Below are 288,358 nucleotides of genomic sequence, written 5' to 3' on the forward strand. Positions count from 1 at the left end.
ACCAGTCCATTCTCTCCCTTTTCGCTCTCTTTTTTTCTTTTATCTTTCTTTTTTCTGCACTTTCTTTAAATACAGATTAGATCTGTACGGGGCTGTTTTTTCTCTCGCTATAGGATCTATTCCGCACTGCACCCTTCCGCTCGCTTTTAAATTCACTCCGTGCTATCCCACTATTTTATTCCCGACCCGACCGATCCCGCTAAATTTAGATTTCGTTTCCAGAATCTCTCTTTTAAATTTCCCCTACAGAAAGAGAGAGACTGGGGATAACAAAATAATAGGCTATGTTGGCCATGCAATCATTTATTTATTTTTCTTATCATACTGTCAAAACCGTAGCTAAAAAATGTCACAGACAAAAAAAATAGGCTAAATCAAATGCGACATCTGTCACTCTAAACTATAAGTCAAAATGTAAATAAACGAAAACTGCTGACTTGCTGTAGCCTACTGCAAAATAAAGTCTTTTATATGATTGAATGAATGAATGTCGCTCACTGACGACGGTCTACCGAAAGTCTGAATGTAAAGTCGTGGCCAGGATGCACAGAAAAATTTCTCTTTATTATTATGATTTTTTTTTAATGCAAGTTATTTGTTAATGAAACAAAGTAATTGCTGTCTATATTGTTAACTTGAAATGTGTAGGCTAAATAAAAGAGAAGTGGTTGTTTTGTACAATTGTTTATTTTTGTAATGCAAGTTATAATTTGTACATTAAACAAATTCATATATGTTCATACATATATTTTCTTGTCATGTAAATTAAAATGTGTAAATGAAAATAAATTGGTCTATACATTAGGCCTAGTTAAAGTACTTTTTCTATTCATAGGCCTACAATATAACTTAAGTTTAACATCAGAAACAACAAATTTTTTTGCATGAAATTTAAACAGCTAAAACAGAAGGAAACATTTCTACACTATTTTAAGTAAGTACTTAAAATAAAAATAAACTTTTCTGCTCCATCTCTCTTTTTAAAATCTCCTCGCGAACGTGCGCTGTTAGTTGTCACACACCTGCTATAGCCCATTCAACGACGCTCGGTTCAGTGTTGCCGAGTCTGTAATTGGGCTGCATTTACTGTTGATGTGGGTTGGTTGTAGCCTATAGTCCACAGGTTTAATTTGTCTTTACTTTAGCAATATTTTTACCCCCCGCGTTTTGGCATATTTTGGCCGTGATTACACTACTTGATTAGCACTTGGAAGGGTTTTGTTGTGCAGACCTGGCAACCCTGTCCCTCGGTTCACCCTTCGTGCGCTTCGAAGGCGTGGCCTGGCTTGGCCTACGAAGTGCACGGCCTTCGTAGTGCGCACCCTTCACTTTGGGACACAGCTAAAGAGTAACTTTAAGCTTGATTCAGGTAGCTAGCTATAAGCTGATTGAAATGGGAGAAAAAAAACCTAAGCCTATTTAGCCTATTTTTGCATGCAAGAGTTCTTGGAACACATGCAATTGAGTTTGTGTACTTATTTTCACATATTTTGTTGGAGACTTTAATGCCCCTATCTTGATTTATGAAAATGTAACTTATCTTGTAAAAATCTTTTTTTGCATTATTTTAAGCTTGTGTTGGAGGAGCTGACAGACCATGCCATGGTAACGGCAAATGTGATGGAGAAGGAACAAGGGCTGGAAATGGGAAATGCAGTTGTGATAAGGGATATGAAGGGGAGTTTTGTCTGGACTGCAGTGATGGATATTTTAGTGCACTAAGGAATGATACATTCTCCTTTTGCCAAGGTACATCAAATGAATAACTTGATTGCCCTTTTTTTTTACCCTCAGTGGCAAAAAAGTTTACATACCCCTATTAAAACGGCTTGTTTTGTGTTGAATAAAAAACAAAGATAAATCATATCAGAACTTTTATACCTTTTTAAATGTGATTTAATTACAACCTATGCATTGCCACTGTAGTGACTATGAGTCAGATAAAATAACTCAACGGGGAATTGAATTAAAATGAAAGCGACTCGAATTACATTATTTATAAATAATTCAGAATTAATGTTTACACCTTAACTTATTCGTCCGCCGATATGTAAGAACTTAAAGGGGACTCTGTTAAAGGAAACAGGTCTATTTAGCTCAAATGAATGAATTAATGAATTCATAGGGAATTTTGAGAGTCTATTTTACAGCCGAGCAAAGGACTCTTCCAGCGTTCATTTGAACGGGCCGTAAATATCAACTCTGCAGCGGATATTAATATCCGAACAATAGTGAAACACTATTTAACAGCCAGGTAACTTAGATCGGCAGTTCAAGACATTCAATTCGTAAGCACATAACACAAGAACAGTTATCTTTGAATACAAACGGAACTTTATTGATTACTCTAACATATCAAACTAATATCTAACATAAACTCACAAATTCACACATACACATGAACTTTAAGTTTACATTTTAACTTTCCTCGGTTTATCGTGTCGACGTAGTGTAGTTTAACTTTGGTATTGTTATTCTAATTTGGTTCGGTACGGTGACTCTTTGACCAAATTTTTAAACAGTTTTGTTTGTTTTCTTCTCTTCTAAATCGTACTAGGTTGAGACCGTTGTACCTTTCTTCATGACGTGGTGACATCATTTGTGGTAAAAATGAGGTGACCCCTTAATCATGGAGCTCTCTAGCTCACATTCGTTTTAAGGTGGCCTGCCGATATTAGGTGTGGTGCGTCAATCCCTATATCGTGACCTTGACCCTTATGGGATAGACAGGCATTTTACCTAATAAAAGAAGGAGAGGGAAGGAAGAGGTGAAACAAAACAAAGTGGTTGAGTGTTTCTAGGTCTTGCTTACAACTACTGTTGTGCAGCTAAGGTGTCGTGTACCCTAACTTAATGAGAGGTGTTCTACTTGTTGGGTAGATTGTGCAATGTTTCCTATGATGAGTGTAGCCGGGTCCATGCTAAGCTAGTTTCTGAAGCTAGTTTCTACCTGTGAGAAGAACATGTTTGTTGAATGTTTTCCATGGCAGATGTGGTTAACATCTGTATGTAAGTGATGTTGTGCATGTAACGTAGTGGATGTATGGTCAGATCTGTTCTAGTCTGTTTTGGTCCCCCCCTTTTCTTGAAGGCGTGTCAAGCAGAATCTGACAGCGTTGGCTTTCTCTAGCTGATGTTCAGCAAACTGGAGTGGGTTTACCAGGTGTTTATGTGCAGTCTTTAAATCTTGTTTGTCACGTTCAGCGACTGCAAGGGCTTCTTGGAGCTTGTCAACTTGTTTCTTTGATTCTTGCTCCGCTTCGTCAGGCACTTTGAGTTTGTCTTGAGCTTTAGCTTTGAGCTGGTCTGTGCAGCGTTGAGTATGCATCAAGCGTCAGACCACTGAGTTCCGGAGAGAGCTGAAGTCGTCCTGGACTTTCACTTCCAGCTTGTCTATGCGGTTTTGGGCACGTGTCAGCTCCTCTTGAAAGTGGATGATGTGCTTGTCGCTTAGTTTCAGCTGGGCTGTGAAGGCGTTGCTTAGGGAACAGGTGATCTTGGCTAGTTCCTTGTGGTTGTTGTTCTGGCTTGAATCATGTGTCAGGAACCTTCTCAGAATCAGGATTATTATTAAAAATAATTACAGTTCAATATAAAATATAAAAAATATTCAATTGAAAAACAGTTCAATTGTCTTTGGCGTGAGGCAGTCTGTAATGCCTCTGAGACAGGCGTCCACATCTTCCCCTTGGGCAGTGGGGTTTGTCGTCTGCGACATGTTGGTACGCTGGGAGAAGAGACTGACACAGATCTGTGTGGGGTATAAGCCTATGTGTGGTGGAACAGCTAAGTGTCGTTTCAGTGATTGTACACCAATAGTGGCGTGTGGTGATGACTAAGTGTTGGTCTCAGTGTAGACTGATAGGCTAGTGATGTGAAGGCTTGACTATGTCACTCAGCTTAGTAAGGGAGAAAGGTTTTTAACCTTTTCTCTCTATTTCAATTGAAAGAAACAAAAATAACTTTCACTGGGAGAAATATTTTTTTTCCAATAAATACTTCCTATCACTGAAAATCTGTTTTCAAAACGGAAACAATATTATTGTTTGTTACAGAGGAAAATAATACAATAATAATGCTGATACCTCTTTTCTTAGTCTGACAGGATTGACACCACACACCTTACAGGGTGACCGCTTACGTAGGGATGCGTTGAAGGCGACGGTTGCTCAACACTTGTCTCTGTTAAATTAACTTGGATATGTACATTTTAAATTGCGTTTACAAATGCAGGGAAAGTATGGAGAACAAAGGAGGGTTTGATTACCAATCAAATGCCTACTGGTTTGTTCCTCTAGGAAGGATCATCTTTCTCTTTCTTTTAGAAATGATTGTGGCGAGCAGCGAGGCTGAGGGACCGTGAGAACGGGACGAGGCCGCGGTCATTAGTAATGATGATCGCCAGCTGCGTGCCGTCGGCCTCGTGTCTCACGGTCCCTCAGCCTCGCTGCTCGCCACAATGATCAATGGTTCTTCCAGGCTTGTTCCCTATAAATATGAAGAATAAGATGGAATAGAGCAGGACAGAACAGGGAAGACGTGAGGAGAAGGGAGGAAAGGAAGGAGATCCGGCCCCGCAAATGGCTCTGAAGCCTTTATGTCTGACTACGAGTATAAAATTTTAGTTGATGGTCAACTAATCACACAAAATAAAAATTTAGTCAACGAGGATTGTCTCTGATTTATTTTGGAACTCGTAGGAATCTGTCTCCTCTCCTATTTAGGCTCAGGTGTGTTGCTCCCAAGCTAGGCTACAAGGAGGAAAGGAAAAGTTAAGCAAATAATAATGGCTAAAATGAGAAAAAGGAAAGTTAAATAAAGAGATAAATGAGTAAATAAAATAGAGTGGCTAAGTGAATAGCTACAATAGGAAGAAAGGATAAAGGAGGGTATAACGCAATAAAATAATGAATAAGTGTGAGTCCAAAAGGTTTTGGTAATAGATATCAATTTAGTGGTTCACTTGAACTTCTAAAGTTCCAGACTTATACCTAAAGTAATTGGATCTCAATGAGAAATTTAGAAATTCTGAAAATGAGTAAATTCCAGAATATTTAGAATAACTTTAAAATCATTTTACGTGACTTTGAGGAATGAATTTTGAATAACTTTTTCTTTCATTAAATTCAAACTTAACAATTAATAATTGAAAACCAGTATCTTTCCTTTTCAAGTAAAATGTAGGTAAAGTAATTAATAATTGTGAACCAATATTTTCCCTTAAAGTAGAATATAAGTAATGTATTAGAGAGATTAGAGAAAAGTAAGATAGACCAACAGGTGTACTGTGGTAACACCTGTAACTTGTAATTTGTCAGAAATGTAGGTTAATATCTAATTTTATTTAATTTGAAATGTAGACGTATTAAATGAGAAATAAAGGCCAAATTGCAGACTATTTTTGTCATAAACTTGCAGTTTTGTGCATTTGTATTTATATGTTTATAGACCAAATACCTTAAAGCCATTCTAGATATAGAAACTATATATATTTTACTTTTTGCCTTGTGTGCACTGCAAAAAATGCTGTCATTTAGTATTTTTGTCTTGTTTCTAGTCTAAATATATCTAAAAATTCTTAAATAAAGATGTACGAGATCAGTTAAATTACATTTATATATTTTTTTCTTGTTTTCTGGAAAATAAAATGAAATAGCTTGTTTTAAACAAAAACTCACTTCAAATATATCTGCCAATGGGGTAAGAAAAATAATGTTTCTGTTTGGAATCTTGTTTCTGTCCCAAACAGAAACAAGATTATTTTTCTAATCCATTGGCAGATAATTTAGTTTGTTTCAAGCAAAAACTCGATTCCTGGGGGAAAAAAATCTAAATGAATTAAGAAAAAATATGTAATTTTCCTTAGTAAAAGCATCTTGATTTAAGAATTTTTAGATATTTGGACTGGAAAAAAGACAGAAATACCAAGTAAGAAAAGTATTTTTTGCAGTGTGGTTTTACCTAAATAGAGCACTTATTTTAAAAAAAAAAAAAAAAAAGTTTCTGTGAGTTTGCTTGGAGTTTTAGCTGTCACGTGGAGTTCATTTACCGGTCATTGAAAAGACAGAGATCTGGTTTGTTTCTTTGTCTTGTGATCACACCGAGTCTTTTGTCCTCTTTGTCTAAGTTTTGGTCAAAAGTTCATAGGCAATCAAGTAATTATTTGAAAGTAGTAGCTCCAGGCAGAATGGAGCCTCCGTCTCTCTGGTGATAGATGGTCGATTTACTGGGGTCTGGAGCTGAATTGGGCTTTTGTAAAGGTTTTTTCTGATCAAATCATTTGGAAGATTCATTAAACTATGTGTCTGCGCCCACAATTCCTACAGACGCTACACCACTGAACACCAAAGTGATGCATTTATGAGGGAAAACACACCTCTGCACACTAATACTTTCATACTTTTATTACAGCACTCCGTCTGTTTGGATATAGTACTCTATTATTTTGGAAAACTCTTCTTTGCAAAAACATTCAAAATCTGTTGAATTGCAAAGGTATTTCCTACGCACAGCCTGCTTCAAGTCTCCCTACAGATTTTCTGTGGGATTCAGGTCTGTGCTCTGGTTGGTCTATCCCAAAACATTAAGTGACTTCCCGTGACAAGTCATTACTCTTAATTTTGAACTGCTATACTTGACATCCTCCCTGACTAGTTTTTGTTGAAGTTCTGATATGACTTGCCTGGTTTTTGAGATATTTTAACAGGACAGTGTAGATTTTTAAATTCCATATATAGTTATAATATTGAACTGAGGTTATCCATATACTGTGGGATCCAGATGTCTGAGACCACCTTGAAAATTTGGATTTTAAATCTGGTTTTAGAATTTTGAAAATTCAGATGCAAAGCATGAGTGCATGCTGTTTTTAACGCATACTAAGCCCTTTTGATGTAAAATTTTCAATGCAAGTTATTAAGTTATACTGATGCCATGTTTTGAGATATTTGACATGCATGTAAATTTTTTTTTACAGTTATATATTTGTAATTTATTTATTTTTATTTTTGAGAGTGTCATGAGTCTTGTGTTACCTGCACTGGAGGAACCAATCAGGATTGTAAAGAATGTAGGAATGGTTGGGAGGAAGACCAAGAAGGAGCATGCATCGGTAAGAAAAAAAAAAATGTATACCCTTTTTATTTTTTTATTTTTATTTTTTTAATGCTGGGAAAACCCTTTGAAAACTTAACTTAAATTTCATGGAGTCATTTACTTAAAGGGATAGCCCTCCCAAAAATGAAAATTCTGTCATTAATTACTCACCCTCATGTCATTCCAAACCCTTAAGACCTTCGTTCCTCTTAGGAACACAAATTAAGATATTTTGATGAAATCCGAGAGCTCTCAGGCCCCTCCATAGACAGCTATTTAATTAACACTTTCAAGGTCCAGAAAGGTAGGAAGAACATTGTTCAAATAGTACATGTGACTCCAGTGGTTCAACCTGAAATTAATGTTGGAACCTAGTAAGAAGCCCAGTTTATTAAAGACTTTGTACTAATTCTAAGTCTCATAAATATTTGTCTGTATTGGTCCTACATATTCCATGCTCATCTCTATATACCCTATTCATTAACAACATGTATTTTTATTTCACTTATTTCTGTGCCATAGTTATTATATTGATTAATAATAGATAGTTAGCTAATCTATGTGCTTTGTATGTGCGCATTTCGGAAATGCATAACATGTACAAATCAATTTAAATTGTAATGTAGATGCATTTTCTGTGAAGCTGCTTTGAAACGATATGTATCGTGAAAAATGCTATAGAAATAAATTTGAATTGAATTGAATTCCTCATTTTCAAAATGTTCTCCATTGCAGACATCAATGAGTGCACCAAAGATCCAGCTCCATGCAAAGATAACCAATACTGCCTAAACACAGATGGTTCTTTCACCTGTAAAGGTTTGTTATAATGCATGTTAATCATGTACCCTGTATTATTTTAGTAACACTTTATTTTAAAGGCCAATTTACACTGCACTGGCAGACGCTAACCAGTGCAGGCAATTATAAAAAAAAGAAAAAAAAAAGACATGCATTTATCACCATAACCAGTAGTTGGTGGCAGCGGAGCACTTATTTGACTTATTAGCCATTTCTAATATCCTTTCCTAATATGTCACAAAGTCTCATGAAAATAAACTTTTCTACAACTTGTAACTGAACTACACAGAAAACAAGTAAAGAACACTCCTTTTATTTTAACTGAAGCTGTCGGTCAGTTCGGTGTGATACTATACAAGAACAATGGTACATGTATTAAGAGTAGAATATTAAAATTTTCCCTATAAAAATTCGTTTTTTGCACTGTTGTTAATAAATTATCTGCATCTCAATTCAAGCTCAGTGCTTCACTGTTCAATTTCCATTAAACAAACATGTAACCTTATTAGTAACTGCACTTATTAACAAAACAATGCGAAACAATAGTACATTTTTTTTATTAACTGTATGATACATTTTCCTCCAGCGCCACCATCTGTAGAACTTAGTGGTGCTGGTGCCACTGCTCTCAAATGTTTGGGATTGAATGAATGGCATTTATAGTGTAATAACACAAATTACGAAGTAATGACGAATATTAATCAACTTTAATGTCTACTTGCAGTAGATTTAGGTTAGTTGCTTGTAATTATGCATAACTTACTGTTATTACTATAGTAAATACATGTAACAAGGACACTGTAAAATAGTGTTACTGTTATTTTATATCCCAGATTGCAATACCGGATGCTCTGGTTGCAAAGGACCTGGTGCAAATAACTGCCTCACTTGTGCTGATGGCTATAAGGATGAAGAAGGCACCTGCACAGGTATTACTAATAATTAATGCTGATAAACATTGTGTAATATACCTTACCTGTGTTTGCTTTTTTTCTCTCATGGTAGAACTTTGAAAGGCAATGATTGAAGTTAGACCATATACTCTTTATGTCCTTGAATAGTGACAATTTATTTATAAGCAGACCAGAATCAACTCGTACGAATGTGCACAAGTTTATTTAACTAACTAACATAAGCGCACAACACAAAATCATACAGACATGGGTTAGAATGGAAAGTGGATCAGAACAGAGGAATGAAGCAATGAAAAGAGTCTAAAACCTGGGAGGACCATCAGTTAAGACAACAAGCACCTTTGCTTGAATAAAGGGGTTTACAGCTTTAACTAATTACACAGTGATTTTTGTATATCGTTCGTTACTTGCATTTGCCTTGAAAGGCGTCCAGATATACAGTCACAGGAGAGTCTTGATAGTTCGGTCCGATGGTGTTGCAGTTGCAATAGATTCCTTCCGTGTTGAGCAAAGGAACGACGGTGAACTTGCAGAGACTCTGATGGTTGAAGAAGGTCCACATGGCTTGATGCCGGATGAGGTCTCACGCGTTTGGGAATGGAATGCCTGCGTGTACTACGACTAACAACACTGAGGGAAAAGTTCCAAAGGCCACACCTTTTTGAGTTTTGGCTTGACCAATGAGGAAGGTGCACTTCTCAGCGGGAGAGTTCCTTTGTTTTGAACAAACGGCTGACTCATTCGCATTGAAAATTTGTGTGTTCATTAAATTAGGAATATTTTTATAGGAGAGCTAGATGGGCTAACATTAACTAGTAGTTCTATCATCAAGCATGCATAACACTATACCATATAAAAAGACAATATACAAACCGTAATGATACACAAAATGTACTGGGGACATGCATGTTCCTTCATTAAACAGATTGTCAATGAATTAGTGGATAGAATTCCATTTCTATAGGGGATTTAGTGTCTGTTGTTTGTACTGTTCTCTCATTTGAGAAAACTCAGCCCAGGTGTCTTTGAAATGCATGAATTAGCATCAGGGTGCTAATACACATACCCCTTTTCCACCAAGGCAGTGCTAGAGCTAATTCAGAGCCAGAGCTAGTCCCAGTTCATTGTTGGTTCGACTGAGGAGCCTTCTAAGAACCGGTTTGCTTTTCCACCTGCTGAGAGCCACAACAGAGCCAGGTCTTACGTCACTGTATACGTCTCATCTCTCTCAGCAACGCTAGCGAGGCAGCGGCAATGTTGCCAAGTACGTGGTTTTGCCGCGGCCTGTTTTTTCATGTCCGCGGGATGAAGCGACCCCAGTTATGTGATATTTAGCCCCATATTGCGAATTTTAGTAGGCAACCATGCCAAAAAACATATTTTACCCCCAAATTTGATTTTTACTGGGGAATCCCCCCCCCTGGAACGCGATTGGGCTTGTTTTGAGTAGCAATTGGGCGGTTTTTTTGTGAAAACCTAGCAACCCTTGGCAGCGGGAAACACACACACACACACACCGGGCTTGTTCGAGACGCATCGTCACTGCGCAGACCGATCCACGTATGATATAAACAAAACGCATGAGTGAATCAAAAGCATAAGGAGTCATATGCTCTCGCTGGACTCGTTATCATACGGCGATCGGTCTCTGCACAGCACCGCTGCGAACAAGCCTTCCATAAACAATGCAAACGTTGCGTTACTATTCATTCACATGGCTTTACGATCCTACATCGGCATCAAAACACAACGAAAACACAGCGAATCCAACGCATTCATGCAGTTCGCCGTAATTTGTATAGACGGAGATTACAAACGAACAGCAGCTGTTAGCTCCATTAGCTGCTATTTCAAACATGGCGGATCTCAAGTTTGTGTTGGTCTTGTTGACCCCGCCCCCAGCGCCTGACATAATCGGTTCTTACTTCTAGCCCTGTTCTAGCCCAGCAATGTTTTGGTGCTACTTAAGAACCACTTTTCCTGGCTCGGAGCTGGAGCTTTGGGTGTGGAAACACAAAGAACCGATTTGAAACTAGGCTCTGGCTCCGATCTAGCTCTGGCTCTGCTTTGGTGGAAAAGGGGTAACAGTGGGGCAACTAGACATCACGGAGCCTGTCTGGGACTTTAAGGAGATTAATTTGTAAAGATTGCGTGTTTGATCGGTTCAGTCGCTACAAAGCATTGTGCTACTGGTTTAGAGCAAATCCATAGTGAATGTTTACTCTTGGTGTGAATATGTACTTGCATTGTTTACACAGTTCACCCATACATTTAAAGTTCTGTTATTATTTACTTGCCCTCAAGTTGTTTCTGCAGAATACAAAGCGTGATCATTTAGTGGATGTCCTTTTGGATAAATTCAATACAATGGCAGTAGATAGTGAGTTAATTTAACACTTTAATAAAGTACGCATAAGTCTCAGCATATGTGATATCGCTGATCATTTTCCAAGTGCTTTGATATCAGTCTTGGAAAACTATAAGTAAGCTGAATGTACTTTTATTGCTGACTATCTTGGGTGCTTTAAGCGTTTAAGTGAATGTACTGTCATTGAATTGAATTTACCTAAATAAATATGAAGGGATGTTTTTGTGTTTTGCAGATGAAAGAAATCAAACTACATGAGGGTGCATAAATGAGAACAGGCTAAATTTGAAATACCGTACCATGCTATCTTCCTAAATGTTCCTAATTAGTAATTGCTCATTTAAAAAATGAATACAATCATACTGGGCATTTTGGTTGTACCACCAATTTTTTTTTTTCAAAAGCCTTTTTTAATATCTGGGAAACACAGATATGACAAGAATGCTTAGAATGATACCAGTTAGGGTGTAAATCTGTCCTCTTAATTCTCAAGTTGTTTTGCATATAAATTCATACTTCTATCATTTTGTTCTTTTTTTAATTTAGAAGAGAACAAGGATTTACCTGCATATAATTCTGAAGGTGTCCAAACTGGTGAATCACCTGAAAAACATGAGGACCTCTGATGTCACATGGCTTGGATGCAGAAAATGACCACCAAGACACAAAATTAGCCTATGGACCACTAGTATCTGCACCAGTAGATACTGTTAGCTCTTAATCTGCAATAATCAAGACTGAAAGGCACTTAAACTTACTACTTAATGAGCAAGGTTTAATTAAGATGCATTTACAAATGCATCTGTTTTTTTAAACTTGTATGCTGATTTGGATGTTGATGGTTTTTTTTGTTTCCTTTTTGTTTTTTGTCTTGAAAGTGAAATAAAGTCTAACTAAATCCTCAATTTTCTTTCATTTTCAAAAGAGATTGTTTACAAACTAAGCACAGACTTTATAGCACAGACACAGACATGCAAAAACTATACCTTTATTATCTTATAGAAGGATTTTTCTTGAATCCCTCCCAAACAACACGTGGTGATGTAGGGGTTGTTTGAATTTTATTATATATACAAGTGTGTGTATGTGTGTGTGTGTGTATATATATATATATATATATATAATGCTCAACAATCTTTTGCTGCACATCCGAACTATATTCTTTGGTTTTACTCATTCTGATGGATGATTAAGGGAATTTGGCCTTTGTGTTTCCTCATATTTATGCTCATGTGAAACAAGACATCATAGCTAGACAATTTCATGTTCCTAGTCACAGTAGTCTAGAGGTGACAATAATTATGGCCAAATTGTTTTGGAGAAATTTTTTTTTATTTCATAATGTGATTTTCCCCTGACTTTCCATTCTTTTACTTCAATGAAAGATTAGATTTGTGTATGTGTTTTTTTTTTAAATGAGATCAAAAGGATACACAATACAGATTTTTTTTTACAGCCAAATTTGATCATTTAGAAGGTGTGCCAATAATTATGACCACAACTGTATAATGCAACAAAGATAGCTAAAGTCAACATTTTAGTAATAGACCTACCAATCACACTGTAAAAATAAAATAAAAATGATGCTGCCAACTTTCTGAAGTCAGGTGTGCACAATCAGGTGCCAGGGAGGATCATGGGGAATGTAGTCTGTCACAATGTCTATTTAAATGTTTTAACCCTTTACGATATGATACACGAATGAGTGTAAACTCTATAAATGAACTGAGCATGTTTGTCATCAAATAGCCGTTGCTCAGAAATGAGAGAAATATTAACTTATTGATCATACACATTTTCTACTTCTTGATATGTCTACTGCTGACACCATCTTCCATGCTCTCTAATCTGATATTTTATAGGCAATAGAATCCTCTTATTTGGATAATTGTACTGACATAATTCACAAACTTCCTCTTGGAAATAAAACGTGTATACAAGGCATATTTGTTAAATGAAACCTATGAAGTGAACAGAATTAAAATGGCTTCTCGTGTAATTTTATCCAAATACACATTCATACAGTATACAAATTATTTTGAGATTGCAACAGATATTGGCTCCACTATACATAGTGTAAACCCCCTGAGCACAGTACAATCAAGCTTAAATGGCCCACTTTACCTTGAATTAATTTATTTTTTATTCCCCTGATTTCCTAATAAGCTTGTGTCAATCACTGGTTCTGGGGTGTTTTAAGGTGGGTTACCAGTACCAGCACCCCTAGATAGAAAATGTTATTGATGAAAATAACAATTTGAATTGTCTCAAAATTTGATGAGAGGCAAAACAAATTGAACATGCAGCACTTTTAACTTTAATATACAATTAAAAATAAAAATATGTTACGACTTCAGAACTATATTTTCCTAAAGAGATGGGCTCCTGTGATGCATTTAATACTCCAGTGATCATGAGCTATACTATATCCATCTCTATGTTCATCTCTGCCTTTCTCCATTATTTTTATTTTTTGTTTATTTTATGTATTATTATTTTTCATTTTAAGCATGACAACCTAAATTAATATCTATTGTATTAATATACCATTGACCATCTGTCTATGGTGTCCCGGCGCTAGGATAGGCTCCAGCATCCCGCTAGTCTCAGCCTCAACATCACACCCACGGACCTTCTGTCGTCAGTCTAAAGGCTGGCTATGCGAGACTAGCATCCCCCTGATCCAATGGTTTGGAGAATGGTTTTATGGTTAAACGCACAACTTATTCACATTTTCCCTACACCCCATGACACTTTATGGCTTGGAAAAATATCCAGTGAGCAGTTCTGTAGTTGAAAGTGCCTTGTTAAAGGGATAGTTCACCCAAAAATGAAAATTAGCCCATGAATTACTCACCCTTAAAGTCATCCTAGGTGTATATGACATTCTTCTTTCAGACGAATACAATCAGAGTTATATTAAAAATGTCCTGGCTCTTCCAAACTTTATAATGGCAGTGAATGGCTGTTTCTGTTTTACAAGCTGTAATTTCTAACTTCCGCTAACTGTCGTACGCGCGTTCACTAGAGACTGACATTTCAGCATATGATGTAGGACGCTCCGGTGAGAATATGCTAGTACTCGTGAGAACCAAGGCTGCGTCCGAAATCGAATACTTCTCTACTATATAGTATACGAAAAACAGTACGCCATCAGAGTAGTATGTCCGAATTTATTGTATTCGAAAAACAGTATGCGAAAAGTACCTGGATGACCTACTACTTCTGCCGAGATTCTGAAGTGCACATACGATGGACACTTTACTATCCCATGAGGCCACGGGAGACGATTTATGAATGGATGTGATGGGATGTAGAAGCAGATCATCTTCAGGCAGTGCCAACAAAAATGTATGGAATTCAAGTTGATTCGTCAAATCGTTTTTGATAAATGCGCGAACAAATTTTACGTAGCAGTTGCGAAAATACATGTAAGGCTATATCTCCGCAACGCTTTATCGTATTCAAACCAAACTTGGTACATGTCATCACAAGCATGACTTGAGGCAACATGCAGTGTTTCGGCGCAGCGACACCTACTGGTCCGGAGATACAAAAAAATGGCTATTTTTGCTTATAACTTCTGAACCGTTTGTCCAAAAATCATAAAAGTCCAATTTTCCAATATCCAATTTTACCATATCGGGCGATTTTGGCTGTCGGACATTTTGAATTATGTGATAAAATGCTGTATTTTATGAACATATGAACAGATTGTTAAGAAACTCTGTATGGGTCATCAGCACGATGCCCTGAAGGAGCCTGAGACGTTTCGAAACAGCACCACCTAGTGGAATTATTTTTCAAATGCTTATAACTTTGGGTGTGGTTGACTTATTTTCATGGGAGTTTTTTTGTCTCCTGAATCCTTGCCGAGTCCAACAATACCAGACTTGCCAGGTTTCGGCGTAGGGTTTGTGCAGCATGGTCATTTATTGCTTAAAAAAACGTTAGCTGATATCTTCGAAACTGCTAGTCCGATCAAGACGAAACCAGCGTCAGAAGTTCGAAAACATGGGTCGAAAATACTTACATAGTTTTGACAAAGGTTTACCTGAGGCCAAATATACAGTATATGTAAATAGAATCATGAAACAGCATTAGAAGAATTCCCCATATGCAAAAAAATTATAAAATCACATTATACAGACTTTTTAAGAGTACCTGTCAACTAGCAGACATAAAACCTGACGGAGTTGACGTCTGACAGAGATGACAAAATAAAAAAATGTCCCACCTTAACCACGTGTTGTATACAGTGGTACAATTTAGTTTTTCCCCCCTCAGTTGTAGCTGCCATATCAAAATGGCAAGATTTATCCCACAACTATTTACAGAAACTATTACACTGCGATGACGAACATGCTAAAACTGTGACCACCACAGAGACTTCAATATTGTTTGTTTAAAATATTAAAAAATCTATAACTTCCAGGACTATACTGTGAGATCCACAATGAGCAGGAACTAGTAAATTCAAGTTAAAGCTGCCCATGACACTGCCTTATTTATTCTGAATTATAAAAAATCCTGACTGAGTTGACGCAAAGTCAGGACACAACTTTTATAGCAATTTTTTCAAATGGAAATATAATTCAATATTTACTTTTTGTATTGTTTATCTTAAAGATCTCCGCCTTTTAATGTAACTATGTATTTTTTTTTTATTTGTTGCATTTTTAAACACTTTGTTTGGCAGTTTTACATTGTGACCTTATGCTGAGGACAGGTTAAATTACATGTGTTTCCAAGTATAGAGTGTGCTTTTAAAATAATACTAAACAAATATTTTAAAGAATAAGCAATGCATGTCCTGCGTAAACAAATTTCCCTTAGATGTAACTTTTTAATTATTTTTATTGTTGACATTGTTAGGCTACTTTTTAACATAAATAGGGCTTTTGTGTTTGGGACATATATACAAAAAACGACGCGCGCGAGTTATTACTGTAGTCCCACGCAAGCTGTCATTGTATTAAGCCGCTCAGAAAACAGCTCCATGGGATCACATGACCTCTAATCTTTGGACTGTTTCCGCTTTGGTTCAGACACTGAATGAATGGAGAATTTGTGGAGAAAACACAATTCATCCAACGTGTCGCAGGGCTGTGGATCGTGCTGGCGGGGAACCATCGGGCAGAAGGAGACGCAGGAACACACGGCGCTCCGCAGACATGCTCACGCGCGTCAAATCCGCAGTGGCCAGCTTCATGGGTGGAATCATGGCCGTATCGTCTATTAATAATAATGAACGTTCTGGTGGCTCGGACCAGCCGCTCAAATACCCCTACATGAGACCGAAGTTTCTAGGACTGTCGCCGGATGAGATCGAGTGCTCGGCGGATCACATCGCTAGACCTATCCTGATCCTGAAAGAGACGCGCAGGTTGCCGTGGGCGACGGGATACGCCGAGTAAGAGCAACTCGTGCATGCCTTACAAAATAACACAATGAATGCATCAGTGTAACATGGTTAACATGCAGTGATGTATAATAGGCCTACTACTACTAATAATAATAATAATAATGATAATTAAGTAATAGCCTAGCCTATTCATTGAACAATATTTTGCTCTGTGCAGTTTTAGGTAGCCTATAAGGTCATTATAGGAATGCTTATGGAATATAGGATGGGGAAGATTTCCCCCTTAAGAACAATGTAGATTTACTTTTCAATTGTAACACATTTATATGGAGTGAATTTTGTGCCATAATTAAACAAACGAATCCAACATTTTGCAACCAAACACAATCTGCTTTGCAAAGGAAAACTCGACTCGCAAACAAACAGAAAGCGATTTGCAAATACAAAGGTCAGTTTGAGCGAAAACGCAGAGGAGTAACAAATATATGTACTGTGTTTTGCTAATAATAAATGAGTGAGTAAATGACATCATATTTCACAAATAAATACAAACGATCCTACAAATTGCATGTACCCTTTGAACAAATACCAAATCTAGGCCATACAAATACCTGTCAATTACAATCTCTCAGCTTAATTTTCTCACAAATGCAGTTTGCACAGATTTTCTCACAAATGCAGTTCGCACAGATTTTCTCACAAATGCAGTTCGCACAGATTTTCTCACAAATGCAGTTCGCACAGATTTTCTCACAAATGCAATTCGCACAGATTTTCTCACAAATGCAGTTCGCACAGATTTTCTCACAAATGCAGTTTGCGCAGATTTTCTCACAAATGCAGTTGAGCAACGTCCTCTTCCAAAACAGCAGATTTCAGGCATGTAATAATTAATTCATCTCAAAATTGAGTTTGATACACAATAGTGATCTCGCAATACAGTACACCCTCAATACTTGGAACAAATCCAAAATAGTTCAAATGGTAGGCTATCGTTTTTAATTATTACTTTTAACACAGTTCATTTAAGTGCTAAATTTGATATTGCATCAGATGTGAACTTATAGGCTGGGCTTCCCCTGGGAAATGGTGACAGCAGAAAATAAATATTCATAATTCTGATTATAATATAGCCTACTCTGCTTAAAATATATTTTATTTTTAATTTATTAAAAATATTTAATAAAAAATGAAAGCTCAAATGTGTGCCCTTCAGGATTTACCATATTTGATGTGACATTAAAATCTCTCATACAAAACTAATCTGTCTAAAATTTAATCCACAATACATTGTTGCATTTTAGTATTGCAATATATTGTGATACGATACACCCTTACATTATTTTGAATGTTTGAATCATATGTACAAATTACATAAATAATTTTCTTTTTTATATCCCGTTACGCTACAGTGGATAAATGGTATGGAGGATGGTGTCAGGGTTTCTGAAACTGAGGACCCAGATGCAGAGTGAACAACGAAGACTTTAATAACAAGACTCTAGACAGGGCACAACAAGGAAGTGACAAGGTGTGAGTTTAAACAGCAGGGCAGGGGACAGACACCACGATGACAGGCAGGGAGGATGACCACTGAGACCAGTCCAAGGAGACCATGAACTTGAGGATGGCTTGGGAAGTTGGGAGGCAACACCAGGCAGATGGTGGGAAAACCCAGGCAGGAACACCAGAAACCTGAGACTTGATGTCCTCTCCCAGAATCAGCTCCAGTCTTGACTTCCAGGGATATAGAGATAGTGGCCAAGGGAGACTCAGGACACAGGGCAGGAACCAACACAAGACACACACGACAAGACAACAAGAGATAAACAAGAGCAAAAATAAAACCTAAGAATAGGGAAACTGCAACTAACTATCAGAAATCTAAAAAGAAAACAAAATATAAATAATTCAAAATAAACTATAACAAACAAGGGGAGCTAAATAAATACTAGAAATAAAAGACTGGAACTAGAAACAAAGAACAAAAACAAAATTGCAACCTTGCAGGAAACTAGAGAAAGAAAAATAAGACCACTAAACTAGAGAGAAACAAAATCAAAGCTAGAGAAAAGCAAAAAATAAAGCCAGGGAAAAACAAAGCAAAGAACTATAACTTGGCAAGATATCAACAGCAATAACAAGGACAAGTTAAGCCAGACAATGAATGCACACAAACGCAACGAACCAGCAAGGACATGAGGGAAAGTAGCACAATATAAAGGGACCAGAGCACATGAGGATCAGGTGAGCACAATTAGTGAAATGAGGACTAGACAAGGGGGCGTGGTAAAGGGAAACAAGGAGGCAGGACAAGAGGAACACACAAACAAAGACACAGCCATGTGCTCAAGCACAAGACAAACAAAGAAACACTAAACAAGGACAAAACAGACAAGACTGTCAGGGCAGGATCCTGACAGATGGATGCATTTTAAATGAGAAAAAACTAGTCCTAGCTAATTTACTATGTAACTAATTTTGCACTGATACCATATTACATATAAACAATATTATCTTTAAATTATTATGATTTTTTTTTTTTAAATTGAAATAGGGTTGGCATAGTGAAAATCTCAAAAAGATTAATAATAGATACAGTAAGACAGAAACTGAGCTGTTCACCGCTCATTTTCGTCAGCTGAAAACATGTTTCAGGGCTTATTGGGCTAGCGTAAATTGACCCAAAGTGCCATCTGCTGTTTTGCAAGAGGAAGTTACTCAACTGCATTTGTGAGAAAATCTGTGCGAACTGCATTTGTGAGAAAATCTGAGTGACCTGCATTTGTGAGAAAATCTGCGCGAACTGCATTTGTGAGAAAATCTGCGCGAACTGCATTTATGAGAAAATTAAGCTGAGAGATTGTAATAGACAGGTATTTGTATGGACTAGATTTGGTATTTGTTCAAAGGTTACATGGAACTTGGATGGTTTGTATTTATTTGTGAAATATTATGTACGTTCACTCATTTATTATTTGCAAAACACAGTACATATATTTGTTACACCTTTGCATTTTCGCTAAAACTGACCTTTGTATTTGCAAATCGCTTTCTGTTTGTTTGTCGAGTGAGTCGAGTTTTCCTTTGCAAAGCAGATCGTGTTTGTTTGCTAAATGCTGGATTTGTTTGTTTAATTATGGCACAGAATTCACTCCATAACAGTAAGCTCTCAGATTTCATTCAAAAAAAATCTTCATTTGTGTTCCAAAGATGAACTAATTTCATACGTGTTTGGAATGACATGAGGGTGAGTAATAAATGACAGAATTATCATTTTTTTGGGTGAGCTAACCCTTTAAGTGTCAGTGTAACAGTTGTAGGCCAGCAAGAGCTGTGTGTGTAAACCGTTCTTCTGGCAACCGCCACCTGCTCTGTGATTTTACCACTAACAGTTGACCGTGGAATATTTAGTAGTGAGGAAATTTCACGAATGGACTTATTGCACAGTGAAAACCTATCACGGTATCAATGTACCATGCTTGAATTCACTGAGCTCCTGAGAGCAACCCATTCTTTCACAAATGTTTGTAGAAGCAGTCTGCATGCCTAGGTGCTTGATTTTATACACTTGTGGCCATGGAAGTGATTGGAACACCTGAATTCAATGATTTGGAGGGGTGTCCCAATACACAATCCGTATTTGGAAAATATTTTGAAAACAATTATAAATACTGAGTAACAATGGGACTGCAGCTTTCTTAAATATTATACATTGTTATTACAATATAAAGAATTGCAGCCAAGTACAGTTAAAGCTACACTGTGTGATATTTTCCCCCATCTAGTGGTGAAAAGGTATATGACCATCCAGTGAATTTTAGTTTCTGTTCCTCTCAATTCCGATTTCGTTTCAACTCCTACGGTGGCCGATTTAGTCCAAGATTAACATGGCTTCCGGTTCGACCTCGTCCACATTCGACACGGTGCCTGTGGGATATTCTGTGCACAGTGGGATGGTCGGAACTCAAATGGCCTAATTATTCGGCTAGAAAGAACTGCAGCTAATCCAGAGTGAACTTTGATGATAGTAATGTTTATTCAGTCATCCAATTGCAAGGCATAAACAGGTTTGCGTGGATATGTACATAAATGTGGTTTCTGTGAGAGAACAAATAAGGATGTTAAATATACATACACAGTTAAGAACTGTATAACTATACTTATATGTTACATTTGTATAATGTAACCGTAAACCAGAGCTTATTGTACCATATATAGGCGCTAAATGCAGCTGCATTAAAAGGAGCGGAGCTGCCGCTGCTAATAAGCGGTGTCCGGTTACAAAAGTGTGTGCGCCGCTTTAACGTTAGCACTGCAGTGCGCTCTGTATAACAAAATTTGTTAATATGCCGATCAGACCTGATACATATTTCCATCAACATAAATTACAAGCAAATATTTTCTAAAAACGAATAAACATTGTTGATAACAAAATAACTGAATGATTATTCAAATAGGTGAGCATTACGCTATTGTATGTTGACACAAAAATACTTCTGAGGTGACATCAACTGAATTACGCGATGACACACTCTGAAACACATCTACAATGACAATAACTATTATTACTCACGGAGTTATTAACGCACAGAAATACCACACAAGGAAAAACATACTTTTGAGGAATAAACAAGCCAGGAAAACTCAGTATAAACTGTTACTGGATGCTGCTGAGATGAAAACTCTCTGCGCATGCACCAGACAAGTATGAACAAGTTGACGCGCACATGCGCGAGGCAGAGAATTTTGTACAGTGCCATCGAGTATTAAAACCGGTTAAAACGCGAAAGGCGAAGCTTGAATTTACGGGTATGTCCCTCTTTGGCTCATGTACTTTCAAGATGGAGGGGCAACATGGCGACCACCGTTAGATCCCATTACCTTATGTATTTTCAATGGCATATTATAAACTTACGAGAATACTTTATTACTTGAAAGAAGTAAATATACATTAATGAGCACATATATTTTTGAAATAACTAAGTGTTTTTAGCTAAGAATAGACTAAAAAAGTTACACAGTGTAGCTTTAAGCTTGTGACTATGGCTGTGGCTTGTCAAATGTTCATATCACAGTAATTGCTGAAAGGTGACATGGTGCCTCGCAGGCTTGTGTGCAATTCAGAATTGAATTGAGAATGACTCCTGAATTCCAATTAAATTCTTGAATTTGAATTGAATGTGAATTTATGTCAAAAACAGGATCTAGAATTACAATTCAAATTTGAATTAAAGGAAGCTGAATTGAAATTAAATACTATTTTTTTATATACATATATTTTAAGTGAAGTGTTTAATAATGGAGTTTTACAGTATATGTATCTCTAGAGATATGATTGCATTACATATTCTATAAATTATATTAGTTTGAACTACTTGAACAGATTACATTAACAGGAAATGTTTCCCCCCAGCAATGAATGTTAAAAGCTCTAGTCACAGAACAAATAATTAAGTTTGATTTATCGTAATTGTAATTTTGTGGAACATAATGGAACATTTGAGGAGCTATTGAGAATTAGATGCAACGGTGTTGCTCGTTGAGTTTTGTATTGGAATGAATGATAACGGCATTTACAAAAACTTTGTGTTATTTGATTACTTTAAAATGAAAATAAAATTGGAACAAAACTAATTAAACAACATTAAGGGGGTAATTTATTTCAAGAATTTTATCATTATCTATATTTTAGAACAAAATGTATGTAGGGTTGAGGAGTGACTAGTTACGTGTAATTAAATTATGTTACTAAATTACAAAATTAATGTAATAGTATTTAGTTGTACTACTGAGGTAAAATGTGTAATTCAATTAGTTCCTAATCAAATTAAAAGGAAATTGCTTTGCATTGATAAAGTAATCCAAACCACATTTATAATGGGTAACTTATAAATAATTAAATTTTCTTCAGAAAGAAATTTAACACATTCTTTCTGTTGTGTGACTGTGGAATTTCTTTGAATTGCCATGAATTTAATTCCACTTCCTATTTTTCCAATTGAAATTGAAATTCCGCTTCCTGTGGGGCGGAGTCTATTCAATTCAAATTCCAATTCATGAATTGAATGGAGGCCAATTCTTAAAAGCCTGATGCCTCGGTGGGTAGCACTGCATCACTGCAAGAGTCCCGGCTGATTCAGGAGGCCTATCTGTGTGGAGTTTACATGTTGTCTCTGTGTTTTTTGGGGTTTCCATATAAAGCATTGCCTTTATTCTAGCCACAAAAAACGTATCATTGTTTCTTTCTTTGTTTTGTAATTTAATGGAAAGCTATTTTAATGGCACGGCCAGGGGCGTAAATTTTATCTAACAGTAGGGGGGGACGATAAACATGAAATTTCTCAAGAGCAATTTTTGAAGGGGACACAAATAATATAGCCAAAATCGTACTTGTAAGGATATGTGTACCACAAAAAAAACAAAAAACAAAATGTGTGCTTATTTGCCGTTTTGGTGCACTGAATAATTATCTAATGTCCGTTTTTCTTTTCTCTGTCATTTTATCTGACCAACAACACAAAGCAATAGTTGTTTAAATATGAGTAGGTTCACCACACAGTCATATTATTTAAAATTATCTTGCATCCTCCACATAGTATTTTATACTATGATATTCAGATCTTTAGATATTCAACTGCAGCAAGCCCTCAGCAAGCCCTCTACTATGGAGTCAAAATAGGGCCACATATATCTGCAAAATAACACAATGTTTTGCAAACAAAAAATATGTTTTGCAAAAAAAAAAAGTTTTGCAAAAAAAAAAAAAAATTTTGCAAAAAAAAAAATAGAATATTGAGAAAAAAATGCTTTTTTGCAAGTAAAAAAAATAGTAATTGCAAAAGAAAAGTTACCACTGAGAGGAAAAATAAAGTTTAGCAAAGTAAAACTTGCAGCATTGACTTTGCAACACCTTTGCGCCGCTCCTTTAAATCCGCGTTTCCGTCATCCGTGCCTCTGAGGCGCAAGCTTTCCTTTGCGCTTCATTTTTCTTTGCGCCTCGCTTTGTGTCCCTGATTTGACGTGGGGGAGGGGTCAAGAGGTTGGGGTGTGTACATGGGTGTGTACAAGGGACGAAGGCGCGTCCTTCTCGTTACGTCATCAGCGCGAGCCCCAGACCGTATGGATCTCGAGACCTCTGTGTGTCATTCTGCTGCATATCATCTAACTGTCTTTGAACACAAGAATATATTGGGCATGATTAATTGCATACATTTTTTTAATCATGTGTTTTTTTTTAATTAATGAGTTAAATTGACAGCTCTACTTGTAACACTTTACCCCAACACTGATGATGTGTCAGACAGATTCAAGAAATGATTCCTGATGTAGTTTGGTTAGTTAACATAGCTGAGAGCTGCATGCATGCAACATGGGTATTTATAACCCTTACACCAGAATGCTAGACATCGATGGATCATCCTCTGCATAGAAAGTGAATGAGATTGGGCAAATTAATTGAGACAGCGAGAGATCAGCACAGTTGCTCAGCCTCAAGGGCGAGTGGCCAAATTTAAGTCAGATTGTATTGATTGACGTAACGAGAAGGACGCGCCTTCGTCCCTTGTACACACCCATGTACACACCCCAACCTCTTGACCCCTCCCCCACGTCAAATCAGGGACACAAAGCGAGGCGCAAAGAAAAATGAAGCGCAAAGGAAAGCTTGCGCCTCAGAGGCACGGATGACGGAAACGCGGATTTAAAGGAGCGGCGCAAAGGTGTTGCAAAGTCAATGCTGCAAGTTTTACTTTGCTAAACTTTATTTTTCCTCTCAGTGGTAACTTTTCTTTTGCAATTACTATTTTTTTACTTGCAAAAAAGCATTTTTTTCTCAATATTCTATTTTTTTTTGCAAAACATATTTTTTGTTTGCAAAACATTGTGTTATTTTGCAGATATATGTGGCCCTATTTTGACTCCATACTATGCCACTTATTATCATATTGAGCAAAACCCAACACAGATCTGACAGAGCGCCGCGCGCATATACTTTAGATTTAGAATTAGCGCCAATTCGAGGGCGGGTTGCTTGAATTATGGGTTCATTAGCCTATTATTCTTAATGAAAAACACAACAAGAAAACAGTACAATGACACACTCCCTTAAATAGGCACTTTTACATTTCGCTTTGAAACCAAATCTTCCGCGATCATCTTGTCTGTCAGCTGTTTGCTCTCGTGATGAATGAAATCTGACTCTCGTTGGGCTCGTGCTGTATTGAGCAGACACGTTCAGTTTTTAATTGTTGTGTCTGTTCTCTAACTAAACAAAATTATTTTATTACTATAAAAATGAAAACAACGGTGGCCCGGGGCGGTGCCGCGGTGGGCAAGTGACGCTAACAGTGTTTTGCCTAATCTGTATTAAAGAGAAAAGAGTCACTTCATCTGATGTTTAAAGTGAATAAAATAGTATTGACAGCTTACTGGAGTTTCACAACTGCTGTCTGAAGAGCTTTGTTGAACGTTTTTTTTACGTTCAATGGGTAACGTTAGTTGAGGTGCGCGGTGGATCAAACCACTGTGGGGCAAGGGGGAGGGGGGACTCAAAATGTTTCTAAACTTAAACGCATTTTTTGTCCCGTTTGCTTTTGTATTGTTTTACTACTTACACATTTATTTTAAGTATATATCATTATATTATTTACAATACTCAGCATAGTTTTTAGGGGGGGACAGCCCTCAGATTGGGGGGGTCCTGTCCCCCCCGTCCCCCCCGTGATTTACGCCCCTGGGCACGGCATGATTTGACCAGCCTCTGTAGCCATAGTTTGGCACCATCTGTGTGCAATGTGCATACAGTCAGAGAAAACAATGTATTCCAATTTTAAAGACGTACTGCTTCTTATTGTTATGTGGTGGAGTGGTAACTAGCGAAAGATGAAGATGAAACTCAGGAACACTGGTAAAAACACTCGAGCAAAAGAATGCAAACCCATCAATAACAACTCAACAAATTTTACTAACTCAAGAACTGACAGGAGTAACAGAAACACAGGGCTTAAATACACATTGGAAACATAATGAGAGACAGGTGGCAATGATGAGTAATTAAATTAGAAGCTACGGCGAGTAGCACTTCTAAACACAGGGAATCAGGAAGCGAAAAATCAAACCAAAACAGAAGAAACAAACATGACCCTGACACTTGTCCAGTGTGCGACCCTCTTTATGTTTTGTTTTGTAAAAGAGGGCACCATTTACCTGATGAATACCATTGAAACATAACTCTCTCATGTGTTATGATAGGCCTGTGTTACCTGCCATGGTTGATCACCACAAGCAGTAAAATATTTCCTTTTATATTTAGTATGGCACATTTGTTTGTGTGGCACATTTTTTGGTGTTTTTTCAATGAGTGTATGATTGTCTGTCTTTAAACATTACCCTATTAAACATTAAATCGAAAATGCTTTAGTGTCATGCTATCCCTTTTGGTGTTTTTGTTTCAGGGTAATAAATGCAGGTAAAAGTGCTCTGAATGAGGACCAGGCATGCTGTGAGGTTCTACTGGTTAAGAAGAAACCTATAGGACCCTTGACACCCAGAAAGTCATCTACATGTAGAAGGAGGTCATCCCTTCCCAATAGTGTTGGCACGGGAATGTGGGACAATGATGTAAGTGATTTTTTTCTGTATACCAGGTAAACTGAATATCTATTGAACAATAATGCTTTTTCAAAAGAGCCTATTTTAATAGGGTATTATCATAGGGTTGGGGGGGAAAAACACACATCTGCAATTTATATTTGCTTTTAACACGCTAAAAATAATAGACGCATAAAATTGAAGCTATGCTAATGTCTTTTCCTCACATCCTTTGTCTAGAGTTATTGTATATGATCACACTATCTGTGTGCCATTCACCATCTTCGCAAAGCAAGAGAGAGTGGCTGACCAAGGATGGTCTGCATGTGCCTCGTTGGGTCACTATAGGATGAAAGTAGTCTAAATTATTAACAAATGCTTGCCTAATTATCCATACATTTGATAAATGTTGCAAATGTATCTTACTATCCACAACCAAATGCCTTTTAACTTTTCAGAATTAAATAAATTTACAGCGATTTGTACAATAGAGACATGTTGGTAACACTACAATACTAAAAATGCCCTAAAATGCATCAATTCATGCTCAGATTTGGGCAAGTTGCTTCCAAAATGTAATGCATTATATATTACTAGTTACTGTTATTTGAAAGTAATTAGTTACATTACAATATTACTGTCTCTGAATTGTAATGTATCCCACTACTTTTGCGTTTCTAAATTACCACAAAAGTATGACTAGGCATTCTAAAATCCTAAAATATAATGTGTTGGAGTAACAGCTTAGGACCACGGACCAGTAGTGAAAAATGAAGACCAAGAGTCAGGAGTTAGATTAATTCAAGAAAAATTTACTGAAGAATAGTTTGCAGTTTCATCAGCAGAAGCCAGCTTCAAGTCTCACAAGGAGTTTGTAGGCCGCGCTCCCTCTAACAGTCTCCCCGCCTCCACCTATCGTACATACAATTTCTGAACAGTTATACTGTTTTCAAGGTCTAACCACGTCATTACTGCCATGTGGAATGATTCTGATTGGCAGAGAAAATGCACAGTCACGGTAAATTTCCACACAAGGATAGATAGCAGAGCATATCGCTAAACTAGGTAGACTAGTTGTCGCCCCATCACTAGAATTAGATCATTGTTGACCTTGGAGGTTATAGAAAGGCGTCTTCATGTCTGGTGTTGTGTGCAGAAAATGTCCATCTTCAATATTGGGCCTGCACAGATCATGCAACGCACACACACAAAAGCACTAGGGTATCGCACTCTAGTCAATCTTCTTTATTCTTCTTTATTCTTTAAGGAAATATAACAGGAGAATAGGGGCTATACAATAGGCCTGAGGGAAATCAATGGGGTCTACCCCCCCCCCCCCCCTCCCCTCCTAGAAGATCCATAGGGTTAGACAACAGCCACAGGCTAACACCTGTGGAGGACTTCTGAACTCCATTCTCTTGTCGGGACCTGTTTTACCAGCTGGAGGTCAGAACAAGCAGCTGAGGAGAGTGGATTAAAACAAGCGAACACAAAATTCAAATCATCCTTAAACTAAATATAGGAAAGCAGAGAAAGAGATACATAATTTGATTATCCTTGATTATTCAGGTTATGGAAATAATAAAAAGAATCATTGAGAAGGATAGGTGTATAAAAGAAGAGACACAGGTATCTGACCTGACCCTTCAAATGTATTGCTGCTTATTATACATCCAGTGGAGGGTGATGTGGTGTAGCATAATGACTATGTAGGAAGGCTCATGGTGCAATACAATCACTGTCAAAATCACAAAAGTACACAAACAATCAAAGTCTGGTAAATTATGATAGAGATAGAGCTAGAGCCCATTATAATGCAACCTATAGCCTAATAGTTTTTATTCCTCCGAGTTGACTCAGCTGCTAGAAACAGCCCAATGGGCGATACCGCTGAGGAGAGACCTCACGCAGGCGAAGGGGACGATCTGGGATCCCCGTCCCGACTTGTGGGCCCTTCATGTATGGCCCATCAAAGGATGCCCGGGAACCTCCCAAAAGAGGTGCTGAATACTATTCTGAAGCTAGAGTGCCCTCAACCAGGCGGCTTTACACTCTAAAATGGTCAGTGTTCTCAAACTGGTGTACAGAGCGGAACCTGGACCCACAATGTGGCGGCCATTGCAGCGTTTCACGCTCATGTGGCCGGACAGTTACTGGGGAGAAGCGACCTAATTGTGTGCTTCCTCAGAGCAGCTAAGAGACTGAACCCGCCTAGATCGTTTCCTATTTGGGACCTTTCCACGGTCCTAGAGGCCATGAAAGGTGCCCCATTTGAGCCACTTCAGTCTGTAAGCCTAAAGCACCTTTCACTCAAAACTGCTCTCTTGCTTGCACTAGCGTCAGTCAAGCGAGTTGGCAATTTACATGCGCTCTCAGTGAGTGCTTCCTGTCTTGAATTTAGGCCTAATGACTCCAGAGTTGTCCTCAAACCAAGACACGGTATATACCCAAAGTGCTCTCAACTCTGTTCAGAGCAAAGATCATTTCGCTATCAGCTCTTCCCTCTTCTGAGGACGAAAGTGACGCAAATTTACTCTGTCCCATCAGGGCTCTTAGAGTTTATTTAGGACGTTCCGACGCATCCAGGCAGTCGGAACAGCTCTTTGTATGCTTTGGCGGTCGCACCAGAGGGTGCGCGATCACGAAGCAAAGATTGTCGCAATGAATAGTAGATGCTATCTCGCTGGTTTACGAGTCAAGAAGTCTCTGCTGCCCCATAGATGTCAGAGCTCATTCCACTAGAGGCATGGCCTCGTCGTGGGCTTGGTCCAGTGGAATACCACTGGAAGACATCTGTGTGGCGGCAGGCTGGGCCTCTCCGTCCACATTTGTTAAATTTTATAACTTGGAGGTCCCTGCTTTGCAAGCTAGGGTTCTTTCCATATAAACAAATGTATAACACATTTGCAATAACTATAGGCCCGACTCTGTCCGGTCTTATTTTATCTAAATCCCGTAATAGACAAATGTATTTACCCTTATATGAGGCTCACCACTCGTTGGCCTCTTTTTGGGACTCATAACTTTGAGTCTTTTATTGGGCTCGGGCTCTCGTCCCAGGCTATAGTATGCAACGTTTTTTTAAGCACACACAGCGTTTTAAATTGGGTTCCCATACCGTAAGCTAAACGTACGCAATACGAGAGTACTCTCATAAGGGAAAGTCTCGGTTACTAATGTATCCTCGGTTCCCTGAGAGAAGGGAACGAGTATTGCGTAACCCGACGTGCTATTGTGCTTAGATAAGTGGATCACTTCAGTCGATTTAACCTGAATCCTATGGCATAGTATGGGCTTTTATAGCTTAGCCATGCAAATTTAGGCGGTATTTAACATGCTTTGGGCGCGAAGCGACCCGATTGGTTTGCACACCTCAGCTGCTTCGCCATATGTTCTTGCAGTTGCCGCAGCACAGCCAATCAGCGCGCTAGTACGCTCTGCTTGGGTCTGCTGTGCAGCTGCACTGCGTTTTACATATATAAAATTATAAGGATCATTTTTGGCTTCATATTCTCGAGAAAAGGAGCTTTTCCCATAGCGTAAGCTAAACTTACGCAATACTCGTTCCCTTCTCTCAGAGAACCAAGGTTACGTTAGTAGCCAAGACGTTAAAATGCATTACCAAAATGTTATTAGTAATGTGTTATATTACTGCGTCAAGCAAAAAGTAATATTGCTGTAATGGCGTTACTTTTGTAATGCGTTATTCGCAACACTGTTTATGCTTAACTAATGCACAGATATTCTTAATTGAATGTATGACTCATGAAGAACTAAACCATTAATTAATGATTGCTGCATCAGCAACTAATAAAGAGTTTATCTAGTCAAATATGAATTACATTTACATTACATTTACATTTAGTCATTTAGCAGACGCTTTTATCCAAAGCGACTTACAAATGAGAGCAATAGAAGCAACTACAACAGTCAGAGGCTACAGTATGCAAGTGCTGTAACAAGTCTCAGTTAATCTAACACAGAACACACAGGATTTTTATTTTTATTTATTTTTTTAAATATAAATTAGACAGACAGAAAAATGAATAGAATGTTAAGTGCTATTCTTGATTGGTCAGGTGCTGCTGGAAGAGATGCGTCTTTAGATGTTTTTTGAAAATGGCTACAGACTCGGCTGCTCGAATTGAGATAGGCAGGTCATTCCACCAGGTGGGGGCAGTCCAGGAAAAGGTCCGTGACAGTGATTTCATGCATCTCTGGTATGGCACCACAAGGCGTCGTTCACTGGTAGAACGCAAACTCCTGGAGGGTGTGTATGTCTGAACAAGCGAGTTAAGGTAAATTGGTGCAGAGCCAGTGGTTGCTTTGAAGGCGAGTACCAGTGCCTTGAATTTGATGCGAGCGGCTATTGGTAGCCAGTGGAGTTTGATGAAGAGAGGCGTGACGTGCGCTCTCTTCGGCTCGTTAAAGATCACCCTCGCCGTTGCATTCTGGATCAGTTGCAAGGGTTTGATAGTGCATGCCGGAAGGCCTGCTAGAAGAGCATTACAGTAGTCCAGTCTGGAGAGAACAAGAGCTTGGACCAAGAGTTGTGTGGTCTGCTCAGATAGGAAGGCTCTAATCTTCCTAATGTTGTATAATGCAAATCTGCAGGACCGGGTTGTTGCAGTAATGTGGTCAGTGAATTTTAGCTGATCATCGATCACAACTCCAAGATTCCTGGCTGTCCTGGACGGAGTTATGGGCCTGCTTAAATGCTGTGGGGAAGGTCCCGGTGTGAAGAGAGGTGTTGACAATGTGAGTGAGTGCAGGAGTAACAGAAGAAGAAATGGCCTGAAGGAGGTGAGTGGGGATAGGGTCAAGCGGACAGGTAGTGGGGTGGTTGGAAAGGATGAGTTTGGAGACTTCAGCTTCAGAGAGCAGAGAAAAAGAGGGGAGTGTATGTGTTATGGTTGTTGAGATGTGCGTGTCGGTTTGTGGTGTGGAGAATTGGCTGCTGATGGAGGAGGTTTTTTGTGTGAAAAATGATGCAAAGTCATCAGCTGTAAGAGTTGATGAAGGGGGGGGGGGGGGGGCGACAGAGGAGCGAAGAGAACGTTCTGAAGAGTGCACGAGAGTCAGAGCAGTTGTGTATTTTGTTGTGATAGTATGTAGTTTTAGCAGTGGAGACGTTACTAGAGAAAGAAGCGAGAAGAGACTGATACAGGGTCAGGTCAGTAGTGTTTTTAGTTTTGCGCCACTTCCTCTCTGCCGCCCGGAGCCCAGAGCGATGTTCGCGGAGAACATCAGACAGCCAGGGGGCAGAGGGAGTGGTGCGGGCTGGCCTGGATGAAACGGGACAGAAGTTGTCTAAGCAAGATGTTAGAGTGGAGCAAAGAGTGTCAGTAGCACTGTTAGTGTCCAGTGCTGAGAACTGAGCAGGTGGAGGGAGTGAGGAGGAAACCATAGTGGATAGACGGGAGGGAGAGAGTGAGCGTAGATTACGCCGAAAGGTAATCAGCGGAGGAGTGTGTGTTGTGTTAGGAGTTAGTAGGAGGTTAAGAGTGATGAGAAAGTGATCTGAGGTGTGTAAAGGAGTAACTAAAGTGACGTCTGTGGAGCAGTAGCGTGTGTAGATAAGATCAAGATGGTTACCTGATTTATGAGTAGCTGTAGTAGATACTCGCTTAAGATCAAATGAGGTCAGAAGAGTGGTGAAGTCTGCAGCCTGGGGTTTATCAAGGTGAATGTTGAAGTCACCGAGCAGTACCAGAGGAGTGCCATCCTCAGGGAAGTGAGAGAGTAACATATCCAACTCCTCCAAGAAGTTACCCAGTTGACCTGGAGGACGATAAATAACTACAACATGGATTTTAGCAGGGTGAGTGACAGTGATTGAGTGCGATTCAAATGAGCAGTTGCCAGATAGAGAAGGGATGGGCTCAAATTTCCAATCCTTTGAGATGAGCAGACCAGTACCTCCGCCCCTCCCAATCTGGCGAGAGGTGTGTGAAAAAGAGAAATTATTTGAGAGGGCCGCAGGAGTGGCAGTGTCTTCTGGTTTGATCCAGGTTTCAGTTAGAGCCATGAGACTGAGATGTGAATGAGTGGAAATAGATGAAATAAAGTCTGCTTTGTTTACAGCAGACTGGCAATTCCAGAGACCAATTGGAATGGACATTAATGTAGCAGAGGAAATGGGTACACTACGCAGATTAGTAGGATTACGGCGTCTAAAATGTACAGAGCGTGATTTACGGGTGTGTGTGATAATAGTAGAGATTTGGAAGCACATTGTGAATATGGGTCAGAGAAATTAGCAGATGAAAACAAGCAAAAACACAAAAGTGGACAAAGTATATATATATAGCTATACTCAAGTGCCTTGTCGGTGTCCTTGCTCGAGTGGAGTCGCGCAGAGTAGAGTCGAATGGTCTTTACACTCTTTACACGCTGCCGCTTCCGCTGCCGCGGATTACTACTCAATTTATACTCGCATTAAATGTCGTTATTGAATACAGCTGGCTACTCCCAGTGAAACGCGTTAGTTCGCACGAGGTCAAACAATAACAAACCAGACTACAACAAACAGCCAACTACAGCAAACAGACAGCGTTCTAAAGAACAGCTGAACTACAGATCAAATGAGGAAAATGTAAACAGAACTCACACACTAGCTGTTTTCCCTGATGTTTTTTCGATGCTTCTCTCTGACTCAAAGTAAACAATGAACGCTCTATATAGCACGCTGGCTTATGGCCACGCCCAGTGAAACGCGTTAGTTCGCACGAGGTCAAACAATAACAAACCAGACTACAACAAACAGCCAACTACAGCAAACAGACAGCGTTCTAAAGAACAGCTGAACTACAGATCAAATGCTATATGCGAATTGCTATTAATTAAATGTCATCATGAATTAATTTACTATAAACATCTATTATTAACTGATAAATAAATTGTGTTAATTACCACAATGGATTGGACTCATGTATTTAAATTTCTAGCCATCTGTTTTAATGAATCATATGATTTGCAGTAATAATTGTTCACCCAAAAAGAAAATTCTGTCATTAATTACTCACCTTCGTTCATCTTCGGAACACAAATTAAGATATTTTTGATGAAATCAGAGAGCTCTCAGGCCCCTCCGCTATTTAACATTTATGCTAAAACATAAAATCATCTACTCAAAATGCCTGTCCCTTGTGATGAAACCAAGTGGTCCAACACCCACTTCATACGAAGAGGTCATTTTGTTTTCATACACCACATATCCACTGTCCTCCTGCAAATTGTAACTGTCGGCATCCAGTCCATGCTGTTGAACCCAATAGTATCCAGCTGCAGCCCCGCAGCACACCAGTTTCAGAACACCAGTTTCAGAACACCAGTTTCAGAACACCAGTTTCAGAACACCATCCACAGAACCGGAAGTGAGGGGCGGTGCTTAAACAGTCATAGTTGCGCTATCCATATATGTAATTTTCTTTTGATAAATATAAGCTGTTTTCACATGGATTTTGATCGGATCGATGTCTACAATATTTAACAACAATACTTTTAAATAAAGTCATTTTTCTGTTCATATAATATGCATGTCATGATGTACAATGATCAACATTTTAAAACTATACACAGTTTTTATTTAAAAAAAATTAATAAATGTATAACATGTTGTAAAGTGTTTCTCATTTGACTATAGATATATTAGTATTATTTTGTTCACAGTCATATTGTTCCAAATAATACTGACAGAAAATAGCCTATGAGATTTAGGGCCCTATTTTAACGATCTGAAACGCAAGTGTCAAAGCGCGAAGCGCAAGTAACTTTGTGGGCGGGTCTCGGCGCTGTTGCTATTTTCCCGGCGGGATAAATGGCTCTTGCGCCCGGCGCAAATCTAAAATGGGTTGGTCTGAAGTAGCTTCATTATTCATAGGTGTGGTTTGGGCATAACGTGAATAAACCAATCAGAGCGTCATCCAACATTCCCTGTAAAAGCAGGTGCGCAAGTTCCATTATGGATTGCTATTATTATGGCGTATTTACCAGGCGCACGCCAGGAGCGGTTCACAGCCGAGGAGACTGATGTTCTTGTAAGAGCAGTGAAAGACAGAGAAGTTGTGTTGTATGGGGATGGGAGAAACCCACCCAAAATAGCGTCGGTTAAACAGGCGTGGGAGGAAATAGCCACAATTGTTTCATCAGCTGGCATCCCCAGGACGTCGCACCAGTGCCGCAAGCGCTACAATGACATCAGAAGACGGGGAAAGTCCAAGCTTGCCAGCATCAATCGGGCACGCCGTGTAACGGGAGGTGGATCTGCCTCTACTCAGGACCTGACGCCAGCAGAGGACATCGCTGCGTCCACCCTCACCGATTTTTTTTCCTGGTTCTGGACAAACCAATTTGTTAGATGTCCTTATATACATATATGTCTTGCCAGAAGTTGCCACTATTGGGCAAACAGGTCTCCTTAATTATTAGACTACAATTAGCCTGAATAATTTGTAAGCTAGATTTATGCCTATTTTTTCACATCTTCGTGAATCGTGGCACACCACAATGATTTCCGTCATCTCATGTGTTAATATTTTTTAGTGTAACAATTTATGATTTGCAAAAATAACTGTTGCATCTGTGTAGATTACATGAGCAAAGTGTATGCGCGTTGTGCACGCTATACATTATGGTCAAGCATGCGCCCTTAAAATAGCATAATGAACAACGCGCCACCGACTTTAGACTAGGTTTTTTCTGGTCAGTGGCGCAATTGTTTAATGGAACAGCAAAATAGCACCAGGGATTGTTTGCGCCGGAACACGCCTCCTTTTTTGCGCTGAACCGCCCAGGTAGCGCAAGTTCATTCACTAGTTTAGCGACGTGCTTCTGTGGAGGGAAAAGCGCGCTTTGCGCGGGTGCAAAATAGGAATGACACATGCGTCGGTGTACAAAGTCAATTGCGCTGGGTGCAAGATAGGGCCCTTAATGTTAATGGACACAAACACAGTAGTTTATTGTTACTTTAACAATACTACAACTTTTTATTTTAATTTAAAAAATATATTAGGCCTAATACATTTGTAACATGTTATAAAGTGTTTCCCATTTGACTCTATATTCAATCGTATTATTTCGATGGAAAATAATAGACAGAGAATGTGACATTTCTATTTTTCAAATGTCAAATAAAAATAACCATTTAATACAAGGCCTTAAAGTGAAATGTGTTTCTCTGAAAGAAAACAAATAGGACATATATAAAATATTTCTAAAATAATATTTAAAACGAATTTAAACGGCACATGATAAAAAATAAAAACATGCAAAAAAACTTAAAACACAAAACTTGTGACTCTTAAGCCCATATCATGGCATTTCTGCAGAAATACTTGAAAAGATGAAAGTGTTTTCATCCCTGAAAACTAGATGTATACGTTTTATTAATGAATAATTATTTAATATTAAGACAAATAATATCTTTTGACAAATGCAAAAAAGTTTTAATGATAAAACGTGAAAGACGTGAAAAGATGAAAGTCTTCATCCCTGAAAACAAAATTAATATGTTTTATTAATTAATAATTATTTAATATTAAGACAAATAATATCTTTTGACAAATGCAAAAAAAGCTTTAATGATAAAACGTGAAAGACGTGAACAGATTCAATATTCGTTCACCACCACATGTATCATGACAGAAATATCACACACAACTCAATATATTCTCCTTCATGGTTCTGTTCACATCTTACTGGATTAAATGCATATGTTTCTCTTGCATGAAAAGTAACTTTAAAATCCATATGAAAACGTTGTGTATGGGTAGCGCCGCTCACTTCCGGTTCTGTGGATGGTGTTCTGAAACTGGCGTTCTGAAACTGGTGTGCTGCGGGGCTGCAGCTGGATATATCTCGTTGAACCTGCTGAGGAAACCGTTGACTAGCTTGCTGTTGAACCTGCTGAGGAAACTGTTGACTAGCTTGCTGTTGAACCTGCTGAGGAAACTGTTGACTAGCTTGTTGTTGAACCTGCTGAGGAACTGTTGACTTTCTTGTTGTTGAGCTGGCTGTTGAAACCACTGATCAGTAGTGATGTGACATTTGAACCGAGGTGTCGGAGCTTGTGTTACATTATGTTATAACATTATGCTATTATACTACATTATTACTATTAGGTTAGACCAGGGTCGGATTAACCATTAAGGCAGGGGTGTCCAAACTTTTTTAAAAGGGGGCCAGATTCGATGTTGTGGACATACCCGGGGGCCGGTCCTTTTTCTATTATATATATATATATATATATATATATATATATATATATATATATATATATATATATATATATATATATATATATATATATATATATATATATATATATATATATATATGAAATGTTTTGTTTCTTGGAAACATGACAGATTTGACAAAAGCTTGAACTGACAGTAGAGTAGCTTGAGATAGGACACGGATGTAAATGTATAGATATTTAACAATATCTGTAAAACATTCATCAACCAAAAAGTTTTAATGGGTGAAATTTAAATATTATTACTGAGTTAGAACTATTCTTATTTAAATGTTAAAAGTGCTCTATTTAAATCACCACAGGTAAAACCACACTACAATAAATAAGTAAAATACTTTTCTTACTTGGTATTTCTTGGCGGGGAATCTAAATGAATTGAGTTTTTGCTTGAAACAAACTAAATTATCTGCCAATGGATTAGAAAAATAATCTTGTTTCTGTTTGGGACAGAAACAAGAAACAAGATTCCAAACAGAAAAACTATGTTTCTTACCCCATTGGCAGATATATTTGCTTGTTTTAACCAAAAACTCACTTCAATTTCATTTTATTTTCCGGAAAATAAGAAAAAATATGTCATTTAACTTATCTAGTAAATGCATCTTGATTTAAGAATTTTTTGATATATTTATACTAGAATCATATTTATACTAGAAACAAATACTAAATGACAGCATTTTTTTGCAGTGCACACAAGGCAAAAAGTAAAAAAAAAAAAAAAAATCTGTATCTAGAATGGCTTTATGGTATTTAGTCTATAAACATAAATACAAATGCACAAAACTGCAAGTTTATGACAAAAATAGTCTGCAATTTGGCCTTTATTAATAATTTAATACATGTCTACATTGCAAATAAAATTAGATTAGAATAAATAAAATAAAATAAAAATAAAATAAATAAAATTAGATATTGACCTACATTTCAGACAAATTACCACGGTTACAGGTTACCACAGTAAATCCATGATAAATGTTGGTGAATTGTTGTTTGAAAAGTATTTTAAATGAATCGGCTCAGTGTTTCTCCTGATTTGCACGTTAGTGTTGTTAATTTAGTCAGCACTGTATAACTGGATTTAAATTAAATCAAATCACCAATAGATTTGCAGCTTGTACCGGAGACCTCTGTGCCGAACTCAAACACTTCTCACGGGCTGTTTAGTGGGCGTGTGATCGAGACGCTCAGCAGGTAAAAACATTTGTTCGGAGTCAGAGCTCGTGAGTTGCGCAGAGCACAAGTAGCGCTGTTTTGTTCCGCTTTTTGCGCTGTTTCCCTGGCCTAAAATCTAGTACTGCCACTTTGCGTTGACATCTTTAAACTGCACGATTTGTAAATTATCAGTGGAGGGCCACATATAATATATTTTAATAGACAAGCTGCGGGCCGTTTGAAATTCATCCCCGGGCCGCATTTGGGCAACTGGTCACTTGTCCAGGGGCACAGGACATCTAAGGGGCCCTGGGCACCGTCAAATATTATGTTAGATCATGTTATAAACACAGTCCTCACTTTCCTAATTATATGCAGATTTTTGCAACCCGTTCGATCAAAATATTATGTTAAATCACATCAAATACAGTGTCTGTAGCTTCCTGCACTGCGCAGCAAGCGAGGGCGAACTGTCACGTCGAATCACGTGACTTGACGCTCTGAAATTTGAAATCGGTGGGAAGATGGAGAAGCAGTTAAGCGAGAGCGCTAAAATAATTTTTTTTTTTTTTTCTCAGGTGCACGAGCCCTTGCCCTTTATCAAAATTAATCAAAAGTGCCCCTCTCAGACAAATATCAATGATAATATTGTGATCAATAAAACTAAATAAATTTCATAAATTAAAGGAAAAAAGGAATAAAGGAAAAAGTAAACCAACATTTTTTTTCATCAATAATCAAAGCTAATGTGTCGATTTAAAGGTCCCATGGCATGAAATAAAAATTTTAGGAGTTTTTTTAACATTAATATGAGTTCCCCTAGCCTGTATATGGTTCCCAAGTGGCTAGAAATTTCGATTCTGAGTTCTGGGTCTCTTGCTCTGCGTTTGAGAAAATGAAAGCTCAGACGAGCTGATCTGGAATCTTCCCTGTATGTCGTCATATGGGGAACGGTTTCAGTTTATTTTGGTCGCAATGTCAGCACAGGCGTTACAAACAGACTTTACGATATGGATTCGACAGCACTGCCACAAACAGTGTTCGTTAATGTCTGATCTGTGATAAGTGATTTCTGATGTGTAGCTACACAGTCAGGTCCATAAATATTGGGACATCGACACAATTCTAATCTTTTTGGCTCTTTACACCACCACAATGGATTTGAAATGAAACGACCAAGATCTGCTTTAACTGCAGACTTTTAGCTTTAATTTGAGGGTATTTACATCCAAATCAGGTGAACGGTGTAGGAATTACAACAGTTTGTATATGTGCCTCCCACTTTTTAAGGGACCAAAAGTCTGCACCCTATCTTCTTCCTCCTTATTCTACGAACTTTGTAACATGTGGAACCCCTCTTGAATACTTTTACTACGTTTGTTTTACCATTACAGCTGTAGAGATGAACGAATCGTGAAAGTGTTGATTATAGCATTATATTTAGATCTTTTCCCATCACATGAAAGGCTGCAGTGATGAGCATTGAATACACAGGCAGTCGGTTGATTGCGTGAATGCAGTGATCTCGTCATTGCAGTGCTATTTCTCTCACAAAATGCTTTCACCATAACTAACAGCAAACACAAAATCGACATGAATACAGTAAGAGCTTCGTTGTGCAGCATAACAGCGTCATTCATTATAACAGCAGTTTGGACAAGTGTGCAGATGCAGATACACTCACAAAGTGTGATTGACAGCTCCGAACAATACAAAACAGTCAAAATCACAAAAGGAACTGAGAGTTGGTGACAGTAATACAAAAGAAAACTCAATACAAATAAAAAAAACCAATTAAGCCAACCAAAATAACGACCACAACAAAAAAAGAAAACAAATATCCAGCCCACTTAGCCACTGGACTAGAAGTGTTGATGACCCAAAGCAGCAGCGCGGCCCAGAGCGCGGATTGGAGAGAGAGAGGAGGGGAGAGAAGGCGCAATGCCTTAATGAGGACCCTTATAATTAGACGATGGGACACTCACAACCACACACACACAAAGTCATACTGTAGCTCCTTTAGTTGGTGGGTGAACAGCTGGTGCACCGACCTGTCTACTGTGCTGCCCGGACGCGCAGGTGGGCACCCTGAGGGTAAGCAGTACACCACGCACACACAAAGCTCTGGCGGACCAACGTCACACTCTGCGATCCACAACAGTGCGAGGAAAAAAGGGGCTTTCAACCAAGACGCACTCCAGGGGGCATGAACAACAAACTTATATACAAAAGCGGAGAGGTACCCAATTGGCCACGTACTTAATGATGGTGACGTTTCAAACACGTCACAAGCATCACTACATAAAGAAAAAAAAGAATAATCTTTAGGGGAACAATAGGGCTCTTCGCCCTATCAGGGCTTGGGCCCTTGATGCAGTTTGGAATTGGTTAGAGTGCTCGGAAGAAACACATGATCAGAATATCGATTTGCCGGATAATAGTACAAACTATCAAACCTAAATTAGTTTCAAGAACTACAGTTCCTGCAGTGGAACAAGGCTTTGATAAAATGGAAAGATCCAGTCCATTAAATGAAAGGCTGAGCCACAATCAAAGCCATTGTAAAATACTAAATATACACAATACACACATGGACTACCTGTCAAAAAAAAAATATTCCATTAAATTTTTGTTCTTTTTTTTAACTAAACCTTTAAAAGTATATGTTTTAACCATTTGTTAAAATCTGTAAATCCAGTGAAACCATGGTTTACAGTGATTTTTGAAAAGCAAAAGGGGATTTAGGCCTCGCACCTCATTGTGCCTAACCCCCCTCAGCTGTTCTAGAATTACTGTAAAACCACAGCTTATTTGGGCTTATTACTTTATTATATCATAAGAAAATGACTAAGCTATTGTTGTTTGCTGTGTTGTGTTATGTAGGCTTATGTTTGTCCACAAGACTCAGAAGGGCTGATCTTCCATTACTGGGCACTGTTTGATGGTCATGCTGGTTCAGGAGCGGCAGTGGTGGCTTCCAGACTTCTACACCAACACATTGTGGAGCAGCTCCAATCTGTACTGGAGGTCCTATCTAACCTGGCATCTCTTCCGCCAACTGTATTGGGTGATGAACCCAACCACCACCCATCCCCATGCACACATCGGACCCTCACCCGGGCTGCATCCCTACGTGGGGCAACTGGTGCACCTGGCTCCCCCTGCACCCCTCCAACACGGTTCTTCGTGGAGAAGAAGATCCATCATGAAAGCCTTGTAATTGGTGCCTTGGAGAATGCCTTCAAGGATATGGTGAGGTCCAACTCTGTTTCCACAAAATAACTGGATGTGGTTTGAGTTACATGAGTTTGACAGAACAGTTTTCCACTTCCAATGGTATTAGACAGGAAATTAATTTTTATTTATGCCAGGTGCAAATAGCCTTGTTGGCAGAAGCTATTTACACACTATTGTCTGACTAAATTACAAAATAAACAGATTCCTGATTATATAACAGGAGTAGTGATGTGGTGATAGGCCTATAATTGGTGATTTAATAGGCCTATAATTGAAATTGGATTTGGTGTAGGTAGGTACACTGTAAAAAAAATCCCTGTAAAATTTACGTAAAAAAAAACGGAAGCTGTGGTTGCCAGAACTTTACCGTAAAACAATGCGTTAGCAACATATTAGGTTTTACGGGATAGCACTTAGTTTACTGTCTATTTTATATTGCAAAGTTTATATTGCAATAATTATGTGTACACTGTAAAAATGTATTTTAAATTTGCAGTTAAAAACATTTCATTAATTGAAATAATGTTAAATTACCAACTCATTGAAATACTAATATCTGTTCTGTACCCTTTGATATAAATACTGACAACCACCAAACACAATGATGAGAGTCACATGATGAATCAAAGCTCATCAAAAGCAGCTTTTAACAAGACAATACTAATATATGGAAGGTGTTTAGTCACACACTAAACACCATCATGGTAACACACATGAAATTTAGAAAATGCAATAAACAATAATAAGCACATTCTTATCAGTTTTGTATTATGGTGACCTAATTTATATGCACTCTACTTAAGTTTTATTAAAAATATGTACTATACCACTCAGCCTACGTTTCTTTACAGGTGCAGCAGCTAGGACTCACCACTGCACACTGTATGAAACTGTACAATGGTCCTCCCTCTCCCTCAAAAGGAAATTCCATTTATTGATTTTCATTGCTAAAGCACTAATGGGTAAATTACCCCTCTACTTTTCAAATTTGCTTACTTACCAAAATAGTGTAAAGGACCAGGTCGTCAAAGAAAATACTATTAATTATTCCATAAACAAGAAGAGAACTTGGTAAAAAAGCTTTCTCATCATATGCGCCAAATGTCTGGAATGAACTGCAAAACACCTTAATACTTTTAAAAACCTTTTAAAGTCAACTTTGACTGAACAGTGTAATTGCTTTTAACTATAGGTGCCTTTTAAATTTTATGTCTGTATTTGCTTACCTTAAGTATAATGTCTTGTTTGTGTTCTAGTATGTATAGTGTATGTGTACACTGTAAAACCCAACAAGTTAAGCTAACTCATTTAATTTGAGGAAACTGATTACCTCAATTAAATTGAGTTTAACAAACTTAATTGAAGTAAAGAAAAACTGTAGTTATGAGTACTCTGAACTTATTTTAATTGAGTCCACTAAACCAAGGATATTTCTTAATATCCAATTAAACTGTACACTGCATTCAAATAATTTTTACAGTTAAAACTTCACTATAATGAGTAAAACAACAGAAATATCAAACTTTAAATTAACTCAGAGAGCTTGCTAGTTACTGCTAGCTCACAATAGCACACACAAAGTCAAACCCAATGAGTTAAGCAAACTCATTACATTTGAGGAAACTTATTACCTAAAATAATTTGAGTTTAAAAACCAACAGTTATGAGTACTCTAAGCTCATTTCAGTTGAGTACACTAATAGACATTTTTTAAATGATTCTTAATATATGTTGCAGTTGAGTAATTAAGTGATTCATTAAGTGATGATTGAGCATTAATTATGAACACCTGGTGATAATGAGCAGAATCACAGAAGGAAAGAGAAACACAAGGGGCCCTATTTTAACGATCTGAAACGCAAGTGTCAAAGCACGAAGCGCAAGTAACTTTGTGGGCGGGTCTCTGCGCTGTTGCTATTTTCCCGGCGGGATAAATGGCTCTTGCGCCCGGCGCAAATCTAAAATGGGTTGGTCTGAAGTAGCTTCATTATTCATAGGTGTGGTTTGGGCGTAACGTGAATAAACCAATCAGAGCGTCATCCAACATTCCCTTTAAAAGCAGGTGCGCAAGTTCCATTATGGATTGCTATTATTATGGCGTATTTACCAGGCGCACGCCAGGAGCGGTTCACAGCCGAGGAGACTGATGTTCTTGTAAGAGCAGTGAAAGACAGAGAAGTTGTGTTGTATGGGGATGGGAGAAACCCACCCAAAATAGCGTCGGTTAAACAGGTGTGGGAGGAAATAGCCACAATTGTTTCATCAGCTGGCATCCCCAGGACGTCGCACCAGTGCCGCAAACGCTACAATGACATCAGAAGACGGGGAAAGTCCAAGCTTGCCAGCATCAATCAGGCACGCCGTGTAACGGGAGGTGGATCTGCCTCTACTCAGGACCTGACGCCAGCAGAGGACATCGCTGCGTCCACCCTCACCGATTTTTTTTCCTGGTTCTTGACGGACAAACCATTTTGTTAGATGTCCTTATATACATATATGTCTTGCCAGAAGTTGCCACTATTGGGCAAACAGGTCTCCTTAATTATTAGACTATAATTAGCCTGAATAATTTGTAAGCTAGATTTAGCCTATGCCTATTTTTTCACATCTTCGTGGCACACCACAATGATTTCCGTCATCTCATGTGTTAATATTTTTTAGTGTAACAATTTATGATTTGCAAAAATAACTGTTGCATCTGTGTAGATTACATGAGCAAAGTGTATGCGCGTTGTGCACACTTTGTCTTCTTTTATCCTTCATTTGATTTCATCTAAAGCTGTGGCTGAAGCCAGTTGTAGTTCTTGTGTTTCTATTTCCTTCAGTGATTCTGCTCATTACCAGGCACGTGCAGGGGGGGGGGCTTTGGGTGCTCGAGCCCCTGCCCTTTTTCAAAATGAATCAAAAGTGCCCCTCTCAGACAAATATCAATGATAATATCGTGGTCAATAAAACTAAATAAATGTAATTATTATAACATGACAATGTATACAATGGTAACGAACGGCTCAAAAGTCGGACAATTTCTGTTGAGGCGTTGCCGTAACGCGTTGCTATGGGTCGCGTGCGTTTTGATTTTCCTCTGTTCGGAAGCGGCTCTCGAGCCAAATATGGTCCTTTCAGAGAGTGTGTGGCCTTAGGGGAAAAAAGTAAACCAATATTTTTTTTTCATCCATAATCAAAGCTAATGTGTTGATTTAATTACAAATCTATATATTATATATTTTAAAGTATTACACAATTCACCAATGCCCGTTTGTCATGTATATACACCAACCAATCGTGATCTGGCAAAGCAAGTTCAAATTCCATTGGGCGATGTGAAGCGGAGCGGTAATTTTCTGTTCTTATTCAGAAATCGGTTGAAAACTACATGGACAGACGAACTAACGTTTGTGGAACGATTTCCTGCGGTTTGTCTCATTTTATAAATTGCATCACTGACAAAATGGATTTGAACAAACGCTATACATTATGGTCAAGCATGCGCCCTTAAAATAGCATAATGAACAACGCGCAACGCGCCACTGACTTTAGACTAGGTTTTTTCTGGTCAGTGGCGCAATTGTTTAATGGAACAGCAAAATAGCACCAGGGATTGTTTGCGCCGGAACACGCCTTTTTTGCGCTGAACCGCCCAGGTAGCGCAAGTTCATTCACTAGTTTAGCGACGTGCTTCTGTGGAGGGAAAAGCGCGCTTTGCGCGGGTGCAAAATAGGAATGACACATGCGTCGGTGTACAAAGTCAATCGCGCTGGGTGCAAGATAGGGCCCAAGAACTACAATTGATTTCAGCCACAGCTTTAGATGAAATAACAGAAGATAAAAGAAGACACTAAATCTCTGAATATCTCAGCAGAGGAGGATTAAACAACTCCACAAACAGCACTACCAGCTTCACACATTACTAACCAGACTGACTTTCTGTCATTTCTGTTTTAATGAAAATAATAGTTTAATTGATCATTCATTCATCATGTCACCATAATGGAGATGAGTCTTTTCTTTAGTTGGCCTCTTGACCCTTAAACATTTAACTTTAATTTTCTTTCCTCTGGCTGCTTTAACTTTGTGTATAGAAAGCACATTTGTTATGGTAAAAAATGCCTAGAGAAAATGTGTTTTGGTGATGTTAGTACAATCATCATGTGGTGGCTTAAGTCACTGATCTCAGTCAGTCTTATGCTTTGGTTATAGCAGTATTGTGTTCTTAATATTTGTATTATTCATAATGGTGTCTACGTGATTCAGCAGCACAAGATCCAGCACTGTTGTGGTAATTGAATAATATGCAAAAATTTAAAATCATGTAGTGCTCAAAAGTTGTAATGCAGTCTTAATCTATGGCATTACTTAGACACACACACAGATATCAAGAATCTGCGTGTGAATCTCAACAATGGTGACAATCAATGAAAAGCTTCATGCTGCAGTGCATGCTGGATACCACCAATCAAAACTCCCTCATGGGTCCCAGCATGCATTGCGGCATGAATAAATTATGCATCTGAATTGTGACAAATTTTCTTTGATTCTTACTATTTGCTTTTACTTTTGCTGTGTTTGTTGTGATGTTTTTGTAGCTTGTTTTATGTTCAAAGTTGATCTGTTTATCTGAATATATTTTTTGATTGTCACCATTGTTGAGATTCATACGCTGATTCTTGATATCTGTGTGTGTCCAAGTCATGTTGTAGACTAAAACCTTCTATCCATTAATTTTATTCATTTATATCCTGCATATTGTTCGATTTCCGCAACCATCCTGGATCTTGTGCTGTAGAATCACATAGGTTCTTTTGTGAATAATACAAAAAAAAAAAAAAACACTTCTATAACCAGAGCATTAGACTCTAAATGAGCCAAGTTATTTAGTCATTACATAACGATAATATAATCAGTAAAAAACAACCAACACCAGCTGATCACATTTCCTCTTGGCTTTTCTTATCATAACAAATGTGCTTCGTTAAAGCAGCTAGAGCAAGACATGTTTTGTCAAGGGTCAAGATCGCAACAAACACAAACACTGAACACCATCATGGTGAATTCAAACAAAACTATTAAGCCGCGTTTCCACCGAAATTACCCGGAACTATTTGTACCAGGAACTTTTTTCCCAGGAACTTTTTCTCCCCCAGACCTGCTACAATCTGCGGCTGCGTCCCAATTCGCCTACTTATACTACGTCCTAAAAGTATGTACTCTTTTTGTGAAGAAAAAGTACATACTTTTGAGTGTGTAGCAGAAGAGTATGCAAGCTTTGGGACATACTGCTCCCCCACTTTCAATTTAATTTCCTACCGTATCGGAGAGAAATGTAGTCGCTCGTTGATCTGCCTTTCGTGGGTCTTTAGACTCCTCTCATGTGTTTGCAAAGTTAATGGCCAAACGTATCATTACAAAAGTTCTCAATGCTGCTGAAGGAGAAATATAATGTGGATAATATTGAATAAATATCTTTTCGTTCGGTTAAATACTGATAATTGCTCACTCAAACCACTTTATCTAATCCTCTCCACTTAACCGCCAGACTCGCGTAACCGTCATGTTTGTAGTTTTTTAAACACTTTTTATCCGCGTTTGTAGTTCTAATCGAATCCTCGTCCATCTCGCAATGGGTTGTGGGCAATATCAGCCGTTAGAGTGCGCATCGATCTGCACTTCGGATTCTGACCGGAAATAGTAAACCATCCGGGAATCTTTGGAATACTTTTTTCAACATACTAAGATTTGGGACATACTAATTCTTTTTTCGAATACTATTTAGTACGGATAGTATGCGAATTGGGACGCAGCATGCGTTTCCACCGCGGTCTAAAGTACCGGGGAGATTAGGCAAATTAGTCCGGTGACGTGGGAATGCGCGCGACTGCTTCTCCCAGTCACCGACGGACAGTAATCACTTTTGCGCGATACTGTCTGCAACAATAACAAGTGGAGGAGATGCAAGCAGCGCTGCTTTTGCTGATTATGTACACACATTACCAACACTGCTTATTTAAACGTGCACTTTCACCTGGTTTGACCATTTTAATGCAAAATGGGATGATGGGCAATCCAAAATCTGAATGTGTTGTAATAGCTCAATTCCAAAACAAAACATTTTCTATAAAAGGATAATGAGGTTTCAGTCATGACAGATGTGTGAAAAGTTAATTGAATGAAGACAATAGACTGAATTAAGCGGTTGAAAGATTAGGTACTAGACTGCAAGTATTTTATTTTTTATCACAATAACATCTCTTAACATTCACAAAAAAAAAAAAAAATCACATGACTAGTATTACAATATGCTTCATTAAATGCATAATATTAGAGACTTCTTCCTCAAATTTGAAATGAAGCAGGACCACACTTATGGCTTCACTTAAGTTGTGGTTATAAGTTATTATACTACATTCACATAGTTATACATTTAAAAATATAATATTTGGGTTTTCTAGATATGTTTATGTGCATATTCAGAAAGACTTGCGAGCAGCAGCCCTTTTATTTGCTTCCTACACTATATGAATACAATTAGAATGTGGTTATGTAGTTAGAATGTGGAAATTAAAGACACAGTGACATTTTACACATTTTACTTTATTTTAGACAGATTAGTTCTTACAAAATTAAAATAAAAGTGTGCAAAGACAAATAAATTACTAGAACAATAAAATGAAAATATAAAATGTGAAAACAACAATATAAAAAAAGTGTATTTTTCAGTAACCTGTCCAAGAGCTGTGCCAACACGTACAATATATAAAGTACAAATGTGGTAGTGCAAATGCTTCATTCAAGCGGCTGGTCATTGTGGCTACATCTTGAACAACTGGACAAACTGTCCAAGAACAGACAGAAACCCGGTCTGAAAGTCCCTCTGCTGCCGTCTGCTTTCTTCCGCTTCTGACTGGTGGAATGCCAACTCTTGCCTCCTCATCTCTCCTCGGCCTGGCTCTCCAGTAACAGCTGCATATATTGGTCAGTTCTTGTCCATGCTGCAGGGTTAGCATCCTCCATGTCCCTCAGTGCATCAAGAAAGTCACAGTCCCTTTTCCTTTTCTCTAAGTAGAAAAATTGCACATAAACACATGGAAATTAATACACAAGGCAACCATGAAACAATAGAAACCATCAATTAATTATTTAAAGTGTTTTCACTACAAATAATGAACAATTGTTTGCCCAGCTTGAACAATGCCCAGTGTGCAATTTTTATCATGGGCAATTTAAGTTTACAATTAAAAACAACAAAACCATTAAGGATTACACATCAGTTTTTAAATATATACACATTTTTGTCAGCTTTATAACGTACTGGTGACCGCGGGGGAAAACACGCTGGTCTCCGTTGCCTGCGATTCATCAGGGCCACTCGTTACACCTGGAAAAGCACGTTGAAAAAAGTTACTGCAACGTGTTTAAACACTGCAACGAGTTTAATAGATGATACCAAGATGATATATTTAACTTACCTTCAACCCACTCGGATTCCTGGATGGTTTCCAACAACGCACTAGCCGAGTCTTTCGTTACCGCTGCGCCAGAAAAGGACGGTCTGTGTCCTAGCAACACGTCCAGGCGGTCATACCACTTGTTGATACGCCGGTCGGAACCGCTCCGGTTGTTATGATCCTTTAATTTCTTGTAATCTTGTCTAATTTCTTCAACTTCTCTCTGCACTGTTTTCCAGTGTGACTGGAACCGAGTCGATATCTTCAGTTATACCTTTTCATTGCGGGTCGCCGTTTCCAGTTCCCGCTGGATGTCCTCCTCCGCATATATGCTTAATAAAGCCTGAACCTCGTCGTCGGTCCATCGGTCGAATTTTTTGTTGAACTCCATTGTTGCAAAAAAAATATTTACTGAACGCAAAACCCACGGAAACCCACCTCGCAAAAGACTTGTAAATATGGCGGTGGAAAAAAAAATAGCTGTGAGAGCTCAACCAATCAGCATTTTCAGCGCCCAAGTCCCACCCCCGAAAGTTCGGGAACTTTTGAAAAGTCCCACCTCGCAAGCAGGGCCGTTTGGAGGGGGAAATATTTACCCGGAACTTCATTTAGACCCTGATTCCTGCGGTCGAAACACACCGAGTTCCCCCCCAAAGTTCCTGGTTCCGGGGTAAAGTTCCTGCGGTGGAAACGCGGCTTTATTTTCAATATATCAGAAATGACAGAAATAAAGTTAGTTTGGTTAGTAATGTGTGAAGCTGGTAATGCTGTTTGTGGAGTTGTTTAATCCTCCTCTGCTGAGATCTTCAGATTTAATGTCTTCTTTTATCCTTCAGTTGATTTCATCTAAAGCTGTGGCTGAAGCCAGTTGTAGTTCTTGTGTTTCTATTTCCTTCAGTGATTCTGCTCATTACCAGGCACGTGCAGAGGGGGGGGGGGGGCTTTGGGTGCTCGAGCCCCTGCCCTTTTTCAAAATGAATCAAAAGTGCCCCTCTCAGACAAATATCAATGATAATATCGTGGTCAATAAAACGAAATAAATGTAATTATTATAACATGACAATGTATACAATGGTAACGAACGGCTCAAAAGTCGGACAATTTCTGTTGAGGCGTTGCCGTAACGCGTTGCTATGGGTCGCGTGCGTTTTGATTTTCCTCTGTTCGGAAGCGGCTCTCGAGCCAAATATGGTCCTTTCAGAGAGTGTGTGGCCTTACGGGAAAAAAGTAAACCAATATTTTTTTTTCATCCATAATCAAAGCTAATGTGTTGATTTAATTACAAATCTATATATTATATATTTTAAAGTATTACACAATTCACCAATGCCCGTTTGTCATGTATATACACCAACCAATCGTGATCTGGCAAAGCAAGTTCAAATTCCATTGGGCGATGTGAAGCGGAGCGGTAATTTTCTGTTCTTATTCAGAAATCGGTTGAAAATGACACGGACAGACGAACTAACGTTTGTGGAACGATTTCCTGCGGTTTGTCTCATTTTATAAATTGCATCACTGACAAAATGGATTTTAACAAACAAATCCCTGCACAAAACCATGCAGCAGCAGCAAAAGTCGCATTAATGATAAGTGTTAAATTCACTTGTATTTATGTATATTGATACACCGTTTACTATTTCATGAAACTATCAAAGTTAACAAACCCCACGTGCCACCGGCACCTATACAGGCCTATTATGTGAAGTGTAGGCAGGCGAAATGGTTACGTGAAAGGACTTTATTATATTACTATTTTTGAATATTATGCAGCATTATGAAAGTCTCTTATGTTCATCAAGCCTGCATTTATTTGATAAAAAACAGCAATATTGTGAAATATTATTAAAATAATGGTTTTCTATTTTAAAATAATTTAAAATATAATTTATTCCTGTGATCACAGCTGTATTTTCAGCATCATTACTCCACTCTTCAGTGTCACATGATCATTCAGAAATCATTCTAATATGAGGATTTAATGTCAATGATGGAAACTGTGATACTATTTTCAAGATTCTTTTATTAATAAAAAGTTAAAAAGAACAATGTAATAAAATTTCACAATATTAGGCTACTGTTTTTTTTCTGTATTTTTGATTAAATAAATGCAGGCTTGATGAGCATAAGGATATATATATATATATATATATATATATATATATATATATATATATATATATATATATATATATATATATATATATATATAATATATTTACATATTGCCCCTTTTTTACATTTGAGCCCCTGCCCCTGAAGAACTCTCTGCACGGCCCTGCTCATTACCATCATCAGGTGTCACCACCAATTTGCAATTATCACTTATTTAATCACTTAACAATACAATTATTATCCAATTATCATGCTGGGAACTAGAAATGTTCTATAACTCATTCATTTTGAGTTCTGTTTCAGTCATTGTGTCCACACAACATTCGGTAATGTTTGAGTGCAGTGAACTCATTTTTATTTAGTACATACAACTGTTAGGTTTTACAGTGAGATTTGTGGTGTAGTATGTATACTTTGTCCTGTCTTTCATGTATATTTTTTTGTTGTTGAAACTTTTGGCCACCAATCTTGGCCAGGACTCCCTGGGAGAAGAGTTACTGTCACTCAATGGGACATTTCCTGGTTAAATAATAATAATAATAAAATAAATCACAACATTGGATGTAACATAAAACCCTAATGAACATAACTGATTAGAAAAAATAAGAAGAAACATAGTTATTTAAATGAAAATACATTTAATGTGAAGTGTCACACAGGGAATTCTGGGAATGTCAATTATGTTTTTTCACTGTAAATTACACAATGACTTGTTCTTTTTCACTTCCAAAAACTGTATATTTAACAGTATTTTATCGTAAAATTAAATGTAAGGGTAGATCTATTAGTTATTCACCATATATAGTATGGAAACTTGCTGTTAACCAATTAACTGTTTTTCACCGTAGCATTTTTACAGTCTTTTACCATTAAAATCTAGCCTGGATGCCAGCCGAACTTAGCCCCGCCCACAACATTTTTACTCGGGCAGTTCGGTCTGGACTTGATCCGTAGAGAAGTAATTATGCCCGAACAGAAACTGTTCGGACCAATGAAATTGTCAAGGCGGGCTTTAGACGATGATGGACAGATGATCAACAGTAACGTAATCATCCACGTCATCAAAGAAGCTTGGGTTGAGTTTGTTCTAATCCTAAACGGAGAACTTGTTCGTATATGCATACACCTTTACTATTTCTCTCAGAAATGATGATCGTGTTGGTAAGTACTCTGTGTATCCTTAAATTCTTTTTTTACAACACCGGCAAAGATTGTTTACACTCATCTTTTTCTTCTAACGTTAGGCTACTTATTCCAGCGTGCGTGCAGGTACAGGGTTGCCAAGTTTTTACAACAAAAACGTTCCTCAAAACTAGCCAATAACAAGCCCAATAGCTTTCCAGGGGGGGTTCTCCGGGAAAAAAGCATTTGGGGGATAAAATATGTGTTATTTTGGCAGGGCTGCAGCTAAAAATCGCATTCCTGGGTCTGTATATCACATAATTGGGGTCGCTTCAACCCGTGAACATGGCAACACAGTGCAGTTGAGTTCTGTTGACATTTGACAACTAACGTTATGCGTCGCTCCGTTGCTCTGATTGGTTGTAGGTCTATCCAATTGAGGTCTTTCCTGGTTCGGTTGAAACACGCCCCATAATCACAGCCCAACGGAGCAGTATCAGACTCATATTCTGACTAGAATTGAGTATGACGACGTCAGGCTAATTAAAAGCACTTTTTTTTTTTTTACAGTGTAGGGTTCAATAGGGATAGGGGCAGATGTAGGGGGGCTTTAGGAATAGGGACAAGTAATGTCCCAATAAGGCAGCGCCCATTTATGATTTTAATACATATAAACATATACTGAATATGTTCTTATTATTGCATACTGTTTTATAATATACAACAATACTCTGAGGTGCAAACAGTATCTGTCACTAGTACCGGTCAGGGTTTAAATTATGACGAGAGTAGGCATTAATCTAGAATAGTTAATCGTGGTTAAAAATGACTTTCTGAACCAAAATTAAGTACAAATTACTAGAGCCTGGACTATGAAGACACATCATGTAGAAACAGGGCTTGACATTAACTTTTTTGCTCACCAGCCACTGTGGCTAGTGTTTTTCCAAAGTTACTAGCCACTCAGCATTTCCACTGGCCACACTTGTGCTGTTAGGAAATTATATTTTATATGATTAAAGTTGACTGTGGCATGCTTAAATTACTTGATTTTGAGTCATTTAGGATTTAGAAGATTTAAAACCCTTTCAAACTTTCAAATGCAGAGTGACCACCAAATCAAGACTACATTGTATATCAGCTGGTATGTGCAGGTGGGCAATATGAGCATAGGCTAATATGAGAAATTTAACATGATATGAGTAAAGGAGAACATTATAAAAACAATAGCACATTTTAATTTTTTTTTCAGATACAGTAGGTTTATTTAATATGTATACATTTATTTAACATCTGTAGTTGTTTGATTATCATTAATGACAGACAGGTATTTAATTGGGCTGCTGAATGCATGTACGTAATATTCTGACATGTATACAGTTATTACCCACCTGTTTACGTACACTTAAGCCATAACCGACTGTGTTCATGCAAGATACTCACACAATGGACAATTTGACATCTGTGTGCACGTGTATTTGACCATCCAGGTGCAAGGAGAATTAATCTCGCGTGACAGAGCGAGAAAGAAAGTACGCGAGTGAGAGAGAGCACGCGAGAGAGCGCTTCTGTTTTGTGTCATTCAGCGCGATACCACCTATTCCGCCTTCACTAACTGCAAGTTAATCGATAAAGAATTGTAATTTTGTGATACAACGGTCTTGGCATTTCATTTGGCTGTAGGCTGAAATTATATTCAACCCTCCAAAGTGGCTAGTGGGAGTGGCTGCTTACCACAGCTGAAATCTACCCGCATTTGGCAGGCTGGCGGGTGTTAATTTATTTATTTATTTATTTTTAATTGACAAAAAACAGCAAAATACAAACCTCTCGTAGGGGGAAAGAGAATATACACATACATGTAATTACAAATGTTGTCAAAATACAAAAGTTAATAACTAAACAGAAAACAACCACAAAACAAAAACAAAACAAAAGGGGCTAATTAAAAACACAAATCAATGGCAAAAGGCTAAATATACTAACGTTAACATTTGAAGCGGCACACACAAAGGGAGATTATTCAAAACAATAGTTTCCTAGATATGTCACTACACATTTTTATGGCAATTTTAGTTGATTTCATCTTTTTCAGTGAGGTAAAATATAATTTAAAATCATTTATAAACCAAACAAAAGAAGGCTTAGAACATCTCCACTTACTACAATGAATATGATATTTACCCATAAGAATAATCATATTGACTAAATCTGATACTGACGAATCTAAATTATCCATGTAAAAGAGGATGTGTGTCAAGGTGAGAGTAGGGATATTATCAATCTTAAGTGATATCCAATTGTGTAGTTCGGACCAAAAGCTATTGGACATGGGGCAAAAAAAGAACATGTGTTCCAAAGTCTCATCAGTCATCTGGCAAAATGCACAAGGGTCTACATCAAATTTAAATCTTTTTCTGAGAAAGTCCGCAACCGGATATGTTTTATAAATTATTTTAAAGTGAGTCTCTTTGACTTTTGGGGAAATGGGCCATTTAATAAATTTAAAATGTGATTTTCCTATGGACAATGCACCCATATTCGGAACCTGTACACACAATCCTCTGTCATAATCGAAAAATAACCTAGATTTCAAAACATTATTAATATATTTATTATTACATTTATTGTCAACTAAGATACAATTGTTAATAACTAAATTTGGTAAAGTTGGTAAGGGTCTTCTTATTGCATACAACAATGTGTTTCGAATTAACTGTAATAATGGGACAGGTATTGCTTTACAGATCTTATTGTATTCTCTATAAGTACAGTTTATGTTATATTTGTCTAAGAAGGCTTTATGTCCCAAAAAGTTACCATTTTCATCTATAACATCATTCACAAACACAATGCCCTTATCATACCAATCATACCTAAACAATGATTTCCTATTAATCATAATGACCCTATTATTCCATAAGGTGGATTCATGTGGAGAAAAATTATGGGTGAAGATCATCTTCCAGTATTGAAGAATTTGTTTGTGGAATTTTGATAATTTAACAGGAATTTTGGTCACCTCAAAATCACATTGCAAAAGAAAATCAAGCCCTCCTACCTTTTTAAATATATGTCTAGGAATGTGAAACCACATTGCATCCGGCTGTGATAGATATGTTTTCAACCATTTAATCTTAAAGGTCCCAAACATTGATTCAAAATCCAAGGCTTTGATACCCCCCATATCATACTCTTTAACAAGCTGTGATTTCCTAATATAATGGGTTTTGTTTTTCCACAGGAATTGAAAAATAATTGAGTTGGCTTTCTTAATATTACCGGAAGAAACATACAGGGAGTGACATGGATATATTACTTTGGAAATACCTTCTGTTTTAGATAGAGTAACCCTACCGAAGATAGTGAGGTCTCTGGAGAGCCAGCGACTTAAGGATTTCTTCATATCAATTAATCGGTTAGAAAAATTAACATCTTCCCTTCTGATAGCATTTTTGGATAGAAGTATTCCAAGATATTTCACTTCAGATTTAACCTCAATTGAAGATATGATGGAATCTGTTGATGAGTGAATGGGAAGTAGCTCACATTTTTTAATATTGAGTGTTAATCCTGAAGCTTTAGAGAAGATTGAAACTGAATCAAGGGCAACATCAATCATTAATTTATTCCTTAAAAGCATTACGGTGTCGTCTGCAAATTGACTAATTCTGAATTCCTTATCAAACATTGAGATTCCATGCAAATCGGGGTTATGATTAATGAGGATGATAAGTGATTGAGTGGCTAGAATAAACAGTTTGGGAGAAATCGGGCACCCTTGTCTTATCCCACGGGGCACCTCAAACCTAGGAGTTATACCAGGATTCAGGGACACAGAACTATATATGTCAGTATAAAACATCTTAATTATTTTACAAAAATTATTCCCAAAACCTAAAAAATCTAATACTTCAAATAAAAAGCCATGTTCAACAGTGTCAAATGCCTTGTAAAAATCGAGAAATAGAATAAAGGCATCAGTATCAATAATATCTCGATAGTCAAGCATGTCTAGTAATAGTCTGATATGATTATGTATATTTCTACCCCTCATGAAAGCTGATTGACACTCATCAATAATATATGATAATCCCTCATTCAGACGATTAGCATAAACATGTGCCAGTAATTTATAATCGTTACAAAGCAAAGTAATTGGTCTCCAATTATCTAACAGAAATGTATCTTTATTAGGTTTGGGAATTAGAGTGATAATACCATGTTTCATAGTAGGAGAAAGATTACCTTTTGATATACAATCTAAATAGGCATTATAGAGCATTTCTCTGATATCACTCCAAAAGAAGGATAAAAACTCCACAGTTATCCCGTCTATTCCAGGTGATTTCCCCTTAGACATCTGTCGAACTGCCAAGTCTAGCTCCTCAATTCTTAGCTCATCTTCCATAAGTTGTTTAAAGTTATCATCCATTGTCTTTTTAAACCCTTGAATCTTATTTAAGAAGAAGCAACAATCTTCTTTAGAAAAAAGTGATTTATACAAATTACAGTAGAAATCTTTGATTTTTTCGTTTACTACTTCTTGACTTTCAACAATAATATCATTGATTTTTAATTTCTGAATTTTTTTCTTTGACTGTCTTTGTTTTTCCAGACTAAAAAAATAGGAAGAGTTTTTTTCCCCTTCTTCAATCCAGCGAGCCCTTGAACGAATAAATGCACCCTTGGCCTTTTCCAGATATATATTATCAAGATGGGACTGTAAATTGTTTAATTCAGTCTGCTCTTCCACTGTCAAATCACCTTTACTGCACAATGTAATGATATGACTAATGATGTCTCTTTGTCTTGTCTTTTTAAGTCTTAATGCTTGTTTACTTGTCTCAATAGCTATCTGTTTAGCTTTGAATTTGAACCATTCCCATTTACTCATAAAACACATTTCCAATTCATTTACTTCTTTAACCAATTGTTTAACTGCATTACAAAATTTAGTATCTTCCAAAAGGGTATTGTTAAATTTCCATATGGAGTTTATGTTATTTTCTCTTCCACCCGGTGAAAGAGTCAAATATATTACACAATGATCAGTCAGGGGTGATGCTGAGATTTCACATCTGTTTACCTCATTCACTATATTGTCTGAGATTAACCAATAATCCAATCTTGAGCACTGGCCATTTTTAGATGGGTTAAACCAAGTAAATTGTTTTCTGGTTGGGTTTTTCATTCTCCAATAATCTATTAGATTGGCCTTTGTGATCAATTCAACTATTGTTCCATCAAACGTGTGGCAGTGTCTCTTTGATGGTAGGCGGTCTAGCCAAAGATCAGGGGCCAGATTAAAATCTCCCCCAATTATTACTCTATTCGTTGAAAAAAGTATTTTCCATTCTTCTAAGCACTTATTTAAGAATGAGAAGAGATTATTGTTCTGTGCTTTGTTATTATACCCATACACACATAATGCAATGTAGTTTATGCCATTCAATTCTATTGCAACCATTAACCAATAGCCGGTAGAGTCACTCTTATGGTCAATAATTTTCCCAGGAAATCTATTTAATAAGATCATAACTCCTGCTGAGTGTGACGTTCCATGACTGAAAAAGATAGAGTCTCCCCATTGCAATTTCCAAAATTTTGTGTCAGCCTCAGCTGAAAGGGTTTCTTGCAAAAAAACACAATTAGCTCTTTGCTCCTTACAAAAAAGAAAAATAGCCTTACGTTTTACATTATCTCTCAACCCCCTAGTATTTAACGAAATAAATGACAACATTTAGATAGTATATAATCTATAAACAATGCACAAAAGAGTGTAACGATGCGCAGGAATGAGTAATTAGTCCTAAATCAACATATTTAGTGTCACTAACCCTCTAAAACATAAAAAATCGAGGAAGAAAAGGAAGATTATTTAACCGAACAGCAACTATCTCAAGAATCAACTTCGCCTTTGTTGTAGGCTACTTTTCTTAATTTTGGCAGCCAAAAGGCTAATAGACTACCATACCAGACAAAACATATATACATATATATATGTATATACACATACATACATATATACATGACCAGCTTTAATAATATTTAAACAGGTAAACAGCAACAACAACAAAAACAACAAAAAACATTCAGTGTCCGCCCTATGCTGTCGTGAAAAAAAAATTGGAGTTATCAACGTATGCTCCTATCGTAACATATTTAACCTCGGATGTTCGGTGACATTTAAAAAACAAAAGGTGCTGGTATTGTTAATACTTACATATCGGAGCGTTTAAGTCAACCAAACAATAAAAATAAAATCTCTCAGTCAAACGTAAGTGCAGGCTGGATTTCCGACAGCCATTCAAGTGATAGCAGAACGAGTGTTCAATTTGGGTCCACTCTCCGATTATCGATCAGTGCGTATCCTTCCTTTAAGAATGCCCTTTTACCGGTCTTTCTGGCTTCTTGGACCAGTGGCCAAAGCTTTGCACGCGCCTCCCGGTCTTCTTTCGAGAAGTCTTCTTTGAAACGAATGTGCATGTCTCTACACACTCTCGCATCCTTCGACTTCTTCCAAACATCATCCCTCACCGTTCTCATCCTGAACTAAATGATGATTGCTCTCGGTGTGTTATTTGAGGTAGCAGCGTCGCCTTTCCTTCCCAGCCGGTGAACAGTGTCTACTGTGTCTCGCAGCCGCTCCACAGACATTGGAACAACTCTTGTCAGTATCCCGATGACAACTTCTCTCGTGTCTTCTCCATCCTTTTCAGGAAGACCAATCATCCTCAGATTCCACCTTCTTTTGTAGCGGGCTTGCTCTGCACAAGTTTCTTTTAGCAGGCTGTTTTCTCTCTGAAGCCCTCCTATTTTTTTCTGAAGCACGCAGATTTCTTCACGGTTTTCTTTTGTAGCGGCTGTGTTAGCTTCAATACGTCTGTCGAAGCTTTTCAAAAGTTCCGTCTGCTCATCCATTTTTCTGGTCAGAGCCTGTACTGCATGTAGAATTGCAGCGGCAGTATTCGCGTCCTCCATTTCTCTTCGGTGCCTCTGTTTCTTTGGATTCGGCTGTTTCACTGGCGTATGATCCTTGTTAATTTTGTCTTCTTTAAATGAATGATTCTCCGCTTCCATTTCTTCCTCAACGTCAACTTCGTCACATGCCTCGTGGAGCGCATTCAAATTGTAGTTGTGATCGGACATGATTCCAAAAAACAAGGAAAAAGCCCTCAGAATTATGTGATGACTTAGTTTTGTCACTAGTTTTTAACACAACGTTAAATAACTGTTTACTAGAGGGGTTGACACACTAGTTTATCACATTTCAAGGACTAAAAAGCAACTTTCTACCAGAGCCTGCAAAAGTGCTACCACTCACTCCGCCATTTTGAAACCCCCCCTGGCGGGTGTTAATGTCAAGCCCTGTGTAGATTCAAAGAAAAAGAATGCCTGGAAATCTATTTGTAATTAATTTAATGCAAATGAACACACATCTACAAACATAATACAACAACTTCAGGTAAGAATCATCAGCTGTATTACCCAACTGTTTTGTGAAATCTGTGGGTTGACCTAAAATAGGCCTTGAGGAAGAATATAAACTATGCTGAATCTCAGTCTGGGAACAAATGAAAAAACTTGCTCACTCATTAACTCACTAAACAACTTTGTGTTCACCTGATCATGTCTGAATCAAACTTAACCTCCAAATTGCTTTATTTTTAATCGCTGAACACATGCAGACATACTTCTGCCAGAGGTCTACATTGTCCTATAATAATTTAGCCTGAGGATGGCACTGTAATGATGATTGATAGGCCCTAATATACACACATAAAAAGTTATCTTAGAAATATACCTTAATGTAGTTGTCACTGCAAATTTTTGTCAGTTCTGTTTTGAGACTTCTGTTTTGAGACTCCCATATCAGATTTGTTACACTGCGTTTTGTTTATCTCATACCTGTTCAGATTATTTCATTTTGATTTATTAAAACTGCTGCAAAAACCCCCATTTCAGTTCTCCTTCTTCCCCACCTGCACAGTTACAGTAAGTTACAGTTCTTACAAATTAAGTAAGTTTTATTTATCCTTTATTTTACCAGGATAGTTCCATTGATTTCCAAAAGTTCCAAAATCTCTTCTTCCAAGGAATCCTGGCCAAAATGGCTGCACAAAAAGTTTCACATATTTTTATTTTTTTTATTTTTTTTTACAAATACATAAAATACAACACATAAAACCAACAATGATTGATCCAGCACTCAAATAAAGTGTGCTTTTGTGAAATGGTGTACATTCATGAGATGAAGACGTTATCAATTGTTTGCATGTACGTGTGTGTGTTGTGTGTGTTTTAATTATACATGCGGGTCAACCCTATCAGTGTATTTCACCATGCTGAAATTAGGTGACATCAGAGAGAATCCTCACGCTCATTGGTTGCCACCACTGAAGATGGGCAACACTTTGCTACTAGCGTATATATACACTAGTAGCGTAGCATATGGTTATGCAAAGAGTGAAAATTAGACAATGGAGCCACACTTATTTTCATGCTTTACCAGCAACAACAGGAAAATCAGTACCTGTACGGCTGAAGAAGCGCAAAAGGTTTGAAGACAGAAAGTCTGATTAAGACAAAAAAAATTAAAAATAAAGATAGAAAAAGGAAGAAAAATTGGAGTAAACAGCTGGCAATATAGTGTCTTAACACTAGGGGTGTCCATGGTTAACCGATTAACCGATTAACCGTTAAAAATTGCGTAACCGAGTGAAACATTTTGCTCGGTTAAGTGGCGTCAATGGCGTGCTTTGAATTTAGTTGTAATATATTTTTGCACCACTAGAGACCGCCAGAACGCTCCCAGACATTTGTAATATCCACAAGAAGAAGTCATGAGTTTTCTAACATGAAGCGGGCAAAGAAAAGTACAGCGTGGGAGCACTTTAACATTGAGAGTGACGGGGCAAAATGCAAGTATTGCAATGCAGTGCTTAGATATACTTCAAGTACAACCTCGTTGTTGTACCATCTCAACAGCCAACACCCGGGGATCATTAGAGAGGCGGCCGCGGGGCCTGCGAGTAACTTCGCCCAGCCTACCATCCCCACGATGCTAGCGCAAAACACGTGCAGTGGTGCTAAAGCCGAATCTATAACACAGGGGATTTGCAGAATGATTGAAAAGGACATGATGCCAATTAGAATGGTGGAGGGCGAAGGCTTTAAAGAACTGATGAATATTGTTCAACCCCGCTACAGCATTCCCTCGCGTTCGGCAATCACACGCCGCATTGAAAAACGATATGAGGCAAAAAGAGATTCGCTCAAAGAAGATCTACAGTCACCTGATGTAGTTGCCATCACTACGGATTGCTGGACTGCTCTAAACACGGAAAGTTACATAACTATTACGAGCCATTACATTGACGAAGATTGGGTTTTAAAATCATTCGTCCTTTTAACTGAAGCCCTAACTTACCCGTTCGCCATACAGCTGATAACCTAGCAGAGAAGTTAAAGGAGTCCGTGGGTCTTACGGGACGAGTGATTGCCTGTGTGCACGACAACGCAAAAAACATTGTGGCTGCTAATAGAGGTGTTGATTGGCATTCTGTGTCATGCTTTGCGCATACGCTTCAGCTAGCTATAAATGATGGATTTTCTCTTTTTTTGAACCGCGTCATCTCCGCTGCTGCAAAGCTTGTGAGCCATTTCAACCACAGCTCAGTGGCAACGAAAGCGCTTGAAAGAAAACAACAACAAATGAAACTGCCACACCACAAACTAATACAGTCCTGTAAAACCAGGTGGAACAGCGTCTGTGACATGTTTGAGCGCCTATTAGAACAGCGGTGGGCAGTTACTGCGGTGCTGTCAGATCGCACTGTGAGCGACTTTTACTGCTCTGTCCTTACCACTGCATGCGTTTTATTTCTATAAATGCATTTCCAATGTGGTCCAACCAGTTATTAAAGGTCTAAAAACGAACTACCCTTTTTTTGTGTGTCTGTATCTCGGGGTTGCGGCGCGCACACCAGCTGTTTCAGTTAGAAAAAAAGGTTGCCGGTCAAAGTGACCGGCAGAGATTTCGTTTTCCAGACATTTTGATGATAGGCTATGCCGATCAACTATCGCCTCTTAATAAGTAAAGTTGAAGAAAACTGGAGGCAGGCTATGTAACTTAAAAAATGACATAATCAGGCCGCCGAATGCAACATGTTTATTAGCCTAACTTTCAAATAGACGGAAAAAACATTTTCTACTAGGCTATGGTTCGTTTCTTCATTCGGATCTATTTGCGATGCGATCCATTCCATTCTAAACAAACAAAGCAGTTTATGCTTCGTCCTTGTTTCATTATTAATTTAGATAATAATTCATAAATGCACGCATAATTATCAGTGAACTTTATAAATGTTGCAGATGTTTTACATGCATGCACAAACAAATGCCTTTCAACTTATGTGTGCAAAATTCAGCTTGAAATGTCTTTTAACAATTTAAAACGAAAAGAAATAGGCTACTCTCTGATTATGTAATCGATGATGTGCATTTCTCTCTATAGGCGCGTTCACTACGGAGATGGCGGTCGTCAACTTAATAAATTAAAAATAATAACCCCCCGATCACACAATGTCGTGGAATGTATACGGCAAAACTCATTTTGGCGCGCATATGATACGCTGTTTTTCGCGTGCATATGATACGCACTTTATGGCGTGACACGCTCTCTTGGGTAGGTTTAGGGTAGTGGGGTGGGGGGTTGGTATGTATAATACGCCATAAAGTGCGGATCATATACATTCCACGACATTACACACTCGTACTATTTATATGCATTTTTCGTGAGATCCGGCTGGGTTAACCGAGTATTAACCGCTAAGGGCCTCGGTTAACGGTTAATGAAAAACTTGAAAACGTGCAGCCCTACTTAACACCATTGCTAGAGAACTGAACACTCTAGCTATAACACTTTTAACCATGGTAAAATCACTGTACGACTGATCTCAAGTAGCTTTTTGTTTTTATAAAGTAGCAGCAAAAACGTCTCGGTTACGTATGTAACCCTCATTCCCTGAAGGAGGGAATGGAGACGTACGTCGGAAATGACCGACGAATTGGGATCTGTTTTCAGAGACCAATCTACTTCGAGTGTATAAAAACGAGCCAATGAACATTGGCATGCGGTCCACGCATTCCACGCACCCCCCGCGTTGCGGGTATAAATACGGAAGTGAAAGTACCGCATATTGTTTTCAACTGAGGAGCCGAGATAAGTGACTCTGGCCTTCAGCTGAAGCACAGCACCTGGCGACGAGACGTACGTCTCCGTTCCCTCCTTCAGGGAACGAGGGTTACATACGTAACCGAGACGTTCTCTTTCAGTCGGTCACGTTCGACGTGACTATTGGACAACGCTAGGAAAGCGTGCCCGTCTCGGGAGATGGTACGCTGCAGAGCCACATCCTTCAATGGAAGGAGAGGTGGAAATACGCATAAGGACTAACCTATCAGGGTAGTACGACATATGGAAGTCTCTGGGTTTGATCCAACCTGGTCCCAGGGGGGAAAGAACACACCAAGAGACGACAGAGCGGGCTCTGTCCAGGGAAAGACACGGGGCTAGCCCATTGGGGTAGCAGGTACCGTGGAGAATACACATATGGGGTAGCCGTTAGGGGACCGCAACATATGGAACCCAGCCTACACACACGTTCCACAAGAATACGGGTGCAGGCCTGGTGTCAGACGGCCGCAACATCTGACACCGAAGGGGTGACGGAGGGGCTCACAGGGTTAGCCGTTTCCGGGGAACTCAACTGGAGCAGATAGACGGACGTATCCGTCCCAGAGGGCGGGAGTGGCGTTGCAAGCCGACACTAGAATGGGTACTTAGCGCTACTGGCCACTGGGGGTGAGGATGCGGGAAGATACCGGCTCTACACGGAGGCTATAAAATCTAGTGAACGTGTTAGGTGTCGCCCAGCCCACAGCTCTACATATATCTGTCAGCGAGGCGCCTAGAGCCAGCGCCCAGGATGAAGCTACACTCCTTGTGGAGTGCGCTCGCACCCCGAACGGGCAAGGCAGGTCTTGGGACTGGTAAGCCAAGACGATGGCATCCACTATCCAGTGGGCCAACCTCAGCTTGGAGACAGCCTTTCCCTTCTGCTGGCCTCCGTAACAGACAAAACGCTGCTGTGAGGTTCTGAAGCTCTGAGTCCGGTCAACGTAAGCGCGAAGAGCACGGACGGGACATAACAAAGCTAGGGCTGGGTCTGCCTCCTCCGAAGGCAGCGGTTGCAGGTTCACCACCTGGTCCCGAAAGGGAGTGGTAGGAACCTTGGGCACGAGAGTTGGCCGGCCCGAATTCTAGGCACGATTCGTCGACCGAAAGTGCATGCAGGTCCCCTACCCTTTTGATTGAGGCCAATGCCTTCAGGAGAACTGTCTTCATGGACAGGATTTTTAGCTCAACAGACTGCAAAGGCTCAAATAGAGGCCCCTGGAGTGCTCTAAGCACCAGGGCTAAGTCCCAAGAGGGTAACGAGGTTGAACGAGGAACCTCTGAGGAACCTGGCGATTAATTTGTGCTTACCTAAGGATTTACCGTCTACTGCATCGTGATACGCCGTTATTGCCGCGACTTACACTTTGAGGGTGGAGGGAGACAGCCTTCGCTCCAGCCCATCCTGCAGGAAGGAAAGCACAACGTTAATCGAACACTTCCGAGGGTCTTCCCGGCGGGAAGAACACCACTCAACGAACAGGTTCCACTTCAGAGAGTAGAGGCGCCTCGTAGAGGGGGTTCTAGCTGAAGCGATGGTGTCTACCACTGCTTGTGGCAGGCCACCTAGAACCTCCGCGTCCCATCCAGGGACCAGACATGGAGATTCCAGAGGTCTGGACGCGGGTGCCATAGGGTGCCCCGCCCCTGAGAAAGCAGGTCCTTCCTCAGGGGGATTGGCCAGGGAGGGGCTGTCGCGAGGAGAGTGAGTTCGGGGAACCAGGTCCGGTTGGGCCAGTAGGGCGCAACTAACAAGACCTGATCCTCATCCGCCCTGACCTTGCATAGTGTCTGTGCGAGAAGGCTCACTGGGGGAAACGCATACTTGCGTAGGTCCCGGAGCCAGCTGTGCGCCAGTGCATATGTGCCTAGGGTACCTAGGGTAAATAAAGTTGACTTGACTAGGGTACCCCCGGTCAGGGAATAGTACCACTGGCAATGGGTCGACTCCGGAGAGGCAAACAGGTCTACCTGTGCAACTCCGAAGTGGTCCCATATCAGCTGGACACTCCGGGGGTGGAGTCGCCATTCGCCCGGAGGTACTGACTGACGAAATTGCTCGTTGGCTGTCTGGTTCAGCGCACCTGGGGTGTGAATGGTACGAAGTGACCTCACAAACTTCTGACTCCACAGGAGGAGATGGCGGGCGAGCCGGAGCATGCAACGGGAGCATAGACCACCCTGTCGGTTGATGTACGCAATGGCCGCAGTGCTGTCCGAACGGACCAGTACGTGCTTGTCCCGGAGCGGTTTCTTGAACCGGGCCAGGGCAAGACGTACCGCCAGTAACTCTAGGCAATTGATATGCCAACGCAGTTGTCCACAGACCCGAAACTGTGTTTGCACAACTGCAGTCGTCGAGATAGTTGAGTAACCGAACGCCGCGTTCTCTGAGCGGAACAATGGCTGCCTCGACGACTTTCGTGAAGACGCGAGGCAACAGGGACAGCCCGAAGTGCAAGACTTTGTACTGATATGCCCTCCCCTCGAACGCAAAGCGTAGGAACGGTCTGTGTCGAGGAAGGATAGAGACATGAAAGTATGCGTCCTTCAGGTTGATCGCTGCGAACCAATCTTGGGGACGGATGCATTGGAAAATGCGTTTCTGCGTTAACATTTTGAACGGGAGCTTGTGCAGGGCCCGATTCAGAATGCGCAGGTCCAAGATTGGCCTTAACCCACCCCCTTTCTTGGGTACAATGAAGTAGGGGCTGTAGAACCCCGACCTCATGTCGGCAGGAGGAACCGGCTCGATCGCGCCCTTCGCCAGCAGGACATCGATCTCGGACCACAAGACATGGGCATCGCTGCTCCGCACGGAGGTAAAGGGGATTCCCTTGTACTTGGGAGGCCGGCGTGCGAATTGAATCGCATAGCCGAGTCTGATGGTATGGATGAGCCAGCATGACGGCCTGGGGAGACCTAGCCACATTTACATTTACATTTAGTCATTTAGCAGACGCTTTTATCCAAAGCGACTTACAAATGAGGGCAATAGAAGCAGCTAGAGCAGTCCAAGGGAAACAATATCAACAATATGCAAGTGCTGTAACAAGTCTCAGTTAATCTAATCTATTCTAACAGTTTATTTTATAGTTGCTTTTCTTTATTTCATCTCCATGTCTCTATGCATTTGTGTTTATTTCAGGATGCCCAAATCGAGAGGGAAAAATCTATATACAACATATCTGGTGGCTGCACTGTGCTTGTAGTTGTCTTCTTGCTGGGAAAGCTGTATGTTGCCAATGCTGGAGATAGCAGGTAATACATATTTTAGATATTTATGCACTTGAATGTACGGATTTGATTATTTCCTTATATATACATATATGTGTGTATGTTTTTTTTACCCCTCAGAGCCATTATAATCAGAAATGGAGTGATAATCCCTGTGTCCACAGAATTCACCCCTGAGTCAGAGAGACAAAGACTTCAGTTCCTTGTAAGTTGCAATGTCATTCACTCCATGGAAACAATTTATATGTCAAGGAGATCAAATTATTTCACATAATGTTATTATGATTATAATAATGTTATTATATTCATTTTATTGTGATTATAAATTGTATTATCCCTCTCATAAATGTTTTAAAAGAAATATGTTTTAAAGCCATTTTTTAAGTGGGGAGCAAAAAGTTCAACTCTAATAAACCTTTAGAAAATACTGATCTGATCCAATCTGAACTAAGGAAGTATGAAGTTATGTTTACCATAGGCTTTATTTTACTTATAAATTGAAAAACCCATTGGAACCCATTAGGAAAATTTCAAAGGAATCAGCGGCAAATTAGTCTTCTGGGTTCTTATGTCATCCCTCTATAAAGTTTAAAGGACATATATAGCACACACAGTTTCTGCCAATGTCATGTTAATCTTAAGTAGCTATGTAGTAGTATTGCATCTTCATATCCCTCATATCATATCTGTCTTTAGTTTGATCATATTTATAAAAGACAGATTCTTTCCGAAAACAGTCAACCCTGTGCAGGCGTGCAGTGGGCGGAGCTAAAGACACACACACACACACACACACACACACACACACACACACACACACACACACACACACACACACACACACACACACACACACACACACACACACACACACACACACACACACACACACACACACACTCACACACTACATCATGGCATTATCCCTGGATAACTTTCGATTCACTATACGTTTGTGCTGTTTACATTATATGCACTTCACTCACTGTCTGCGATTTCGCCTCATGACCGGGAACAAAGCTGCTCCGGATAAACAAACTGCATCCACTGTTTCCTTAATGCTGGGTTATTTGGGAAGCTGAACAAGGTGATCTTTCCCTCACAACCCAGAAACACACTTCTTTAGTGACATTATTGATTTTGTGGTTTAAAAAACAAAATAACAGCGCTGCCGACAGCTTCCGTAACCCGAACGAAGCACGTTGAACTTGTTTGAATCCTGAAGGAGTGTATTTGGCACAGAAATACTCTTTATTTGGCCAACTCTTTAACAATGTAAATAGGTCAGAATGCATGAAGTTGCATTAGACAAGCCCGGGGGCTATAACTGTGGTAACTCCAAGCACTTAAAGGGCCTTTAAGGCCACAGTTACCACAGTTATAGCTGACAGGATAACTTATGTCTAAAACTAATTATGAATGAATGTACCATTGTTTGTCGCACTGTCCTTCTTGCATTCATTGTTCAACGTTTTCAGTAAAGTGAGTACATATCAATCGATCTGTAACAAAGCAATGGTGTCACATGGTAAAAACTTTGTTACTCACAACTGTGTGTTGCAACATTACTGTTGGATCCAATATAGTCATCTTTTATTTCCAGTCTCTCTGAAAAGACTGTGTCGAATCGTGTCTTGTTTAAAAACAAATCTGCAGTAAAATGAAGCGAATTAACAATGTCTTACTGACACAATCTGGAAGTTAATCCATGCATAGGATGACAAGGAAGGAAATGCAAAACTGTGTTTTTCCATAACTTGGCACTGCAAAATCCTCTTGTAATCCTCAGAGGCATCTCTATCATTTTTGTTGCTGGAGACAGGAGTAATTCTGTGTTTGCATCTCTCTCGTATTTCTACTTCATGACATGCACGAATCGGTGGGCGGTTCATTTTGGGAGCTTGGTTTCAGCAAAAGCTATTTTTAGACTAGTTTTGAGTTTGAGTTCTAGTTTTGAGTTCTGAAACTTACAGGATATTTTTATACTACAAAGACCTCTTGTATAAAAGATCAAGGAAAATTAGATTTCTTAATTCATGACCCCTTTAAGCAGTTTTACGAAGAAGAGTGCTTTACAAACACCAATAAAAGGTGACATACATTACACCCCTTTTAATTTATGAAATTTATGCTATTATGTGCTAAATCATATTTATATTGTTTGGAAGATACTTACAGACAGCGTTGTAGCTTGGCTTGCTCAGTTGGGGACACAACATTTTTCAACTAAATATCCAAATAAATCTAATTATTAAACTAAATTAACCATATAAACTAAATTAATGATCTAATTACTGTTCTAAAGCCCACATTGTCACTGTATGATAATTGAAATTAACTGATGACATCACCGTTTTCTCCAGAACGGCTATACGGCTGAATAAAATTCTGTTGCATTATTTTCCTGTTTAACACTGTGAAGCTGCTTTGAAACAATCTGCATTGTTAAAAGCACTATATAAATAAAGTTGACTTGACTTGACTTGACTAGGGTATCTGGGGCCCCTGTGCAGGTTGTTGCTGTGGTCCCTGAGAATCCTCACCACCTTTCTCTCTTCTAGCGACGACCCTGCTTATAGTAATTTAAACTGTTTTAAATGCAGGCTTGTATTGGTGGATAAGTTTGTTAGTTTTGAGGTGCAAGTATTTAAAGTGGACTTGACTAGGCTGGTTATTTGTGCACTTATATACAAATCTCCTAACTATAACCTGGAGTTTTGGGGGGAATTCTCTGAATTTCTATCTTCTAAGATTCTGTGTTGTATGGAGCCCCTTAAAGGTACATGGTGGTGAAAAACATTTAGGATGATTTTTCAAAGATTTTTCAAAGATTTTGTTCTCTCGCAAAGAATTGGGCTCTCTTGCAAAACCTGTTGTGAGTTCGGAGTGTAAGCACTTCCTGTTTAATGTCCCATTGGCAGTGTTTCAGACAGCTGGCAGTTAACAATGGAGAGGTTCATAGTGTTTTATTTTGAACTTGGACTTCTAAGTTTTCAGATATGTATAATTCCTATATGCAGGGCATTAGCTGTCCATTTTTCTAGTCTAAGTTTAGATGAGTTGGTGACACAGAGTGCAGTGATATTTTGAACGACAAAGCTCCATTTAAACAGGTAAAATAGAAAGCTATATCTCAGCCCTGGCGTTACAAAGAGAGTCAGTTAATTAGACAAAAATGGAGAAAAGTGGAGAGGAAATGTAAAAAAGACAGGATCCAAGTCGCGTATGACATACTCAGAGATTGTATGGTTTCATATAAACGGTTTGTTAAATTGGCCAAGGCACAGTTTTTTTTTTGGACCTAATCTCACAGATCCATTATAGTCTGAAAGTTTGATTTCGGGTAAAGTCCTGAATCCTGTATTTCTCACTGTTGCTGATAGTTTTGGAAGAGCTTGTTAAAACATTTTGCAATTGTTATGGATAAGATTACTACCATTAGAGCTAGCATCTCTAATTCTGTTCTGGATCCTGGTTGTCATCAAGCCTCTCCTGACCCAACTGTTTATGTTTGAGCCTGTTTCATACTATCTGTTTGTCTGGCTATCACCAGACCAAGCTCAAATTAAGATTGAACATTGGTCTGGGGAGTCTGCTATGTATTTTTACTGCACAAGAGGCGTGATTAATGAGCATAAATTAAATGACTCTGTACGCAATTGGATAGTCCTTCAACTAATCAGACCACAAGAGGTGTGATCAACAGGCAACCCATCGCTTCTCTATCCGTCGTCATGTTAAACACACCAATAGCGCGCCAGGTGGATAAGCCAGTCTGTGATTGGTTTCCAACAAAAGTGTGACAGAAGCAGTAGAAATTAATGTACAGGTTTCAAGACTGAGTTGCAGGGCGAAATCAAATCGCAGGCAGATCAGGCTGGGTTTACCCAGTCTACCTATCTGTTAGAAATTATTCAACATCTTAAGCCAGCTGTCACAAACTGTTCTGACACACACGGGTTGAGGATCCAAATGCAGCCTTGAACCTTGATGTGGATCTATAGGGAGCTCTATTTCCTCCTCTCTGCCTATCTCCTCTGGGGTTCTTCAAGGTTCTTGTCTTGGCCTCGTCTTGTTTTCTCTAAATGCTTCCACTGGGATTAGTCTGTCAACTGGCAGAGGATGGTGCTGCATTTGATTACCAGGAAATGCAAAAACATATAAAATGTAGCCTTGAATTCACTGTATATCATTTGGATAAAAGCCAATTGTGCAAATGTAAGATGTAATGTGTTGGCATAGTTTGCAAAGACTTGATTTGCTGTTTGGGTGTGATTTTCTCTCTGTATTTTTTTAGGGTTTCATGCAGCCCCATCTGTTAGGAGGAGAGTTCACACACTTGGAGTTCCCCAGAAGGGTGCAAAGGAAGGAGGTGGGCAAGAAGATGTTGTACCGAGACTGGACCATGACTGGCTGGTGAGGTTATTATATATATGTTTTATATATATATATATATATATATATATATATATATATATATATATATATATATATATATATATATATATATATATATATATATATATATATATATATATATATATACTACCAGTCAAAATTTTGGAAACTGTACTATTTTACTGTATTTTACTGCATTTTAATAATATTTCACAATATTACAGCTTTTTTGTATTTTTAATAACATTAATGCAGCCTTGGTGAGCAGAAGAGACTTCTTTCAAAAACAATCAAAATAGTACAGTTTCCAAACTTTTGACTGGTAGCATATATATATATTTGCTCTATCACTGTTGTGCAGAAACAGTTAATCTATTCAGTTAATGAAAACACAAATTGTGCAAAGCTATGGTCTTTTTTTAGGGATTAGAAAGGAAATGTTTTTTCATATTGTTTTGTTCTGTGCAGAAACTACACTCACCTAAAGGATTATTAGGAACACCATACTAATACTGTGTTTGACCCCCTTTCGCCTTCAGAACTGATTCAACAAGGTGCTGAAAGCATTCTTTAGAAATTTTGGCCCATATTGATAGGATAGCATCTTGCAGTTGATGGAGATTTGTCGGATGCACATCGAGGGCACGAAGCTCCCGTTCCACCACATCCCAAAGATGCTCTATTGGGTTGAGATCTGGTGACTGTGGGGGCCATTTTAGTTCAGTGAACTCATTGTCATGTTCAAGAAACCAATTTGAAATGATTCGAGCTTTGTGACATGGTGCATTATCCTGCTGGAAGTAGCCATCAGAGGATGGGTACATGGTGGTCATAAAGGGATGGACATGGTCAGAAACAATGCTCAGGTAGGCCGTGGCATTTAAACGATGCCCAATTGGCACTAAGGGGCCTAAAGTGTGCCAAGAAAACGTCCCCCACACCATTACACCATCACCACCAGCCTGCACAGTGGTAAGAAGGCACGATGGATCCATGTTCTCATTCTGTTTACGCCAAATTCTGACTCTACCATCTGAATGTCTCAACAGAAATCGAGACTCATCAGACCAGGCAACATTTTTCCAGTCTTCAATTGTCCAATTTTGGTGAGCTCGTGCAAATTGTAGCCTCTTTTTCCTATTTGTAGTGGAGATGAGTGGCACCCGGTGGGGTCTTCTGCTGTTATAGCCCATCCGCCTCAAGGTTGTGCGTGTTGTGGCTTCACAAATGCTTTGCTGCATACCTCGGTTGTAACGAGTGGTTATTTCAGTCAAAGTTGCTCTTCTATCAGCTTGAATCAGTCGGCCCATTCTCCTCTGACCTCTAGCATCAACAAGGCATTTTCGCCCACAGGACTGCCACATACTGGATGTTTTTCCCTTTTCACACCATTCTTTGTAAACCCTAGAAATGGTTGTGCGTGAAAATTCCAGAAACTGAGCAGATTGTGAAATACTCAGACTGGCCCGTCTGGCACCAACAACCATGCCACGCTCAAAATTGCTTAACCCTCAAGGGACCTTCATATTACAGCCCTTAATTGGACCTTCGTGTACACATTTGGGCACGGGGGTCTGAGGTGTGATCCCAAATATTTTTTTTAAATAAATATTATATCAATGTCTTCACTAATATAAAAACTATCAATTTATGCAGTTTTTTTATTTTTGTTGTATTTTTTAATTTATTTACCACTAAAAGTACCATATTTTTATGTAAAATATATCTATTTTATATATTTAATTTATGTATATTTAAAATTAATTTAACTTCAGTAAAAAAAAAATATTCCAGCATGTTCAGACAGCCAAAACCTAAAAATGTGATGACTTTGGTGTCCTATGTTGGTATAAAATTTAAATAAAGATAAAATATCAATAGCCACTAGATAGCAATAGTACCCAATGGCTGCATAGCTGCATAAAGGCTGAACTCTATAAATCAATGTATTAACGAATTTAAAGTTTTACATTTTATCACAAGTTAAAATTGTTAAAAAAAAAAAAAAAGCATCTGTGTTGTTTTGGACTATGCAAAAATGCCAAAACATGCTTAGACAAATCTGACCATGCAATAAGGAAAAGACGAAATAGGAGATCATGTAACATTTTTATTTTTAACAAAATCATTAAATTTAATTAACTCAAAAAGGTTAATGGTACCAAACAGGTAAGAATAACAATAAACATAATACCAAAAAAAAAAAAAGTAAGTATTAACTTTATGGTAAGTATTAACAATGTAAACCTGACAAAAACACTATTTATATTTATTATGCTTACATGCACTTGTGGCAGCAGGTAATTGTGATTGAGTGTTTTTGCATTTTTTACAGACAAGGCTGTTTTTTTTCCTGTTGCTAAGATAGACATGGCACCGTTTCCTTGCATTATGCTGCTTCAGAATGAACTGAAAATGCAACTGCCACTGAGGTGTAGGTAGCATGCTGCAGACATGTTTTGTTTGTAAGCAACAACAAATCTTGCAGCAGTGCTTTGATCTGACTTTGAAGTGTGTGTGTGTGTGTGTGTGTGTGTGTGTGTGTGTGTGTGTGTGTGTGTGTGTGTGTGTGTGCGTGCTCGCTTGCAGTGGCTGATTGGCACATTCAAATTAATGCTCTCTGTCATTGGCTCATTCAATTCTTTGTTTTTGTATGTGTGAGTGACACAATGAATAAAAAAAGCTTTGTTATTGGCTCATTGAATGTTTTGTTTGTGTGTGTGCATGTGTGAGTATTTGCCACATTCAGAATTTTGTACAAACTCACCCCTTCATTTATGTTTATGTATGATCTGCATTGTGTTGGATTTATTTTATTTTTTTGAAAAAAAAAAAAAAAAAAAAGCTCTGAAATCTATTAAATTCCTATTCATTCCTATGGGTGCCCATTTTTGTCCACGAAGGCCCAATTAAGGAGGTTTTTTTTTTCAACCACTTAACATTATAAAATCGAGTCAATTTATTTATTTTTTTTGTTCAGGGGGCAAACTTAGAAAAAGTTACCAAGCCTTGTACCGCTCCGATTAAGGGAAGTATTTTTAAAATTAAAGAAAAAAAGATTTTGCCCACATTTGTCCCGAAGGTCCCTTTAGGGTTAAATCACCTTTCTTTCCCATTCTGACATTCAGTTTGGAGTTCAGGAGATTGTCTTGACCAGGACCACACCCCTAAATGCATTGAAGCAACTGCCATGTGATTGGTTGATTAGATAATTGCATTAATGAGAAATTGAACAGGTATTCCTAATAATCCTTTAGGTGAGTGTATATGCATTTTTAATTTAATTAATTAATGTATGTGTATATGGGTGTGTGTATATATACTGTATATATATTAGTGCTGGGAATCGATTAAACAAATTAACTAATTAATCGAATTTTTTCTGTAATTAACCGCGATTAATCGCAAGATTTTAATATTTTAAGTTTTTAATATTTTGAAATTGTAATAATTTCAGTTACTCTCCAAATTAATGTATAAACAATTTAAAGACAGTATATTTTAAATATGTGTTGTAATGGCATCTTTTTATGAATGAAGGCCAGTATCACTGATACTAATGTCTCTATGAAACATTAATGACATTACATTACAGTATAACTGAAAGCTCCCAATTTCAACATTTATTAGGCTTTAAAAAAACTACTTTTAATTTAAGTGAACTTAAAACAATCTTTACATAAACTAAAATAATACAAGTTATATTTACCCATGGCCTTCCCTGTTAGACATACAGAAATGTAATAGTTATCAAACACCTTTCTTAACTGCATAAATAATAAATGAAAAATAGATTCATTGCATTAAAGCTACAATTTTCTCTGTTCCCGTAGTTCTTTGATGAACATTAATGATAGGCATTATCAGTGCTCCTGTCACTTTAAAAACGGCCGCTGACAAACATGACGCGGATCTGACGCGCTGTCCCACGGATCTCATTTCCTCACAACTCTTTAAGTTCATTTAAGACGTTATTTCACTAATTTAAGACTCCTAATATGAGAATACTCAAAATTCTCTGTGTTGTTGTTATTGTTTGTTCAAGAGCAAAAGAGAACTCGATGTGAGCAGGAGACTGACGCGAGTCTGTCTGTGCGTCGAGTGTGTGTGTGTGTGTCAGAGTGTCCCTCGATTAGCTGACATGAGACGCAGCCACACACACAGGACATTGACATACAGCGCGTTCTCTTGTGTCTTGTCGCGCTTGGAAGCATTTACATGAATAAGAGCGTGATCATGTAAGGCTAGGCAAAAATGGATATAAAAACGGACGCTGCGTTATTTGCGTTAAATATTTTTAATGCGTTAAGCTGAAAAAATGAATCGCCCGCGTTAACGCGTTAATTTGCCCAGCCCAGCCCTATACAATTTTATGATATATATATATATATATATATATATATATATATATATATATATATATATATATATATATATATATATATATATATATATATATATATATATATATATATATATATATATATAGTTGCAAGAAAAAGTATGTGAACTACTTGCAGAATCTGTAAAAATGTGAGTAATTTTAACAAAATAAAAGACATCATACAAAATGCATTACATTTTTATTTAGTACTGTCCTGAATAAAATATTTTATATAAAAAATGTATACATATAGTCCACAAGACAAAAAAACAGCTGAATTTATTAAAATAACCCTGTTCAAAAGTTTATGAACCATTAATTATCAATACTGTGTTGTTCCCTGGATGACCCATGGCTGTTTTTTTGTTTTATGATGGTTGTTAATAACCATCACAAAACAAAAAAACTGAATTTTATGAATTTTATGATTGATGGAGGTTGCTGGTTTATTGTCCTCACATTCAAATTAGATGCCCTACTTTCTTAGATTAGTCCTACTTTCTTTTCTCTTTTTTCTCTTACCAGGGCTTATAAAACCATTGAGGACGAGGACCTCAGATTTCCTTTGATATATGGAGAAGGAAAAAAGGTAACAGATGAGAGAGTGGGAGGGGAAAAAAACAAAGCAGAATAAAGCAAATAAATACACAGGATATGACCACTGTATCAGAAGGGTCAGAAAAAAATCTAAAAGTCACAATGAAATAATATTGGAACCATTGGAATATTGGACTCTAAAACAGAAGCCAAAGTTTGGATGAGAGAGTATAAATGGTAAATGGACTACATTTATATAGCGCTTTCAACAGAACCATGGCCATCCAAAGCGCTTTACATATTGCCTCACATTCACCCATTCATACTCTGACGGCGGTGTCAGCCATGCAAGGCGCCATCCAGCTCATCAGGAGCAGCTGGGGTTTGGTGTCACCTCGACACTTGGTCAGATGGAAGCAGGGATTGAACCACCAACCTTCCGGTTTGTAGACAACCTACATGAACCACTGAGCCACTGCCGCCTTGATGTTTAACCTTGATGTCTGGCTTAATCAAGAGATAGACATTTATGTTTCATAGTTTAAAGGATTAGTTCACCCCAAAATGAAAATTTTCTGATAATTTACTCACCCCAATGCCATCCAAGATGTCCATGTCTTTCTTTCTTCAGTCGAAAAGAAATGAAGTATTTTGAAGAAAACTTTCCAGGGTTTTTCATGATATAATGCTTTTCAGTTGCAACCAAAATGCTGAAGGTCAGCAGAAATGCAGTTTCAAAGCGCTTCGATGGGCTCCACACAAAATTAATATACTTTTTAACCTAAATTATTAATCTTGTGCAGCTCTGCGAGGTGCTAAGGATGACGTAATTACGTCGGAAAGGTCATGCTAGACGTAGGCAGAAGTACCGCCCCCGTGTTTACAAAGGGCATTTGTATTAGTCTTCACACGAGTGCTTTGTAAACACGGGGGCGGTACTTTTGCCTACGTCTAGCGTGACCTTTCTGACATGATTACGTCATCCTTAGCACCTCGCAGAGCTGCACAAGCTGAACAATTTAGGTTAAAAAGTATATTCAATTTAATATGATGAAAAACCCTGGAACGTTTTCTTCAAAATACTTAATTTCTTTTCGACTGAAGAAAGAAAGACATGAACATCTCGGATGGCATTGAGGTGAGTAAATTATCAATACATTTTCATTTTGGGGTGAACTAATCCTTTAAGTATATACATGTATTAAAGGGTTAGTTAACCCCCAAAAAAATCTGTCATTAATTACTCACCTTCATGTCGTTCCAAACCCGTAAGACATCGTTAAAATAGTCCATGTGACTCCAGTGGTTCAACCTTAATTTTATGAAGCGACGAGAATATGTTTTTGTGCGCAAAAAACAAACAAAAATAATCAAGTCAAGTCACCTTCATTTATATAGCGCTTTTTACAACACAGATTGCTTCAAAGCAGCTTTACAGTGATAATAGGAAATTTATTTAGTTTTTGAAGAAAAGTTTTTGTAGAAAAGTTTTTTTTTTTTTTTACAAATTTCTGTTGTAAAAACGGATTAGTTGTTTAAATGACACCAAATTAAATAACACCATCCTCAATTAAAACAGAAAACCCCCAATGCGTTCCAGACCCCATCCACACGCAAACAGCATTTGGTAGCCCGAGAACGCAAACCATGAAATAGGTTTGAAATAGTTTTGAAACTATACCATAATCATCCGTTTTCATGGATTCGCCTTTTTAGAGGTTAGGGCAAACCCCTAAAAAAGGCGAATTTGTGAAAACTGCAACGTCATGCATACAAGCATTACGTGTTCAGCCTATAGGCAAGCTTGTTTGTATACTTATGTGTTTTTATCTGTATAGAAGGGAAGGGAAGGAGGCCTTCACAGGGGAGAGCCTAGTTGACACAGTCTCGGCTGACACTTCAGGGATAAATAATAATAATAATAATAATACATTTTATTAATAATGGCTTTTCTTAAACCCAAAGCGCTACAGTAAAATAAAACAGACACAACAAGCAATACAACAATGAATTAAGTGTCTTAAATAAATGTGTCTCAATCAACTTTTTTGAAAAGTTTTATCCTCAGTAATTATGACACTTATTGAGTGATATTTAAGTTTATTGACCAGAATAAGCCAATAATGAAGCCTAACTATCATAAATACAGTACCAATAAAGGCAATTTGATCCCCTATTCTAAAGTGAAAGTTTTATCCTCATTAATTATGGCACTTATTGAGTGATATTTAAATTAATTGACCAGAATAAGCCAATAATTAAGCCTAACTACAATTAATACAGTACTAATAAAGGCAATTTGACCCCCTATTCTGAAGTGAAAGTTTTTATCCTCATTAATTATGGCACTTATTGAGTGATATTTAAGTTTATTGATCAGAATAAGCCTCTAATTAACCCTATACGTTAATAAGCAGCTTTTACAGACACAAAACATACTTTTTTGTATATTTGGATAAATGGTGAAAGGCAATGTTACATGAACATATTGGCAACATTTAAACAAATGTATTATGCTTTTACAGCAAAAAAACGTAAAATATACAGTGGGGAGAACAAGTATTTGATACACTACCGATTTTGCAGGTTTTCCTAATTACAAAGCATTTAGAGGTCTGTAGTTTTTATCATAGGTACACTTCAAATGTGAGAGACGGAATTAAAACAAAAATCCAGAAAATCACATTGTATGATTTTTAAATAATTGATTTGCATTTTATTGCATGACATAAGTATTTGATCACCTACCAACCAGCAAGAATTCCGGCTCTCACAGACCTGTTAGTTTTTCTTTAAAGTGCACCTATTTTGCCCCTTTTTAAAAAATGTCATATTGGTCTTGGGTGTCCCCAAAATGTGTCTGTGAAGTTTCAGCACAAAATACCCCACAGATAATTTATTATAACGTGTTGAAAATGTAATTTTGAGGCCTGTCTATAAAAAGCGCTGTTTTGGTGTGTACCACTTTAAATGTAAATGAGCTGCATATCCCCGCTCCGTCTTTAGAAGAGGGCGTAGCATATACATCTCTCCTGTGCATGGCAGATTGCATACAGGTCTCACAGGGCGGCTCTATGTTAAAATGGCAGTGTCAGTCAAACCTTGGGGCCGGGCCTTTGCAGTGTGATGTCACACTGCAGAGAGTGGATTTTTATCATTATAGGGTGGTTGTTTACACACACTGTCAACACACATTTATGTTTAAACATCATGTAAAAGTGGATTTTGCATAATAGGTGCCCTTTAAGAAGCCCTCCTGTTCTCCACTCATTACCTGTATTAACTGCACCTGTTTGAACTCGTTACCTGTATAAAAGACACCTGTCCACACACTCAATCAAACAGACTCCAACCTCTCCACAATGGCCAAGACCATATGATAAAAATTACAGACTTCTACATGCTTTGTAAGTGGGCAAACCTGCAAAATCGGCAGTGTATCAAATACTTGTTCTCCCCACTGTATTGTATGTAATAAAAAAGATGTACAATTTCCCTTTTACCATTTTATAGATGGATAGACATGTTATATCCCTAAACCCAAACATAACAAATACAATACAACTTAATGAGCAGAAATGTTTGGGAAAATATATATTTTTTGTAACAATATAGCATTAATGATAGTTAGTTTAATTATTGGCTTATTCTGGTCTCCATAAGTACCATAATTAATGAGGATACAATTTTCACTTTAGAATAGGGGGTCAAATTGCCTTTATTATTACTGTATTAATGATAGTTAGGCTTAATTATTGGCTTATTCTGGTAAATAAACTTAAATATCACTTAATAAGTACCATAATTAATGAGGATAAAACTTTCACTTTAGAATAGGGGGTCAAATTGCCTTTATTAGTATTGTATTAAAGGTAGTCAGGCTTAATTATTGGCTTATTCTGGTCAATAAACTTAAATATCACTCAATAAGTGCCATAATTAATGAGGATAAAACTTTCACTTCAGAGTAGGGGGTCAAATTGTCTATTACACTATTCTAGCAATTTATAACTGCAAAATCAGCAGTAATTAAACATAGGTTACTAGCTTATTGTTCAGTTAACTTAACAGAAAAGACACCGAAATATAATTACATCGCTACATAAAAATAATATATGGCTTCTTAAATTGTAAATAATGGCTAATATGCCCTTACTGTAATGTTAAGTTAATCATTAATTACTATTGTGTCCATGCTTAACTAATGCATAATTGTGAACAAGCAAATCATGAATTACTAGTTTAACTAATGCATAATTCCGGACCCTTAAAATAAAGTGTTGCCAAATTCTTTTGCAGAGAACATTAGCATCATTTGTGATATGGGTGGGATATTTTTTGCCAAATCTTAATTTTGCAAAGTCAATTCAAGTCAACTTTATTTATATAGCGCTTTTTACAATGCAGATTGTTTCAAAGCAGCTTCACAGTGTTAAACAGGAAAATAATGCAACAGAATTTTATTCGGCCGTACAGCCGCTCCGGAGAAAACGGTGATGTCATCAGCTCATTTCAACTATCATGCAGTGACAACGTGGGCAGATCAGTAATTTAGTTTATATGGTTAATTTAGTTTACTTAATTAGATTTATTTGGATATTTAGTAGAAAATTTAGTGTCCCCAACTGAGCAAGTCAGTGGCAAGGAAACCAAAACTCCATTAGGTGGCCTAATGGAGAAAAATAAACCTTGGGAGAAACCAGGCTCAGTTGGGGTGCCAGTTCTCCTCTGGCCAATTAACAAACAGCGTATGATAATTCTGGCAACTTTACAGGTCAGGGATCATATTAGATTGGATGATCGATTGATCGATTCATATTAGATTCATCGTCATATTAGATTGGAATATTCAAAAGACCGGAGGCAACACGCCGGAGACAGGTTTATTGAGGATGACGTATTGATTAAACAATTATTAAATTGCAATATTCGAAAAATCTGAGTCATTACGCCGGAGACGTGTCCCCACCACTTTTTGAAAAGCATTGACAAAATAGCCTATGTACAACTCAGGCAAAAGCATTTGCAATCCCTCTTGTTTCATAATTTAATTCATACATGTAACATGAAATACATTTGCACTAGATTCATTAGGTGGTCAAATGACCAACTGGTTTCAACATATCTAAAGAAATTGTACAACCTCTGCAGCATACAGGTGTGGTATTTTTATTCATATCTTTTGTAAATATACGAGTTAATTCAGAGTAATTTGTGTGTAAAACTTTGCCTTCCTGAAAACGAAAAATATATATTTTACATATCTGCTGTCAAGATGGTGCCACTGATTGCAACGCTTGAGTATGAAAACAGCACGCCAAATTACCATAAAAAAATACAACGCAGCACAAAGTTTCAAAACAGCAAATAACAAAACTTTAAAACAACTATGACAAACACAAAAAATGGCTATTCCTATTTTCTATCACTCGTGCCGTTGTACTGTGGCTGCAGTCTTATCCAAGTGGATGTTGCACGCTGGTTTTGGATGTAGAGAGAACCCTGATGATTGTAAAATGCTTTTGGTGTACAGTAGTGTACAAAAGCATTATATAAATGCTTCATTCATTCATTCATAATATAAGCCTATTTTTTTCAGTGTATATTCTTATGTACTTTTCTAGTCTTGTGAATTTATGCTTATTTCAGAGACTTGTGCTTGTGCTTATTTTTTATTATTTCTCACACACAGGCTCGAGTGATGGCAACCATAGGTGTGACTCGTGGTTTAGGAGACCATGACCTCAAAGTCCATGACTCCAACATCTATATTAAACCCTTTCTGTCCTGCTTTCCAGAGGTGAGCTACTTTTTTGTTAAATTCAAATGAAACAATGATTTGAAATATTATGTAGAAAGTCCTTAAGGCATGTGGGATTATCAAGCGAGATGTCTGCACATTGTGTCACAGCCGGTTGCAAATAAAAGTGAGGAAACAAATCTAAATGCAACAGTATTAAGATTTATTAACAAAGAACTAGGAACAAAACATTAATTGATTAAGAAACATGAACAAAACAATTGTATAGTGCAACAATTAATGGACAAAAACACAGGCCTTTAATACAACCCCAAATCAGAAAAAGTTGGGACAGTATGGAAAACGCAAATAAATAAAAAAAGAAGTGATTTCTAAATTTACTTTGACTTGTATTTCATTGCAGACAATATGAACACAAAATATTTCATGTTTTTTCTGGTCAACTTCATGTCATTTGTAAATATACATCCTTTCCTGTCATTCAGACCTGCAACACATTTTAAAAAAAGTTGGGACAGGAGCAATTTAGGGCTAGTAATGAGGTAAAATGGTTAAATAATGATGTGATTTGAAACAGGTGATGTCAATTGGTGATTGTAATTATGATTTGGTACAAAAGCAGCATCCAAGAAAGGTCTAATCCTTTAGGAGCAAAGATGGGCCGAGGATCGCCAGTTTGCCAACAAATACGTGAGAAAATTATTGAAATGTTTAAAAACAATATTCCTCAAAGAAAGATAGGAAGAGATTCGGATATTTCACATTCAACAGTGCATAACATAATTAAAAGATTCAAGGAATCTGGAGGAATTTCAGTGCGTAAAGGACAAGGGCGCAAGCCTAAGCTGAACAACCGTGATCTCCGATCCCTCAAGAGGCACTGCATCAAGAATCGTCATTCATCTATAAGCGATATCACCACATGGGCTCAGGACTACTTTGGCAAACCTTTGTCAAGTACCACAATACATAGTTACATCCACAAATGCCAGTTAAAACTGTACTGTGCCAAAAGGAAGCCCTATGTTAACAGTGTCCAGAAGCGCCGTCGACTTCTCTGGGCTCGGAGGCATCTGGGATGGACCATCACACAGTGGAAACGTGTACTGTGGTCAGATGAATCAGTAAATCAGGTATTTTTTGGGAGGAATGGACGCCGTGTGCTCCGGACCAAAGAAGAAAAGGATCATCCAGACTGTTACCAGCAACAAGTCCAAAAGCCAGTGTCTGTCATGGTATGGGGTTGTGTCAGTGCCCTTGGCAAAGGTAACTTGCACTTCTGTGAAGGCACCATTAATGCTGAAAAGTACATGGAGATTTTGGAGCATAATATGCTGCCTTCAAGAAGACATCTTTTCCAGGGACGTCCATGCATATTTCAACAAGACATTGCAAAACCACATTCTGCACACATTACAAAGTCCTGGCTGCAGAGGAAGAGGGTACGGGTACTTGACTGGCCTGCCTGCAGTCCCGACCTGTCTCCAATAGAGAATGTGTGGCGCATTTTGAAGCGCAAAATGCGACAACGAAGACCCCGTACTGTTGCCCACCTTAAGACTTGTTTGCAGGAAGAATGGGACAAAATTACACCTGAAACACTTCATCACTTGGTGTCTTCAGTCCCTAAACGTCTTTTAAGTGTTGTGAAAAGGAATGGCAACATTGCAAAGTGGTAAATGCTTTACTGTCCCAACTTTTTTTTAAATGTGTTGCAGGTCTGAATGACAGGAAAGGATGCATATTTACAAATGACATGAAGTTGACCAGACAAAACATGAAATATTTTGTGTTCATATTGTCTGCAATGAAAAACAAGTCAAAGTAAATTTAGAAATCACTTCTTTTTTTTTTTTTTGCGTTTTCCATACTGTCCCAACTTTTTCTGATTTGGGGTTGTACAAAGAAACTAATTAACAAGTGCCAACCCTAAGCCTAAGTGCAAATGATAATCAACTCAATGAAAAAACATAGAAACAAACTGAAAGCAAGGAAACAGAACTAACACCCACGCATGTCAAGTCAAGTCAAGTCAACTTTATTTATATAGCACTTTTTTCAATGCAGATTGTTTCAAAGCAGCTTCACAGTGTTAAACAAGAAAATAATGCAACAGAATTTTATTCGGCCATACAGCCGCTCCGGAGAAAACGGTGATGTCATCAGTTCATTTCAACTATCATACAGTGACAATGTGGGCAGATCAGTAATTTACTTAATTAGATTTATTTGGATATTTAGTTGAAAATTTAGTGTCCCCAACTGAGCAAGCCAAGCCAAAGGCGACAGTGGCAAGGAAACGTTTTGGTTACTAACGTAACCTCGGTTCCCTAAGATGAGGGAACGAGTATTGCGTTTTGCTAAAACGCTATGGGGGGAATTCCTTTCCTCGAGATATTGAAGCAAATTTTTATCCAAAAATACCATGTACACGCAGTGCAGCTGCACAAATCTCAGCAGGAAGCAGCTGCGTGCTGATTGGCTGTGCCGCTGCAACTGCAGCAACCTATAGCGAGACCGTGGGGCGGGACGGACCAATCAGGTCCTTCCAAATTCCCGCCACAAGGGGCAACAGAATTTGCATAGCCAAGGGTATATAAGACCCACTCTCGCAAGGTTAGTCAGGTTAATCGACTGAAGCGACTCCTGAGCAAGTGAGCAAGCACGGCAAGCAAAACGCAATACTCGTTCCCTCATCTTAGGGAACCGAGGTTACGTTAGTAACCGAAACGTTCCCTTATGAGAGTACTCGTATTGCGTTTTGCTAAAACGCTATGGGGGACCAATGCAAAACGCCGTGCTTGCTTAACGGCTCTAAAGCCGACGACACCAAACCCAGGCCAACCTAGGTGGGCCCATAATATGATATCAATAATTCAGAATGAGCCAGACCTGAGTCGGGCCCTTAATGAGAATGAACACGATATACGTGTAATAATATAATGTATAGACCAGACATAGTCGGGCCAGGAATAATGAATGGCCAGATAATTAGAGCCGTATAAGGAATGTGCTATGACTTATACAATATTTAACCCAGACCGGCCTTTTCGAGCCTTGAGGGGTTAAATCTGTACACAGCAAGAAGCCCAGCCTATAAGGCCAGGATATCTAAATTATAAATCTGATAAAAGTGGACGGGGAGGCACAGCCTGCCACCGCACAGATATCATTCAGAGAAATGCCAGTAGACCAAGCCCACGAAGAGGTCATGCCTCTAGTAGAATGGGCTTTGATGCCTAAAGGGCAGCTGAGATCTTTAGACTCATAAGCCAGCGAGATAGCATCCACTATCCATCGTGACAAGGTCTGCTTTGTAACCGCGTACCCTCGGGTGCGGCCGCCAAAGCACACAAAGAGCTGTTCAGTTGCCTAAGCAGCGGAACGCTCTATGTATATCCTCAGCGCTCTGACAGGACAGAGCAAATAGCATCTTCTTCATCTAACAACGATGAAAGTGCTGGGGAGAGAATGACCTGTGCTCTGAACGGAGTTGAAAGCACTTAGGTACATATCCATGTCTTGGTTTGAGGACGACTTGAAGTCGTTTGGCCCAAATTCCAGACACGAATCGCTCACAGAGAGCGCGTGCAGATCACCCACTCGCTTAACTGACACGATCGCCAGCAGAAAAGCGGTCTTTAGTGACATGAGCTTTAAGCTCACCGAATGCAGAGGCTCAATGCAGAGCTCTTCATGGCATCCAGGACCGTGGACAGGTCCCATATTGGGAATGAAGGGGGGCGAGGTGGGTGAAGCCTTCTAGCCCCTTTAAGGAAGCGAACAATGAGATCGTTCTTTCCTAGTGACAGTCCGTTCACTTGAATGTGATACGCTGCTATAGCAGCCACATAAATTCGAGCGTGGAGGGGGAACGAGCCGCGTCCAGAAGCTCTTGTAAAAATGTAAGCACTTCTGACACTTCACAATCATGTGGGGTCAGACTTCGCGCTTTACACAGTCCGAAAGACAGACCATTTGCCTGAATAGAGCCGCCTGGTCACGGGAGCTCTAGCTTCAGTAATAGTATTCAATACATTTTCGGAGAGGTTCTCATGTACCCGTTGATGGGCCAGTGAGAACCAAGGTTGATTTCTCCAAAGCGGGGCTATTAAAAGCACAGCGCATTTGCTCTCCCTGATCCTCTCTATGACCTGAGGTAACATTGAGATTGGGGGAAAAGCATAAAGAGGAACGTTGGGCCATTCGTGGGCCAACGCATCCTTATGCTTGGAGAATTATATTCGGCATTGAGCATAGTCTTGTGAGGCGAAAAGATCCACTTTTGCCTCTCCAAGAACTGCCCCAATTGTCTGAATTGCACCTGGACAGCATGTCCGGACCCAAATTCAAAATGCCTGGCACATGAGTCGCTCTCAGCGAGCTCAGATTGTGCTCTGCCCATATTAGGGCTTCTTCCGCCATTGTGTGCAGATCGATAATTTTCAGACCGCCTTGCCGATTTATATAGGCTACCACCGACCTGCTGTCCGTTTGGACCAGGGCATGGTGGTGCTTTATGTACGGAAGGAAAGCTCTTAGCGATAGCGTGACCGCTTTCATCTCTAGACAGTTTATGTAAAGGCTCCTCTCCGAGTCTGACCAGAGACCGGAGACTGGCCTGCCCTCGTGAAGGGCTCCCCAACCTAGGTTGGATGTAACTGTCGAGATAACTTTCCACTTCGTAACAGTGCCCAAACTCACGCCCGTCTGGTCCCAGCAACAGACCCAGTCTGAGAACTAGCGCCGCCGAGGCCATGAGACCCAGCATCCTCTGAAAGTGTTTGAGAGGAATGCGTGCACCGGACCTGAGGGAAACCACTCGGTTCTGAACAGAGAGCGCGCGCTGTGACGTCAGTCGCGCGCTCATCTGCAGTGAGTCCAATACTGTTCCCAGAAACGAAACTTTCTGTGTGGGAGACAATAAACTCTTTGCCACGTTGATTCTGAGTCCCAAGCATTCTAAATGGTTGAGAAGCCAAGATCTGTGGTTTAACAACTGTATCTCTGACTGAGCTATTCTGAGCCACTCGTCGAGATAATTGAGAATTCTCATTCCCCGAAGCCTCAACGGGGTTAGCGCCGCTTCCATGCACTTCGTGTGGGGAGTCAGAGAAAGACCAAAAAGGTAGCACCTTGTATTGGTAAACTTTCCGTAAACGCTTCTCACCGCTGTCTCTACCACAGTGCGAAAGCACGGTGGTCTATGAGCGAACTGTAGCGAGTAACCTTGTTATCGAAGCCAAGGGTTGAATTAATTTGTGGGGCGGGTCACTGAATAACAGGGACCTGTTAGCCCGGATGCATTGTGCTAGTAGCACTGTGAGAGGCGGCGTGCACTGAATGGTGACGGAAGCCTTATTGGGTCGCCTTGGAAGTGGCGCTTACCATAGGGATTGTGTTTGTGTACAGAAGAGCACGTTGCTCACGGGCTCATAAATAGTAAATAGGGAAATAGTGTTCCCAGCCGCCTGAGTGCAGGGGGCCGGAGAACGCAGAATAGCGGCGAACGCTTTGTGTCGCCGGGGAAATGGTGCATGTGTACAGGCGAGCGCGTTTGTTTGCGGGCTCGTCGATTGTAGGAATAATGTTTCCAGCCGCCTGAGTGCAGGGAGCTGGGGAACATAGGGAAGTGCTTGAGTGTAGGGGTACAACTTTGATGTTGACACCTGCCTACAGATGAACTCGTAACACTGTGTTTAGATAGTGTTACTGTAAAGTGGACGCATTCTTGCGGATTAGTCCACGTGCTCGTTAGCGGCTGGGCTAATGGATAGCGCGTGCTCTGCAGGCGCGGGTTTACCTAGCCACTAGAAAAGCTCTGATTCATTGTAAATAATGTGTGGTGGCGTGCACTGTATAATGGGCGCCACTACATTAGAGTATTTGCGGCGTACGCCAGCGAGCGAATTCACAGAGGTAAACACATAACAGCGTCAATGTGCAACTGAGCATGTTTGGCCACAGGCTAGTTATTGCAATGTTACATCTCCAGTCACCTGAACTAAGGGAACTGGGAGAATATCATGTTTATTGAGTGATTTTGTGGCACTGAATTAACAGTGCTTATGCAGGAGTGCACACTATGTAGTGGACACATTACCTACAGTGTTGAACCACTCCAGCCGCCTGAATAGGGGAACTGGGAGAAGTGATATTTGAGGGAAAAAAGGCGCAAGCTAGGCAGCCATTTTATGACATCGTTATGCTCTAGACGGAGAGCGCGTGTTATGACGCGCTCTAGTCAGCGAACGCGCGCTGTGCAGAGAGCGCGCGCTGCCATATAAGGCTGTTTACCTTTGGCAGCAAGCGCGCGCTGCAGCGAGAACGGCTGTGACGTAAGCGCGTTCTCGGTATATCCAGCAGCCTGAGTTCGCATGTCTCTCCTCTAGCATTCTCTGCCCGCGGCATATCAGGGCGGCGGGGCGAGAGAGAAGGAAGAGTGAGGAGAGCTTATGTTGAGTTCACTCGTGTAGAAGTGCACATCTTCCATCCGCGTGGCGGCAGTATCACATTCTCTGTCAGCGGCCATTTCAGGGCGGCGGAGCAATAGAAGAAGCGAGTGAAAAGCCCGTATGCCTGCGGAGCCATTAGCACGGCGGGAATAACATTCTCTGTCCACGGCCATTTTAGAGCGGCGGAGGAGAGAGAGTGGAGAGCTCCATATGTCCGCGGCGTCATCAGCGCAGCGAGGATATAACATTCTCGGTCCGCGGCGCGTTTCAGCGCGACGGAATGAGAGCAAGGGAGAGCTCTGTATGTTCGCAGCGGGGATATAACGTTCTCTGTCCACGGCCATTATAGAGCGGTGGGGATGAGAGAGGAAGGAGTGAAACTCTGTATGTCCGCGGCGTCATCAGTGCGGCGGGGGGTATCACATTCTCTGTCCGCGGCGCATTTCAGCTCGACGGAACGAGAGAAAGGGAGAGCTCCGTATGCCCGCGGCGCCATAGAGCGGCGGGGGGTATCACATTCTCTGTCCGCGGCGCATTTCAGCGCGACGGAACGTGAGAAGAGGAGCGCTCCGTCTGTCCTCGGCTTTATTTGAAGCGGCGGAGGACCAATGTTCTCGGCGTAACACGCGGCGGGCACGAGAGAAGAGAGGTGGAGAGCTAGAAGCTCTTAGAAGTGGCGTTGGCAGCAACGCACACATCATAAACACACATAAACATAGTATAAAGGATATTTTAACGCCGGATGGCTCAGCTGGAACAGCAGGCGGCTGAAGGCGGAGACCAGGTTGGAATCCGTCGTCCTCAGGGCTGCAGGGAATTCCGCTGGGTGCGTGTCGACGGCGGGCTTCGATCCGGAGCTCAACGATTGCAAGTCGCTGAAGAAGAATTAATCTGACTAACCTTGCGAGAGTGGGTCTTATATACCCTTGGCTATGCAAATTCTGTTGCCCCTTGTGGCGGGAATTTGGAAGGACCTGATTGGTCCGTCCCGCCCCACGGTCTCGCTATAGGTTGCTGCAGTTGCAGCGGCACAGCCAATCAGCACGCAGCTGCTTCCTGCTGAGAGTTGTGCAGCTGCACTGTGTGTACATGGTATTTTTGGATAAAAATTTGCTTCAATATCTCGAGGAAAGAAATTCCCCCCATAGCGTTTTAGCAAAACGCAATACGAGAGTACTCTCGTAAGGGAACCAAAACTCCATCAGGTGGCCTAATGGAGAAAAATAAACCTTGGGAGAAACCAGGCTCAGTCGGGATGCCAGTTCTCCTCTGGCCAATTAACAAACAGCGCATGATTATTATTCTGGCAACTTTACAGGTCAGGGGTCATATTAGATCGGATGATCGATTGATCGATTCATATTAGATTCATCTGTCATATTAGATCGGAATATTCAAAAGATCGGAGGCAACCCGCCGGAGACGGGTTTATTGAGGATGACGTATTGATTAAACAATTATTAAATTGCAATATTCAAAAAATCGGAGTCATCACGCCGGAGACGGGTTTATTGAGGATGACATATCGATTAAACAATTATTAAATAGGAATCCGGCTAACTGCAGTAAACCTCGGGATAAAACAGAGAGACTAACATTAGAGTAGATGCCATTGTTCTGATGATGTAACGGGTACATCAGGTGTTATGGGAATTGTTCCAGGTTCCGGCTGAACTAGTTAATGCAGCCTAACAATCATTTAATTGAAAAAAAGTGTTTTATGTGTATGCCATAGTAAAGAGATGTGTTTTTAGTCTAGATTTAACCCCCTCGAGTCGGCGGTCGCGATCGGCTCTCTTTATTTCTTATCAGTGCCAAAGAGACTCAATTAACTCGTTAAAGTCGTTTTTTATCATTCAGGCAAGTGTTATACATTATTATAATCTGTTAAATTTCTATTTTTTTGTGTACAGTCACAATAAAAACTAAATGTTTTGCTTTTTGCAAAATAAAGAAAACAAACATGATGCGCGATCTGCAACCTCTCTCTCAAAGACATTCAGTCTGATAGTCTTCAGAAAAGGGCCTCTAGCTTAGTGAATACTTGTCTCACAAACATGAGACATATATCTAATGAAACGCTGAAATGTCAGGTTTTAAACAATGTAAACCAAATCGAAAACAAATATTCTGTGTTTATGTAATCTGTTCGAAAAGTGATACATGTCAATCACCCGCGAGCTACTTCATTATCCGGTAATGCGACCACGCCCACGGATCGCACAATCTTTCAGATTCAAATACTGACGATCCAGAGTCGACACCCAGACAGCAACTCATACAAACACATCTAGTGAAGCGTTGTAACGTTACTTCAGCTACATCGTTTTGAGACACGTTTGATCAATAATCCTGGATTTATTCTCTTCATGCAAAGCTGTTCATTTCTGAAAGCAAAGGACTCCGCCGCTGATTGGAAGGTCAGTTTATTTAGTTAGCATCTGTGAATATTAAATGCAAAAAGACAGTTTAAATATGAATCCTGTTGCATTAAATGTCATACATGCAAGACTGTTTAGACAAGATTTATTTGGCTTGTTTTGGACAGATTATAACGTGTTTATTGTAAACAAGCCTAGTGTCACATCAATAAAGCTTTTATTCGCAAATGTCTGCTCAGATGCTATAAATATAGTACCAGTCAAACGTATTTTGCTTCATATTGACGTTCAAATATTATAGCCTAATGGTATTTTTTTAATTTAATATCAAAGTTTGTCAGAAATTATTCTGGAGTTTTGTTTTGTAGAAAGTGATTTTTTTGTTTTGTTTTTCTAGAAAGAGAATTGCTTTCTTTAAAGTGAATTTCATTTTGTATAAATTGTATCTTAATTTAAATTTTTTTTTTTTTTTTTTTTTAGCAGGAGACTACTTTTAAAAACATTAAAATGTTACAAACAATTTAGAAAAAAGTGCTCTTCTTAGTCATTTTTGTCTTGTTTCTAGTCTAAATATTTAAACATTCTTAAATCAAGATGCATTTACTAGATAAGTAAAATTTTCAACTAAATAAGAATAGCATTTTTTTAAAGTATAGTCAAATCTTTTTATCATTTAAAATATAATAGGCCTTTGATGACTACATTCTAAATAAATGATTCTGGAGTTTTGTTTTGTAGAAAGTGATTTTTTTGTTTGTTTTGTAGAAAGTGAATTGCTTTCTTTACAGTGAATTTAATTTTGTATAAATTGTATCTTAATTTTAATGATTTATTAATTAATTTTTTAGCATGAGACTACTTTCAAAAACAAAACAAAAATAGTACAAAAAATTTAGAAAAAATGCTCTTAGTCATTTTTTTCTTGTTTAGTCTAAATATTTAAACATTCTTAAATCAAGATGCATTTACTAAATAAGTACAATATAATGTCCTTTGTCCTGCTGCTCTCAGTCACATAAGTACCTGAAGCTCATTAATTATGCAGCTCATTATGTAGCTCATTATGCGGGCTATTATGTTATTTTGTCCTCTCAAGTGATACTGAGTATGTGAATGATTCTCACATCAGTTTGAAGCAAAAACTCAATGCAAATACACCCTGGAGTCAAAAGTCCTGTGAACACATATCTATTGTGTGTTTTGAGACCTTAATTTTCAAATAATTTTTTTTGTTTTTTCAAAAATCATGCATAAACATTTTTCTCTCAAAAATACAAGCATGTACATACATGTTGCTCAGATATTATGGTAGCCCAGTTTGTGCTGAATACAGTGTAATTACACTTTTGCCATTAATATACAATAAGCAACTGAAAAAAACACAAATGTCAGAGCATGTCAAAACTTCTAAAGGGCCCCAAAACAGCTCAGACTCCTAGGGGTTAAACTGACAGAGTGTGTCTGCTTCCCGAACAATGCTAGGAAGACTGTTCCAGAGTTAAAAATAGGAAAAGGCTTGAGCACGTGCAGTTGATTTCGATATTCTCTGTATTATCAGCTGGCCAGAATTTTGAGACCGCAGTAGACGTGATGGAGTATAATATGTTAAGAGCTCGCTCAAATACTGGGGAGCTGAACCATTTAGTGCTTTGTCAGTAATAAGCAAGATTTTAAAATGTATGCAATGTTTAATAGGGAGCCAGTGCAGTGTTGACAGAACCGGGCGTTTTGGACCAGCTGGAGTTTGTTTATTAAGCGAGCAGGGCAACCACCCAGTAGAGCATTACAATAATCTAGCTTTGAGGTCATGAACGCATGAACTAACTGTTCAGCATTTTGCATTGAGAGTATGTGCCGTAATTTAGATATATTTTTAAGATTGTAGAATGCAGTTTTACAGATGCTAGAAACGTGGCTTTCAAAATGAGATTGCTATCAAAGAGTACACCCAGGTTCCTCACTGACGACGAGGACTTGACAGAGCAGCCATCAAGTGTTAGACAGTATTCTAGGTTACTACTTGTGGAGCTTTTTTGTCCAATAATTAAAAATAACAGAAAACAAACAGAGAATACCTGTAACATATCCCGCCCATCAAGGAGGTCAACAGAGGAGGATGGGAGGGGGCTAGGTGGGGGACACAGAGACAGGGGATGACCACAGAACCAGGGGAGGATTTGAAGGCAGTAGGAACCAGGGTGCAGATGATGGTGGGAGGAGCCAGGGTGGAATCCTAAGCAGGAACATCAGGATGAAAGCCCACAGCGGAATTGCAAAACCAGCAAAACCAGGAGACAACCGACTGAGACAAAGTTAATAGTGGAGGAGACCCAGGTCGAGATGAAGAGACCGGGCAACACAGAAGGTCCTGGAGACAAAGCCAAAGGGGTTGAGGGACGAGTTGCAGGCAGAGAGACAACTGACCAAGACAGAGCCAGAAGGACGAGAGCTTGGTGGAGCCATAGGGACAAGGAGCCATGGTGAAGTCAATGGCCCAAGGTGGAGTGATGGGCAGGGAGGTTCTAGGTGGAGCAAACGGGACGACAGTCCAGCGCTGAACTGGCGAACAATCAGCCTGAAGCAAATTAAATGTTCACAAAGCAGAAGACGAAGGGCTGAGGAGAGGCAGTCCTGACTGGGCTGAATGACTGGGCAGTGCAGGCAAAAATGCCTTTCCTGGTCAATAAAGGTCAGGCATAAAGCTCACTTTCAGTCTGTTATTCTGTCACAGTTGGTTGCAAAAAAGGAAACTGATATAAATGCAGCAGTATAAAGGTTTATTAACAAAGAACTAGAAACAAAACACCCTTGACTAAGAAATATGAGCAAAACAACTGGGTACAACTGAGTGCAAATATAAATACACAGAGAGACTAATTATTGAAATGAACATCAGGTGCAAACGATAATCAACTCAATGGAAAAATCATGTGAAATCATTCTGGCCGTTGAGTTTAGTGAACAAGTCAGTGCACAAGAATAAAAGAGAAAGCGATGAAAGTGGCCAAAGAAGTCAAGACAGCACAGACATTAGGCTGAAAATTTGACCTAAAATCAAAAGCATTCTAATACGCAAATATATTATTATTATTTTTTTTCTTTGCCCTTGCAGCAAAAAAAAAACTGCATCTCCTCAACAAAGCAAATTCACATACCCAAATGCCATTGTCGTACACCTCTCTCTACAGTTATGTTGGCTGACGTTCAGTCACTACTTGACAAACTGGATGAGCTTCAGGCAAATGTTAAGTTCCTGAAGGAGTATAATAGAGCATGCCTTCTTGCGTTCATGGAAACATGGCTCAAGGAACAAGACTCTTGAACTTTTATCTGTATCCCTACTACCCTATTACTTACCAAGGGAGTTTAAGCAGCTATTTGTTACGCTTGTGTATGTTCACCCGAGGGCAAATGCTTATACGCCAATCCAAATTATCATAAAAACTGTGGAAAAGCTTCATGGGATGTCGTCGGACACAACAAACCTTGTTATGGGTGAATTTAACCATTGCAAAAAGTTTTTGTATGTAACCTGTTTTACCCCTTATATGAAATGTTTGGATCTTTAGTATTAAAAGAGCTTATAAATAATTTTGTAGAGTTCCCTTAGGTGTGTCTTATCATAATGTTGTGTACCTGGTTCCATTATACAAAGTGTTCAAGAAAACTAAGCTCGAACGTCATTTAGTTCTGGTGTGGTTGGAGGTTTCTATTAATTATCTTCAGGACTGCTTTAGTTGTACAGATTGGGATGTGTTTATACATGTGTGTGCTGGTCTAGATTATCTTTTTCAGAGACTGTGTCAGTTTATATTACTTTTTGTGAGGACCTTGTTATCCCCATGGTACTACAGGCAAATCTAGATCCGCTTCAGTTTGCCTACAGGTCAGGCAGGGGTGTTAATGACGCGAAAAGTACTCTATTAAACATGATTTTAGCACGTCTTGTGGGCTCAAAAACCTTTGTGCGATTAGTTTTTTATGGATTTTTATCAGCTTTTAATTGTATCCAGCCTCATATCCTAGCAGAAAGGTTAAAGTGGGTTCATAATATTGATTCTGGGTTGATATGTTGGCTGATGGATTTCTTAACCGATAGGTGTCAGCGTGTGAAAGTAAACTGTTTTATCTGATGTACGGGAGCGCGGGGCACAACCTAACGCGGGGTTAGTTGTAACGCGCATGTTTTAACCCTTTCCACACATGCCAGAGTGACGAAACTTAGTGTATTTACTAGTTGCCATATCAACATTATTTTGAGAAAAAATAATGCCAAAATTTTAAAATCTCTGGAAGATATTACTGAACATGTATTTAACCATAGCAAAAGTAAATTTCTTACTTAAGTTTAGTTTTCATGTCTGTTTTTTGTTTATTTAACAGTTGAGATCGTTCTTTAATGCTGATCTTACCAGCAGAAGACACGAGCCGCAATTTAAATCCCATTTGTGCAGATGGGGTGCGTTGTAACACTGCGTTACAATGAGCCCCTATTAGAAATATGCCATTATATTCTATACTTTTATGAATTCTTTTGAGAAACCATGAGAAAAGGGTGAATAATGACTGAGAGTTAATGTTCAGAAATTATTAATTATTATTATGTTTTGAAATATGTATAGCTTTATTTAGCGATGTGTTTGTAGTCAAACTCAAAAATGCTTATATTTTTAATGATTAAAAAATGCCATTATTTTATTTAAAAACGTTAATAATTGTATTTTGTTGACAAAATATTTTAGTTTGTCTTGTATATTTTTTTGATTATATCAGGCAACATTTTAAGCTGTTATTTGGTCATGTTACATTGTGCCCCACCACATGTTACAATGTACCCCACCTATGGGGCATGTTGTCACATTTCACTTCCATTCTTTCGGGGTAAATCAAGAAAAAAGTATACACTGTATTAATGAAACAAAACCACATAATTGTACTAGACATGTGTGCAATTAATGTGGGAAACAATAAATACTCTGAACCCCAAGTGGATTTACACAAACTGAGAAAGTCAAAGGACCCTATTTTAACGATCTGAAACGCAAGTGTCAAAGCGCGAAGCGCAAGTAACTTTGTGGGCGGGTCTCGGCGCTGTTGCTATTTTCCCGGCGGGATAAATGGCTCTTGCGCCCGGCGCAAATCTAAAATGGGTTGGTCTGAAGTAGCTTCATTATTCATAGGTGTGGTTTGGGCGCAACGTGAATAAACCAATCCGAGCGTCATCCAACATTCCCTTTAAAAGCAGGTGCGCAAGTTCCATTATGGATTGCTATTATTATGGCGTATTTACCAGGCGCACGCCAGGAGCGGTTCACAGCAGAGGAGACTGATGTTCTTGTAAGAGCAGTGAAAGACAGAGAAGTGAAGTTGTAATGTTGTACATTATGGTAAAGGTGATTTCACAGTCTTTTTTTTTTCAGTCTTTCAGTTTTTTCAGTTTTTCAGTCGATTTTTTTTCCTGGTTCTTGACGGACAAACCAATTTGTCAGATGTCCTTATATACATATATGTCTTGCCACTATTGGGCAAACAGGTCTTATCCTTAATTATTACAATTAGCCTGAATCATTTGTAAGCTAGATTTATGCCTATTTTTTCACATCTTCGTGGCACACCACAATGATTTCCGTCATCTCATGTGTTAATATTTTTTTAGTGTAACAATTTATGATTTGCAAAAATAACTGTTGCATCTGTGTAGATTACATGAGCAAAGTGTATGCGCGTTGTGCACGCTATACACACTCACAGAAATATTTCACCCAAAATTTAAGATTTATGTAATTTTATTAAATGACAAATTCCCATTTATATTTTTTTCATAATTTTAACACAAATCTACCAAATAAACTTTACACAATTTATTTTCATTAGGATAATAAAACCTATTTATTTAAAATACATAAAGTTTATTGTATAAATTGCATAATAATTAAGAGAACTAAATCAGGATAATTAAAAAAGTTAAATAACATTTATTTGAATCATGTTAAATGTATATTCATGGCAGAGTTAGTTTTTATGCATTTACATCTATTTGATTTTATTTAAAAACTCATATTTTTAAAATCTATACATTAAAAGTAAATAAACTCTAAAAGATTTAATCAATTTTACAATTTATTTAATGCAATTAGTTAATAAATACTAACATTGTTTGAATAATAAGAGTTATAAAACAAACAAGATTCTGTTATTTAAAGTTTATGTGATTGGTTTTCATCAAAGTTATGAAAAAAAATCCATTTGGGAAACAGGAAACGACGTCACTTTCGCTGGACACAAGCCCTCGAGATATTGTGGGAATCCGTCACACACATCCCACTGAGCAAAGGCGTACGTTGAAAAGACGTCCACTGAGGAGCCAGAATGAAAGTTTTTATGACGTCTGTTTTTGACGTGTTCTGCACGTCCGATATAGACGCTCATGGAACCTCAAGGTTAAAAACTAGTTCAAATTATGGACATATTTTCCATTTGTAATTGCAAAGCAACTCACAGACAGTGTGTGTTTGTCCAGAAATCATGAAAATAAAAGAAACTTAGCTCAAACCTTTAGACACTTTAGACAACTTAGCATCTGTAATTCACACATCTTTGGATGGTGAGAGAATCGTGGGATTCAATCCAGGATCTTCTTGCTGTGAGGAGACAGTGTTTCCCACTGAGACACTGGAGCTGCCCTTAATCACAGACATAAGACACACTTTGACTATTTCTGTCAGACGTCTACAGAAGCTCTTACTGAGAATTAACAGAGGTTTAGAGGTTGATGTTTATGGTTAATTTGAAGTCACCATTGTGGTGGGAAGCGTTTGCTTTAGTTGGGCTCTTGGTCCCTGTACTTGTGTTAGCTTTTCTTTGGCTGCTGTAACTGTGTGTGTGAAACACAATAGTTATGGCTGAGAAAGCAAAGATAAAGTGACTTCAGGTGTTGTCAGCTTCTTGTTGATGACTAAATCATCAGAAGTCTAGAATCTGATGTTGTGCTTTTGAGTTTTGTGTTCTTGTTTGGCAAATAATAATTTGTTTATATACTACAACCTTGTGAATCTGCTGTATTGACACCAATAGCAATAAACAAATCACTAATATTGAAAGATGATAAAACAGCAGGTGCACATTGTTTTGAGAAAATATTTCTCATAGTCACACACAGACATCAAGATTTTGCATATGATTCACAACAACGGTGACAATCAAGCATGAGTTTTGAGTTTTGTACTTTGAAGCTACCCATCATGCATTACAGCATGAAGTTTTTTTTTTATGATTGTCACCGTTGTTGTGAATCATATGCAAAATCTTGATGTCTGTGTGTGACTATGAGAAATATTTTCTCAAAACAATGTGCACCTGCTGTTTTATCATCTTTCAAAATGAGTGATTTGTTTATTGCTATTGGTGTCAATACAGCAGATTCACAAGGTTATAGTATATAAACAAATTATTATTTGCCAAACAAGAACATAAAACTCGAAAGCACAACATCAGATTCTAGACTTCTGATGATTTAGTCATCAACAAGGAGCTGACAACACCTGAAGTCACTTTATCTTTGCTTTCTCAGCCATAACTATTGTGTTTCACACACACAGTTACAGCAGCCAAAGAAAAGCTCACACAAATACGGGGACCAAGAGCCCAACTAAAGCAAACGCTTCCCACCACAATGGTGACTTCAAATGAAACATAAACATCAACATCTAAAGCTCTGTTAATTCTCAGTAAGAGCTTCTGTAGACGTCTGACAGAAATAGTCAAAGTGTGTCTTATGTCTGTGATTAAGGGCAGCACCAGTGTCTCAGTGGGAAACACTGTCTCCTCACAGCAAGAAGATCCTGGATCGAATCCCACGATTCTCTCACAATCCAAAGATGTGTGAATTACAGATGCTAAGTTGTCTAAAGTGTCTAAAGGTGTGAGCTAAGTTTCTTTTATTTTCATGATTTCTGGACAAACACACACTGTCTGTGAGTTGCTTTGCAATTACAAATGGAAAATATGTCCATAATTTGAACTAGTTTTTAACCTTGAGGTTCCATGAGCGTTTATATCGGACGTGCAGAACACGTCAAAAACAGACGTCATAAAAACTTTCATTCTGGCTCCTCAGTGGACGTCTTTTCAACGTACGCCTTTGCTCAGTGGGATGTGTGTGACGGATTCCCACAATATCTCGAGGGCTTGTGTCCAGCGAAAGTGACGTCGTTTCCTGTTTCCCAAATGGATTTTTTTTCATAACTTTGATGAAAACCAATCACATAAACTTTAAATAACAGAATCTTGTTTGTTTTATAACTCTTATTATTCAAACAATGTTAGTATTTATTAACTAATTGCATTAAATAAATTGTAAAATTGATTAAATCTTTTAGAGTTTATTTACTTTTAATGTATAGATTTTAAAAATATGAGTTTTTAAATAAAATCAAATAGATGTAAATGCATAAAAACTAACTCTGCCATGAATATACATTTAACATGATTCAAATAAATGTTATTTAACTTTTTTAATTATCCTGATTTAGTTCTCTTAATTATTATGCAATTTATACAATAAACTTTATGTATTTTAAATAAATAGGTTTTATTATCCTAATGAAAATAAATTGTGTAAAGTTTATTTGGTAGATTTGTGTTAAAATTATGAAAAAAATATAAATGGGAATTTGTCATTTAATAAAATTACATAAATCTTAAATTTTGGGTGAAATATTTCTGTGAGTGCATTATGGTCAAGCATGCGCCCTTAAAATAGCATAATGAACAACGCGCAACGCGCCACTGACTTTAGACTAGGTTTTTTCTGGTCAGTGGCGCAATTGTTTAATGGAACAGCAAAATAGCACCAGGGATTGTTGCGCCGGAACACGGCTCCTTTTTTTGCGCTGAACCGCCCAGGGAGCGCAAGTTCATTCACTAGTTTAGCAACGTGCTTCTGTGGAGGGAAAAGCGCGCTTTGCGCGGGTGCAAAATAGGAATGACATATGCGTCGGTGTACAAAGTCAATTGCGCTGGGTGCAAGATAGGGCCCAAAAAGCGTTAGGTTGTGCCCCGCTCTCCCCTACTTTTTTCTTCTACCGGGTCACCGCAAGGATGTGTTCTTTCACCATTTTTATTTGTTTTTTATACCAGGGGCGCAACCCCTGGTATAGAGTTTTTTACTGTACTATTGTTTTGTTGTTGTATTTTCATTAAAAATAGGCCAATAACAAACATAAAAATAAACATTCATTTAAAAGTAATTAAAGAGGAAATTATGAGTTAAGCAATATCACGAGCAAGAGTGCTATTTTCCAGAGTAGCCTATATATCAGCACGATTGCAAAATGCGATATTAATTTTATACAACAGTTCAATAAACAACAAGTTGTCATTTGTTACAGTTTTGCTTTATTTTTCCAACAAAAATAGATTCAAACAAAGTATAGGTTTCGTTCTCGAATGATTCACCGTTTTTGAACAGGTTAGAACGAATTAGTTGAATGATTCTAGAATACACTCACGCCGCCAAATATACTGGCAGTTTTATAGTTTCATAGGCCTGGAATAATTTCATATTTCTATAATTAAAATATTATATTTAGAACATAAATCTAAAAATCTCATTACATTATTTAGGCAATTGTAATTACAGTGTAAGTGGATTTTGATAAATGGTTGATTTCATTTTTATAACAGCCATAGTGTATCATGGTAAATAGTGTAATTACTTAAAAAGATGGTCAACAATATGTAACTTTACTTTATAAGAGGTGTGCCCTAAAAAGTAAGCATGCAATTGTGAGAACACCAATGAAAGAGCACGTTCTTTAGTCTGTTTGGATACTTCAAACACAAGTTTGCACTGCCTGTTTGGTTTACCTGTTTAGCCTACACGTTAATAATAAGGTGCGTTTTGTCCGACTAATAGCGCGCGTGTCCTCGACAGAAACGCGCATTTTTTAAATAGCAAATCATGCGTCGAGGATGTGCGCTTTGATATAAAAACACGCATCGGATAGGCGCGTTTTCCTTGACCCCAAATCGCACGTTAAAAACGCACGTTTTTGTGGTAAATCACCCGTCAAGGATGTGCGTTTTGCTGTCAAATCGGACGCTTTTGACGTGTCAGTGCGCAATCAGATGACCGCCCAAGCGTATATGAACACTTTGGCTTACCACCGGCGCCAGGCGAGCCCACTCGCGATATTCCATTATTATCCAAAATTCTATTATGGAATCTTACGAGGGCGCCTACTCTAGCCTGTTAGTCCTCTAAAATGTTATATAATATTGAGGAAAAACAGAAATTATTTAGAAACGCACAACAGCAGCTACATATAGAAAATACCAAAATATAGGCTATATATTTTTTTCATACCATCGCTTTGCCGCCCCCAAGGTGCTTATAGCGCATACACTTTTTGCGCCACTGCTTTATACCAATGAGTGCTTAACGCAACTAAGGAGGGATCATATTATTAAGTTTACGGATGATTCATTGATTGTTTCCCTCCTTAACAATGAGGATCCTGATCATGCTTCTGTACTGGTAGATTTTACTGATTGGGGCAATTTGTTCTTTTTGGACATCAATGTATTTTAATCTACAGAGATGATTATAGATTTTAGGAAGATTCCTACACTCCTTCTCCTGTGGTTATTGATGATCATGCTATTGAGGTTGTACATCAATTTAAATACTTTGGTACTGTAATAGATGAAAAGTTGACTTTTGAGGCTCATGTGGATGTTGCGTGTAAGAAAGCCCACCAGCGTATATGTATTTTTTACGGAAGCTTTGTGGTTTTAATGTGGACAGTACTTTTATAAAAATGTTTTATTCTTGCTTTATTGAATCTTTCATTACTTTTTCAATTGTGTGCTGGTATTGGTCACTCAATCTTATAAACAGAAATGGATTACAGTGTATTGTTAAAGTGTGTGGTAAGATTGTTGGCACCACTTTGAATGATTTAAATAATTTGTGTAAAGCTAGCAATTTTTAATTATGAGAGATTCCAGCCATCCCTTGCAGAATGTTTTTAAGTTGCTTCTTCTACTCGTAGATATTATCTGCCATTTTGTCGGACTAATAGATTAAAAAAATATTTTGTACCAGCTGCCATATGGAAGTCATTTGTGTGAGTGTGTTTTGTTGATTGTGTGGTATACTGGTGGCTGTGAAACAAATTGCCCCGTGGGGATAATAAAGTTGAACTTACATTACCATAGTGTCTTATCATAGGCATATCATAGTTTCAGCCCTTATGATTCATACTGAATGAAGCTGAACTTTCTCTGCAGGTGAAAGTGTATAACCTGACACAATATGAGCACGGAGAAGATGATGTGCTAGTCATGGGAACTGATGGCCTATGGGATGTCCTTTCTAATGAGGAAGTAGAAGAGACTGTCACCTCATTCCTGGCCAACTGTGATCCCGATGACCTTCACAGGTTTTTATGTTTTTAATTATGTGCCCTTATTTGTGCCCATGTATGTGCTAGTGGAAGTGTCATGCATTATAATAAAGCATTATAGCAAAAGACTTTTGATTATATCAAATCTAATCAACCATTTTATATTGTATATATGCTTTTATCACTTGTAATTTTAATAAATTCTGTAATGGAATGTTTTTGTGCAGATACAAAAGAGGCTCACCATCTCAAATTTGTGAATGGCTTGACTAATTGCCTTTAGTTTTTATCTGGTTCTTCTGCTGTGGTAGGTTATATGGCACTTTGATCTGATATAATTTGGCAAAGTGAATTCTAATGCAGTTAAGACCTGGAACTAGACAATACTGTAGCAGTGCAGCTATTAATAAATAATCACAGCTTGACAGATCACATTAAAGCATTCAAAAGTGTTATGTATATTCGTTAGTTCGTTAGTTATTCTTTTATTTACTTGAGAGATACTTTGCCAAAGCAATGTTGAATATCACAACATTAGAACAGTTAACATGAAAAAAGTACAAATATTTTTTTAGATCTTTATAAAACTGTGGCAAGATGCCAGAGACTAGGTACATTATATATAGGTGCAAATAGCCTGCCCTGTTGGCAGAGGCTATTTACACTAACTCCTCTCACCACTGTCTGATTCAGCCAGACAAAATTACAAAAGAAATCCCAGTGATAAAAGGAGCAGTGGTGTAGAGAGTAAGGCAGGTGGCGTTGCGACCAACCCAAGTTCCAATCCGCCTTTTCCTGAACTTATTCTTCCCCCCTTTTCAATCGTATATCATCTGGAGGAGGTGTTTATTTTAAATAATTATTTGAAAAGTGGAAGTAAAGTGCCCAATGGGTATTTAATAGTGGGAATATCTGAAAGTGCAAATAGTATCTGGCATTATCTGCACAAAGTAAAAAAAAAGTATCTTACAACTATATACACTTATTAGTATGAATAAAATACTGCTATTTTCACTAGTGTAAAGAAAATACTGTTTTTTGCTATTTACACTTAGTACTTACACTTATATATAATGTAAGTCTATTATGCTTTAAGTGTGTGCTGTGACCACAGGTACACGATGGCAGCCCAGGACCTGGTGATGCGAGCCAGAGGAGTTCTGAGAGACCAGGGCTGGCGAATCGGCAATGATCGTCTTGGCTCTGGAGATGACATTTCTGTTTATATAATTCCCCTGATGTATGGTAACCGTCAGCCAAAGTAGGTTACTACCCAGCACTTTTTACCCTGATACGTAACCTGATATGTCTAAACTTGCTTCCTTCATTCTCTCTTTGGGTCAGTGTAATGTGGTAAATGAGCAGTCGTCTACTGTAGTAACAACCATCACAACACCCAAGAACACTGTATTACCTCTTCTAAGCATGATATAAATGATAATAGCTGAACCCCTTTCCATGTGACCCCAGACTGACCAAGTCTGTTTCTGCACTGTTTTTAGAAGTTTTTTCTTCTTTCTTTCATTGTTTTTATCCAGGGTAGGCAGTAGGGAAATTTCTAGTGTATATATATCTTATAAGTGTTTATATAAATGTATATACATTCTTTTAACTTCTGTGGAATTATAATGCACTTTTCCTTAGTGATATACAGAAGTATATATAGAAAGGACAGTAACTTACCATATGATTTTAATTAATTTGGTTAGCATACTGTAGCTATAAATAATTCTTAAAAAATTTTTTTATTCTATCCACCCACTGTTGTACATTAATAGTGTTTTCATGTTATTGGTTTGACACCCTTTTTGTCCTCTATAGGATACCTGATTTGCATAATTTACCTGATTATAGGATGTGGGTTTAGGATATTAATATAATGTGTTTATTTGGATAATCAGACTGCTGGAGCTTTAGATTTGGGAGTGTGTCATGCACCAAATCATTTGACGAATAGTGTTTAAAGAACATAAAAGTCACAAGACACATGTTGTTTGAATAATAAGTTCTTCGTTTTCGATGGATTAGGAATTGTGCTTGTCTCCAAATTTGCAACCATAAATGTAGGCAGCTGCCCTGCTGTATCTGAATCAGAGTCCTGTATGGGACTTGTTTGGTAAACCCACAGTAGATGGAATGTAAATTTAACTAATTTAACCTAAAAAACTGAATCACTATTATGTCACAATCTGAATCGCACCAGCATTAAAACTTTATTTCCATAGTCCACTTTAAAAATGTTACTAACTATAAGTAACTTTGCAGCTACATGTCAGCTCTCATCAACTTGCATCTACATGTCAAATTCAAATTCAAAATTGCTTTATTGGCATGAATGTAAATCATACAATATTGCCAAAGCTAGGAATATATGAACATAAATAATAATACATATATGAACATAAATAATAAATATAGCTGCAAGCAGCAATACCGGGGCCAAGCGCAACAGAAGCAAACAAGGAAGCTAGTTTAGGAAGACAAGGAAGACAATTTTAAGCAAAAATGTTAAAACCCCACATTAACACAATGAGTTGTATAGAGCCAATTTCATATTTTGTTTAATTATAGCGCCACCAAGAGGCACAATCCTACAATTTTTTATGTGTCCTCAGAGTGAGCCCATACATATGTGTGCCAATTTTGCTGAAAATATCTCATTTCATTTTGGAGTTATAGACATTTATATGAAAAAACACGTAAAAAATGACTGACACCTGACTTTGATTGGATTTTACTACCCCTTACTATCAATATTTTGACATTTGGGTACTAGCGAATTGCTATCAACCTATGTTTCCGAACTTCTGATGCTGGTTTCGTCTCGATCGGACTAGCGGTTTCAAAGGTATCAGCTATCGTTTTATAAGCGCTAAATTACCATGCTGCACAAATCATATGCCGAAACCTGGCAAGTCTGGTATCGTTGGACTCTGCAAGGTTTCAGGAGACAAAAAAAGTTACTCCCATGAAAATAAGTCAATCACACCGAAAGTTATAAGCGTTTGAAAAAATAAATTATCCACTAGGTGGCGCTGGTCCGAAACTTCTCAGGCTTCTTCACGACATCGTGCCGATGGCCCATAACGAGTTTCAGAACATTCCGTTCATGAGTTCATAAAATACAGCATTTTAGCACATAATTAAAAATGGCCGACAGCCATTTTTATGATTTTTATGATTTTTGGACAAACGGTTTAGAAGTTATAAGCAAAAATAGCAATTTTTTGTATCTCCGGACCAGTAGGTGGAGCTGTGCCGAAACACTGCATGTTGCCTCAAGTCATGCTGGTGATGACATGTACCAAGTTTGGTTTGAATACGATAAAGCGTTGTGGAGATACAGCCTTATGTGTATTTTCGCAACCGCTATGTAAAATTTGTTTGCGCATGGTCAGAAGATGATCTGGTAAAATTTTTGTGAAAATCAGAGCTATGGCCTAGGAGGAGTTTGCAAAGGTAGGTTTTTTTGGTTAATTAAAAATGGCGGGAGGATTTTCATGATGGAAAATGACGTCATATGGTGCAATCGAATGGACTTGAGACAAGGAATCAGAGGGAAAAATAATTTTATTTCTAGCCCTTATGGTTCAAAAGTTATTAGCATAAACATGAGTCAAACTTTGGACAGGTGTTGGCGCTAGAAGGATTGTTTTAGAGACTCCAAAATTTGTTTGGTTAATGTTGGGACTGTCCTCTATGAGTGTGCCAAATTTCATAACTTTCCCGCAAGCGGTTCTATGGGCTGCCATAGACTTCAATGGTGGAAGAAGAAGAATGCAGGAACAGTTTCAATAGGTGCCTTCGCACCTTTGGTGCTTGGCCCCTAATTAATGATAATAATAAACATCACAATTATAGAGGTGAAATGCTGTTTCATGCATACTGAGTTTTTTACACTGTTAAAGACTTGGATTCCCATGCTAAACATGGACAAAGTTTCAAAAATTAAAGGGTAACTTCAGTGATTTAGCATTAAGCTTTGTATTTAAACTGGGTCATTTATATAGTAGAAATGTGAAATTATTTTTGAATTTGGTGCCTTCTAGACTGAGAAAAGACAGAAAATGTATTTTTGTCTCATGTGGATGAAAGACAACAACTCCCAGAATGCACTTGCTTCGCTGCCCTACGAGGCCACTCCGTACACCGTCGTTTTGATCTTCATAGTAATACAATAATTTTGTTCAGTTAGAGAATAAACACTACAATTAAAAACTGAACGCGTGTTTTCAATAAAGTGTGAGTGAGCCGAACGAAAGTCACGTCACAGACACAGCAGTGTCAGATTTCATTCACACGAAGAGCTGAGCAGAACTGAGGTAAAGTTAAGCGCCAGTCTGGCACGTTTTCAGATCGCATATGGAAGCTAAACTATCATAGGAATTCATAAAAAGTTGAAACACTCACTTTACTCTGCACCGCGCTCCGTTATTATGATTGTCCGTGCGGCCGTCTGTCTTAACGTTACATTCTGTGGGTGAGATATCTCCCCTATGGGCGGGTTGATAACATGCGGAACAGCTCCATCTAGTGACTGTAGTCTTTGCCTCTGGCCAAAAAATCCTCCGATGACACAAAATGACGATATTTGCGTCATCGGAGGAATTTTTCCAGAAATAAAATGCATAATTCTCTCGTCTCAGGGGGATATGAGGGGGGAAAGTACCATAATTTGAATATACTACCGGGTTTCTACTGATACAAAGCCTAATGCTAAACCACTGAAGTGACCCTTTAAGTTGGATGGAGTATTTCTGTGCCAAAAATACTCCTTCCAGTTTCTCACAAGTTTCGGAAAGTTTTTTTCGAGTATGGGTATGTGTGGCGTCAAATGGGGCGGAATTTCCTTATACGGGTCCTAAGGGCACTTCTTCCGTAAGGGCGCGCGGGCACCCGTAGACCAGAGCGAGAGAGCGAAAGCAGTACGCCCATCAAAACGCTTTGCTCGGCTGCGCTGCAGTCACGGGACTTCATGACATCAACAATGTCACCAAAGATGTGTGTTTTCAGGGTTGCCAACTCTCACGCATTTGGCGTGATACTCACGCTTTCAGGCTCTGTCTCACGCTCTCACGCTGCCCAATTTAATCTCACGCCAAATTGCCAAATCTGCTTTTGATATTAAACAAAGTCTAAGCTTTTAAATTTTTTAAAGATTTAATGCGAAATTCAAACAATAAATAGCGTTTTGGCGCTAATATGGCATAACAGTTAAAGCCAGAGTGTTGAAAAACGGAGTTGCGACATGCTCTCTCATCTCCCGGTGGTGCGCGCGGTCACGTGCTTCACAGAGCTCTCAATACTTCTAGCGCTGTGTCAATACATTTGAATGGCTTGATACACAACAGCTCCACTTTACAGGTGTTTGCAGCAAGTTTTGGTAAACAGTACAGCATAGTGTGCATTGATTATTACGTTAACCATACAGGATCGTTTTATAATGGAGAGTGATGGAGATGCAACAATGTTAACATTAATGTTAATGTTTTTTATTGTATTTAGCCCTCAGGTATTCCTTACTAATTGGTTACACTCATACTCATTGATGGTCAAATGTGACCATACACCTTAACTATTTTTCAATTGAATAAATGTTCTATATTTTAGTTCAATAATATTTATTGAATATTTTGAGATATTTTGGTAGTAAATACTATTTGTGCAATAATTATGGTCCATTAATGACCACTTAAAATATTTTTCTTCTAATATTTTTTTATTTATATTACAATTAGTATAGTAATTAAGGTTAAATTAGATAATTATTTTTCAAAGAGGCAAATTAGAGTCATTTTGTGGCTCGAAAAATTATCATTTCTATTTGTAATGCCTTTACCCACTGGTGCCTTTATGGCTCTTTCATCAATATACATGTATCTAATCTAGTTGCTCAAAAAAGTATTGCAGTTTTGCATTTTAATAAATATTTAGATATGATCAAACACTAGATTTCTTTAAAAGTGACATTTTAAAATGTTAATAATGTACATATCCTTATTTCCTTATATGTACAGTAGGCTATGAATTGATACTGAAATCGATATACCGTCGTATACCGTCAGCCCCTCAACACTACTCATTGATGGTCATCATGGTCGTGCTTTGGAAAAAGGCGGTGGTAAAACTGCTTCAAATGTCTTTGATTTGTTAGCTATCGGCGTGTAAGTGCACCTCAAGTAAATAACATGACGTGCAAAACCGTTCCGCTTGCTACTGCTAACTTTAAGTCCTTATAAACCTGGTTTATGACCTCATAAACCATGAGTAAACACACACACGTGTTGTAAAACTCGCGCATGACAAGCTGCTAAGCAAATGTATACAGTTACAGTTCCAGTACATACCATTGAGACGTCCTGCTGTAGTCGTTGCTGCTGCTGCTGCTGCTCCTGTTCAATTTCAGCCTCCGGATCAGATTCTGGATCATATATGTGTGGTTGAATTTGATTGATAGTCATGGTTTATTTAGGATAACGTTTTCTTTTCCATGTTTAAGGATGTCACAGCTTTCAGACGCTCTCAACGCAATAGCTGCACGCGCTCGTCGCTGTTTAGCTCCGCCCACACGATACGCCTCCAGCCGCTCGTTTTTTTCCGGAAAGACTCGGTACAGCGTATCTTTCTTTTATAAATATGATAAAACTAAATACTTTTCGGAGATATGAAAGATGCAATACTACTCTATATTTACTCAAGATTTACACAAGATTGACTGAAGTGTTTCACCCGCCCTTTAACTTCTACCTCATATTTGTTGTTTTTAATGGCTACAAGCTTTTTGACGCTCTTATTGGTCAGGGTTTGCTCTGCATCCTCCATCAAGACAGATTGACAAGTTCGTTCCGTGAGCTTATTAACTTTATCTGTAGCTATCGTCACACACGCAAACACTTATACGAATGTAGTCGTCATTCACACTCTAACTGATAAATTATATACATTTAATTATATTTAAAATTATATATAATTTAATTAGAGGGGGAATTAAGGCTTCGTCGGGACAGCATTCTTGCAATGGACAGAGAAGAGCACAACATTTTAAGATAAAGAGGCGCTCTTTGGTTTTCAACCGCAAAAACTCACAGGTAGGTTTAGGGGTAGGGACAGGGACGGACTGGGGCTAAAAAATAGCCCTGGAATTTCTCCCAAATAGGCCCATCATCCGGCCATTCGCCCCTAGCCGTGCGCAACAGACACTAGCCAGGATGTACTATGCCACAATACTGTCAGACTATCAGACAAGGTATTCACAACAAGTAACATCTCAAAACCTATGGCCAGGCCCTATTAATTTTGTCTGTGAAGCTTTCACAAACAACCACTGGGGGCCTGTACCATGATGGTAGTTTAACAAACTCAGGGTTACAGGATTAGTTTAGAGTTGACAAAACCAAACCAATCTATTCAGGCTTTGTTGGTCCCATGATGCTGATCATCAGCTTTCTCTGTCAACTCAGACTTTGATCCTGAGTTTAGGAGTTTAGCTGTGACATCAGTAGTGAACAGCCAATCAGACGCTGTGGATCAGTGAAACTGAGATTCATTTCTCGCGAGAGAAGCAGCGAGATTCATTTCTCACTTCTGCAGAATATTACATGATTGAAAAATATTAAGAATTTAAACAAATTTACACAGCAAGAAGAAAAGAGCTGTCTATAAAAGAGTACAACTTAAATAAAATATTCACTACGTCAATTAAAGAATGGAACAAGCTTCCAGATAGTCTAAAATTAACCTCTCACCTGAGGGACTTCTCTCAAAATGTTAAAAAGGTATTATTAGAAAACCAACTATGTCAGCACTGATTATGTTAATGTTTAGTAATAATTGACTATAGCAATTTTAAAAGGTTGATTGTAAACAGTATGTACAGGGTTAGCTTAGGCTGAAGTGTAAATGTAAATGAGGTTGTAAATAGATAGTGAGTTATTGATGTTTAGATGTATATATTTTATTGTTTTATCTGCCCAGGGACTGCGGATGGAAATTAGCTGTGGCTAAATCTGGTGTAAAGCATCTTTTCTTTTGTAAGATTAATGTACTTGCACATGGTCCCTGTCAAATAAATAATAAACTTAAACTTAAACTTAAACAATGCAAGTAAAAGTTATGAAGTTAGTTTAGTTGATATATATAGAGAATTGAACATTTAAGCTCGCATGTAGTAATTTTTATTGCTTTATTTATTGAATTTAAAGCTTATTTGTATCACCTTTGTATAGGCTTTTTATATTAATTTCAACTAAGTGCCTTTTAGTGATTGATTAACTAAAATGATACATATGTAATTGATTACGGGTATAATAATTACATAAATGATATATAAATCATTAAAAATTATTATTATTATAAATAAGCATTGTTAAAAGCCAGGCGCTTTAGTCTTTAATAGCCACTTGCTCTGTCGTGACCTTTAATTTCGAGTAGAAACAGGGGGAGTGACTTCATTGCATCAGAGGTTTGTCACTTTGCTCACAGCTGTTTGGTCCAATTTCAGTTTGATCTCTTATCCAGAACATAATCTGCCCTAGAGCAGGTTAGCCGTGGAGCGTAAGTTACTATGGAGATGAACACTGCTAAAAGCCAAACCATTTTAATGGTACCCAAAACCCAGGATTAGCACAAACTAAGATTAAACATATCTGGCCAGCCAGCTAAACCGGCTTCATGGTATAGGCCCCAGGTCTTTGCCAATTCCACAATAATAAACACAAATATGAAAGACAAGGAAAAACGCTTCGGTTACTTACGTAACCTTGGTTCCCTGAGATGAGGGAACGAGTATTGCGTTTTGCTAAACGCTATGGAGGATTTCCTTTACTCGAGATTTTGAAGCAATTTTTATCCTAAAAATACCATGTAAAACGCAGTGCAGCTGCACAACTCTCAGCAGGAAGCAGCTGCGTGCTGATTGGCTGTGCTGCTGCAACTGCAGGAACCTACAGTCAGGTCCATAAATATTGGGACATCGACACAATTCTAATCTTTTTGGCTCTATACACCACCACAATGGATTTGAAATTAAACGACCAAGATCTGCTTTAACAGCAGACTTTTAGCTTTAATTTGAGGGTATTTACATCCAAATCAGGTGAACGGTGTAGGAATTACAACAGGTTGTATATGTACAGTTTGTATAGGTCAGGTGATTGACTTGGCCATTGCATAACATTCCACTTCTTTCCCTTAAAAAACTCTTTGGTTGCTTTCGCAGTATGCTTCGGGTCATTGTCCATCTGCACTGTGAAGCGCCGTCCAATGAGTTCTGAAGCATTTGGCTGAATATGAGCAGATAATATTGCCCGAAACACTTCAGAATTCATCCTTCTACTTTTGTCAGCAGTCACATCATCAATAAATACAAGAGAACCAATTCCATTGGCAGCCATACATGCCCACGCCATGACACTACCACCACCATGCTTCACTGATGAGGTGGTATGCTTTGGATCATGAGCAGTTCCTTTCCTTCTCCATACTCTTCTCTTACATTTACATTTACATTTATGCATTTGGCAGACGCTTTTATCCAAAGCGACCCTTATTACAGGGACAATCCCCCTGGAGCAACATGGTGTAAAGTGCCTTGCTCAAGGACACACTGGTGGTGACCGCTGGGATTGAACCAGCAACCTTCTGCGTATCAGTTCCATGGTTTAACCCACTGGACCACCATCTCACATAAGAAACAGTTAATATGGTTGGTGGATAGTACCACATTGCTTGCAGATGCTGGGGATTGAACCCAGGACCTCATACATGCAAAGCATGCGCTCTGCCACTGACCTACCTCTTCCCATCACTCTGGTACAAGTTGATCTTGGTCTCATCGGTACATAGGATGTTGTTCCAGAACTGTGAAGGCTTTTTTAGATGTTGTTTGGCAAACTCTAATCTGGCCTTCCTGTTTTTGAGGCTCACCAATGGTTTACATCTTGTGGTGAACCCTCTGTATTCACTCTGGTGAAGTCTTCTCTTGATTGTTGACTTTGACACACATACACCCGCCTCCTGGAGAGTGTTCTTGATCTGGCCAACTGTTGTGAAGGGTGTTTTCTTCACCAGGGAAAGAATTCTTCAGTCATCCACCACAGTTGTTTTCCGTGGTCTTCCGGGTCTTTTGGTGTTGCTGAGCTCACCGGTGCGTTCTTTCATTTTAAGGATGTTCCAAACAGTTGATTAGGCCACACCTAAAGTTTTTCCTATCTCTCTGATGGGTTTGTTTTGTTTTTTTCAGCCTAATGATGGCTTGCTTCACTGATAGTGACAGCTCTTTGGATCTCATATTGAGAGTTGACAGCAACAGTTTCCAAATGCAAATAACACACTTGAAATGAACTCTGAACCTTTTATCTGCTACTTGTAAATGGGATAATGAGGGAATAACACACACCTGGCCATGGAACAACTGAGCAGGCAATTGTCCCATTACTTTTTGTCCCTTAAAAAATGGGAGGCACATATACAAACTACTGTAATTCCTACATCGTTCACCTGATTTGGATGTAAATACCCTCAAATTAAAGCTAAAAGTCTGCAGTTAAAGCACATCTTGTTCGTTTGATTTCAAATCCATTGTGGTGGTGTATAGAGCCAAAAAGATTAGAATTGTGTCGATGTCCCAATATTTATGGACCTGACTGTATGGCGAGACTGCTGGGCGGGAAGGAACAATCAGGTCCCTCTAATATTCCCGCCACAGGGGGCAGCAGAATTTGCATTGCCAAGGGTATAAAAGACCCTGTCTCGCCAGGTTCGTCAGGTTAATAGACTGAAGCGACTCCCTGAGCAAGCGAAGCATGGCAAGCAAACGCAATACTCGTTCCCTCATCTCAGGGAACCGAGGTTACGTAGGTAACCGAAGCGTTCCCTTTCGAGAGTACTCTCATATTGCGTTTTGCTAAACGCTATGGGGGACCAATGCAAAACGCCGTGCTCGCTTAGCGGCTCTGATAGCCTGCAGAAACCATACCCAGGCCGATCTAAGTGGGCCCATAAATATGATATTCGTAGAAGTCCCCAATATGACCCAGACCTGAGGCGGGCTATTTCAATGAGAATATCACACAATATATATGTATATATAATATATATATATATAGACCAGACAGAGTCGGGCCAATAGGAACATTGAATGACCAGACAAGTCTAGTCATATAAGGAATGTGCTTATGACTTATATAAATACTTAACCCAGACCAGACTATTGGGCCGTAAGGGGTTAATATGTATTATACGGCGAGAAGCCCAGCCTTTAAGGCAGGGACATCCAAATTATAAAATCTGATAAAAGTGGACGGGGAGGTCCAGCCTGCCGCCGCACAGATATCATCCAGTGAAATGCCAGTAGACCAAACCCATGACGAGGCCATGCCTCTAGTAGAATGGGCTTTGATGCCTATAAGGCAGCTGAGATCTTTGGACTCATAAGCCAGCGAGATAGCATCCACTATCCATCATGACAAGGTCTGCTTTGTAACCGCGCACCCACGGGTGCGGCCGCCAAAGCACACAAAGAGCTGTTCAGTTTGCCTAAAAGCAGCGGAACGCTCTATGTATATTCTCAGCGCTCTGACAGGACAGAGCAAATTAGCATCTTCCTCATCTAACGATGATGAGAGTGCTGAAAGTGAAATGACCTGTGCTCTGAACGGAGTCGAGAGCACCCTAGGTACATATCCATGTCTTGGTTTGAGGACGACTTTAGAGTTGTTTGGCCCAAATTCCAGACAAGAGGCGCTCACTGAGAGCGCATGCAGATCACCCACTCGCTTAACTGATGCGATCGCTAGCAGAAAAACGGTCTTGAGTGATAGGAGCTTTAAGCTCACCAAATGCAGAGGCTCGAATGTTGAGCCTTTCATAGCATCCAGGACCGTGGACAGGTCCCATATAGGGACTGAAGGGGGGAGAGGTGGTGAAGCCTTCTAGCCCCTTTGAGGAAGCGCACAATAAGATCGTTCTTTCCCAGTGACAGTCCATTCACTTGAGTGTGGTACGCTGCTATAGCTGCCACATAAACTTTGAGCGTGGAGGGGGAACGACCGCGTCCAGTAGCTCTTGTAAAAAAGTGAGCACTTCTGACACTTCACAATTATGTGGGATCAGACTTCGTGCTTTACACCAGTCCGAAAAGACTGACCATTGCCTGAAAAGAGCCGCCTGGTCGCGGGGGCTCTAGCTTCAGAAATAGTGTTTAATACACTTTCAGAGAGGTTCTCGTGTACCCGTTGATGGGCCAGACATGAAGCGCCCATAGATCGGGTCTCTCCTCAGCGGAATTGGCCACGGGGCTGTTTCTGACATCCAACTTAGCTGTGAGAACCATGGTTGATTTCTCCAGAGCAGGGCTACTAAAAGCCCAGCGCATTCGCTCTCCCTGATCCTCTCTATGACCTGAGGTAACAGGGAGAAGCATAAGAGGAAGGCTGGGCCATTCGTGGGCCAGCGCGTCCTTGTGTTTGGAGAAATATATTAGGCATTGAGCATTGTCTTGTGAGGCGAAAACATCCACTTTTGCCTCACCAAACATGCCCCAAATTGTCTGAATCGTTTGTGGGTGAAGAGACCACTCTGCTGGGGACACTTTGCCCCTGGACAGCATGTCCGGACCCAGATTCAGAATGCCTGGCACATGAGTCGCTCTCAGCAAACTCAGGTTGTGCTCCGCCCATATTAGGACTTTTTTCGTCATCGTGTGCAGACCAATCGATCTTAGGCCGGCGATTTATATAGGCTATCACTGACCTGCTGTCCGTTCGGATCAGGACATGGTGGTGCTTATGTACGGAAGGAAAGCTCTTAGCGATAGCGTGACCGCTTTCATCTCTAGACAGTTTATGTGAAGGCTCTTTTCCGAGTCTGACCAGTGACCAGAGACTGGCCTGCCCTCGTGAAGGGCTCCCCAACCTAGGTTGGATGCATCTGTCGAGATAACTTTCCACTTCGTAACAGTGCCCAAACTCACGCCCGTCTGATACCAGACGGGATTTTCCCAAGGAACCAGAGCCAATACGCAGCTGTGGTCTACCTTGATTTGTAATCGGCCCAAGAGCCATGCGTGAGCTGGAACGCGGCAATTCAACCAGCACTGTAGAGGGCGCATGTGTAACAGACCTAATCTGAGGACTGGCGCCGCCGAGACCATGAGACCCATCATCCTCTGAAGGTGTTTGAGAGGAGTGTATACACCGGACCTGAGAGAAACCGCTCAGTTCCGAACAGAGAGCGCGCGCTGTGACGTCAGTCGCGCATTCATCTGTAGTGAGTCTAACACTGTTCCCAGAAACTTTCTGTGTGGGAGACAATGAGCTCTTTGCCACATTGATTCTGAGGCCCAAGCATTTCAAATGGTTGAGAAGCCAAGATCTGTGGTTTAATAACTGTATCTCTGACTGAGCTATTATGAGCCAGTTGTCGAGATAGTCAAGAATTCTCATTCCCCGAAGCCTCAGCAGGGTTAACGCCGCTTCCATGCCTTTCATAAACGTGCGGGGAGCCAGAGATAGACCAAAGGGTAGCACCCTGTATTGGTAAACTTTCCCTTCGAAGGCGAATCTCAAGAATGGCCTGTGATGAGGGGCTATTTGGATGTGGAAATAGGCATCCTCTAGATCTACAGTGAAGAACCAATCTCCCAGGCGAATGTGCGCGAGGATTTGTTTCATTTTCAACATTTTGAACGGGTGCTTCATAAGGGCCTTGTTCAGATGTCTGAGATCTAGAATGGCCTGAGACCACCGTCCTTTTTTGGTACAAGGAAGTAGCGACTGTAAAAGCCTGACTCGCTCTGTGAGCGGTGCACGGTTTCCCTTTATTAACAGTTTTGATATTTCGGTTCGAAGCACGTGACTCATGTCGCTTCTCACCGTTGTCTCTACCACGGTGCGAAAGCACGGTGTTCTGCGAGCGAACTGTAGCGAGTAACCTTGTTTTATTAATTTGTGGGGCGGGTCACTGAGTAACAGGGACCTGTTAGCCCGGTTGCATTGTGCTAGTGGCACTGTGAGAGGCGGCGTGCACTGAATGGCGGCGCGCGCTTCATTTGGGTCGTCGTGGAAGTGGCGCTTACCAAGGAGATTGTGTTTGTGTATAGGAGAGCACGTTTGCTCACGGGCTCGTAGACTGTGGGAATAATGTTTCCAGCTGCCTGAGTGCAGGGGGCCGGGGAACGCAGAATAGCGGGCGAACGCTTTATTTGGGTCGCCGGGGGAATGTTGCTTGTGTACAGGCGAGCGCGTTTGTTTACAGGCTCGTTGACTGTGGGAATAATGTATCCAGACACCTGGGTGCAGGGAGCTGGGGAACATAGGGAAGTGCTTGAGTGTAGGTGTGGCGAGCAGCGAGGCTGAGGGACCGTGAGAACGGGACGAGGCCGCAGTCATTAGTGATGATGATCGCCAGCTGCGTGCTGTCGGCCTCGTGTCTCACGGAGGAGTGACGGGAGTATAAAGGAGGAGCGACGACAGTGAAGGAGAGAGAGGACCAGGCCTGGACTTTAATTTGTGTTTTATTTATGTATGTGTGCGGCAGTCGTCCGTGAGGGGCTGCCGCTTTTACTTTCACTTTGTTTGTTAATTTATTTGATTAAAGTTTATTGTTGAATGTTCGCTGGTTCCCGCCTCCTTCTTCCCACACGAACTAACATTACTACAGTAGGGGTACAACTTTGATGTTGGCACACTGCCTACAGATGAACTCGTAACACTGTGTAGGATAGTGTTATGTTAGGCGGCGCACACCTGAAGTGGGCGTGCGCCTCACCTCCCTAGTTGTGCAGACTGTAAAGTGGACACATTCTTGCAAGATTAGTCCATGTGCACACTCAGCGGCAGGGCTCTGACAGTCATGGTTAGCGCATGCTCTGCAGGTGCGGGTCTGCCTGGCCACTAGAAAAAGCTCTGATTCATTGTAAATAATGTGTGGTGGCGCGCACTGTGTAGTGGGCGCCACTTACATTAGAGTACTCACGGCGTACGCCGGCGAACAAGTTCACAGAGGTAAGTCAAGTCAAGTCAACCTTATTTATATAGCGCTTTTAACAATGCAGATTGTTTCAAAGCAGCTTTACAGTGTTAAACAGGAAAATAATGCAACATAATTTTATTCAGCCGTATAGCCATTCTGGAGAAAACTGTGATGTCATCAGTTCATTTCAATTATCATACAGTGACAGTGTGGGCTTTAGATCAGTAATTAGATCAGTAATTTAGTTTATATGGTTAATTTAGTTTAATAATTAGATTTATTTGGATATTAAGTTGAAAAATTTTGAAAAATTTAGTGAACGCATAACAGCGTTAGTGTGCAACCGAGCATTTTTGACCACAGGCTAGTTAATTGCAATATTTACATCTCCAGTCACCTGAACCAAGGGAACTGGGAAAATATCAGATTTATTGAGTGATTTTGTGGCGCTGAATTAACAGTGCTTATGCAGGAGTGCACACTATGTAGTGGACACATTACCTACAGTGTTGAACCACTCCAGCTGCCTGAATAGAGGGTACTGGGAGAAGTGATATAGTGTAAAAAGGGCGCAGGCTTGGCTGCCATTTTACAACACCGTTATGCTCTAGACGGAGAGCGCGCGAGAAGCGCGCTGCCATAAGGCAGTCTTATAACTCCCTTGGCAGCAAGCGCACGCTGCAGCGAGAACAGCTATGACGTAAGCGCGTTCTCAATATATCCAGTAGCCTGAGTTCGCTCGTCTACTCTAGCATTCTCTGTCCGCGGCCATTATCAGAGCGGCGGGAGCGAGAGAAGAAGAAGAGTAGAAAGGAGGAAGAGTGAGGAGAGCTTAGGCTTGAGTTCACTCGTCTTCTGTCCGCTGCGCTTATCAGCGCGGCGGAAGCGAGAGAAGAGAAGAGCTCCATATGTCCGCGGCGCCATTAGCGCGGCGGGGGTATAACATTCTCTGTCCGAGAGAAGAAGAGAGCTCTGTATGTCCGTGGCGCCATTAGCGTGGCGGGAGTATAGCATTCTTTGTCCGCGGCGCTTAACAGCGCGACGGAAGCTAGAGAAGAAGAGAACTCTGTATGTTAACTTTCTCTGTCCGTGGCGCGTCACAAACGCAGCGGATGCGAGAGAAGAGAGGGAGCTCTTAGAAGTGCCGTTGCAGCGGCAACACACACACACACACACACACACATAGACACAGTATAAAGGATATTTTAACGCCGGATGGCACAGCTGGAACAGCAGGCGGCTGAAGGCGGAGACCAGGTTGGAATCCGGCGTCCTCAGGGCAGCAGGGAGTTCCGCTGGTAGCGTTTTGACAGCGGGCTTCAATCCAGAGCTCAGCGAGGTGAGTCGCTGAAGAAGAAATAATCTGACAAACCTGGCGAGACAGGGTCTTTTATACCCTAGGCTATGCAAATTCTGCTGCCCTTTGTGGCGGGAATATTAGAGGGACCTGATTGGTCCGTCCAGCCCAGCGGTCTCGCCATAGGTTCCTGCAGTTGCAGCGGCACAGCCAATCAGCTGCTTCCTGCTGAGAGCTGTGCAGCTGCTTTGCGTTTTACATGGTATTTTTAGGATAAAAATTTGCTTCAAAATCTCAAGGAAAAGAAATTCCCCCATAGCATTTAGCAAAACGCAGCGTTTTGCAAAACGCAATATGAGAGTACTCTCGAAAGGGAACATGTCAAATCCCTTTGAACGGTAACACTATAGATCGCTTGATTTCATTCTGATCCTGCAGCATCGTACATATGCCTGAAACAAGCTAAAGGCATAGGCTACCCACTTTCCAGATTAATGCCCAAACACACAGTACACGTACCTTTATATAATGAGGACTTACCTGACGATAGAATCAGTCACACACTCTGAACCAGGGGTCTCCAAACTCGGTCCTAGAGGGCCGCTGTCCTGCAGAGTTTAGCTCCAACCCCAATTAAACACACCTGAACCAGCTAATCAGCTAATCAGTGTCTTATTAGGACCGTGTAAGACCTTGATTAGCTGGTTCAGGTGTGTTTATTTGCGGTTGGAGATAAACTCTGCAGGACAGCGGCCCTCCAGGACCGAGTTTGGAGACCCCTGCTCTGAACGGTAACACTTTTATTGATCGTTTGATTTCACTTTGATCCTACAACGTTGCATAAACTGATGTAAGTTACATATGCCTGGAACAAGCTACAAATATCATACCCACTCGTCAGATTAAAAACCTAAACCGTTTAAACAACTTGCTGCAGTAACACTTACCAAGAAAATTCGCCCTTTCAGAAATGCACAAAAGCTGGCATACCACTGCAGTCAAACCACCAGCACGTTGGGAACGAAAGGGAACCCCCGAGGCAATCGGAGATGACGCATGTCAACAGGGAGGTAAGGAGGCCATTTATAGTCAGCCGGAAATGACGCGCCACAATAATTAAAAGGGGAATTTGTAGACGGCAAGCTTTTCTAACAAATAAACGTAGGAGAGCATCCAGTCACAAGTTTGACAAAAGCACAATGTTTTGTTTTATTGCGAGTGTACACAAATATAAGCAAACACTTTGCAGTTTGAATGATGTCCTGTTTGAACAAAATTATGGAGTATGTATTGTTTTTATGTTTCCACTGTTCGATCGCGGCATCGCGCCCGCGCCTCTCTCTCTCACACACACACACATCACGTCTCTCTCTAACAGTAGTTCCGCATTACATTAATTTTCGCGCAAGTTTTATTTATTTTGATATCGTGTATTCTCCGTGTAAATTCATGCACCGAGCCGTGACGCTCGTGCCGATTCGGTTAAAACGAATACACATGTACCGTTCCATCCCATGCACACCCATGTTGATAGCTAGCTGACTATGCAATTCGCTAAGATAGGGATAAAGAGAGCCTATTATAATGTGTCCTGCTACTACTGGCACTTACCAGGACCTCTTGCTGGTATGAAGTTAACTCTGTCAGTCCCTCCTCATCATGACCAGGCTGTGGAAGCTCAGGCTCAACTTCCACTTGCTGGTCCTCTACAGTCTCAGTCTGGCTAAGCGACGTAGTGCTACTGGCAGTTGCACTGCAACCAAAAAGCTCTGTGCTTTTTACACTTTGCTGCATCAGTCTCGAGAGACTTGGCCCTCTTTTCTTTAAAGAGCACCTATCATGGAATTCTGACATTTACCTTACATGTAGTGTGTAACATAGATCTAAGTGAACAAAAACATCCTGCATAGTTTGAAATATGACAGTGCACCGTATATATAGTTATTTTCTTTCAAAATTAAGAGTCGACTCTGAGTCATTTTTAAGAATCGTTAGAAGACCGAAGCTTTTTCTCTGACTAGATGCTGCAACTTGTCAAGTTATTTGAATACAATAAGTCCACTTATTGCGCTCCAAGACGCCAGTGAAAACTAGAAAACATCATGGCGACGAGACGCTGTGTTCTGAAGTGCGACTCAAAAGCAAACTTTTTTCATCTGCCCAAGGATGAGCATTTGAAGACTAAGTGGCTTGAAGACAAACCATACATCGTCGCGATTGAGTGTTTATTAGTCGTCAAATGTATGTTTCGCGATCTCAGGAAGCTTTTATTATGGACTTCTATTATGGCACATGGTTCTTCTTCGTCTGTCTGTACATGGACTACATGTGCACAGAGCGCCCTCCGGCTGCCAGTATGAATTGAAAACAACACATAAGAGACTCAATCGCTCATGATTAGGCTATATCTGCGCATTTTGAGGAAGTATTGAATAAAAAATACTCCTCTGTTTAGAAATTTGACACAGACATATGAGAATCTATCAATATGTCTCCTCATCTGCACACTTTTGAACTAAAAGCCCTGAGGGATGTTGATTTGTCGCGAGTCTTCGTGAGGAGAATAGAGGAGTTTTTTTTATGAATGAGATCAGCTGAGGCTCATATTACAATCAAAAGGTACAGACGCGGTTTTCATATTCATAACTCCTGACACATATTAACAAATTACTGTCACTATAAGACTTTGATGGGCGTTCCGTTTCCGAAAATATCTGCACAGACTATACCAATCACAACTGACTGGGTCATCGGACCAATCACCGCAGATTAGCGTCACGTAAAGGCGGGGTTTTGAAAAGTGAATCACTAAAGGAATCATTTGAGAATCGCTGTCAAAACAGGTAAAAATAAATGCATATTATAAGAAAACTAAAGTCTTTTTTGTCATTGCATGCATGCAAAACTGTTGTTGGGGACTTCTAAAACAATATTTGGAAAATTTTAAATGCCATGATAGGTGCTCTTTAACTTTTTCCCATCCACCTTTCTCCTTACGTTTTCTGCTAGCCATTCTGCCGGCGATTTCATTCCGGAAATCCGGGGACCAATCACAAACTGGCTAGGCCGACTCTTCGACTCTTCTTCCTCAGTTCTTTTTATTTATTTTTTTGCACATAGCAGCATATAATTGATCGTATTAGTGCCCCTGCTGTTGGCTGTTCATATTGCGTTATTAGACTTTTTTTGTTTTTTGCCGACGGTTGGACGGCCATTCTGGACTTTTCCAGAACGCACAGATTGTCAATCCATTCCTGGGTAGGGTTAGTGTAAAGAGATAGAATATACAGTATGTACAGTATAAAAACCATAACGTCTATGGAGAGTCCCCACCAAGATAGTGAACCAGACATGTATGTGTCTGTTTTTCCATTAGATTAGTTTGTATATATAGAGACACCATCACAGGGACCAAAATAAAGTGTTAGCAGATATTAAGCAGACATTCTATTAATACTCTAATGACTGGTAGTAGAGTTACTTATAGTTAGTAAATGTCTAAAGTGGACTATCAAAATATAGTGTTAAAATAAATGTACTAATCCATCACAAGTATTTTTTTTATCAGAGAGAGAGTTTGAAAGTGAGGGGATGTTTTTATGTGTGCACTTTCAAATGTTAAATTTTTTACAGTCATAACTTCAAAAATAGAAATATTTGTTATATGTTTGAGCATGGTATACCAAGGACATTTCTTGCAATCTGGTAAACACATTTAAAGAACAAAATGCTATGAATTATTTTACTGGACTGCACTGCACTTTTTTTATTGACCAAGCTGATTTGAATTTTGAATTATTGGTGTAAACACCATTTTGTCTTTACATAAATAATTGCTCTTTACTTAAAGGGCATATTGCAGGTTAGAGACTCCAGTGAGTCAATGTCTAGAAAAATAATGTAGGAACTAGATTTTCTATAAAATATACTTATAAATACGCTATTAAGGCCATTTGGAGTCGTTATTGTGAGAAAATTTTACTTCCGCATCTAAAAATGCCAAAACCGGACGTGACATAACGAGAGGGAGTGCGGTGAATTTCAACGATAGGAAAACAATGGATCGCAATGACAGCTCGGACGCTGAGGACATTATAAATGTTTATTAATACTCATATGGCAGACCACAGCCATATAATTATGACACACAATTAGGGACAGACCAGGATTAGACAGAACAACGATTACAGGATACAAATTGAGTTGTTGTGTGAGGAGAAACAGTGGAGAACAGCGGCAGGTGTCTCGGAGAGAGACCAGTGTTAGCTAGATAAAGCTAGCTAACGATATGAACACTGTGCTCAGATTACAACACTGTACTGATTATTATCATGTATCAGGCAGTAGCAAAGCTGGTAACATTATTCATCTAGTATTGATACTTACCAATAACAGAAACTTATAGGCTTTGACCATCAGGAAAAGTCATACTCGTTAATATCCGTACACACTAAAGTTTATGTGATATAACGTTAGCGGTTTCTCATCACGACTAATTTGGTAATTAGCAAATGTTTAAAAAACAAGTCTCGCGTCACGGTGCACAGTTCACGTTTTCTCCGAGCTGCCTCTATGACGGATCCGTGACCGTCACATCTCCCGCCGGCGGCCGAACCACAGACAGTATAACGTTATTGTGTTTATCCTTTATTCATTAATTCTGTATTATGGGTTCATTTTGTGCCGATTCACCGATAGTGTGAGGATGTATATGACGTTATGAGTATGTATTTGAGTGAACTTGAATGTACACATGGCATGAATAAAATATTTACATTACCAGCACATAATTCGAAAAAAATTTTCGAAGAAGTGTGAGACTGTATTCATTTGTGTTAATGTACATACTTTGTATTCATCAATGTAAACACGACGGCAAAGAAGCATCGCGTGTGGATGTTTATTTATTTTAATGTCATAGGCAAGCTACACACTGCCTGCGTGACATGCGTGGCTTGGGCCGCGCCGAAAGCGCATGCTAGAAATAAAACCGACGCATATTTTTTCACGACACGCAAGTGTGTTGGAAGCTGTCGTGGCAAAATTTCAACTATCGCCGCATTACTGAATAAGAGACAACCTTGCCCAATTGTCTTTATAAAGATTTAATTTCTTGCAAGAAATGAGTCACAGTCATACAGCCATCTTCAATGTCTGCAGAGTGCACTAACTAGACATAACAGCACTCAGCTTTTATCAGTTTCCCAAACAAAGTCACACTGTAAATTTCCACACATAACAAGAAAAGCAGCATTTGCTTCATTTTAACTCTGATCCCTACGTTTAGGCCATCCTGACCCCTGAGTGTCAAATCCCAGCCTTCATGTATCCTGTACAAAAGATGTTTTCCATGTGTAAGTGTAGAATGTGTTCTCTATATTCTGTATATGACCTTTTACCTAAGCTGGTTCTGTATGAAAATATGCAAATCAATAAACATTTTTCTCTACCAAAATATATTCCTCTTATCTCAATCCCAGTTGAGCTGCTCCTTCAGCCCTTAATACATAAATAGAAGCTCTCTTAGACATCTAATGTCATGCCTCCATTCAGAGGAAACATAAAAAAAAACTCTTTCTTTCTTAGAAGTTCTCCCTTTGTTCGCCCTCTGGCCTTTCATAAATATTAGGGAGTCTCTGGATAATTTAGATAGTGACTCTAGTTAATTTGTCTCCTTGTCTCTGTCGTCCAGTCTATAAAATGTACCCTCTGTTGAATTTATACAAGGGTGTTAAACCCATGGTGGACGGCAATCTTTAATTATTCCGCTTTAACATATGCACTAATCCATAGATTAATTCAAAAACAACATCATAAATGACAAAGTAGTCATAATTACCATTAACAGACTGAGCTGGATACCAATCCATTTAAAGCTCGTCCATGTTCTGGATCATCTTTTCACCACATTCGCTCAGAATAATCAGCTTCTTTAGCGTTTGTCGTTTCACTTAACAAACCCATCTGTGATGATAAAAACACTCATTCCAGAGGTTAATGGCACACTACACTCAATCAGGACACATAAATATGAACTGCTCATTCTTAAAATGTGCTTTTACATGGTTTCTTAAACAGTTTCAAATCTGTTAATTACTAATCTATTTTTACAAAAGTCAGCTGGGTTGTTTTGTTCTGATATCATTGTTTTTGTTTTGTCTCAGATCGCAGACAGAGTACAATCCCTGGTTCCATTGAAGCAGTCTCTCTCTCCCTTTCTCACCCACATTATCTTTTCAACAGTCTTCTAAGACTTTTACTATAATGTTAAATTCACTAACCCTTAATTCATTAATCCTTCACAAAGTTTAGAAATGTAACTTTTGAACTTTCAAATTAGAACATCTCCAATAAGTTATACTTCAAAAGCCGTCCTCATCTTAAAGCCATCACCATGTCTCCAAATTATCCTCTCCATCCTAATGACCTGCAGGATTAAGACTATGATAGAGACATATTAGTTCAATAACATACATTTTTACTGATACTAATACATTTTGTTCTGTTCCACAAAGTTATCAATCACAATATGGTCTCAGCTGGCTCTTAAATGCCAATTTCATCATAGCTCTTTTCTTCAGGGTGTTTCCTGGCTCTCAATTTATGCGGTATTTGGTGAGCGGTGTAGAGGGGCCATTATTAGGGCAGGGGCTGCTGTGTCCAGTCTTGACCTTGGCCCCTACGAAACACAGCTTCTCCTCCCAACACCAGTGATGCTGCTGGCCTCACAGACATCTGCCTCACCTCTCATACACACCTCACATAAAACCCCCTCCTCCATTTTTTCCCTCCCTTTTTTGGTGGGGGATCCCAGGTGACTTATCGTGATTTCCCTGGCTTGGGTTGCTACCTGTCAGGCCGTAGGAAGTCTTACCCGTCATCGGGAAACCACCTCATGCCCACCTCGTCATCGCTTGAGATCTTTGACCCTCAACAGGATCCGATATTTTCTGGAGCCTTTTGGAAAGTGCATTCAAGAGTCACCAGAGCCATCTGGTCTGCTTTCAAATTAGTAAAAACATGGAGTTAATTATAACACAACTGTGGCGGAGGGGGCGTGGTTTTGCGAGGTCTGCAGCGGGAGAGAGAGGGCGGGACCGAGCGGTGAGTAAGTAGGTCAAGTGCAGATCACAAACACCTGTGTCTCATTGCAGTAATTGGCGTGGAGAGACCGCATAAAAGCCGCTGTGGGACGAGAGAGAGGCAGAGAGAGACCTGACTGGGACTGCGGACACACCTGAGCCTGAGAGAAGCAAGCTGATACAGAGAAACCGTTTTGAGAAAGTTTATGAGTCTGAAACGCCCACGTACGTCATTTGTGTTTGTGATATACTGAGTTGGAAAATAAAGAAACCGCAAGTCCCAGTCTTCTTCCTTCCCACACCCACACACAAACCTCTATTACAACTTAATCACTAAAATCAATCATACTTCTTCAAAGCTGCCCCATAGCAGTGCTTAGATTATTCTCAGTGAATTTAGCCAAAACAACTCTCCATTCCATTTAATGTTCTGCTACATCTGTGACCAAGGCCATCAGTTCTGTACATGGTGAAGGCTAAGAGCAGACAGAAGTTACTGGTCATATCATACATTAGTCAAAAATTTCAGTTCATTAAAGGTCCCATGGCATGGCATTTTTCTATTATTTTATAGTGTTTCCTGAGGTGTACTTATATTATTAGTATGATTTTTACATCATAAAATGTCATAATTTAGAAATAAAAGGCATTTTTTCTATACTGCTGTTTGCCCTGTGGCTGAATGCCCTGCTTCAAGAGGCGTGTCTACTGTGAGACATCAGTAAAAACGCCCACTGTTGTGATTGGCTGACATCTTTGCATTTTAAATGAGCGGAGGGGGCGTGGTTTAACGAGGCACGAGCAGGCACGAGTCTGCCAGAGACGGATGGACCTGTGTTCACTTCTCATCAGTTCTCTCAGCATGTCTCAGTTCAGGGTGAACTGTTGTAGTTACTAGCATATACTTCAGGTTATTAGTTTATTTCTAGTCGGAGGGGCTGTCACTCATGTCAGAAAGTTAGTAACTTTAGTAAATTATGGATCAGCGCTGACTCGAGACGCGAACCGTTTAGAACGATTCAGTCCGATTTGGTGAACTGGTTCGGTACACTAAAAAGAACCGATTCAAAAGAATGATTCGTTCGCGAACCGGACATCACGGAGACGAAGCGATTGCTAACAAAGTTATTTATAGTAACTACTGAGTTATGAGAGCGGTGTCTGTCAGCGCGAGTTTATTGTGTTTGTATCTGAGAGTTCTGAATAAACACGAGTCCCAGTCACGCCGAGTCCTCTTCATCATTATTCTACCAACTTTGTAACACATGCAATGTACCATTACAGCGAGATGAACAAGTTAGTAAGTGTTGAGTATAGCATTATTTCTAGATATGTTCCAATCATAAGAATAGCGTCATTGACGCGCATTGAGTAACGTTACATAGCGCAAACAAAGACACAACAGCTGTAATCGAATGTAATCCAGTTTATTGTGGGGAAAGCTGGCTAGCCTAGCCGGATACCCTCATGCTTACCCTCCTTCTGCTTAATCTCAAACCGCGTTTGGTGCCTCCGCTGTGGGCCAGATGCAGTACTGTGGGTCGGGGATGTTGGAGGCCGAGCTTCGGCGTGTGTGAAGTTTATCTCTAAAGATGTGACTGCTGATGTTAAACAGAAAAGACTGTATGCACATTTTAGAACAGATAGACGCGACAAGGACGTACAAAAACACTGACTCACAAGATAGAAAACACGAAAACACTGTTCTGTCGGGAGAGAGAGAAGCTGCTGCGTGTCCACAAATAATAAATAATAAGCTACACATAAGAAATCAATGATCACAGATCAGAAGGAACTGAAGAAAGACTTCTGTTTTCATTTGTACATCCAAACACTGAGAAACTGCCAGTGTTCACTCGTTCACAAGTAACGTTAATGATCTTGAGTGTTTGCATGGGCGTGCCAGATTCTCTGGGCGGAGGAAAGGGAGGTAACCGTTCCTGCTTGGACGTCAAACCAGGAGACTTCAGGATTGGCTCGTCTGGCCTGTCATTTTCTCAAAGGCAGAGAAAGACAGCCAGAACTCGGTTTTACACCGATCAACATTTCTATCCACTTGGGGACAATATTCAGGCTAGGGGAACTCATATTAATGTTGAAATACCTCATAAAATGAAAATTTCATGCCATGGGACCTTTAAAAGTCTGTATTTTTCAAACATCTCTTATTGCCCTCTTGATGGCACCTTTTTTTATATATCTTAACAAGTAACTGTCTATTATGTTCACATAATGCCCTGTGCTTTTACTCATCAATATCTTCTATCATCTGTGGCACAGGCTCAGATATCAGCTTTGAGCTGGTCTGGGATGAGAGAGAGAGACTCTGAGGCCTTCAGGGCTGGTACACTGCATTTTCATAAACTTTTCACTCTTCACCCTAGCTCAGCGTAAGACCTGGCTAGAAATTAAAATTGTTTTCAAATAAGCATCAGACATTTTCCTTTTAACTCTATCCTTTGACAGAAATCACATTTTCAAATGATCATAATTTTATATTTGTCTCTTGCCCCCCACAATGAATTCAGAAAATATAATTTCCACTCAGATTGAGTCTCTGATAACAAATTGTTTATTACAGCTCAGCACAAGCTTATCTTTTGAAAACAAAACATCAGCTTCTAGGGTTCAACATTTTAACACCTATAGTTATTTCAACAACCCAATATTCAGTCAAATCATCATTATCAGAGTTTTGCAAAAGTGAGAAGAGCAATAACATATTTATTATATATTTTTCATTTAAAACTCAGTTAATCAGGATTTATATATCTTTGCAGCATGTTTTATCATCTTTATTTTTAATTTTAACCTCATATTAAAGTTATCTCAAATCCTTCCTTCAAAAATAATCACTAAAGACTTCTGACTATCTCATTTTCATAGACAGAGTGTAAATCTCTGTTACTTTCTTTTTACTGGGTTTTGTTTACAGAATTTAGTCTGGTGGCCTGATTTGCCACACTTTCTACACCTTATGGGTGTTCGGACACAATTACGTCCAAAATGGCCCCGCTGACCACAATTAAAACACTCTCATCTTTAGCTTATGGAGCAATGTTCAGCAACCTGTGTGCTCCAAAAGTGACAGTCTGTCTGAGAACAGAGCTCGCTCGGGGTCCAATAAAACAGACAATGGCTTGCAATTGATGGCGCTATCTGCTTTTTCACCAACATCACTTTTAGTTACTCAATTGTATATCTCAGTCACTTCTGGGATTTTCCCTTCGGGTATAATGGCACCTCACGCATTTTACAAATTAATGAATAAGCACAAACATCTAGACATTTGAATTTTCTTGTTCTCTCTTTGTTTGTAGCTAGTCAAGTTGCTGATCAACTTTCCAATTACAATAAAAAAAAATTCTGCCCATTTCCTTCACCAGTCCACCAAATCTCTTTGAAGTTAGGGCTGAAGCGGAGCTGCTTACAGCGTTTTCTCTTGTTCATCTCAAAATCTTTATACCGACTAATCAAATTACCGATCGTATCACTCAAAATGTTAGCCAGAATTTAGTCAATGTTCATACTCACCGGCAATCTTTAAACAGCTGTGACTTCTGCGTAATAAGACAACATTTTTCTTTCTCTCTTTTCTGCCTCTTTCACCCAAAATTTCACTGTTTGTTCGCATTTCTCACACACATTTCCCACAACAGCCCTTCAGTTTATCTCCCCTCTTCAACTGACTCATTCACCACTTTCAGTCTGGTGTTCCCTCGTTTGGAAATCATGATATTTAATTAACTTCTCTACCTTGCATGCATTCTTCCCATATCATTTTCTCATTTGACAAAATACCGGTGTACCATATTCAGCTAGCTTGCTTTCGGACTTCCCCATACTGGCTGTCTGTCTCTGTGGCTTTTTCCCCTCTAGCGTATGCTAATGAATCTGTCGGACGTCTCCGTTCAGATCTGATCTCTTCACCCAAAACCACACTCCCAATAGTGTCCTCTCTTATTGGCTCCCAATAGCCAAAACCAGCTAACAGCACAGTCTCCTCGCCCACGTGATATCTCAAAATTCTCTAAATTTTAATCACGTTGCATTCTCATTTTATTCGCCCACATGGTTTCAGTTTCTATCCCATAAACGAATCATCCACGTTGCATTCGCCACAGAGTCAGACCCCACTATGGTTTATCCACCCCAATTTAAATTTTCAATTCAACCATATTCTATTCATCAAAATTCTTCCCCGAATTTTTAGTTGGTCTCTTACCAGAAGCGTCCCGTTGCCACCTCGGGTTTGTTTTTTCCAGTGGTCGGACCCTCCGGACCCCCTGAGTGGCTGGCCTCTCTCCCTCAATACGTCGGGGTAGAGCTGCGACTCTAAAGTCCAGGATGATCAGTCACCATCCGCTCCCGGGGTCCAGAAGGCACATCCATGGAATCCCACTTCTGACACCAACTGTCGTGGCAAAATTTCAACTAGCCGCATTACTGAATAAGAGACAAAACCTTGCCCAATTGTCTTTATAAAGATTACATTTCTTGCAAGAAATGAGTCACAGTCATACAGCCATCTTCAATGTCTACAGAGTGCACTAACTAGACATAACAGCACTCAGCTTTTATCAGTTTCCCAAACAAAGTCACTCCTCCTGTAAATTTCCACACATGACAAGAAAAGCAGCACTTGCTCAAATCCCAAGTGTGCTGTTCATTTTAACTCTGATCCCTACGTTTAGGCCATCCTGACCCCTGAGTGTCAAATCCCAGCCTTCATGTCTCCTATACAAAACATGTTTTCCATGTGTAAGTGTAGAATGTGTTCTCTATATTCTGTATATAACCTTTTACCTAGTAAGCTGGTTCTGTATGAAAATATGCAAATCAATAAACATTTCATGCACAATGTTTAATGTATAGCTATGATTAAATTTTCCCATAACAAAGCGTTTCCAGGCAGAATAGAATAGGAAAATCTGTTTGTCATTTTGACACGAATACATATTAATAAATGACATTTTGATGTTTGAAAGCCTCTAGGTTTTGACATAAATGTTCTCGATTTTCAAATATCGCACCTGTCAATACAGAACTAAATATTCTGTAGCCTATTTTGCCGTCAATACTGCCGACATCGGGTGCGTCTCAATCAGCTCCCTAGTTCAATAGTCAAGGCACTGATCAGGGAGTCAGCCCATTGACTTATGTCCTTATCAGTGCCCTGACTACTGAACTAGGGAGCTGATTGAGACACACCCGTGGTCTTTGCTGTATCAGTAGGCTATATATTTATGTTTAACATGAAGTATAGCCCTCCCTGTACGTCACCTAGCAGCAGCGCCGCATCAGACACGTTTCAGGTGTGTAAAGACATAGAAAGCGCCATGCTCACGCCACGCAGCCAGTGTGTAGCCGGCTTTACATGAGTATAACAATGTTTGACTCCATCATATCGCCGGGATGATAATCCTCCGGTCTAAAGCACTATACGCATCACCGTGTGTTTCGAAGCACATGCAGAAGTGAAGTCCCGTTTCTTCACCTGCACAAAACGCCACCATGCAGAATTCCTAACTTTTTTTTTTAGGAAACCTGTGGACTCGATGTCCTGACAGGCTGGACACAATAATTTACCATGACAATGATAAATTGGAATAGAAAAACTACCGAAAATACACAGACTCGTACTGAATACCAACCTATTCTGCACTGAGCCAACTCAGAGCTCGGCAAGTGACTCCCTCTCGTGACGTAATATGACCCGATGTTGAAAAAAAAATCGCTTTTTAAAAGCAGCGAACGAAAAGGCCACTTTATCTACTAAATTAGTGCCTTTTATGTCTTTTTAATACATTTTAAATCCTGCATTACCTTTTCATATGGTATTTTCATACAAGGTTATTAATCTCGAAAAAATTTTTACCTGCAATATGCCCTTTAAATGTGTGCTTCTGGAGGACTTTAAATATTAGTTTTTCATTGCATGCCATAACATTTATAAAAAAAATTAATGTAAATACTTAAACATTGCTCTTTTTCAGGTCTAAAATACATATACATTTGTAAAATATGTAAAATGCTGTTGTGCTGATTATGCCTCAGTGTGTTTTTTTCACCTTGCTTAGTCATCTCATTTGATATTGTCCTATATGTTATATAGAACTATAATAAACAACCCAGAGAACCATTTACATACTTGATTCACCATTGTGAAAGTGTTATGTATATTTTGTAAAATGAAAATGAATTATATTTTTAATGTTTGTTACTTTAAAAAAAAAACTAGAGACCACATATTTCTGTATTTAAAAAAATAAAGACTGATGGTTTCTATGTGTCTGTACTGGTATTTACTGCAAATACTGTCACAGAACACAGTTACAAAGATAAAAGATTAACTCAGTAGCAGGGTTTATTAACGGTAGGAATACAGGGACCCATGTAAATAATAGATACAATGTAAGACAGGACATCACTTCGCCTGGAGATTGCAGGAGAAAAACACGAGCTACATGAGTTTAAACAACGTATAGTCAGTGCTGGTGATTTGGCAATGGAGGAGCAACAAAGAAACAACGGTGGATTATCAGTATTACTGATGCAGTACAAGGAGATAAAAAAGGTAGATCCACAGCTAAACGAACAGGAGTCTGAATAGTCTTTGTGGTGAGATGATGAGACCAGAGAAGCTGACTGAGTGTTTAAGTGGGGCTTAAGTGCAATCCTTGATTGACAGGAAATGTGCAACATGTAAGTGATCAGAACTCCAAGGAGAGGAAAAGACCAGTGTAAACATGACAATTGAAGCCAAGTACGCACAGGAAGGGGATGTTCATGTCAATGTGTTGTCAGGAGATCTTCTGTGATGAATGGGAGACTCGGGTCTGGATGCACAAGGAGTACTGAGTAGGATATTATTGAGGCATTGGAAGGAAGATCAGTCTTGGGTGTTTCAGGACAGAGACTTGGGTTTCACACACAGGAGGGAGGTAAGTGGAATGGTATGAATCAATCATTAGTAGAAGTTTTTAGGAATCGTTGGGGCTCTTTCTGTCACAGTTTCTGTCTGTCTCTGTTGTTTGTTGTACTTCCTGGTTTCAGTTATCACATGTTCCTTTGTCTGAGTTTCCCGCCACTTGTCTGTTTCCTTACTTACCCTCATCTGTATCACCTGTGCCCCTCGTTAGTTAGTCATCTGTGTTTGTATTTAAGTTCCTCCCATTCCTTCAGTCTCTGTCCGATCTCGTTTGTATACGTGTATGTATGGTGTGCTTCTTCGTTACATTTGAGTCTTCTGTGTATTAAACGTTGTTTGAGTATTCTACTACCCGTCTTGGCCTGTTCCTGCCTGCACACCCGTAACAGAAGATCGGACCAAAACAGCAAGAGGACCTCTCTGGGATGGGTATTCTCCTGGTCCCAATCTCTCCTGAATCCCCAGAGGAAGGCGGTTCAGCGGAGGACCGCCTTTGGGGAATTCGTCAGCACGGTCGCTCACTGGAGAGGTATGTAGAGGAATTCTCTGAGCTAGCTTATCTGGTGAACTGGCCAGATGCGCCGCTTAATGTGTTTTTTCTGATGGGCCTGGACGAGGACACTATTCGGTTCCTGGAACCTGCCTGTTCCTTTTCCCTAGTCGAGACAATCAACCTGGTTTTGTCCCTAAATTGTTCTGAGTTTGAGATAATAGAAGAGGTTCCTATGAATATGTGTCTTCCTCGTCCAGTCCCCTCAGAAAAGCTCGCTGCCTGGTCAGTTCACCCGCAGCCAGTTTCCTCTGCATATCCCTCCAGTGGGTCTGCCGGGAAGGTCCTGCCTGTCCCCAAGCCCAGGAGGAAGAGGAGAGCTGCCGCTAAGCACCCGTCACGGGTCGTGACGGCCGCTACCACGGCAGATTCACTGGAGCGGTGGTTGATAGACTTTGGGAGCGATCCTACCGCTCCGTGTTTCCTTGACTCCGCTCCAGCTATCCTGGACTCCGCTCCAGCACTCCGGGACTCCGCTCCAGCCCTCCTGGACTCCGCTCCAACCCTCCTGGACTCCGCTCCAGCCCTCCTGGACTACGCTCCAGCCCTCCTGGCTCCAGCACTCCTGGACTCCGCTCCAGCACCCCTGAACTTCCTGGACTCCGCTCCAGCACCCCTGAACTTCCTGGACTCCGCTCCAGGCTTCCACGAGCCCGCTCCAGGCTTCCACGAGCCCGCTCCAGGCTTCCACGAGCCTGCTCCAGGCTTGGACGAGCCCGCTCCAGGCTTCCACGAGGCCGCTCCAGGCTTCCACGAGGCCGCTCCAGGCTTCGACGAGGCCGCTCCAGGCTTCGACGAGGCCGCTCCAGGCTTCGACGAGGCCGCTCCAGGCTTCGACGAGGCCGCTCCAGCCTTCCACGAGGCCGCTCCAGCCTTCCACGAGGCCGCTCCAGCCTTCCACGAGGCCGCTCCAGCCTTCCACGAGGCCGCTCCAGCCTTCCACGAGGCCGCTCCAGCCTTCCACGAGGCCGCTCCAGCCTTCCACGAGGCCGCTCCAGCCTTCCACGAGGCCGCTCCAGCCTTCCACGAGGCCGCTCCAGCCTTTCACGAGGCCGCTCCACCTCGCAGGACTGTCCCATTCCACAAGCCCTCCAGTCCTGCCCGGAATTTCCCAAAGAAAGTTTTGGGGGGGGGGGGGGGGGGGGGGGCTATGTACCTGTGGGTGGGAGACATTTGGGTGGCACACATGTGGGTGGGCCTCTGGTCCTGCCAAGGCGCCCAAAGACTCCTGTCCTGCCAAGGCGCCCAAAGACTCCTGACCCGCCATGGCCGCCCACGGCTCCTGACCCGCCATGGCCGCCCACGGCTCCACCCTGGAGGCACCCCAGCCAGCCAGACCCCAGTGCTCCCGTCCTCAGAACTCCAGGGTGCCCACCCTCCCTCTCTATTTGTGTCTTCTACGGCGCGAGGACGCGCCTATCGGGAGGGGGGCGTTATGTCACAGTTTCTGTCTGTCTCTGTTGTTTGTTGTACTTCCTGGTTTCAGTTATCACATGTTCCTTTGTCTGAGTTTCCCGCCACTTGTCTGTTTCCTTAGTTACCCTCATCTGTATCACCTGTGCCCCTCGTTAGTTAGTCATCTGTGTTTGTATTTAAGTTCCTTCCATTCCTTCAGTCTCTGTCCGATCTCGTTTGTATACGTGTATGTATGGTGTGCTTCTTCGTTACATTTGAGTCTTCTGTGTATTAAACGTTGTTTTGAGTATTCTACTACCCGTCTTTGCCTGTTCCTGCCTGCACACCCGTAACACTTTCATGGAGTATGGTAAAGGCCGGGATATGTACCCTCTCAGGAGTGATGTTATAGCCATATATAGGTGAAACTCAAAAAATTTGAATATCGTGCAAAAGTTCATTTATTTCAGGAATTCAACTTAAACGGTGAAACTAATATATATAGACTCATTACATGCAAAGTGAGATATTTCAAGCCTTTATTTGTTATAATTTTGATGATTATGGCTTACCTAAATTCAAAATCTCAGAAAATTAGTTTGGGCCCCTTTTGTATGAATTACTGCCTCAATGCGGCATGGCCTGTGGCACTGCTGAGGTGTTATGGAAGACCAGGATGCTTCAATAGTGGCCTTCAGCTCGTCTGCATCGTTCGTTCTCATGTCTCTCATCTTTCTCTTGGCAATGCCCCATAGATTCTCTATGGGGTTCAGGTCAGGCGAGTTTGCTGGCCAATCCAGCACAGTAATCCTATGGTCATTGAACCAGGTTTTGGTACTTTTGGCAGTGTGGGCAGGTGCCAAGTTCTGCTGGAAAATGAAGTCAGCATTTCCATAAAGCTTGTCTGCTGAAGGAAGCATGAAGTGCTCTAAAATGTTCTGGTAATCGGCTGCGTTGACTCTGGACTTAATAAAGCACAGTGGACCAACACCAGCCGATGACATGGCTCCCCAAACCAACACAGACTGTGGAAACTTCACACTAGACTTCAAGCATCTTGGATTGTGTGCCTCTCCATTCTTCCTCCAGACCTGGGACCTTGGTTTCCAAATGAGATGCAAAATTTGCTCTCATCAGAAAAGAGGACTTTGGACCACTGCAACAGACCAGTTCTTTTTTTCTTTTGGGCTTGACAAGAGGAATATGACATTTGAAACCCATGTCCAGGATCTGTCTGTGTGTGGTGGCTCTTGATGCAGTAACTCCAGCCACAGTTCACTTCTTGTGAAGCTCCGCCACACATTTGAATGGCATTTTCCTGACAATCTTCTCCAGGCTGCGGTCATCCCTGCTGCTTGTGCACATTTTTCTTCCACACTTTTTCCCTTCCACTTAACTTTCTATTAATGTGCTTTGATACAGCACTTTGAGAACATCCAACTTTTTTTATAATTACCTTTTGAGGCTTTCCTGCACAACTGTCAGGTCAGCAGTCTTCCCCATGATTGTGAATTCTACTGAACCAGACTGAGAGACAATTTAAAGGCCCAGGAACACTTTTGCAGATGTTTTGGATTAATTAGCTGATTAGAGCGTGACACTTTGAGCCTACAATACTGAACCATTTCATAATATTCAAATTTTCTGAGATTTTGAATTTGGGGTTTTTATAAGCTGTAAGCCATAATCATCAAAATTATAACAAATAAAGGCTTGAAATATCTCACTTTGCATGTAATGAGTCTATATGATATATTAGTGTCACCATTTACAGTTTTTTACGATTGCTTAAGCACAATTTTAAAAACAAGGCTCGTTTTGTCAAAACACTACACACAATTCACACATCCACACACACAAGTAGCAGAACACACCAGAAAGGAAAACTTTTGCAAAAGGAAACCCTTCTTTCAAAATTTTACAATAATTTAACACCGTATGGCACACACACGGTTCATACAATCTGATTCTGTTTGATTCATTTATACACTGTTGTTCTCAATCTTAAACACTTTCTACTTTTCTAATGATATAATCTGGGTTTGATTTTTTTTCAGATATATTGTTAAAGTATATGAATATATTGACCAAACAGTACACACAAGACCAGAATTCATTCATACACTTTCAAAGGTTTGAATCCCAAAGGTTGGGCTGAAGTCTCTGTCCAGCCTCTCTCAATGTCAACCCATGGGTACCCAGTACTCATGGTCAACCAAGGTTGCGCGAATCCCATCTGATAAATTTGGTCCCCGTCTTCTTTGTCCACATCCTACTCCAGGTCTAGCTCTTCCTACCCCCCTTCTCCTCTCCCCCTCTATTCCTCTCTTCCCCTCTCTACCCCATTCCCCTTCCTCTCTTCCCCTCTCTTCCTCCCTTCCCCTCCCCCCTCTACCCCCCTCTACCCCCTTCTTCTCTACACCCTTCCCATCCCTTCCTCTCTACCCCTATTCCCCTCTCTTCCCCTCTTCCTCCACTGGCTCCCCCTCTCACCCCCAATCTTACTGCGACGTTGCCTTCCATTTTTATTGAAGACAGGTGAACTTACCTGTTGCCTTTTTATAGTGCTTAAACCTGATTGGTGTGTCTACAATTAAGCACCAATGTGTGTGCACACCTGGTGGCTGTGTTTAACCAATTGGTTCATAGGTGTGTTAATTTGAAAGCCTTTGCTTTGAAATTGCAAGGAAATGACATCATGATACATTTCTGTGTCAAATGCATGCAAGTGTGTTTAAGGGTTTTGCAAATCACTGTGTGTAATGTTTTGCAAAAAGTGTGAAGCTGAAAATGTGCTTACTGCTTACAGTTGTGCAAATCTAGGCCGGTGTTTTGCTCCTTGAGTGTAAGGTTTTGCTAATTGGGGGAAAGTTTTAATTTTAGTGTGTAAGCAATTGAAAAAAACTGTAAGTTGAATTACTGAAATAAATGCTTAAAACTTTTGCACGATATTCACATTTGTCGAGTTTCACCTGTATTCCTCAATGGCCTCCTGGTCCAGAAATGACAGGGGATACATTTGTCTTTTGGGCAATGGTGCACCCAGTAGCAGGTCGATGGCACAGTCCTCTGATCTATGTGGCAGAAGATGGGAAGCATGTTGGGGACTGAATACGTCTTTGCAAAGCTGGTATTTCATAGGAACATTGAATTGGGAATCACACTGAGGGCTATCAATGGAGATAGCATGGAATTCAACAGGCTGGGCTGGTGGGTAACTGATTGAATTTACAGGGTGTGGCCTGCTGCACAAGTAAATTCACCTTCATTTAAATAGTGCTTTTTACAATACAGATTGATTCAAAGCAGCTTTACAGTGAAAATAGGAAATTAATGCAACAAGGATTGTTTTGGCTGTACAGCAGCTTGTCAGAGATCAGTCAAGCTCGTTTCCATCCACCACTCAACGATCACTCTCCCCTGAATACTAATCACGCACACCTGCTTCCTATCAGCAACCTCATCACCAGACACATAAAACACTCCCTACAGCCTCAGTTCAGTGTCAAACCTCCAACAGGAACAGACCATTACCTGATGTCTCCTGATCCTCCGATACACCCAAGATGTAACGTATACTTATCTGTGAACCACTAACCTCTGTGTCACTGTTCTACTGTCTCCAGGACTCCTGTTCGATTCCCAAGTGTCTGTGACCCCGTGCTCTCCCGAGTTTCCAATAGTGATGGCCAAATGAAGCGTTTCGAAGCATTATTGCTTTCTGATACAATTGTGTCGAAAATGGTTCATTACTCGAAGCTTCATTCGGATAGAAATTATAGCACCATCTCTTGGTGAAGTAAATGTAATGCAACAAAGCTGACAACCATAAAATGCAAGTTATATGTTAACGCCCCGTTTATTACGTGTTTACCGAGGCGATCAAAGCTGAAGCAGTGCTGCTTGTTAGTGCTGCCTGTGAAACTCATTTACGTAGGTGCATTTTACAGATACTGATGAATTTAATGTGTTCACCTTGATAATAAAACATTAAGCATGATGTGTGTGTGTAATTATTTCTTTAGACAAGGACAGAAGATGAGACCAGCTTAAAAAAGTTGGAAACCATCACAAAAATTCTAATGGTTTCTATTAAAATACCAATAGGACCCATTGGCTTTTACTATTTAAACCACTACAGAATTATTTTTTGTAGTGTGTTTGGGACATATTCCATTAGGATTTAATGCCCCCACCAATAGAACCCAACACATATCAGTAGAGACCTACAGAGACCACTATAATTCCCATTACAACCAATAAAATTCCTATGAAAACCATTAAATCCAATAGAATTCCTGTAATGGTTTCTATAGTTTTTTTTAGCAGGGCAGTAGCATGTGTGAAAGCTTTATCTTGTTTAGCTTTGTACTTGTATAATGTAGCAGAGGGTTTTTGAAGTTTCTGTATTTGATGCATGTTTTTATGTAACAATGTTCATATGTTCTCTAATTAATAATAAAATTATAAAAAATGTGGCAGAGGGTGACACTGAAATAAACTCAATCCACTCTCCTCAACAATGACGCCGACTACTACAACCCACGGTGTTGCCATGGTTTGGCTTCACTTTTATAAGAAATTCAGCCGCCAGGTTTCAAACCTGTCAACACTGGATTGGGCTGTCAAAGCAGTCAGGTGGTTCACTACAGGAGTGAACCAGTGTGTTTGCTTCAGACGTCATTTTCACGTGACTAATGACGTAATGAGACAAGCTCCGAAGCAGTGGTTCATTGCGAGGACCGTTCGAGTTTGAAGCAAGCTTCGGAGCGTCGGTGTCAGACGTAACATAATTAGTTTCCAGTGTTTCTCCCAATACCAACCACTTCTGAAAGAGAAAGAACAAGTATTAATGAACTGGGACTGTTTGGTATCAACATACCTGAAGTGGACGTACTCACCTGTGTTCAGCCCCACACCGAGTGATCTGCACAGAGTCTGCACCTGGATTCACTGCACACTCACCTTGCACTCTACACATCTTAATAAACACTGTGTTTGGATTCACTTACCTCTGCCTCCTTGCCTATATCCTGACAGAAGGTTTGACCTTAACCGTCATGAATCCAACGCAGCCCAAAGACAGTGCTTCCGCAAACGTCGCTGGAACGAAAAGGCCCTCCTGACAGTCTATCGACTAGGATTAAACCCCACACTTTGCCTCCAGCTCGCCATTTATGATGACACTCTGGGATTAGAAAAATTCATGCAGCAAGCTCTCTGATTTCATCAAAGATCACAGAACTGTTACAGAGACGTTCTATCGTCAGTCCCCGTTCTCCACCAGAATCCATCTGAATCACTCCCAGAGCCGAAGTCGGAGAAAATGCAAGTAAAAATCCCCAGACTGTGTCAAGATGAACGTAACCGTCGCCGTGAATTAAAGTTATGCCGGTATTGTGGGAATGAGGGTCACTTTCTACGGAAATGCCTGTCTCGCCCTCCTCGGTTACTGGTGAGTTCAGTCGTCAATCAACCCTCTGTATCAGCCCCGTTAACGATCTCAGTGACTTTAAAGTCTCCAGGTTTCCACGTTTCAGTTGCTGCCATCGTGGACTCCGGGTCGGCAGGCGATTTTCATATCAGGAAATCTATCCAAGAAACTCTAACTCCAAAGAACCAACACATCCAAACCATACTCCATCCATGCAGTAACTGGGGAAGTCATCAACCAGGGGTATGTAACCTCTCAAATAACCCCTATTACCTTATGTGTTGAGGACATCCACCAGGAACTGTTTAACCCGTTCATTCTTGAGAATAGCCAGGCTGACATAATCCTCGGCCGCCCATGGCTCATCCGACAGCAACCTACCATAGATTGGAAATCTGGTAAAATTCTAAACTGGGGTTGCAACTGCCTGTCAACCAACGTCGTCCTCACCGCCCAACCAACAGATGAGCAATCAGAACCTGTCTCAGTGAGTTCCACTTCCATTGAAAGCCTGTCAGTGACCATTCCTCCATGCTACTCTTTGTTTGTAGATGTGTTCAATCCAGTTGCAGCCTCCAAGCTACCGCCACACCGACCTTGGGATTGTGCCATTGATTTGGTGCCAGGTGAATCCATTCCCAAGGGCCGGATCTATTCCTTGTCCAATCCTGAACAAGCAGCCATGCAAAAATACGTTGAAGAAGCTCTGCAACAAGGATACATCAGACCTTCCACCTCTCCAGCTGCCACCAGCTTCTTCTTTGTTCCCAGGCTGTAGGCTATAGAGCACTCAATAAAATCACAGTAAAATTCAGCTATCCACTCCCTCTTGTCCCATCTGCCCTCGAACAACTCCGAGAAGCCAAAATGTTCACCAAGCTTGACTTAAGGAGTGCATACAACTTGATTCGGATTCGAGAAGGGGATGAGTATTCATCACCCCCGCAGGGCACTACGAATACTTTGTGATGCCGTATGATCTGGTAAATACCCCTTCTGTATTCCAAAGTTTTATGGACGAGGTGCTCCGAGAGTTCCTGAATCACTTTGTTTTAGTTTATATTGATGACATTCTTATCTTCTCCAAAGATCCAGCTGAGCATCGGCATCACATCTCACTGGTCCTCCAACGGCTCCGAGAGTTTACCTTGTTTTTAAAGGCAGAGAAATGCATGTTCCATCAAACCGCCGTCGATTTCCTGGGTTATCATCTCAGCGAGAGAGGAGTTGAGATGGATGATCGCAAGACCACAGCCATCACCTTCTGGCCCACTCCCAAGTCGATAAAAGAACTACAAAGATTCCTGGGCTTCGCAAATTTTTATCGGCGGTTCATAGACCGGTACAGCATGTTAACAGCGCCATTAACGTCTCTCCTGAAGGGGAAACCAAAGACCCTTAACTGGAGCCCTGACGCGGAGTATGCTTTCCAGACCCTCAAAGCCGCATTCACCACTGCTCCACTGCTTCATCACCCAAATCCGGAGGAGCTGTTTATCGTCGAGGTGGATGCTTCAACTACAGGAGTGGGGGCCATCCTGTCACAATACTCGACACACTCCTCCAAACCTGTGCCCTGTGCGTTCTTTTCAAAGTAGTTATCCACCGCTGAGAGTAACTACGACATTGGCAACCGAGAACTCCTAGCCGTCAAACTCGCTCTGGAAGAATGGAGGCCCTGGTTGGAGGGGGCCAGACACTCGTTTATAGTCCTTACGGATCACAAGAACCTCCAATACTTGAAGGAAGCCAAGAGACTTAACTCATGCCAAGCTAGATGGGCTCTGTTTTTCACTCGGTTTCACTTCCAGATCTCCTATCGCCCAGGGTCAAAGAACACAAGAGCAGATCACCTATCACGCCTTTACACCCCAGAGGAAACCATCGAAGAACCAGAAACCATTCTCCCAGCAAAATTGTTTGTCAACCCCATCCAGTGGGACCTCGATGAACAACTCCTCCGCTCATTCGTCTGTTGGGACGGGACATCCCGGCATCAGTAAAACCTGTTCGACACTTCAGCGAAAATACTGGTGGCCGAACATGTACAACAACATCACGACGTTCATCCAGGGATCCATGCTCTGTGCCATGACCAAGGTCCCACGACACCTACTTACCGGGAAATTACTACCCTTACCTGTCCCGCATCGTCCCTGGTCCCATATTGGGGTCGATTATGTCACGGACCTTCCAGCCTCCGACAGGCCACACATGCATCCTGTTGGCCATTGATCGCTTCTCCAAGGCATGCAAGCTAATTCCACTGAAGAACCTGCCTACAGCCTTTGTCACAGCAGAGTTACTGCTGGAGCATGTGTTTTGCAATTTCGGCATTCCCGAAGATATCGTATCTGACAGAGGGCCCCAGTTCATCTCCAGAGTGTGGCAAGCGTAAACAGTAAGCTTAACTTCAGTAACTAGTAATGTCAGAGATCAAGCTCGTTTCCATCCACCACTCAACGATCACTCTCCCCTGAATACTAATCACGCACACCTGCTTCCCATCAGCAACCTCATCACCAGACACATAAAACACTCCCTACAGCCTCAGTTCAGTGTCAAACCTCCAACAGGAACAGACCATTACCCAATGTCTCCTGATCCTCCGATACACCCAAGATGTAACGTATACTTACCTGTGAACCACTAACCTCTGTGTCACTGTTCTACTGTCTCCAGGACTCCTGTTCGATTCCCCAGTGTCTGTGACCCCGTGCTCTCCCGAGCTTCCAGTGTTTCTCCCAATACCAACCACTTCTGAAAGAGAAAGAACAAGTATTAATGAACTGGGACTGTCTGGTATCAACATACCTGAAGTGGACGTACTCACCCGTGTTCAGCCCTGCACCGAGTGATCTGCACAGATTCTGCACCTGGATTCACTGCACACTCACCTTGCACTCTACACTACTTAATAAACACTGTTTGGATTCACTTACCTCTGCCTCCTTGCCTATATCCTGACACAGCTCTAGTCCAGCTTAAGTTTTGGATTGATTAATTTCCGTTGCAAAAATCATTAGTTATAAACTTCAAAACACTTTTTTTTAATGCGTTCTGGCCGTTCACTTGACCAACAGCGTTTTGGTGGCCTGAGAATGCAAACTTTGAAATAGGTTTCAAAGTTCAGGATTTTGAACACGAGTTTTGAAATTGATACCATTATATCTTAAACATGAATCTGTGAAAACGGTGACGGCACGCACATGTAACAGGGAGACTGTTTTGCAGCCTTGAATAAATAGAGTATACACAAGACATCTCGTTTCATAACACTGTAACAAAAATACCTCTTATTGGGATTCAAGAATTATTTGGCAAAGTTTGATTTTGACAGAAGTAATACGTTTTTGACTGAAATATTTGATTTTGACATTGAAGTTTTTTTCATGAATTGTGTGTTAGCAAACAAGAAAAATCAATCTTTTCCATTTGCAAGTAATACATTTGGTAACACTTTATTTTGATAGTCCACTTTAGACATTCTACTAACTATAAATAACTTTGCAACTACATGTCAACTACATGTCAACTATCATTAGAGTATTTGTAGACTGTCTGATTAATATTTACTAAAACTTTATTTTGTTGGTCCCCCAACAGACATTCTACTGACTATAAGTAACTTGGCAACTACAATTCAACTTATTTTACTAACCTGAACCCTAACACCTAACCATAACCTACCAGTCTACTGAAAGTCAACTAATACTCTATTGACAGTTAGTTGACATGTAGTTGCTTATAGTTAGTAGAATGTTTAAAGTGGACTATCGAAATAAAGTGTAACCATACATTTCTCCCAAGGTTTTTTTTCTCTCTACATTCTTTCACCTGATGGAGTTTTGGTTCCTTGCCACTGTCACCTTTGGCTTTTGGCACTAAATATTCAACAATATTACTGATCTGCCTGCATTGACATCATTGTATGAGAATTGACCTGTGCTGGACAATGACATCACTGTTTTCTCCAGAGCGGCTGTACAGCCAAAACAAAATTTGCTGCATTATTTTTCTTTTATCACCGTAAAGCTGCTTTGAAACAATCTGTATTGTAAAAAGTAAAAAGTGTTTTATAAATAAAGGCGACTTAATAAATTCCCACCTGTGCATTTAAAGATCCCCCTGTAATCATTATATATTTTACAGGTAACAAACCAAAGGAAGAGGGCAGCAGCATTACCGTCCCAGCTGTATTAAATACACGCACATCATTCATGGATGGTGCACAGTAAACTGAAACTTGCAAGGCAAGATGAAGAAAACCCTTCTCAATTTGCATGGGTCTTGGGTTATTTATATGTGTGTAATTGATACAGTTATGTTTAATTCTCTGTAAAGTAGGGATAAAAATGTTTATAAAAATGTTCTACATTTTTTAAAGCCCAGTGTCAGTGAAGATGGTGTGGTCAATGGAATCCTAGTGTTTGTGGGAAATGTGAAGGAACCTCTTTTTCCACAATGCCAGCATAGTACTACGATGTTGCCCTGTTGACTGAGGTAATTCATCACTTCTTTTCATCTTTACAGCCGTCATTCTCTCCCTTCCTCCGCCGACCAGAGTTTGTCAGCCCTCCAGAACCAGCCAACGAGGCAATGCAACTGGAGAATTCCCGCCTGATAGCGGCTGAGCGGCAGAGGTGGCTGACCCAGAGTCTGTGTCTCTACTGCGGTACTCCTGGGCATTTCAGGTGAGCCAGTGCCCCGAAGGAAAGATCTACCCTCTCTCACTCCCGGAGGAGAAGGCCATGGAGGAGTACATCAAGGAGGCGCTGGAGCAAGGCTACATCCGTCCGTCCACTTCCCCTGCTGCTTCGAGCTTCTTCTTCGTGGCAAAAAAGGACGGAGGCTTGTGGCCCTGCATCGATTACCGTGCTCTCAACAACATCACCATAAAGTTCCGTTATCCCGTTCCTCTCGTCCCAGCTGCCCTGGAACATCTCTGTGGTGCCACTGTGTTCACTAAGCTGGACCTCCGCAGCGCGTATAACCTTATCCGAATACATGAGGGGGACGAGTGGAAGACCGCCTTCGTCACGCCCACCGGCCACTACGAGTACCTCATGATGCCTTATGGACTCACCAACAGTTTATCCTGCCCCTCCGTATTCCAGGATTTTATCTATGAGGTGCTCCAGGAGTTTCTCCATAATTTCGTGCTGGTCTACATTGATGATATCCTGATCTACTCCCAGAGCCTGGCCGAACATCGCCACCACGTTGCGGAGGACCTTCAATGCCTGAAGAGCTTCCAGCTATTCCTAAAAGCCGAGAAATGCTCATTCCATCAGCCCTCAGTGCAGTTCCTCGGATATAACATCGATCGCAGTGGCATCCGGATGGACGAGGGGAAGGTGGAAGCCATCCGATCGTGGCCAATTCCCTCCACCATTAAAAAGCTTCAAAGATTCCTCGGCTTTGCCAATTTCTATTGTCGATTCATCCAAAGTTAGTTCCATCTCCAGTCCACTCACCAGCCTCCTTTGAAATAAGCCCAAGTCTCTGTCCTGGAAACCATCTGCCACCGAAGCCTTCCAGGCGCTCAAGACCACCTTCACCACTGCTCCCCTCCTCGTCCACCCCGACCAGGAGCTGCCTTTCGTCGTAGAGGTGGATGCCTCGACCACCGGAGTGGGAGCTGTCCTGTCTCAGCAGCAGGGGAACCCCAGTCATCTCCACCCATGTGCCTTCTTCTCCCGCAAGCTCAACCCTGCGGAAATCAATTATGACATCGGCAACCGCGAACTCCTCGCCATCAAGCTAGCCCTGGAGGAGTGGAGGCACTGGCTTGAGGGCGCAAAACATCCATTCTTGGTACTTACTGACCATAAGATCCTGGGTTACCTCCGAGAAGCTAAGCGCCTGAATGCCCGCCAAGCTAGGTGGCTGCTATTCTTTACCCGTTTCCATTTTACCATCTCCTACCGGCCAGGTTCCAAGAATGTCAAGGCGGACGCCCTTTCCCGCATCCATAGTCCAGAGGAGAGACCCGAAGATACTGAGCCTATTCTCCCAACACAGCTGTCCGTTAATCCCATCGTCTGGTCTGAAGAGACCCTGCCCTCTGCCAATGCTTCCGCAAGTGTTCCGCCGGGTTGCCCCCCAGGCTTGCAGTATGTCACCCGTTCACGTCGCACTCCTTTCATTCACTCTTCCCACACGTCACTGAGCACTGGCCACCCCAGGGTCAACGAAACCCTCTCGCTGCTACGACAACGCTTCTGGTGGCAACACATGACATCGGATGTCAGAAGGTACGTGCAGGGATGTAGGGAATGTGCCATGTACAAAAGTCCATCCTCTGCCCGTTCCCAACTGCCCCTGGTCACACCTAGGAGTGGATTTTATCACTGATCTCCCTGTCTCAGACAACTGTACCTGTGTCCTTGTAGTGGTGGACCGATTCTCGAAATGTCACAAGCATGCCACCCTCTCCCAGACACAACGTGCACCTTCACCTGAATACTGATCACACGCAACTGCACGTCATCATCACTGCAACCACTGCCTGCACTTAAGCCCCACGCATTCACTCAGTCACTGTCCGGTCTCGTTTGCACATGCACACACTACTGCTTGCTTCTACGGACTCACCTGCCTTACCTACCTGTTCCCACGTATCTCCTAGTCTCCTGAGTGTTCCCTCGTCTTGTCTCCTGGCTCCTTCGTCTCCATCGCTCCATCGTCCTGATCCCCGACTCAACCTGCAATCAAGAGTACAGTATCACCCATCTACATTGACATTCAGCTGGACTTTCACTTCTGACACTCACCTTATCCGCTCACTTCCTGGTTCTGCAAATAAACTCTGTTTACCACTTCCATCTGTTCTCCGTGTCACCTCTGTTTGTAACAAGAGACATTGTTTGAGTGAGGACTTCAGACATGATAGTGTCTTCCCAGATTATGTCGTGGGTGTGGCTGTGATACTGGAAGGGGAGATTGTGGTTTTGGATCTAGAAGATGTCCTAAATGCATTTGCCACACTGTTTGGACTCCTTTATGCTTTGAACAATGACTGTCCCAAAGAGCTATGAGGTTATCCAACATTTGTTTTTTATTATCAAGGTTTAATGGTTGGGGAGAGCTGCACAGCTAAGATTGATGGACTGAAAAAAATTCAGTGAGGTAACTGGTGCATATGTGCTGTTTATGTTCCTTGATAAATGTACTGAAGTTTGAGAGCTTACACATTGTTAATTCAAATGAACTTAAATTAAGTTTAGATTAAAATGGTATAAAGCCAATACAGAGGTTTTTAACAGTCTTTGCCGTTTCTTTTCTTTTTTTCTTTACAAATATAGTAATGCAATTATTACTTATTAAAGCAGCTTTGCAACCAACTAAAGTGAAGTTATGACTAGAAAATGAAAGTTCAGAAAACTAAAGTGAAGTTTTCATGACTATCAGATTTAAGTTCAGATAACTAAATTTAATTAGTTCAGATAACTTATCCAAATAAGTAAGAAAAACAACAAAAAAAACCCCATGCAAAAAGATAACAAAATATATTAACCCTTGTGCAACCTTATGGACATTTTTGTCCATTTCAGTTTTGTTTTTTGTTAAAAGTGTGCCTTTGTTAATGCCAACTACATGAATTTTGGCTCAGGTGTTTATTTTTATTGGAATTTTAATATTTTATCCTCATTTCCTTCAAAAAATCAATTTTACCCTCCATACAAAAAATACTCACACTCAGCACCTTGTGGACAAAAATGTCCACATTGAAACCCATTAAAACTGGATTTTTTTAACCCAGGGCCATTTGACTATAAAATGATACAATATTTGCAAATAGGCATTCATTCTATTGGCAAGGCTTGAAATTTGACATTTTTTGAGTTTTTTACTAGATTGTGCCATATTTTCAAATTTGGCATATAAAAGAAATACTTGCTTTATTTGTATTTTCTACTTATGCATATTATAGTCTATTATAGAGTCAATTGGAAAAATAATGCAGCTATAATTGTGTGGGTATATTGGTAAGGATGTCAGAGGGTAGTTTGCATGTGTTTACTGAAAATGTAATGTGTGTTATTAGTTTGAAAGAAATTATATTATACTAGCAATCAAAAATCCCACTCCATGTATGTGTCACACCCACGGCAGGGTCATAGGGCCATGTGAAAACTATGAAAAAGGTCAAAGAAGGTTAATGAGCTTTGAGGTTTTTCTTTTTCACCCAAACACGCATCTTAACCCTTGATTGCACTTTTTCAACTGTTATTGTTTTTGTACGGAGATAAAAGGTGCGCTTGAATTTGAAGTAGAAGTTCAGAAGCCCCTAAACACATTGTTTTAGTTTTCACCACAACACAATGCTGATTGTTTAGTCTGGTAGGTTTTATACAAAGTTTGAGTTCACACAGGTTTTCTCACTTACAAACCTATAAATATGTGGTGCTTGGGGGGTTGATAATTTCATCATTTGCAAGATGATGAGAAGGTACTCAGCAGAGGAAGCTCTGAAGCTAGTGTTGCCCACTGAAGCTGAGGATGAAGAGTTGAGCTCAGAGGATGAAGTTTTGAGCTCAGAGGATGAAGAGTTGAGTTCAGAGGATGAGGAGTTGAGTTCAGAGGATGACGTTGAGTTTGAGCTGGAGTCTGACCCCTCTGATAGCTCTTGTTCTTCTGATGAAAGCACTGAAAGAGAGCACATGGAGGATACAGCACATTCTCAGTGGAATTCAAAAAATGGCCAGATTGGTTGGTCTTCCACTCATGCTGAGATGCTGCGCTACTGTCCTGCCAAGGGTATGACCCCGGGTCCCACATGCTATGCCATTGCTTGCATCACAACTGTCCGGTCCTGCTTTGACCTCTTCATCCCCGAAGACATCATTCAGCTGCTTCTGGAAAATACCAATTTACAAGGGATGCGTTCTGTGAAAAACTGGACTGTATTCGATTCCACTGACATCCAGGCATACATCGGCTTGCTTATTCTGGCTGGAGTATACAGGTCCAGAAATGAATCAACACCATGTCCCACCGTAAATTCATGCTCCTGAGCTCCAACCTGAGGTTTGATGACAAGCTGACACGATCTCCAAGTCACAGGGTCGACAAGCTGGTTGCATTTCGGACTATCTGGGAGAAGTAGACAGATCGCCTTCCTATGCTGTTCAACCCAGGCCAAGATGTCTGTGTGAATGAGAAGCTGGTCCCTTTGAGAGGCCAATGTGGATTTCGCCAGTACATCCCTAGCAAGCCAGCCAAGTATGGCATAAAGGTTTGGGTCACTTGTGACGTTTTGAACAAAAAATATTGATTTTGTTCAAAGTGATCTTGTATTTGTTTTATTTCTGGAGCAAAGATGGCTACTATTCTATTATTCTATTCATTATCTTATTTATTATATTTTTATTTAAAAGAACAGCGGCATTATGTAAAGAAATAATAATTTTAATGATTTTAAAGCTTTCAGATTTTGAAAATGAATGAATGTTTGGTAATTATGAATAGAAGAGATGCTGATAAAAAAACAGTCAGTGAAAGTGGAAAAAAATATGAATATATTTTTTAATATATTTTAAAATGCCTCAAAATTAATGTTGTTGTTATTCACTGACATACCCAAGAATCTACTAATCAAAGAAAAAAAATTGTTTAGCATTTAGTATATGGAAAATAATTGTAATAATAATTATTTTTCTAGAAAACAACAGTGGCGTTATGTAAAGAAACCAATTTGTAAAGCTTTAAAATTCTGAAATGCATGAATGTTTGGTAATTATGAATAGAAGAGGTGCTGATAAAAAAAGAGTCAGTAAAAGTGGAAAAAAATATTAATATATAATATTTCTATGACAGTTTTTTGGCATGGACATTTTTGTCCATTATGGACCTAAGTGTTAGTTTTTTTTAAAATCTGACACTACATAAAAAATAAAAATGCCTCAAAATTAATGTTGTTGTTCTTCATTGACCCACCCAAGAATCTAATAAGCAAAGAAAAAAAATTATTCTTAGCTTTTAGTTTATGAAAATAAACTACTATTTTTATTTTTTTCATAAAAAACACCTATGGCATTATGTAAACAAACCAGCATTTAAAGGGTTAAATTTCTTAAAATTAATGAACGTTTGGTATCTATGGATAGAACAGATGCTGGTTAAAAAAATGACATCAGTGAAAGTGGATTGTTTTTTAATAAATCATATTTCTATGACAGTTTTTAGAACTGGACATTTTTGTCCATTATGGACCAAAGTGTTAGTTTTTTTTTAAATCTGACACTACATAAAAAATATAAATGCCTCAAAATTAATGTTGTTGTTCTTCATTGACCCACCCAAGAATCTAATATGCAAAGAAAAAAAATTCTGCGTAGCTTTTAGTTTATGAAAATAAACTACTATTTTTAATTTTTTCATAAAAAAACACCTATGGCATTATGTAAACAAACCAGCATTTAAAGGGTTAAAGTTCTTAAAATTAATGAATGTTTGGTATCTATGGATAGAACAGATGCTGGTTAAAAAAATGACATCAGTGAAAGTGGAAAAAAATGTTAATAAATCATATTTCTATGACAGTTTTTGGGCATGGACATTTTTGTCCATTTTGCGTCTATGCGTAACTTTTTTTTTTGAATGCACAAGGGTTAAGTCAACAAATACATTTTTTACAGTGTACTGTATTATTACTGTATGAGCAACAAGGATGTAAAAAAAAAATCAATAATAAACATGACAATGGTAACATGTCTAACCTTTACCACTTGTCTTTTAAAATAATCACGTGTGTGTGTGTGTGTGTGTGTGTGTGTGTGTGTGTGTGTGTGTGTGTGTGTGTGTGTGTGTGTGTGTGTGTGTGTGTGTGTGTGTTGATACCTGAATAAATAATTGTGGAAAATAGATAGAAATGTAAAAGTATGACTATAAGCGTTGTGTAATCAGTTCACACAAAAATAATGAAAGAAAAAAAAGTAATTGCATCAGTACTTGTTGGCTACTGATACCTGACAAAGTGATCAGGGTTGAAGAGTAACATTATTATAGGTGAATTATGAATAGGTACTGTTACAGTTATAGACCTGAATATAGTGTAAATCGGTAGTTATACAAATTTTTGTTAAAGGATCATGAATTGAGCTCCCTTTACAATCGCTGGAGCTGTCAATCAAAGCGCAAATGACTCTCGCCAAAACTCCCGTTATAATCAACGAATCTCTTATTTACATTGGTTTGCACTGTTATGATGGTCACCTTTTTGAGGGCTGTGAGGGGAAGATGATGGTATTTTCAAAATTATTTCAAACCTATTTCATGGTTTGCGTTCTCCGGCCACGAAATGCTGTTACCGTGCGGAGGGGGTCCGACCGGAACGCATTGGGGGTTTTAATTGAGGATGGTGATGTTTAAATGGCACCAAATTAAATATCTAATCAGTTTTTACAACAGAAATTAATCAAAACTTTTCTTCAAAAACTAAATTAATTTCCTATCATCACTGTAAAGCTGCTTTGAAGCAATCCGTGTTGTAAAAAGCGCTATAATGAAGGTGACTTGCCTTGACATGACATGCAGGTAAACACATTTTTAAACACACTTTTTTTAGTAAATGTTTTATTTTTATTAAAAAATTTTAAATGATTTACATTTTTTTGTTTTGTTTTACATTTTTATGATTTAATTGCTTAATAGCTTTTCACTAAACTCACAACCCCTGCAGTTCCATCACAACCCCAGTCTGGGAAACCCCGATGTAATGTAATATTTAATGCACTTCATTTTGTTGATAAAGAATGGAATATATATTTCTTTCTCTTTGTATTTTTGTACAAGATTATCCTATTTAAATCAATTTGATAAACAGGTAAGGTCAAAAGTAATCTAAAAAGTATCAAAAAGTAGTCAGAAATGAGTAATCTAGATTATGTTACTACTAATAATAACTAATTTTTTTGTTGTGTAATTTGGAATCGGTAACTGACTACAATTTTTAAGTAATCTACCTAGCATATGTGGGGTAGTTGGCACAGGTGGGGTGAAAGAGGTGACGCAAGGTACGTGTGAAAACAGCAGTCTTTCAGATTGGTGACAGAGTTTTTATATATGAAATGTGTAACTATTGTGACAAGTGTCCCGAGCTCTCATCAGCGTCGCCCTGGAAACGGAGCAGGCACACCTGCACCCGCTCATCATGGGCTGAGCGGTCACACCTGCGCCCCATCAAGCTCTGGCTTTATAAGCAACACAGACAAACACAGAGGTGAGAGATGTCTCCAAAGACTCGGCTAACATAGCGCTGTTATTTCCCCAGACAGCAGTGTGTGACCGCCAGCCCTCACTTCGCACGGACTCCACGGACCCACACAGCACTGCGCACAGAGAGGAAGAGAGAGAGAAGGCCGAGCACCAAGCACTGAGCACCGAGCACCGGAAAACCCCTCACATTTGCTATTTTCCCCACCTTGTTGATTAATAAAATCCACCCTTCTGGGAACTTCCCTCTATCCTCGTGTCGTGTACTTCCTCGTCCCGTCACACTATGCAAACAATACAGTGAGATAAAAGTTTATGAATGTGTTCAGCTTTATGTAAACCCAAGCATTAACTCATGAAAGAGAAGTGTTTAGTAAAGCTATTATGTAAACATTTTATGCAGTTTTTGTCCTCATTGCTAGCTATATATATTTTTATATCAGTATATAGCCAGATTATTACAAATATATTGCAGTATATTGAAAAATATGGGCACTATAGTTTCCCATATTATGAATTCTAATATTGCATTACATTTAGCAGAATTCCCCTATATTTTTGTTTCATAAGGGGTTACAAGGCCAAAGAACCCAAATGTGGTGCTATTCAGGGCCATTTTCTATACTTTCATCAACAACTTGTAATTTTACTGCATATTATGATGAACTCTATAATTTCTGAGAAATGATCTGATGGGTCATGCTGATGAATATGGTCACTGAGCCGTAGGGTTGCCAAATCTGTATTACAAAAACAGCCCATTGGCCATCAAAACTAACCGCAAAACTAACCCAAATTCAAAAATTCAAAACATGCCACTCCCATATACCTATAGTTTAATGATTGTCAACTTGAAAAGCTGTTCTCTGTATAGTAGCAATCCTAAACACAGTCTGTTTTCATAAAGGAGTTTAAAGGAGCTAGCAAAGGCTCCAAACCAGTGTCCCTTCCTGACAAAAATTATTATTAAAAATTATATATTATCTAGCACTGTTACATCACTGGTATGTAAGTGGAGTGAAATATCAGATTAAGCATTTCAGTCAAATATAATTTAATATGGCACACATTTAACCCTCAGAAGAAGAAAAAAACTACCTATGATAAAAGTTTAAAAGTAGCCCAATAGACTTGGCAACCATGTTGAGCTGCGGTGATGTCTGGCATGTGGAAATCAGCCATCAAATGTCATAGAACACAGGGCCCTTTTAATATCATGTGACCACTGTCTTTACATGCATTATCATGCTTTTTCATGCAGAGAGTCACATTGAGATACAAAAATCATACCTTTTTTCTTCTGGGTAAGTGAATGCTCTGATTATTTGATTCATTATTTGATTTATTTAAATTTAAAACTGTCACCTTTTTATAATGCCTTAATTTTTGCTACCTTTCAAATATTAGTCATATTCAATGGAATGTGTAGATTTCATGTCTACACAGACTTTCAATCTCAATGTTAAAAATCCATTATGGAAGTATTATTATTATTATTACATGTTTTAAACATTAATGTTTTAATTTGTAGTATTTTAAAAAATACAATTATTGTGTGAAAATTATGTTTTTATTATTTTTAGTTTAAATTATATTATATTTTATTATATTTTATATATGGCTGTCCAACAGTCATTACTACCAACAAACACTGCACCAAATAAGGTTCAAATGTTACTGTATCGAAACAGCAGTGTCACTTGAGATTAAATGTAAGATTTTTGTAAGATATAAGCAGTGTTGGGTAAGTTACTCTAAAAAGTAATTACTAGTTACTAATTACATCTTCAATAATTAGATTAGTGTAGTAATTACTCCTAAAAGTATTGCATTAATTATTACTTTCTAAAGTCTCAACCAGTTGAACAATACAAGGATGAAACTGCTGTTTTTAATTCTTTCAAATAAATAACATAAAATTGTATTGAGTTAGACCCAACACTGGATATAAGATACTTTTATGAATTGTAAATAAATAAATAAATACATTTACATTAAAAAAGGTATTGTGTGTACTTAATTATAACACTACCTATGGAATTAGCCTTATCAAGAGAAGGAAGTTAGCTATTTTAAAATGGCATTTTCTTCTATGTCCTGCTAAACACAATACATTGAGACATAGTGAAAATGTTTAAAAACATGACAAATGGCATACTTTTTTCTGTTGTAAGTCGTTTAAGGACAAATTACAGAAAGTGTGAAAAGTGTGTTTTAAGTTTTTTTTTTTTTTTATCTAATTCTTTATAAGTCCACAGAGCTCAAAGACAGAGTAATAAAGGCTGTGCTTTCTCCGCAGTACAGTAAGTAGGTGGCTCTGGTGACATTTGCGAAGCCGCATAAAAGCAACAGAAGAAGAAGGTCCCACTTGATAGACAGCTTGGCGATCCAATTACTGACATAGAGCAACCGATTTCTACCAATCAAGGTAAAGTGCTGCTTTGCCCTCCGCCAATCACTGTGCGTCATCTGTGTGTACTTTATCCTGATAGGTCAGACTTCACTGTTTTTTTAGTTGACCGGAAATCAGTCTGTTCACACTCACAGTCCACAGTAGACCTGTGTTCTTTGCTCGTACTGTTACAAACTTCCAAACGTGGCTGTACTTCAGGAATCATGGAGCAAGTGGGGAACAAGTATTTGTGCCAGGATTATTTCAGGTGTTGTTTGTTGTAGTTTAATATTCATGTTAGTAAAGCACGATGTTAGAAGCTTGTACACAACCTTACAAAAACTCTATAACCATGATGTCTAACTTACCATAGTTACAGATATTTTCTGTTCGATACAATACACTTATAATAAAGTATATCATAATAATTATAATATATTAGGATCCCATATTATATTATAAAATAATATGGCATCCCAACAGAGCTCTAAAAATAGCTCCGTCAGTTTGATGCTTTTCTTATTTTGGATGATAGTGATGGTGATAGTTAATAAGTTATTACAAATTAGTAAAAAAGTATTGTATTAATTGTAAGATTTTGACAGAAAATTTGATTAATATTTTTTTCTCTACAATTCATACTGTCTCAGAGAAGCTGTACAGCAAATTATCATGATAGATTTTTGAAAGGGAAGGCAGCACCAGGACAGTGCTGGGTAGATTACTTACAAATTGTAGTACTTTTAGATTACTTCTGACTACTCGCCTATAACATTAAATGTAATAGAATAATATTGTACCATATTGATATGAAATGCAAAGAAAAATGAAATATATTCTGTTCTTTGTTATCAACAATATGGTGCATTAAACATTACATTACATCAGGGCTTCACAGACTGGAGTTTGTGAAGGAACTGCAGGGGGTTTGTGAGTAAATAAAAAAATGTAATATGTGTTTGAAAGACAAAAGCCTTTCTAAGATATAGTAATACATTGTTAAATGACTCACTGCGTGAAAATTCAAATAATAATTGTGTTCTTCAGGAGTTGATTAGATATGCAATGTTGAGAAATCACTGGATTTTTTTCTGTAAATCCTGTGGTCAAATGCTTTGTGGCCTCTCAATATACCATGCAATTATAGCCATCTGACTAGTGGCTGGTATGTGTGTCCAATTTCGCAAAACTAGAAGACTTTATGAAGGTATAAGCAATATGCTTTTTTAGAAAGGAAAATTTATAACCTTTTAAAAAAATAGGGAGAATCAACAATTTATGAATGATTTACTGCCATTGTGTGAATAATATGTAATCAATAAAAAGTAACTGTTGTCTGATTACTAGTATTTGAACATGTAATCTAATCTAATTACAAGTACTTAATTTATGGAACCTGATTGCGTAATCCAGATTACATGTAATCAGTTTCTACCCAGCACTGCCTATCGATTTTAACAATCATTTTTAATCCTGAGAAAATAATAAGTAACATTTGGTTGACATTTCACTCTTCTGTTTGATTTTCTCCATAGCTTTGCGCTCCTCACCGAACATGCAATTTGAGGATGGTATATTCATCAAAGATTACATCAGGATGATGGCGTATATGATCGTGTTGTGTTTCACACTGGCGATTTCATTATCATTCTGGGTCCTGTCTATAACTGCCAGCACATACTATGGTGAGAGCTCACTTTTTCATGCTATGGAGTCACTTATTCATATCTGAATACATGAAGGCTGTGTGAGAAACCAGCCTCATTGGCCAGTCTGTCAGTGTTTGTGTATGACAACAGTATGACAAAGAAAAGATGGTGTTAAAATGTATTGATTACAGTGTGCGTTTCTACAAAGTGCAAAGTTAAGTTCAACATTTATTTTAAAGCTGTAGTCCGTAACTTTTTGCGCTCTAGCGGTTAATAACAGAACTGCATGCGTCTTGCAGAAGAACATTGCAGCCGGAGCAACTTCTCTCTATTTATGTGTATGGCGAGTCACGCAGGGACTGTGCTCCTCCCCAGTGGTTCCTACCAGTCTGGTCTGAATTATTCCCAATATAAACACTTATTATAAGTGTACCATAATGATTCAGGGTAAGACAAAAACACATGTTGTACATTCTCATTATATAGTTTTTGTAAATCTTGAACACAAAAACGTTACGGACAGCAGCTTTAAGCATTTGCTAATAAGTGTGATTTTGTCATTTTAATAATGGGATTTGGCATTTCCAGGCCTAGAAATGTTGCGATACTTAATTTTGAAAGGTAATGTTAAAGTCAGAGAATTCTGACTTTTCATATGCAATTCAATACTGTTTGGCAGGTACTCTGCAGCCAGTATCACCATGGCGGTGGCTGTTCTCAGTGCTGGTCCCTCTTTTCATCACATTTCGAGCCTTTAAACGTAAGAGTCTTGATCATGGTGGTGCCATAGGAGGTGAGGAATATATTTTAAAGTTCAGATGGCTTTATGGCAGGTTAATTTTAATGACACATTTTAGGGTTTCAACACTTGTTACAGATTGTAAAGAGATAGTCCACCAGAATATGATCCAAAGCCGCTCCGTTTATACAAGCACTAAAATAGACATGCTTGGAATCTCACATACAGTATGTACAAAAAAAGCACAAAAGCACAAAACCCTAAAAAATCTCAATTAACCCATCCTATAAAGACTGTAATGCTTCGACCCAGATAACTCTCGTTGAGTAATGAACAATGAAGAGTGTGAAGGCGAAAGTCTGTATTTCACACATTTAATGGATGGTACACAGACACGCGTTGCCTCATGAGGGGTCCACTCTTGTATAGCGTTACAAATAAAATAAACAATATTATCATGGGAAGGTAGAGCAAGACTGAACATCTACCGTGGTTCTCTCATTACACTGAAGATACCGCGCTTCTGCGTCACAAGCACGCAGCGCACGTTAAGAGTCAAGGGATGAGTCTCTTAAAGGGCCCACCGCACAATAATGTAGTGTATGCAAAAACATAGTTTTGGCCGTTACAAGACCTAGAACATTTTTGGGGCGCCTGACTTGCCTCTACTTTTCTTTGTTTTTCTCACCCATTCTAGCAGTTAGCATCAAGTGTCATATATAATTTTAAACAGGAGAACATGAAGTTTCCATCTAGCTCATTTGAAGTCCCAATTTTACATTTATTTAGTCTGAGAATGGATTCAATTAATAGAATTTTAAGAAAAACAGCAGCAAAAATGTGGTGTATTACTGAGAACTCAAACAGAACTTCTTGAAGTTTGGATTATTTCCTTTAGTAAGTTAGACTTTGTTGTTTTAGACTTCCAGATGAATTTTTTTCTACATGTAACAATCCAAGTTATAGCCATTTATTATAATATTATTCTAGGCATTTTTGAGTGAAAGCAGGCGTATTTTATTTACTGACAATGTAGATGTGTCCAAAAAGTTCAAAGGATGGGACTAATGATCAACAATCGTTTCTGTTTGGCTCAGGGGAACAACCCACACTGTAAAAAAAATTAAGGTTGTACAACAAAAAAAATCTTTGTACCAATTTCCCCTAGTTTTTGTTGTTGTACGGACTGAAAATAAGTTGTCTGTGACATACAGTTTTTTTAGTTGAGTCAACTTCACATTATTTGTTTTCTGGAGATATGCAACTATTCTGTAACAAATCTTTTGACTGTTTCTGGAGAGATGCAACTATTATATAACAAATCTTTTCTAATTGAGCCAATTCAACATTTTGTGTCTATTGGAAACAGAAGTTCTTATTAAGGATTAACAGGTTCAGAAAATTTGTGGTCACCATTTTGGTGATGAGCGTTTCAGATTTTTTTACAGTGTACATGCGTTTCCTTGATGAATCATTGCTGCAGATTTTGAATCAATACACATCCACGCTCACCACGGAGCCTCTGAATAATAAATCACGAGAATTGATTTACAAAAATTTATTTTTTAAACCAACTTAAACCCTAGAAAGTAAATATAAGACAAAATGACAAATACACAATCCATCTTCAGCTGGATACATGAGGAGGATACCTGTGTAAAGTTTTAGATGCAATGATGTTGAAAAATCAAATCCTTTCAAGCTTGAGTAAGCAACCATCTCAGAGAACTATTTCATCAAGAGCACCCTCAGCCACCATCACACAAATTTGTTAACTTTCAAATAATATAATCTATGTATCACTATAAACTGTATAAATTGTAGCCTGACACTTAAATATGAATTAGTTTAACTCCCTCTTCCCAAATGTCTTTTGAGATTTTGACTCCCTGCTTATCTTCCCAGGCAGGGCCAAAGTAGCTTTTTAACTGAATTACACTATAAGAATAAATTCTAAAATATAAAAAAAAACTATGTTTGACTTAAGGTCACATTATTTGGCCAAAATTTCATATTTCAAATAATTTGAAATTAGCAATTACAACAAAAGTGTATTTTATACTATTAAACATTTTTGTAGTGATTATCAAAAATGCGTGGAATTATGCGAATATGAACTTCAAGCACTTAGAAACCATACTATGGATTTAAAGGGAACCCCTCTGAGACAGCTTGTCATAAGCCCCAAACCTTTTCATGAATGTTTACATTTCTTATTCAATGTGATTTTTTTTTTTTTTTACATATAAAACCTGCATGGTTTTCTTGAGGAAATGTATCTAACGAAAGGAAGTCATTTCTTAGCATTATTATTGTCAGCCTATGGTTATAATAATATACTTTAATGTTATCTTTCCTTTCTTTTCAGTCAAATCCACATTCAGCTGGAAATGTCCATAGTCCACCTGTTCTTTATCTTCCAGCACACAGTCTTTGGCTTTGAGGAAGCAGTACTGTAGGCCTGTCACGATTGTTTGATCTAATCATGATTATTTGTGATAACCACAATCATTGGGCAGTTTCTAATACACATATTTCCGAATATAGAAATGCCATGAAATCATAATTTATTTGTTCCAGCAGTATATGAAATGAGAAATGAATTTGAGGCCAAGCTAGGTGCCTGTATCCATGCAAATACAAGGCTTGAACATGCATTGCGCATTGCAAAGGGGTTTCCTGTTATTTGGGATTCATGCGTGCATCCCTATTGTAATTATGGGTCCAAGCACCAAAGGTGCTGGAACCCTGCTGTATTTGGACTGTTTTGCCAATTATTATTTTTCGGCCCTAAAAAATGGCTACCAGCAGCCAAACAGATTTCACCTGACAATAACTGAATGGGCCACCATTACAATAATGGAAATAATTGCACATTGTGTGTAAATGAGTGTGTGTACCAATTTTTTTTTAACCATCCAGAAGGTGGCGTCATGATAAGCAACTTTACGTTTTTGCTAAAAATTCTTAAATCCTTGCCCAGAATTTTACTGGGGCAGCATGGGCATCTTTAATTTCTTACATTTATATAGCGCTTTTCTAGGCACTCAAAGCGCTTTACATATAGAAGGGGGGAATCACCTCAACCACCAACAATGTGCAGCCCCTGGATGATGCGGTGGCAGCCATATTGCGCCAGAACGCGCATCACACACCAGCTGATTGGTGGAGAGGAGGCCGAGTGATGAAGCCAAATGTGTATATATATATATATATATATATATATATATATATATATATATATATATATATATATATATATATATATATATATATATATATATATATATATATAGGGATGAATAGGAGGCCATGATGGACAGGGGCTAATGGGCAAATTTGGCCAGGATACCGGGGTTACACCCCTACTCTTTATCGAAGGAAATCCTGGGATTTTTAATTACCACAGAGAGTCAGGACCTTGGTTTAACATCTCATCCGAAGGATGAGATCTTTGTACCTTATTTATCCTTTAAAGGTTCATAGTAGTACTTTAAGGTACATATTACTACTCTAAATTCAATTCAATTCAAATTTATTTGTATAGCGCTTTTCACAATACACATTGTTTCAAAGCAGCTTTACAGAAAGTGCATTTCATAGATGTACAGTAAAAATGTTAGAAAGACAATGTTAAAGAATAATGTTCGAAAAAGTTAATCAATCGTGTATTAATTTAGGCCATAACAACGCTGGCGTTGAGTCATCTCTTCACAGGCGTCGAGTCGTCTCATCACAGGTGTCGGGGCATCCGAAGTCTCCATGAGAGGCTGGATACAAACTGGAGCTGATGAACTATTTACCTCGGGACTAGTGTCCCGAGATAACAACAGAAAAGCAGATGGGAAATGATTAGCGTAGCTGCTGTTCAGAATATTATATTAATGCTTTTGATCCGATTTAACTGTAGTATAAAAAGATTATAATGTGAATGCTTGGCTAAAGAGATGCGTCTTTAATCTAGTTTTAAACTGGGACAGCGAGTCTGAACCTCGGACAATATCAGGAAGACTATTCCAGAGTTTTGGAGCCAAATGTGAAAAAGCCCTCCCTCCTTTAGTGGACTTAGATATCCTAGGAATGACCAGAAGCCTAGAGTTTAGTGATCTTAAAGAGCGCGATGGATTGTAGGGCGATAGAAGATCCGTTAGATAAATGCACCTTTGGTGGACAATATCTTTGGGCACCTCACGATCCAAGCCAACTGACTTCTGATTCTGGGAATCATGATCCCATTCTAAAACAATTCTTGCTCTACATTATTTAAAGGTCCCATGGTATGGCAATTTTCTATTATTTTATAATGTTTCCTGAGTGTTCCTTGATATTGATGTCATGATATTGATGTTGATATTGACAGCTTGTTGACTGATGTAAAGGTATAGGATATGGTAGTGCAAAAAGATGTAATTTAAGGCAAATAAGACTGTAGGTTCTATTGGAGTTTTCTCTGTATTTTGTTTCTCTGGTCACCTTTATTTTGATTTTACTTTCTGCATATCATTCATATTTGACACTATGTATATAGTTCTCATTAATTAATTTATATTTGTAACAGTATCTCCTTCACATTAAAATGGATCAGCGAATGTTTGTTACTGTCAATACTGGTAACTGTTCGTAAGAAAAGCACAATAAAGTATTGATCAAACAACAACAACCACAACAAAAATAATAATTGCGAATTTTTCACTCAACCTCACAGAAAATTATCCGAAATCCCTAGGTTAATAATTATAAGAAAAATGTTAAAGTTTGGTATTTGGATGGCTATAACAGGGTCTTTTAAAAAAGAATATGTCGGTGACCAAGTGTAGTTGCAACATTTTGGAGATCTGGCAAATAGATGGCACTTTTTTTTTTTTCCAACATCTTGATGTTGCTGCAAATGGACTTTACTGTACTGTTGATGATGTGACTAGATTAATAAATTGCAAATAAACAAATTTTCCTCTTCTTTGCAGCGCTGCTGGTTGGCTTTGTTCTTACTATGGCCAACATGAGCTTTTTTGCATCTTTGTTCACCTTTTTCGTCACATCCACCAAACTAACCAAATGGAAAGGGGACATCAAAAAACAAATTGATCCAGATTACAAAGAAGGTAAGTGGCTACTCAACAATTCAGATATTTGGTCATTATTTCTATCTTTTTTTGGTTTAATTTGAATAGCCAAGGAAATCTCTATTTTTGTTGCTTGTCTTGTGTTTCCACTCACTGAATGAGTGCATGAAAGGTCATTCTACAAGACCATAGACATTAGTTGTATTTAAATACTTTCTGTGCAATTCACGTTACTTTTAACATAAGGCAGGGATGTGATTCTGAATTTATATGGATTTCTGTATTTTCCGCCCTGTAAAATGTATGGGGGCTGCTGGTTGCTGTATGATGATTGAAATTGCGAAATGGCCTTAAAGCTGCACTATGTAAGTTTTCCATCCACTAGAGGTCGCCTGTTCAAAACAAAGGCGTAGTTTGATGACGCCATGTTTGAGCGCAGAATCTTGGGACATGTGGTCTTCACCTCACAGCCGGTGGAAAATAATCGGAATAGGACTCGGGCAGAAATCATGTTCATGGATGCGATTATTAACGTTACTGTAGTATGAAGCAGAGCAGGACCGTGTTGTGGTAGCTGAGCAAGGCCGCTGGAGCGATTGTTAATAAGAAGAGCGGAACACACACCTCGCGAGCAGCGGGGCTGTTATTATGGCACAGTCGCCGGCGCCACTTCCGCTTTTCCGGTCATGAGTATGAGGTAGGGGTCGACCGATATGCGTTTTTCAGGACCGATGCCGATACCGATTATTACAGATCAAGTAGACCGATAACCGATATTTTGAACCGATATATGTGTCTAGTGTGAAAATGAAAATTGATGTCAAAATTAAGAATAAAAAGGCCTCTGACAAAGACTCCCTTTAAATTATTTTACCATATCTTTAATTGGAAGAACTGTTAATATTAACAACATTTATATTTAGAATAATAACATAAAAAGTGCATGGATCATCCAGCGGCATTCTGTAAACATTTTGTAAACCTTAAAGAAGTGACCATCAATGGATTAAATAAAAACACACACACACACACACACACACACACACACACACACACACACACACACACACACACACACACACACACACACACACACACACACACACACACACACACACACATGTTGTAATATGTTATATTTAGCATTTTATTTGCTTTATTTATACCCCAAATCGCATGAAAATCACACTCAACCCGTAGTCTATTTGTGTGTTTATTGATTCTCTTTATTTTTTGTGTAGAAGCTTTTGTTTGACTGTTTATCACGGAGCTAAAACCAGGAAGTGTACAGGACAGCCAGAAACATGCCATGTGAGATTGACAGCTATTCAGAATGAGAGAGCGCGGAGATCACTGACGCAAATCAGAGACAGCTCGATCTAAACGCTCTTAGCTCATCAGATCGCATAATTCAGTGAGAAATAATAGAAATGGTATTCTGTATAATGAAATATTTTGCAATCATGTGAGAACAAAGCAAAATCTCTTCAAATATGCACAATTTTTGAGTACAAGCCCTAATGGACGCTGTTCAGTGAAGCTATGTGAACACAAATAACCCTCAGCGGCAGCAGACGTGAGTGAATTCATTCGTGTTGATACTCTATTCACAAAATAACGTTAAGATGGCTGAATGGCGAGCAGCTAAAATAGGTTTTAGTTACACTAGCACCGATGTGAGGCTATTTTCAACTCTCATGCTGTTGTTCCAAGTAGCTAATTAAAGCTATCACTGCAATGACGGACATTGACTGGGAATTCACAGTATAACTGGAAACGGGGTTGCTTGTCATTAAATAGATTATATTGAGGTGTTTTGCAACTTCAGTGTAGTGATCTCCGTGCATATGGAATTCTGGCCGTTTGTTGTGGTAACGGAGAGGAGCGATGGTATCGTTAACGGAGTCCCAGTTATCATCAAGAGAGACTAACGTTACGAGGATACAGTGATCTTTTCAAAAGGTATTTGAAGTATCTGATTGAAGATGGAGACGATCGTTAACTCATGTATCACTACAAGTTGATAGTGATCACTGCTGCCTTACCTTTGCGTGATCACTGCGCAGCGCAGCTCCTGTTAGCAAGTGCTTTCGGGGTGAGAGCGCAACATTTTCAGTGCCTTCAGCCTTCCACGTTGATTGGCCGGACTCGTGACTCCCAACAAATCAGATGGGTGATGGGCGGTCATTAGTCTAGGTCACAGAGCGGTGCGCTCTGACAGAGGTGGCTGGATCAGAGCCAGATTGCGCGCATTTCAAAATTAAATTATTTTATCGGCAAATCGGTTTTGAAAATGACTGATACCGATAACCATAGAAATGCTTAATATCGGCAGCGATAATCGGCCACGCCGATAATCGGTCGACCCCTAGTATGAGGTAACACAGCTCTGTTTATCATATTAGATACGTCTGAGTGTGTTGAAAATTATGTTGTGACGTTACTCTGTGCGTTCGCTTGGCGGCTGCTATGACACTTGTTGCACACTGCAGTAAGAGTAAAGCGTTTCTGCAAAATAAAGCCGGAAACCGCGGGTAACGCAGAAATGATGCAATTGACAGGCGACATCCTCACACGTCCCGGTTCCTTGGTTAAAATAGCAATTTTCTCACGATTTACAAATAGTTGGAAACATTTGGGATATTGTAAGTACTCAACTGGATAAAATATATAACAATATAACACTGGCCTAGTGGTTTTTGGATATTTTACTGAAAAAAATTTACATAGTGCACCTTTAAACAATTACTAAAAGTGCTAAATGTTACTTTTCTTTATTTTATAGATAAATTAATAAATAAAATCAAACTCCCTAATGCCTCCCCCAATCACATTTAGAGAAAAAGTCGTTGCGTTACGAATTTTTGGCGGATAATAGCCAAACAGTGCCTGAGATTATCATTGTCGTAGTTCATATGTTGTTGTTCCAGCCATGACATACAATCAATCACTCTTTTGCTTTTGGGGTATCTTCGTCATTGCTGGTTGGGACAAAATCTCTGATTATCATGGAAAAGATACCTTTTATCATTTGTCGCATTGTCACATCGCATTTGGTTAGGGCTAGGGTTGCACCGAATCCAGATTTTTGGGGTTCGGCCGAATACCGAATCCACTGGTTAAGATTCGGCTGAATCCGAAACCGAATACCGAATCCTTCTCCCATCCTCAGTCCATTATCACAGTAAATACATTAACGAAGTAAACAACGTCCACAGCAGTGTTGGGATGCTATTGACCATTTAACCATTAACCGAAAGTAAGAACTTTGACCGATTAATACTATCAGTTAAACGGTTTAAATGTTTTTAACGATTTTTTGTTTGTTTGTTTTTTGATGCAGGTGTAACCCTGTTGAAATATATTCATTAGTATAAGATATAAACGTTTGAATAAATAATTTCATAGTTTAATAAATACAATTTAAGGTAAAAAAAAAAAAGTTAAGATTCCTTGACCAGCAATAAAGTTATGATTTTGCTCTATGAGAGAAAAACCTATTGGGTAATGTTCATGGTTTACTGAATACAGCATTTAAAATGTTAATTATTTGTTGGGTAATAATGTATGTTGAAATGCTTTAAATATGCCTGTAAGAATAGGAAGAAAAAGTTACACAAATGTTTTGTGAATTTATTTTATTTCTGAAAGTTTGTGTATGAGCCAATCACAGCGGAGGTCAAGGTACACAGTACGGGAGACGAACGGGGGGGTTTTGCGCGAAAAGGAAAACACGGTTGCGGTGAATGCAATGCACGCACGAGATGAGTGAAAGTGTTCAATAAGGACTCCTATACCAATCGTTAATGGTGATACTTCTGTCTGTGTGAGTGGTAAACTCATTACAGTAAGACAGATATAAGTTTAAGTTAGCCGCTGATTTAGTGGTTACGTTTTGCATGGACTTTGCTGACAAGCTTGCGGCCAGCGACCTCGATTAGTAAAGCCTGTGTGGAGACTGACGATGATCAAAGACCCTGACGGAGCCGGATAGCGTTATCGAGTGGTGGACTTTGCTGAGATTGTCTACCATGTGAATCTTCTCTTCCTGTCTTTTCTTCAATGCGAATCCTCTCGTCCTGTCTTCTGCTGCTGACGCCTTTGATCTTGTGCACGTGAGGTTACATTCACATTGAGTAAAGGTACCATTTTTTGTTTGGCCTATGTGGTGAAGCAGCCATTCGGTTTAAGGCTACAACGCACCCGAGCTACATTCAGGCCTGCATCAGCTGAACATTTAAAGGGTATTTCATATTAAGCTAGGGGTTTTTGCCGGCTATTTTATTTTCTTGGGCCCTTTTGTTTGATATGTGAATTGGAATGCATTTGTGATTTGAAAAGTGAGTTTAACCAGATATATTTAATTTCTGACCTTTTTCTGAGTAAATCTGGTATACTTTTTTATAAAACAGTTGTGGTTAATGACTCTTTTGATATTTGAAGTTAATTAAGAAAAGAGTAAAATTGTGATTTTAAATTGGAAAGTGTTTCTAGAATAAAAGTAATTCCAGGACATTTCATTTCCTGTAAAAGTGTAAATATTAGTGCTTAATTAGTGATTTAAAAGGGAACAAGCATTTCATGTAATAAGTTAGTTATATTCACACACAAGTAAAACATGGATAAGTTTATTAGTGAAACCTCAATTATTTGATTAAATAAGTATTTAAAGAACTCAGGATAGCCACCTCTCACTATAGTCAAGCACGCTAGAGAGGCGCTACATAAAATGGAGGCACCGCTGGGATTATTAGTGTGGGTTTCTTGTTTTGTTTTGTTTTTTCTCCCTTGTTTAGTTTACACAATTAGCATTCTGAAGCTTTAAATAGCGCTAATTGATAAGCTAATATGGCACGTATGAAAGGGCTAGTATCAGAATTAAAAGGATGGTGCCGTGGCGAGGCATTAGACGAGGCTCATGCAGTTCTGGTGCTCATGCAAGAAGATGTAGACCCAAGTGCAATAGAAGAGACAATGCAAACTGTGAAGTGCTTGGGACGTGTGCGAGTCAGAGGCCGAACTTTCAACAGCCAACTAAACCTATACTTGGTCTTGTGTGAATGTAAGGAGGAAGTAAAAGGTGAAATTGTTCCCATTGAAGTGCTTCCTATTGATGGTGGAAGGTCGTGGCCCGTTATCATAGCAGATCCAGCTACACAAGCCAGTACACCAGTTTATATGTCCGGAACGCAACATGCTCCAGGTAAACATGTTGAAGGCCTTCACACATTGTTCCCAGAAGATGAAGCTGCTGCCAAGTCAACAGAGGCCATCCTGCGAGCTGTAAGTGATTTACTTGACAAGACATCCAAGTCCTCAAATGAGCACGGAAGTTATCGCCGCCTACGAACTTTCTCTGGGTTGCTGCCCACCCCAGCTGGAGAAGAGCAGTTCGACCACTGGTTGGGTCAAGCACGGCTCATGGTGGAAGAGTGTGAATGCTCTCACAAAGAGAAGAGGCGGAGACTGATGGAAAGTCTCAGAGGCCCGGCGCTAGACATTGTAAAAGCAGCCAGAGCCAGTGATCCTGATGTGGGCCCCGAAGACTGCTTAGAGGCCCTAGAGCATGCTTTTGGGACAGCAGAGTCCGGGGAGGAGTTGTATTTTGCATTTCGTTTACTACAGCAACAACCAGGTGAGAAGCTGTCGGACTTCCTCAGACGTCTAAAACAGTCGTTGAATAGGGTGGTGCAAAGAGATGGTCTCCCCCTTGGATGTAGAGTAAGACTCGACCAATTGTTGCGTGATGCGATAGCCTCTGATCTGATGTTAGTTAACCTATGTTTAAGAGAGAGGAGAGCAAAGCCCCCAACCTTTCTCCAGTTGTTAAAAGAGATACGCACAGAAGAGGAATATGAGGCCTCACGAAAGAAGATTACTCCTGTCATCCAAGGTGGAAATGTAAGGCAGAATGCTGATGTTAAACAGACTGAAATTCAGAACCTGAAGGCTGAGATCAAAGAACTTAAGGCCTTGGTTGCTGCTGTCGTGTCTAAGCCAGCCCACGACACATCAGTTAGCAGTGAGAAAATTCCCCCAAATGTAGTGTACAGTGAGTGCAGTTCGGACGGTGAGATAGCAGCTTTGAAAAAACAAATGAAGTGCTTGCAACAGAAAGTAACAAATAAAGTAGCTGAACCTCAAGCTGCCGTTTCAGCTGTGAATACCTCAAAACCAGTAGCCAGCTCCCCACAACGATCGTTCAAAGTATCGGAGGAACACTTCTGTTATCGATGTGGTGAGAATGGGCATTTTGCAAGGGAGTGCCAAAGCCCAGAAAACCAGGCTAAAGTTATCAAGAGACTTATCCAAGCTTTGAAGCTGTCCAAGAACAACCAGCCGTCAAGTGATGCAACAGCTAATGCAGTTAACTGTTCTGTTGAGAAAAGTACAGCAGACATGCCTGAGGGTGTGCAAATTCCCGATGGCTTAGTTGGGCCGCCTAGTCTGGTGCTGCTGAAGGTTAATGGACAACCCTGCACTGCTCTGTTAGATAGTGGCTCTCAAGTGACGATCATTTTTGAACCCTGGTACTTGAAGTACTTGTCTGATATCCCCATTCAGCCAGTATCTGGTCTTTCGCTGTGGGGTTTAAGTGAGTCTGGGGCTAGCTACCCTTACCGTGGCTACGTGGTAGTTGATGTGGAGTATCCAGCTGAGGTGTTGGGAACCAGTCAGACTGTAACTGCCCTAGCTCTCATATGTCCAAACCCTAGGACTGAAGATAAGACGTCTGTCATTGTGGGCACCAATGCAAGCCATGTTAGACGTTTGGTGAATCAGTGCAAGGATAATGGCATTGATGTCACCCAAACACTAGGCCTTCGTGTTCATGTCAATGAAGATCAACCTGCTCTATAGGGTGTTGCAGTCCCAGTCCAAGAGGAGGAGGCTGGCCCTGTCCGATGGGTGGGTCCAGGTCCCTTGGTCTTACCCCCAGAGGGTGACACTCAGGTTGTGTGCAAAGTCGAGCTGAAGAAGCCTGTTGCTCAAGAAATCCTGATGATAGACTCCTCACCTGCAGCTGCCTTACCTGCTGATGTGATTTTTCATCCCATGGTTGTGCCCAGCGGGGCATTGGATGTCAACAGTTTGAGAGTACTACTAAAAAATGACTCCTCAAGAGAAACTTCCATACCTGTGGGAACAGTGATTGGATGCATGTACCACATTGATTCAGTTGCGACGATTCCCCCTAAGGAGACTGCTTCCTCTGACTTTGATGAGAACATGATCAACTTTGGGGACTCTCCTATCTCAGAACAATGGAAGGACAGATTACGTAAGAAACTGGCTCAGAAGTCTCATGTATTCTCAATGCACAAGTGGGACGTGGGATTAGCAAGAGGAGTAGAGCACAGAATCCGACTTTCTGATTCCCGGCCTTTCCGTCAACGATCATGCCGGCTAGCCCCTGCAGATATCGAAGATGTGAGAAAGCATTTACAAGAACTGCTGCAGGCAGGGATCATAACAGACTCACAAAGCCCCTATGCATCCCCAATAGTTGTAGTCAGAAAGAAGACTGGTGCTATTAGGATGTGCATAGATTACCGACTGTTGAATAGCCGAACCATCCCTGACCAGTACACAACACCATGCATTGAAGATGCACTGAATGCATTAACAGGGAGTCAGTGGTTCTCTGTGCTGGATTTGCGCTCAGACTACTACCAGATAGCTATGTCCGAAGAGGACAAAGAGAAGACGGCATTCATTTGTCCTTTAGGATTTTTTCAGTTTGAACGAATGCCTCAAGGCATTACTGGGGCACCAGCAACCTTTCAAAGGTTGATGGAAAAGGCTGTCGGTGACATGAACCTCTTACAAGTGCTGGTGTACCTGGACGACGTGATAGTGTTTGGGAAAACTCTCGAGGAACACGAAGAGAGACTGCTCAAGGTCCTAGATCGTCTCTGTGAAGTTGGGCTGAAACTCTCAGTGGACAAGTGTCAGATCTGTCTGCCAAGGGTCAAGTATCTGGGGCACATTGTGTCTGCAGATGGAGTTGCCCCTGATCCAAACAAGATTGAGGCCGTTACTACATGGCCCATGCCCACAATCTTTCCTAGGATTTTGCGGTTATTACCGCCGATTCATTCAGAACTATTCTGAAATTGTTAGACCACTGACTGAACTCACAAAGAGATATGCTCCAACTCAGAAGAGAAATAAGTATGTCCACGATGTGAACAAAGTCTACTTGAAAGAATCGGAGCCGTTCGGGAAAAGATGGGACAAATCCTGTACAGATGCGTTTCATCACATAATTCACCATCTGACACATGCACCTGTCCTGGCATTTGGCAATCCACAACATCCATACATCCTGCATGTGGATGCCAGCTTGAAGGGTCTTGGTGCTGTTCTTTACCAAGAACATCCTGAAGGTCTGAGACCAGTTGCCTTTGCAAGCAGGAAAGTTAGCTCTGCAGAGAGAAACTACCCCATACATCAGCTGGAATTCTTGTCACTCAAGTGGGCAGTAGTCGACAAATTCCACGACTATTTGTATGGGGCAAGATTCACCGTACGTACTGACAACAACCCACTCACATACGTGCTGTCCACCGCCAAGCTCAATGCGGTGGAGCATCGCTGGCTAGCTGCCCTATCTACATACGAGTTTGATGTGCAGTATCGCCCTGGCCGACAGAACATTGATGCCGACCTTTTGTCAAGGAACATGCAAGAGGAGGACGACAATGGGTTGGTGAATATACCTCAGTCTGGAGTGAAAACCATCTGCAAGAGAGTCTGCATCTCAGAGTCTGCAGGCAGTACACCAGTCTGTGTTGTTCAGCTTGGAGCATCTCCCCACTCTGTTCCTGACCTGTATGCATTTCCCACACACATGGAGTTAAAGTCTTTGGAACTCATGTCTAAACTGACTCTCAGGAAGGCTCAGGAAGAGGATAAAACCATTGGACCGTCCATCCAAGCCGTCAAGCATGGGCGTTGGCAAGAGGAGGGGAACATGAGTCCTGAGTTGTCCAGATTGAAAAGGGAAGCTGGGAAGCTAGCAATGAAAGATGGATTACTGTATCGATACAGCAAGAGACCATCCGGAGAGGTGATCAGTCAACTCCTCCTGCCGAGCGAGTTCCTGGAGATGGTTATGCGGGCCATGCATGATGACCTGGGGCACCTTGGACAAGAGAGAACTGTTGACCTGCTCCAAAGTATATTCTTTTGGCCTAGGATGTCAATGCAAGTGGAAGAATATATCAAGAACTGTGGGGAGTGTGTCACTCACAAGACCCCTATACAGAGAGCTGCTCCATTGCACCAGATCGTAAGCCATGGGCCTATGGATTTGGTGTGCATGGACTTTCTTTCCATGGAGCCTGACTCCAAAGGCATAAGTAACGTGTTAGTGGTCACGGATCATTTCACGAGATACGCTCAGGCTTTCCCAACTAAAAGCCTGAAGGCCCAGGTTGTAGCAAAGGTCCTGGTTGAGAAATATTTCATACATTATGGACTGCCTTCAAGGATCCATTCAGATCAAGGAAGAGATTTTGAGAGCCGTTTGATCCGAGAACTGTTGACCTTGATGGGGATACGCAAGTCGCGGACAACGCCGTATCATCCGCAAGGTGACCCGCAGCCAGAAAGGTTCAACCGAACTCTGCTCTCTATGCTAAATACGTTAGGCCGGGAGAAGAAGCGTACGTGGAGTCAACATGTGCCTCACCTGGTCCACGCATACAACAGCACCAAGTGTGATGCCACAGGGTACTCTCCTTACCATCTGATGTTTGGCAGAGAGGCGAGACTTCCTGTTGACTTGTGCTTTGGAACATCCCCAGATGGCATAGAAGAGGCGTCTCACACCCGATATGTCACCAAGCTGAAGGAAGACTTGAAGCAAGCCTACAAGTTAGCCTCTAATGCTGCAGACAAACGGCACCAGAGAAACAAGAGGTTGTATAATCGCCAAGTTACCTTTCAGTCCATAGAGATCGGTGACAGAGTACTCCTCCGGAATCTTGGCCTGAGAGGCAAGCACAAACTGGAAAGCAAGTGGAGTCCTGATCCGTATATTGTCATTGGAAAGATGCCAAACCTACCTGTGTTCAAGATCAAACGAGAGGATGGAAGGTTAGGTACAAAGACTATACACAGGGATCACCTTCTTCCAATTGGACAGCTGGTGAGAATGCCACGCACTGACCAGGATTCTGATCTGCCTGAGAAACCCAAGACCAGAGCAGACACTCGTAAGAGAAGTCAAAGGGACTCAAGACCAGAGACTCAGGAGTTATTGGAGTTTTTGGATTCATCCTCTGACATGGAGTATTATGTTCCTCACCGTGTCACTCGGAGAGAGCCTGTACCAAGGGTGCTGAATACTGCCAGGCCAGTAGTTGAGTTAGAAGATGACCCTGAAACACAACATGAAAATGACCCTGAAGTTGAACATGTTCATGAAAATGATTCAGACCCCGAAGAGGTTGATCACAACTCTGAACCGGAATCTGAGGATGAGGAGTATGATCCAGAAGTAGGTCTGGAAGAGACTAGTGAAGCTGGATCGGAGTCTGAACAAGAAGTATCTGAGGTCCAAGAGGATAGAAGGCAGCCCAGCTCTGAGCCTAGACCTAAGAGAACTGTCAAACCAACTATTAAACTTATCTATGATGAGCCTGGTAGATCAAGAGATGAGCCTTTGACCATAGTTCACAGAGGGATAGTCATTAAAATAGGAAAACACTAGACACTGTAGTTATTATGCCCTTAGGACTCCTTTGTTAGTTTATTAGTGTCTGATGAGGACACACAGACATTTAAAAGGGGGAGGGTGTAACCCTGTTGAAATATATTCATTAGTATAAGATATACACGTTTGAATAAATAATAAATATGCCTGTAAGAATAGGAAGAAAAAGTTACACAAAAGTTTCGTGAATTTATTTTATTTCTGAAAGTTTGTGTATGAGCCAATCACAGCGGAGGTCAAGGTACACAGTACGGGAGACGAACGGGGGGGTTTTGCGCGAAAAGGAAAACACGGTTAAGGTGAATGCAATGCACGCACGAGATGAGTGAAAGTGTTCAATAAGGACTCCTATACCAATCGTTAATGGTGATACTTCTGTCTGTGTGAGTGGTAAACTCATTACAGTAAGACAGATATAAGTTTAAGTTAGCCGCTGATTTAGTGGTTACGTTTTGCATGGACTTTGCTGACAAGCTAGCGGCCAGCGACCTCGATTAGTAAAGCCTGTGTGGAGACTGACGATGATCAAAGACCCTGACGGAGCCGGATAGCGTTATCGAGTGGTGGACTTTGCTGAGATCGTCTACCATGTGAATCTTCTCTTCCTGTCTTTTCTTCAATGCGAATCCTCTCGTCCTGTCTTCTGCTGCTGACGCCTTTGATCTTGTGCACGTGAGGTTACATTCACATTGAGTAAAGGTACCATTTTTTGTTTGGCCTATGTGGTGAAGCAGCCATTCGGTTTAAGGCTACAACGCACCCGAGCTACATTCAGGCCTGCATCAGCTGAACATTTAAAGGGTATTTCATATTAAGCTAGGGGTTTTTGCCGGCTATTTTATTTTCTTGGGCCCTCGTGTTTGATATGTGAATTGGAATGCATTTGTGATTTGAAAAGTGAGTTTAACCAGATATATTTAATTTCTGACCTTTTTCTGAGTAAATCTGGTATACTTTTTTATAAAACAGTTGTGGTTACTGACTCTTTTGAAATTTGAAGTTAATTAAGAAAAGAGTAAAATTGTGATTTTAAATAGGAAAGTGTTTCTAGAATAAAAGTAATTCCAGGACATTTCATTTCCTGTAAAAGTGTAAATATTAGTGCTTAATTAGTGATTTAAAAGGGAACAAGCATTTCATGTAATAAGTTAGTTATATTCACACACAAGTAAAACACGGATAAGTTTATTAATGAAACCTCACTTATTTGATTAAATAAGTATTTAAAGAACTCAGGATAGCCACCTCTCACTATAGTCAAGCCCGCTAGAGAGGCGCTACACATGGTTAAGAAAAATATGCTGTATAGCGTTATTTGTTCACTCACGGAGCGCGTCGACATGTAGCCTACGTGCAACCACAAACCAGATATATCTCGCAAAATGAAGCAATGGAAAAGCTTACTGTGTGGGACCATTTCGACAGAAAAATACAGCAGTAGTACAAGCTTTGTATCTTTGTATCTTTGTATCAAGCTTTGTAATCTCTGTATTCCCGGGACATCAGTGCCATCTGAAGCCTTGTTTAAGGCTTTTAATAGTGTGGTTTTGGTCAAGTTTACTAAAGTAAACATTGTCGCGTATGTTCTTCTCGCTTCTGTTTCCTGATGGTTTATAGAAAAATTACCCCGAGTCGTCCTCTGTCGTTTCAAAGAACAACACAACGTAGAGCGCAGGGTCAGCCGAGGCTCGCGTGCTGCGGAGACAGAAGGATTGAGGTTGTTTTCTGCCGCGGGTTTAACTGTCAATAGGCTGCGCTGCAGACTAACCCACATCACTAGACATGTTGCTTAAAAAACAAACAAAAAACATACAAGGTGTGGATTGAGGTAGCCTAGGCCTATTTTTATTTGACAAAAAACGATTCAGGTTCTTCAAAGCTTACGGATTCAGTGTATTTTCGTTTTGTCATCTTAATTTGGTAATTATTTAAGTGAAAAATATTTAGTGTAGGTCTATGTATTTTATTCTTTTTATTTATATTTTATCTGGTCTATATGCGGCTGTTTGCACGGTAAAATAATATACATTTTGGCTGCTGTCTGTAGATTCCTTCATGCACAACTCGTATTCTCTCGGAGGTTTCATACGCACATTTTTTTAACAGCGGCTGTTGTTTAGGGTCCTTGTCATCACGAGACAAATCGGCATTGCAAATTGAACATGTAGCTCGACTTAAATCGCCTTCTTTTGACTTAAAGTAGCTACTGCCATGTTTTCTGTTCATGAGTTCCATTTTCACTTTCAATGGCGGCATCATTACGTTCGACCAGCGCGTAGTGCAAGCCTAGGGTTCGGGTCAAAAAGCCCGTCAAAAAGCCCAATATTCGGCCGAATCCGAACCTGAATCCTGGATTCGGTGCATCCCTAGTTAGGGCATGGTGTTATTTATTTTTTTTAAATTGATATTGCGTTAATGCATTATTATTAATCTTCTTAATCTTATAAATTATTATTAAACTTTGTCACAAGACTTTTTTTTTCACACACCGTATGAGTTGCAGTCTGATAAATTTTTCCGCTCCTTACTTATTGGCAAGATACAGTCATCCCTGATCATCGCCTGTTTTTAAATAATTGGGCGATACTGATTATTGGTCGATACATCGATACAATACTGCTCTGCTCTGCTTGGCCCTCATAATTCACTTCACCTTTTCTGAATTCTGCAGAGGCTTAGTTGTTTCTATCAGCTCTGGTGGTCTCATGTGATACATATCATGTAAAAATCCATCAAAAATCCAAAACATTCTTAAAAATCACTTTCAAAATGAAAAGCTTTTTTGTTCTTGTTTGTTTGTATACATATCATTCCAGTGCTGAAATTATGCTATATGTTGACTTCTCTGATCTCTGCAGGTGGCCAGAGGAACTGGTTGCAAGTTTTCTGTAATGGTGGAGTTCCTACAGAATTGGCCCTGCTCTACATGATTGAAGCTGGTCCTGGAGAAATACCTGTGGATTTTGGGAAGCAATATTCTGCTTCATGGATGTGCTTATCCCTATTAGGAGCCCTGGCTTGCAGCACAGGGGATACCTGGGCTTCTGAGGTGGGTCCTGTGCTTAGTAAGAGCACGCCCAGGCTCATCACCACCTGGAGAGATGTCCCAGCAGGTACAGAGCACAAAATTGAAATTGTGGAAATTATACGAATATTCCAATGTTCACAGATCAGTTAACAGATTATGTGGCATCAGTTTATGTTAAAATACAACATAAACTGATGCCACAGATGCTGTACATGACCAGACACAATAATTATGGCCCAGGGCTTGAAATTAACTTTTTTATGGACCAGTCAAATTGGCTACAAAATTAAGTTACCTGCTATTCAGAACTTCTAGCCAAAACCAAAATATCAGAAATAAACCAGATTATCAAAACGATAGTTTATATTTAAATATATTTATTATAAAATCTGATTTGTAGTATATTGCTTTTTTTTTGCCTGCCAATCATTGTTTGTCGATACCATAAAAATGAAAGAGTAGTGCCACAAACAGAATGTTTTGTTGTAATCTCCAGATATACAGCAGCTGCCAAAAGTGATGTTCGACCTAGGAAAATTGACATCACACTTTATTTAAAAATTGTTCAGTTAATAGCATTTAGTCTTTGGAGACAACGCAGTGGGCTCCACAAGTATGGGCAACCTTGGTAAAATTGTTTTAGTTTTTGCAATTTCTGTTCTTAATCTTTCATTCAAAAATTTGTATGTGGATCATAGTCGTGCTGAAAGATCCAACCACTGCCCAGTTTAAGCTTCCTGACAGGGTCAGTCAGGTGTTGATTTAATATCTGCTGGTACTTGATAATCCATCAAGTACCAGCAGATATTGAATGATACCGTGTATCCTAACAAATTGTCCGATGTCTTTGGAAGAAAATTTGCCCCACAGCATTAAAGGTTGAAGTACTTCTCTACATGGCTATGTTTCTGTCTATGCCAAAGCCACCTCTGGTGTTTTTCCAAAAAGCTTTATTTTGGTCTCATCTGACCATAAAACCCAGTCCTACTGAAAGCTTCAGTAACGCCTGGCAAACTGTTGGTGCATGAGATTGCTGTTTGATGCCCCCAAAAGCTTTTTTATTGCAACCTTTCTAAACAAGTTGTGGTTATATATGTGGGGTCTGATCATAGTTTTGGAGACTTTCTGACCCCAAGACCCAACTAGCATCTGCAATTCTCCTTAGAATTGATTGGTGACATCCTCCTCAGTGCGTGTGGGGCCAATATAGACACACGTCATCTTCCAGGTAGATTGTTACTTTTTCCAGTTGATTTAAACTTCTTAATTATTGCCCAGATAGTGGTAATATAGTGGAGTATTCCAACAATTAAAGTGTGCAAATCTATTTTTTCTTTGTGTCAGAAGTAGCGCAGGCAACACCTGTGAGCAATGCAGTTCTGATGTCTGCTGCCCAGTGAAGTTTAGATAATGCAGATTATTCTGTTCCTCACAACCCTTTTGGTATGAGTCATCCTATTTAGACCATAGTGACGGTCAGAGTGAGGTTGAAACAGATCATAGGTTATGAATATAACTGTGGATCTGTGAGACCGAAGGATGACCGTCACTATCTTTGTCGCTTGGAACAGTAGGGTGTTCAAAGTAAGAGGACGAACCGCAAATTCATCATGTCTTTATAGTGCATCGTTTTATAGTTGTTTACATAACGTGTCAACAGAAGGCAGTACAGAGGTTTTAATTCTATTTAGGCCATAGTGACGGTCATCCTTTGGGCTCACAGATCTGTAGAAACATAATATAAAAATCTGAAACTGCGTTTCATGGGCCCCTTAAAATAGAAAACAATTATTTGAAATTGTAACAGGGCTTAAAAACGGAAAAAAATATCAATCGGTTCACTCCGAGCAGAATCGATATTATAGCGTTTTCGTTTTTGCGTTCCTCAATAAACATTACTGTTCCGAAAACGGTTTGATTTGAAAAAATACCGGTTAATAACGTTATTTTAATTTAGCCTATACTTTAAACAAATATGTATAAATATACTTATTTTCACTCAATAATAGGCCTAATATAACGCATGGTAATTAAACTTGAATATTTATTTCATAACATTTTTAAAACCACAACAGAAATACATGCATTAATTACAAAGCATAAACAGCAGGACAAATATTGACCTGTTTTAATGGAGCGTTAGACAATCTAAAGTGGCCCTCTTATGCCTAATTCTTTTCAGAAGAGTGAGAACATTCTTTGCACATAACTTTTTTTCAACACGACTTGTTTTAAAAATTGCATGAATAAAGAATAAATAAACTGGATAACCATATCTCTTTTTTATATGCACCGTCAACTGCTAATTTCAAAGCAAACACTGCGCAACACGTCCTTGCATCACAAAATCAAATTCAGTCAGCTAATAAAGCTTGATCATTTAATGCAATATAGCATACCATTTAATACGAAGCATCAACCGTCTATATAGAAAACATTGACCTGTCCTGTATTGGCAATCTGAAAGACTATAGGAAAAATGTTTGATAGATGCTAACCTACTTGTATAGGCTTAAACGGAATCCATAAACTAGCCTAAATCAGTCTATTTGAGCTTAAAGTCCGTACTGCTTATTTAAACGTTCGAAAAGAATGTCCTCCAATACCTGCGCTTTCATTGTAGACCTCAGCGGGGAAAGAAATGTACTTGAGGCATGAAAATGTGCGCTCATACTGACTTGCGTTACCGGTAGATTCATAGATGATGGTGCGCGGGCATTTCACTCACGCTTGATACGTCAACGTCACATGCTGTACTACTCTATTCATTATTGGTCACAGCCAAATTAAAATATTAAAGAGAACGATAAAATAACGTTATTAACCGGTTAATGGTCATTTCAAATTAACGTTTCTGTTCAGAACGATTCAAATTGATTTTGATTTCGTTTTCGTTTTTGTTCCCCTTAAAATTTCGTTCGTTTCCGGTTTTCGTTTTCGTTCCTTGAACCGGTTCAGAGCCCTGAATTGTAATAATTTCTTAATATAACTTTTTTTTACTATATTTTATTTAAAAAAATGCAACCTTGGTGAGCATAAGACACTTTCAAAAACAGAAAAAAACATTAACAAATTGTAATTTTTCCAAACTTTTGGCAGTAGTATAGCTCTAAAATGTGAATGTTTAATCGTAAACAAGCTTAAGATTTGTAGACAGGCTGTCAATTCATCAGCTGTGATCAGTGGTTTCCTCACAAAAGTCAGTGTACTGAACTCAGCACTTTGAATCCACTTTTCCATTGACATCCATTAAAAAACCAACCCATGACTCTCACTCTCAAGGCGCATAACAATGTTAGTGATAATCATAACCTAGAATATCACAATGACAATAGTATACTCTAATATAATTTTACAATGAAAAAAATGCCCTGCCCTTTTTCCTTTTGTATCAGTATATTGACAGCAAATGTTTCTCATTGAAAGAAATAAAGATGCCAGAGGGCACTTTTGCTGACTGTATAGTGACACGCAAAAGAGGACATGGAGTGAGAATTGGGTTGAAATGAAAAAGAAGTCTCTTGTCTCCCTGCCAGTGTACTGCAGTGTTAAACTTTGTTTTTGCTAATGTTGGAGGCTCTGATAGCGATAGCATGCAAATTAACAGAACTAACCATAGCTCCCAAATTGGCTAGTATACTCTGACCCACCATGGGTGATTTTCACCCACATTTGGTGGGTGTTCATTTTAAACCCTGGGCCTCTTTGAAGTTATATATTTCAGCAAATTGCCTTTGTCTTCCTTGAAATAAAATGGTTTATAGGTACCAATGGCGGCGTCACTCCTGTTGGATTAGTGGCCAGTGTTTTGGGTGGCGGCACCGTGGGTGTAGCGTACTTCATCATGCAGCTCCTGTTGGTCAAAGATTTGCATTTGGCAGTTCCTCAGTGGCCTGTCATCTTGTATGCCGTAATAGCTGGCCTGTTTGGATCTTTGCTTGACTCATTCCTGGGTGCAACCATGCAGTATTCAGGTAAACTGGCTGATTAATATGATAAAATCAGAATAAAGAAAACAAATAGAAACCTTATAAGGTAAATAAAATCAAATAAACAAATTCCTACATATTTTACTCAAATGCATTATATTTATTACACATTATTTGTATCAAACCTCCCATCGCTACAGATGCACTCTCAAATCTTCTTACAATAAGAAAAAGGCACCTCACCTAAGAAGCCAATTATAAACAAATGTTACTTTATTTATTTAAAGTGCTCCTATTATGCTATTTTAAAGGTTATTGATCTTGTTTTAGAGATCTCTTGCAATCAATAAGGTCAAATAATACTTTAATTTTCTCATAATATACATTGCAACATCACCTGTTTTCTCACAATGTCTGTAATGGGTTGGTTAAAGGGTTAGTTCACCCAAAAATGAAAATTAGCCCATGATTTACTCACCCTCGAGTCATCCTAGGTGTATATGACATTCTTCTTTCAGACGAATAAAATCTGAGTTATATTAAAAATAGTCCTGACACTTCCAAGTTTTATAATGGCAGTGACTTGTTGTTTCATTTTTGAAGTCCATAAAAGTGCATCTATCCACCATATAACTGCTCCACGTGGCTCCGGGGGGGTTAATAAAGGCGTTCTGAAGTGAAGTGATGTGTTTGTAGGAAAAATATCCATATTTAAAACTTTATCGAGTAAGATAACAAATGCCATTCTTCCGACTATCCTTGAGACCTAATATCAACAGTGTCAGGTGACTGACCTTAGGGGTTGGCTATATAACATCCAGGTGAACCTACCACTTCCTCTTGCCTGGAACGCCCCAGCTTGTCTCGAGTGACAAGGGATGGTGATTGTTCGGTCTCATAGATCCATAGTTATGGACATAACTTATGATCTATTTCAACCTCACTCAGACCGTCACCACTCCCCTGTCAATTTAGCTACAGATAAAACAGCAGACCCCAAAGAATTTGGATTTGTCACATTAATCCTATAAAATCTTGTGAACGTGCATGGAGTGGTTCAAGAGGCTGCAGCATAGATGTCTGAGAGTGGCGCCCAGGAAGTATGCGTTCTCCTGGTAGAGTAAGCAACCAGATCACCAGGGATAGGTAGATTTTGGTTGGAATACGCCTGTGAAATTGTATCCACCATCTAATGAGACATTGCGCCCAATGTATGTGTGTAATGCATAAAAAAGAATTATCCAACCCTGCACCCGAACAAAGGGGGTCTGGATGGAAAGCATCAAGCTCAATTACCTGATTTATAGACCTTAAAGGATAAGTTCACTTTTAAATACACTTTTGCTGATAATTTACTCACCCCCATGTCATCCAAGATGTCCATGTCTTTCTTTCTTCAGTCGAAAAGAAATTAAGGTTTTTGATGAAAACATTCCAGGATTTTTCTCCATATAATGGACTTCAATGGGCACCAAACGGTTCAAGGTCCAACAGTTTCAGTGCAGCTTCAAAGGGCTTTAAACGTTACCAGAGGATGAATAAGGGTCTTATCTAGCGAAACGATCGGTCATTTAAATATTTTTTTAAAGTGTACGTTTTAAAAGCACAAATGCTCGCCTTGCTCTGTTCTGTGATGCGCGCTTATGACGTCACAGGTATCGGGCAGACGAAGATCTAATGAGACGTGGTGGTGCACATGTGGAAAATGCCAACTATTGCCAAAAGAGGAAGAATCTCAATGCTGCCACGACTGGACCATTTCAATCCCGCCATTAGAATCAGTCATTGAGTCAGCTGGTGAGACCCTGTTTCCATCTCGCTGCATTACCGAACAAAATGGATTTCCACCGTAAATGGACAGCAAAATGGACAGCAACAGCGTTTTAGAGGTGTTTTTTAGTTTGCCCAAAATTAACTGGAGATGCTGTCCGAGGCCCCGAGCCCCACCCTTTTCAACGTAATTGCGTATTACGTGACTTCATGAAAGCGCATCACAGAACAGAGCAAGGCGAGCATTTGTGCTTATAAAACGTAAACTGATTTTTTTTTTTTTTTTTAAATGACCAATCGTTTCGCTAGATAAGACCCTTATTCATCGTCTGATATCGTTTAAAGCCCTTTGAAGCTGCACTGAAAATGTAATTTGGACCTTGAACCGTTTGGGGCCCATTGAAGTCCATTATATGGAGAAAAATCCTGGAATGTTTTCATCAAAAACCTTAATTTCTTTTCGACTGAAGAAAGAAAGACATGGACATCTTGAATGACATGGGGGTGAGTAAATTATCAGCAAAAGTTTATTTAAAAGTGAACTAATCCTTTAATGGTATTAACTGATTTCCCCAAATCTAACAATGATTGTAGAAACCGAAGAACCAAACTGGTGTCGCAATTGGTCGAGTCTAGTTGTTGGTCTTGACACCATTTTGAGAATATTCACCACTTGCTAGAGTAGTTACTCCACGTAGAGGGCAAACCTTATAACTATTTATTGTCCTTAATACAGCTTCATCTAGGTCTTTAGAGAGGGGCTGAGCAAAGGCCATACCCACAGTTGTAATGCCTCTGGTTTCGGATGCCATATTTGGCCCTCCGCATGGGAGAGGAGATCGACTCTCTTCGTTAACCGCCAAGGGTGACCTTTGTCCAAACGGACAAAAGCTGGAAACCAATAGCCGCGTTTCCACTGACGGGCCAGTGTGAGCCGGGGCTTTCAACGGGCCAGACTGGGCTAATAGCCTCGGGTGCCATAGCACTGAAAACAAAACTAGCAGAAGCTAGAAGCTCCGCAGCGCTTCACTAAAACACGCCCGTAACATGCCTCTCTGGAACGTTTCACAAACCCATAATTTCACTAACAAAATGGAAGTTTTATCAGAAAAACTAATCAGAAAGAAATCACTGAAAACCAGCAAGATCGCAAAACGAACATGATAAACCGTTTGTTGGCATTTTTGTAGTTTACTTAAAGATTTAAAACTCAAGCATCAATGTTTTACCACAGTTTTACAATATTAAGTTATACATTGATCATAATGAATAATTTTTTTAAGATTGAGCATTAGTCACACAGATTAATACCACAAATAAAGTGGTATTTACCATTATTTCACAAAAGAAAGAGGACACACACAGCCTACTTATTCAGTTGTTTCTGTTTATTTGTAGTCAGAGGACAGTATGTTTAAATCATAGAGAGAAAGATTATTTCTATAAATTTTCCAACAATAATACGACCTGAGCAGCTTTAGCACTCTCTAGTGATCTCTCTAGTTATATTTTCAGTCTGAGAAACAGAGGAAGCTCCCAAAAAAACTGAGTTGCTTTATTTTATGACATATGCAGAGATAAATATGGATATCAGACAGTCTGGTATAAAGAGACGAGACATACTGACAGATAAAATAAATACTTGATTGTGATAGCCTATATGATTTGTCTGATTTCTTCAAGCAGCCGTATTTACTTGTTAGCGCAAATAATCTTTTGCATCACTATTTCTGCCTTATACAGTGATCAGATCACAAACAGAAATTATTTAAAACACTTGCTGCTGTCTGTAAGTGAGATTTGAGCTAAAATGATTTTAAATGTCTTTTAAAGGGGCTATATGCGTTTTTCTGAAATTTAAACTTCCGACTGACACCTGTGGCCAAAAAATAGAACTGCTCTTATTTTCTGCTCGCTCTCACAGCGGTGACGTCACATCCGCAGACAGCGCGGGAAAAACCTACCCGCCAGAAAATAGGAAAAATAGGATACAGGCTTATAGGTGCACCCACTGTGAGCGGACAAGGTGTCAGTATGCTCATCAGGAGATGTTTGAGTCATAAATGGTAAAATAAAAAGGCTATTGTTACGTTTATTTTGGGGAAAAAGTTGCATATAGCCCCTTTAATGCTGATGGTAGCTGGTATATGAAATAATCTGTGCTGCTGCCGTCTCCTGACTCAGGAGAAACTCCGCCTTTGTTCATAACCACTCCTCAAGGCCGAGCTGACCCGCTTTGGACCAAGGTGTTTGGCAGGCTAAAAAACCCTGATTGTTGGCCCTGAGGAAGCCACGACGAGGGCCAATCATATGGTATCAGATTCCCGCCAAATTTATTGCAGTCACGCATAAAAAAAATAATAAGCGTGAATCAAAATTTTAAAAACACATGTGAAAATATAATGCACGAAACTGAAAAATCAATGAAAAGTTAACCAGAATCACAAACAACGCAGTCACGGAAATAAAAATAATTAGCGTAAATCAAATATTTAAACAAGTTTAAACTTAAATTGCTCAAAACTGAATCATGAATTCTAAATTATCCGAATCGCTCACAAAATCATGTTTTCTGCTCTTATTTTAATTTTTTGCATGTCCGTGCTCTTTTCTCCTTTGCTCTTGTTTCCACATTCTGTGCTTGCAGTTTCAAATGTTGCAGTTCAAGTTTCATGTAAATTAGGGGCGGGTCTTAGCTTCACCATTGGTCCACTAGTTCTAGATTGACAGCTCATCCTCAAGCCAATCAATTGAATAGGGGAGTTTACGTCACTCCAATGCGACTCATGCCGCAGTTCAGCCAGCCGCTGTTGAGCTACGAGCATAACGCGTTCTCTATCACTATATCTGCAAGGAAATACATTATTGTATTGTATTGTTATGAATATAATCTTAGGACTCTCTTTTGTATGATAGACGTTTTAGGGGGATTTCCTCACAATTAAAGCAGTAAAATTAACATTATCACTTACTGACGCTTGACTGGCCAATTTAACTTAACAAACCACATACAACCTGCGTTAAACTGGGGTGCAGCTTTTGAATTATTTAAATTATTTATATAATTACTTTCCTCAGCATCTGGGAATAATCCTCAGCCATAGGATTAGACGCCAGAGGCTGTGTACGGGAAATGCTTGCCCATACACCTTGTGTGGGTGCTGGAGCTGTAGCTTCTTCCTCAGTATAAAGGCCCAGGATCCTTGCCACACTTAAAGGGGCCATATGATGCGATTTCTTGTTTTACTTTCTCTTTAGTGCATGGGTTTTCAACCGGGGGTCCGAGATCCCTAAAATATTTTTTTGATAAATAAATTATAACATGGGGAGAAAACATCACAAAGTCAAATTAAAATATAAGTACCCTGAAACGAAAGCAGAGCACCCTCCGTTGATACTGCAATAGTATAATATTATTGGAGAAACAGATTTGGCAAACATTGCATTTGATTTTGCGCTCTGGAGAACATGAAACCTTCCTATTCACTGCAGGTTTTGCAGCGGTGAGAAATAGCCAATCATGTAAAAAGCGCTATATAAATAAAGGGGACTTGACTTAAGGCTCAGCCACACCTTCCTAAAACACTTCGTTCAAACACACCCCCACAAATATACGTCAGTATGTGGCTGCAGTGTTTCATAATATCGCCCAAATGCAAAGAAAAAAGGCGTAACTTTTATTCTCGCTGTAGTATTGTTGTCGCCGGCGCCGCCATGTGGTGGAGATGCTGTGTTTTTTCTATTTTGTTTGGCCTTCCAAAAGAGGGGACAATTAGAAAACAGTGACTAAGCTCTAATTACAACACTGTTCGACTGAAATAAGTATAAGAATCTGGGTAAAATATTAATTTTTATACAATTTACTCTACCTGCTAGAGATAAATGTAATGCGTCTCGGAAGATCAGACTTAATTTTGCTTATAAGTGTCAAAAAGTTATTTGCATATAAACCTGAGAAGGTACGGGTAATATGAATTCCTAAATATTTAAAACCAGATCGAGAAATGTGAAATGGGAGGGATGCTGCATTTGTAAAGCAAGAGCATTAATTGGGAAACTCAGAAAATCAGATATCTTCTGCACTATTTTTGGGACGTTTTCAACTGGATTTGAAATGTATAACAACAGGTCATCCGCATATAAAGAAACTCTGTGTTCCATCTCCATTCGATCAATGCCCTGTATAGACAGCAAGGATTTAAGCATAATGGAAAGTGGCTCTATCGGTAATGTAAAAAGAAGAGGGCTTAAAGGGCGACTTGAATTACTGACGATTTGTTTCAAGCAGATTATAATAAATTCTTTCTTTTGGGAGTCCATTTATCATGTGCTTTGATCTAAGAAACATTACAGAACTTTTACATTCACAAACAGCTATAATACACACTACATGAAAGGTAATATCTCAAAAAAGCATAATAGGGGCACTTTAATAATAAAAATGCAGGAGTTGATAACAGTTTTGAATATGTTCCTTACTCCAAATCTGGAGAAATTATGTCCACCTGTTGTTGCAGTGTGATGTAGCCAACATGCAAAACATGCTCTTTTATCATATTGGACATAATTATTTGTGATTGACCTATGTGCTTAGTTTTCTTTCAGTATGTCTTTTAAATTATTCTTGATTATTGACCATTTTTCCCTCTCCATCAAGGATATGATGAATCCATCGGTAAAGTTGTGAGTTACGAGTCACCAAGTGTTAAACGAATATGTGGGAAACCCATCCTGGATAACAATGGAGTGAATCTGTTCTCTTCTGTCCTTATAGCACTGTTCCTACCTGGGTTTGCTTGGATATTCTGGCCTAGGCTCTGAATCATGTGATTTTAAAACAATACCATTATTGTTATACATTTGACTTTTTAAGAATTTAATCAAGCACAATGTGAACTCTCAATTTCTTTCTTTCTACTCATTATATTGAGAATTTAATGTCATAGGTGAATTGTGTAATTTTTTGGATGTTAAATACTCTTAACATACAAGAAATGGTGAAATGAAATCCCTTACATATACAGTACTCCCAGCCTTAAAATTAGCCTTCAAATAGGTCAATTCATTTAAGCATTACAACATAGTACACCAAGCTTAAAATACTGTAAATCAAGAATAGTTTCTACTACAGCTCAGATCAATTCATTACATGCACACTATGCAATTTATGTAGTCCATTTCTCACATTACTTAAACATTTTCAGTAAATATCCTTTTCTGTACTTTTACACAAAATGTATTATGTCTGTCTATGCCACTTATGTCCACTGTACTGCTCTGGTGTTCTGTGTATGTCAGAGATCAACACATTTATGTATTCCATTGTAATGTATGTGTACTTAATGGAATAAAGTAGCCTACTCTTGCCGTCATGTTGTCATTGTCATGTTACCTGGATCAGTTGCGTTGCATCATTTCAATTCACAACTCCTCTCCCATGGCCTCACGGGAAGTACATTGGATCCACACTTCAGAATTCAGGCGTTTGTTTTCACATACTGTTTTTACCTACTATGCATTTTCACATGCAACCTTTGTGCCATGGTTAGGCAACCAGTGATCTTTATAGTTACTGTTAAAATAATGTTTTTTTTTAAAGATCTCTGTCAAACAATGTATTATTGTTTCTGTCATTTGTTTATTTTTATTTTTTATGACAGTGGTGAACAATATTAGATGTTTACACTTGTATTGAACGATAGATGGCAGTACACTCTCATTGTGTGCAATACACAACTAAAAGAGAGAAGATGTGAGGGAGGCTTAAAGACACATGGGTGCTGTTTGGCGGCTAATGACACTAGCCTATAACAAAGTAATAAAGTCTTTTTACCTCCAGGGGGTGCCTGATGGCCCATGAAGACGCAGTGTCAATACCATCTCATTCAAGTCTTCAGAGGTTTATCGTTTCACTTGAGATGTTTTTACTCTGAAACGAATATTTTTTTAATCAGATTGACGCGCAGGTTGCCACATGCTAATCATATGTAATCTGGCCCAATGAATCTGTATAAAATACATCCGAATCCAATAATCACAAACGACCGTGATTGGTCCATCTAAAGCTCCGCTGAGAAAAGTGACATGTATCATGTGACACAGACATTTATGCGCGGCTTTAGCAGTGGTTTGGGCAATATTTGTTTACCCGAGTCATGCCATTGATTACCGTTAAAACATATGTTTGAAAAATAGATACAAAGTGATAGTAAAATTTGGCTAATTATTATGTACAACTATCGTACGTGACCAATCAGAGACAAAGCTAAAGCCGATAAGCACGCCCCTTTAAAAGACACATTTTTGCTGTTTTCCGTTCTAATGCGCAGTCTATTTCTTACGCATGCGCAGTGTATAACGGAACGAGTCAACGGACGAAGTTGTGAACAAGACTGTTTGTCAGTCCAAATATTTTTAAAGAAAGAAGCAATGGGTGTGTATAATTATCTACCTTACATTAACTTATATTATTTGCCGTTAGATCTGTAATACCCAGAGCTACAGTGTTTCTCATGGCTGGGCTGTTGATGCAGAGTATCATAGCTTTAAAGTGCACAGCTAGTACCTCATGTTGGATGAGATTGATGAATTGTTTTCAGGCATGTAACGTTATTATTAGTTGTTAATTGTGATTTTGTTACAATATTTGTTCGTATAAGTTAATATTCATGAATATGTGTATATGCAAAACACTGCTAAACAATAAATGTTTATATATTTCTGTCTGTCTGTAGAGTCTGTCCCTCTTCTCTCCTCACTTCGCCTTCTGGTTTCTCCCCTTCGTCTTACATCTGCCTTCATGTGGCAAGTTGTCCAGGATCAGAATGTGGAGCAATTTGGAAAACTGGAGGAATTTGTTTCTGTGATGACAAACCTCGTGCCAGAACTCTTAAGTAGGAGGCAGAGAGCCACTTTGATAGTAGGGCTGCGAGCTAAGGTTAGATGTGTTTATTTGTTGCTGTTTTCATTGAGGTCTGCTCTCCTGACGTCACAGTGGTAAAATGTGTCACTCCAATTTTAGGTAACCTGTTAGTGCTAGATCCTTGCACATGCAACACATTTCCTGACACTCAGACTTAATATATACAGTGTGCGTGAAGAAGACTACTACTTGTAGTACTTGTCCTTTCAGAAAAGCAACCATCACATTCTAAATTAAGAAAGAAATTACAGTAATTATGGCTCATTAGAGCTAACCGTCAATTTACCCTAATTACTATTAGACCAATATGCAGAAGCAATGTTTAAATAATTGTTGAGCATACTGCTGAAGTTACTAAAGAGTTGTTTTATTTCTATAAAGTGGAATGTGGGCTAAATCTTTCACTTTCAGTTCTTAAGGAGATGCATGCGCTTTTATTTTGTTAAAGAGAATTTCATTTTGCTTAGTTTTTTTTAAATCACTAATAAAACCCAAAGAGTAAAGTGTATTTGTCCATTAAGAAGTGAAACTGAATTTAAACTAAAAAAGATTTATAGTCTATTTTTTTACTTAAACATGAGAGAAATTATTTTACAAATGACTGTTTTCATGAAAATTACCATTTTCATTGTCAGATATAAATGAGGTCAGAGGTCATGTATTGCAAGCAGGCCTAAAGTACTCTTGGATATAAACACCTATTAGATATGAATTAATTGTTGTATGTTTTGTGTTTTTTCACTGTGAATAATCTTTTAGATGATTCTTGAGATGTGTCGAGGCGAGCTCCCCGCGGACATTCACACTGTCAAATCACACATTCACCAAATTCAGACTACTGATTTATTAAAGGTATGTGAAGCCTCAATGTTTTTAGTTTTTTTTTACTTTTCCTCCCTAAATTTTAATTAAGTCCGTTTAGGGTCAGTGCATTATGGTTAGAATAGCCAGTACTGATCTAATAATTTTAATAAAACGGAAACTGAAGCACTCAAAATGTAAATGTATATCTTCATAATTCTGATTAATATCAGAATACTCTGATTTATGTATGTTTGTTATGATTGAATATGAATGATTTGTATGCGGTAAACTGATTTCCCTGTAAAACATCAGTAAATGACCTCAGGGTGTCCGCGGATCCTTAAAAAAAAAGTCTTAAAAGGTAAAACAAGGCCTTATTTAGCATTAAAATGTCTTTAAATCCACTTTTCAAAGGTGTTAAAAATGCAACTTAACTGACAATCGTAATCGTAAAATAAGTCTAATGCATAGAAGTGAAGTAAAGTTCATTGTTTATTTGTAATGTATATCTCTGAGCAGAGTGATTTTGTTTGTTTGCTTGCGTTGAAGCCAAGGGAAGTGATGTGCAGGTCTTTTTGACATCTTTGACATCTTAACTTCTTTTGAAAGGTCTTGAAAATGGTGTTAAAAAGTATTAAAATGGAAGTGCTGATACCGGCAAGTAATTGTTAAAAGATTGCGATCTCGATTCAAACACCCGTGCAATCCTTCCTATAAGACAGCGATCTGGCGACGTCTATTAAGTCTTTGACAAGTATGATTCAAATCTGGATTGGCTGAGCAGGAGAGAGCAGTTGTCATGTATAGGTATGAAACAGCTTCACGGTCTTTTCATTCACACAGTATCATTATTTCTCTGTTACAGTAATTAAGATTATCACAGAAGTACAGGGATAAAAGGTTATAGTTTGGATATAAACACTGATGTCTACAGAAGCGACCAAAATAGATCAAATCACCTTTTGAATGTAACTTGATGCTTCAAATAAAGATTGTATCAATTACATCATTACATCAGTAGGTGGTGACATATTACTATTAAAAAATGTATTTGTCATTTATTAAATCATTCATTCAAGAGGTTTACATTGATTCATCATTGATTCATCCAGTAATAAAACAAGTGAAGTCTTTATGACTGAGTTTAAATCTAACAGACTCTAAAAAAAAAAAAAAATTCAAATCAATTAAATATTGTTTATAAATAGACTGTAGCAATTAACATTTTGTCAGAACCTCTAGTCATTTACATATTATTTAGTTAGTCTGTTTATCTCTATTCTAAACAAACAAAACAAAAACAAAAAATGTGTTCACAGTTTATCCAGAATCGTGCAGCTCTAGTCTATACTATGAATTTTTCAAATTAGTGTTGCATTACCAAAATTTCAGTCGATACAGTGGTGATAGCTGCTCTGATTAATCAGCTGTTATTTGCTCATATTGAGATTATTGGCCAATTGGCCAGTTACATAATACATGTGTCTGTACACACACATACATGTATATATTTAAGAAATATTTACATGTATATACGATATATAGTATGTCATCTTGGTGGTGTGTTTGGGGTCGTTATCATGTTGGAAAACTGCTGTTGGGCCCAGTTTCTGTAGGGAGACCATCATGTTCTGCTTCAGAATGTCACAGTACATGTATCCGTGTTTCCCTCAATGAAGCACAGCTCCCCAGCACCAGCATAGCAGCACTCATGCAGCCACAGACCATGATGCTACCACCACCATGCTTGACTGTTGGCAAGACACAATTCTCTTGGTACTCTTCACCAGGGTGTCGCCACACATGCTGAACATCATCTAAGCCAGCGGTTTTCAATAGGTGAGGCGCGCCTCCCCTGGGGGGCGCCCAAGAGCCACAGGGGAGGCGCGACGTGAAGAAAAAATAAAAATAAACCATATACTCGCGTCGCGGTATACTGGGTAAAAGCTACGCGGGATACTCGCGTCGTGGTACAAACGAGTTGACTGATTAGTGACAAGTAGTAATGCTGACAGATTAAGCAATGGCTCCTTCTGGCTCAACGTGTGCACATGTGCTCAAGGCACAGGCCTACTCGAAAACTGAAGGATTTTATGAATGGCACCTGTTTTCAACACAAACACTTTACGCAGAAAGAGTGTTTCTTGTACTTAGAAAAAACTGCAATACAATTATTTTTTTAAGGGGTAGGCTATGTTTATTTTTTTCAATCATTTTAAAATTAATTGGAGAATTAACTTGAATGTGCCTAATAGCCTATGTGTTGTAGCCATTAAATAAACGCATTTAGTTTCATATGTTAAAATATTATGTTATTTTTTTCCATCTATATGTTGATTATGAAAAGTGAACACCATGAGTAAGATAGGATGCATCGGGGACATGGAGTGGGTCAGACATGATTGACCACTTCATTAAGTTTCGTTTTGTAGAAAGACTTTCTTTAGTTTAAAGTGAATTTCGTTTTGTATAAATTGTATCTTAATTTTAATAAATGTATATTCAACAAATTGCCTGGATTTAATAAATAAGAAGCAAATATAGCCGCGATCAATTGCATTGCACGCGTGAACTGGAGCGCATCATAAATTCATATCTCATATCTCTAATTTTTTATTATAAATTAATCGAAACTCAGTTTATGCCTCATAGACATGAAAAATATTTAAGAAAGCTTTACATTTCTTTAAACGAAACTATTCAAAACGAAAAGAAATAGGCTAGCTAACGTTACTCAATGTAATCCGAATGGCCATGATGTGCATTTCTCTCTGTAGGCGTGTTCAATACGGAGATGGCGATCTTCAACTTAATTTTTGCAGCTGACACAGACAGAAAAGACTAGTGTAGGCCTACTAATACAAATCAATGCACGAAATCGAACTTTTTTATTTTAAATTTTTATTAAGCTTTAACAAAAACTGGTCGATCTCAGCTCGAATGTGGACTTGAAGCAGAGACTGGCAGAAAGGCCGATCACGCGTTTCTGGTTGTCTGTGGAGAGCGAGTTCCCTCAGATCTCCACTAAGGCTATGCAAGTCCTAATCCCCTTCACCTCCACTTACTTGTGTGAGTGTGGGTTTTCCGCACTGACCATGATTAAAAATAAATACAGATCAAGGCTGCAGGTGGAGGACGACTTGCGTTTATTTCTCTCTGCAGTGCAGCCCCGCATCGAACACCTCTGCGCGTCAAAAGCGCGTCCTCATTGTTCCCACTGATATGGGCGGTTATTCAAAGTTCAAAATTAAAATTCAAATGACGTGAATGACACGTGCAAATTACGTGAATGGTGCATTTTGTTTATTGTTTAAATCTGAATATGATATTAAATAATTTTAGCCACATACAAATCTTGTATGTGGCTGAAAAAAAATTGTAATGCAAATTTTTTGATCTGATAACATGCCTTCAATGCAGTTGACTGTTATGTGTTATGCGCTCCGTGAACAAAAAGCATTGTCGTTCATTGATCAGAGAGCTGTCCATTGTGCTGATTTTGTTCGAGACGATGTGCATTAAAATGTGCGCTTAAAGAGATAGTTCACTTTAAAATGAAAATTCTGTCATCATATACTCACCCTCAATTTGTTTCAAGCCTGTATGAATTTCTTTCTTCTGCTAAACACAAAGCAAGATATTTTGAAGAATGTCAGTAACCAAACAGTTAACTGGTCCCATTGACCTCCATTGTATATATATTTTTTCTTACTATGGAAGTCAATGGGACCAGTTAACTGTTTGGTTACTGACATTCTTCAAAATATCTTGCTTTGTGTTTAGCAGAAGAAAGAAATTCATACAGGCTTGAAACAAATTGAGGGTGAGTAGGCCTATATGATGACAGAATTTTCATTTTAAAGGGGCTATATGCGTTTTTCTGAAATTTAAACTCGCGACTGACACCTGTGGCCAAAAAACAGAACTGCTCTTATTTTCTGCTCGCTCTCGCAGCGGTGGTGACGTCACATCCACAGACAGCGTGGGAAAAAACGACCCGCCAGAAAATAGGAAAAATAGGATACAGGCTTATAGGTGCACCGACTGTGAGCGGACAAGGTGTCAGTATGCTCATCAGGAGATGTTTGAGTCATAAATGGTAAAATAAAAAGGCTATTGTTACGTTTATTTTGGGGAAAAAGTTGCATATAGCCCCTTTAAAGTGAACTATCCCTTTAAGACCCAGACACAAGTTTCACACTTGTAACATTCAGCATGTTTTGTTGACTTATGGTTAGGCCTACTGATGTTCTGTGATTTTTAAAAGTAGCCTCAAATAGGCGTGCATAAAGTTGGAAGTTATTTGCTGTTGCAAAGATTTATGAATGCACTTCTTAAAAAAAAAAAGGAAATAAAATACAATATGAAAAAATATTTACATTTTATTAGTTGTTATTGAAACTCATCATTGCCAGGAACACACAGAAGATGGCATGTGGGTTAGAGCAGGCGGACAGGATTTTGGGGAAGGGGGGGCTCGGCTGTCCTTACCTACTCTAAGGGGAGGCTCACATTCACCCAATTTGAAAACCCCTGATCTAAGCCAAACAAGTTTATCTTAAGCTGCGTTTCCACCGCAGGAACTTTCCCCAGGAACTAGGGACTTTGGGGTGTAAAGTTCCGGGTAAAGATTTCCCCCTCAAAACGGCCCTGCTCGCGAGGTAATACTTTTTCAAAGTTCAGGAACTTTCGGGGGTGGGATTTGGGCTCTGAACATGCTGATTGGTTGAGCTCACGCAGCATTTTATTTCAACCTAAAAGTCTGTTGCAGTGCACACAGTTATTTGCTATTCGAATCAACTACAGAGTTTAAAAAATGCGACCGATGGACCGACGACGAAGTTCAGGTTTTATTACGTTTATTTGCGGAGGATGAAATCCAGTGGGCTCTGGAAAGTCGCTCGCAGTTCTATGTCACAGGAGGAGCAGGAGCAGCAGGTTTGGGGGGAAAAGAGTTCCTGGGACAAATTGTTCCAGGTAATTTAGGTGGAAACGGGGCTTTAGTCTCATCACACCACAGGACATGGTTCCAGTAAGTCATACTCTTGGACTGATTGTCTTAAAGGTCCCATGGCATGAAATTTTCATTTTATGAGGTATTTCAACATTAATATGAGTTCCCCTAGCCTGAATATTGTCCCCAAGTGGATAGAAATGTTGATCGGTGTAAAACCGAGTTCTGGCTGTCTTTCTCTGCCTTTGAGAAAATGACAGGCCAGACGAGCCAATCCTGAAGTCTCCTGGTTTGACGTCCAAGCAGGAACGGTTACCTCCCTTTCCCCCGCCCAGAGAATCTGGCACGCCCATGCAAACGCGAGAGATCATTAATGTTATTTGTGAACGAGTGAACACTGGCAGTTTCTCAGTGTTTGGATGTACAAATGAAAACAGAAGTCTTTCTTCAGTTCCTTCTGATCTGTGATCATTGATTTCTTATGTGTAGCTTATTATTTATTATTTGTGGACACGCAGCGACTTCTCTCTCTCCCGACAGAACAGTGTTTTCGTGTTTTCTATCTTGTGAGTCAGTGTTTTTGTACGTCCTTGTCGCGTCTATCTGTTCTAAAATGTGCATACAGTCTTTTCTGTTTAACATCAGCAGTCACATCTTTAGAGATAAACTTCACACACGCCGAAGCTCGGCCTCCAACATCCCCGACCCCCAGTACTGCATCTGGCCCACAGCGGAGGCACCAAACGCGGCGTTAGATTAAGCAGAAGGAGGGTAAGCGTGAGGGTATCCGGGCTAGCCAGCTTTCCCCACAATAAACTGGATTACATTCGATTACTGCTGTTGTGTCTTTGTTTGCGCTGTGTAACGTTACTCAATGCGCGTCAATGACGCTATTCATATGATTGGAACATATCTAGAAATAATGCTATACTCAACACTTACTAACTCGTTCATCTCACTGTAATGGTACATTGCATGTGTTACAAAGTTGGTAGAATAATGATGAAGAGGACTCGGTGTGACTGGGACTCGTGTTTATTCAGAACTCTCAGATACAAACACAATAAACTCGCGCTGACTGACAGCGCTCTCATAACTCAGTAGTTACTATAAATAACTTTGTTAGCAATCACTCCGTCACCGTGATGTCCGGTTCGCGAACGAATCATTCTTTTGAATCGGTTCTTTTTAGTGAACCGAACCAGTTCACCAAATCGGACTGAATCGTTCTAAACGGTTCGCGTCTCGAGTCAGCGCTGATCCATAATTTACTAAAGTTACTAACTTTCTGACATGAGTGACAGTCCCTCCGACTAGAAATAAACTAATAACCTGAAGTATATGCTAGTAACTACAACAGTTCACCCTGAACTGAGACATGCTGAGAGAACTGATGAGAAGTGAACACAGGTCCATCCGTCTCTCTGGCAGACTCGTGCCTGCTCGTGCCTCGTTAAACCACGCCCCCTCCGCTCATTTAAAATGCAAAGATGTCAGCCAATCACAACAGTGGGCGTTTTTACTGAAGTCTCACAGCAGACACGCCTCTTGAAGCAGGGCATTCAGCCACAGGGCAAACAGCAGTATAGAAAAAATGCCTTTTATTTCTAAATTATGACATTTCATGATGTAAAAATCATACTAATAATATAAGTACACCTCAGAAAACACTATAAAATAATAGAAAAATGCCATGCCATGGGACCTTTAAGCAAAGTGTTTGCGGGCTTTCTTGTGAGGCAGATTCATAAGACGCTTTTGTTGGGACGATGGCTATGCAAACTGACAAGTCTGAGCACTGACAAGTGAACCTTACACTTCTGCAACCTCTAAAGCAATGCTGGCAGCACTTGTGCGTCTGTTTTTTTGAAGCCAGCTTCTGCACCTGACGCAAGGCATGAGGACTCAACTTCTTTGATCGACCCTTGCGAGGCCTGTTCCGAGTGGAACCCGTCTTGGAAAACCTCTGTATGACCCTGGCCACTGGATTGTAACAGTTTCAGAACATGAACAAAACAAAAACATGAACATGATGAATAGGACGTGGCTTTGCATGGTTAATCGACATGCAGCTGTTATCACTTAGGGTGTACTCCCTTTTGTTGCCAGCTATTTTGACAATAATGGCTGTATGTTGAGTTTTTTTCAGAGTACAGTTAATCTGTACTGCTATACAAGCAGCACATTGACTATAAAATATATCTTCGTTTCATTTCCGTAGTATTGTCCCTTGAGAAGATATACTAAAATGGTTGCTGAGATGTGAGGGGTGTACTCACTTTTGTGAGATGCTTTACATGCATGTGTGTTTATATATACATAATAATTATACACAGTACACACACGTTATTAAAATTGATTTTTGATGCAATTAATCATGATTGATCAATTTGACAGCACTAGTATTTATCTACCCACTTTCTAGAGGGGCATACCTAAAGTGTTTTGCAGTATTTGGCAAAATGAAATGAAGAAGCTAAATGAGAAGCACCACATCTTTAAAATAAGAAAACATTTTAGAATCCTGCATTATAATTGTACCCGATACTTGTTAATGTACATAAATACTTTTAATACATTTTATTATTAGAAACTGTGGTATAAGTAAGATGCCAGATATATTATGTTTTTTTTTAGATTAATTTATGATTCTGAATAATCTAGATTTTTTTTTAATACAGATCACGGTTCTCCCACGATTCTGAAAACAAAACATTAGACAACTAAACAAAATAACATGTAACTTACTTGAGGTTCTGACAAAAATGTTATATTTAATGTGTAGTGATTTTACTTTCGTCTATCCAAGGATGCTACGTATTAGTAAGGTAATGATTGGTACTCATGTAGCCACTGGCTTTGTGATTTTTGGATCACATGTCACTTAAGGTGTGGTTATGAGTACATCAGATGACCCCCTTCCCCCTCTCTTAGTTTGGGACACTAGTCAAGGTCTTTTACCTTGGCTGTATGAGAACACTCCAAACAGGAGGCTGTTCAATCATTTAGAATGAATGTAAAGTTGGAAGATTTGGTCAGCTGATTTATCTGAAAGATTGGTGAGATTGCTAACTTGTAAAGTTCTTTTGTATTATCAGCACAAGGAAGACACAATTGTAATAAAATAAATTGTATTAACAAAAGATAAACAAGAATAACTAACACAACTACTAAATGAATACCATGAATTGAATAAAGTGCATACGATGCGTAAAATACATGTGATTAAATTGATTGTGGCTATGGAAGAGTTACGTTATCTTATGGCAAGATAAACTGTTGTTTCTCTGAAACTAAGGTGAAGAACCTTATTATGCTTCAAACAAATAAACAAAAGATTATTTGTTATTAACTAGCATCAGTTAGATTACCTCTCATGTAAATTAGAAAATCATATACTGATAATATACAACAATGCCAAGGTCTCTGGAAAGAGGTTTGGTTAAGTGATATTTACGTTCCACGTGGTTGAGTAAGCAGTCTGATGGCGATGACTACTTCCACTGGTTGTGATGGGTGACAATGCAGTGGAGAAAAAAGCTGGAATCCGTTTCAACAGCCTTGAACATGAAGATCTGTAGGACGTTGATCTCCTGGAACACAAAAGGGTCCTAAAATCTGGAACGCGCAGATGAGGCCCTGAAATAGGTGCAGAAGGTCCTTAATCTGGAACACACAGACGAAGGAACTTTGAAGTGAAGGTTTGCTCTCCTGAGCTTAACCTTGTTGCAAATGTCTCTGTGTGTCTTCTGCCTCTCTTGGCCAGACACTCTGGACTGGTCTCTCTGGCATGGAGACTCGGGACGTTCTGTAGTCGTCACTTTCTCGCTGGACTAAAACTCTGAATGTAGTGTTTGTTAATGTCTCTTTCCTCACAGGCTGGAGGCTCAGAACGTGGTCGTAACTGTTGCTGCCTCACAAGATGTAGACTCATATCCTTGGATCTTTTGTTGTCTCTCTGGATAAACCAGAGGCTGAGCTGTTTGTCTCTCTTGAGGGGAGACTCAGAACTTGGGTGATCTGTCAAAGTCTTGTCCTTGTAGGAAAGACTCAGAACAAGGAGTGTCTGTTGAAAAAGGGTACCTTTATCCCCTTCCGATGAGGAGGAGAGTGCAAATTATTATTATTATTTGGCCCTCCATTCTAGTGTTGCGATTGACAGTGTGGCCCACCCTTCTTTCCTCTGTGGAACTCATTTGCATAATGTACTCAGTTAGAAGTCTTTAAAGTGTCTTTTAAAGTTTACCAATGTATTTCTCACTTTCCAAACCACCACCAGAATACCATTGGCAATATTCAAAACAAATAGACACCAAACATGATAGAAAAATTATTAAACTGGCATGGGTTCATTTATTTGTCCATTAACAGCTGAATTTGTGTAAGATGTTGCATTACAAATAGCTGTCACTGAGAATACTTATTTCTCTGAATAAGTATGAAATGGATGTGTGTAGTTTACATCAGTTTTAAGGTTTTCAAACATAGTTATGAATGGATTTGGAAGAATCATTGTGGTCTTTCTTTGTTTCACCCACTAATGCTGAGGTCCTGAGGAATTTTTATGGCAGTCACAGACTCTACAGGTGCTGGTCATATAATTAGAATATCATCAAAAAGTTGATTTATTTCACTAATTCCATTAAAAAAGTGAAACTTGTATATTATATTCATTCATTACACAGACTGATATTTTGAAATGTTTATTTCTTTTAATTTTGATGATTATAACAGACAACTAAGGAAAATCCCAAATTCAGTATCTCATAAAATTAGAATATTACTTAAGACCAATACAAAGAAAGGATTTTTAGAAATCTTGCCCAAAAAGTATGAACATGTACAGCACTCAATACTTAGTTGGGGCTCATTTTGCCTGAATTACTGCAGCAATGCGGCGTGGCATGGAGTCGATCAGTCTGTGGCACTGCTCAGGTGTTATGAGAGCCCAGGTTGCTCCTGATAGTGGCCTTCAGCTCTTCTGCATTGTTGGGTCTGGCATATCGCATCTAGATTTTCTATGGGGTTAAGGTCACGCGAGTTTGCTGGCCAATTAAGAACAGGGATACCATGGTCCTTAAACCAGTTACTGGTTGCTTTGGCACTGTGTGCAGGTGCCAAGTCCTGTTGGAAAATTAAATCTGCATCTCCATAAAGTTGGTCAGCAGCAGGAAGCATGAAGTGCTCCAAAACGTCCTTGTATACGGCTGTGTTGACCTTGGACCTCAGAAAACACAGTGGACCAACACCAGCAGATGACATGGCACCCCAAACCATCACTGACTGTGGAAACTTTACACTGGACCTCAAGCAACGTTGATTGTGTGCCTCTTCTCTCTTCCTCCAGACTCTGGGACCCTGATTTCCAAAGGAAATGCAAAATTTACTTTCATCAGAGAACATAACTTTGGACCACTTTTTTTCCTTTTTGTCTTTAGCACAGGCGAGCCGCTTCTGATTCTGTCTGTTGTTCAAGAGTGGCTTGACACAAGGAATGCGACAGCTGAAACCCATGTCTTGCATACGTCTGTGCGTAGTGGTTCTTGAAGCACTGACTCCAGCTCCAGTCCACTCTTTGTGAATCTCCCCCACATTTTTGAATGGGTGTTGTTTCACAATCCTTTCCAGGGTGTGGTTATCCCTATTGCTTGTACACTTTTTTTCTACCACATCTTTTCCTTCCCTTCACCTTTCTATTAATGTGCTTGGACACAGAGCTCTGTGAACAGCCACAGCCTCTTTTGCAATGACCCTTTGTGTCTTGCCCTCCTTGTGTAAGTAGTCAATTGTCGTCTTTTGGACAACTGTCAAGTCAGCAGTTTTCCCCATAATTGTGTAGCCTACAGAATTAGACTGAGAGACCATTTAAAGACCTTTGCAGGTGTTTTGAGTTAAATAGCTGATTAGAGTGTGGCACCAGGTGTCTTCAATATACTGAATTTGGGATTTTCCTTAGTTGTCTGTTATAATCATCAAAATTAAAATAAATAAACTTTTGAAATGTATCAGTCTGTGTGTAATGAATGAATATAATATATAAGTTTCACTTTTTGAATGGAATTAGTGAAATAAATCAACTTTTTGATTATATTCTAATTATATGACCAGCACCTGTAGATGGTTGAAGGGCAGAAACCGCATGTGGACCAATGAGAAGTCCTGTCCTTCCTGGGCTTTGTTCCAGAGGTCTTCTTCTTGCCCTCTAAGAGGTGTTGTCCTAGCATCTTTATCTGATGGTGATGGAGAGTTTGGCTGTGTTAGTCCGCCAAGATCCAATCAAAATGTAGTAAACCTTTGTCCACTGTTACGGGCAGAAAGGGGCCCGGCCATAAACTGGGCCCTCAAATGTGCAGCACTACAAATGTTATAAATGAGTCCATTTATAAATCTATTAAAAAATATTTTATTTAAATGAATTATGTAAAAAGTAGTTTGAAATTAATGCATCAACTTGTTTCGTCCAGAGTTAATCTCTTGAATGAATGATTCAATGATACATCAAATACATTTTAATAGTCACTGGATGCCACCTACTGGTATAACAATGTAATAATACAATGTTTATTTGAAGTGTAACATTAGTTTCAAAGGTCATTTACTCATTTTGATCGCTGCCGCAACAATTTTTATCCCAATAGAGTGGTGCAGGTATGACGTCACTTTGTAGGCCAACCGGCAGTTAGCGTCGCACTGGTTCCCTCGAGAAAAGCCCAATAGGATTATCCCATAGGCTTCTGGATTATCGCAAAAAACAAGAAGCTCTGTGATCAATAAAAGATTATGATACTTACATGTTTTGTCCATCAAGATAATTATCATAGATGAACACTACTTTTATTAATTTTAAAGCCTAAATGCAGTCGCCAGAAGTAAAGGGCTAAAGGTAGGCTATAAACAGACTACACCACGGTCCTGTAATTTCAATGTCACCATCACTAAGCTTCCGACAACTCTTTCAGTTTTTATTTCAAAACATTTTGACCAGAACATTTGAGTCAGAATAGTTTATAAAAGCACAATTATGAACATAAATGAGGCTGTAAAAGCTGACTGAGGTTACCTGCTCGGCGGGATAACGTTTAATCCCCTCGACAGCCTTTGTAGTGCCATTTAGGTGGGGGGGGGGGCTTGGGAAGACGATATAATCGGATATCGCAATAATTTTTTTTAGGTGATTATCATTAAAATATTGGACCCACTTTATATTAGGTGGCCTTAACTACTATGTACTAACATTTTAATTAATCATTTGATACAATGCACTTATTGTGTACATACATGTTTTTACATTGTACTTACATTTTAAAAAATACCTGCATGTAATTCCGTCTGTAATTAATTTCTGTAGTTACATTTGTTATTACACAGTTGACACTTCCATTACACCTAACCCTACCCTTAAACTTACCCATACCACCACACCTGTCCCTAACCCTACCCGTATCCCACCCCAATATCAGCAAAAGTGTTTTGTAATACAATTTGAACACAGTAAGTACATTGTACTTATTTTTGGATGTAAGTACATAGTACTTAAGGCCACCTAATATAAAGTGGGGCCAAAATATTTTTTACATATCGTCCAGCTGAAAGGTCAATGCCACTGACACTTGAAGCTTGTAGCAGGGAATCAGCAACATCATAGACTGAACTTTGCTGTGAACACTGCTGTCTCAGCACCTTCTTGGCTCTCAACAGCATTAAGAACAATGCCACCCTCATGGAGAAAGCTCTGGTCTTGTGGGTGATGCTGCACATGTTGGTTCACTCTCTGCACCTGTAATGTCTGGACTACATACCTAAACTTTTCACACATCATTTACTAGTAAATGTTGTTGTGACAAAGTTGGCTTGAGTTGACTTTTTGTTTTCATGTTTTTAAGGAATATTAAGTGTATGCATTCAAATGTTGTTTTACACAAGTTAGTTTACATCCCATTTTGATATCATTAAACTGTTTATATATATATATTAGCATATACAGATATATTACCTGTCCACAGGTGAGTGACACAGACATGGAGAGCTTACAAGAAAGTGTACTTCAGCTCGTTCTGAGCTTGCTAGAGGACTCCATGAAAAGAGAATACTTCTTTCAGGTCAGTGCCTTCTAGATCCATAAAAAAAATCTGAGATGCACTTCAGATGAACAAACACTCTTAAGTATGAAATGTTCCAGATGAAAAAAACATGCATGTAAAGACATGTACGTGTACGTGATACGTAATAGGAATTGGCAGAGGATGATGTAATATTTAGAGTGAAAGGAAATTCATTGACAGTGACCCAACTTAAGGCCCTCATGTTGGAACAATGAAAATGCTATCAGGTGCTTTTTCTGATACTTAAGGTCAGGAATAAAGGATAAAATAAAAATTGATTAAGCTTATCGCTTCCTGTGCACACATTTTAATGTGATTTTTAAACCATTCAAGTGCAAGAAGATGAGAGAATAGTTGAGTTCCTTTTTTGTGTCGTCTTATGCTTGAATGGATGAATATTCACAAAATTGTCAAAATATCCTTGTAAACATTCGATTTAGTTTACCTAAACTGTGTATGTAGTAAAAGAAAACGTATACATACCAGTATATTGGATCCATGCGTTCGGTCTTAGAGAGCAGCAGGAATATTAGGCTGATGTCACTGTGTGTCATTGTTAATCAAGTCATGTCACTTTTTATATAGCGTTTTATTGAATAGATATTGTTTCAAAGCAGCTTTACAGGGATAAACGAAAACATAATGATAAAATGATGCAAACAGGGATCAATTCTGCTGTAAAGCAGCTCTAAAAAGAATATGGTGTCATTGTTCATCTGAAGTCAGTTCAGTGTCAAGAACTGTGGAAAGCTCACCAATTATGAAATGAGTTCAGTTAGTAGTCAGCAGCTCTGTAGAAAACAGTGATGTCATCGTCCAGCTCAGTTTAGTTCTCATTAAATAGTGTCGTACAGTCAAATCAGTAAACTCCATCAGGTGACAGAATGGAGAAATAAAACTTGTGTAGTTAATTGGTTGTAATTATTGATATCAACTGAAATGAAAATGTTATGATATTTTTTTTGGGCCATATCGCCCAGCCCTAATTTCAAGTCAGATTGTGAATTGGTATTTATTCCGAATATTCATCCATTTCCTTCTGCTTGAAAGTTGAGATACATCACACCTTCGTTAAAGGATTAGTTCAATTCAAAAAGGAAAATTTCCTGATATTTTACTCACCCCCATATCATCCAAGGTGTTCGTGTCTTTCTTTCTTCAGTCGAAAATAAATAAAGTTTTTTTGAGGATGAGCACAAGATAAGCAATTTAGGTTAAAAAGTAAACTATTTTTTTTTTTTTAATGAAGCTTAATTGTAAGCTAAACAATTGAGTTTTGGAAACAGTGGAAAAAATAACACGCACAAGAAGCCGCCTCTCGGACAGTGCATAATCCCGATTTCAGTTTTGTTCCACAGCTTATATGGCCAAATGCACACCAAATTAAGTCAAAATGCATGTCTTGGTGATTATTCATGTAAACAGTCAGTATTGTCTTAAGTGGAGTAAACAGTTGAGAAAGAATGTGTGTGTAACAATATATTGGATCTGAGCAGCTCTCAAAGTGACAGCAGCCTAATAAACCTGCTTCTGTCTGTGTGCTTAATGTTAATAAAACAACAATAGACAAATAGAAAATCACTTACTGCTCTTGACAGTATAACTTTTGTAGCTTTAAGAATGAATGTATATTTAATTTATACAGTAAAGGCTAAGCAGTGTTTTATTTTTACATTTGATTATTCAATTTCTGTTTTTAAATAAACCTAATGTAGGTCTACCTGAAACCTACTAAACCTAAAAATGACAATTACGTTTTATGTAATGCTACAGTAAAACACTGCTGTGAAGTTGTAGGGTTGCTTGCAAAAAGAACGTGAAACACTTAAAACATTATTTAATGAGTTAACGCATTTTTCTTCAATATCGTGCAGCCCTAGCGCCATCCCTTTATGCTCATTTTTGTGCCATTAAAATAAACCTTGTACTGTAACTACCCTTCTTAACAAAAAACCCTTAACTGCCCTTCTTAACGAAAGAACATTTAGGATAAATTGGGAATCAAACCCATAACCTTGACATTGCTAGTGTATAATATGTGTAACTGTTTGTCAATGGGTGAATGTTCGTTTCCAGTATGAATAGCTTCATAGGATTCATTTAAGAGTTCTCTCGCACCTTTCATTTCAGAGTATTGTAAACATGTGCTAAAGACATTTAATGTTCTTGATGTCCCGTCTGTACCATAGGTGCTATGAACTACAGTGAAAGTTGCAATGAATCAATAGCTGTTTTTCAGGTTTGCATGAAGACTTCAGATGAAATAGTTTCTGTATTTCAGGAAGTATTTCCAGTCGAATATGGCCCTGACTTCGATAAAGCACTACAAGTCCTTGTTGGCTTTTTCCTCTCCAGATTGGAGCAACTTCTGCCTGTACCAAACTTCAAACAGGTCTGATGATACACGCTTATCATATGTGAATGATTTAGGCCAGATACTTGGTTAAACAGCATTTATTTTGTGTTTGTAATGTGTGAAACTTCATTTTCCTTCATTTCAGCTTTCATTGTTGCTCAGCTGTCACCCTGGGGAGCTAGATGAATGTGTGGACTCTGTTTGTAAAACACACAATTTGCTGTCTTTGCTGCAAACAGATGTTTGTGGGACTTTGGAAAAAAATGGTAACATTTATTCCTTGAATATTAGTTTTATTCCATATGCTTTAGGTTGAACTTGGCTTGCTTGGTTAATCAGATATGTTAGAGAATTGTTGACTCAAACCTGAGATATCAATTTTGCCCAGCAAGCAGGTTTGAGAATTCTGATTTGCAGATAATTTAACATAGGTGAATCAGAGTCCTGCACGGGTCCTGCTTGGTAAACCGGCACAGCCCTGCACCCGCAGTACTTAACAGAACACCCAACACCCGAACCGTTATTCAACAGCAGCACTAATTTAATTCCATACCCGACCTGACCCGTTTGACATAAACACAACTACCCCCAACCACACCTGCATTAATTCTAATACATTAAATCAGGTAGACAAAAATTATGTTATGTAACACAAGCAATCAAACCAACATTAGGCATTCTGGGCTGATGCATTTAAGAAAAATAAACACGCGGCAGCCCAACATGGTAATAATTAACAGAAAAAGCATGAGACAGTGCATCTGTTGTGTAAAAAAACTTTTGCCTTCATCAACAATCCAGGCCCTGTTATAGGCACCTATAGAAGGGTGGGCTTTTTTTGCGTGGGGGTGGGGTGTCTTATTTTTCTTATATTTTTCTTATATTACTAACTATAATTATTTATAACATATTTTATTACATGCACAGGGGCGTTAAAATTTTTAACGCAGGTGCTGAGGGGGCGCTAGATCATTGACAGGGGGAACTGCACAATTTTATATAATTTATATATGAAGAGTTCTCTAAAAGCCACTTCGGTCAAAAATGAGATAACGATACTGAGTGAATGCTCTCCGCATATTGTATATGTTCATAAAATACTTTCACTTCAAACCCACTAAATCCCAGCCTCAGCCCATTCAGAAGTACCAGTACTTAGGTAAAAACCTATAAATAGGAGCCTGACAAAAATGCCAGGCGGACATAGAGGCTTTTGCATCTGAAGTCTTCATATATAAATTATATAATATGAGCAAAACTTGGGTGCTCAATTTTTAACATTCAATTATTTTATTTATCACAATTTAAGTTTTAATTTTATTAAATTGAACAAATCTCAAAATTCATTATTCAATCAAATATTCTTTAAGATTTTGCATTGGCCTAGTCATTGAACAAAATTTCAGTTAAGTACAATAGGCCTATGCCATTAAACAGCACCCATAGCACCGGGGAAATATCAGTATTCACACATTATATCAGCGACCACAATCACTTGCTATTTACAGTCTCAAATCAGGACAATGCGACGGTTGTTGTGATTGACGGAAAATGTATCAATGATGCGTTGAACATCCGAAGCCTTCGCTCTTCGTGTATTGATTAGCTGCCGTCTCTGCATCCGCGGCAAACATCGGCGGACTGCTCCGTGACAGACTCCGTACAATCAACATCTGAACCATTCTCAACCTCTGGCTGAGATAAGTTTGTTCTCATTTTTACTAGGAACCAGTGTTGGGCAAGCTACTCTGAAACTGTAGCTTTACAAGCTACTTGTAAGTTAAAGTAGTTAAGTTACATTCAAGCTACCCTTTTGAAAAAGTAGTTAGCTAAAAGTTACTATCAAAAAGTAGCCAGCTACATTGAAACTACTTTTCTTTTTTTTACAATGACATTGTTACAAATAACTGAATAATTGTTAATGAAGAATGTTATAATATTTGGGGTTTCAAGCTAAATGATGCAATGCAATTATGATTACAAATAGTATGGGGTGAATTCAGGGTTATTGGACACTTTTTGGCAAAAGTGTCAGAATCATTTGATTTTGTAAACTATCTGAATAATCAAATATAGCCCATATCTCAAACTGGCTGTCAAAGTGCAAAATGGCTATAAATGTAACATCAGTGCAAGAACAAAATGTATGCAACTTAAATTAAATACTCAGGAGTCAGGATTAGTCTAAAGATGCAGGTTAAACTCACAGCACATGCAGTGATGGAGCGCAGCATTCTGATCAGAACTGCTCTGAGACGCCAGTCATGAGCTGCTCGCGTGAACACTTCGCTTTGCTTGACTATTTATTTTCGTTTAGAATATTTTCGTTTAAAAGTGGACATTTAAAGCTTTCTACACACATATTTCTCATGTCTGTGAGGCAAGTAACCTGCTGAGTTTTGGTTTATTTATTTGACACGCTTCAGTTCATGTGCAATGCGATCGCTCCCGCGCCTCCGTCGCAATTATTGTCTGCTATAGTCTATTTGCTTCTTATTTATTAAATCCAGGCAATTGAAACATTGATTCAAATTAAGACACAATTTATACAAAACGAAATTCACTTTAAAGAAAGGCTTTCTTCAAAACATAAAGAGCACCAAGACACTTTTGCACCTTTCATAATCAATAAGCTAGATTAAATTTAAAGGTGTCATGAACTGGCTTTTTTATTTAGTTATACTGTTGTCTGAGGTCAACTTAAGACGTTTGCGTGGTTTTTACATTCAGAAACATCATAATAAATAAATAATAGGCTATTTTCTGCCTTGGTTTTGGCCGCACTGAAGACTTGGAAGTAAACGCCCACGGCTAGGATTGGATAAGATTTGCATAATTAATGAGCTTCAGCTCCCTCAGTACAAACGCGTTCAGGGCTCATCAAACAAACAATGATTAATCTCTCATCTACCCGCGATTGATTGGAATGTTATTTTTGTATTGGCCAGCCTGATGTGAATATAACCGCAAACCGTACACACACACACACACACACACACGCACTTTGCGAGCCCTGGCATTACAAGTCCGAGTCTGATCACGAATGAACCAATAACACCTAAAATAAAGGATTATCCAGCCTGACAGCGTGCTAAGGTATGTAATCAATAGATATCAAATGATCTGTAACAATGCAATACTAACATGTATAAAAAAACATGTTTTACTCTCATAAGTGTGTTGCACCATTCCTGTCGGATCCAATATAGAAGGCACAGCATTGTGTTTTAATCTCAATATGTCTGCAAATCCAGTTTCGACCTGTATCTTTTTTACAATAGATTCCGCGGTGAAATGCACAACGTCTTTACCACGTGAGCTGGAACTTCATTAAAAATAAATTTCAACCACTCATTCCTAATAGTAGAATCAGAAGGAAGCTTATGCAGGGACTGTGTTCTTCCACAACCAGGCACAGTGCAATGTATTACTCTCTTCGTCATGTTTATAGCTTGGTAGCGCGATCTGTCCCTTTAGCTCCACAAGTTGGTGGGCGGGGCTATAGAAGCAGACGTACATATTTATCTGTAGAGGCGCCGTTTCAGCGTCCTTTTACGTCAGCAGTCGACATATTTCTGAGAGCTCTCGTTTTCTGGGCGTGGTGTCAATAAAAGCTTTTCTTGGACTAACAAGGAAGTTTTCAGCTCTGAAACTTACAGGATATTCTAATATCACCATGAACTTGTATATATCAAAGGCTCAAATTGATTTCTCAGTTCATCACCCCTTTAAATAAAATTATAATAGGCTATTTAAACATAAATATGGAACAAAATACATTGTTTAATGGCTACAACAAGTATAGTAGGCTACAGTACAGATAAATGTTATGTCTAAACAGGATTTGAGCGAACGTTGTTTTACTGGTGAGGGTTCATGAGTGGAGCGCCTTCATAGAGCGTCTGTCACACCGCTCCACTTCACTCATTACAAGCTCGTTCTCATCAGAACCCAGAACGGAATGTAGCTTTTGGTCACGCTACACCGCTACTTGCTGGATAAAGTGCTACTGAAAAATGTAGTTTGTGCGTCGCTACTGCTAGGTAGTAGGAACTAAATTAGAATCACAAGATCGCTTACTTGGCAGAAGGAACCGCTCCATTTTTTTCAAAAATGAAATGCTACATTATTGTACTTGTCCATGTGAATAAGCTTTCTAGATAAAAATGGAAAATCACAAATTTATGTTGATATGCACCAAAACTTACTGACTAAACAAGTAAGCCCCTGATGAAGATTAAGACACTTCTATTACTAGAAAAATACATTTATTAAGCACAATTGGTCAATGGCTAATTTTGTTTTCATATTTTTATTTTGAAGTTCTTCCACCAATAGTTGAGGATCGAATAGTTTCATCATTGTCACTACCGCCTGTTGGCGACGCAGTCGTTATAAACCAGCACGATGATGGCAAGTTACTGCCTCTTGATTCTAAAACCCTGCCAAACCAACAACATACTATGGACAAGGAGATTGTGACCGGTGATCCAAATGTCCAGGATGTGGGATCCAGCTCCAGCTGTGAATCATCAGAGTCCTTCAGAGACAGTGATGGAGAAAAGTTAACAAACTCAAATGCTGATCAATTACAACGGTATGTTACCATATTACTAGGTGTGGGCAGGATGGTCAGTTAGTTATATAACAACCAACTAATTAATTACTGTAGTTAACTAGATTATTATTATTTTATTTATCTTGAAGGAATAGTGCAAAAATAATTTCTATTACCCTCATGTCTTCAGATTTGTATAATTTTCTTTTTTTTTCTGTAGAACACAAAGAAAGATATTTGAAGAATATTTCAGCTGTTTTTGTCCATACAGTGAAAATCATTGGGGTCCAAGGTTCAGGGTCCAAAATCAGCAATGTGGCTTTTTTGTTTGATGAACACTTTGGGGAAATGTATTTTATTTGAGTGTGACAAACAACTTAAATTACATTATTTTTCAGTGTTGGTGCTAATGGTTTAGGTGAATAATTTTCTGATATGCAATTTCTGAGATGGTTCTGAGAGTGCATCTTGTGCAACAACATTCAGACTGTTGTCAAAATGTCTACTTAGAATAATAATGGGGAATATTACTCAGTTTGTTACTGAAAGTCTCTGGGTGTCTTTTTTTTTTAGTACTGAGCACATTGCTACGAAATTCGCTCTGTAGTGTTACTGAATTAAGATATAAAATGTTTCATTGTAAAATATCCTGTTTTTGTTTGTAGGAGTAACTCAGAAGAGCCAAGCGTACCGTCATCCACCAATGATGCTCATAGAGGTACAGCCCTTCTGAATATCTGTCAAGATTCTCATTATACCTTTTCATCATCTTTAGACTGAACAATCTCTGTTTGCCCCATGTTTTCCTTTAGGTGATTTAATTTTTCAGACTGCTGCGCCTCTCCAGAGGCCTGCTCTTGACTCGCCTACTAAAGGCTTCCACTATGCAGGCAGGACCGTACACAAATGTCAGCAGTGCACTAAATACTTCATCTATCGCTCTGATCTTGTAAAGCACCAGGACATTCACACCCAGGCGGGGACACACGAGTGTCTTCAGTGTGGGCAAGTTTTTGACGATTTGATGCAGCTGACGTCGCACAGGAGCACCAGCTGCAATACCAGAGTTTTTAAGTGCATCAAATGCACAGCCCACTTCAGATCCCTCAGGACCCTATACAGACACAACCGAGTGCACAAAGAGAAAACCACACACAAATGCCCTGAATGTGGACGGCTGTTCACAAGTCTGTCACGATTAGTCAGTCACCGGCGAGCTCACCGAACTCCCACTGTTAAAAGGAACTACACCTGTAAACAATGCAATGAGACTTTCGGGTCGTATCGAGCCAGTTTAATCCACCAGAAGACTCATAAAGTAAAAGACGTCCGCCCATCTAAACCGGAACGACAGCCAGGAAAGTGTCGTTTTTGTGATTTGACATTTAACGTCGATAGTGAATTAAGAAGCCATCTGAAGACGCACGCAGAGTTCAGGCCATATATATGCGACCAGTGTGGGAAGTGCTTTTCAGCAAACAGCAGCCTGCTTGCCCACCTCTCAAACCACACGGGCGAGAAACCTCTCCTTTGTTCGCAATGCGGAAAGCGGTTTTACAGCAAAATCCAATTAAAATCCCACATGAGATGTCATTCTGGTGAGCGGCCGCACATCTGTCCATATTGCGAGAAGCAGTTTTCACTGTCTGGGAATTTGAAAATCCACATTAGAATTCACACTGGGGAGAAGCCGTACGTTTGCCATCAGTGCGGAAAGGGTTTTGTCTCTGCCGGATGCCTGCAGGTGCATCTGCGTTCTCACACTGGAGAAAAGCCGTATCAGTGTAAAATCTGCAGCAAGAAATTTGTGGTTTCGAGTCACCTGACGGCACACATGTGCTTTCACACCGGAGAGCGTCCACACTGCTGCTTACAGTGTGGGAAACGATTTATCCGGCGCTATGACTTAAGCAAGCACATGTACACTCATATTGGGAAGAGGCCGTTCCCATGTCCTCTGTGCCCAAAGGCTTACACATGCCGTACACACTTGAACAGGCACATGAAGAGCCACAGTGTTTGACTTGATCGTTTTTTCATCCTGAGTGCCTTGTGTGGAGTGAAAACAACTATGATCTTTAAAAAGTAATAGTTCAATCAAAAGTTAAAATCATGTCATTATTTACTCACCCTCATGGCTAATGTCCATGTCCAAACATGTTTACTGTTGTGTGTTTTCTGTGGAACACAAAAAGAATGTTAAAGAATCTTTACACAACTCTTTTCCAATTGACACATCATAGTTGACCACATGTTTCAAGATCTAAAAATTACAAAAAGTCAGGAGCGTGTCATTATAGTCCATACAGCTTATGCATTATATTCCATTTCTTAAGTCATATTATTCCTTTCTGTGCGTAATTGAATAAATAACCTGAATTTCAATTAATGATACTATCCCCCTTCTTTTGAGCTGTTAACTGTGAGTCATTTTGAGAACTAGAACCAGATCATCTGGTTTATTAAAAATAATTGTCTCAGAAGAAAAAAAAAAAACTTTCCTGAAGGTGAGAACTACCACTGAATAACAACTGAAGTTCCATTCTGTTGTGATTCCACACAAAACTAAGACTTCAGAAGACTTGCATACATAAGAGTGAGTAAATAAGTTGGGGTGAACTATCCCTTTAATTAAAATGTTTCAACTTTGTTTCTTGCTAATCTGTCGCTGTTAAACTGCAGTTGTTTCACTACAACAAAGTCATTTGGAGAACAGCTTCAACATTTTCTTGCATCACTAATGTGTAACAGTTTGGTGACATGGATATTATTTTCTGTAGAAATATAGGATTGGAGCCCACTGTTAGAGTTTTTCTTTTAGATTTAGGTTTTTCTAAGATAATTTTATGCTAGCATCATCCTCCAATATGCAACTATTAATGTAACGTGCTGAATATTATAGCCTCATACTAAACTAAATAAATGTGTCGACAGCTTAATGTGGGAATTAAATATCTCAACATATTGTTAATGGTGCAGTGTCATTTTTAAATACATCTAAAACCAAGATGTGTGGCCTATTTCTATTTGCATAGATAATTTAATTCAAAGTAACCATGATGAACAATTAATAAAAAAAATTAAGGGAATTTTAAATGCAGAAAAATGAAGAATGCAATGAGAGGTAAAGAAGCTGAAGCAAACAGGCCATTATGACATCATCTGGATCCAAAGCAATGGCATATTTGTTTTACATTTGTTAATCTGTTGAATTGACATTTCATTGTTTGTTCATTCATTTTAATGAACTAATTCATTTTCAAAAAATTAAACTTGGGGGAACAAGTTTATCAATAACTACAACTAAAAATGGTTTTAAAAAGGTGTGTGAACTTACAAAAACAAAGTCATATGCGGTTATTTGCTCTTGCCCTTCTCTGCATATCATAGTGACTACATAGACAACTAGCCATTAATTTACAATAACCTAAGTGTCATAGACCTGACCTAAAGAAAGACGTCTCCATCCCTTGAAGAAAAGTGCCACTCTCCTTTTCGCAAAATCTGGCTCAAAGTCTTCACAGTGTTAGTATACTAACTGGGGCTTAGGTCAGGAATCAGACAGACAAGCTTAACCGACTACATGTTAGCTGGCTTGAGTTGTCAAGCAGCTCATAAATTACAACGCATATAGCAACTGTATCACCTAACTTAGAGACTGTGTCTGTTCTGACTTTTCAAAATGCTTGTTAACTCTAGGAAAAAGGAAAAAAATGTTTATGAAAAAACGAAAAAAATGTTAATGAAAAAACTGAAGATAATTATTTTCTAAAGTTTGAGCTTCTGAATATTACATTATTAATTTAAATCACTAATAGTAATATAAATGATAAGTGATAAATTGAATGCACTCTGTTTGACAGAAACCTAGCTTAAATCACATAAATATAGTTTAAATGAGTCTATTTGTGTTGCTATAAAGCCCTGCCTTGTTCTTGGTACAGTATACAGACTTTCTTAAAGAATTAGATTTTCTGTCGGATCTAGTAGTTTCTGTTGATATATATGTGATTGTTGGTGATTTCAATATTCACGTAGATAATTCAAATGACACAAGAATAATGTTAGCTGATATTCTGTGGTGACATGAGTGATATGTCAGATCAGTGCCTTGTCTCTTATATGCACTTAGCCAAAGTCACTCAACCTGCTCAGCATTACCAAACTGGTAGAACTAAATATAACTTCATTATTAATCACAAATGCTCCATGTGCCCAAAAGCTCGATCAATAGTTTCTATTCTACAATGAAATATTTGACAGTCGTCTTTAACAGATCACTATCAACAAACTTCTAGAATGTTGGTGATCAAGGCCTATAGGCATTTGGTCTTAGTCACATGGTCAAGGAAGGGATAAAAGAAGATTGTATCTGTTGCTCTGGGCCTTTTCTCTGGCTCGTTTCTTGGGCCTCTGCTTTTCCTCTCTTTCTGAGCTCTGCCTTCCTGGAAAACTGGGTTAAAGCCATAGGCCAGACTGAAGTCCCCAATGGCGCACACTCAGGTAACATTCTACTCACGTCCTGTGTTTTATCATCTTATACATCTATTTTGTAATCAATTCAAGTGTAACCATAACCAAATACTGTTATAAACCCTTTCAACTGTAAGTGATGTGCTAACTTGTTTTGATTCAGTATAATTATCAAAGTGCTACCTATTGAATGCAATATAATTTAGTCACAAACTAGCAATGCTCTCCCACATAGTTTGCTATTCTAACTGTGCTTATTTCCGTTGGTGGTGGTAACAGCATGATGGTGGTAGTTGTCACCGTAGTTGTTTTTAGTCATTTGATTAGGAGATAATTAGGCAGTCCAATCCCTCAACTAGTCTTCTTGATCCTGCACCCACCTCTTTACTAAAAAATAGCTTGACCACTCTGTCATTACCCATTGAATTAACATGTCATTGTCCTCTGGAATAGTTCCATCAAAGCTTAAGATTGCTGCTGTCACCCCTGTTCTCAAAACGCCTTGGCTGAAGGCAAATTACCTTAAATTTGTCTTGGACAAAAACTGAGGTAATACTGATTGTGTCACAGTTATGCTTATTTTCACTGTGTTCAGTTCTTGTGTTGCCTGTGTTCCCTTTTCTAGTTTGTTTCTATGGTTTATTGATTGAGTTCAAGCGTGTTCAGAAGTTGATCATGTGTATTTAAGCCCTCAGTTCGGGGTTCGTGTCGTCAGTATGTGGTTGTGTTTATTCGCTTGTGATCATCGGAGTTTCCGTTTGTGAATTAATAAAGACTGTTTATGTTTTTTTTCATCTTCCTCGTCATGTGCTTTTACTACAGCCACCAAGTTGACAGAACACTGAACCATAAAGAAAGAAGGGGAAAATCAAATGGATATTGCAGAGAAAAATGTCGCTCCAGCAAAGAGTTTAAAGGAGAAACTCTAAAGGAGGACCCTGCCCAAACTCTGGCCACTAATGGTGAGCTGTATATTTCTCTATGGACATTCTGCTGAATCTCCCATCGCCGCTGGTTCCGCCCAGCTGAAGATACACAGGGCAACTTTTTGAGCAATGTTGCTGTCAATGGGCCTCCAGGTGTGAGATAGGGCCCATGACCGATCTAAAGTATCCAGATAAAAAAGCCCAAGCAACATCGCTCTGCAATATTGCTCAAAAAGTTGCCCCGTGTATCATCAGCTGAGCAGGACCAGCGGCGACAGGAGATTCAGCTGAATGTCCATAGTCAATTCCTCTCACTTCTGTGGCTTCTGTGTCTTATGCTAAGGTTTAGTTTTATTTTCACTGTGTTCAGTTCCTGTGTTGCCTGTGTTCCCTTTTCTCTCTGAACGCTCTCACTACAGCCACCAAGTTGTGACAGACTGGTTCTAAATCTGTTGTGTCCAAACAATCTGGCCAACTCATAGACTTGGATGGTGACCTTTATTATGCCCTCTATGACCGTTCGAAATCTTGGTGTAGATATTCTATCCTATATTTAGTTTGGTCACTATGGGTGTCAGGTGTTGTTGCTCCCATATTGTTGATTGCTCTACCTCAAAAATCTCTCCTTCTTTCTTTCTTTCAGAAAACACTTTTAAAATGCATCTTTTTCTCTCTGAATATTACTATTCAGCTCTTAGTCTGTGAATTGTACTTTGTTATGGATATTTGTTATTTCTATGTATTATGTTATTTTTCTTCCCCCTCTAACCTAACTTTGTAAAGCAACCTTGGGCTTTGAGAAGACACTATAAAAAATATTATTATTTGGCAATCCAGCAGCCTGAACCACTGTAGTGAAACTATCCTTACAAATTGAATCACAGTGTTGAGAGTTACTTGCAAATTACAGATGTCTAATTAGGGTTGGAACTAAAGACTGCAAATAATTTCTCTAGATAGTGTTGTAACCCCTCAATTTGAAGAAAGTTAAAGACAAAAGATGAGCACATTCATGCTCTTAAGAAAGCTTGGGAAATGGAGTGCAGGTGGAACAGTACAAATTTAGAGGTATTTCGAGGGTCATGGAACCTTACAAGTACAAAACAATCAATTACATACTTGAGTGTCCTGTTTCACTAAAAGGTTGGCCCATAACAAGGCCTCAACTCAATGTGACTCAAAAGACCAACAGTCAGGTGAAAGCTATCCTTATCAACAGTTATGTAAAGAAGAGGACAATGGAAACACTAATCTTATGGCGTTGTAAATTAAATTGAAGTGTGGTATAGGAGAAGGGGCAGTTACAAAGCAGTCAATACAGCCCTGGGTTCGAAGCCATAGAAAGACGTGCTGTGAGTTTCCCATCAGTGCATACTAATTTTTCTGGGTTTAGGGCAGCGTTGTCCAGAAAAATTCAGCTCTATGATGTCACTGGCTGAAATAACCTAAATTGTGTCATAGATTTTGACAGTCAAAGTTCATTAGTTTTGAAACTGCTATTGATATTTCAGAGATCCAACATGCCAGTAAAGATTATTTGAGAATGGGAGCTGTAAAAGTGTTGAAGAACATTGTTTAACCACAGATAGACTGGTTTAATGTCACCAATTGTATACAAAAGAAAGATGAAACTGTAAGTAATGCTGCCTTCACGTGCTGTCGGAAATTTGATAATTCCCACTTCTGAAATCGAGATTACGAGCTCATCCCATTAAAATTTCGAAAGTGGAGTGTGTTCATGTGCAATTTTTACCTAGGAAACTCGTATTTACGATAATTCCGAGAGCACGTGAAGGCAGCATAAGTACACTGAAAAGTTTTGTCAGTCAGCTGCAGTATACAGTGTTAAAGCATAGCTGACATTCCAGAGAAGGAACTAAAAGGGTCCACTAGTCTGCACATGGTTTGATGGCCATGTTTTCGAATATAAAAGTGTGCTAACTTTCATAAATCTTGCATGGTCTATTGACACTCTGCAACTTACAGAAGGAAGATTGGCTACCTGGGAAAGAGAACGCAAAAGATTGCAGTATAGCATCCTTTAGGTAAACCTAGAGAACAGAGAGAAACATAAATGTCTTAAGAGGGAGGGCAGATGCCATTACTGTGGTAATCCTGGACGTTGGAGGAAAGAGTGTAGGAAAAGCAAAAAGACCTTAAGAGAAATTAACAGTGTTAAACAGCCTCTATTCCTTGCCCTGATATTCTAACTGCAAAGTTCTTTTTTTTTGTTCTTCGTTTAGGGGTAAAAAGAAGTTTTGAAACATGACTAGTGGTATACTGTTAGTGAATATACACACACTGTGCGTTTAGATGGATATGTAAATATTTGCTGTGTGCTTTGCTCTTAATAACAAAATAAACACACAATAAGAAAACAGAGTTAAGAAAGCATATGTTTATAGCGATGTGGATATGTTTGCAGCAACTGTGCAATTCAGTGCTCCAGTCAACCCTGAACAACCCTGAAGCATCCCCTCCCCTCTACACTGAATTTGTGTAATTTCGTGCTTAATTTCCCCAGTAATTTACACTCACAACACCTTACAGTTTTTTTTTTTTCGATTGCTAAACAACAGTGAGCACAACTGGAGCTACATGTGCAAAACTCTAACTAGTCTGCACTACCAACAGTCACCTGAGCTAAACAGTTTACATCACCTGCAAAACTCATTCCAAGCAACACAACTCTTAACACATGGCTCAAAACAGGCTCAGTGCAGCCAAACACTATGCACAACCCTCACTGAGATAACACACACTGTCACTCAGAACACACTGAGAGTAAAACACTAGCATTAAACGCCAATACAGAAAATACAAACTTTTCATCTTTACAGTTTGAACAATTTCAGCGACTTCATACAAAGTCATATTTTCTTCAAAGAACAGAGTGACATTCTTTCACATGATTTATTTACATTTTTAGAACATAATTCTTTAAGGTAAATGAAAATTAGCAGTTTGCTTCAATAGTCTGTAGTAATTTACGAAATTACAGTAATGAGAAAATATATGTGTGTGTGTGTGTGTGTGTGTGTGTGTGTGTGTGTGTGTGTGTGTGTGTGTGTGTGTGTGTGTGTGTGTGTGTGTGTGTGTGTGTGTGTGTGTGTGTGTGTGTGTGTGTGTGTGTGTGTGTGTGTGTGTGTGTTCACTAACAAGTCTAAAACAAGACACCTGCTTAGCCTTTCAGCTGAAATTGCAATCAGCAGTGTTTGAAAGGCACAAGTCTGAAATCTATTATGTTTTGAATGTGTGGTTCACAGTTTTGACAGCCGTGTGTTAGCATTTGAACAAAGTGATGTAAATCCACAGTGTTGTGGAGGTTGTGGTTAAAGTCATGGGATAAGTGTGTAGAGTTTTGAAAACTGTGTTCAAGCAATGAAAAACGAACTAGAGTTTGGTCCACATGAACTGCTGCTGTGCAGACTGTAGTTAGAGTTTTGCACATGTGACTCCAGTTGTGTAAATGTTGTAACATATTTGGAAAATTATTTGGTCATTTATCTATTACGGCTCTGCATAAGTTATTGAAGGCAACAGAATATGCTGTTGCAATAATAGCTTGTGGTCATCTGCAAGCCTATTCACAATGTTTAGAACAAATAGAGTATATGTCTTACATTGTAAAGTGTGCACACCACCCACAGGGATAGATTAGGACACAGGCCAGTGAGGAGCCCAGGAAAGAACTGAAGTGCAACAGGTCTTGGGGGCCAACCCTGCGGTGAATACTTCCTCATAGGGTTTCCCCCGCTAAAATAGTTATCCCCACCTCACTGGTCCATAGGTGTCAAATTACGTATAAGGTTAGTAAGAAAAGAAAAACACTATACGATCAACAACACAAATCAAAAGGTGGAGCCTCAACGCACACCTACCTATTACGTAATCGCCATGAAACAGTACAAATGTGTTTACTGAAAATGCGTATAAGTAATACGAGTGTGCAATCTCGTGGAATGTATACGACAAATGAGTTTTGGCGTGCATATGGTACGCCGTTTTTCGCGTGCATATGATACGCACTCCCAGTGATACACTGTGCCGTCTTCACTACCCCCTGTCAGATGCAGAGCAGTTTCCATGCCAGACTGTTATACAGCTGGTTAGTACACTCTCGATGACACAGCAGTGAGGATAGAGGGGGTTTCGCACCTTTCATAAACGTTATGACCAGTTGTGCTTTCCAACAGAACAAACTTCTAGTTTGGCGAGGAAAGCTGAAATAATGGTGAAAATAAACGGGACAGTTATCCGATCATCATCTTGCTCTGATTGTGATTGTGTTTAGTACAAGTTGTGGTAAATGTCGTATCGATGAAGGGCTCCGCTGACTGGCCACATATGCAGGCTCCACAGCTCCGGGCTGGGTGCCATATTGTGCCCCACGCCTTGGACAGGAGGTATCTCCTGGGGGTGCCACCAATAGTTCCATCAGCTTCAGAAACCATAGTTGGTTGGGCCATTTGGGTGCTTCCAGCAGTACTGACTCCTGCTCTTCCCTGATTTTTTTGTAGCACCAGGGGTATGGAAATGTGTAGGCCTACTTGTGGCCCCTCGGCCAGTGGTGAGCTAAAACGTCCACTCTTAGAGGGGACCATGGTAGCAAGAAATAAAGCAGGTAGTAGGTGGTCTCCAGAAAAACCGACCCACCTCCGCTTTCCCAAATATTTCATGGTTACTGTCCTGGGATGCAGTCTCCACTCCCCGTGAACTACTCCCCCTTTTGACAGCAAGTCTGCTCTGCAATTCAAGTGGCCCAGGACGTGCACTGCCCTAATATAGAGGAGATTCCGTTCAGCCCACAGAAGCTGCAGTGAGCGCACACCATTTTGGTGAAATTTTTCACAATTTTTTCCAGAAAAGCGCTATATAAATGTAACAGATTATTATTATTACGAGGTCAACAGTTAACCCTGTCTAACCATTTCTAAAGACAAAATTCAGATCTGATTTTGATACTAAATGCTCCTTATGTCAGAATGAGATGGAAACTATTTTTTATTTATTTTGGTCATGCATATATACTGTGCAACTTTGAAAAGATGCATTTGTTTATTTCAAGTTCCCTCCTGCAAGGTTTTTAATTAATCCCAAAAGCTCTTAATTAATTTTAGCTCTTATGTTCCAGAGTTTAAATGAGTATCCCCAAGGTACCTGGATGGTCTACTATTTCAAGTGGAAATTCCAGCCTTTTACCAATAAACATTCAATAAATTACACATTTTAGTTTTGGATATTTTGATGCAGATCCAAGTGCCTACTTTATAATAAACTTAATTATTTTTCTATGTAGATTCTATATTCATAAACTATGAAAATAAGTTTTAAACCTATGTAAACCTATTATTTTGTTAAATAAGATTCATTATAAGAAACATTATATGATTACAGTTTCATCTTCTGTAAAGCAACAACAGCTATTTTGCCTACAAACTTTTCACATTGTGTACGTGGATGTGTACGTCTTAGCCATTTTCTTTTTTGTGAGTTATGGAGTTTGTGATTTGTTCTGTGATTAACTTTAATAAATACGGTTATATTGCTTTTGTTGTATTATAAAGCTGTAAGCAATAATAAAAAAGAAAAAGGCACGATGATCCAATTTGGCCGTTACGCTTTCTCCAATGGTAAAACCGTGGAGGTTGGTATCTCCCCATAATAATAAGAACATCGCTGCTTTTTTGTCAGAAGAGGAATAATTGTGCTGTGAGCCTGTGACACCTAATAAAGTGACTTTTATTTTGAAACATGCAACATCCGGAATTGGGTGACGTCTGTGTTTACGATTCAACGCCTTTACGTTGCATTTTAAAACAATGACTATATCTTCCAGTCAGAGATTTATTTAACTTACAGCAAATGATTTAAACCGGTGAGTATATATACTTACTATTAGTGTATCCGTGGAAGGCTGTAAATATTTATCTTGATAAGCTAACGTTACAGACGAGCATTAAAGTAACGTTAACAGTGATAGCGCCGATGGATCTATCAATCTGGCAATGGGTTACGTTAGGTTTTACAGTGATGTGGTGTGTACTAGTGTTTATAGATGGTGCAGTAGAGCGTCCTGAAGACTCCAGCCCCTCCTCTTCCTCCCCCTTTTGAGCCAGACCCTTATAATGTGGTCCCTCTACACCTATCATCAACTGCTAGCCTTCCTCCTCACCTTCCTCAGGTATGCTGTCCTGTTCCTACCACCTTCTGTTCTTACCACGGTAATCAGTTTCTGTCTGCGTTACTGACAACATAGCTTTTCTTTAATATTTCTGTCCCTGCGTTGGCCCAAAGTCTGTGTGGGGGTCCCTGGATCTGTAAAGGATGATGAGACCTGCTTTACATGAATGGTTTGCTTGACGTGTCAGGCACTGTTTTATTTGCATTAAGTTATAAGCATATTGAACTTTGTATTGTTTGCCGTCTTTGTTGACATGTCGCGCAAAGTTCTGTGTGCTGTATGTAATTTAACTGTCTGTATTCTGATTACTGTATAATGTTTTGGGTCATTCCATGTCGAATCAACCAAATTTCAGAAACATCCCTGGCTAAATTTTTTGATTTTGTTAATATTTTTGGTGAAAAAAGTCAAGCAAAATAGTGACAAAATATTAAATGCCATAGATGAATATTTACTGTGCACCTTTTGTAGAAGGGCATCAAAATGACAATTTCCAGATTTGGGGCCAAATTACAAGTAGGTGAAAATGACCAGAAAGATGGCATCATCATCATCATCATTTTATTTTTACACAGAGATTGGTAGGTCTGTTAGTCACCTCAAGTTTGCATGCCTCTAACTAGAGAAATATGGAAGATATCTTGGTATCACTTTACAATAAGGTTCATTAGTTAACTACATTAGTTAACATGAACTAATAATGATCTGCACTTATAAAGCATTTATTTATCTTTGTTAATGTTAATTTCAACATTTACTAATACATTATTAAAACCTTGTTAACATTAGTTAATGCACTGTAAACTAACATGAACAGCTGTATTTTTATTAACTAACGTTAACAAAGATTAACTAATGCCGTACAGGTGTTGTTCATGTTAACTAATGCATTAACTAATGTTAACTAATACAACCTTATTGTAAAGTGTTACTTATATCTTAATATCCTTTTAGATGTTGCTTCTAAACAATCGTTTCTTTTGCATACAGCGAATATTTGCTGTATTTAAAGGGGAATGTCTTACGAACAAATAATGTTGAAACTAAAAATGCATATTGTTTCCCTTAATCAAAATGATTGCATAGAAGAACATACTAGTCTGCATGGCAAAATACACTAAAATTAACATGCTCTTAATAGTGTATTTATAAGATTCTATATTTGAATCAGTTTCAGGGATATTTTGAAAAAGGGATTTGTTCATTTTACTGCTTCTGGAGCTACCAAGAGTTCAAATACACAGTGTAACTACATGTTAGTTCCCTTTCGAGAGTACTCTCATATTGCGTTTAGCTAAACGCTAGGGGAATTTCCTTTCCGCGAGATTTTGAAGCAAATTTTTATCCTAAAAATACCATGTAAAACGCAGTGCAGCTGCACAGCTCATAGCAGGAAGCAGCTGCGTGCTGATTGGCTGTGTCACTGCAACTGCAGGAACCTATGGCGAGCCCGCTGGGCGGGAAGGACCAATCAGGTCCCTCTAATATTCCCGCCAAGGGGCAGCAGAATTTGCATAGCCAAGGGTATAAAAGACCCTGTCTCGCTAGGTTCGTCAGATTATTTCTTCTTCAGCGACTCACCTCGCTGAGCTCTGGATTGAAGCCTGCCGTCGACACGCACTCAGTGGAACTCTGCAGCCTGAGGACGTCGGATTCTCCGCCTTCAGCCTGCCTTCCAGCTGCGTCATCTGGCACATATCCTTTTATACCAATCCGTGTGTTTGCCGTTGCTACACACTCACGAAAAGAGCCGAGATGTTGCAAATATCTCGTTCCTCCTGTGCCTCGTGTAGAGGCTTTCTCCCGGACGAGGATCAACACATCATCTGCGTCTCATGTCTCGGACGAGACCACGCGCAGGCCGCACTCAGCCAGGACGGCTGCCCGGAGTGCGACGAACTGGTGCTGCAGACCCTTCGGGCTCGGCTCACCAGTTTCGATCTGAATCCCGTCCCTTGCTCTCAGCCTCTCGAGCTGCGTAAGAAGAAACGCCGCGACCAGAGGCCCCCGGAGCGCTCTGACGAGCACATGCCGCGTGCCTTGCCATCGCCTGTCATGTTCGCAGAGGAACAGCACAGTTCCCCTCGTCTGGCGGCTGCTACGGTTTCCTTCGGCGGACCGGAAGAGGAGGAGGAGGATGACAGCCTTTCGCTTGCTGCATCTGAAAGCGGGTGGTCGGACACCATCTCGGAGCACGCTACTTCGACGCGGACTGCCATGGTCGGCAAAAACTCAGTTGACGCTGAGCTTATGCGCCTGCTCACTAAGGCCGTGGACGACCTCGGTATTGACTGATCTCAACCAGGGATGGAAATTAGCACCCGCCACCAGCCAAATGCAGATGATTTTGTGTTGTTGTGGGTAAACTCGCTTCACCTACCGGCCACCGTGGCGGGTACATACAAATGGCATAGCCTACTGTTTCACCTGGACGGCGGACACTTTTAGAGGAGGCACACCTTCAAAAAAAGGTGGCGTTACAAATCAAATTCCCAATAAGTAGTATAGAAGTTAATTTCCGCGTGGTTGCGTTTTAGCGGATTTGTTGCCATAGCGGCGGAGTCTCGAGAACATTAGCTGTAAACTTGCGTGGTTTTTTAAAAACATATCGAGCTCGCGTCGCGTCCGCCGTTTGAACGCAAGAGGATCTCCAGATATAGAGCTGAATAGAAAAAAAGATATCAATGGGTCTGTCCAGTAACTCGTGATGAACCTTAGGCGAACTGCACACTTTGCAGAGAAGCATTTCAGTTGCTCAGATTGACTGATTTAAAGCAGCAGCGGTGACACACACATCCGTGCTTCTAAAGGTATAGGCCTATTGTTTTTTTTAAATGGATAATATATTTATATAATATTCCATACATTATCAGAGCTTGGCAGACAGAATTATTATATATAATATATATATATATAATGTTAAACAGGTTAATTAATAGATTATAGCCTAATTAATGTTATTATTAATGTATAATTTGAATCATACATAATAAATAATCCTGTCATATAAAGTTTGACATTTATTAAAAGAATATTTAGATAAAAATGGGACAAATAATTACATAATAATATAGTAATAATTTAAGTAAATTAATAAAAAAAAGAAACATTTTTGAATTTCAGAATTGTCAAAAAAGTGATTACTGGTTCAGAATGACTGCTTAATGGGACAGTTCACCCAAAAATGAAAATTCTGTCATTATTTACTCAACCTCAAGTTGTTCCAAACATGTATACATTTCTTTGTTATGTTGAACACACAGGAAGATACAGTGGAAGTCAATGGTGCCCCCAAAGCAGCCTGGGTACAAACTTTCTGCAAAATATCTTCTTTTGTGTTCAGCAGAAGAAAGAAACTCATACAGGTTTAAAACATCATGAGGGAGAGTAAATGATGACAGAATGTTTTTTTTTTTTTGTGAACTATCCCTTTAAAGTGCACCAAATAGGCTACTAAAGAGTTTTTTTTAGAAATAAATTAAATAATCAAATGTAAAATAAGATAAAATGTTATATTTTATATTGTCGTGAATGGGTGTCCCTTATTTTGCCACACTGAAGGTGGCAACCCTAGTATGTCGTCAACACGCTTCAGAAGATGCCAAAACTAATAGTTTCATTGTTGGGACTAAAAACCTAAAACTGGAAGCCATAAAAGACCACGAATCATCCAAATGCCACATCCATTAATCTGCCCTACTCATTTAATGAAATGTATATCAGTTCATGGTTTGTGTGTGTATAAGAGAGAAAGAGAAAATGTCAGTATTTCATTGAGACTTGAGATTAAATAAACTGCTTAAGTATTGTAGAGCTTGTAGTATTAATTACTATTAAAAACAAGAAAGTGGCTGGTAAAAACATTGAGTGGCTGATAGATTTTGAAATCCACCAGCCACAGTGGCCGGTGGACAAAAAAGTTAATTTCCATCCCTGGTCTCAACCCCTGGAGCCCACGAGAAGCAGACTGGACGAGTGGTTTTTCGAGAACCGCCGCCACCCGACCGCTCAAAAACCCACTCCCTTCTTCCCAGAAGTCCACGAAGAATTATCCAAGTCGTGGAAGGCGCCATTTTCATCTCACGCCAAATCCGCTTTTTCTCCAGCGCTCTCGGTGGTTGATGGCGCTCAGGAAAAGGGATATCACGTTCTTCCTCCCCTCGAGGAAGCCGTCGCTGCACATCTTTGTCTGCCCTCCGCCAGGGGATGGCAGTCAAAGGCTGTACACCCATCTAAAGCCTGCCGCACTACTTCCAGCCTTGCCGGTCGAGCATACGCCTCCGCCAGCCAGGCGGCTTCAGCGCTACACTCTATGGCGGTGCTTCAGGTCTTCCAGGCCAAACTCCTCCGTTCCCTGGACGAGTCTGTCCCTGATACCGAGGCCCTGAAGGACCTGCGCGGTGCCACTGACTTGGCCCTGCGTGCCACCAAGGCCAACGCTCAGGCGATCAGCAGATGCATGGCTAACTTGACGGTGTTGGAGCGCCATTTGTGGCTTAACCTAACCGAGATGAAAGACTCGGACAAGACCGCTTTCTGGACACGCCCATGTCGCCTTCAGGATTATTTGGTCCCTCTGTGGTTTGGTTCACAGAACGCTTCACCGAGGCTCAAAGGCCTCACAGGCAATGAGACATTTCCTGCCCAAGCTTTCCAGCTCCTCCGCTAGCCGTCACGCTAAGGCTGGACCAGCCTAGCCCACCAAGGCGGCGCCACCAGCTCACCAGCCTTGCACGGCTTCTAAGCCCGGACAGCGTTCCCGCTCTACGAGCCGCAGCAGACCGCCGGAGCGTCGAGGTCCCCGACCCAGCAATGTGTCGAAACCTGAGCCGCCGAAGCCGTCCTAGCCAGAGGCACAAAGAGAAGGTGGATAATAACCGCTTCGGCCGGTTTACCACCTCGCTCTCTTCCAAAACGTTCCCCAGCTCCCTTCAACCAGGCGGCTGGGCACACTACATACACAGCCAACGAGCCCGTGCCTCTACACAAACGCCGTTTTCACGGCGACCCATATGAATCACAAAAAGGGTTTTTTCTCTGTAGGCAGTGTGCCAGCATTAAGCATATACCCCTACACTCAATAACTCCCCCATGTTCCCCAGCCCCCTGCACTCAGGTGGTTGGAAACCTTATCCTCACAGTCAACGAGCCTGTATTCAAACGCGCTCGTCTGTACACAAGCACCAATATTCTATGTCCCCCGGCCCCCTGCACTCAGGCGGCGGGAAACAATTCCCTCCCAGTCAGAGAGCCCGTGAACAAATGCGCTCTGGTGAACGCCACTTTAACACAACATTATCGGGCCACCGAGTCCCGGTTACCCAGCGACTCGCCCCACAAATTTATTCAGCCCCTGGCTTCGAAGGCCGAGGCCTGGCGGGCCATTCCCGGCATTTCAAAATGGGTGTTGAACACAATAGAACAAGGTTACTTGCTACAGTTTGCTCACAGACCACCGCGCTTTTGCGCCGTGGTAGAGACAACGGTGAGAAGCGACACCAGTCACGTGCTTCGAACCGAAATATCAAAACTGTTAATGAAAGGGGCGGTGGAAGCCGTACACCCCTCACAGAGCGAGTCAGGCTTTTACAGTCGTTACTTCCTTGTACCAAAAAAGGACGGTGGTCTCAGGCCCATTCTAGATCTCAGACATCTGAACAAGGCCCTTATGAAGTGCCTGTTCAAAATGTTGAAAATGAAACAAATCCTCGCGCACATTTGCCCGGGAGATTGGTTTTTCACTGTGGATCTAGAGGATGCCTATTTCCACTTACCAATAGCCCCTCATCACAGGCCATTCTTGAGATTTGCCTTCGAGGGGAAAGTTTACCAATACAGGGTGCTACCCTTTGGTCTATCTCTGGCTCCCCGCACTTTACGAAGTGCATGGAAGCGGCGCTAACCCCGCTGAGGCTTGGGGGAATGAGAATTCCCAACTATCTCGACGACTGGCTCATAATAGCTCAGTCAGAGATACAGTTATTGAACCACAGATCTTGGCTTCTCAACCATTGGAAATGCCTGGGTATCAGAATCAATGTGGCAAAGAGCTCATTGTCTCCCACACAAAACGTTTCGTTTCTGGGAACAGTGTTAGACTCACTACAGATCAACGCGCGACTCACGTCACAGTGCACGCTCTCTGTTCGGAACCGAGCGGTTTCCCTCAGGTCCGGTGTATACACTCCTCTCAAACACTTTCAGAGGATGTTGGGTCTCATGGCCTCGGCGGCGCCAGTCCTCAGACTAGGTCTGTTACACATGCGCCCCCTACAGCGCTGGCTGAATCGCCGCATTCCAGCTCACACATGGCTCTCGGGCCGATTAAAAATCAAGGTAGACCACAGCTGTGTGTTGGCTCTGGCTCCTTGGGGAAATCCTGTCTGGTATCAGACGGGTGTGAGTTTGGGCACTGTTACGAAGTGGAAAGTTATCTTGACAGATGCATCCAACCTAGGTTGGGGAGCCCTTCACGAGGGCAGGCCAGTCTCCGGTCTCTGGTCAGACTCGGAAAAGAGCCTTCACATAAACTGTCTAGAGATGAAAGCGGTCACACTATCGCTGAGAGCTCTCCTTCCATACATAAAGCACCACCATATCCTGATCCGAACGGACAGTAGGTCAGTGGTAGCCTATATAAATCGCCAGGGCGGTCTAAGATCTATTGGTCTACACACAATGGCGGAAAAAGTCCTAATATGGGCAGAGCACAACCTGAGCTTGCTGAGAGCGACTCATGTGCCAGGCATTCTGAATTTGGGTCCGGACATGCTGTCCAGGGGCAAAGTGTCCCCAGCAGAGTGGTCTCTTCACCCACAAACGATTCAGACATGTTTGGAGAGGCAAAAGTGGATATTTTCGCCTCGCAAGACAATGCTCAATGCCTAATATATTTCTCCAAGCACAAGGCTTGGCCCACGCGTTGGCCCACGAATGGCCCAACCTTCCTCTTTATGCTTTTCCCCCAATCTCAATGTTACCTAAGGTCATAGAGAGGATCAGGGAGAGCAAATGCGCAGTGCTTTTAATAGCCCCGCTTTGGAGAAATCAACCATGGTTCTCACTGCTAAGTCGGATGTCAGATACAGCCCCGTGGCCAATACCGCTGAGGAGAGACCTCCTCATGCAGGCGAAACAGCAGATCTGGCATCCCCGTCCCGATCTATGGGCGCTTATGTCTGGCCCATCAACGGGTACATGAGAACCTCTCTGAAAGTGTATTAAACACTATTTCTGAAGCTAGAGCCCTGCGACCAGGCGGCTCTATTCAGGCAAATGGTCAGTCTTTTCGGACTGGTGCAAAGCACGAAGCTTAACCCCACATACAGTAATTGTGAAGTGTTCGAAGTGCTCACTTTTTTACAAGAGCTACTGGACGCGGGTCGTTCCCCCTCCACGCTTAAAGTTTATGTGGCTGCTATAGCAGCGTATCACATTCAAGTGAATGGACTATCACTGGGGAAGAACGATCTTATCGTGTGCTTCCTCAAAGGGGCTAGAAGGCTTCACCCACCTCGCCCCCCTTCAGTCCCTATATGGGACCTGTCCACGGTCCTGGATGCTATGAAAGGCTCAACATTCGAGCCTCTGCATTCGGGGAGCTTAAAGCTCCTATCACTCAAGACCGCTTTTCTGTTAGCGATCGTGAGTGGGTGATCTGCACGCGCTCTCAGTGAGCGCAGGCCTCTTGTCTGGAATTTGGGCCAAACGACTCTAAAGTCGTCCTCAAACCAAGACATGGATATGTACCTAAAGTGCTTTCAACTCCGTTCAGAGCACAGGTCATTCACTTTCAGCACTCTCATCATTGTTAAATGAGGAAGATGCTAATTTGCTCTGTCCTGTCAGAGCTCTGAGAATATACATAGAGCGTTCCGCTGCTTTCAGGCAAGCTGAACAGCTCTTTGTGTGCTTTGGCGGCCGCACCTGCGGGTGTGCGGTTACAAAGCAGACCTTATCACGATGGAGAGTGGATGCTATCTCACTGGCTTATGAGTCCAAAGATCTCAGCTGCCCTATAGGCATCAAAGCCCATTCTACTAGAGGCATGGCCTCGTCGTGGGCTTGGTCTACTGGCATTTCTCTGAATGATATCTGTGCGGCGGCAGGCTGGGCCTCCCCGTCCACTTTTATCAGGTTTTATAATTTGGATGTCCCTGTCTTACAGGCTGGGCTTCTCGCTGTGTAATACATATTAACCCCTTATGGCCCGACAGTCTGGTCTGGGTTAAGTATTTGTATAAGTCATAAGCACATTCCTTACATGACTCGAATTATCTGGTCATTCACTATTCTTTGGCCCGACTATGTCTGGTCTATATATATATATATATATATATATATATATATATTACACGTATCTTTGCGTGTTATTCTCATTAAATGGCCCGACTCAGGTCTGGCTCATATTGGGGACTTCTATGAATATCATATTTACGGGCCCACTTAGGTCGGTCTGGGTATGGTGTCTCCAGGCTTTCAGAGCCGTTAAGCGAGCACGGCGTTTTGCATTGGGTCCCCTAGCGTTTAGCTAAACGCAATACGAGAGTACTCTCGAAAGGGAACGCTTCGGTTACTAACGTAACCTCGATTCCCTGAGAAGAGGGAACGAGTATTGCGTTTGCTTGCCGTGCTTCGCTTGCTCAGGGAGTCGCTTCAGTCGATTAACCTGACGAACCTGGCGAGACAGGGTCTTTTATACCCTTGGCTATGCAAATTCTGCTGCCCCTTGTGGCGGGAATATTATTGGTCCTTCCCGCCCAGCGGGCTCGCCATAGGTTCCTGCAGTTGCAGCGGCACAGCCAATCAGCACGCAGCTGCTTCCTGCTGAGAGCTGTGCAGCTGCACTGTGTTTTACATGGTATTTTTAGGATAAAAATTTGCTTCAAAATCTCGAGGAAAGGAAATTCCCCTAGCATTTAGCTAAACGCAATACTCGTTACCCCTTTCCTGAGGGAACCGAGGTTACGTTAGTAACCGAAGCGTTTCATGGCAATCAGGGCAGTGTGGTTTCTCTTCCCACACTTGTGTATTCGCAACGCAATAAACCAAGATTCGCCTCACCTGGATTGTTTAGGTATTACAATGTCATCTTGTTATAAAATGTGCACATAGTCTTAGTTGTATCCAGTGCTAAGGGGCATATTTAACAATCACTGATATCACTTTAAACAAAAAGACATCCAAAGGATAATTTATACCTTCCAGAGCTTGTTAGATGTTCCTGAACTCCAAAAATTAAATAAAGGTATTGCACCAGCTAAATGGCCACATTTTCCTTATTATTAATTCAACGTATAGATTGAAAAATCAAGATAGTGACATTTTTGTTTCTATGTGAATAAATAAAGGTGCATTACTCAACATTGTTTCTTATTCAGATATTCAAAAAGTATTAGCTGCATGCAAAATTACCATATTGTAAATAGGTAAAATTCAACAGTGTGTAAATGGAGCTACATTGAGTATCCCAAATCTCTGGGACTGAAACCATATTAGGAAACCAAATAAATACTTTAGCGCAATACAAATCGCAATACAAAATTGCGATTTTCTAGAATGAAATGGCAGGTTGTCACGTTGGTTATGTTGACGGAAGTTAGCCTATTTTCAGGCGCTGCGTGATATAATTGAGCCTGCGGCACCCATTGTACGGCAGCAAAGTTCCTTGATTATTACGCAGGAATGAGAGTAAAATTCCTAGCCATATCGGTCTCTAGAAATTCGCAACTTTTCATTTTTCGTCGGCCTTAGTGCACGCCTCACCCATCACACACCGGTTCACTCCATTTAAAGTTTAGAAACATCTACTGCTACTGAACAAAAATGTAAGTGTCACAAGAAAGGGTTTGAATACTTATGCAATGTAATGTGGTTTTTCGCTTTGTCATTATGGGATGTTGGAGTGAAAAGAGTGAATGGGGTATAAATACTTTAGCAAGGCACTATAAGAGTGTTCACGATAAAGAAATGGAAAATGTTTTAAACAAAGGAAAAGCTTGTTTACAATGTATGTGGCAAGTTCTTAGAAATGCATGCTTTGTATTCATGTTTCTTTCATGTAGTTTTGATATGTTTAATAATGATTCTTTTGGTATAATCATGTAGAAATGAAAAACATTGAGACGTCATAGTGATTGTATGTGTTGACCCATATACATGAAGAACAAAATGAAGGACATTGTAGTAATGAGCATGCATAATATATGTGCTCATTTCCATACATACTCTCTATCCTCTCCACTTTCTATCCAGCTATGTCCTGCTTCACTCGTCACGTAAGACTTTTAGTAATGTGAAAGTGAGCATCTCAGCGCAATGGACACCGTTAGGATTGCAGCAGAATGGCAGCACTTTAGCTTTGTCTCCTGGAGAGGTACGGATTTAAAACATACTTCCCAATCTCTTTTTTCTATCTAAAGGAGCAACATTTTCTCAAGCCTGATAGATAGATAATGTTAGGAATGAGCATTTCCAGTAATATTGTAGTAGATCGCAGCCATTAGTGTAATGCACATTAACTGTTTAAAGGCTTTCACAATTTGTATGGTTTAACATGGTAAAACCAAGCAGTTCATCTGTTAACGTCACTGCGTGCTGTGGAGAAAATGTGCTCTGCCAGGTAGGGATAGAGAAAAACTGAATTCTTCCTCACAACACTGTATTGCTACATTTTAATTCCTCACAATACTGTATCAGTATTATATTTCTCATGACTACTTATGTGAAAAAGGCGATTAATCATCATGTCTGTGAAAGGGCAACATATGAATAGAGCAATAAGCCAGTACACACTTTATTCTTTCTGTTTGGCAAAAATACAAACTAACATTCTTACAACTTGTAATATACTTGTACAAAGTACGGAAGTCCAATGCAGACTTTTGAGTTTTTAATATACATTTATTGTCATACAATATTGTTACACACTTATTTTTTGTTTTTATATTTGTAGACATGGGAGGATAACAAACTGTTTGCTGATGCAGGGGAAGCCACTTTGTTTTTGGGTGCTCTGGACTCAATCTTTCTCTTCTCTTATGCTGTGGTAAGTTAAAAACAGGAGTAGGTGTAGTAGGCAGGTTTTGGGGGTTGGAGTTGGACAGTAGCCGCGTTTCCATTACCCTTCAAATTGCGCAAATTGAAATTTCGAATTGAAAATACGCCCAATTGAAACGCGTCAATTTCGCAAAAACTCCCATATATCGCAAAAAAGTTTTTACGCTCGCATGAGGTGGTTTTACAGGCAATTCGAAAAAGGAAATTTTCGCAAAACTTGCAATGGAAACAGTTCTTTCGCATTTACAGGTCACCTGGTTCGGTCACGCATTGCTCTCACATAGGGCTTACATATAATTTTTTTCCACTCAAGTATGTACTAGATCTTATGTCGTTAAAACAACATATATTTTCTCCTAATAAGGAAAGTGGCGTAACTTTATAATGACGGACCCGGTGCAACCACAAATATCATAACTATCTATAGGCCTACTGTAATTATGACATATATTCAAGAAATGTATTAAAACAGAAAGACGCTATAGTTTCAGCCTTGCTCAAAGACTAGGTCTATCCATTCCCGACGATCTTGGTTTGCTTCTTATTTATTAAATATAGTCTACAGCCAAATAGTTGATTAAACATTGATCAAAATTAAAATACAATTTATACAAAACGAAATTAATTTTAAAGAAAGACTTTCTAGAAAACACAATTCAGTTGTGCTCAAAATCCATGTCTCCAGACATATGCGCATCTGATTATGTAGCCTTACTCATGCTGCTCACTTTTCATAATCAACATATGAAATTAAAAGATTATAATATTTAGACATAGCCTAATGAAACTAAATAGGCTACGTTTTCTTTAACCCTCTTTCCGACGAAGTCGTTGTCGCCATTTGGTCGCCAATTTTTTCCTTATTCCAGCTGAAACTTAAAATACGCCGTCATACAGCCATACAGATAAGTGCAAGACATAATTATAAACTATAAACTGTCTAGTTTTATTTGTGTACACTCACGATAACAGCAAAGGCCGTGGACTCAGGGAACAGATTATTTTGCACTCCACTCCAAACGCTGTCTTCATTTCAAAAATATATTTTGTTTATTAAACGCAAAGTTTTTCATTTCAAAAGCATTTCTAAATTCAGTTTATATTTCCAAAAAACGAAATTCCGAGCCAAAATAACAAAGTGGTAAAAAAAACGTTGAGTTACCACCATGCAAATTCAAACTTTTCGCTCGTCTCTGTATGTGGCAATGCGTCACAATAACCTGGCATGTGTAAAAGTCGATCTTTCTTTACAGATGATGGTATGTTTGGACAGAAGACGAGTTCTTTATTAAACTCATAAAAAAACAATAGAATATAAAATGCCACAATTTATCATAACATCTCATATGTGCCGCTCAAGTATAAGGTGCTTTCCTTGCCATCAGTGCTATAACACGCACGTCTCTTTCCATTAAAAATAATGCCGTGCGGTGGCTGGGATATACATAAACCTAACAACATACGTAGCATGGTTTTTGGAATGATTTATCACAAGAGGAAAGAAAATGTTTTAGTCGCATAACATCAGTTAATGGAAACGCTGTCATTTCGCAATATTTTTTTGTCGACTTTTAGAAAATATCGCAAAAGTTTTGCGCAAATCTGTAATGGAAACGCGGCTAGTGATTCTGTTATGAACAAATAATGCTGCTGGTGTACCGTATTGAACTATTAAATACTGTGACGGTAGAGGTGTGTGAGATTGACATAAAATCATTCTCTTAGACTCCTTGCTTAAGAGTTAGACTAGTTAAGAGTTTTTTAACGTTCGTGGAGTTCGAAAGTGTTACATACATGCTTTGGTTTTTGAAATTTCAGACACCTTCAACATTTTCTCACATTATAATTTTTTTCATATTTGCATATTGCATATTTGTTTAACATGGTACTAAAATATACCAAGAACTGTGAGAACAAACAAATTCATCCTGATAATGTCAGATAACTTTGATAGAAAGGTACTGTATGTAATGGATTATAATCAACCAATCAGCTGTCAGCCGTTAAATTTAAGTTCATAATTAGATAATGCCAATTTAGGTCAATCAGTTACCAAGCAATGCTTAATTTTGTTCAGTCTGTGGTGTAAAAGGACGCATTAGCAATTAAAGAAAAAAAACTTAAGCAAAACATGGTCTGGTCAAAATGTCTCAATTTTTTTGATCAATTTCACTGGTAGTTTTTGGGTATAATATGTCACAGTTTACTTTATTTTGCTATCCTCACTGACTATAGTGTCCTGCACCCAATAAATTAGTAAAAAATTAAATCTGGTCTCTGAATAATTTTTGGTTTTACTGTATATCGGTATTAGCCAGTCCTATATGAATTGCTTACGAACAGTCCAAAATGTAGCTGCTAGACTTCTGACTGGAACTTGCAAGTACGAACATATCACCCTTGTTTTACTCTCTTTGCACTGGCTGCCAGTCTGTTTTAGAATAGAGTTTAAAGTCTTACTTTAATGTTTTTAAGGCCTTAAATTGACTGACACATTCTTATCTTAATGACCTTTTAAGTATAAACACTCCAGCTAGATGTTTTTAAGATCATCAAATCAGAAACTCTTACTGGTCCCTAGATCTAGTCTGAAGAAAAAGGGGCACCGGGCCATAGCCAGCCTTAAACTTTGGAACAGCCTACCACTCTCTCTTAGAACAGTCTCGTCAGAATCACTTTTTAAAGCACTTTTGAGTTTTTTTTCTCTTTGAGAAGGCCTATAATCGCTGGGTCACATGGGGTTTGCTTAAACATAAATTGTGTGTCTGTGTCTCGTCATATTGTTTTTTGTGTCTTTTTAGTTTTCTTTTAAATGTTTTTGTTCAGCGCAATGGTCAACCACTGTTGTTTTTATTGTGCTTTATAAATAAATCGATTGATTGAAAAATTATATTTTGAACTATATTTACAATATTGCCGAGTGTGACTTAATGAGTTATTGTCTGGCTATCACCAGACCAAGCTCAATTTAAGATTGAACATTGGTCTGGGGAGTCTGCTATGTATTTTCTACTGCACAAGAGGAGTGATAAACGAGCATAAATTAAATGACTCTGTACGCAATTGGATAGTCCTTCAACCAATCAGACCACAAGAGGCGTGATCAATGGGCAACGACCCATCGCTTCTCTATCCGTCATCGCCAATAGCGCGCCATGTGGATAAGCCAGTCTGTGATTGGTTCCCGCAAAAGTGTAACAGAAGCAGTAGAAATTAATGTACAGGTTTCCAGACTGAGTTGCAGGGCGAAATCAAATCGCCGGCAGATCAGGCTGGGTTTACCCAGTCTAAATGAGTTGGTCATTGTGTCATTCATTCAAAAGCAAGTGACTGTTTTTATGAAAGGGTCACAAATACAGATTAATCCAGTAATGAAACACTGCTCAATGCATTCTAAATTAATTCTAGTAGTGAAAGCAATCACTAAATGCACATGTAGCCTGTCATAGTACTGTAAATATTTTTTTAGGATTATTTTACCTTTTTTTCCCTCATCAACCTTAATCAATCTCAATTTTTATTTCTAATAATAATGTTTAATCGCATATTGTTAACCCCTCCCCTATGAGACCCTATGTGATTTGTTTGGTTTTCTTTCAGGGTTTGTATATCAGCGGGGTGATTGGCGATCGGTTCAACCTCCGCTATGTTCTGTCCTTCGGTTTATGTGGATCAGCAATCACGGTTGGTATTCTGTAATTAGGGCTGTGAATTAATTCAAATATTTAATTGTGATTAATCTATTAAGTTGACCTGAATGCATTACGAGTAAACTAAAGAAAACCTCTTGGTTACGTTTGTAACCATCGTTCCCTGAATAGAGAATGATGCATTAGTAGTTGGTGCTATGGAAACACCCTCCAGGTAGGACAATTGTTTGAAGCCCATATAGAATCAATGCCAATAGTGCAACAGTTGGAATCCGGAGGTAAAATTTCCATTGATTTTCTCCATTGATTTGTAACAACAACTTGTAAACCTTTAAAGATAGACTTACTGAGAGCTATGAGGTAGTTAATCAATGGTAAATGCTTTTATTGAAGTCGTTAGTCCACATTATTTCAACTTTATGTAGATTATAGATATACATGTATCAGTACAATCGAAACAAGCAAGTTGCTGCAGAAGAACTACTCCTTTGTGTTTGATCAAATTGTTGATCAAAAAAGCACAGTTAAACTGTTGTGATCCAAAATGTGGCACACAGCAGAACAGACTAAGCTTAATCAGCCAATTAGAAACTGATTGTAAGGACAAGTGAGGGCCTACAATCCAAATAATAATACAAAAGCTGTCAAGAAGCCTGGGCAGATAAACCTTCTTGACGAACAATCTGTGGAGTGATGGGACCGACATGTCTTTTTAAATCATTGATGCGGTGCTTCAGGGTGCGACTCAAGCACCATCAGCCAGTGAGAAAATCGTCACACCTGGATGGTGTTCCCATAACGTCAGCTACACAGTGTCGAGTGAACCTATGAAAGGGAACAAAAATGAATGTCTTTATTTAATTACATTCACCCTCTCTTCTCTTTAGGAATTTGTTTTTGGCACTTTGACAGAATGGCTTCACTTTTATAACGTGTACTTTTATTGCGTTTTGTGGGTGATAAATGGACTGCTGCAATCTACAGTTTGGCCCTGTGTGGTGGCCATCATGGGCAACTGGTTTGGGAAATCTGGGTAGGTGTCGGTGTCTCACCTCATCCTGTAAGACACAGATGGTTCCAGAAATTTGCAATTATTAAAAAAAAAAAGTGTATGCATGAATTTTTTATGCAGAAATGTCAGCATTTTTTTCACTAATCATACTTAAGTTGACCTAATCAAACTTGGCTCCTTTCTATGTAAATTGGGCTTATTAAATGCACTATTACCTGTTTTGTACAATTTATGTGGTAAATTGTTTGCTAAAACAACATGGATAGCATGTGAGCCCTGCTGTGGTTGCAAAATTCAATTATCAATGAAAATATGAATATAGCCATGATATAGAGTATGCATACTAACAAATGATGCACATTACACATCAACAACTGATACAGGTGCACAAAAACTATTCACCCAATATCAAAACAAAACTGGCACACTGTTGCTTACCAAAAATGTGTGTACCCCTTAATTACACCATGAGATAGTTGTCACATGACATGGTATTCTTGCACATTGCACAAATTAATTTCACCAACTTACACTAATGTGTAAGTATTACTGATGTCAAGCATGACAAGCATGTGGCTTGAAACATCATGTTTTTTTTTAATGTTTTTTTTTTGGGGGGGGGGGCTTTGTTTTGATTCCAGGGAATTTACAGAAATGTAACCGTATGCTATCTTTTAGCAATAATTGTTCTTATACATTTGACTAAAGTAACTGATTCCCACACATCTTCTCTCTGGCAGCCGAGGCTTTGTGTTTGGACTTTGGAGTGCATGTGCATCCGTGGGGAATATTCTGGGTGCGTTTCTTGCCTCCAGTGTCTTGAAGTATGGCTATGAGGTAAGAGCACAATACATTACTTTATTAATTCAGGTTTGTTTGTCAATTGATGTCAATGAATGGTCCCGTGAGGAAAACAGCTCAGTAAATATGCTAAATAACATATTAATGTAAATGTCAAAATGCTAAAAGATTTTAGTGAGAGTTCATCTTGGTATTATATATTTATATTATATTAATTATATTATTCATAAATGTATAATGGATCATTAGCTGTGTATACAAACAATATAGTCTTGATAACTGTGTGTTTCAGTATGCTTTCCTCGTGACGTCAGTCGTGCAGTTTGCGGGTGGTGTGGTGGTGTTTTTTGGCCTTCTCACATCCCCAAAAGAAATCGGTAAGTTCCTTATGGTTACTGCTGATTCTTTGCTTCTCGTTGTTTCAGTTTATCGGCGCCTCTGTACAGGCCATTTCACACAAACAAAAAATGTTTGGCACAAAAATTTAATTTGTTTGTTTTGGAATTGGAATCGAGAATTGTAAAATTTTTGTGGTTTTGGTGTCTTAACGACCTTTTTCTTTTAAATACAAGGTTACATGAAGGGTCCAGTAGAAAAAATTATTTGTGTTGATCCTACTAATGAGCCCCTGTAATATTGAACTTGATGTAAAAGAGTGTTCTCATCTGTTGGTTTCTTTTTAAGGACTACGTTGACCTCTCTGAGACAGGTCTGACATCATCTGTTGGTTTCTTTTTAAGGACTACGTGACCTCTCTGAGACAGGTCTGACATCAGTGACAAGAGACTCAGACAGTCAGCGTCCTCTGATGAGTGATGATGAAGATGAGTTATGTGAGGAATACTCCTCCATACAGCAGCAGGATGAGGAGCCTGAACCACAGCCCAAAGCCATTGGCTTCCTACAGGCCTTCTGCCTGCCTGGAGTCCTTCCCGTCTGTGTCCATTTAAACACTTCCTTACTTATCTTTACTAGAGATGGATCATTATTGTCAACTATATTTGAGATTTATTTATTGTCTGTCTTCTGCAGTATTCTCTGGCGTATGCATGTCTGAAGTTGGTCAACTATTCTTTCTTCTTCTGGCTGCCATTTTATCTCAGCAACAACTTCGGCTGGAAGGAAGTTCAGGCCGACAGACTATCTGTGTGGTATGATGTGGGAGGAATTGTTGGTGAGTGCACAGTTTGGTCCTAACCAGATGTTACCAATCAAGTTTTAAGTTTTTTTTCTCTGTAGGAAACAACATCACACCTAATCAAAATATGTTGATATGTTGCTGTTACCAGTGTTTATCTCATTACTGATGAAGCTGGTCATTAACCAAGGGTTTTGTTATATCTGTCAGTGATGGTAAACACAAAACGAAACTGCACATCATGAGGAAAATAGTAACATAGTGTCTGTTGGTGTCTGTCGGTGCGGAATGAATTGGCCTTTACATCTCCACACAACTATGTAAATGTACAAGTCAACCAGAACTAAATTACATGCTAGTCAGAATGAGTCATGTTGTGAAATAGCTCTTTCCGTAACAATACACTAAAAACATGGACAATGTATAACTAAAGCATGAAGAATTTACGCTATTGTAATTGACACAGCAATGAAATGAAAGGACATAGAAATTAGAGAAAGAGAAGCTGCATATTGTTTGTCTGGCTATCACCAGACCAAGCTCAATTTAAGATTAAACATTGGTCTGGGGAGTCTGCTATGTATTTTCTACTGCACAAGAGGCGTGATAAACGAGCATAAATTAAATGACCCAGTACGCAATTGGATAGTCCTTCAACCAAACAGACCACAAGAGGCGTGATCAACGGGCAATGACCCATCGCTTCTCTATCCGTCATCGCCAATAGCGCGCCATGTGGATAAGCCAGTCTGTGATTGGTTCCCGCAAAAGTGTAACAGAAGCAGTAGAAATTAATGTACAGGTTTCCAGACTGAGTTGCAGGGCGAAATCAAATCGCCGGCAGATCAGGCTGGGTTTACCCAGTCTAGCATATTGTCACTGTTGAGCGGAAACTTCTTATTTCTATATTTCGTCATGTTTGTTCTTATTTTTCATAAATCATTTCTGTCTATTTAAGCCTGTTTGTGGGTTTTGCAAATATTTAACCAAGGAAAAGTATTCAAATATGCTTGTGACTGAACCACATAACTCCATTGGATCCTTAAACTGTCAGTAAAACCTCAACTTCATTCAAGATTGAGGCTGGTGGAGTTATGAGGTTTTACACACATCTCTGCTGCTAAAGAACTGATTTTTTTAATAGAGTTTTCTTTATTCAAGAGATGCTTTATATATATATATATATACAGTTGTGATCAGAATTATTGGCACCCCTGGTAAATATGATCAAAGATGGCTGTAAAAAATAAATCTGCATTGTTTATCCTTTTTATCTTTTATTTTAAAAAAATCATAAAAATCTAACTTTTCGTTGAAGTAAAAGAATTGAAAGTGGGGGGTAAATCACATTATGAAATAAATGCTTTTCTCCAAAACACGTTGGCCATAATTATTGGCCCTTTTATTAAATACTTTGTGCAACCTCCTTTTGCCAAGATAACAGCTCTGAGTGTTCTCCTATAATGCCTGATTACTTTGGAGAACACCTGACAAGAGATCCGAGACCATTCCTCCTTACAGAATCTCTCCAGATCCTTCAGACTGCCAACTTCTTCTCTTCAGTTTACCCCACTCATTTTCTATAGGGTTCAGGTCAGGGAACTGGGATGGTCATGGCAGAAGCTTCCTTTTGTGCTCAGTGACACATGTGCATGCTGATTTTGATGTTTGTTTTGAATTGTTATACTGATGGAAGATCCAACCACGGCCCATTATAAGATTTCTAGCAGAGGCCATCAGGTTTTGATTTTTTTATCTGTTGGTATTTGCTAGAATCCAAAATACCATGTATCCTCCAACCTCCAGCAGAAAAATAGGCCCACAACATTAAAGATCCAGCGGTATTTTTAACCGTGGACATGGGTTACTTTTTATCCCTGTTTGCATCAAATCCATCTGGTGGGTTTGCTGCCAAAAAGCTCTTTTTATAGTTTCATCTGACCGCAGAACCAGGTCCCTTTTGAATTTCCAGTCGTGTCTGACAACTGAATATACTGGAGTTTATTTCTTAATGAGCAAGAAAGATTTTTCTTGAATCCCTCCCAAACAACACGTGATGTAGGTTTTTTTTATTTTTTATGTTAGGCTTTCTGACTCCAAGACTTCTCCATCTGTGATCCTTGGAGATTCTTTGGCCACTCAAACTCCTCCTCACAGTGCATTAAGACAATATAGACACACATCCTCTTCCAGGCAGATTCGTAACATCTTTAGTTAATTGGAACTTCTTAATTATTGCCCTGATGGTGGAAATGGGAATTATCAATGCTTTAGCTATTTTCCTACAGCCACTTTCTATTTTGTGAAGCTCAACAATCTTTTTTTGCACATCAGAACTATATTCTTTGGTTTTCCTCATTGTGATGAGTAAGAATTTGGCCTTTGTGTTTATACTCATATTTATACTCCTGTGAAACAAGACGTCATAGCTGGACAATTTCATGTTCTTAGTCACCCTGGTGTGCTAAAAAAATTAAATATTAATGGGAATATACTTCAGAGATATTTTAATTTTAGGGGTGCCAATGATTGTGGCCAATGTGTTTTGGAGAAAAACATTTATTTCATAATGGGATTTTCCCCCGACTTTCCATTCTTTTACTTCAATGAAAGGTTCGTTTTTTGCGTTTTTTTTTTTTTTTTTGAATGATAGATCAAAAGGATAAACAATGCAGATTTATTTTTACAGCCATCTTTTATCATATTTACCAGGGGTGCCAGAAATTCTGACCACAACTGTATCTATACACTAAATTGCCAAAAGTATTGGGACACCCCTCCAAATCATTGAATTCAGGTGTTCCAATCACTTCCATGGCCACAGATGTATAAAATCAAGCACTAGGCATGCAGACGCTTCTACAAACATTTGTGAAAGAATGGGTCGCTCTCAGGAGCTCGGTAAATTAAATCGTGGTACCGTGATAGGTTGCCACCTGTGCAATAAGTCCTCACTACTAAACATTTCATGGTCAACTGTTAGTGGTATTATAACAAAGTGGAAGCAATTGGGAACAACAGCAACTCATCCACGAAGTGGTAGGCCACGTAAAATCACAGAGTGGGGTCTGCGCATCCTGAGGCACCAGGTGCGCAGAAGTCAATAGCTATAGAACCCCAAACTTCGTGTGGCCTTCAGATTAGGTCAAGAACAATGCGTAGAGAGCTTCATGGAATGAGTTTCCATGGCCGAGCAGCTGCATCCAAGCCTTACATCACCAAGTGCAATGCAAAGCGTCAGATGCAGTGGTGTAAAGCACGCCGCCACTGGACTCTAAAGCAGTGGAGACATGTTATCTGGAGTGACGAATCATGCTTCTCTGTCTGGCAATCCGATGGACGAGTCTGGGTTTGGCGGTTGCCTGAAGAACGATACTTGCCTGACTGCATTGTGTCAAGTGTAAAGTTTGGTGGAAGGGGGGATTATTGTGTGGTGTTGTTTTTCAGGGGTTGGGCTTAGTTCCAGTGAAAGGAACTCTTAATGCTTCAGCATACCAAGACATTTTGGACAATTTCATGCTCCCAATTTTGTGGGAACAGTTTGGGGATGGCCCCTTTCTGTTCCAACATGACTGCGCACCAGTGCACAATGCAAGGTCCATAAAGACATAGATGAGTTTGGTGTGGAATAACTTGACTGGCATACAATAGAGTCCTGACCACGATAGAACACCTTTGGGATGAATTAAAAAGTCTTTGAACTTATATAAAGCAGTACTGTGTTTACGTAATTGTTTAAAAAATACAGTGTTTTTTCCCATTTCCTTAAAAGTAGAGCTTTTTGACATACAATGTTTCCATCCGACAGTGACAATAATTCCTTAACTACACTTAGACATAGCAGCTGTTAAAACATTAGGAATTATGTCACCGTAGAATGTTTGGCTGGCTACATTTTGTCCAAGCAAAAATAAACGGTACACCGTTTTTGCATGTGGCGGGAAATATTTGTTTAAATATTTGGTTTATTTAACACTTTCTTGTCAACTAAAATTATATTTTCCTTGACTAAATTAGATAGCATTTTTAATCAGTGAGTAAAATTGACCAAAATGAATAAAAAAAAACATGATGATAATTTTAAATATACAAAAGACAAAAAATGACTGTAATAAAAATGTAGTGCCTAGGTACGACATCTGGTTCTTTTCTTCTTTTTGTTCTTAAATGCTTCTGCAAATTGATGTGCAGCTTCTGCATGATTGCTAATAGTGTGCTGTTGCTCAGCAGATTTGAACGTATTTGGGCCTTTAGACCTGAGGTAGCTTTCAAACACAGTTTAAGGATTTTGTTCATCTCTTCCAGGAGGAACAGTACAAGGCTTGATCTCCGATCTTTTGGGAAAGCGAGCTCCTGTGTTAGTAGTCAGTTTGCTGCTGGCCATGGGAGCATTAGTGGGATACAGCCGTAAGTTTAGAGAAGACTAAATCCTATTGTCTTGAAAATCTGAGTACCCTTTCTGATGCTTCTTTCTTTTGTAGCTTAATTTGAGAAATTACAGCTGAATAAATGTTTCTTGTAACTTTTTTATTTCTATTTCTTTCAATGCTTGCTCAGACTCTCCAAATAACCAGATAGTGAATGGAGCTCTTCTAGCAACAACAGGTGACACATTATAATATAATGAAACAATTTATATCTATGAGCTCAGTCAACAGTAACTCCTCCTCCTTATCTAAGAATCTATTAACATTGAATATTTATGTATTTCTTTGTTTCAGGTTTCCTTATTGGAGGCCCATCAAACATGATCAGTTCAGCAATCTCTGCAGATTTGGGCCGACAGGAGGCGCTGCATAACAGTCAGCAGGCTCTGGCCACAGTCACAGGAATAGTGGACGGCACAGGCAGCATTGGAGCTGCGGGGGGACAGGTAACGTATCTTTTTAGTTCTCTTTAAACCTTTTAACTCAGATTATTATGCAAGTTTTATTTTGTTTTTGTTTACATTTATTTAAACTTGCTGTATTCGTGTGGCTAATGAAGTCCAGAATAATCTTTATGCTGCTTTAATCATTTATACAAAACAATATTAAACAAAAATGTCACAGCCCTCTTCTCATAATCATAATCCAAATGCGGAAGGAATAAAATCAAGTCCCTATTCCACCGTATTCTCTTTTTCACTCTGAAATATGTCACACTGCCAAAGTTATGTGCATTTCATGTTCTAAGTTTGATGTTTATTTTGGATTTCAAGACATTGTTATCATTTTCATGGACCCTTTTTACAAATACAGTGTTCTCTGAAGCGGAAGTCGTCATATTTGGTTAAACCTCTATAGTGGTGAACGGGAGACGACAGCAAATATAATTTTTGTATTCCCATTTGCTCCATTAACAAAATAAAAAATCTGTTTCCACAGCTTTCCAAAATAAATAAATAAAGCAAAATTGATTACAGCAGTCAGAAGAGGGAAAGATGTCAAATTTGCCATCACTCCCTCAGTCGTTGTGTTAGAAACACCCTCGCAGCGTTAATTCGTTTTTTTGTAATTTACTGTCAAGGTAATATAAGTAAGCAATAATATATGCAGAAAATAATGCCCACCCAAGGTGGTAATGCGGCCACAACGCGAAGATGATTATTTTCTAAAAATTCAATGGACCTGAGTCAATTATTCTGCTTCTACTATGGTTTCCACACCTCAAGACATTGATTAAATGTTGTATTTCAAGACATTCATAAGGTTTTTGTCCTTAAAATGCTTAAAAAGTGTGTAGGATTAATTTCTTACGCATCTAGGAGAGAGAGAGATTAAGCGTATGTGAATTACCTGAGTCTATGCGACTCTCAACAGTGTTCGGCAGCAGCGTCTCTATTTTAAGTTTATCTGCTTCAAGTACAGCGCCCTTGTTACCCCGCTTGTGAGAAATGTCATGTAAACTATTTTATTAATAAAATATTCAGAGCAGCGCTGACAACACGTTTCTGTGCTAGTTTGTCTCCGTACTGTACGTGTGTGCGTTTGAGTGGGAGAAAGAGAGTATGTGCTGTCCGTACATAATACAATTTTATTTTGTGGAAAAAAATATAGAAATAATTTGTCATTTTTATTCTGTTGTTTACCATATTTATTTGCATTTATTATTATTCAGTGTCGTTATGGGTTTTGGTTCTTTTGCTGTTGTAGTCTGTAAGGACTTTATAACTGAAATCATTTGGCAAAGTGATATGGAACTATAATGTGGTAAAGACCTGCCGGAACTACTGTAGCCGTGCATTTTCCTGAAAATAATTACACACCTTAGAACGTTTGTCATCCAATCAGATTCAAGCTTTCAACAGCCCCGTAGCATAATATAAAGTATAGCATTAATTATGTGTTTTTCTTTTAAATGAAAATATTAAAAAGTTTACTAGATTTGATGACTGTGGAAATGTGTCATCAGAGTCTGTGAAAAGGGTCCATTATTTTTGTTTCTGTGCTGCTAAAACTTAATGTATAAGTAATATTTTTAATAAGTGTCTCTGTCTTGTAGTACCTGGTGTCGCTTATTGAGAGCAAATTTGGATGGATGTGCGTCTTCTATTTCTTCATAATCATGGTAGGTAATTGTAATTGCAATGCAACAGTAAAGCATTAAAAGCATATCTGTGACCCTGGACCACAAAACCAGCCATAAGTTGGGTATCGGGCAAATATCGGGAATATTTGTGGCAATAGTCAACAATTCCTTTGGCATGGGTCAAAATTATAACTTTTTCTTTTATGGCAAAAATCATTAGGATGTTAAGTAAAGATCATGTTCCATGAAGATATTTTGCAAATTTCCTACCATAAATATATTTCAAACAATTATTCTGTAACCTTATGACTGGTTTTGTGGTCCAGGGTCACATCTTTTAATTGGAAAAAACTATTCAGTGAACAGTGCATTTGTCAAATTAAAGGTGAAGGATATTTTTGTGTAATTAGCATCACCAGACTGAATCATTAAAACAGGAAATGGACCAAAAATATGAGGGGACTCATTCTAGAGAGCATTTGATTTGACAAAATTCTGTGTGATGCAGGGTAAGAATGCACTTCCCTTTAATACCATTTACCACTGACTAGCAAGCAGCAAATTGTTTCATAATAGTAATTAAACTAAAACTTATGGGCTATTTAAAAAACTAAACGAAGGGCACAATCCCTTTACTGTGCCCAATCCAAACTTCCTGTTTCAATAGGAAAGGCATCAACACAAGAAAACTGTGTACCAGCTTAAAGACCCATGAAATGGTTTGAAAGCACAGAGTAACTGAACATGACCTTCACCTTTAAATGTGCCATCTACTCTAAAGCCAGTGTTCTGAAAACTGAGCTGAGCACGTTGACACTTTAACCCCGAGGAGTCTGAGCTCTTTTGGGGCCCTTTAGAAGTTTTGGCATGCTCTGACATTTGTGTGTTTTTTTTCAGTTGCTTTTAATGGCAAAAGTGTAATTACACTGTATTCAGCACAAACTGGGCTACCATAATATGTGAGCATTTGTCTTTCTCTCATCCACAGACAGGGTGCAGCGTGCTCTTCATCATTCCACTCCTCTTCCGTGAGATCCGCTCCTTATGTCGAGACAGTCAGGCTCGTACACATCAGCTCTGAGGTCATTTGTGTGACTTCTTTTGCCTGAATCCTCATTGAAAAGCAGACATTTTAAAAATACAGACTTGCTTTTGTAGCACGTCATTTGAGAACGTTCTGTTCTCGGAAACACAAACCTCACATTTCATCTGGCTACTCTACATCAAGGCATTGTTCAGACAGGCAGCAAATATTCAGTGCTTATTTTTCCTGTATTCTAGTCTGATCAGCAAACAAGAATAAAAAAACATGAAAAACTAATTTCACAATTTATCTTATTTTTGGAAGTTTCTTTGCAATGTGATGACTCTTAGTCTACTAACCAGTGTCTTTCTAAAAATCAAAATTCAATTTGTGTGCAGTGTGATCAAAGCCTTATATTTGAAGCAGGTCTTTTGTTCTTCTTTTTTTTTAATCTATCCCTCAAATAATTTAATTTATGAAGACAATGAATGTTGCTTAAGTATTTTTTCATTTTTTTTATTCCAATTTTATAATTGTTAGAGGGCAGGACCCTCTTGAGTTTCATTCATGGTGATTGTAGCCTGATTCAATTGTTGAATTGAATGATTGCTGTAACTGAAGAAGTAGATTCATAGCATCATCGTGGGGTTGTAATTTGTGTGTTAAATTTGCACCACACTTAATAAACACTCAGTTGCACTTTAGTATCACATTTGTTAAGTGTATTATGGGACATTTAAATAAAACCTCAATTTGCTGAACTGTTGTGTTACGCGTGTCAACTCTTGGAACCTGTACAGGTATTGCTTGAATGTTTGAATTGTGTGGTCTATTGTTCCGGCATATATATATATATATATATATATATATCTGTATATGAGTAATAATAAATTCAAGCAAACATGTCTCTATTGATTTAACAAATTAGAGTCAATCATTGATTCAGTCAAGGACTGATTAACAGAGCTCGACTCTTTTTACTGAGTAGTCTGTCAATGTTAACAAATCCGTGTGCTTCAGACTTGCTCATATTCTTTTTTTATATAGTTTGTTTTGTTACAACAATATAATCGAAGAAAAAAAGGTGGTGGGGTGATGCCAATGTAATATTAATGTTAAGTTTACACATTCAAAAATACAGAAACTAATACTTAAAATATAAAGTCATGCCTTAAATGAATTCTAGTATATACAGTAGGAGAATTTTAGAAACATAAATTATATTACAGCCAATGAGTCTAAATAGGGTTTTCACAGATATCAAGAGAATACCCACTAGTGCTCTTTCTTGCTATGGCGGCCATTTTTTCCATTGCTATGTGTTCTGAAAGTAAATTTAACCAATGATTAATATTTAATAATTGTTTAGTTTTCCAATGTTGAAGAATAGTTTTCTTAGCAAATAGTAGACAATATAAATTAAATTTACATAGTGAGGTGTGGCATCAATCTCTGAAAGATCTGCTAACAGAGAGAGAGAGATAAAGGTACTTTAATCTTAAAAATAATGTACAATTTCTCTGAAACCTCTGATATTGGAGTTATATGTCTTGACTATTTAGATTACATTGAACACAGATGGGTGAATTAGAGGACCTTATTTCGATATTTTTAATATTGTCTAATATGTATTCTATGAACAATCTTATATTAAATAAATTGTAAATTAGGATTATCAACCAAAGAAAACATTTTTAAAATTTGTGCCCACGAGTTGGGGTCAGGAGATAAAGATTCCCATTTGTGGGTAGGTTTTAAATTGCCTGTGCCAACAAGTTATAAGTATTATAGTATATAACTTAGATCATATTTTTTTTGAAGGTAAAATAACATTAATCTGAGTAATAAAAGAAGATGGCTGAAGTGTATTATAATTAATATTTAATTACGCTGTAAAAAATTATTGTTGGTTTAAATAAAAAAAAAAGTAACCTAGTTGCCTTAATATTTTGAGTTAATTGAAATGAATAATGTGAGTTAAAATAATGGAGGTTGGTTTCATAAATAGAAACTCAAAATGTTATCTGAACCACATTAATGATCGAAGTTATCTTTGTCAAAAGATAAAAAGTTGTGATAAATCATGAAAATATTTTTACAGTGTATATGTAAATACAGTTTTTACGTTTGCTTAAGCACAATTTTAAAAACAAGGTTAATTTTGTCAAAACACACAATTCACACATCCACACACACAAGTAGCAGAACACCTCAGTTCTTTTGCAAAATGAAACGTCTGTTTGACTCATTTACACACTGCTATTCTCAATCTTAAACACATTCTACTTTTCTAATGATATAATCTGGGTTAGATTTTTTTTTCAGAGATATTGTTAAGAGTAAAGTATATGAATATATTGACCAAACAGTACACACAAGCCCAGTATTGTATATTGATGAAAATATTTATTTCTCTCCACATTGTAAAATCATTTGATAAATTCATGCATTTTCAAAGGTTTGTTTTTTTATATCTGCTGAGGTTGGTCTGAAGTCTCTGTCCAGCCTCTCTCAATGTCAACCCATGGGTACTCAGTACTCATGGTCAACCAAGGTTGCGCAAATCGCATCTGATAAATTTGGTCCCCGTCTCCACATCCTATGTCTACCTCTTCCTGCCCCCCTCTGCTCCCTTCCCCTCTCCCCCTCTCTTTCCCTCTCTACCCCCCTTCCCCTCTCTTCCCCTCTCATCCTCACTCTTCCTCTTACTGCGACGTTGCCTTCCATTTTTGTTGAAGACAGGTGAACTTGTTGCCTTAAACCTGATTGGTGTGTCTACAATTAAGCACCAGTGTGTGTGCACGCCTGGGGCCCGTTTCAGTAAGGAGGTTCAACCTGAACTCTGAGTGGACTTACTCTGAGATGGGAAACTCTGAGTTTTGGGTTTCAGAACAGCTGAATTGAGGTAGTTCAATCAACTCTGAGTAGACTGACTCTACTCTGACAACTATGAAAAGCCACGATCAATGGAGCTACGAAATTACGATTCACCATGGCAACAGCACCCAACAAAAAGACGTTTGCATACTTCCGGGTCAATATGTAAGTTTAATTCTTAATTATTTTAATTAAGTTTAATTTTCATGGTATCCAAAAGGCAAAAAAAGAATGTGGTAGCAGCTAAAAATGAAAAATAAAAACATAATTCAATCAGATAAAGCTTTAAGCATAAAATGTTCATGGGTGTTGGTTTAATGACTTTACAACCATTTGACATATTAATCAAATATCATTCAGTGTCCAATGTGCAGCAGCTTTTCCCAGACCCTTGTATATGTATATTGTAATATGTATATTACTTTTGCATCAAATTACAAAAAACAAGTGACCGCTTCTGTGAGGGTGTTTCTAATAAAGCGTCTATGGTAGTGATGGTGAAAAATATCTTTCTCTCTTTTCACTTCCGTTATCAATCTCACTCTATTTTTCCCCTCTTTTTGAAAGTTGTGAAATCATCACTATTGTTGAGTTTTTCTTTTGCTATTTGAGCAAATGGGGACACAAATATATATTTAATGTATTCTCTGTATAAAAGGACATGCCATTTTTGTCAGTTTGACAGTGTCCTCATGATGAAAATATGAGCAATGAATGAATGTTCCTGCACTGCAAAAAATGCTTTTCTTACTATGTATTTTTGCCAAGTGGTAGATAATTAAATTTGTATTAAGTAAACTTCGCTTATTTTAGATTTAGATTACATTTATGTTTTTTATATTTGTACATGAAATAATACGATCAAAATACTCAGTAAGAAAAGCATTTGTGGTGTTTGAATGAATGAATGAATTAAGTATTTAAACACCACTGGCACTTTAAAAAGAGGAGGAGACTGAAAGTTACCCTGGTAACTGACTCTGGGTATAAGTTACCTCTCTTTTAGAAACGGGCTTGACTTACCCTGCTTTCTCAGGTTTGACAAACCTCCCATTCTGAAACAAAAAATGTCACAAATTCAAAATGTCTTCTCTATCTGCTCTTAAAAGAGTATTTCTGTCAGTTTCTTTTCTAAAAATAGTTGTGTGTAATTCACCATTACTATATCCTTGAATATTTTTAAATCCAGAAAATGAAAATGACATCAAATTACTGATCAATTTGATTCGCTATTAAATTAACTTATCATTCAAGGTACAAAATTGAAAGACAGTTCTAGTTGTAAGCTTTTTCACCTTTATTTTGGTACACAGAAAACAATGGGGGAAAGGGCTAGTTGTACCATGTCAACAATTAAAAAATACAAATCTATCGTGTTTAGGTTATTAAACTTAATGTGAAGTTTATGTAAGGAAATATGTTGACCTTAATGAAGGTACATAGCAGGTTTTGAATTAACACCTGCTACATGTGATTTGGAGTTGTCAACTAAGAGCTATGAAAAAATGCTTGTCAAAACAGTGCCAAAAACTGTATTGTGTTAATTTGTATTCTGATACAAACAATCAAATGTACAACAATCTACTTGTGTAGAAATGTACTCTTCAATGTACTACAAATGTACTCTTCAATGTACTTCTGTACTACAATCAAATAAAGACATACTTCCCAAATGGCTTTGTATCAGTGATTTTTGCATACTACAAACTCGTACATCAGTCATATAAAATCAACTAGTATTAACATTTAACTTAAGTAACATTCAACCATATAGGTGTATACATGACTACAAATTCATGAGAGATATCATGCACTGAATACAACACTGTGGACAGATCTGCAACAAAAGCTGCGAAGTAAAAGTCAGCTGACCCATCACATCTGTAATGACAACATATAGTGCAAAATACAATTGGTGATATCAAGAGAAACTTGAAAAAACAGAATGAGACAGAATAAACTGAACGCGAGTTTTTCAAAGTTGTTCAAAAAACAGAACCGGAACAATGTAAGTACACACAACATCCTGATGTGAAGTACGAGATACATATTTTGTTCTTATACATGTGAGTATAAAATGAAGGTCACTGTCATTTTATGAGGTAGTACTATTATCTTCTATTACTGCATTTGAAAAAGATCCTAATTTAATGCCCTGTTTTAAGAAGTAACTGAACAGATCGGAAATGTTTAGCATGTGTGTTTGCAGATGTAAATGTTTGCATGTGTAAATGCAAAACAATCTGTTTAAATATCTCAGCATGTGTGTTTGGTGGCTTAATTCAGTCTTCCTGACAGGGTTTTAAGGATTTATTGTAGAGCAATTACTTTGGTTAAATGCCTCAGCTGCCTCTTTAATATCAAATAATGTCAAACAAATGGCTAATTCAACACATAAACACACTTATCTTTGAGTATATCACACATGCACAAGACAAAAATATTATCCCCATATACTGATTTTTACAGTATTGTAAAAAAAAAAAGTATGGAACAAATGATCGATGGAAAGCGTCCTTGCAATCTATGCTAATACTACAGGTATCAGATTCAAACTAAAGACAAAGGTAGCTTTTCGACATGTTCAATTTTCCCCCAAGTGTACAAGACGGAGCTTCATGCACAATCATAGGAAACTTGGCCAGACACTCCTCAAACAATATTTCAAGGGGAATATCCATTTAAAAACATTTACAAAATCTTCAAATATATTGAAACGCCCTATGTTTGCTAGTAACAGAGTGAGGGTCACTTTTATACCCAGATTTATGCTTCATGAAAAATGGCTCAGGTTAAACATACCTTTTTTGTAATATATCAACACAGGAAAATAAATAACAAAATTGGGACGGAATAATTGTAAGCCGGCACTGATGTCACTCAAAAGGATCAGTGCATTTTGAATCTGAGAAATGCAAACGTTTTTGTCCTTTTTTAGTGCATTTTTGTAAACGTTCACAGTATTTGTTTGTTTATATATAAATAAATGTATGTATATATTCAGTGCACCAAAAATAATGTATACAGTGCAATCCTACTGTTTTCAAAATGTACTGAAAATATTTTGTATATTTTGCAAGAGTAAATTCTCATTCAATGACTCGAATTCAATTGCTTCTAATTATTCTAATGTACTATAAGATCCGAATTTGTCAGGATTCCATGTTAATAGGCACTGCATTCAGTAATTATATACATACATATATATATATATATATATATATATATATATATATATATATATATATATATATATATATATATATATATATATATATATATATATATATACATATATATATATATATATATATATATATATATATATATATATATATATATATATATATCCTATTAAGCCTTATTTGCTGGTCAGTTAGAGGAGCTACATTTGCAGATATTGTATGTACATTTATACAAAGTCCAATGAATGTTTACTGTCCCAATGAAGCTTTGTGATGAAGAAACCTTCTTTTTGCCACTCTGAAAAAGTCTGAAAGAGAGAAAAGCATTTTAGCATTTTTAATATAAATATTATCCATTAGTGTCTATACAACTAACAATAAAATGATACATTTTTTAACAATGTCTCTGAGAATGAGAAGTGGGCGACAATATACCTGTGATGTTTGCTTGTCTGCGTTTGACCCCCAGCAATGCAGCCTTTCTTTTCTCTGGCTTTGTCCCCCTCAAAGTTCCTCTGGTCTGAAGCTCCAGATATTTCTCTGTGGCCATAGCTGGAGACGAACAAGCGAAGGATCCTCCTCCAACAGCTGCTTCCACTATTTGCTTTGCCATACCGGGCCTGACCACACAGCTATGGTAGAACGCTGGCACGTCCTGGCACCGCAGCTCTTCCCACTCAACGCAGCCGGGGACAGGCTGGTCCCTCTGGAAGTCAAAGTTCCAGCGCTGTTTGGCGTTCTCCACGCTCATGCAGAATAGCCTCTGGAAGTCCTGCTGCAACTGCTGGTGGTCCACAGGGCCAAAGAGGTTCCGCCGAATTACTGCCACCTGAGGTTTCATGTCTTCCTCCTGCCCGTCAAGTAACCCGAAATCACGTGCAGCTGGTGTCATGGACATGTTCCTGTCATACATGGACAAAGGATAGAAACAAAAGTAATGGCATTAAAGTTCATTTGTCAAGTGTTACCTGCTCTGTCCTTTTCTACATCTTTTTCATTTAATGTGAAATCGAATGGCATTTTGGTGATTTTTAGTAAATGTATGAAGTGAGCTATCCCTAAGTTCACACAGTTGTTTGTGTATCATTCAGACAAGTGTGATTTCAGTGTCCAGTAACTTTTTGTGCTCCCTGTGTATATGGGTAAATGCTAAATAAAAGTATCCTACATAAAATAAATCATATTTTTCAAGACAAAAGTTGCACCACCGTGACTTTGTTAAATGGTTTTGATTTGGAGGAGAGTTTTTAAAATATTTTTATTTATTACTAACTTATTTTTACTTAGTAATAAGATTTTACCAAACTGCTTAAACTTCTCCATTTAGGCTTTCCCCATTAATGATCATGACTTCCTAAAGATTGTATAGCCCCAAAATATGAATTCAGAAGCTGTATCAAAACCTGTATGCACATTTTAAATTAATAAAAAAGCACTATATATACCGAAAATCTTTTTTTTATACAGATGCTAGGACACATTTCTCAAAACTTTTGCAAAACTCTTCACACAGTTCTCCTAACCAACTTTCAGCTTGGCAAAGCAGTTCATTTCACATTCAAAATGCACTACAACTACCAAAACACTTTATTCAGGTCTCAAATCAACTCATTCTTCCAGAACACTAGCAAAGGTTGACAGCCGACAACACACTTTGTCACTCACAAAACAATGACCTGAAAAACACTATATTATACAATGTTTTCTTGTGTAAAACAAGGACACATCTCTGTTTATAATTCACTGCAATGTTACTGGAATGAATTGGACATGATGCAGAATTCGTCAATATTTTATGTCGTTTATTTATTTATTTATTTTTTTTGCACTGAGTAATTCCAAAATACAAGAATTTGTAAACACACCATCCACCATCTACAATGAGAATCAGCTGTGGCTGGTCCAATTGTCTTTATAGCATTTCACTTTTAAGATTTAAAATATATTTCATTAAAAAAATTCTGTAGGAATGTAGCAAATTGCTGTCTTATTCAGTTTTGTATTATGTTATTGTTTTGAACATAAGTTTAACAGTTTTGAAAACAGTATGTAAGCATGTGCAAATTGGCCTGAAAGAGTTTTGGCAGTTGTTGTGTCTGAGTGAGAAAAGAATATATGAAATTTGAGAGATAGTCATTGAATGCATTTTGTGCCAAAGCAATGATAATTGATCCTCAGTTTAGCCCACATAGACTTCTGTTGTGCTCACTGTGTGAAGAGTTTTGCAAAAGTGACCTAAGTATTGAGAAATGTGTCCTAGCGTGAAAACTGTAATAATCGAATATGGAATGACGCACTCTGTCTGGTGTGTTCAGGAGTTGTTTACTGACGCTCCATTTTTACAGTGTGCTTCAAAGAGGCATACATGAATAAAAATAAGCCATTTTGATTAAATTTTGTCTGTACAATCGCCCCATCATAAGCAGGGAAAACTGTGAGTGCGACTTGTTTACAGTGAAAAAGTAGGCGCGGCACGCCTATCAAATTACTAGTACACTACGTACTTCACGAGCACACGCACGCGCTCACGAGAGGATAGAACACAGCAGGAATGACTGACACCTCCTGTTCTGTCACTCATTTAACAGTTACCTTTTAATAATAGTTACCAATAAAACAGAATACATGCACCCTCCCCTCTATATAGATATGCGTCAATGTAAACAACAACAACAAATATTAACTCACCATTCGAGTAAAAGCAGAGCTCTGATTGACAGATATAAATCCACAGATAACGTTACCGTTACTAATTAACTTTCTGATCAATGACAGAAACTAACGACCTGATCAACAAAACACGACAGGAGAAGCGAAGCTCTCAAACTCATCTGTGTCTGACTGCTGTACGCTGTTTGTTATGATGGCAGGACGGCCCAGTCACGTGACCCGCACAGCACTACTGCATTCAATACGCACATAAGTTCACATGTTTACAGTATATAACGACATGTCAATAAAATTGAATTATCTACTACATTGCAAACTTATGCTATCACAAAACGTATTTAATGCTATCACAAACTAGCTCAAATATATGTGTAAAAGTGACGTACCTTTTCCACGTCTTAACGTAGCATCATGTGTAGAAAGTAGGTCAATCCCCCACCAAAGCCCCCGCGCGCTTGACACACATTGTCAGTGTTTTGCTCGTGTCACGTTCAGCTGGCTCGTGGCCAGGAACTCCAGTCACGTTGATCGGCAACGTGACAAGGAGGAGCCACAACACTGCATTTGTTTTTTTCCTGCTACGATGAAGGGAAGAGATAGATTGCAGATATGAATCTATGTACAGTATAATAGTGATGCTGGGAGAAACTAACCGTTTCGAAGCTTTGAATCAAAATGATTCACTGTTTCGAAGCGCTCGAAACACAACACTCTGGTGACGCCTGCTGGTCAAAACTGTGTAAATGCAAGACAAACTCAGACGGTGGTCTGGATTTTCTTCTATGTAACCACACAATTTAGCCTTGGAGCGCGGGGCACAACCATTTCACTTCGTTCGGGGTAAATCAAGAAAAAAGTATACACTGTATTAATGAAACAAAACCACATAATTGTACAAGACATGTGTGCAATTAATGTGGGAAACAATAAATACTCTGAACCCCAAGTGGATTTACACAAACTGAGAAAGTCAAAAAGCGTTAGGTTGTGCCCCGCTCTCCCCACTCAATCTCTACTTCCAGTCTCTCTTAGTTTGGTTAATACTCCTGTTGGCAAATTGTGTTTTGCTTCACCCTATACAAATAATAATAGATCAGTCCCTTCACTATTTCAGCAGGACATCGTTACTTTACCACCTGTGACCACTTACTGGAATAATGCAGTAATATCTGTTGGGGAAAAAAAGTGTGGATGCTTCCACATCTTCTTTAAATCAATTTAAACAATTTTTAATTTTTTTTTAAATAATCCATAAGTGCTAACCAGTCGCACATTTTTTCAAAAAGGATATTTCCTCCAGTTGCTCGTACCTTTCTGTGACAACATCTGCGTGATGACACTGATCTTCAACCAAATGGAACTGGACAAATACTCTGAATGTCCCGATCTAATATGACTTCTGACTTGTAATGTTTGCCAGAATCATAATCATACACCGTTTGTTCATTGGCCAGAGGAGAACTGGCACCCCGACTGAGCCTGGTTTCTCCCAAGAGTTTTTTCTCCATTCTGTGATGGAGTTTTGGTTCCTTGCCCCCGTCGCCTCTTTTGCCTTTGGCTTGCTCAATCGGGGACACTAAATATTCAACTTTATAAATGATCTGCCCCGCATTGACTCCATTGTATGAGAACTGAACTGAGCTTCACTGTTTTCTCCAGAGCGACTGTACAGCCAAATCAAATTCTGTGCATTGTTTTCATGTTTAACATTGGGCACATGCTTCAAAATGATCCACATTGCAAAAAGCACTAAACTAACATTGATAAAATGTTTGAAATCATTATTCAGAAATTGTTTTAACAGGAAAATATAAACTCACACAGATATCAAGAATCAGCGTATGAATCTCAACAATGGTGACAATCAAAAAAAAACTATTCAGATCAACTCAGCTACTAAAGTCACAAAAAAAGCTTTGTTGATTGTCACCATTGTTGAAATGTATATGTTGATTCTTGATGTCTCTGTGCACCTAAAAAAAAAAAACATATAGCTCAAAATAATGATTGCATAATCACTTTTTTGAAAAAATCAGATTGTCATAATACTGATGCCAAGGCTACTGTAAATCACTTGAAATTAACTGCTACTTCGTTTTGCCTTAATCATTACTTTAATAATTTAAAGAGATTCGACTTTAAGTGTTATCAGTGCATCTGGCCACTACATGATGATGACATCATCACCAATACATGACCAACATCATCTGAATATTTAAAATAATTTCCTTTAATTGTAGGTCTTTTGTTTGGCAACCACTGCTGCCAGTCATTTGACCATTTTTTTTACGATTCATTTCACAATGAAGATATTTGATTATAATAATTTAGGAAATACCTGTAAAATAAGTGTTTTCCAGTTTATTTAATTTAGGATGTTATACATTAATATAATTGACTTTAATTTTTTACTTTTTAATTACATATTATTTTTGTAATTTTACCTACATTTGTAAAACAGAAAAAATACTGTATACACTCTCAGAAAAAAGGTACAGTGGAGGTACAATTTTGTTCCTTGGGGAACTGGACAAGAAAACAAGTTCCTTGAGAGAAAATGAGATGTGCGGGTCAGCGCTCTTGCTGCCTTCACGTGCTCTCGGAATTATCGTAATATACGAGTTTCCTAGGTAAACATTGCACATGAACGCCCTCACATTTTGAAACTTGAATGCAATGCGCTCGTAATCATGACTTCAGAAGTCGGAATCATCAAATTTCCGATAGCACGAAGGCAGCATTATCCACATCATGTTTGGCTGAGGTAGATCTTAAAGTGACAGTAGCACTGATGATGCCTGTCATTAATGTTCATCACTGAACAACGGGAACAGAAGATTGTAGCTTTAATGATGATTCATCTATATTTCACCTATTATTTATGCAGTTAAGAAAGGTATTGATAACTTTATTCAATTTCTGTGTAGACTATGTCTGACAGGGAAGGCCACAAGTAAATATAACATTTATTATAATGGGTTTATGTAAAGATTGTTTTAAGTTCAATTAAATTAAAAGTTATTTTTTAAAGCCTAATAAATGTTGAAATTGGTAGCTTTCAGTTATACTGTAATGTAACGTTATCAATGTTTCATATAATATCAGTGATACTGGCCTTCATTCATAAAAAGATGCCATTACAACACACCTTTAAAATATGCTGTCTTTAAATTGTTTCTAAATTAATTTGGAGAGTAACTGAAATTACTACAATATAAAAATATTAAAAACTAATAATGATTAAATACAGAAAAAATGCGATTAATTCGTTTTTTTATTATCAATTCACAGCACTAATATCTAGTTGTGACTTGAAGTGCTTAGAGTGCAGTGTTATGTTGCAGTATTTGTCCTGAAAAGTAAATGTGATGTTTGTTACCTCAATAAATTTAAGGTCATTCCTATTTTATTTTTTATGTTCTATTATATTAACATTAAAAACACTCTTTTTATGACTAAAATAACAGTTAAGGGTAAAAAAAAAACTGAATTCCCAAAAATTAAAACAGAAAAAAAGGAATTAGCAAAAATTAAAACGGAAAAAACGGAATTTGGGAAAAAATAAAACGGAATTTGGGAAAAAATAACACGTATTTCATAGGGCCCTAGGAGTGTTGTTGTTATTGTACATAATATGTATGTATAAATTATGTAGAAATAAATGAATAATATTCTTCTTTACGTTTGTTTGTTTGTGTGTGTGATTATATATGAGGCCCAATTTTCAATCAAAATCCAACGTCTGACTGTCATTGGAGTCCAACGTGGTTCATGATGTCACATTGATATTACTGTCCCTGCAGGGAAGTTGATCAGTTGATTTATCCGTGTTTTAATATGCCTATGGACATCGAGATTTTTAGATGGATGCTGAGGCTTTTTAGGTTGGGTACAATATGCGATCTCTGACTCTGGCAACCCGGGGTGTCGAAATACTATTGGGTTAATTGGCAGTGGGTGAAATCACAGACCAAAACTAAAACAGACATTCAAACACGGAACGCACATTCAAAGTAGAATAACTGTCTGTAGCATTGCTTTGCAGATAAATGAGTTTGTCAACATAGCATGTTTCCTAAATATCTGCAAACATATTATGATATTTTTATGCTTAAGTAAAATAAATTACATTACAAAAAGACTGATTTCGTTGTGTTGGTTCAGCACAAATCCACACTGTAAAAATCTTGTACAACAAAAAAATCTTAGTAATAATTTCCCCTAGCTTTTCCTTGTTGACTCAACTTTTGTAAATAACAGTTATTATACAAATTATACAAACTGAAAATAAGTTTAGTTTAGATGAGTCAACTTGACATTATTTGTTTTCTGAAGAGGTGCAACTATTCTGTAACAAATCTTTTGTTAAGCCAATTCAACAAGTTGTGTCTATTGGAAAAAGAAGTGCTTAAGAATTAACAGGTTCAGATCTAGATTTTTTATTGAAAATGTTTGGTCACCATTTTGGTGACATGTTTAATGTCACAATGCATGCTGGGAGCCATGATTTTAATATTATGTTGACTCCCAACATGCATTGCAGCAAGAAGCATGTCACTATTGTTGAGATTTGCTGATTCGTGATGTCTGTGTGTCAAAATATTTTTTTTTATGTAATGTATTTTAAATTCAGAATGACTGATCTGTTGCAACAAAGTTTAGCTGGTAAAATATTAATTTAAAAAATCATCTTCAAAAGTAAGATTATTGATTTATTTGAGTTTATGAGGCTGAAAATGTGATCATCTTGGTTTCTTTCTTAGCAACAAATTATTCGGCTAAAAACTGTTACAAAGACCACAAACTCACACAAAGAGTCAAACTGCCCAACCAAAGGAAACGCTCATCAACAAAATGGTGATGACCAAATGATTTTCAATTTAAAACATTAACATCTAAACCTGTTCATACGCACAACATTTTTTTGAATTGGCTCAACTACAAAATATTTGTTAAAGAATAGCTGCATCTCTCCAAAAAACAAATAATGTCAAATTGACTCAACTAAAAAACAATTGTGTCACAGACAACTTATTTTCAGTTTGTATAACTGTTATTTACCAAAGTTGAGTCAACAAGAAAAAGCTAGGGGAAATTAGTACCAAGATTTTTTGTTATTGTATAACCTTATATTTTTTTACAGTGTACATACACAAATAAGATTTTTTTTTATTTACATTGCAGTTAATAATAAAATTGTATACTTTAAAATAATAGTTTACAAACATAATTTGTGTAATTTATTTCTACTTTAAGTCTTCTGCAACCAATGTAAAAAAGTAAGTTTCTGCCAACACCCTTGATATTACATCTGGTATTATTGGTTAACACGCCTGCTATTATTTCAGTCCAGGTTCAGTCACATTCTCTTACATGCTGGAACAGGAATGCAAAAAGATGGGTTCAACTGACAGCTCGGGGTTATTGCCTGTTATTTGCTGAGCGGAATAATGTCTTACAATGACAAAATCTGGCCTCTGTTATCATCTATAGGTGCAATGTTTGTAGTTTTGGTTTTGTAGTGTCAGTAATGTAGCCATCACAACACCACAAATACTGTTCATCATTAGCTTTGATAGACATTTTCCTGAATATCTATTTGCATTCCTTCATCCGTCCATCCCTCCGTCCCTCCCTCTTTCACTCACTCTCCCAGGCTTCGTATTTCTCTGTTTCTTGTTTTCTCTCTCTCTCTCTCTCATTCATTTTGTGTTTATACCTTGATACACATGGCACACGATGACTCTTACAGCGTCCTCATCATCCCTCTCCAGAACAGCCTATACAGCCCTGATGCTTTGCACTGCTTCCATTGGGTAAGAAACTGGGTGAAAATGCTTGCCAGATGGGATGGGGCAATTCATAAAAGGGAGCAAATCATATAAAACCTCCTATTGGGACAGTCTATTGTGATTAAACTTAAAAATGAAAGATTGGAAAGACAAATGTTGAATGTAAATTTGCTGAAGCCTTGTCTAAAATTTGAAGTCGTTGGTTTGGGACTTATGTAGTTTGCATACTTGGGCTGTTTGGAAGTGAGGTTAGAAGGTTCGATTGCTTATAGTCAAAATTAGGAGAATTGTACTTTTTTGAACTACAGTATAGGCCTAATGTACTAGTTTAAATACATGGCAAGTTGCTGCTAGTCAGGTCTTTGATGGTTGTTGAGGTATTCTGGTGGCTAGGGCATTGCTAAGTGGTTGCAGTGCAGTTGTTAAGATGTTTGGTTGCTAGACGTAATGAGTTCTGTACACAGTAAAATCCCCAGAGTTAAATTAACACTGCTCAGAGAACATTTGGTCCCACTCTACAGAGTGTTAAAGTAACACTGAATCAGTGTTAAAGTTAATGAGATAATTGAGAGATTAATTAAGTGATGATTGGCCATTAGTGATGAAAACCTGATGATAATGAGTAGAATCACTGAAGGAAAGAGAAAAAGAAAAACACAAGAACTACGACTGACTATAAAAAAGACATTAAATCTCTGAAGATCTCAGCAGAGGAGGATTAAACAACTCCACAAACAGCATTACCAGCTTCACACATTACTAACCAGACTGACTTTATTTCTGTCAGACGTCTCTTATTGAGAATTAACAAATGTTTTGTTTGATTTTGTTGTGAAAATTTTTAGTTTTTAATGTGACCATCATGGTGATCAGTGTTTTCTTTAGTTGGGCAGTTTGATGACTTTTTAACATTAGTGTTTCTCTGGCTGCTGTAACTGAGTTTGCTATAGCAAGAGTAAACACAATCAGATGCTGTCGGCTGCTCGATGATGAGAATATGATCATTGTATAATGATTTAATTCATTGATTTTATGACTGAGTATGAGCAATATACTATTCACTTTTTTTATTGTGATTTTAGAAAAGATCCAACACTGTTTTAATCAGAAAAGCTGAATAAGTTTTGCAACCGATTGTACACTAATCGTTTCTAACTCCTGCGAGATGAACTCACACACAGACATCAAGAATCTGCCTATGAATCTCAACAATGGTGACATGCTTCATGCCACAATGCATTCTGGGAGCCATAGATGAGTTTTGCGTGATGCACCCAGAATGCATTGTGGCATGAAGCATGTCACCATTGTTGAGATTCATAGGCAGATTCTTGATATGTGTGTGTGAGTAAAACTCGCAGGAGTTAGAAGTGCTTATTGTGTGATGTGTTATTAAACCGCAGTACAAATTTTACGTAAAAATTTTTTGATAATTGTTTAGTTTCTCTGATGATAACATTGCTGGATCTTCTGCCCTAGAATCACAATGTTCCTATAATCAATGACTTTCAGGGGATCAGCAAATAAGGCACTATATGATGATAACAACTGTATCATAAACAACAAGCGTCAAGATTTTCTTGCCATTTTCACCGTAACGAACAGTTACAGCAGCCAGAGAAAAACTTATGTTGGCAAGTCAAGGGTCAAGAGCCCAATTAAAGCAAACACTAATCACAATAATGGTAACTTCAAACAACTTTAATTTTCAATAAAACATCAACATCTAAACCTCAATAAGAGCTTCTGTAGTCATCTGATAGAAATAAAGTCTGTCTGGTTAGTAATGTGTGAAGCTGGTAATGCTGTTTGTGGAGTTGTTTAATCCTCCTCTGCTGAGATCTTCAGAGATTGAATGTCTTTTTAATAGTCAGTCGTAGTTCTTGTGTTTTTCTTTTTCTCTTTCCTTCAGTGATTCTACTCATTATCATCAGGTGTTCACCACTAATGGTCAATTATCACTTAATTAATCTCTTAATTATCTCATTAACTTTAACACTGATTCAGTGTTACTTTAACACTCTGTAGAGTGGGACCAAATGTTCTCTGAGCAGTGTTAATTTAACTCTGGGGATTTTACTGTGTATTGTTGCTAACAGCAGATAAGACATTCTAACACTACAAGGCAATTGCTAGACAATTGCTAGTCTCAGAATGACACAAAAATGCTACCTTCGGAGGATGCATTCCAAGGTAAGCAACCCAGATAGCAACATTGTGTCTGCCCAGATCTGGCCCACATCTGGCACTTGTGGCATACTGATCTGGCCCACATGCTGCGTGGAATGACGGCCCTTGAGTGGACCACTCCTGTTTGCCAGATCTGGGCCACAAGCAGGCCAGAGCAATGCCAGATGTCAGCCAAGAGCAAAGAAATAAACCAGAACTGGACCTTATCTGAGCCACAAAATCTGTGTAGATTAAATGTGGAGTCATCTCAGCCTTAATAAACCTGTTAACAAGCAGAATCACTGAAGGAGAGAAGAGAACAGAAAAAGGGACGAGCAGAAAGACAAGAACTGCAACTGACTTCAGCCACAGCTTTAGATGAAAACAACTGAAGATAAAAGAAGACATTCAATCTCTGAAGATCTCAGCAGAGGAGGATTAAACAACTCCACAAACAGCATTACCAGCTTCACACATTACTAACCAGACTGACTTTATTTCTGTTATACGACTCCAGAAGCTCTTACTGAGAATTAACAGAGGTTTAAATATAATGTTTCATCTGAAGTCACCGAAATGGTGATCAGTGTTTCCATTAGTTGGGCTCTTTACTCTTATTAAGTGTCTTCCTCTTTAGACTTCTGAGAGTGTGTGTTGGTAAAACACATTTGAAGTAGCAAAGAAAGCTAAAGAGAAGTGACATCAGGTGAATATAATTACCTGGTGATGGTTTTAAAATGGTCATGTAATCAATTATGTCATTTGGTTCTAACAATTGTGTTATTAATGTATTTTCATTACGAATCCCGTGTAACAGAAGCATCAGATCTTGCAGTGTTTTAACAATCAGTTAAACTTATGCAGTTAGTTTTTTAACAAACATGAACAAAAATAAAAGTTTTACCTATTATGACAGATAGACACAGACATCAACAATCAGCACGATTCTCAAAAATTGTGACAATCAAAAATGCCATGTTGCAATGTATGCTGGGTACCAGGGCAAGACATGTTTTGTCAAGGGTCAAGATCCCAACTAAAGCAAACACTAAACACCATCATGGTGAATTCAAACAAAACTATTATTTTCAATATAACAAATGACAGAAATAAAGTTAGTCTGGTTAGTAATGTGTGAGGCTGGTAATGCTGTTTGTGGAGTTGTTTAATCCGAGATCTTCAGAGATTTAATGTCTTCTTTTATTCTTCGGTTGATTTCATCTAAAGCTGTGGCTGAAGTCAGCTGTTTCTCTTTCCTTCAGTGTTTCTGCTCATTACCATCACCAGGTGTCACCACCAATACGCAATTATCACTTATTTAATCACTTAACAATACAATTATTATCCAATTATCATGCTGGGCACTAGAAATGTTCTAGAACTCATTCAGTTTGAGTTCTGTTTCAGTCATTGTGTCCACACAACATTCAGTAATATTTGAGTGCAGTGAACTCATTTTTTTTAGTACATACAACTGTTAGGTTTTACAGTGGGAATTGCCAAGCAGTTGTTAAGGCAAGGTAAGAATAGTAAGAATAAAAGAGAATTAGTCACAATTCTAAGCACTGCATGATTTAAAATCTTGAATATTATTTAATTACCGTTACAGTGCTGGATCTCATGTTGTTAAATAACACAAATAACATCACGTCAATACAAAATTGATAACACATTAGAGTCTGAATGAATTTTTTTATTCAGCCACTGAATCAATAAGCCAAAGTCATAATGTCACACTTTCTCTTTAGCTTGTCATAACTAAAGTTTTTTTCAAATACAAGCAGCTGAACAATAATAAACTAATGTTAAAGAGCCAAGGGTCAAGAGTCCAACTAAAACAAACACTTATCTCCATCATGGTGAAACAGAAATAAAGTCAATTTGATTAGCAATGCATGATGCTGGTAATGCTCCTTGTGGAGTTGTTTAATCCTCCTCTGCTTCAGAGATTTAATGTCTTATTTTATCTTCAGTTGATTTATTTAGTTATTTCAAAATGAAAACCTTAAACAAAATAAATTGTCAAACAACAGTAAACAAAAAAGTCAACAGTATCGTAAAATATATTTTTGAGCCTAAACTTACATTTTATTTTACTGGCTAAGTGTTATACATCTAATTTATTAGGGATTAATAATGTATTAGCTGTTTGAGACCAAAATGTAAAGTTACCAGGCCTATACCAGCAAACGTTGATAAAAATGCGCGCAGCTGCATCCATGCCTGACTTCAGTTCAAAGAGCCAATCAGCATCTTCCTTGTATTGCGTTGCATTGACAACCGACTAAAATAGGCTCTTTTAAGTACATTTAATTTAAACAATTATATAGAATGAAAAAAATCATGCAAATCGTACAACAAACGAAAAACATGGAGTAATTGAACAAATCTGTTGGAGTTTATGTTTATTGTACCTAAATAATTTGAATTAAAACAATTTCAGGGATAACAGTGCAACGGGTTCCAAAATAAATATTAGTTACAAAGAAACAAGGAAAAATATCCCAATCACAGAAAGGAAATCTTATGATACAAAAGTAGCGAAAAGTGTACAGACTCTTGATCTTTAGCGTCCAGTGAAAACACAGCGACACACTCTTACAAGGCAATGTTTTACCAGCAACAGCCAACAGCTACCGCAATACTACAAAAATAACTGGATGTCTACACTATTAAAATTTGGTCATATTTGCCGTTTTCGAGAAAATAGCCTAGAGGAATACCGTGAGTTTGCAGCGCTCAAAGTCGACACTCAGAGGCTGTGTTCTCAATCACACCCTATACCCTCATTCAATATTCCCTACACTAGCTCACTAATATAGTTCACTTCACAGAGTGAATAAAAATAAGTGAATGAGCATGAACACCTGACAAGCAGAATCACTGAAGGACAGAGAAACAAGAACAGAAAAAAGAGAAGAGACGAGCAGACACACAAGAACTACAACTGACTCCAGCCACACTGAGTTTACAAACCAGCTTGACATTATTTCTTCCATACATGTACAAAAGTTCTTGTTGAGATTTAGCAGAGATTATTAGATTATTATAAATAATAAAGTTTGTAGTCATCATTGTAAGGATCAGTGTTTGCATTAGTTGGGCTCTGACCCTTGACTCTTTAGCATTAGTTTTTCTCTGGCTGCCATGACAAGGCATTTATAAAACACATTTGTTATGAAAAAACAAAAAAAACAAGAGAAAGTTGATCAGGGTTTTTTTAATCTTCACGCGCACTTCTGTGTTTTCTTTCCGTATCTAATCTTTGATTTTATAGCTGATTTTATATTATATTAATTTTATATAAATTGCTTTCTATATGGTTCTACACTGTAAAAAATTTGTGCTGTAAAATAACGGTAATCTACTGGCAGCTGTGGTTGCCAGCCCTCTACTGTTTATTTACAGCTCTCCTTTTTTTTTTTACAGTATATTACCGTAATAATACGATGACAAGTAACTCTTTTCATTTGAAAAACTGATTGCTTCAAACAGTTCTCCTTTTAAAACTAGTATTTATACAGTGTTTGTACTGTAAACTTATTTCATTTGAGTTCACTGAAAAAGGAACATTTCTTAATATAAACTGCAAATACATAATGTGTAGTAGAGCAATAATTAAAAACATGACTTTAATAACTTCAGTCTTTGCAGTTCATTGTTAGCAATAGCACACATGAATGTGATAAATTACTCAACAAACAGCGCATAACTGCATCAGCAAACACAGTCACTGACTTTAAGTACAGCATCAGGCAGCATTTCATCAGCGTTCCTCTGCTCATCCTGCACTGAAGCACAGGCTCTACTCTCCAGCACAATGGTGACCCACAAAACTAATTAAAGATCTCTTCTATATCATCTTGTGCAACAACACATAAAAATAGTTCATTTTATTATTTACTCTCCTTACCAGTTATTGACTTTGCACAACTTTTTTCTATTAACTTTCACTAATATTTCAGTGCAAATATCTTGATTCATTCGTTACATTTTACGGTATATTACTGTTTTTTCCTTGATTTTACGGACGGTAATCTACTGGCAGCTCACATTACTAATCAGATTTACTTTATTTCTGTCAGACTTCTAAAAATTTTACAGATTTTTAGGTGTTGATGTTTATTTGAAAATGTTGGTCACCATTATGGTGATAAGTGTTTGCTTCAGTTGTTCAATCTTTGTCATGTAGATCAGACTCTGAAGGAGCTCAATGAATCAGACCTTTAATAAATAGTCAAATGTCACCTGTTTACATTTTCTTTCAGCATTGCTTGTTATAACAAATTTATTTGAAACACACAGTCAAACCAACAAGAAACAAATTATATTATGTCAAGGTTCAAGAGCCCAACTAAAGCAAACACGAATCACCATAATGGTAACGTCAAAAGAAACAATAAAACAACATCTCAATTCTCAATAAGAGCTTCTGTAGACATCTGACAAAAGTCAGTCTGGTTAGTAATGCATGAAGTTGGTGATGCTGTTTGTGGAGTTGTTTAATCCTCCTCTGCTGAGATCTTCAGAGATTTAATGTCTTCTTTTATCTTCAGTTGATGAAATCAACTTTTTTCCGTTCGAGTGTTCATCTGTTTTCTTCATTCCTTCAGTGACAACAGCTGGTGTTCATCAGTGTCTGAATTCACTCACTTCTTATCACTCAATCAGTCAGGTGGACTATATCAGTGAACTAGTGTACGGAATAGTAAATGAGGATATAGGATGTGATTAGGATAACAGTCTGTGAATATCAACTTCAAGCGCTGTTAATTTACAGTACATTTTGTCACCTATTTTCACGAAAATGACAAATATTACCCAGAATGTATTTTGCCTATAGTATATTACTGTTTTATTGTTTAACAACATGGTACTGTCAAAATGTGACAGATTTTTTACAGCATTTTTCTTACAGGGTACAGCATTAGACCTAGCCATGTTCCAGTAACTAATTACACTTTAGAATTTTGAAATCATACAGATCAAAGAGCATTTTGTACTCTTGTCATTCAACACACAGAGACAACAACAATCAGCATATGAATCTCAACAACGGTGACAATCAAAAGTCTCATGTCGCAATGCATGTTGGGCGCCAGCATAGTACAAAACTCGCAGCATGCACTGCAGCATGAATAAATTGTGAAGCTAAAGTATCGTTTTTTTATTGCTACGATTGTTGAGATTCATGTGCTGATTTTTTATATCTGTGTGTGTGTGCGTGTGTAAATGGTGTAAAAATATAGTTATATTTTACTGTGTATGATTTGTTTTTACTTCATTATTACTGTTACTAGTAGTGCTGCTGGAACTCTTACTGTATAGTTTCACAGCTGTGGTAAAATATAATTTTGACTTTTGACAAAGGATTGAACTCTGGATGAGATCAGGGAATCAAGAGACTATTTAATGGTTATATCATCATCAATGCATAACAATCTGCATTAAATGATCAAATTAAATGAGTTTTACTTGAGTTTTAATTTGGTATTTGTACATGGCATTTGTACAGTAACATACTGTAAAGTAGATTACAGTAAATAACTGTACAATTGATAGTCAATTACTGTCAGCAGTTTTGCCAGTATTTTACTGTAAAAAAGCCTGGTAAGGTCTAACAGTGTAGGGCAGGAGACGGAGGACAGAATGGCGAAGATAATCACTGTGGAGCACAACAAGAAGCTCTTCACCACTGCCGTCTTTTCCAGCATTTAAGCACTACTCAACGCAATCTCCCACCGCTGATCCCAATTACACAGAAGGAGAGAGAAAGAGAGAGATCTACACTCAATACACAATATACGTCACATCACCAAGAATGCAAATAAACAACAAAAAAATAAAACTTTACATCCAGAGACGTAACAAAAGTAGGATTTTTTGATTAACTCAATATTTGTTTTACATACTTGCATATTTTCTGTAGACAGAGCAACTCTTTTACTGCCAAACAGGCCAAAATGGCCAAATATCAGCTGATTTGCTTATCAATATCACAAAAATCTTTTTAATGTGCCACCATACTTACAGTTGATACTGTAGTGTGAGGTTCAATATTTATGCTGTTTCACAAAATTAAGGTATTTCTTTCAGCTGAAGAGACGTAGAGATCTGGAAAGACAAAAGGACGTCCTGTGGGCTGGATTGCAGGTTGTGGAACAAGCACAGCTGTGGTACCACAATCGCCTGCAGCTGAATTTACAAAGGCATGTTAGCTTCAGCACAGGAGACTTGGATGGAGAGGTACGTACTGTCACAAAACACATCTGAGTAAAACTGTCACATAAAAACAGAAGTATACTTAGAGGCCTTTTCCTGGAGACTTTAATTCAAACCCTGCACATTTTTAAATCTCAGCAGCCTCTCTGGCTTTTTAGAAAATATATACAAAAGCAATATCATTTGGATGCATGACAACTAAACATCTACAACCAACTTAAAAAATAGAACTACAACCCTAATAACGTTTTTGATTTGAGTTTTCTAAACTAGATTAGTTTTGTTGGGGCGGCATTGGTTGGTGGTTCGATCCCCGGTTCCACCTGACCAAGTGCCGAGGTGTCCATGAGCAAGACACCTAACCCCAGGTGCTCCCGACGAGCTGGATGGCGCCTTGCATGGCTGACACCGCCGTCGGTGTGTGAATGAGTGTTTGAGTGTATGAATGGGTGAATGTGAGGCAAATGTAAAGCGCTTTGGACGGCCGTAGGTCTGTTAAAAACGCTATATAAATGCAGTCCATTTATCATTTCTTTATGGACTTAGAACATTCTTTTTAAGTTTGCAGAAAGCGAAATGTGCAGTGTAGTAACAGATATAACAATGTATTAATAACTTTTATTTACACAGGCCTGTTTGTTTGAGAACATAAACACCACATACAATGTACATTGATGGTGAGTGTCAGGGCGCTTTATTACATGATGTGTTGAAAACAACATAACCTGTAAAAAGAGATGTGTTAAAAATGGATGAACACTGAAACGTATTGTTAACGTTTAATAAAGAGCTTGTTAGAACATTTTATTACCTGTAATCATCAAGTACTACTCTGATTAAGTTTTTGAGTACACTGTAAAACCCAACAAGTTCAGCTAACTCATTTAATTTGAGGACACCGATTACCTCAAACCATTTAGGTTTATAAAAAACAATAGTTATGAGTACTCTGCACTTATTTTAATCAAGTCCACTAAAAAATATTTCTTAATATACAATTAAACTTTACACTGCATTCAAATACTTGATACAGCTGAACCTTCCCTATATTGAGTAAAACAGCTGAAATGACAAACTTTAAATGAACACAGAGTGCTTGCAGTTACTGCTAGCTCACAATAGCACACACAAAGTCAAATCTAGTAATTTAAGCTAACTCATTAAATTTGAGGACACTGATTACCTTAATTCTTTTAATTTTAGAAAACAATAGTTATGAGTGCTTTGAACTTATTTCAATTGAGTTCACTAAAATAAGCAAAACTCCCTCATGGGTCCCAGCATGCATTGCGGCATGAATAAATTATGAATCTGAATTGTGACTAATTTTCTTTGATTCTTACTATTTGCTTTTACTTTTGCTGTGTTTGTTGTGATGTCTTTGTTGCTTGTTGTATGTTCAAAGTTGATCTGTTTATCTGAATTTTTTTTTGATTGTCACCATTGTTGAGATTCATACTCTGATTCTTGATTCCTGTGTGTGTCTGAGTTTTATTGTAGATTAAAACTGTTGGTGGATTATGGCCCGGATTCACAAACAGGGTTTAGGGTAAACTAGGTTTAGGCATTAGTTCAATTAGGAATTTTAAGGAACTTTTATAAACGTGTGCTAGAAAAAAACATTACTGATATGCATCTTGAGACAAAACAATAGCACTGACATATTTTAAGATATATCAGTGCAAGTTTCTTTCAGTTAAAACAACTCAAACATGCATTTTAGTCTAGGACTAGCTTAAGCCTTGTCTGTGAAACCGTGGGTAATTGTATTAATTTATATCCTGCATATAGTTTGTTTACCACAACCATCGTGGATATTGTTCTGTTGAATTACATAGAATAATATAAATAAACAATAACACAAAATCTCAATAATCAGAGCATTAAATGCTAAATGAAATAAGTGATTCAATCACTAGATGACGATAATATCATCAGCAAAAAAACAAACAAAACCAGTTGATCACATTTTCTGGCTTTTTTTTACCATAACAAATGTGCTTCATAAAAACAGTTAAAGCAGCCAGAGCAAAACACATTTTATCAAGGGTCAAGATCCCAACAAAAGCAAACACTGAACACCATCATGGTGAATTCAAACGAAACTATTATTTTCAATATAACAGAAATGACAGAAATAAAGTTCTCCTTGCGGTGAAGTGCAATGGAATTTCGTCGTTGCCTGCCGACGTGCACTCGCTTCATCGCGAATGACGACCCCCACAGTAAGTGTGTCAAATGTTTAGGGTTTTCACCCTAAACATTTGAACCAACAAGGAGAGCGTCGTCATTAAAGGCAGGCCCGAAATCCTCAGAGTCGGACGCTGCGGTGAACACGACATCACGTGAGGTGGTTTAGGGGTTTTCTAAATGTAAATTTTGCGATAACCTCCTTCTCAAAACCCTCCGCTCGAGGCTCGCGTTTTTTTGAGAGGGAGTCATCCGTTTTTCCCCATCGCGCTCCCGAAGCCACGCAGGCCTCTCTTGGATCCGCGACCTGGGGTTCGGATATAGAGCTCGAGGATGTGGAGTGCGAGCAGACGGGCCTCGCCCTTTCTCTCCCTCTCTCCCCCGAGCACGTGCGCGGAACTCCGCCCATCAAATTTTCGCACGACTACCTGTGTCCCAGCCCGGAGGCACACGAGGTGGTTTCGTTCGGACTGGATGATGTTGTGTTCACCGCAGAGTCCGACTCTGAGGATTTCGGGCCTACCTTTAATGCCTAGCAGCCAGGTAGCGCGACCTTAAGCGGCAAACGCGGAGCTCGTCGACGCGCTTTTGCGCGCTACGGAGAAGCTCGCTATCGAGTGGCCGGACGAACCCCGCGAAGCACAATCCTCTCGGCTTGACGAGAGGTTTCTGAGTGGCCCTAATTCCAGGCCAGCGCGGAGGAGGCTGCCATTCTTCACATCAAGATATCCAGACCTTGGAAGCAGCCTTTCTCAGCCCGCTTGACTAACACAGCAGCCGCTGACTTCACCAACCTCGTTGGTTCTGTGGAACAGGGCTATTCCGCCATTCCTGCGGTTGAGGATACACTGGCCACTCATCTCGCTCCATCTTCAGCTCCCTTGTGGGAGTCCCGCCCCCTTCTTTCCACTAAGCCAGCTGGTCCTTCATATCCAGATAGCAATATTGTGTCGGCCCAGATGCTGCGTGGAATGACTGCCCTTGAGTGGACCACTCCTGTTTGCCAGATCTGGGCCACAAGCAGGCCATAAAGCTCTGAATATGTCAGGAGAGGAGGATTAAACAACTCCACAAACAGCATTACCAGCTTCACACATTACTAACCAGACTGACTTTATTTCTGTCAGATGTCTACAGAAGCTCTTATTGAGAATTAACAGAAGTTTAACTCCAATGTGTTTCATCTGAAGTCACCATGACAGTGATCAGTGTTTCCATTAGTTGGGCTCTTTACTCTTCTTATGTGTCTTCCTCTTTTTACTTCTGTGAGTGTGTGTTGGAAAAACACATTTGAAATAACAGAGGAAGCTAAAGAGAAGTGATATCTGGTGATTATGATCACTTGGTGATGGTTTTATGATGACATTTTATATATGACATTGCCTGGTGTTCAAGAATCAAGATATCAAGAATCGGCGTATGAATCTCATCAATGGTGACAAACACAATAATAGGAAAATTCAGCTGCATAATATATTTATGCTGCAATGCATGCTGGGAGTTCTGTACTATGCTGGTACCCAGCATGCATTGCAACATGTCATTTTTTATTGTCACCATTGTTGAGAATCATGTGCTGATTGTTGATGTCTGTGTGTGTCTCCTTGTCAACTGACTGTTAAAACATTGCAAGATTGGCTGCTTAGTGACAAAGAACTCGTAATGAAATGCATCAATAACACAATTGTTTTAACCAAATGACATCATTGATTTCATGACAATTTTTAAACCATCACCAGGTAATCATTTTCACCTGATGTCACTTCTCTTTAGCTTCCTTTATTACTTCAAATGTGTTTAACCAACACACATTCGCAGAAGTCAAAAGAGGAAAACACTTAATAAGAGTAAAGAGCCCAACTAATGGAAACACTGATCACCATTACGGTGATGAAACACATTAGCGTTAAACCTGTTGTTAATTTTCAGAAAGAGCTTCTATAGTCGTATAACAGAAATAAAGTCAGTCTGGTTAGTAATGTGTGAAGCTGGTAATGCTGTTTGTGGAGTTGTTTAATCCTCCTCTGCTGAGATCTTCAGAGATTTAATATCTTCTTTTATCTTCAGTTGATTTCATTTAAAGCTGTGGCTGAAGTCAGTTGTAGTTCTTGTCTTTCTGCTCGTCTCTTTTTCTGTTTTCTTCAAACAGGAGTTGTCCACTCAAGGGCCGTCATTCCAAGCTCAACCTCATGGAAATCCGTGATAAGGAAAAGGTTTTCCTACTGGACACTCCGGTTTCACAGTGTGGTTTATTTGGGGAGGCGTCAACACGGTGGTTGAGAAGTTTAGAGCCGCTAAATCTCAGTCTGCCGCTTTTAAGCAGTTCATGCCCAGGAGAGCGAGAGACTCCCCTAACCCCTCCCCCTCTCAGTCCAGAGAACGCCCTTCTCAAAGAAGGGAGTTCACCAGTAAGAGGAGCGACCAGGGTCATCCACCACCCACCATGATCTGGGGAGCTCGTGGTCGTCCGTTTCCTCGCCAACGTCCTCACAGGCGCATCGACCCAAAGCGGCCCAGAAAACCCTCTGCTCCGGCCACTTCAAGTCGCTCCTGACCCTCCGGTCAGAAAAAGGAGAGCTTCGGCTCACGTCCGAGGCTGGGTCAGACCGCACAAGCGTTTCTGCCCGCCTCTCACCAGCTCTCCTTATCCAGCTCTGTTACTTTCGCCGCCCAGCGCATTTCGAAATACAGAACTGGCCTGACCCACACCTTTTACGGCGCTGAAGGAAAGAGACGCTTTTTGTTTTCTCCCCTCACATCTGATTGGCTCACCATCCGCCACTCGTTCAGACGGAGACACATTCGGTCTTCTCCGGGAATCAGTGCGGCCTATTTTTCCCACTCTGGCCATGACATCTCCCACTCGGCGCCAGGACGCCACTTGCTCTCCTTTGCGGATGGCCACGCCTCCCTTCAAGGTTCAGCTCGACACCCTATCTCAGGTATGTCCACCGCACCTCAACACCCCACTTCCTCTGTCACATTTCTCCCACGAGTGGAAGCTTCTGCCAGGGGTATCATCCTGAGCCCTCCGCACAATTCAGTCCGGTTATACACTCCAGTTCTGTCGCAAACCCCCTCGCTTCAACGGGGTCATTCAAACTGTAGTAAACAGCGCCTCAGAGGCTTCTGTTCTACAACAGGAACTTACTTCTCTCCTCCTCAAAGGGGCGATAGAGGAGGTCCCGTTAGCGGAATCAAAATGTGGCTTCTTCAGCCGTTATTTTCTGGTTCCGAAGAAGGACGGCGGACTGCGTCCCATTCTGGACCTTCGCCGTCTGAACTTCGCCCTCTACAGAGGGAAGTTCAAGATGCTAACACTCAAGACTATTTTGTCACAGATACGTGCGGAGGACTGGTTCGTTACGATAGACCTGAAAGATGCATACTTCCGACGGCAGGTCGTCCGACGACACAGGAAATTCCTCAGATTCGCCTTCAAGGGGAGGGCTTATAAATACAAAGTCCTTCCCTTCGGCCTCGCCCTGGCACCGAGGACGTTCATGAAGTGTATGAATGCTGCTCTGGCCCCGTTGAGGCTCCAGGGCATCCGTATACTCAATTACATGGACGATTTGCTCATCCTGGCCCACTCCAGGGAGTTGGTGACTCGCCACAGAGATGTCGCTCTTCAGCACATTCAGTCTCTTGGTTTGAGAGTGAACACCGACAAGAGTGTTCTCACCCCAGCTCAGGAGACCAACTTCTTAGGAGTTCACCTGGATTCCATTCTGACGCAGGCCCGTTTGGCCCCTGCTCAGATTTCCAGTATTGTAACATGCTTGGCCCACTTCAAGCTCGGCCATCATGTTTCTGTGGGTACGTGTCGCAGGCTCCTGGGTCTCATGGCCGCAGCTTCCCCGGTGCTTCCCCTGAGACTGCTCCACATGAGGCCCTTCCTCTGGTGGATGAAACGCTCAATTGCTCGATCAACAGGATAGTCCCTTCGCCTACACTGTAAAACCTAATTGAGTTGTAATGTACTAAAAAAAAATGAGTTCACTGCACTCAAATATTACTGAATGTTGTGTGGACACAATGACTGAAACAGAACTCAAACTGAATGAGTTCTAGAACATTTCTAGTGCCCAGCATGATAATTGGATAATAATCGTATTGTTAAGTGGTTAAATAAGTGATAATTACGTATTGGTGGTGACACCTGATGATGGTAATGAGCAGAATCACTGAAGGAAAGAAAAACAACTGACTTCAGCCACAGCTTTAGATGAAATCAACCGAAGAATAAAAGAAGACATTAAATCTCTGAAGATCTCAGCAGAGGATTAAACAACTCAACAAACAGCATTACCAGCCTCACACATTACTTACCAGACTAACTTTATTTCTGTCATTTGTTATATTGAAAATAATAGTTTTATTTGAATTCACCATGATGGTGTTCAGTGTTTGCTTTTGTTGGGATCTTGACCCTTGACAAAACATGTTTCGCCCTGGCAGCTTTTACGAAACACATTTGTTATGGTAAGAAAAACCAAGATAATATGATCAGCTAGTTTTGATTGTTTTTTTGCTGATGATATTATCATCATGTGGTAACTAATTCACTGATCTCATTCAGAGTCTAATGCTCTGGTTATAGAGGTTTTGTGTTATTACTTTTTTGTACTATTCATAGTAGAATCTATGTAATACTACAGTTGAAAAGTAATGCACACAATGTTTGAATGCACAACATAAGTAGGACACACACAGACATCAAGAATCAGAGTATGAATCTCAACAATGGTGACAATCAAAAAAAATTCAGATAAACAGATCAACTTTGAACATAAAACAAGCAACACAAACATCACAACAAACACAGCAAAAGTAAAAGCAAATAGTAAGAATCAAAGAAAATTTGTCACAATTCAGATGCATAATTTATTCATGCCGCAATGCATGCTGGGACCCATGAGGGAGTTTTGATCAGTGGTACCCAGCATGCACTGCAGCAAGAAGCTTTTCATTGATTGTCACCATTGTTGAGATTCATACACAGATTCTTGATGTCTGTGTGTTTTTTAGTAGTGCCATAGATTAAAACATTTTGTACACTACATGATGTTAAAATCTTTCATATTATTCAATTATCACAACAGTGCTGGATCTTTAGATCTTCAAAGCTATTGAATCATGAAGCCACCATTATGATGATCAAAACAAAAATCGGCAACACAATACCAGAGCATAAGACTTTGAGTGAGTTCAGTGACTTATGCCACTACATCACGATTATACCAACTATCGTTGTGTAACCAATATCACCTAATTACATTTTCTCTTGGCATTTCTTACCACAACAAATATTATTTTTTAAACACACAGTTAAAGCAGCCAGAGAATGAATAATGTTAAATATTTACGGGTCAAGTGCCCAACTAAAGCAAACACTCATCTCCATCATGGAGTTAAACTATTTATTAAACTATTATTTTCATTAAAACAGAAATGACAGAAATAAAGTCAGTCTGGTTAGTAATGTGTGAAACTGGTAGTGTTGTTTGTGGAGTTGTTTAATCATCCTCTGCTGAGATCTTCAGAGATTTAATGTCTTATTGTATCTCTTATTGTATCTTCTGTTATTTCATCTAAAGCTGTGGCTTAAGTCTGTTTTAGTTCTTGTGTTTCTCTTTCCTTCTGTAATTCTGCTCATTATCATCAGGCGTTCATCACTAATGCTCAATCATCTCTTAATTAATCACTTAATTTCTTGATTGCAATGAGTGTCTTATTTTAGTGAACTCAACTGAAATAAGTTCAAAGTAATCATAACTATTGTTTTCTAAAAATTAAAAGAATTAAGGTAATCAGTGTCCTCAAATTTAATGAGTTAGCTTAACTTACTAGATTTGACTTTGAGTGTGCTATTGTGAGCTAGCAGTAACTGCAAGCACTCTGAGTTAATTTAAAGGTTGTAATTTCAGTTGTTTTACTCAATATAGGGAAGGTTCAGCTATATAAAGTATTTGAATGCAGTTTAAAGTTTAATTGTATTTTAAGAAATATCCTTTTTTATTGGACTTGATTAAAATAAGTGCAGAGTACTCATAAATATTGTTTCTTATAAATCTAAATGGTTTGAGGTAATCGGTGTCCTCAAATTAAATGAGTTAGCTGAACTTGTTGGGTTTTACAGTGTATTGAAGGTGTCGCGCGGCTGCTTCCGCGCCCTATCAGTATGGCGGGACCCTCTCTTTCTTCGAAAGGGAGTCAATATAGGGGCTGTTTTCCGTCGCCAAATGATCACGACGGATGCCTCTCTAACCGGCTGGGGGGCGGTATTCGAGGGCAGACCGGCATGCAGGGTCTGGGAAGGGGAAGTTCTCTCTTGACACATAAACTGCCTAGAGCTGAGAGCTGTGTCCCTGGCCCTTCGACACTTTCTCCCCTCTTTCATGGGACATCATGTCATTGTCAGGACGGACAACATGTCGGTGGTGTCTCATGTGAATCGCCAAGGGGGATCACGGTCACGCACCCTGGACAGGCATGCGCGCCGTCTCCTCCTGTGGGCTCAGGGCAAACTTCTGTCCCTGAGAGCAGTCCATGTACCCGGAGTCTTGAACCTCGCAGCAGATTACCTGTCGAGCCAGAAGCTCAGGTCGGGGGAATGGATGCTGAACCCTCAAACTGTATTTCAGATTTGGGAAGTGTTCGGCAGAGCGGAGGTGGACCTCTTTGCCTCGAAGGAGTCGTCCAAGTGCCGGCTCTGGCTCTCTCTGAGCTCCCCGGCTCCATTGGGGAAAGATGCATTCGCGCATCCATGGCCCAACCTGAAACTCTATGCATTCCCGCCCATCAAACTGATTCCGGCGGCTCTGTGCAGGGTGAGAGAGAGCGGGGTCAGCCTCCTGCTTGTGGCTCCACTCTGGCCATCCCAGACTTGGTTCTCGGAGATGGTTCTCCTTCTGGATTCTCCCTCCTGGGAGATCCCAATCAGAGAGGACCTATTGTCCCAGCTTCAGGGCAGGATTTGGCATCCTCACCCGGAAATTTGGAAGTTGTGGGTGTAGGGTCTTAGGGTTACATATATTATTAAATTAAATTAAATCAAAAAAATGTATAGGGAATTATGGGTATTAATATTTAGGGATTTATGATTAATCATAACAGGTTATAATCGAATTATAAATCTCCAAAATCACCCAAAAAGGGGAATACCTAACCTAGGAATTTATGCAATATATATATATATGGTTAACAACAATTTATTGCAATTAACTACGGATATATATCTGTATTAAAAAATCACAGAATAACCTCTAAGTTGATTAAAAATTCCTCTGATCCATTCTGTTTAACGAACGAGCAGTACAATCCTTATCAACTTTCACTAGGTCTTCTATACCCAATTTTCGGGAAGTTTATCCCCCTGGCCACAAAGGACAAACTTTCCATCTTATGGTATTAATTAAAGCATTAAATGATACTTATAAGAGCTCGTAGCTTAGATCTGACATTAAAGGGACTCGTGTTTTGTGAGCAACAACAATGACAATCAAAACGTGGATACCATGGTTTTAATAATGATTGATACTATGATTACATACGACTAAATAAAGGATACATGTATATACAGAATAATGGAAAGTAAAGAGGATGAGGAGAAGGGAAAGGAAGAAGGGTATTGATCGTGTCCGATCCGACACCTTCCCCAACGTAACCACTAGAGCTAGCAAGAACCTTCATCACCTTAAACAGGGGTACAATCTTAAAACGCATCTAAATTTCGATAGAATTGATACTTGCATGGTTTCTTTGTGTTGTGTAAAGCAAGATGCGTGCGTTGGCGTTTCTCAGAGTGTTCGTGCGCTGAAGTGCTCTCTCCGTTTGGTCCTTCCGGAGCTTAGTCGGTCCGCGGGAGATTTAAAGGTGTTTAGAAGGGAGTGTCTTGGAAGGGAAAGTTCATCTCGTCTGCCCTGAGAAGGTTCCTCGTGCGCACGCCGGCGGCCGTGTCGCGGAGCGCGTCAATCTTCAAAGGAAACAACCAGCTTGGCTGGGCCGCGCCGGCTCGCGGGCTTCGTGAGCTGATGTGATGGGAGGAAAAGGAAATTTGTCTCGTCGGAGTCCTTGCAAGTTGACTGAGCAAAGATGTGCTTGTGTTTCTGTCCTTTAAAGTCCATTAACCTACGCCCATCTTCCCTGAGATGACCAATCGTTGGTGTGAATTTCAGGCGGGAGAGAGTTTCTTTGTTCTGACTTTATTACTCAATGGAATTTTCTTGCTGGAAGCCAGAATTGGTAAAGTTTCACTCCAAAAGGACTAAACATACTAACGGTACATCTCATAATCATATACTTTGCACCATTGACTAAGACAAAGAAAGAGGAACCTTTAGACATCAAACATGCCTTGGTTTAAATGCATAAAGCAGTGTATCTTCTATACAGAGCCATTTTGAGCATTTAAGATGGCTCTTACATCATGCAAACATGAAAAATATAGGGAGCATGCATATACTTAAGAAATCATCATATATGTAATTTCTGGGATAGTTTAATTAAAGACTAAATAAAGAGGAATGATGGTGTATGTGTGTGTGTGTGTGTGTGTGTGTGTGTGTGTGTGTGTGTGTGTGTGTGTGTGTGTGTGTGTATCTCCGGCCATTCTCATAGGGGTGAGTTAGAGGTCTGGCTGATTAGGATCTGATTGAAGCTCTCACAGGACCGTCATCGTATCTTCTGGTCACACTCTGGTTGGTCATTAACCAGTCAGTGGTGCAATCTGACTTGTTGGAGCCATTGGAGCAGGGATTTAATTTATATGCAGAGCTGTGGAAAAGAAGAGCATCTCTGATTTTTCTCAAAACGACTTATCACTTTGATCCCATGAGAGAGACACTCCAGACGCTACATGGCCCATCAAGGGTCAGTAGCTCTAGACACTGGTCTTCCTGCTGATGTTCAGGAGACCATTGCGAGTGCGAGAGCTCCTTCCACTAGGAGGCTCTACTCCTCCAAGTGGAGGGTCTTTGAGTCATGGTGCTTGTCCCATGCACTGGATCCAGTTAACTGCCTGGTGGGACCAGTACTGGAGTTCCTGCAAGAAAAATTTGCCGCTGGAGCAGCAGCTACTACCCTTAGAGTTTACGATGCTGCTATCGCTGCTCGTAGGGAGTTGGATGAAGTTCCCCTAGGCAAGCATAGGTTGGTTTCGTCTTTTATGCGATGGCCTGAGGCCAGCACGCTCCCCTGGTATTCCCTCTTGGGGCCTCTCAGTTGTCCGGAGGCTTTGGAGTCAGCTCCGGAGTGGATTCGGACTCTGCCAGATCAGCCAATGAATTGGCGTGATTCTATAAGGGCTTCAGACAATCAGCACACCCAGAGGGCGTTCCCATTACGTCATAAAGTGACGCAGCGTCTCGTTCCCTACTCAGAGAACATAGGTTACACAAGTAACCTGAGACGTTAATCTGGTTAGTAATGTGTGAGGCTGGTAATGCTGTTTGTGGAGTTGTTTAATCCTCCTCTGCTGAGATCTACTGAGATTTAATGTCTTCTTTTATCCTTCAGTTGATTTAATCTAAAGCTGTGGCTGAAGCTCTGGTTCTCTTTCCTTCAGTGATTCTGCTCATTACCATCATCAGGTGTCACCACCAATACGCAATTATCACTTATTTAATCACTTATCAATACAATTATTATCCAATTATCATGCTGGGAACTAGAAATGTTCTAGAACTCATTCAGTTTGAGTTCTGTTTCAGTCATTGTGTCCACACAACATTCTGTAATATTTGAGTCAAGTGAACTCATTTTTATTTAGTACATACAACTGTTAGGTTTTACAGTGGGGTCTGCGGCTATGCATCCCCATACGCAACAAACTCTGATGCACTGTGTATTCTGACACCTTTTTATCAGAACCAGCATTAACTTCTTGAGCAATTTGTGCTACAGTAGCTTGTCTGTTTGATCGGACCACACGACACCAAGCAAAAATGGTTCAGGAATGGTTTAAGGAGCACAACGACGAGTTTGAGGTGTTGACTTGGCCTCCAAATTCCCCAGATCTCAATGCAATCGAGCATCTGTGGGATGTGCTGAACAAACAAGTCCGATCCATGGAGGCCCCACCTTGTAACTTACAGGACTTAAAGGATCTGTATCGGGGAGTGACTGTATTGCGTCAGACATGTGTCACTTTGCTCACAGCTTTCAGTTTATTTCATGCCACCTGCGGTTTTAGACATTTTTATGGCAATAAACACCACTAAAAGCGGGGCCATTTTCATGTGTCTAAAACCCAGGGTTGGCACAAACTGAAACATATCTGGGTATAGGCCCAAGGTCTACTGTACATCCAGATCAGGCTTATGTAGACCTTTCAAAGCGAGGATATGAGAAATAATTTGTTTACTATGTTACAGTACATTGTTGTTTACATGTGTCTCGATTCGGCTTACAAAACATTGCCTTTTTTATTTGTACTTTATTTAATTTTCTATTTTTGACATTAAGAAATGTGTAAATAATGAACCTGTACCTTACAGGGCAATTGGTCCTCCGCTCTGCGGTCCTGTATGCAGCGTGTTAATGGGAGTCTGGGTAGTTTGATGAGCGACTCCTGCGTCTGGAACAATCTTGCCTCAGAAGAGAGCGGAGGTTCAGATTGGGACCTCCGGTGGAGCAATGCCACACTGGTCAAGGTGATGATGAGTAATAATTATAGTGTTTTTTTTGTTCTGTTTGTGTAGTGCAGTTCTAAGATTCAGCATAACATGTGTGGGTTTTTTATACAGGAAGTCAATCGACGGAATCAACAGATTTCCATGTTGGAGCTTGAGAAGACACGACTTCAGCAGCTTGTGTCTTACAGCACATCTAATTGATCACATACATCCACACATTTACAACTTTAATTGCAAAAGGGTTTCAAACAAATCAAACAGCAAAATACTTAAATGCTTTGAAATGTTTTCTATGTTAATGTAAAAAAATGTGTAATCAAGGTAATTATGCTGTTGTCTTTGTTCAAATGTTTTGGTTGTGTAATAAGCAAAGTGACTACTGGTTATCTGTATATATATATATATATATAGACAGAAGTATGACTTTGTAATCTGATGTTTCTCTGAAATGAATGAAAATTAAGTATCTCATGAGAGGAATAACCAAAATCTTCTACAAGATTTGAAAACCCATGACCGTATAATTTAAAATAACAAAAACTCTCTCAAATAATGATTATAATGTGGCTAAAATTAATATTACAAGATCACTTGTTATACACTGTAAAACCTAACAGTTGTATGTACTAAATAAAAATGAGTTCACTGCACTCAAACATTACCGAATGTTGTGTGGACACAATGACTGAAACAGAACTCAAACTGAATGAGTTCTAGAACATTTCTACACTGTAAAAACTAATTAGTTCAGTTTACTTAATTAAATTGTGCAAACTTGTTGCCTTAATTCAATTAAGTAAGCATTACTTAATTGCATTAAGTTGTTCATTGCATTTCCACCATTGTGTGTTTAACTTACAAATTTATTTTTATGTTACTTGTCTCTTGTCTTGTCAATTTACATTGTGTACTGGAAGCTTCTGTTACCAAAACAAATTCCTCGTGTGTGTAAGCACACCTGGCAATAAAGCTCATTCTGATTCTGATTCTGATTCTTACTTAAACCGTTTAAGTTTTGTCAACTTAATTCTATCCGGGATCTGAGGAAGTGTACTCCCAGAGTGCATTGTGGCATGAATAAATTAATGGCTTCGTTTTACTATTTTTGCCTTTATTTTACTATTTGTCTTTTGTCAGTTTAACCCCAATAATGACAGCAAGTAAAATAGTAAAGGTCGTATTAATAATAAAAAAAAATAAAAAAATAAAAAAAAATCCTTGTTATCATTGTTGTGTTTTGCATGCTGAATGTTGAAGTTGTGTGTGACACACTCGAGCATGGCCAAATGATATTGTGACAAACATAGAGGGATTATATCAACTCAATTAAAAGGTTATGCCATAAATATTAATAAAAAAAATGTTAAAAGGTCATTATTTGACATGAAAAATAGTTATGTTTTATATCATTAATGGACAAATATTATATATATATATATATATATATATATATATATATATATATATATATATATATATATATATATATATATATAAACACACACGCACACACGTGTATATATATTACTTCCCTTGTTTTGAAATCAATTTTTTGTTGCATTGCTGCATTAATAGAAAGTTAATTACTATAATATGAATGAAGTTCCAAGTGTCCAACCAAAGGGAACACTAATCACAATTATGGTGAGAAGAAGTGGAGGAAATGAGTGATTAGTCTAGAAAAAATTGCCCCGCCTCAAAAACACTTTGCCCGTCTGCCCGTCCACCCGCTTGTTTTTTTGCTTTGGCAAAATGGTACTCAAACCAGTCAAGTAATGTTTACCTGAGTTTTCTAAGTAACGAAGGCATAGCATGCAAATAGTTCAGATTACTTACTTGTTTTAAGTAAGGTCAACAAATTATTGGACATTAAGTAAAGTTTACTAAAAAAGTCTTAGTAAGAACAACTGTTGGATTTTACAGTGTAGTGCCCAGCATGATAATTGGATAATAATTGTATTGTTAAGTGATTAAATAAGTGATAATTGCGTATTGGTGGTGACACCTGATGATGGTAATGAGCAGAATCACTGAAGGAAAGAGAAACAGCTGACTTCAGCCACAGCTTTAGATGAAATCAACCGAAGAATAAAAGAAGACATTAAATCTCTGAAGATCTCAGCAGAGGATTAAACAACTCCACAAACAGCATTACCAGCTTCACACATTACTAGTATAATGTGTGATAATTGAAGTGAACTGATGACATCAGCGTTTTTTCCAGAATGGCTATACAGCTGAATAAAATTATGCTGCATTATTTTCCTGTTTAACACTGTAAAGCTGCTTTGAAACAATCTACATTGTTAAAAGCGCTATATAAATAAAGTTGACTTGACTTGACTTGACTAACCAAACTAACTTTATTTCTGTCATTTCTGATATATTGAAAATAATAGTTTTGTTTGAATTCACCATGATGGTGTTCAGTGTTTGCGTCTGTTGGGATCTTGACCCTTGACAAAACCTGTCTTGAAATGGCTGCCTTAACAAAGCTCATTTGTTATGATAAGAAAAGCCAAGAGGAAATGTGATCAGCTGGTGTTGGTTGATTTTGGCTGGTGATATTATCGTTATGTTATGACTAAATCACTTATCTCATTCATGTCTCATTAATCTCATTATTCTCATTTCTGTGATTCTGCTCATTATCATCAGGTGTTCATAATTAATGCCCAATCATCACTTAATTAATCACTTAATTACTCAACTGCAACATATATTAAGAATCCTTTAAAAAAAATGTCTATTAGCGTACTCAACTGAAATGAGCTTAGAGTACTCATAACTGTTGGTTTTTAAACTCAAATTATTTGAGGTAATAAGTTTCCTCAAATGTAATGACTTTGCTTAACTCATTGGGTTTGACTTTGTGTGTGCTATTGTGAGCTAGCAGTAACTAGCAAGCTCTCTGAGTTAATTTAAAGTTTGTTATTTCTGTTGTTTTACTCATTATAGTGAAGTTTTAGCTGTAAAAATTATTTGAATGCAGTGTAAAGTTTAATTGGATATTAAGAAATATCCTTGGTTTAGTGGACTCAATTAAAATAAGTTCAGAGTACTCATAACTACAGTTTTTCTTTACTTCAATTAAGTTTGTTAAACTCAATTGAATTGAGCTAATCAGTTTCCTCAAATTAAATGAGTTAGCTTAACTTGTTGTGTTTTACAGTGTAGGTTTGCTTTATTAAAGTCATGATCTTCCAAAGGCCACCCATGTTACAGAAATTAGAATGTTTGGAATGTCATAACCTGTGGGTTTAAATTTTTTTAAATTACATGTCATTTTATTATTCTGTATTTGGAAAATACATATTTATATTTTTATATTTGCATTTTCCAAAAAAACAACTACCAATTTGACATTTCAAAAACTTCATAAAGAGATCGTAAAACTAATCCATATGAATCAGGAGGTCTAATCCAAATTTTCTTATATTAAAGGGTTAGTTCACCCAAAAATGAAAATTCTGTCATTAATTACTTACCCTCATGTCGTTCGACACCCGTAAGACCTCCGTTCATCTTCGGAACACAAATTAAGATATTTTAGTTGAAATCTGATGGCTCTGAAAGGCCTCCATTGGCTCAATGGCACCGTTCACTCTCAAGACCCTTAAAAGGTACTAAAGACGTCGTTACAAAGTCCATCTCACTACAGTGGTTCTAAAATAACTTTATGAATCGGCAAGAATAGTTTTTGTGCGCAAAAAAACCCTAAATAACGACTTGTATAGTGATGACGATTTCAAAAAACGGCCTCATGAAGCTTCGAAGCGTTATGAATCAGTGAGTATTTAAAAAAAATATTATAACATGACATAAGGGAGATTTCAGTCATTGTTCAGCTACTAACCTCAGTTGGGAAGTGTTTTAGGGTCTCAAATATGTTTTGTGCTTTAGAACCTTTTAAGATTTTTAAAGATTTCATATACATTTTAAATTCATTTAAAAAAACAACAAATTTGGGAGATGATTTCACAATTCTACATTTGGGAATGAAGAATTTAGCTAGACATATGATTGTATTAATACAAAGCTCATCACACTTGTTTTGCAATATCAATCCAAATGTTATGTCGTCTCTAGAGAAAGAGGTTGGAAGTGAAAATATCTTTAGCTTAACCCATTTATACCTATCACACCAAAATGTCCGAATCACATTACATGAGAAAAATACATGGTCCGTAGTTTCAACTCATTTTCACAGAATGTACATATATCATCTATACCAAAGCGAAAATTCAGTCAATCTTTAGAGGGGTAAATATTATTCATTACTTTGAAGTGTGTTTCTTTCACTTTAGGAGGTATAGGAAGTGGTAGATACATTGTTCTTAGCTTAGTGATTGAAACTTTATCAAATTTTTGTAGGATGTTATTTTTATTTGGCTGTTAGGGTAAAGATAATCAATAAAACATTTTATAATAAAGTGGTTAGAGAATATAGATCCCTTGAATTGATAGCGGGGCCAATTGTGGCTGAATCGTATAATATGTCAAAATGCTTCTTGTTAGAAGGTCAAAACCTTGGGGTATTGCTTTATGTAATTTAAAAAAGTCTGATTTTGAGGGTTTGAATTTATGTTTGATACAAGAATTTTCAAAATTGTTCAAATTTTTTTTTTTTTAATTCGGACATGGGCCATATGTTTTTCCCATACCTCAAAGAACAGATATGCAAAATATACCTGTTGTTCCAGAGTACACATGTATGCGGTGAGAAGTTATGTATGTATAGCATTTTCCAATACAAGAGTATTTGTTTGTGAAACTCTGACAATGATATAGGTAATTTATTAACATTAAAGTCTGCTCTAAGAAGAAATTCTAATCCTCCAAATTTCTTGAATAAGGTCTTTGAAATACAATACCAGAAGGAGTTGCTGTGTTTGATCCAAGATTTTAACCAATTTATTTTTAAGGTTCCATTAAGGCAGTCAAAATCAATAACTTTTAGTCCTCCATCCTTTGTGTCTTTTACCATATTGCTTTTTTTCATATAATGTGGTCTGTTTCTCCAAATGAAGTTTAGGTTGATTTGATGGATAGATTTAATCAATTTGTTTGGAATGGCAGTGGAATAGGCTGGGTAAATACACCTTGATAAACATTCCATCTTTGTTACACTGTAAAACCCAACAAGTTCAGCTAACTCATTTCATTTGAGGACACCAATTACCTCAAACCATTTAGGTTTATAAAAAACAATAGCTATGAGTACTCTGCACTTATTTTAATCAAGTCCACTAAAAAAGGATATTTCTTAATATACAATTAAACTTTACACTGCTTTCAAATACTTTATATAGCTGAACCTTCCCTATATTGAGTAAAACAGCTGAAATTATAACCTTTAAATGAACTCAGAGTGCTTGCAGTTACTGCTAGCTCACAATAGCACACACAAAGTCAAATCTAGTAAATTAAGCTAACTTGTTAAATTTGAGGACACTGATTACCTTAATTCTTTTAATTTTTAGAAAACAATAGTTATGAGTACTTTGAACTTATTTCAATTGAGTTCACTAAAATAAGACACTCATTGCAATCAAGAAATTAAGTGATTAATTAAGAGATGATTGAGCATTAGTGATGAACACCTGATGATAATGAGCAGAATCACAGAAGGAAAGAGAAACACAAGAACTACAACTGACTTCAGCCACAGCTTTAGATGAAATCAACTGAAGGATAAAAGAAGACATTAAATCTCTGTAGATCTCAGCAGAGGAGGATTAAACAACTCCACAAACAGCATTACCAGCCTCACACATTACTAACCCTTATTTCAATTGAGTTCACTAAAATAAGACACTCATTGCAATCAAGACATTAAGTGATTAATTAAGAGATGATTGAGCATTAGTGATGAACACCTGATGATAATGAGCAGAATCACAGAAGGAAAGAGAAACACAAGAACTACAACTGACTTCAGCCACAGCTTTAGATGAAATCAACTGAAGGATAAAAGAAGACATTAAATCTCTGTAGATCTCAGCAGAGGAGGATTAAAAAACTCCACAAACAGCATTACCAGCCTCACACATTACTAACCAGACTAACTTTATTTCTGTCATTTCTGTTATATTGAAAATAATAGTTTTATTTGAATTCACCATGATGGTGTTCAGTGTTTGCTTTTGTTGGGATCTTGACCCTTGACCAAATATGTTTTGTTATGGCTGCTTTAACTGTGTTTACAAAGCACAATTGTTATGGTTAAAAAAGCCAAGAGGAAATGTGATCAGCTGGTGTTGGTTGTTTTTGTTGATGATATTATCGTAATGTAGTGACTGAATCACTGATGTCATTCAGAGTCTAATGCTCTGCTTATTGAGGTTTTGTGTTATTTTTTTTGTATTATTCATAATAGATTTTTACATTTGCATTACAATACATTTTGATTGTTGGTACCCAGTATGCACTGCAGCATGAAGCTTTTCATTGATTGTCACCATTGTTGAGATTCATTCACAGATTCTTGATGTCTGTGTGTGTCTAAGTAGTGCCTTAGATTAAAACCTTTTGAGCACTACGTAATTTTAAAATTTTGCTTATTATTCAATTACCACAACAGTTTTAGATCTTGCGCTGTTGTATTATGTAGCCACCATTATGAATTATTCAAAAATTAACAACACAATACCAGCGCATAAGACTCCAAGTGAAATTAAGCCAGTACATGATGATTATATCAACATCATTGTATAGGCAATATCACTTACTCACATGTTTTCTTGACATTCCTTACACCAACAAATGTGCTTTCTAAACACACAGTTAAAGCAGCCAGAAAAAAACAAAAATGAAAGATTTAAGGGTCAAGACCTCAACTAAAGCAAACACTCATCTCCATCATGTTGACTTCAATATAACAGAAATGACAGAAATAAAGTCAGGCTGGTTAGTAATGTGTGAGGCTGGTAATGCTGTTTGTGGAGTTGTTTAATCCTCCTCTGCTGAGATCTTCAGAGATTTAATGTCTTCTTGTATCTTCTGTTATTTAATCTAAAGCTGTTTCTTAAGACAGTTGTAGTTCTTGTGTTTCTCTTTCCTTCTGTGATTTTGCTCATTAGCATCAGGTGTTCATCACTAATGCTCAATCATCACTTAATTAATCACTTAATTTCTTGATTGCAATGAGTGTCTTATTTTAGTGAACTCAATTGAAATAAGTTCAAAGTACTCATAACTATTGTTTTCTAAAATTAAAATAATTAAGGTAATCGGTGTCCTCCAATTTAATGAGTTAGCTTAACTTACTAGATTTGACTTTGTGTGTGCTATTGTGAGCTAGCAGTAACTGCAAGCACTCTGAGTTCATTTAAAGTTTGTAATTTCAGCTGTTTTACTCAATATAGGGAAGATTCAGCTAATCAAGTATTTGAATGCAGTGTAAAGTTTAATTGTATATTAAGAAATATCCTTTTTTAGTGGACTTGATTAAAATAAGTGCAGAGTACTCATAACTATTGTTTTTTTATAAACCTAAATGGTTTGAGGTAATATGTGTCTTCAAATGAAATGAGTTAGCTGAACTTCTTGGGTTTTACAGAGTATTTGATTTCTGATGTAATAGGGATATTACAGATGTTTTTCAGTGAAGTGTCATGTACAGCAAGCAATTCACATTTTTTTTTAAGTTTAATGTTACACCTGAGGCTTTCTAGAATTTTTCAATTTTGGCAATAGTTGTTGAAATTTGGT

At 39.0% G+C, this 288,358-nt stretch overlaps 7 protein-coding genes across 21 annotated transcripts in view; 6 read left to right on the plus strand and 1 right to left on the minus strand.

Moving 5' to 3' along the window:
• The window catches only part of creld2 (cysteine-rich with EGF-like domains 2), a 15,914-nt gene extending 3,833 nt beyond the window's left edge, over positions 1-12,081 (plus strand). For both annotated transcript variants that reach the window (XM_079818159.1, XM_079818160.1), the window contains 5 exons: positions 1,573-1,749; positions 7,013-7,111; positions 7,831-7,914; positions 8,730-8,825; positions 11,725-12,081. In XM_079818159.1, the coding sequence (XP_079674285.1) occupies positions 1,573-1,749; positions 7,013-7,111; positions 7,831-7,914; positions 8,730-8,825; positions 11,725-11,804 (536 nt within the window). In that variant the 3' untranslated portion in view covers positions 11,805-12,081. The remainder of the gene's footprint in view (positions 1-1,572; positions 1,750-7,012; positions 7,112-7,830; positions 7,915-8,729; positions 8,826-11,724) is intronic.
• Positions 12,082-16,129: 4,048 nt separating this feature from the next.
• LOC307126022 (protein phosphatase 1H-like) lies at positions 16,130-124,890 on the plus strand. Its single transcript, XM_079816350.1, has 11 exons — positions 16,130-16,591; positions 25,999-26,164; positions 40,425-40,793; positions 65,848-65,960; positions 66,057-66,141; positions 70,234-70,352; positions 75,244-75,307; positions 80,948-81,055; positions 101,145-101,296; positions 102,375-102,521; positions 124,682-124,890. The coding sequence occupies exons 1-11, from the start codon at positions 16,188-16,190 to the stop codon at positions 124,704-124,706; spliced, it is 1,752 nt and encodes a 583-aa protein (XP_079672476.1). The 5' UTR covers positions 16,130-16,187; the 3' UTR covers positions 124,707-124,890.
• A 27,483-nt stretch (positions 124,891-152,373) lies between these two features.
• tmem19 (transmembrane protein 19) lies at positions 152,374-185,802 on the plus strand. Of its 12 annotated transcripts, none has more exons than XM_079817878.1 (9): positions 152,398-152,442; positions 153,438-153,566; positions 155,066-155,215; positions 155,859-155,972; positions 160,883-161,020; positions 174,563-174,817; positions 175,898-175,960; positions 178,497-178,706; positions 185,089-185,800. In XM_079817878.1, exons 3-9 carry the CDS (start codon positions 155,086-155,088, stop codon positions 185,250-185,252), a joined length of 1,074 nt encoding a protein of 357 aa, XP_079674004.1. In that variant the 5' UTR covers positions 152,398-152,442; positions 153,438-153,566; positions 155,066-155,085; the 3' UTR covers positions 185,253-185,800. The 12 variants fall into 12 exon arrangements, with proteins under 12 accessions (XP_079674010.1, XP_079674004.1, XP_079674008.1 ...); XM_079817877.1 differs by having other exon boundaries at positions 152,425-152,442; positions 153,443-153,566; XM_079817884.1 differs by lacking the exon at positions 175,898-175,960 and having other exon boundaries at positions 152,374-152,442; positions 153,443-153,566; positions 155,859-155,939; positions 185,089-185,802.
• Positions 185,803-186,762: 960 nt separating this feature from the next.
• LOC307127119 (uncharacterized protein) lies at positions 186,763-211,134 on the plus strand. The gene is made up of 9 exons (XM_079818144.1): positions 186,763-186,864; positions 187,166-187,368; positions 188,113-188,205; positions 201,115-201,210; positions 203,495-203,605; positions 203,715-203,835; positions 207,893-208,166; positions 208,793-208,845; positions 208,940-211,134. Exons 1-9 carry the CDS (start codon positions 186,861-186,863, stop codon positions 210,148-210,150), a joined length of 2,166 nt encoding a protein of 721 aa, XP_079674270.1. The 5' UTR covers positions 186,763-186,860; the 3' UTR covers positions 210,151-211,134.
• An 8,136-nt stretch (positions 211,135-219,270) lies between these two features.
• Positions 219,271-245,662, plus strand: slc37a3 (solute carrier family 37 member 3). Of its 2 annotated transcripts, none has more exons than XM_079818145.1 (15): positions 219,271-219,404; positions 219,576-219,710; positions 229,965-230,085; positions 230,665-230,757; positions 234,369-234,452; positions 235,306-235,451; positions 236,171-236,267; positions 236,524-236,608; positions 236,972-237,165; positions 237,264-237,405; positions 241,675-241,776; positions 241,927-241,974; positions 242,091-242,242; positions 243,853-243,918; positions 244,868-245,662. In XM_079818145.1, exons 2-15 carry the CDS (start codon positions 219,655-219,657, stop codon positions 244,958-244,960), a joined length of 1,479 nt encoding a protein of 492 aa, XP_079674271.1. In that variant the 5' UTR covers positions 219,271-219,404; positions 219,576-219,654; the 3' UTR covers positions 244,961-245,662. The 2 variants fall into 2 exon arrangements, with proteins under 2 accessions (XP_079674271.1, XP_079674272.1); XM_079818146.1 differs by having other exon boundaries at positions 219,281-219,404; positions 219,585-219,710.
• A 5,451-nt stretch (positions 245,663-251,113) lies between these two features.
• On the minus strand, positions 251,114-254,117 carry cdkn1d (cyclin-dependent kinase inhibitor 1D). Of its 2 annotated transcripts, none has more exons than XM_079817317.1 (3): positions 254,022-254,117; positions 251,401-251,867; positions 251,114-251,273 (listed from the first exon to the last, which is right to left on the minus strand). In XM_079817317.1, exons 2-3 carry the CDS (start codon positions 251,861-251,863, stop codon positions 251,215-251,217), a joined length of 522 nt encoding a protein of 173 aa, XP_079673443.1. In that variant the 5' UTR covers positions 251,864-251,867; positions 254,022-254,117; the 3' UTR covers positions 251,114-251,214. The 2 variants fall into 2 exon arrangements, with proteins under 2 accessions (XP_079673443.1, XP_079673442.1); XM_079817316.1 differs by lacking the exon at positions 254,022-254,117 and adding an exon at positions 253,654-253,980.
• Positions 254,118-259,287: 5,170 nt separating this feature from the next.
• sapcd1 (suppressor APC domain containing 1) lies at positions 259,288-281,827 on the plus strand. The gene is made up of 4 exons (XM_079817657.1): positions 259,288-259,451; positions 267,693-267,842; positions 280,508-280,663; positions 280,757-281,827. Exons 1-4 carry the CDS (start codon positions 259,365-259,367, stop codon positions 280,844-280,846), a joined length of 483 nt encoding a protein of 160 aa, XP_079673783.1. The 5' UTR covers positions 259,288-259,364; the 3' UTR covers positions 280,847-281,827.
• The last annotated feature ends 6,531 nt before the right edge of the window (positions 281,828-288,358 follow it).

This window comes from Gobio gobio, assembly GCF_949357685.1.
Source record: "Gobio gobio genome assembly, chromosome: 5".
NCBI classification, from domain to species: domain Eukaryota; kingdom Metazoa; phylum Chordata; class Actinopteri; order Cypriniformes; family Gobionidae; genus Gobio; species Gobio gobio.

Coding starts and splice junctions, on each gene's coding strand:
- LOC307126022 (XM_079816350.1), top strand. CDS start 16,188: ATGACCTCTAATCTTTGGACTGTTTCCGCTTTGGTTCAGACACTGAAT. Junction 70,353..75,243: donor GACTGGACCATGACTGGCTG/GTGAGGTTATTA, acceptor TTCTCTTACCAG/GGCTTATAAAACCATTGAGG. Junction 81,056..101,144: donor TTCTGTCCTGCTTTCCAGAG/GTGAGCTACTTT, acceptor CTTTCTCTGCAG/GTGAAAGTGTATAACCTGAC.
- LOC307127119 (XM_079818144.1), top strand. Junction 188,206..201,114: donor AGACTACTGATTTATTAAAG/GTATGTGAAGCC, acceptor ACCTGTCCACAG/GTGAGTGACACAGACATGGA. Junction 203,606..203,714: donor CTGTACCAAACTTCAAACAG/GTCTGATGATAC, acceptor CCTTCATTTCAG/CTTTCATTGTTGCTCAGCTG.
- sapcd1 (XM_079817657.1), top strand. CDS start 259,365: ATGGCACACGATGACTCTTACAGCGTCCTCATCATCCCTCTCCAGAAC. Junction 259,452..267,692: donor CTTTGCACTGCTTCCATTGG/GTAAGAAACTGG, acceptor TATTTCTTTCAG/CTGAAGAGACGTAGAGATCT. Junction 280,664..280,756: donor GCAATGCCACACTGGTCAAG/GTGATGATGAGT, acceptor TTTTTTATACAG/GAAGTCAATCGACGGAATCA.
- slc37a3 (XM_079818145.1), top strand. CDS start 219,655: ATGTGGTCCCTCTACACCTATCATCAACTGCTAGCCTTCCTCCTCACC. Junction 237,406..241,674: donor TGATGTGGGAGGAATTGTTG/GTGAGTGCACAG, acceptor CATCTCTTCCAG/GAGGAACAGTACAAGGCTTG. Junction 243,919..244,867: donor TCTATTTCTTCATAATCATG/GTAGGTAATTGT, acceptor TCTCATCCACAG/ACAGGGTGCAGCGTGCTCTT.
- cdkn1d (XM_079817317.1), bottom strand. CDS start 251,863: ATGTCCATGACACCAGCTGCACGTGATTTCGGGTTACTTGACGGGCAG. Junction 251,274..251,400: donor CAGACAAGCAAACATCACAG/GTATATTGTCGC, acceptor TCTCTCTTTCAG/ACTTTTTCAGAGTGGCAAAA.
- tmem19 (XM_079817878.1), top strand. CDS start 155,086: ATGCAATTTGAGGATGGTATATTCATCAAAGATTACATCAGGATGATG. Junction 161,021..174,562: donor TGATCCAGATTACAAAGAAG/GTAAGTGGCTAC, acceptor TGATCTCTGCAG/GTGGCCAGAGGAACTGGTTG. Junction 174,818..175,897: donor CTGGAGAGATGTCCCAGCAG/GTACAGAGCACA, acceptor AATTCTCCTTAG/AATTGATTGGTGACATCCTC.